The sequence below is a fragment of the Haemaphysalis longicornis genome, unplaced genomic scaffold (assembly GCF_048455015.1).
Source record: "Haemaphysalis longicornis isolate Haplotype H1 unplaced genomic scaffold, Haemaphysalis longicornis Haplotype H1 scaffold_6, whole genome shotgun sequence".
NCBI lineage: Eukaryota > Metazoa > Arthropoda > Arachnida > Ixodida > Ixodidae > Haemaphysalis > Haemaphysalis longicornis.
In genome coordinates, this window is record NW_027526407.1 from 140667673 (window position 1) to 140956030 (window position 288358).

At 47.9% G+C, this 288358-nt stretch overlaps 1 protein-coding gene and 2 non-coding genes across 3 annotated transcripts; 2 read left to right on the forward strand and 1 right to left on the reverse strand.

Annotated features, from left to right (window-relative positions):
* Positions 1–25427: 25427 nt before the first annotated feature.
* Positions 25428–224470, reverse strand: LOC144143271 (uncharacterized). Its single transcript, XM_077675047.1, has 5 exons — positions 224422–224470; positions 188321–189211; positions 71807–71863; positions 68218–68274; positions 25428–25534 (listed from the first exon to the last, which is right to left on the reverse strand). Exons 1-5 carry the CDS (start codon positions 224468–224470, stop codon positions 25428–25430), a joined length of 1161 nt encoding a protein of 386 aa, XP_077531173.1.
* Positions 224471–281018: 56548 nt separating this feature from the next.
* On the forward strand, positions 281019–281091 carry Trnat-cgu (transfer RNA threonine (anticodon CGU)). Its single transcript has one exon. It is a non-coding gene; the product is annotated as a tRNA-Thr (tRNA).
* Positions 281092–282825: 1734 nt separating this feature from the next.
* Positions 282826–282898, forward strand: Trnat-cgu (transfer RNA threonine (anticodon CGU)). The gene has a single exon. It is a non-coding gene; the product is annotated as a tRNA-Thr (tRNA).
* The last annotated feature ends 5460 nt before the right edge of the window (positions 282899–288358 follow it).

Genomic DNA, 288358 nt, shown 5'->3' on the forward strand with positions numbered 1-288358 from the left:
CTGGCAGGAAGCACTCAGGAGTTGCAGACCGCGCTCGACATTAAGTCCAGCGGGGGCACATCGCTGGGGCTCCACTTCAGCGCCAGAAAGTCAGCCACCATGTCGTGTCACCCGACCGAGGGCGCCGAGAGACCACCACTGCGTTTACAGGGTGACCCAATCCAGTGGACCACCCGGTATAAATACCTCGGTGTGACACTCTCGAATACACCCCCCTACAGCGCTCCCTACGAGGAGGACCTTCGGGCAAAGGCAGCTGCTTTGCGGGCCTTCCTCGGGTCACGCGCTCTATGGTCCTTCAACCGCTTCGAGGTGTCCCGGGCACTGTGGAAGGCGGTGGCGGTCCCCGCGCTCACATTTGGGAACGCCGTCCTCTGCTTGTCGTCGTCCACCCGCCAGGCACTAGAAACAAGGCAGCGAGAGGCTGGGCGGAAAGCGCGGGGTGTGCACGGCTTTGTGCCCAACAAGGCGGTGCAGGCGGACGTGGGGTGGTCCTCCTTCGAGGCACGCGAGGCGGTTGCCAAGCTGGCTTTCGACAAGCGGCTCAGCCAGATGCCCGATGGACGATGGGAGCGCGAGGTATTCAAGTGCATCACTTACCGATGTCTGCGAACCAAGTGAGTGGCGCGCACCAAACGCCTCTGAGAGCGGTGCGGCATCGCAGCGGCTCGCCTCGCCGAGGCCCCACAATACGACCGGCGACAAAAGGTACGGAACCAGGTGGCGACCGTCGAACTCCAGAGATGGAGGAAAGCGGCGCAGGAGAAGTCGGCGCTGAGCATCTACAGCGGCAACAAGACGGGCATCGAGAAGGAGCCCATTTACGACAACGCTAGGGAGCGGGCTTCTCTGCGAGGCTCAGAGTGGGGTGCTTCGCACTCGCGTACTGCGCGCCAAGTTCACGGAGGGCCTCAACACCACCTGCAGCAGCTGCAACCAGGCCGAAGAAACGGTGTGCAACGTCGTTTTGGAGTGCACAGAACTGAAACCTCCAGCCGCGGTGCCAGTGACACAAGACCCGGATGCCTCCCTTAGTGCCCGTGCGGATGTACTCGTGGCGCTACCGGACCCAGTCGCGATGGCGCTGGGCTTCCACGGACCGAAACAACAGCCTCACTGGGAAGCCGTCGAAGTCACAAAAAGAAGACTGGAGCACTGGTGGTGAAAACACATAGCGGAGGGCTTCAGAGGAAGTAGAGGACAGTAAAAGATGTGTTTTAAGAAAGCTAACGCCAGATCCGGATTTCCCGTTGATCACCCGTTTAAAAGGAAACGGAAACTGTATATCTATCTATCTATCTATCAGACATGAACAGACGAAGTATCAGCGCCGTGTCAACGATATTAGCCACCCTGAGTGATAGGCGGTGTGAGTTATGCGAAGCACAGAGAAAGAAAACTTGTTGTTTTTTTGTGACGCACATTCCTCTCGACCTCTTAATATGTGGTTTCACTACTGCTTTCACTACTATCATTTCCAACAATTCTGCGAAGTGATCTTAGAATGTTCTACGAATTGGTATTAGTTCAAAAAGGCGTGCGTAATATTACGAGGACATTACGCTTATTGTAGCCAACCATTGCATCATCCCATGGGAAGCTGTCAGGGATTTGCCCTCTACTAATGTGAGGTACGCCAGCCTAAAGCAGTTAAAAAATGACCGCAGACGTTTAAAGCAGAGACCTACTTTCAGGTGAAGCACAAAAAGGCCATTTTATTATGTCTCAAGCATAATGCCATTGCCTCTCGGGTTCTCGCAGGCAAGAGCTATACACAAAATATGTCAGCGTTTCCGAATGATGTAGGGCGCACACAAGCACTGAACTACTACACATAATAGCGGCTGACTATTCAAAATTGCACTGTCATGGGCAAAGGTAAACACAAAAATGTAAACCAGAACGCAAATATAGCGCGCTTTGTTTTCATGCAGGTAAAAATGCTGCGTGGATTATGTACAGTAAAAAAGTTGGGAGATGTGGAATTCGAAATATATAAACTTAGCTTACCATTCTCGGACCTCCGTGATCAGAATTCGGAAATTTGCGTGTTCTGGTTAATACTTTTATGTCCACATTTCATTTGGCGACGGACGTAAGTACAAATAAGGTAGGCTGCTTTTATGACAGGTGGGACAGGCGGGTGCGGTAGACATGTTTTTTTTTGTAGAACGTTTGTCTATAGCCTCGCGGCACAGGTTATTTTTAGCGAAAAAAAATCACCTACGTAAAATAACTCCGAATCCGACTGGGGCGTTAGGCGCGTTGCCAGAGTCGCACGAAATTCGAAACTTCGACACCTGAACACACAAACTATTTTAGTTGTAGCAGCTATTTCTGCGGAGGATCGGTGTGCTACCAAAAGGGTTCGGAGGCTCTTTTTATGATTTGAGGTATAAAACAATTGTGGTAAAAAATAACAAACTTGATAATTTCAAAAACCGCCAGGATGACGGGCCCTATTTCTCAGCAAATACGCAAGCTAGGGGCTTCAATTTTACTAGATATACTACTCCATGAAATTTCATTTTTCTTCACATTTGTAGTTTATGAAAACAGCCGTTCATGATAAAAATGCTCTGCTTTGCAGGTCAGTGTCACATTTTGCTATTTTTTAAACCGACATGAAAAAAGCCATCTTTACTGCCTTCCCACTTTCTGAAATTGAAGGCAAAGTCGTCCTCTGTAACGCGCTTGAACAATATGCTGCATATTATTTATTGTTTTTTACTATAAAGCACTATACATGACCATGTAGATGTATTGTGGTTATATAACAGTCTTCTGTCGCAAACTTGCAACCGCAACGTTAGCGAAAAAAGGCCGCTAGAACTCGAAAATGTATATCATTTTCGAGTTGTAGCGGCTTTTTTTTGCTAACGTTGCGGTTGCAAGTTTGCGACAGAAGACTGTTATATAACCACAATACATCTAATGGCGGGGACCACGTGTTTTCAAAATTAACCGGAAATAAAGTACATATCCACCGAACTTTCTGTAAAAGCTGGGGCTCTCAAATGGATGACTAGTGACTCATCTTAAATGCTTGCGAACCACCCTCTTTCACATGTGGCCTTATTAAAACCCCGGCCGGAGAATCTTACAGCAGTAACGTTTCGTAAGACATAACATAAATCATACGGGACAAAAAATTCAGCGAACCCTCCACACACGAGCCAGACTTGAATGACAAAGCTATTGTAGGTGAGAATTTCGGGGATAGTTATATTTTAGCGCAATTGTTTATCGCATAGTTGCTGTGGTAGCAATTGTCGTCATAAGCATCGAACAGGTCGCCGTCCTCTTCGCGGCGAATGGTGGATGCTAAACCAATCCCAACACTGCAAACTAACACCAGCTCTTCCGTCATCGACTCGAGGCAGTGGTGACGCGATCTGCAAGTCGTTTCGGGAAGTCCTGGCACACTCTTAGCTATGTCTCCATTAATCCAGAATAGCTTCTAGTGAATGCGGCGGCGTTGATAACCTGTTCAAGCTTGGTGTCCTTAAGAAGATGCCGCGGGTAGGGCTGTTCAATAGTGCCTAGCGCACGTGCACGATGAAACCAGGACAAATGAACGAGGGGCGTACGCTATGAGGTGTCTTTCTCGTTCCAACCAAGGATTGTCACGATTACAGCAAAAGCTGGCGTTATTTGTTTGATAAAGCCACTGTGCGAGTGGGTTCCGCGACCACCGCGAGGGACGCGCACAGGAGGCACGCACGCGATCTGGACATTTTCTTGGTACACTAAAAGCTCATTAATTCGAAGTCGGCCTATTCTAACTTAATGTTCATTCGAACTGACGCTCTGATACCGGGACATTCCTAAATATTTTTATATACCCACCGCGGTGGGTCAGTCGCTAAGGCATAGTGCTGCTCAGCACGCGGTCGCGGTTTCGATTCCCCTCTGTGGCAGCCGCTTTCTGATGGAGGCGAAAAGGAAAAACGCCCGCGTGTTCAAGATATCGGCGCACGTTAAAGATCCTCAGGTGGTCCAAATGAATCAGGAGCCATCCACTACGGCGCACGTCATCGCCTGGGTTTCGTCGGCGCGTTGAACCCTACAATCAATCAATCAATCAATCAATATTTCAAAAGAAAAATTCAAGATATTTCGCATGCGTCGGTATCCACAACTTAATGCGAACTGCGATCCCATGGTTTCCATCGCTCCTCGCAGAAGATGTCGCCCACAGTGATTACCACGAGTTGCGAAACCAGATCGAACCAAATTTACTCAAAATGCAGACCAGTGTAGCGCGCGCGCTACGCTGCTGCGACAGCTTATTTGGCTTCCGCGGGACCAGCGCCGCCGGCGCCATTGCTCGGGCGCATGCCGTTGCAGAATTTTTTTTGTACCGCGGTCCCTGATCTGAGCCTGTGATCCCGTGTTCCCCACGTGTACGCACGTTGCCTACGTCACATCTTGAAGCAAACATAACCCGATCACTTTCGCCCTAACTTTTCATTTTGAACAAGGCACCCGTATGGGAGCTGAAACTTCTTTTTTGGATTTTAAACATGCTTGGTCGGTGCCATCTTTCATTGTCTTGTGTTTTCCTGAGCAAAAGAGTTTCCGTCAAACCCTAGATTTCATCAACTTACGCCGGGCGTACGGCAAACCCGCCATCACGCAGATTCGCCAGTACATCTCCATAACCAGCCGAGTGGCATATTTCAAAGGGCACCTGAACTTCAACGTGACGTGCAAAGCACGGGGTTTTATTCCGCGGTCCCTGCGTCTCAACAGACCTGTGCCTACCAGTTTCGGGAACCGCGTCGTTTTCAAGGCGGAGCGTCAGCTGCTACGAGCCAGGATTTGGGACTGCAGACAACATGTACGAACGCTCGAGAACAAGGCCTTCTTAGCCCGTCTATTTTCCGGAGGATTTCGCGAGCATTCAGCTACACGCCAACTTCTAGACCAAACTACATTGCCGCCGTGCCCAAGAGAGGCAAGAGTGCAAGCTTCAGAGGCTTAACCATGGAAATCCTTCCTTAGGTCAAAACTTGGTTGCTTCGGCTGTGCACAACTATCGTCGCATGACCTGGATCCTGCTGAACTATTCGTTCTAAGCATAGGGCTGAACTTCAACGCGGCTGCTGCGAAGAACGCGAAACGGTGATGTGTGCCATAGAAAACGCGGTTTTCCAGGTCGGATGCTCTGAACGTGACGAGCACGCACTCGTGTGATTAGCGTTCTATGGAAGTTTGGGCCAAGAACGTCGGCTTCACCGCTCTCCTCTGCAGAACATACAGCGATCAAACGCCTCCGAAGCAACTCGGACATAGTAGTGCTCCCGGCTGACAAGGCAACGTTACTGTACTCCTTGACAGTGCCGAGTACCAGTCCAAAATGATGACTCTACTTTCAGACAGCAGCACGTACCGACCCCTCGAGAAGGACCCCACACAGAAGCTGCAACGAGACTTCCAAAAGCGCCTCTCTGACGTATTTCGTTGCATACCGCCACACCACAAGTCTCTCTACCACCGCCTGCTGTGTCATAACAGTTCTGCGCTGGCCCTTTACGGATTACTTAAGATTCATAAGCCAGAAGTGCCAATGCGCCCCATTGTAGATTACACTCGCTCCCTCCTCTAAAAGCTGTCTGGATACCTGCATCGCGTGCTGCGACCACTTGTAGGGAACAGCGCAACGCACGTCCTCCACTCTAAAGACTTCATAGACAAAGTACGGGACATCGCCCTGGAAGATGGCGCCATTCTGGTGTCTTTTGACGTCCAGTCCCTGTTCACAAGTATACCAATGGACTTCGCAGTTGACGCATGCGTCGCAGCCCCCGAAAGAGACGAAACTCTGCCAGAGCACACGTCAATTGAAGTCCAAGATTCTCGGCGGCTCCTAAGTTTCTGCACGCAGTTCACATGCAGCGCACGTTCTTCAAGCAGGTACACGGTACAGCGATGGGCGCAGCCGTGTCCGTCACAGCAGCAAATCTTACGACGGAGGCGCTAGAGCAACGTGCACTGAATTCTTTCCGTCCTGCGCCAAAAACCTTTCTACGTTACGTAGACGATTGCTTCAGCGTGATCAAAGAGGAGGCACTGACTCGATTCACAGCGCACCTGAACAGCATGGATGACGCAATCACGTTTACCGTAGAGGAGGAGCAGCACGGCGAGCTTCCGTTTCTGAGCGTCCCGGTAAAGCGCGAAGAAAAATCCTTGACGTTCAGCCGGTACAGAAAGAGCACCCATACGGGTCGCTACCTGCATTTTAAGTCTCCCAGCTCTGCCTCCCACAAACGGTCTCTAATCACCACGCTTGTAAGCCGTGCGAAGAGGGTTTGCAAGAAACCGGAAGATGTCGCCACCGCCATAAAGCACGTGCATCGGGAATTCTCTGCAAGTGGCTACCCTGAGTCATTTGTGCGCTCCGTGGAACGTCAGCTAGAACGTCCTGCGCGGTCCGGCAACGTGCGTCCCAATCGTTGTGCTCCGGTACCGTATGTTCCTGGAATTAGCGAGTATTTGGCGTGTGTTCTGCGCTCCTACATGTACAGGTAGCGCATGTGCCAAGTCAAACGTTAAGGCACTCCCTAGTTAACGTGAATCACAAGCTCACAGAGGAAAAGTTCCCAGGCGTTGTCTACAGCATTCCCTGCGCAGATTTGGACCGAAGCTATGTGGGCGTTTCAGGAAATTTTCAACGAAGGCTCAAGCAGCACATGTACGACGTTAGAAAGAACAACGTGTCTTGTAACTCTCTCGCTGAGCACGCAAAAGCAACTCACCAAGAGAGAGATTGGGCCAATGCAAAAATATTTGGAAGAGAGAAGAATTGCACCTGTCGGCTTTAGCTTGAATCTCTGACAACCCAGACCACGGAGCACACACTTAATCGCAATGACGAAAACATCCCCCACGTGTACGCACGTTGCCTACGTCACACCTTGAAGCAAACATAACCGGAGCACTTTCGCCCCCACTTTTCATTGTGAACAAGGCACCCGTACGGGGGCCGAAACGTCTTTTTTCGGTTTTAAACATTCTTGGTCGGTGCCAGTTTTTATTGTCTTATGTTTTCCTGACCAGACGGGTTTCCGTCCAACCTTCGATTCATGTCGCTCTCACAAAATCACTTTTGTTTGGCACTCTCTTCCCTTATTGGTCTGACGCCATTAAAATCCAAACATCATCATCATCATCATCAAAGCGCTCTGTAGCGTCTGGGAAGTGTTAGGTGCGATTCTACCCACGCCGACGTTTGGCGTTTTTCGCCACGCTGTGTAGTATACTGACGGGCATGTAGATGACCAGATTATCGTTGGTGGTCTCATTTCAGCCCGCTTCTCGCCTACTGGAGCTGCTTGTACTGCCCTCTGTGCTGAACCCGTGCACTCCCAATTGCTCGCACGGAATGCAACTGCTGTGACGTCGGAAGGCAATTTATGACGTTATAATAAAGCACATGCCGAGCGACGCCGCACAACTGGCGAATGATCGCCGGTGGCGAGCATGTGAACGAAGGGGGAGAGTGTGAACGAACTTGGAGCGTCTATTATCACAGGAAGCAGGACAGTTAGGCTACAAGGGCGGCGCTGCTCTGTCATATAGAGTGCCGGCTTCTGGCTCTGTCAAGTTCAACGCACAGGAAAATACGATGGCCGTTGAGCCGCCAGAATCTACTAATTACTAATCGCGCCATCGACGTAGGCAAAGGAACGGATAAGAATATTATTGCGAGAAAAAAATCATTTCTTTCACGCCGACGATCGCAAGACATCAGTGGGGAATTTCGTACCTGTACAACGGGAAGGAGTCATCAATGACCCTTCACAATTATTTTCCTTCTTGGCTTTATCCTAAAATGTAACTTTTGTGCAAGTCCTTAAAAGGTAACGATGCCGCATGAGGTGCTGGGAGATAGTGGTCAAGGAACTGATCGCCACTCCAGTATTTGAGTCCTTGCATGCACTGCTGGCACATATATTAGGAAGAGTTGCGCGCACTGAACGCCCTCTAAAAAGCGCAAGGTGCCTGTAATAGTCCTATTTACACAGCATCTTCAAACGCTGAAAGAAAATTGGACACAGTTCTCTCAGGCAGTTTCGGCTATACACATACCGCCGTACTTGATTGTTAATGGTAGATTAGGCAGTTTCGGCTATACACATACCGCCGTACTTGATTTTAATGGTAGATTAAAATACACAAAACACATCTGTGCATTGTACTCTACTTAGGCGTACTTTCATTATCTAGCCTACGACAAGGTGTATGGATGGCCTGAGGGCAAGCATGAGGCTTTCGGCCGTTCCAGTTCCGAGTTAAATCAGCAATGCTTTCTTAAAACTGTACCACGTTTTGTCAACAATATCATTTTTTACAAGTGATAGATATTTTGGTGTGGTCAAAAGCTTAATATTGTTACGGAAATTTCTAATATGGTTATTGTTACAATAAACAAGGCTTTATTCTGATGATTCAACCGGCCACGGAACTGATAATATTGAATGCTGCGAAGCGGTAATTAACGAGCAGTACTCCCCTTCTCGCAGTTGAGCAGCTCCAATTGCATTTTTAGCGGGTAATATATTCACAACCAAACATACTATATGCACCTTTTCCACGTAATCTGGCAAACTGTTTATTGATTGGTTTCTTCTAAGCAAGCTCTATTTATTAAAATTTACTCCAGGAAAATACGCCAGACATAAATATTAGACGTACTGAACGCATACCTAGTATCATTCTTTGCATCGAAGCACCCTAAGAGATTGCGCACTCTTATTAGACGGGCTGATGATGATGATTTCTATTGGTTTCCCCTTTGAATCGGGGTGATGACATGTCATCTTACCAAAAAGGACTAATATACATATGTTTTACACTTTTCGTTCAATACTAGCGCTGCTTAGGGCAGGCACAAAAAGCTTATTAGGCACAAAATACTTTTTTTTTCTGTTACAGGTGGTAACTGTCCTAGGCAATATTCCCCTCTCTGTTTTTGGTCCACCAGCATTCTAATCTTCTTTTCGTCCCCTCGACAGCCTTGAAGTTAACTTCCTCTGTGTTAACATTAAATCCTAGGGCTTCTGGAAGCCGAATATTTCCCTCATGTAGATTTGGATGGATACCCTCACAGTCTAACTCTATGTGCCGCATAGTTTCTGTTTCTTTTCCGCAGACCACGCATACCCCATCATTTTGTGAATACTTCCCCACAAAACTCTTAGTTCGCAGGCAACCTGCTCTAGCCTCAAAAAGCAAATTTCCCTGGGAATTATCGTAGAAATTTTCCTTTCTGATGTTCATCTTCAGAGCCCTGTACATCTCTAACGACGTTTTACCTTCCATTTTTTCCCTCCATTTATTCATTTCAATCTGCCTTGCCTCTTTTTTGGTTACCTTGGCTGTTTTGGATTCCCCACTGTTTTTTCCGTATTTCATCGTTAGCCTTCTAGTCTTTCGTAACCACTGCGTGTCCACGCTTTTCAAGTATAGGTACCTAAAAACCTTAGCTGCCCACCTTCGTTGATCTATTGCCCTCAACATCATCTCAAAGCATATTTTACTCTGAGCTTCTTCAAACGAACTCTGAACTTCAAACGACGCCCAGCCCATATCTCCCTGAACTGCTTCGTTAGTTATTTTTCCATGCGCGCCTAAGGCCAAAGGTACTACCGTTCTCTGGTTTACTTCAAGGCCTGATAGAACGTCTGATTTTAAGCAGAGTACAGCATTCGCAAACGTGAGACCCGGAACCATTACTCCTTTCCACATTTCTCTTACTACTTCATATTTGTTATACCCCCCAGAGCTCTAGGCTTCATTATAGCTGCGTTGTGCTTTCCCTTAACCTTACGTTGCTCCTCGTGAGTACTTAAGTAGTTATCCTCTTCGTTTATCCACACTCCCAAATATTTATATTCCTTCATTCTAGGTAATTCGCTTTGCTGGATAGACACTACGTCGGTGGTAGCGTCATTGAAAACCATTATTCCTGATTTTTCTGCACTGAAATTTAATCCGAGGTCAGTGGCTTCCTGGCCGCAAATATTTATTAGCCGCTGCATATCGGTTTGGTTATGAGCTAAAAGAACAATGTCGTCTGCGTATAACATTCCCGGAATATGCTGTTGTACCACTTCGCCTTGCAGCATATGGGTTAGGCTAAACCCTACTAGACTTTCTTCCATTTTCTTTTCTAACCCTGCCATGTAAAGCATGAACAGTATTGGGCTCAAAGGGCATCCCTGTTTCAGTCGCCGATAGATGTTGACCTGCTGGGCGCATTTCTGTCCTTCCCAAGTATGGTGCACTCCATTGTCTTTATAGATTGCTATAAGGAACTGTACTAACTCGTCATCTAATCCCTTGAGTTTCAGCATCCTCCACAGCCGTTCTCTGTTTACGTTGTCATTTGCCCCTTTAATGTCCAAGAACGTAATCCATAGTGGTCTATTCTGTGCTTTCGCAATTTCAATGCATTGCGTTATCACGAACAGATTGTCATCCAGTCGCCTGTCTTGTCTAAATCCATTCTGCAGTTCCCCAAGTATTTCATTTTCTTCCATCCATGCTTGAATTTTTGATTTTCTCGCCTGCATTACGCACCTATACACCACTGACGTTACTGTGAGTGGTCTGTATGAATCAATACTGGCTTTGTCTCCTCTGCCTCTATATATTAAATTCATCCTACTTTTACACTTTTGTTTTATACAAAAATACACTTTTGTTTTATTAAAATACTTATTTTGCCAATAACAGCAATATAAAGTAATTCTCAAATTTTAAAACAACTGTCGAGATATTTAAAAACTTCTATGAAGCTGTGCCGGCTCCGTGGCACATTTGTGGAAATTTTTTCACAGAACATAGCTTGCGCAATTAACAGCCGACGACCAAACCCACCACCAAGGAATCTGACGGGGCGATTCCTGTAGGGCACGTAGTTGGCGACCTTAATAATACAATAATGGCCACAAACTACTATTCTTGGGCTGTAATCGTACCACTTAAATCGTAACGCGAAATTCACACGTTACCATAACTATGATTGGCACATATTACGTATATGTGGCTACTCCAGCGTTAAATTTCTAAGCTTTATATTTCTTGCATTCGGGATTTTTTGGTTATAAACGTGTTACATGGCTGGTATGGAGCTAATCTTATCACCAAAGGCTAGTTTTTTTATTTTTTCAATCTTATGTTTTTTTTTGCTTCACGCCCCTTTTTCTGCCCCTTTAGCTCGTGGAACACTGAAAAAGAGAAAATAGCTGCAAGTGGTGATGAAGCTTTATTTTGTCTCTTAAACTCCTGATAAGGGGTTGGCAGAAGATGGTAGAAGATGGAACAAGCGCTCACCAGTGACTTTGCCTGGCGGACTCGTCTTTTTCCCATAAACCGGGCTCGGGCCCCCATCGCTGCCAGGACTGGAGTCGGCCCCCTTCGCTTCAGCCTCTCCAGCCTTTTTCGTCGATTCTAGCGCCAAAAGTACAAAGTGTTTGCGACTTTCAGTGAAATCGTTGTGGCGTTGCGGCGTTTCCTAACAGTCCCAGCCTGCTAACAGATTCGGCACAACGAAGAATCACTGGACTTCCAATCACTACTTCCCTCATTGGGCAGTTGTATTATGTAGCCAAAGGGGAAAACGTTTATTCATAACTTGTCTATTGCGAATACATTACGAGCATTCATAATCACACAAATTTAAAATAATTTGAAGCACTGGGTAGGCCGATGAGTCGCGAATCTGTACTAAATAAACGTTTCCGCAATCGTTGAACACTGCGTACTTGTTTTTATGTTTCTCGCAATTTGGTAGAGCTAGTCAGCGTGGCTTTATGGTTGCCTTACAAAGCTAGGAAGGACTAGAGTTTTGTCATGGCAGAAAAGATTCGTGCTGTATGTTCACTTTCCGTGAAAACGCGTGTGTCTACATCTTACGGCAACTCCGCAATATTTGAACACTTTGTGTGAGCTGCCTAATGACACTATATGAGATGTGCGAATTGACATAGTTGTCTTGGATGCCATACGTCATATAACTACTTTTCGGTTATATTTAAAAGCAAGAAACGTTACATCTGTTATGTGATGAGCCTTCCCGATGGTGTTCGCTATGGCGGAATGCATTTTTGCACACGCTAAGCAAAGTGCGGTGAATCGAAGCCTACGTCGACCTTGAACTCGGGAAGCTTCATCGTGTCATTTAAGTACAAAACCCAACGGAATGCTTCCTTTATTGTTGAAAGCGTGTACTGCATGGAGTTGCACTGCCGCACTTCATTGGCCAGTGGAAGGAACATCCCCGTGTGTGCAGTAATGGCGAGGTCGCTATAAAAACTGGTCATCTAAAGTCCCTACCGACGGCCCTGGCGTTTTACAGTTCAGAACAATTAAGTGAACGCAGGCTGTCAAATGGCGCCTTATTTGAAAAATGGCGGAGTGTATTTTCGCTGACAGACAAGAACAAAGAAAACCCTGGGCATATACAGCTTCACTGCAAACCACACTGTGAAAAGATGACGTGACATGAACAGAGGAAGTATCTGCGCCGTGTCAAGGATATTAGCCACCCTGTAAGATAGGTGGTGTGGGTTATGCGAAGCCCAGAAAAAGAAAACTTATTTTTTTTTTGTGACGCACTTTTCTCTCGATCTCTTGATAAGTGGTTTCACTACTGCTTTCGCTACTACCGTTTCCAACAATTCTGCGAGGTGATGTTAAAATGTACTACGAATTGGTATTAGTTCAAAAAGGCGTGCGTAATATAACGAAGACATTACGTGCACTCCAGTCTACCATTGCATCATCCCACCAGAAGCTATCAGAGATTTGCCCTCTACTAATTTGAGGTACGGCAGCCGAAACCACTTGAAATAAATGACCGCAGACGTTTAAAGCAGAGAACTACTTTCAGGTGAAGTACCAAAAAACCATTTTTTATGTCTAAAGCATAATGCCATTGCCTCTCCGGTTTTCGCAGGCACGAGCTATAGACAAAATATGTCAGCGGTTCCGAATGATGTAGGGAGCACACAAGCAGTGAACTACTACACATAATATGGGCTGACTATTCAAAATTGCACGGTCATGGGCAAATGTAAACACAAAAATGTAAACCAGAACAGAAATATAGCGCGCTTTGTTTTCATGCCGGTAAAAATCGGGCGTGAAATATTTACAGTAAAAAAGTTGGGAAGTATGGCATTCGAAATATATAACATTAGCATGCCATTCTCGGACATGCGTGAAAAGAATTCCGAAATTTGGGTGTTTTGGTTCATACTTTTATGTCCACATTTCATTTGTCGACGTATGTAAGTACAACGAAAGTGGGCTGCTTTTACGACAGGTGGGACAGGCGTGTGCGGTCGACATGTTTATTTTGTAGAACGTTTGTGTATAGCCTCACGGGACGGGTTATTTTCAGCGAAAAAAATTACCTACGTAAAATAACTCCGAATCCGACTGGGGCGTTAGGCACGTTGCCGGAGTCGCACGAAAGACGAAACTTCTACAGTTCAACACACAATATATTGCAGATGTAGCAGCTATTTTCTGCTGAGGATCTGTGTACTACCAAAAGAGTTCTCAGGCTCATTTTTTATTTTGAGGTAAAAATCATTTTGGTAAAAAATAGCAAACTTTACAATTTCATAAACCGACAGAATGACGGGCCTTGTTTCTCTGCAAATAAGCAAGCTAGGGGCTTCAATTTTACTAGCAATATTCCTCCATCCGTTTTAAATTTTTTTTCACATTTTAGTTTATGGAAACAGCCGTTCATGATAAGAAATGCTCTGCTTTGCAGGTCAGTGGCACATTTTGCTATTTTTTAACCCGACATAAAAGATGCCATCTTTACTCCGTTCACATTTTCTCAAATTGAAGGCAAAGTGGTCCCCTGTAACGGGATTGAACAATATGCTGCACATTATTTACTATAGAGCACTATATATGACCTTGTAGATATATTGCGGTTCTATAACAGTCTTCTGTCGCAAACTTGCGACCGTAACGTTAGGCGAAAAAAGGCCGCTACAACTTAAAAATGATATAAATAAAATGGCGGCCATCAAGTGTTTTCGAAATTAACCGGAAATAAAGTACACATCCACCGAACCTTCTGTAAAATCTGGGGCTATCAAATGGATGACTAGTGGCTCATCTCACTTGCTTGCAAATCCCAAAAGTTCAAAGGTGGCCTTTTTAAAACCCCGGCCGGAAAATTATTACAGCAGTAGCTACGTTTCGTAAGACATAACATAGATGAGAAGAGCCAAAAAATTCAGCGATCCCTGCACACACGAGTCAGACTTGAATGACAAAGCTGTTGTAGATGAAAAGAATTTCGGGGATAGTTAAATTTTAGCGCAATTGTTTATTGCATAGTTGCGTTGGTAGCAATTGTCATACGCATCAAAGAAGTCGCCGTCCTCTTCGCGGCGAATGGTGGATGCTAAACCAATCCCAAAACTGCAAACTCACACCAGCTCTTCCATCATCGACTCGAGGCAGTGGTGACGGGATCTGCATGTCGTTTCGGAAAGTCGGGGCAGACTCCTAGCCATGTATCCATTGATCCAGAATGGCTTCTTGTGAATGCGGATGCGTTGATAACCTGTTAAAGCTTGGTGTCCTTTAGAAGCTGCTGCGGGTGAGGGCTGTTCTATAGTGCCGAGCGCACGTGCAGGATGACACCAGGAAAAATGAATGAGGGGAGTACGCTATGAGGTGTCTTTCTCGTTCCAACCAAGGATTACCACGATTACAGCCAAAGCTGGCGTTATTTTGTTTGATAAAGGCACTGCGCGAGCGGGCTCCGCGACCACCGCGAGGGACGCGCACGCGAGGCACGCACGCGCGCTGGACATTTTTTTTGTACACTAAAAGCTCTTTATTTCGAAGTCGCCTAATTCTAACTTACTGTTCATTCGAACTGACGCTCTGCTCCCCGAACATGCCTGAATATTTTTATATACCCACCGCGGTGGCTCAGTCGCTAAGGCATAGTGCAGCTGAGCATGAGGTCGCGGTTTCGATTCCCGGCTGGGCAGCCGCTTTCTGATGGAGGCGAAAAGGAAAAACGCCCGCGTGTTCAAGATATCGGCACACGTCAAAGATTCCTAGGTGGTCCAAATGAATCCGGAGCCCTCCACTACGCCGCACCTCATCGCCTGCGTTTCGTCGGCGCGCTGAACCCTACAATCAATCAATCACTATTTCAATAGAAAAAGTAACGATATTTCGCATGCGACGGTATCCACAACTTAATTCGAACTGCGATCACCTGGTTTCCATCGCTCCTCGCAGAACACGTCGCCCACAGTGATTACCACGAGTTGCGAAACCAGATCGAACCAAATTTACTATAAATGCAAATCAGTGTAGCACGCATGCTACGCTGCTGCGACAGCTTATTTCGCTTCCGAGGTCGCAGCGCCGCCGGCGCGAGTGCTCGGTCACATGCCGTTGCAGGTTTTGTTCGTACCGCGGTCACTGCTCTGGGCCTGCGAGCGTTTGTTATTGTTGTGGTTTTGTCTTTATTTCGCTTCAATTTTCCCCGAGGGCTGCTGTGAAATAACAAAGGAAGAAAAAAAACAAGTAAGGGGATTGAAAACGAAGAAAGAGGTCCTGGGCTGTTGCGAATTGGGGGCCCGCGGCGCCATTGTCTATTGCAGAGATCTTGCCCGAGGGTGAGGAGCCTGGCGCCCGTGGGCGGAGCGGCTGGATCCAGAAGGAACTTGTCAAGCGCCCGCCAGAACGGCCGTGCAGCGGGACTTCTGCGATCACGTGGCGTGCACAACAAACGCTTCTAAATGTGGCTTCTTTGTGTTCCGCCCGTGCAGTGTGGATCGATGTCCACTCATTCTAGCGCCCGCCCGATAATTCTAACTCCGCTTCATTCGAACAATTTTAGGGTGCAGACCGAGTTTCAATTATAAAACATATAATGTATTTTTCTTGCAGAACCAAACTTACGCCAGGTAAGAAAAGCTCCGCTGATAATATTTCTTTAGTTAACCGAGACGAAAAATCATCCTTCTGTTTACACTATAAGCATGTTCTTTGTCAGATAAGGAACCCACGCTTTCTGAGATATTCGCTTCTCGTAACCGGTATACAACTGCCTTAACTTCAAAATTGAGCCCGCTAGATGTTTGAAATAGCTGTAGCGCCATATTGTATTGCGATGGCGCTTAGCGCCGACGAGGCTGCAGTCTTAGCAATGAGAAGGAGGACGAAATTAGCTTATTCCAACGCAACATTAAGCGTCGAGAATGTCCCGGGCCAGGTTCACCAACGCCAACTGGTCCGAGAGCTGGTCCGAGGCTAGCCAAGTCCGCCACGTTGAATGAGGTTTGTGGGGAAAATGTGGGGATTGGATTGCAATGGGGCAGCCGAAAATGCAGTGTTCTAAATTAGGGTGTGGTTCGGGACAATTGGGACATGCTGGTGAGTGTCGGATACGGTAGAGGAAGGAACGAGCAGGTGTAAGTGTCACGTGAACGGATGGTAATGGTTCTTCACCAGCTCAGAGAAATGGACACAGGGAAGCCATCGACTTGTTTAGCAACATACATTTATTGCACACACACAAAAACCCTCAGGCAAAGCACTCAATATTTAAACTACAAACAAACGATAAGCACTCAAACCTCTACAATCCCACAATACAACTCCCATGCAAACCCCTTACTTAACAGCTCAATATACAATTCAAATCAAAACTCAAAAGTCTATAAAGTTCTACACAATTCGTCCAACTCAACTTATTCTATCCCCCTCTAGGTGATCTCTCTAAACCACAAATCCCTAGTTGTGTCGTATGACTGCGTACGTATTGGACTGGCCTACCCCCGGTCGTCAGCGTTGACGTATCGCACCCTTTCTTAGCCGTGACTCGGTGGTAGCCATCGTCTCGCTTCGTCTGTGCCGGCGTTCGGTGCGCGCGGGCACTCCTTGGACGGCGTGGGCTCCGCGCGTCCTGTCTTTTTTCCTCTATGGCTACCCCCTGGTAGCCGCTCTCGCTGGAGGTCCTTGATGCCTGCGTTCGACGCGCGCGGTCATCCCTTCGGCGACGTGCTTCCTCGGTGGCTACCTTCCAGTAGCCGCTGCTGCTGGAGGTATCAGGTGGGCTTGGCACGAACGTCGCCTTTCGGGGCCGTCGAGACGAACGTCGACGGAGCGGGGACGCTGGCCGCTGGGGCCACGAAGACAGTTTCGTGGTGCACCTAGGATGACGGTGCCGATGCGAAGTCGGCCCGCTCCCGCCCAGGCTCGGATGGCGTGGTCGATGGCCTGGCCGCGTCCCGCTGGCTCGTTCGTTGAAGCACACGTGCTCCCGCCGCCTCCTGGTTGTCTGCATCCCGTTGTCTTGCCTTTCCCTTCTCTTTGTGCGCCCCGCTTTAATATCTTCTAGACTCTCTCGTGGCGCACTCCCATTGGCTTCTTGCTTCTTCCCTGTCCTTATATGGCCATCTCTCCCCTTGTCCCATGCGCGGCCTTCCCTGATTGGCCGACCAGTGCGCTGCCACCTTTGCCCATGATTCCTCGGTGTGTCGGCGCTGCCGCTTGCTGATTGGCGCGCTCCTGGCGTGAACTTCAACTGGCCGTTCTTTGTTCTTTTCTTTCCTATTTTCCGAGGGTTTTTATGTATCCCCTTTCGGGGGGTGCCCTGAAACATTACAATTACCCCCCGCTTTAAGAGTTTTTTCTAAAAAAACTGCTTCCGCTTGGCCTCCACTGCCCTCGTGTTTCACGTGGTTGGTGAGGTGTGTCGGCAATTGATGTCTTCTTGTTCCATCACCACCATCGCTCACTTCTCATGAGTCCACTGTTCACCACCACTCCTCACTCCTTTCTAAGCACCTTTCACTTCAAACTTCACTTTTTCACCTTTGTCTGTAGTTCACTCGTGTACCGAACACACACACTCGGTTCACACAACGTTCCCGTTTTGTCACCAATACATTACTTTCTTAAACACCAATCTGCTAAAACACTCCCCTCTCACACATCACTGCAATCAAGCACTCCACTTCTTTCTTACTCGACTACACACTTTGCCAATACACACCTAATAACGTCTTTTCCTGCTCTAACTCCTCAATCGGCACTTTGCAACTACTTCTTCCATATGTACACTTCATGCACATACACCACACTACTCATACTATTTGATCTAACATACTCAAAATCAACAACTTCACAAAAACTCAAATTTGAAAACCCTCTTTCTCACTACGCACTTCTCAGCTAAACCACTTCCATCTACGCTTCCTACACTTACACCACCATACTCATACAACCTACTCGAGCACATCATCAAATCAAACGCGTCAACGATCTAATATTCGGCACCACTATGTCTCAATCCTAAATTAATCACTACTTCATTAATTTCACGAATGCTGCACCAGAATACAAAACTTATTTCGTCACCGTTATGGGTCCAATTTCTGTCCATGTCGACTTCATGATTTCAACCAGTGTATTTTTTTTACTTCATTTTCACTCTTCCGCAAACACACCACTGGGCCGTATTGGTTTTACCATAGTTTAGTGGTTGAAGGCGCATTTTGTTTCCCTTACGCCCACGTCAACTCCCTGAGCACACTGCCTCATTGTGTTGGTTGTTGAGGCTAGGCCGCCTTTGCATCTCACCAGCGATTTTCCCCTTAGCGACGGCCCTCCAACATTCTCCGCATGCTCTCACATATCTCCGGACGTCACGGTGTATACGCGGCCAAACGAATTCTTCAGTAATACTGGCAGCCTTCGCCGGGCTCCTAGATGTCTATCTCTAGTACTGACATGTCCTAGCCTTAAAACTGAACTTCGGAGGCTGTTTGGCACTACTACCTGATTCACTTGTCTGCCCCCGCCAAAGGTGCAATGGCGAACCAAAAGTCCCTCCACTATCTGAAACTTGTATATACTGGGGTTTCACGTTCGCCTAACCTCCTTTCCTACCTTTCGAAAGCACTCTTTCAGTGAGGCATCTTTCCTTTAGTCATACGCTAATTCGCTTAAAGTCACCCTCCACCCTCGCGACACAGCACCCTCTACTATTGTCCTCCTTCTGTCCTCTTCAGATTTCACTGTTGCATGCACTGCTGCTATTATTCCCACTGTCGTATCCCCTGTCTCATCTACCGGCTGTGTGTCAACCCAGTCCACTAGCTTTTTACTCCCCTTCAACTTGCGCCTCCAATTGGGATCTGGATCATCTACTTTCCCGACACCAGGTATATTGCCTAAGATAATATCGTACAGTGGGTCCTCCATACACGTGGCTTTTAATTTTCCTGAATAGTACGGGGTCTGAACTTCAATTATTGCATCTGGCAGCGTTCTCGTAGTGCTGTCAGCCATGATGATAACCGCCTTACTTCCAGTCAAATCCTTGAATCTGACCAAGCTCCTGCTGACGAGCACCGTAGTTGAACCGCTCTCCCTCAACACCGACACCCGCTGCCCCCTTATTTCCCCGCACACGACCGGCATTTGCGAATCTGTGTTCGTCGCTGTGACCTCATTATGCTCTGTCGCCTCCTCCTCTACCTGGACCTCTTTGTCTTTCTGCTTAGGAAGCGCTGTAGTGCTAGATCTGGGGTACGCCATGCAAGCCACTTTGTCTTGGCTGCGCGACCGACAGTCCTCTGTGCGGTGCCCCTGCTGCCACACTGCATGTTGAGTGGCACCGCGATTGAATGCCACACGACAATCGGCTGCCTTATGCCCTGTCCGCTTGCATAGAAAACATGTCGGTGGGGCCCGATACCTTGCACCTTGACCAGTTTGTTTCTGGTTGTCTCGCAACTGCATCGGTTCTTTCATTTTACTAAAGTTTTTCAAGCCTTGCGCTTCGACAAACCGGTCTGCTAGCTCTATGGTTCCAGCGAGCGATTTCAGTTTTCTTTTCTTAAGGAACACAGTCAATTTGGGGTTACAACAATCCAAAAATTGCTCAGCAACCATAGGCTCCCTGAGCGCCTCGAAGGATTTCTCATTCCCCGACAGGTCTACCCACCGGTCAAAATATTTTGCCCATCGTGCAGCAAACTGGCTCGCTGTCTCTGAGTCTTCCGGTTTCGAACTTCGAAACTTTTCACGAAAACCTTCGGTCGTTAGCCGAAACCTCCGTAACAAAGCTACTTTGACCTTGTCATAGTCACTGGATTCATCCGCGGGCATCCTACCAAACACACTGAGTGCTTTACCCACCAAGCACATGCTTAGGGCCGTAGCCCACTCGCTCCGATTCCACCCTTGCTCTACAGCAACCCTTTCAAAGCGACGCAAATAAGCGTCCAAATCATCACGCTTATCATCGAAAAGGGCCATCAGTTTCCTAGGACATATGCTTTTTGCACGCGGTGTAGCCGCCCCTGACAATGTATGCTCCAAGTCCCAGCGGGAATCCTGTTCACTAGTAGTCTCCGCCAAGCGTAATTTTATTTCGAGCAGCTCCTTTTCCCTAGCAGCCTTTTTCTCATCTTCCTTTGCTATTCTGTCTATCATAACCATCGCCTCTTCTTTCGTCAAACTTAACGTGTTACACAGCGCCAACAACCTTTCCAAATCCATTCTCCAAGCTGGTTAGACACGTGACCGGACCCGATGGAAATATCAGTGGTGAGGATAAATCAATCCTGGCAGGCTCGCCAATTATTTCTCACGTGAACGGATGGTAAGGTTGTCTTCACCAGCTCAGAGAAATGGACACAGGGAAGCCGTTGACTTGTTTAGCAACATACATTTAATGCACACACAAAAAAACCCTCAGGCAAAGCACTGAATATTTAAACTACACACAAACGATAAGCACTCAAACCTCTATAATCCCACAATACAACTCACATGCAAACCCCTAACATAACAGCTCAATATACAATTCAAATCAAAACTCAAAAGTCTCTACAATAAAGTTCTACACAATTCGTCCAAATCAACTAATTCTATCACCCTAAACCACAACTCCTTAGTTGAGTCCTATGACTGTATCCGTATTAGACTGGCCTACCCCCGGTCGTCGGCGTTGACGTGTTGCACCCTTGCGTGGCCGCGACTCGGTGGCAGCTGTCGTCTCGCTTCGTCGGTGCCGGCGTTCGATGCGCCTGGTCATTCCTTGGACGGCGTGGGCTCCGCGCGTCCTGACTTCTTTCCTCTATGGTTACCCCCTGGTAGCCGCTCTCGCTGGAGGTCCTTGATGCCAGCGTTCGACGCGCGCGGTCATCCCTTCGGCGACGTGCTTCCTCGGTGGCTACCCCCTGGTAGCCGCTGCCGCTGGAGGTCTCAGATAGGCTTGGCACGAATGTCGGCTTTCGCGGCCGTCGAGACGAAAGTCGATGGAGCGTGGACGCTGGCCGCTGGTGCCCGACTGATGCCGCTGGGGCCATGAAGACACAGGTTCATGGTGAACCTAGGATGACGGTGCCGATGCGAAGTCGGCCCGCTCCCGCCCAGGCTCGGATGGCGTGGTCGATGGCCTGGCCGCGTCCCCGTGGCTCGTTCGTTGAAGCGCACGTGCTCCGGCCGCCTCCTGGTTGTCTGCCTCCCGCTGTCTTGCCTCTCCATTCTCGTTGTGAACCCCGCTTTTATATCTTCTGGGCTCTCTCGTGGCGCACTCCCATTCGCTTCTTGCTTCTTCCCTCTCCTTATATGGCCATCTCGCCACTTGTCCCATGCGCGGCCTTCCCTGATTGGCCGACCAGTGCCCTGCCACCTTTGCCCATGATTACTCGGTGTGTCGGCGCTGGCGCTTGCTGATTGGCGCGCTCCTGGCGTGAACATCAACTAGCCGTTCTTTTGTTCTTTTAGTTCCTGCTTTCTGGGGGTTTTCATGCATCCCCTCTCGGGGGGTGACCTGACACATGACAGTAAGGATGGTATTTAACTGTACGCGTCGAAGAATGCGGAGCTGCGTGGTTGTTAGAGATTTTTCTGGAACAGGAAGTGTACGAAGAATTTCTTTGATGTTCGTGTAGTAAAGCTGTATTTCTTGTTTGTAGTGGAGAGTAGTGTCCCACGTCGGTGGATAAGGCCAGGGAATCCCAGCCGCCCTGTGCAGAAGTTCGCGGGCGAAGCTATGCACAACCTCATTGCCTGGTATTCCAGCGTGACCAGGAATCCACCTCAGTGTGACAGTGTGGGGACGTAACTTTTTTAAGGCTTTGCGTAGATCATACTGCAGTTCTTCAGGAATCCTACCCATGTGAATGGCGCGAAATGCTTGCATTGAATCAGTGTATATGGTATATCCTGAGGGGTCAGGGGGCCATAATGAGAGGTCCTAAATACTGGTAATTATTGGGAGGGTGTCTAGAGTCGCTGTAGGTGGGGGATTAGTGAAAGGACCAAGGGTGTGTGTCGCTACTTCATTGCCACTTGCGATTGAATATGCGGCTGATCCGACATGCGTCCGTGATGCATCCGTGTAGACTATCGTAGAATCAATTGGATGGACATGATTGACAACACGAGGACATCGTCTCCCTAGATTGGTATCAGCTGCAACGTTTTTTGAAAATGGGAGCTATCCTGAGGTTATCTGGGAGCGGTGCAGGAGGGGTGATGACAGGCAAGTAAATAGGCTTGAGAGCAACTTGGTGAAGGATCCAGTGTCCTTGTTTTGTGCTATAAAGAGGCGCCATTTTCCGGTCTCTATGTTGTTGTATAAGATCTCCCAAGGGCAAGAACAGCCCCGTAGAGTATAGGCGCTGAGTGGACGTATTAACGGGAACGTTGAGGGCGGTCTTATGGAGTGTATGAAGGGCGACCTCAATCTGATGTCTTTGGTGACAAGTCAGAGAAAGATATGGAATTGTATAAAGAAGTTTACTTAGAGCTGTCAACAAGCCCTGCGTGCTTGTTGACAATGCGGCGCACTAGATGGGTAGCTGATGGCAAATTTAACTGTTGTAGCCACATTAGCCTGATTAGATGGTTCATGGATATGTAGTTCAAGCATTCGGCAGGATATTACGCAAGTGATGGGGTAACCTACCATTGTGAGTGTGATCAGGTGATTGTGTTGGCGCTGATAGCGTGTTTTCGCAATGAGCAGCAATTCGGACTTTTCAGGTGTGGGAGACAGGCCTACAGTGTCGAGATACCTTGTGGCTGCATTTATACCTTGCTGCAAGGTGTCCTGCACTGACGCAGGAGGCCCAGTTGTGCACCGAACAGTCAGGTCGTCTGCGTAGAATGTATGTTTGAGGTTCGGGATCGATGCTAAAATACGAGACAGGGTCGCTATTCCGAGGTGAAAAAGGGTGGGTGAGAGAATAGCACCCTGTGGAGTACCACGTGTGATGGGAAAAGGATCGGAGACCGAATCAGGGAGACGAAACATGGCCGTGCGGTCGCACCGAAACGCAGCAATGTAACCGTACATTTTCGCCCCACAGCCGGTAGTAGCAAGTATATTTAGGAGAGGATCATGGGCAACGTTATCGAAGTCTTTGCGGACATCCAGGGTCAATATGGCCTGTATTTGGGAAGGAGGAGGAGGGTCAAAATTGTGAGCTAAGAAGACGAAGAGGTCTTGGGTAGACACACCCTTGCGGAAACCAATTGGTTGAGGAGGAAAGAAATCTGTGGACTCAAAATAGGCCTCAAGTCGTTTGAGAACCATCCTTTCCATGGTCTTTCCCAGGCAAGAAGTTAGAGAGATTCGGCGGAGGTTTTCAAGGACAGATTTTTTGCCCGGCTTAGGAAGTAGGGTTATACAGGATTGCTTCTAAGATGTTGGGAGGGTGCCTTATCACAGTGGGAGTTTATTATGTCCAGAAAATGTTCCTTGTCCTTGTCGGATAGGTTTCGTATAAGTGTATACGTAATCTGATCCTCACCTGGGGCGACTTTCGGTTTAGTTGTCCTAGCGCCCACTCGATATCCCAAAGGGTGAAAGGCTCATCGAGTTCTGCATTGGAGGCGCCCATGTAGTTTGAAGAAAGGCTAGATAGAGGAGGAGGAATATAAAGGTCGCGGAGCCGGGTTGCTAAGACGTCCGATTTCAGCAATGAATGGTGCTTCTCAAGAGTGAGAAAAGGAGCCGGATGAGGCCCGAGAAGCTTTCTAAGTAGGTGCCAGGTTCTTTTCTGATCCAGGTTGCCGTTGATGCTGTTACAAATTTCATTCCATTGATTCGTGGCCAGTGTAGCACAGTGCTCTTTGATATGCTCCGTTAATTCAGCGACGTGCTCGGCTAGCCGACTATTATTGGGTTTGGTGCGAAGGACGCGCAAGAGTCGTTTTCTCCTCTTCCAGGTACGGCCAAGATAAGGGTCTGGGTTGTCTGATGGGGCTGAAGGGAAACATTTCTGTGCGGCTTGTTTGTGGGCCTGTTCATGAGATTACCATTCATCTGAGAGGTCTCGCAAATATCGGGAAAGATTTTCCAGCTTTCGAGCGAAATTTTACGTTTAAGTGATCGGATACAGGTAGATAGTGATTTGAATAATGTAATGATCACTTAGTAGTTTTTCATCTGTAACATTCCAGGTGACATCTCGCGCTCCCCGGCCTGCCATGAGGTCTGGCATGGTCGGCTGTTGATGTTTGTTGCCCTACCGAGTAATGTAATCGGGGTTGTTGTAAACTGTCATTTGAGCTCCGTTTAAAATGTCATTGATTATGCCGCCAGGTCGTAAGGTGCGTGGGTAACCCCAAAAAACGTGCGGGGCATTAAAGTCCCCACCTATAATGAAGTCGCAGTCGCGATACAACCTTGAACTAAAGTGAATAAGTGGCTTGAAAAGGGTGCACTCTTTGGGGGGATTATAAAAATTTAGGATAGACAACGGGCGAGAGTGTTCTGGGTACATAGTAAACGCATTGAGATGCCGCTCAAGACGGGAGGGGACATCGATGACCTCAAATCGATGATCCCAGCGAATGTATGTGCTGACTAATGGGGCACTATCGTTGTCGTAAGCCGCATGTAGGACACGGTAGCCAGGAATACCTTTAAGAGCACGCGATTCCTGTATGAGAATTACGTGAGGTTGCGAAGGCAAAGTCAAAAGTCATTGGATTAAGAGGGTTCGATTGGTGTTCAGGTTTCTGCAGTTCCAATGTACAATGTGGGTGTTATTGTTGTCTGCCATCGTTAAGCTACGTTAGCCCGCTTCTTGGGAGGGATGGAAGGGGATGTAGCAGCTTCTTCGGTGGATGTAGGTGGACGGGGACGTTTGGTTGAATTGGCGAGGAATTTCATGCGTTCGTCATTCTGTACAATATTACTAAGGGGAGTGTGCATGAGCTCGAATGCTTGGCGAATGGCAGAAATTTCTTCGGCGAGATACCAAAGTATCGGGTCATTCCGGTCTTTTATGTGCTGCAAATAATTGTCAGATGTGATGAGTGGTGTGGGATTTGGAGATGTGTAAGAGATAGGTATGAATGGGGGAGGGGGAAGGGACGGGCTCGGCTCACCCGCTGGTAGAAGCGTAGCCGCCTTGAGAAGTGGACGTGGGGGAGCTGACGTCTCCTGAACTTCCAGATGCCAGGGATTGGGTCGAGGAGGTCTTGCAGCCTCCTGTTGGGCGGGGGTAGTAGAGGGAAGTCATCACGGTTGGGAGCTTGCTGGAGCTGCACATGCATCTGCTTGGTGCGACCAGATGACATCTGCCAAGCAGTCGATGTTTGCTTTAGAGCGAACTGCCAGGACTAAGATGATTTTCTGTGTTCTTCTGGTTGTGATGTTTCCAGCTTGATCCGGAGACTTTTCCTGCGCTCGCATGCGGATTTCTGGCTCTTTTGGTCTTGCTGTTTTTGTACCGGGCAGGTGTTGTCAAAGTTGGGATGGTTTCCTCCGCAGTGAAAGCAATGCGCGGAGCAACGATGCGGTTCATTCTGTGCGTTGAGCTTGTTTGAGCAGGTGGGGCAGCGTTGATATGTCGAAGGGTGAGGGCAGTTCAGCATCCGATGTCCATATTCGCGGCAGCTATACAAGGTTTGCATCTATACAAGACGCAGCGGAAGAGAAAGGTGGGGTACATAGGTGCCCTCGAAGGTTATTAACACCGACTCAGTCTCTGCCATCATGCGGGCGACAGGATGGTCGCATGCCACGATTCAAGGCTTTCTAAAGCTTGGTCGTCGGAAATTCTTTCTCAATCCCGTGGATGACGCCACGGCACGAAACGACGGGGGCCGTGACATAGGCATTCACGATGTGAATGCACGCTTGAATAGACAACGTAGTGATAGCTGCTAACTTTCGGGCAGTGAATTCATTGGAGGTCTTGAGGAGGATAACATTCTGGCGGTACCGAACTTGGAGGGTCAAAGCCTGCTGCTCGTGTGGTGCCAAGTTTGCAGCTGAAGCAACTGCTTGAAGGATTTCGTAGTGTCTCACCTGGGCGATTTTGAGCGTGTTTGGAAATCTGATGACGACGGTCTTCAGTGTTGCGATTGGGGCTGCGGGAATCTTTGGCTTGGCTTTCCTCGTTATGGTGGTCTAGTCCGTCGCGTCGATGTCTCCTTCGATTGCATGAGAGGGTTATTCAGCGAGGAGAGCACGTGCTTCGGATGGAGATGCATCGGCGGCACGTGGCGGCAGCGGCGGTAGCGGCGCTCGCGCCTATGCCGCGGCAGCAGATTGGAACTCTGTTGTTAGGCTTAGCGGGCGTCGGGCATGACTGCTGCCTTCATGAGGTCGGTTTGCAGTGTAAAAACGGTCAAATACGGCAATTGTGGTTCGAAATTGATCCACGAGACTTGCCGAATAGTGTCAACTGGACGGTTCAGGTAACAGCGTCAATGGCCTGGTAGGAAGAGCATAGATTCTGCAGCTCGGTGTTGTGCCGTCTTTCCAAGCCGATGACGATGATGATGATACCGTCTTAGCAAGGTTGCGGATAGGCCACACACATGCAACACACTCGCACCTGCTCACTGGATCTCGAAGACCAATATGCAGTGGCTGTGGAGAGGCCCTATCCGTAATACACGTATTCATTCAATGCTAGGCACTTGACACAACACGACGCAAACACTTCCGACAACTCTACAGAGAACACATTCCATTTCACCCATCATACTTTTTAGGAGACGAGACCATGTTTTACACTAAGCGTGTTTTTAGTTTCTGACTGATGTAAAGTTTTTACATCTCAGCTCGTATCATGCATCATGACAACCTGGCCATTTACACCAGTCAAGTTCATTAGCCTATTTTACTGAAATGTTCCACTGACAATAAAAACTGGCACCGACCAAGAAAGTTTAACACCCAAAAAAGACGTTTCGGCTCCCGTGCGGGTGCCTTGTTCACAACAAAAAGTGGGGGCGAAAGGGATCCGTTTGTGTTTGCTTCAAGATGTGACGTCGGCAACGTGCGTAGTCGTGGGGGAAGTTTCTGTCATTGCCATTAAGTATGTGCTCCGTCGTCTGGATTGTCCGGGATTCAAGATAAATCCGAGAGGTGCAATTCTTCTCTTTTACGATTATTTTTGCATTGGCCCAATCTATCTCATGGTGCGTTGCTTCTGCATGGTCAGCGAGAGCGTTAGAAGACACGTTCTTCTTTCTTGCTTCGTACATGTGCTGCTTGAGCCTTTGTTGAAAATTTCCGGTACGCAAGGAAATACGTCAGAGAGGAGCTTTTGGAAGTCCCATTGCAGCTTCGGTGTGGGGTCCTTCTCGAGACGTTAGTACGTGCTGCTGTCTGAAAGCAGAGACATCATTTTGGACTGCTAGAGCGAAAGTAGACCCATCATTTTGGCAATAACGGAAACTTCCCCACGTGTACGCACGTTGCCTACGTCACATCTTGAAGCAAACATAACCGATCACTTTCGCCTCCACTTTTCTTTGTGAGCTGGGCACCCTTATGGAAGCCGAAACGTCTTTTTTGGATTTTAAACATTCTTGTTCGGTGCCAGTTTTATTGTCATGTGTTTTCCTGACCATAAGGGTTTCCTTCCAACCCTAGATTTCATCAACTTACGCCGCGCGTACGGCCAACCCGCCATCACGCAGATTCGCCTGTACATCTTCCTAACCGGTTGAGTGGCCTCCTTCAAAGGGCACCTGAACTTCAACGTGACGTGCCTAGGGTGGGGTTTTATTCTGTGGTCCCTGCGTCTCAACAGACCTGTGCTTACCAGCTTCGGGAACACCGTCGTTTTCAAGGCGGAGCGTCAGCTGCTACAAGCCAGGATTTTGGACTGCAGACAACAGGTACGAGCGCTCGAGAACGAGGCCTTCTTTGCCCGTCGTCGACTAGAGCACCAGTTCCCGGAGGAGTTTACGAGCATTCAGTAGCACACCAACTTCAAGACCAAACTGCATTGCCGCCGTGCCCAAGAGAGCCAAGAGTGCAAGCTCGAGAGGCTTAACCATGGAAATCCGGCCCTAGGTCGAAACTTGGCTTGCTTGGTAACAACGCACATAAAACAGGACACAAAAGGAAGAAGGAACGGACACAGCGCTGTGTCCGTTCCTTCTTCCTTTTGTGTCCTGTTTTACTTGCGCTGTTACCAAGCAAGACAATGTACCAACTCGCCCAGTCGTCTGTTTTGGCTTCGAAACTTGGCTACTTCTTCTGTGCACAACTAATCATCGCACGACCTGGATCCTGCTTACCTACCCGTTCTAAGCCTCGGGCTGAACTTCAACGCGGCTCCTGCGAAGGACGCAAAACGGATGGCGTGTGCCGTAGAAAACACGGTGATGCAGGTGGGACCCTCTAAACGTGATGAGGCACGCACTCGTGCGATTGGCGTTCTATGGCAGTTTCGCCAAAGATCGTCGCCTTCACCGCTCTCCTAGGCAGAGCATGCAGCGATCAAACGCCTCCGAAGCAACTCGGATATGATGGTGCTCCCTGCTGGCAAGGGAACGCTACTCAACTCCTTGACAGTGCCGAGTACCAGTGCAAAATGATGGTTCTACATTCTTACAGCAGCATGAACAAAGCCTCGAGAAGGACACCACACCGAAGCTGCAACGGGACTTCCAAACACTTCTCTCTGACGTATTCCGTTGCATACCGCCACACCACAAGTCTCTGTACTACCGCCTGCTGTGTCATAACGGTTCTGCGCCGGCAATTTACGGATTACCCAAGATCTATAAGCAAGAAGTGCCAATACGCTTCATCGTAGATTACACTCGCTGCCCCCTCCACAATCTGTCCGGCTACCTGCATCGCGTGCTGCGACCACTTGTAGGGAAAAGCGCAATGCAAATCCTTCACTATAGAAACTTCATAGACAAGGTATGGGACATCGCCATGGAAGTGGGTGACATTCTCGTGTCTTTTGACGTCCAGTCCCTGTTCGCAAGTATACCAACGGACTTGGGAGTTGATGCATGCGTCGCAGCCCTCGAAAGAGTCACAACTCTGCCAGAGCGCACTCCTATTGAAGTCCCGGATTTGCGGCGGCTCCTGAGTTTCTGCCTCGAGAACACGTGCTTCACCTTCGAGCACACATTCTACAAGCAGGTACACGGGACAGCGATGGGCGCAGCCGTGTCAGTCACAGCAGCAAATCTTACGATGGAGGCGCTAGAGCAACGTGCACCGAATTCGTTCCGTCCTGCGCCCGAAACCTTTCTACGTTACGTAGGCGATTGCTTCAGCGTGTTTAAAGAGGAGGCACTGACTCGATTCACAGCGCACCTGAACAGCATGGATGACGCTATCAGGTTTACCGTAAAGGAGGAGCAGCACGGCGAGCTTCCTTTTCTGAGCGTCCTGGTAAAGCGCGAAGAAAAATCCTTGACGTTCAGCGTGTACAGAAAGAGCACCCGTACTGGTCGCTAACTGCATTTTAATTCTGTGAGCCCTGCTTCCCACAAACGGTCTGTAATCACCTCGCGTCTCAGCCGTGCGAAGAGGGTTTGCAAGAAACCAGAAGATGTCACCGCTCACATACAGCACGTGCATCGGGACATCTCTGTAAGTGGTGCCCTGAGTCATTTGTGCGCTCCGTGCAACGTCAGCTAGAACGTACTGCGCTGTCCGGCAACATGCGTCCCAATTGTCGTGCTCTGATACCGTTTGTTCCTGGAATTAGCGAGCACTTGGCGCCTGTTAGCGAGGAATTAGCGAGCACTTGGGCACTTCACCGCAAGCAGGATGGCATGCTCGCCGCTGCTCTTTTTCCAGATTACACTCGTCGGTGGTTTGACTTGCTGGGCTCCCTGGCCATCGCAACGTGGCTTCATCGCCTCGCCGCAGCACGGGGCAGCCGATGTGCCTGTTCCGTCAACTTTGGTTACCATCAGCACCGTCAACTGGCAACGTGGGACGAGCAACAGTACCGACCGCACTGGCGCGGAAGATAAAAAGCTGCAAGCGACATTCCCCCTCTGGCACTTCACCGCAAGCGGGATGGCATGCTCACCGCTGCTCTTATTCCAGATTACACTCGTCGGTGGATTGACTTGCTGGGCTCCCTGGCCATCGCAACGTGACTTCATCGCCTCGCCGCAGCACGGGGCAGCCGATGTGCCTGTTCCGTCAACTTTGGTTACCATCAGCACCGTCATCTGGCAACGTGGGACGAGCAACAGTACCGACCGCACTGGCGCGGAAGATAAAAAGCTGCAAGCGACATTCCCCCTCTGGCACTTCACCGCAAGCGGGATGGCATGCTCACCGCTGCTCTTATTCCAGATTACACTCGTCGGTGGTTTGACTTGCTGGGCTCCCTGGCCATCGCAACGTGGCTTCATCGCCTCGCCGCAGCACGGGGCAGCCGATGTGCCTGTTCCGTCAACTTTGGTTACCATCAGCACCGTCAACTGGCAACGTGGGACGAGCAACAGTACCGACCGCACTGGCGCGGAAGATAAAAAGCTGCAAGCGACATTCCCCCTCTGGCACTTCACCGCAAGCGGGATGGCATGCTCACCGCTGCTCTTATTCCAGATTACACTCGTCGGTGGATTGACTTGCTGGGCTCCCTGGCCATCGCAACGTGACTTCATCGCCTCGCCGCAGCACGGGGCAGCCGATGTGCCTGTTCCGTCAACTTTGGTTACCATCAGCACCGTCATCTGGCAACGTGGGACGAGCAACAGTACCGACCGCACTGGCGCGGAAGATAAAAAGCTGCAAGCGACATTCCCCCTCTGGCACTTCACCGCAAGCGGGATGGCATGCTCACCGCTGCTCTTATTCCAGATTACACTCGTCGGTGGTTTGACTTGCTGGGCTCCCTGGCCATCGCAACGTGACTTCATCGCCTCGCCGCAGCACGGGGCAGCCGATGTGCCTGTTCCGTCAACTTTGGTTACCATCAGCACCGTCATCTGGCAACGTGGGACGAGCAACAGTACCGACCGCACTGGCGCGGAAGATAAAAAGATGCAAGCGACATTCCCCCTCTGGCACTTCACCGCAAGCGGGATGGCATGCTCACCGCTGCTCTTATTCCAGATTACACTCGTCGGTGGTTTGACTTGCTGGGCTCCCTGGCCATCGCAACGTGGCTTCATCGCCTCGCCGCAGCACGGGGCAGCCGATGTGCCTGTTGTGTCAACTTTGGTTACCATCAGCACCGTCATCTGGCAACGTGGGTCGAGCAACAGCACCGACCGCACTGGCGCGGAAGATAAAAAGCTGCAAGCGACATTCCCCCTCTGGCACTTCACCGCAAGCGGGATGGCATGCTCACCGCTGCTCTTATTCCAGATTACACTCGTCGGTGGTTTGACTTGCTGGGCTCCCTGGCCATCGCAACGTGGCTTCATCGCCTCGCCGCAGCACGGGGCAGCCGATGTGCCTGTTGTGTCAACTTTGGTTACCATCAGCACCGTCATCTGGCAACGTGGGACGAGCAACAGTACCGACCGCACTGGCGCGGAAGATAAAAAGCTGCAAGCGACATTCCCCCTCTGGCACTTCACCGCAAGCGGGATGGCATGCTCACCGCTGATCTTGTTCCAGATTACACTCGTCGGTGGTTTGACTTGCTGGGCTCCCTGGCCATCGCAACGTGGCTTCATCGCCTCGCCGCAGCACGGGGCAGCCGATGTGCCTGTTGTGTCAACTTTGGTTACCATCAGCACCGTCATCTGGCAACGTGGGACGAGCAACAGTACCGACCGCACTGGCGCGGAAGATAAAAAGCTGCTAGCGACATTCCCCCTCTGGCACTTCACCGCAAGCGGGATGGCATGCTCACCGCTGCTCTTATTCCAGATTACACTCGACGGTGGTTTGACTTGCTGGGCTCCCTGGCCATCGCAACGTGGCTTCATCGCCTCGCCGCAGCACGGGGCAGCCGATGTGCCTGTTGTGTCAACTTTGGTTACCATCAGCACCGTCATCTGGCAACGTGGGACGAGCAACAGTACCGACCGCACTGGCGCGGAAGATAAAAAGCTGCAAGCGACATTCCCCCTCGGGCATTTCACCGCAAGCGGGATCGCATGCTCACCGCTGCTCTTGTTCCAGATTACACTCGTCGGTGGTTTGACTTGCTGGGCTCCCTGGCCATCGCAACGTGGCTTCATCGCCTCGCCGCAGCACGGGGCAGCCGATGTGCCTGTTCCGTCAACTTTGGTCACCATCAGCACCGTCATCTGGCAACGTGGGACGAGCAACAGTACCGACCGCACTGGCGCGGAAGATAAAAAGCTGCAAGCGACATTCCCCCTCGGGCATTTCACCGCAAGCGGGATGGCATGCTCACCGCTGCTCTTGTTCCAGATTACACTCGTCGGTGGTTTGACTTGCTGGGCTCCCTGGCCATCGCAACGTGGCTTCATCGCTTCGCCGCAGCACGGGGCAGCCGATGTGCCTGTTGTGTCAACTTTGGTTACCATCAGCACCGTCATCTGGCAACGTGGGACGAGCAACAGTACCGACCGCACTGGCGCGGAAGATAAAAAGCTGCAAGCGACATTCCCTCTCGGGCATTTCACCGCAAGCGGGATGGCATGCTCACCGCTGCTCTTGTTCCAGATTACACTCGTCGGTGGTTTGACTTGCTGGGCTCCCTGGCCATCGCAACGTGGCTTCATCGCCTCGCCGCAGCACGGGGCAGCCGATGTGCCTGTTCCGTCAACTTTGGTTACCATCAGCACCGTCATCTGGCAACGTGGTACGAGCAACAGCACCGACCGCACTGGCGCGGAAGATAAAAAGCTGCAAGCGACATTCCCCCTCTGGCACCTCACCGCAAGCGGGATGGCATGCTCACCGCTGCTCTTATTCCAGATTACACTCGTCGGTGGTTTGACTTGCTGGGCTCCCTGGCCATCGCAACGTGGCTTCATCGCCTCGCCGCAGCACGGGGCAGCCGATGTGCCTGTTGTGTCAACTTTGGTTACCATCAGCACCGTCATCTGGCAACGTGGGACGAGCAACAGTACCGACCGCACTGGCGCGGAAGATAAAAAGCTGCAAGCGACATTCCCCCTCGGGCATTTCACCGCAAGCGGGATGGCATGCTCACCGCTGCTCTTGTTCCAGATTACACTCGTCGGTGGTTTGACTTGCTGGGCTCCCTGGCCATCGCAACGTGGCTTCATCGCCTCGCCGCAGCACGGGGCAGCCGATGTGCCTGTTCCGTCAACTTTGGTTACCATCAGCACCGTCATCTGGCAACGTGGGACGAGCAACAGCACCGACCGCACTGGCGCGGAAGATAAAAAGCTGCAAGCGACATTCCCCCTCTGGCACTTCACCGCAAGCGGGATGGCATGCTCACCGCTGCTCTTATTCCAGATTACACTCGTCGGTTGTTTGACTTGCTGGGCTCCCTGGCCATCGCAACGTGGCTTCATCGCCTCGCCGCAGCACGGGGCAGCCGATGTGCCTGTTGTGTCAACTTTGGTTACCATCAGCACCGTCATCTGGCAACGTGGGACGAGCAACAGTACCGACCGCACTGGCGCGGAAGATAAAAAGCTGCAAGCGACATTCCCCCTCGGGCATTTCACCGCAAGCGGGATGGCATGCTCACCGCTGCTCTTGTTCCAGATTACACTCGTCGGTGGTTTGACTTGCTGGGCTCCCTGGCCATCGCAACGTGGCTTCATCGCCTCGCCGCAGCACGGGGCAGCCGATGTGCCTGTTGTGTCAACTTTTGTTACCATCAGCACCGTCATCTGGCAACGTGGGACGAGCAACAGCACCGACCGCACTGGCGCGGAAGATAAAAAGCTGCAAGCGACATTCCCCCTCTGGCACTTCACCGCAAGCGGGATGGCATGCTCACCGCTGCTCTTATTCCAGATTACACTCGTCGGTTGTTTGACTTGCTGGGCTCCCTGGCCATCGCAACGTGGCTTCATCGCCTCGCCGCAGCACGGGGCAGCCGATGTGCCTGTTGTGTCAACTTTGGTTACCATCAGCACCGTCATCTGGCAACGTGGGACGAGCAACAGTACCGACCGCACTGGCGCGGAAGATAAAAAGCTGCAAGCGACATTCCCCCTCTGGCACTTCACCGCAAGCGGGATGGCATGCTCACCGCTGCTCTTGTTCCAGATTACACTCGTCGGTGGTTTGACTTGCTGGGCTCCCTGGCCATCGCAACGTGGCTTCATCGCCTCGCCGCAGCACGGGGCAGCCGATGTGCCTGTTGTGTCAACTTTGGTTACCATCAGCACCGTCATCTGGCAACGTGGGACGAGCAACAGTACCGACCGCACTGGCGCGGAAGATAAAAAGCTGCTAGCGACATTCCCCCTCTGGCACTTCACCGCAAGCGGGATGGCATGCTCACCGCTGCTCTTATTCCAGATTACACTCGTCGGTGGTTTGACTTGCTGGGCTCCCTGGCCATCGCAACGTGGCTTCATCGCCTCGCCGCAGCACGGGGCAGCCGATGTGCCTGTTGTGTCAACTTTGGTTACCATCAGCACCGTCATCTGGCAACGTGGGACGAGCAACAGTACCGACCGCACTGGCGCGGAAGATAAAAAGCTGCAAGCGACATTCCCCCTCGGGCATTTCACCGCAAGCGGGATGGCATGCTCACCGCTGCTCTTGTTCCAGATTACACTCGTCGGTGGTTTGACTTGCTGGGCTCCCTGGCCATCGCAACGTGGCTTCATCGCCTCGCCGCAGCACGGGGCAGCCGATGTGCCTGTTGTGTCAACTTTGGTTACCATCAGCACCGTCATCTGGCAACGTGGGACGAGCAACAGTACCGACCGCACTGGCGCGGAAGATAAAAAGCTGCAAGCGACATTCCCCCTCGGGCATTTCACCGCAAGCGGGATGGCATGCTCACCGCTGCTCTTGTTCCAGATTACACTCGTCGGTGGTTTGACTTGCTGGGCTCCCTGGCCATCGCAACGTGGCTTCATCGCCTCGCCGCAGCACGGGGCAGCCGATGTGCCTGTTCCGTCAACTTTGGTTACCATCAGCACCGTCATCTGGCAACGTGGGACGAGCAACAGTACCGACCGCACTGGCGCGGAAGATAAAAAGCTGCAAGCGACATTCCCCCTCGGGCATTTCACCGCAAGCGGGATGGCATGCTCACCGCTGCTCTTGTTCCAGATTACACTCGTCGGTGGTTTGACTTGCTGGGCTCCCTGGCCATCGCAACGTGGCTTCATTGCCTCGCCGCAGCACGGGGCAGCCGATGTGCCTGTTGTGTCAACTTTGGTTACCATCAGCACCGTCATATGGCAACGTGGGACGAGCAACAGTACCGACCGCACTGGCGCGGAAGATAAAAAGCTGCAAGCGACATTCCCCCTCGGGCATTTCACCGCAAGCGGGATGGCATGCTCACCGCTGCTCTTGTTCCAGATTACACTCGTCGGTGGTTTGACTTGCTGGGCTCCCTGGCCATCGCAACGTGGCTTCATCGCCTCGCCGCAGCACGGGGCAGCCGATGTGCCTGTTCCGTCAACTTTGGTTACCATCAGCACCGTCATCTGGCAACGTGAGACGAGCAACAGCACCGACCGCACTGGCGCGGAAGATAAAAAGCTGCAAGCGACATTCCCCCTCGGGCATTTCACCGCAAGCGGGATGGCATGCTCACCGCTGCTCTTGTTCCAGATTACACTCGTCGGTGGTTTGACTTGCTGGGCTCCCTGGCCATCGCAACGTGGCTTCATCGCCTCGCCGCAGCACGGGGCAGCCGATGTGCCTGTTCCGTCAACTTTGGTTACCATCAGCACCGTCATCTGGCAACGTGGGACGAGCAACAGCACCGACCGCACTGGCGCGGAAGATAAAAAAGCTGCAAGCGACATTCCCCCTCTGGCACTTCACCGCAAGCGGGATGGCATGCTCACCGCTGCTCTTGTTCCAGGTTAGATATATGAACTTTGCTGCCTATGCTAGGAGTAGTGATTACTGTTTGCTAGCGGTGTCGTGCCCAGTAGAAGTTTGTGATCAAGTGAAATGGTTGTTGTGCTTGCCTTCGCGAATAGGTTCACAATTAGTTGACTTCTTGCGTTTGTTGCTGTCAGGGGACGTGGAAACGAATCCCGGGCCCAATAAGAAGGATGGTACTTCAGACACCCTCATCTCTGTGTTAGAAACTGTGCGCCGAATTGAAGCAGGGCAGCAGGCGATACTGAGCGAAATCAAAGGTTTAAAGGAAAAGCAAGCGGCAACCGATAATGAAGTTAAACGCCTCAGTGAAAGGATTGATGCGCTCGAAGCTAGCGTTCCCTCTCAAAACATTTCAGCAGAAGGCACTCCTCTGAATGCTTTACAAACAATAACAAATCAGTTGCAGATAGTTACCACAAGGTGGGATGACGCTGAAATTAGACTAAGACGTTCCAACCTACTGTTCTACGGGATTGATGATGACGAGAACGAAGATTGGGCTGCATCAGAAGAAAAAATTGTCAAATTTTGCCCTGACAAACTAAAGGTACCTAGCACCAGCAGTCAATTCGAACCAGTGCATAGACTTGGCCGTTATTCCCCCGACAAACAGAGGCCAATAATTGCTAAGTTCACCCTCTACAAAGATAAGCAGAAAGTTCTTTCATCCGCCTTTAAACTTAAAGGGTCAACCGTGTCTATTGACGAGGATTTTTCACCATCTACAAGAGTAGCAAGGCGCAAACTGGTCGAGTTTGCGAAAGCACAAAAAAAGAAATTTAACGTTTCAGTTGACAAACTGCGCATGGATAAAGAAACGTACGTGTACAATCCCGACACTGATACTGTCGAGTTATCAACAAGATAGCTAAAGAAGAGAACACGTGTGCACATCCCCAAGCCGCCTCGGACACGTTCTACTAACCCTTCTTTGAAATTATCATTCACTAACATCCGCAGCCTGTTGCGGATGTATATTATATCACTTCTTTTCTTGAGGACAGCGACACCGATATTTTGGCGTTAACTGAGACGTGGTTACATGACCAAATAAGCAATAGTGAGATCCTTCCAGATAGATATAATATATACCGACGGGACCGGCACCAAAAAAGGGGTGGTGGCGTTCTTCTTGCAGTCAATAAAACACTTTCATCCTTCATCATCGAAACTGAGTCGCCTATCGAAATAATCTGGGCCTCTTGCATGACCTCAACTAGCAACATTCTAATTGGAGTTTCCTACCGTCCCCCCGGTGCTTCCCCTTCATTTATTGACGACTTGCATAAAAGTATTAACCTCACTTTGAAGAAATACCGGGGACATGAAGTTTACCTACTTGGAGACTTTAATTACCCGCAAATTGATTGGCCCTTGTTGTCATCTACCTGCAGCAACTCAACAGATGTGTTAAATTTAACTCTGGACTTCAATTTTTTTTCAAATTGTAGACCAGCCAACCAGAGGCTCCAATGTTCTAGATTTAGTTTTAACTACTGCACCTGAAACCATAGGCCCGGTGTATTTCCTTAGTTCACCGTCCAATTTCCTACCGTCCACCGTCCAATTCACCGTCCAATTTCCTACTCCAGTAACAGGATTCAGTAATAAAAAAATTCGCGATTACAGCAGAGGCAATTACGATGGCATGAATGCTGATTTGGATATCTTTCTTAATAAAGTATTTTTGCCCACATTTAATGCCCGCACTGTGGAATCCAACTGGCTCCTTTTTAAGAATATATTGCAAACGTTAGTTGATAAATACGTACCTTTAATTACTATTAGTAAGCATAAAACTAGCCCCTGGTTTCATAAAAATCTTCGAACATTGAAAAGTAAAAAGAAACGACTGTACAAAAACGCAAAAAAGCACCTTGCACATCCTCATTGAAAAATACACCGACTTCCTGAAAGTATATAAGCTTGAGTTGGACAGGGCAAAAAACAAGTACTTTATACAGGACCTCCCGTCCATTTTGAAACACAACCCTAGAAAATTTTGGCTAACAATTTCTCCTCGGGCTGATGACAACAAAATCTGCTTGTTTGACGACAACATTCCCCTCTCTGATGAACAGTCCGCATCCGCATTCAATTCGTTTTTCACATCTATTTTCACCAAGGAAGATCATTCCAATGTGCCCGTGGTAACTGACCTTGATTACCCTTATATGGAAGAAATAGAAATCACCCCTGAAAGCATCGCTTCTCTCATTAACAATCTAAAAGTATCCACTTCTAGCGGCATTGATAATATCAACACTAAGATTCTAAAAAGCACAGTACACGTCTCTAGTCAAATAATATTCCATATTTTCAAGCAGTCTTTAATTTCAGGCCAGATACCAACAGATTGGAAAATAGCTAAAGTCATTCTCATATTCAAAGATGGTAATAGATCCTCACGAGAGAACTACCGACCCATTTCATTAACATGCATTTGCTGCAAGTTACTTGAGCACATCAACGCATCCCATATTTTCAGACACCTCGAAAAAAATAAGTACTTTTGCAAGAATCAGCATGGCTTCAGAAAAGGTTTGTCTTGTGACACCCAGTTGCTTGAATTTTCCTCCGAGTTACATTTCAACCTAAATGATAACCAACAAATCCACTGCATATTCCTCGACTTTTCCAAGGCATTTGATCGTGTAGCTCATTGTCGCCTCATTTCCAAATTATCAGCTCTCCACATAGATTCTTTAACTTTATCGTGGTTGCGCAACTTCTTGTCGCTTCGCCAACAGTTTACCATCGTTAACGATTCTTCTTAAACAATAACTGACGTCACATCTGGGGTACCTCAAAGGAGTGTTCTTGGGCCATTACTGTTTTTAATTTATATTAATGACTTGCCAAATAACATTTCATCATGCGTTCGGCTTTTCGCGGACGACTGCATCATTTATCGCGTCATCAACACTGCCCGGGATCACATTATGTTGCGAAAAGACCTTGAACAAATTTATTCCTGGTGCAGAACTTGGCAAATGATCTTAAATTGAACAAAGTGCAAAATATACTCTTTTTCGCGGAAGCATGCTCACTTTGATTTCACTTACTGTATAAATAACGCAGCAATATCTCGAGCCACTACCTACAAATATTTAGGTGTCAATTTCACTTCCGCTCTTTCCTGGTCCACTCACATTACTTCAATCTGCGCAAAAGCAAGTAAAACCTTAGGATACCTGCGGCATAACCTGCGAATGGCACCAACAGCGATGCGTAAATTGTCCTACTGCACATTCGTCCGCCCGCAGCTAGAATTCGCATCATCTCTATGGTCACCTCATCAAAATTACTTAGTTAATCTGTTCGAATTCGTCCAAAACAGAGCCGCTCGTTTTATTTCTCGCAACTATAATCGCAATTCAAGTATCACACAGATAAATAGTGACATTCCATTACAACCATTACAAATTCGTCGCGTGGTCGCCCTTCTTTGTTTCACAAATACGTTCATAGTGATAACCCATCCCTTCTCCCTCTCGAACCCCTTTCCCGCATGTCGTCACGCTTAGACAATCAATTCAGCTTTAAGCGTATCTATGGAAACACACTTTCATTCAATTCATCAGCTCTACCTCGTGCCATATCTTATTGGAATGATCTTCCTGACGCTATCGCTTCTATATCAAACCTTGACAGATTCCATGAACAACTAAATGCGCATTTTTCCTAATATATTTGTTTCATATTTGTGCTTCTAACATACTTCAAAACGATGCCTTTGCATCTTTGTTTGTTCCTTTCTTGTATTTTGCTCTTTGTTGAATGCTTACATTTTTCAGGGTATTTTTTAATGAATGTATAATGATGTTCTTATACTCTTGTGTATATTTCATTTTCCTCTGTGTTGGCACCTCAAGTGCCTTTTATTTGTGTAGCCCCCTTACCCCATGCTCCACGTGGAGCCTGTAAGGTTTTTTCTAAATAAATAAAAATAAAAATATTCTGCGCTCCTACAGTGTACAGGAAGCGCATGTGCAAACTCAAAAGTAACGGCACTCACTGGTGAACCTGAAGGACAAGCTCACGGAGGAAACGTTCCCAGGCGTTGCCTGCAGCATTTCGTGCGCAGATTGCGACTCAAGCTATTTCGGCGAGACAGGAAATCTTCAACAAAGGCTCAAGCAGCACATGTACGACGTAAGAAAGAATAGCGTGTCTTCTAACACTCTCGCTGAGCACGCAGAAGCAACTCACCATGAAATAGATTGGACCAATGCAAAAATAATCGGAGAAGAGAAGAATTGCACCTCTCGGCTTTATCTTGAATCCCTGACAATCCAGACCACGCAGCACACACTTAATCGGAATGACGGAACCTTCCCCCACGTGTACGCACGTTGCCAACGTCACATCTTGAAGCAAACATAACCGGATCACTTTCGGTCCAACTTTCCATTGTGAACAAGGCACCCGTACGGGAGCCGAAACGTCTTTTTTTTGGATTTTAAACATTCTTGGTCCGTGCCAGTTTTTATTGTCATGTGTTTTTCTGACCAGACGGGTTTCCGTCCAACCCTTGATTTCGAAATGTTGAACTTTTACATTCACGTCGCTCTCACAAAATCACTTTTGTTTGGCACTCTTTTCCCTTGTTTGTCGAGCGCCATTAAAATTCAAACATCATCATCATCATCAAATCGCTCTGTCGAGCCTGGGAGGTGTTAGGCGCGATTCTAGCCACTCCGACGTTTGTCGCTTTTCGCCACGCGGTGTAGTCTACCGACAAGATGTAGATGGCCAGATTGTCGTTGGTGGTCGCATTTCAGCCGCCTTCTCGCCTACTGGAGCTGCTTGTACTGCCCTCTGCGCTGAACCGGTGCACTGCAAATAGCTCGGACGGAATGCAACTGCTATAACGTCAGAAGGCAATGTATGACGTTATTGTAAAAAGACATGCGGAGCGATGCCGCACAACTGGCGAGAGATCGCCGGTGGCGAGCATGTGAACGAAGGGGGAGAGTCTAGTATCACAGGAAGCAGGAGTGTTAGGCTACGAGGGCTGCGCTATTCTGTCATTAGGAGTGCCTGCTGTGGCTCTGCTAAGTTCAGCGTAAACTACGATGGCCCTTGAGCCGTCAGTATCTACTTATTACTGGTCACGCCATCGACGCAGACAAAGGAACGGATTAGGATAATGGTGTGAGAATAAAATGCTTTCTTTCATGGCGACGATCGCAAGACCTCAGTGGTGAATTTCTTACCTGTACAACGGAAAGGAGTCAGCGATGACCTTTCAGAAATATTTTCATTCTTGGCTTCATCCTAAAACGTAACTTTAGTGGAAGTTCACGAAAGGTAACGATGGCGCATGAGTGGCTGGAAGGTAGTACACAAGGAACTGCTCGCCACTCCTGTATTGGAGTACTAGCATGCACTGCTGGCACATATATTTAGAAGAGTTGCGCGCTCTCAACGGCATCTGAAAAGCGCAAGGTGCCTGTAATGGTTCATATTTAGAGAACATCTTCAAGCGCTACTAGCAAATTGGACACAGTTCTCTCAGGCAGTTTCGGTGATGCACATACCTCCGTACTTGATTTTTAACGGTAGAATAAAATACACAAAACACATCTGTGCATTGCAGTGTACTTATGCGTACTTTCATTACCTAGCCTACGAACGGGTGTATGGATGGCCTGAAGGGCAAGCATTACCTTTCGGCCATTCCAGTTCCGAGTTAAAACAGCAAGGCTTATTTAAAACTGTACCACGTTTTGTCAACAATGTCATTTTTTACAAGTGTGAGATAATTTGGTGTGGTGAGAAGCTTAATATTCTTACGAAAAATTTTATATGGTTATTTTACAATATTCAAGGGTTATTCTGATGATTCAACCGGCCACGGAACTGATAATATTGAATGCTGCGAAGCCGGAATTAACGAGGAGTACTTCCATGCTCGCAGTTGAGCAGCTACAATTGCATTTTAGCAGGTAATATATTAACAACCAAACATTCTATATGCACCTTTGCCACGTAATCTGGCAAACTGTTCAAGGATCGCTTTCTTCTAAGCAAGCCCTATTTAGGATAATGTCATCACAAAAAATACGCCATACGCAAGAAATAAATATTAGCCGTACTGAACACATACGTAGTATTCTTTGCATCGAAGCTCCGTAACAGATTGCGGCACTCTTATTAGAGGGGCTATGCCGAAACAATACACGTTTGTTTCATCAAAATACTTATTTCACCAATAACACCAATGTAAAGTGTATCGCAAACTTTAAAATAACTATCGAGATATTTAAACTTCTATGCAGCTTTGGCGGCTCCGCGGCCAATTTGGGTAAATTTTTCTCCAGAACATCGTTTGGGCAATTTACAGCCGACGACCAAACCCACCACTAAGGAATCTGACGGGGCGATTTCTGTAGGGCACGTAGTTGGGGACTTTAATAATACAATACTGGCCACACACTACTGTTCTTGGGCTGTAACCGTACCACTTAATTCGTAACGTGCCGTTCACACGTTACAATAACTATGATTGGCACATATAATGTATTTGTTACTCGAGCGTGAAATTTCAAAAGTTTATATTTCTTGGGTTTTAGATTTTTTGGTCATAAACGTGTTACGTGGCTGGTATGGAGCTAAGATTATCACCAAAGGCTAGTTTTTTGCTTTTTCAATCTGAACTTTTTTTTTGCTTCGTGGAACACTGAAAAAGAGAAAATACCCGCAAGTGATGAAGTAGCCTAATTTTGTCTCAAACTCCTGATAAGGAGTTTGTAGAAGACGGTAGAAGATGGAACCAGCGCTCACCAGTAACTTTGCTTGTCGGTCTCGTCTGGATCCCATACACCGGACGCGGGCCCGGGCCACCATCGGGGGCAGGACCGGAGTCGCCCCCCCCGCCTCCAGCCTCTTCATCCTCTTCCGTCGATTCTAGCGCAAAAAGTACAAAGTGTTTGCGATTTTCAGTGAAATCATTCCGGCATTGCTGCGTTTCCTAACAGTCAAGTCGCTAACACTATCGGCACAAGGTAGAAGCTCTGGACGCTGTTTTTCCGACTTCTCTCATTGGGCTGAGGTAGGATGTAGTAAAGGGAAAAAATATTGTTTCATAACTCGTCTATTGCGAATTCCATCACGGGCATTCGTAATCATACGAGTTGAAAATAATTTGAAGCTCTGGGTTGGCCGATGAGCCGCAAATCTGCACGAAATAAACGTTTCCCCGTTTTGTAAAGACTCCGCACTTGTTTTTATGTTTCTCGCAATCTGGTAGAGCCATTCAGCGTGGCTTTATGATTGCCTCACAAAGCTAGGAAGGACTAGAGTTTTCTCATGGCAGAAAAGATTCGTGTGGTATGTTTACGTTTCGTGAAAACGCGTGTGTCCACAGCTGACGGCAACTGCGCAACTTTTGAACGCTTTCTGTGAACTACCTTATGACACTATATGAAATTTGCGTGTTGACATAGTCGTCTTGGACCCATACGTGATATAACTGCATTTCGGTTATATTTAAAAGCAACAAAATTACACCCGTTATGTTATGAGCCTTCCCAATAGTGTTCGCTTTGGTGGAATGGATTTTTGCACAGGCTAAGCACAAATGCGGGGAGTCGAAGCCTACGTTCACCTTGAACTCGGGATGCCTCATCGTGTCATTTAGCTACAAAACTAAAGGGAATGGTTCCTTTATTTTTGAAAGCGTGTGCCGCGTGGAGTAGCAGAGCCGCATTCAATTTGCGAAGGGAAGGAACATCCCCGTGTGTGCAATAATGGCGAGGTCGCTAAAAAAATTGGGCCATCTAAAGGCCCTACTGACGGCCCTGGCTTTTTACAGTTAAGAACAATTAAGTGAACGCAGGCTGTCAAATGGCGCCTTATTTGAAACATGGTGGCGTGTATTTTCGCTGACAGACAAGAACAAAGAAAACCCTGGGCATATACAGCTTCACTGCAAACCACACTGTGAAAAGATGACGTGACATGAACAGAGGAAGTATCTGCGCCGTGTCAAGGATATTAGCCACCCTGTAAGATAGGCGGTGTGGGTTATGCGAAGCACAGAAAAAGAAAACTTGTTTTTTTTGTGACGCACTTTTCTCTAGATCTCTTGAAAAGTGGTTTTACTACTGCTTTCGCTACTACCGTTTCCAACAATTATGCGAGGTGATGTTAAAATGTTCTTCAAAATGGTATTAGCTCAAAAAGGCGTGCGTAATATAACGAGCACATTACATATATTGTAGCCTACCATTGCATCATCCCACCAGAAGCTGTCAGGGATTTGCCCTCTACTAATGTGAGGCACGACAGCCGAAAACAGTTGAAATAAATGACCGCAGACGTTTAAAGCAGAGACCTACTTTCAGGTGAAGCACAAGAAGTGAATTTTTTATGTCTCAAGCATAATGCCATTGCCTCTCGGGTTCTCGCAGGCAGGAGCTATACAGAAAATATGTCAGCGGTTCCGAATGATGTAGGGCGCACACAAGCCGTGAACTACGACACATAATAAGGGCTGACTATTCAACATTGCAGTCATGGCAAATGTAAACACTAAAATGTAAGCGAGAACAAAAATATAGCGCGCTTTGTTTACATGCATGTAAAAATGGTGCGTAGATTTTTTATAATAAAATCTCCCACCTCCCCTCACGGGAACCCCTGTGTAGATGCGACGCATAGGGGGTTCACGTTGCAGCGTTGGACAGCGGAGGAACGGCGCTTGAAAGATGGAGCGCCGCGCCGCAGGCACCGCGTTTTATAGCGCGCATAACGGTGAGGGGACGCGCCGGCGCCAGTGCGTCCGCCGCGGCTATGACGCAACACAATCCAACACAATCCACTTTATTCCAGTCCAATCCAAATCCAATCGAATCCAAGCCAAGCCAAGCCAATCCAAGCCAGTCCAATCGAATGCAATAAAATGCCCCTCGCGAGAGAGTGTTCGCTATCGGAGAGGAGAGGGGGTGAGCGGCGGAGAGCGCAGCTAGCGCGGCGAGGAGAACGGGGGACGGGTGGACGCCGACGACGCCGGATGCAGGGACAAGGCGAGTGAATGAGATGCAGTTGCATCTAAAAAGTTGGGAAGTGTGGCATTCAAAATATCTAGATTAGCATGCCATTCTCGGAACTCCATGAACAGAATACAGAAATTTGCGTGTTCTGGTTCATACTTTCGTGTCCGCACTTCATTTGTCGACGGACGTAAGTGCAACGAAAGTAGGCTGTTTTTACAACAAGTGGGACAGGCGTGTGCGGTCGACCTGTTTATTTTGTAGAACGTTTGTGTGTAGCCTCACGGCAGAGGTTATTTTTAGCGAAAAAAATTACCTACGTAATATAACTCCGAATCCGACTGGGGCGTCATGCGCGTTGCCGGAGTCGCACGAAATTCGAAACTTCTACAGTTGAACACACAAACTATTGCAATTGTAGCAGCTATTTTCTGCCGAGGATCTGTGTACTACCAAAAGAGTTCTCAGGTTCATTTTTTTATTTTGACGTAAAAATCATTTTGGTAAAAAAATAACAAAATTGACAATTTCATAAAGCGCCAGAATGACGGACCTTGTTTCTCTGCAAATAAGCAAGCGAGGGGCTTCAATTTTACTAGCAATATTCCTCCATTCATTTTATATTTTCTTCAGATTTTTAGTGTATGGAAACAGCCGTTCATGATAAAAAATGCTCTGCTTTGCAGGTCAGTGGCACATCTTGCTATTTTTTAAACCGACGTAAAATAAGCCATCTCTACAGCTTTCACACTTTCTCAAATTGAAGGCAAAGTGGTTATCTTTAAAAGGCTTGATCATAATGCTGCAAAATATTTATTGTTTTTTACTATAGAGCACTATATATGACCTTGTGGATGTATTGTGGTTATATAACAGTTTTCGGTCGCAAACTTGCGACCGCAACGTTAGGCGAAAAAAGCCCGCTACAACTAAAAAATGATACAATTAAAAAGGCGGCGATCACGTGTTTTCGAAATTAACCGGAAATAAAGTACATATCCACCGAACCTTCTGTAAAAGCTGGGGCTGTCAAATGGACGACTAGTGGCTCATCTTAATTGCTTGCTAACCACACACTTTCAAATGTCTCCTGCTTAAAACCCCGACCGTAAAATTGTTACAGCAGTAGTTACGTTTTGTTAAGACATAACATAAATGAGAACGGACAAAAAATTCAGCGAACCCTCAACACACGAGCCAGACTTGAATGACAAAGCTATTACAGGTGACATTTCGGAGATAGGTAAATTTTTGAGCAATTGTTTATTGCATAGTTGCGGTGGTAGCAACTGTCGTCATATGCATCGAAGAGGTCGCCGTCCTCTTCGCGGCGAATGGTGGATGCTAAACCAATCTCAAAACTGCAAACTTCCACCAGCTCTTTCGTCATCGACTCTAGGCACTGGTGACGGGATCTACAAGTCGTTTCGGGAAGGCGTGGCACACTCCTGGCCATGTCTCAAATAATCCAGAATAGCTTCCAGTGAATGCGGCGGTGGTGATATCCTGTTCAAGCTTGGTGTCCTTAAGAAGCTGCCCCGCGTAAGGGCTCTTCTATATTTGCCGAACGCACGTGCACGATGACACGGGGTCCAATGAACAACGGATATAGGCTATGACGTGTCTTTCTATTTCCAACCAAGGGTTGCGACGATTACAGCAAAAGCTGGCGTTCTTTTTTTTTGGTAAAGGCACTGCGCCAGCGGGCTCCGCGACCGCCGCGATGTACACGCGCGCGAAGCAAGCACGCCCGCTGGACATTTTCTTGGCACACTAAAGGTCATTAATTTGAAGTCGGCTAATTCTAACTTACAGTTCGTTCGGACTGACGTTCTGCACCCGGCATAGCCCTGGATATTTTTATATACACTCCGCGGTGGCTCAGTAGATAAGGCTTTGTGCTGCTAAGCATGAGGTCACGGGTTCGATTCCCGGCTTCGGCAGCCACTTTCTGATGAAGGCGAAAAGCAAAGACGCCCGTGTGTTTAAGATTTTGGAGCACGTAAAGATGCCCACGTGGTCCAAATAAATCCGGAGCCCTCCACTACGGCGCACCTCATCGCCTGCGTTGCGGCGGCGCGTTGAGCCGTACAATCACTCACTCACTCACTCACTCACTCACTCACTCACTCAATCAATCAATCAATCAATCAATCAATCAATCAATCAATCAATCAATCAATCAATCAATCAATCAATCAATCAATCAATCAATCAATCAATCAATCAATCAATCAATCAATCAACATTTCAATGGAAAAACTCACGATATTTCGAATGCGTTGGTATCCACAACCTAATTCGAACTGCGATCCCCTGGTTTCCATCGCTCCTCGTAGAAGAAGTCGCCCACAGTTATTACCACAAGTTGCGAAACCAGATCAAACCAAATTTACTAAAAATGCAAAACAGTGTAGTGGGCATGCTACGCTGTCGCGACAGCTTATTTCGCTTCCGAGGTCGCAGTGCCTCCGGCGGCAGTGCTCGGGCGCATGCCGTTGCAGGATTTCTTTGTAACGCGGTTACTGCTCTTTGCCTGCGATCACGTGTTGTTTTTGTGGTTGTTTTGTCTTTATTTCACTTGAATTGCCCCTGGGGCCTGTTGTGAAATGAAAAAGGAAGAGAAAAAAGTTACGGGAATAAAAATGGAGAAGGAGATCGTGGGCAGTTGCGAATTGGGGTCCCGCGGCGCCATTGTCTATTGCAGAGATCTCGCCAGAGGGCGAGAAGCCTGGCCCCAGTGAGCAGCTGAATCCACAAGGAGCTTGTCAAGCGCCCGCCAGAACGGCCGTGTGGCGGGTCTTCTGCGATCCCGTGGCGTGCACAACAAACGCCTCCAAATGTGGTTTCTTTGTGTTTCACCCGCGCAGTGTGGATCGATGTCCATTCATTCTAGCGCCCAACCGATAATTCTAACTCTGCTTCATTAGAACAATTTTAGGGTGCAGCCTGAGCTTGAATTGTAGAACATTTAATGTATTTTTCTTGCAGCTCCAAACGTACGGCCCATAAAAAAGCTCCATTGAAAAATTTTTTTTAGTTAACCGAGACGGTAAATCATCCTTTTGTTTGCACTATAAGCATTTTCTTTGTCAGATAAGGAACCCACGCTCTGTTTAAATTCGAATATCTTAAACGGTGGACAACTGCCTTCACTTCAATATTGAGCCCACGACCTCTTGGGGATCGCTGTAGAGCCATATTGAACTGCCAGGGCGGTTAGCGCCGACGAGGCTGCAGTCGTAGCTGTTGACAGCCCTTTTTACGCCCGCCTGAACCGCCAAACTCATGCTTCAATTTCGTCGACCATAGTCATGCTGGCGCTGGGGCTTCGGCTGCTGCCCCCACGCACTGCAATCAGACGCAATTTAATTTTTAATGAAAAATTGTTCAATGCCCTCATGGTACCGCATGGCACAGGCACTCCAAAACCATTATTTCGGTTTGGACGGGGTCTCAGAGCGGTATTTTCTGAACCCTGAACTTGCCTGGTGTGCTCTTTATCACCTTAGCGCGCAATAGGGGATATTTGCTCGGATGACGACGTGGCTGAAGAATCTAGTCGGTTCCTTGAGGCGGCGGAGGCTTTTATCACGCACTAAATCCATACCTGGTATGTGGCGAGTTTTCTTTTAAGAGATGCCGCATCAACACAAAAGTCTGCATATCTGACACGCTGCGGAAGTTTCTTCGGGGCATTTTTTTCTCTTTTGAACACTGAAGTAATTGTCGCCGCACACGTGTTACTAACTATAATTTCGTTGGTCCCTAAAGCCCACTCAGCAGTCCGTAGACTTTTCTGAATAGCTGCTGGCAATGATCACGTAGAAGAGTTCGCGACTGGGAAAGTTGTTTAGTTGATTTTGCCGTCTCACGCACCAATGCACACAGGCAAACAGGCGGGCCTTGTTGGAGGGTTCTGTTCTTTATTTTGACCACATGTTGACCTTCCACGTGCGTCAAAATCTCGAACGCACGTACATTTTCGTTTTTCGCTTTCAACAAAAAAAATGGCTCCCGCGGCCGGAAAAGTGTCCCTCCTTCTTGGGTGTTTATAGTTTTATTGGCCGCTTTATGCTCTGCCGCGATGCAGAAATTGGTACCTGACAGAAACGAAGCAGTTAGAACCGCCGCCGCCGTGCAGTACTTGTCGCTGTTCGCCGGTACAAATGCGCACTTATCCAAGAAGCTCTTAGCTGAACTTGAACATCTTAATATTGATAGCTCGACACGGACAAAAGAAGAAGAAATCAGACAGATAACAGTGCTCCGGCCTGTTAATTTTTTCTCTTGTGTCCGTCTCAAGTCTCAGGATGTAAAGAAGCAGTGCCCAGTAGTCCGACTATCGACACGGCAAAGCTGAACTTTGTTGGGACTTATCTTAATCACAGCACTCCCTTCTCACGGGCAGGGAAGTCATCTTAACGATTATGTGAGTGTGCCTACACGAGGAGCACAAAACCGCGAGAAGGGCTTTAGCAGATGCATCCAAAATAGGCGAGTGCAGTAGCTGGAGCCATCCACATCAAATATTGAGAGGGTCTTCTTTCGACAAAACAACAGATTGTTTGAACAGAAGAATTAAAATAAATGCACTGTAGAGTGGCTATACTGCCAGGGAAAAACATTCCTGCGTAGAATTCGAAAATGGATAAATCAGTGTATTTGTGCCAAAAAAGTTCATAAATTGATCTCGCAGAGATTATTCGTTGCCTGTTCCTCCGGATACTAGTTCATGGGTAATGCCGGGTGTATAGCAGCCGTCAAGGGATTGCGACCTGAGTTGTTTCGAAGCTTCATTCAAACGGCAGCTGGAAGTAGCGTAGCCTCTCCACTGAAACGTGAAAATGTAAAACGACCAAGACTACTGAGAAAACAAGTTCATCCTGAGGCACTTTCTATAGAGGCAGCAAAGAAACGCGGAATCCATAGTGCGTCTCCTGTGCAGCGTACTCGCCTAATGAATGGAACTGTGATTATGCGCGGAAAACTTAAACCGCCGTCCAATATTGTCGAACCTATTGGCTAATAACTGCAAAGTTGTTCCCTGCCCTGGTATCACAGTGATCTCTGCGCGCACACCAACCAAACCAGGAATTTTTAGGAGCGTAGTTCGAGGCGGCTGCGGCCGGGACAGCTAAAATGATCATTTTTGGGGAGTTTGGCGGCATTGCGCCCGATGTCTGATTGACACAAAAAAAAAACTCGAGCGAAATGGTGATCAACTGCTCGTTTTTGTGCTGCAGAAATTCTTTCATCCTATAACAGCTATGACTGCTTCACGTAAGCGTCATAATGGGCATTCCTGACAACCCTCCTGATACGCCTAGGGCTGCAAAGTGCGAACGAAAGCGAAAAGGCGAATTGTGACCAGCTTTTGTCGCAGCTGGCGTTTCGTGTTGTTGAGCTTGGGAGAATTCTACCACTTTGTTACGCAAAGGTAAGGACAACGTGCACCAATAAAAACTGAGTGATCGGTCTTGCAAGTTATTGAATCACAGTCGTCAGGTTAACGTTTAGCAGAATCTCGTGCTTTCCCAAGAGCTTATAAATTTTCTCGGCTTTCCACCATACAGACCATTTCTTGCTTTACGTTTCCTGTGCCAATGGCGTCACAATATTCGCAAAAAAACTGATATCAGATAATGCTTGATTCAAAGTTTTCCTAAAGTATTGATCTAAAAACGAGGACATAATAAAATTTCCAAGATCTGGTCGACATCGTTACGGCGCTGAGATTATTTCATTTGCGGTCCGAGTAAACTAAAAACAAAATGATATAGTCTTTCACGTCTTAGAACATTCCCTCGGGACCACGCTATCAACATGTATTAGGCCGGCTGCCGAACACGCCGACTCTTATCAGATGATGCTAATACAACAGATTCATTCAATAATTTCTAAACAATGCACAATAGATTGTATCGGCGTATCAAGCAAGAGAAGAGAGGTGACGGTGCTTCTGACTGCTATATTATTTTTTTTCAAGCATGTGAAAGCTTCGCAAGATCTTGGAAAACTGGCGACGATTAATGGTAAACGCCGAGTGTGTAAGACATATGAGCTAGATGGAATTCTTGTAATGGGAGAACTTACCGGCCATCGTAAAACTGAAATTTGCAATATGTGACAATCTCTAGCATTGTTTCTATATTACCCCGAAAAAGTGGTAGCATATATGGGACACTCCTTGTTCGCTGAAATTAACCTTGCTTGCTTCAAGCAATTATGGTGTGGCCTCTGATAATCTATTTAAGAACGTCTCTTATCTCGTCATTATATCCTTTAAAGTGAGTGCCCGTTTGCTTGATTTTTTTAAGGAAAACACTTTTCTTTGCGTACGTTCGCAAACCTAAGGGCAGTGCAAGAACTTTTCGCTATTACAGTGAATGGCATCACCCCGTATTTGGAGGCGATTGCAAAATTGTAGCATTTCCCGACAGAATAATGAAAATTTGAGAACTAGACATCTATTGTCGGTGCTTTAATACATGCCTTTCTTCGAACAACCAGGCATTAAAAGCATTCTGTAAATTTATCTCGGCGATCTAGTTGTATTACTCTGAACGCCGGAGTTCCTAACGCTTCAGGGAATCGCCACGATATCGAATCTTTTTTTTTGCTGAACGCATTTGTGTAAACTTCATGGGCGGGCCGGCGTGGTAGCATTCACTTCTGAACATGGCCGTCGGACTAGCAACGATTGAAGAACGATACCACGTGTCTCGTAAGGTATCAAGCCTAACCAGAGCAATTTCAAATTGGCGGCCCATCTCACGGCTTGCAGCGTGGCCTAACAACGGTGGCTGCCATGGCAGCGGCACTAGGTAAAACGTAATAGGTCTGTAGCGATGTGAAAACCTAGCCTTATGAATTTCAAAATAGGCGCTCACCTCCCAGTATTAAGCATGGCCCAGCAATTGCAGCGTCCATGGCAACTCCACTGCGGTAAACATTATATAGGTCTGCAGTGGTGCGCCGTCCATTTCTTTTCAGCCGCTTACTTCCCAGCATTCAATGTGGCCTGACCTGACCAGAGAAGTCAGGTCAGAGCAGTCCGCCTACATCATCGGTTACGTGACGGGTAAGCAATCAATCAGTCGGGAAAGTGTGAACAAAGCAATTCCGTCTCACCCTGAAATCGACAGATGGCACTTTCTACCTCCCGCAACTGAGAACTGAGTTCCATCCAGTCAGGGCGGTCCGGTATGTGAGCTTTATCCGCTTGTTCATAGAAGGCGGCACGGGTTAGAGAACATGATGATTGGTATCTAGCAACACAGACCTGTGAGTGGTTTTAAATCAGAGTTTCTCACTAGCTTATCTGAAGTGGAAGCAGGCGTTAGTGTTTACGTGATTCTGTGAAAGGGGTCCATGTCTACATGGGTGCCGCCATACCGTGTACATCGACTGGAAGTTCTGCCTGACATGGTCGTCACCGAGCTTGCAGGTACGCATATTGAGTTTGTTTTAAACATTGCTGCCAAAGTATTGCCGTTAACATAATTTACTTTCTATAGCACACTGTGATTGATGTCCTACACTGAAAAACAAAAATGGCAGGATGAAAGAAAAAAAGCAGAAGGCCTGTTTTTGGCTCACACCAATGTTTTTAAAATATTACTTACTCCAAACTGGGCGAAGAGTTTATTTAGCTAACAAATAGATAAATTGTTTTAAACTGCCCTCGTTCTTCATTTCAACACAGTATTATCGTTTGAGATGCACTTTGGCAGCCGAAGCGCACGCAACATAGAGATACAAAAATGATGTAATCGTTCTCTAGTTGTTTTGTCCCAGCAAATATAAATAAACGTAGAGGCGAAGCCCTTTACTAAGACTTCAAGAACCCGCGCAATGCATTATGAAATTGCATGAATGCTTTAAATGGAAATAAATGCCGGCTTGTCGACTCGCTATGTGGGTTGCCTCATCATACCACTCCAAGGCAATGCTTTCTTGAAGGGGTAAGTACACGCAGCGACGGCGACAAGCGACGCAAAAATTGTAACTCTATGGGTACAGAAAATGTAAATTGTCAGCCAGCGTATCTCACTTACCGGCGATAGTGCGGGCGACAGCGACAAGCCGTGTAAATTTATACGCGGGCCACCGGTTCCACCGCTCGCTTTTTGCCAGCCAAAAGCAGCCCGTAAGCAGGCCGCGGCGAAGATACAGTGAACTGTAGCGCACAGAGTGACTGCGACAGAGGACATCGGTAGAATGTATTTAATTTTTTTTTGCTTGTCGCTGTCGCCTAGCGCGGTCTGTTACCGTACCTTTTGAGTTACGTTTTCGGAATCACCTGTCGCCGTCACTGCATGTCGTCACCCCTTCATCTTAAACACCCCGCTAGCGAGCACATGCGTTCAGTGCTCATAACGTTGTTATTTAGACATTTCTTTGATAGTCATTGAATGCCAGAAAGTGGCATCCCGAAACGAAAAAGCATACCGACAACAGAACTAACAAACCTTTCACAGCCGAGAAGCCTAATCCATAGGTCTTTAAACTAGCCATTTGCTTCCAATCCGATTCCCGAAGTACCCACAATTTCCATTGCGGCGTGTGATCACAGCGACACTTTCCGCTCCAGGTGATATGGTGAAACTGTATGGTTTTAAATGTCCCAAGCACGTCCCGCATGTGGCGCAGGTGGTCGATGATGGTGACAGCTGTTACGTAGCCAGTTACTGTGACGTAGAAGGTCATGTGGTGACAGGTGTCGCTATACACTACTACACTACACTATTGCTCTGCACTATGAAAATATACTGGTGAATTTCTTCGGTCCCAGCCTCTCAGCATTCCCGGCATAAACAGCGAACGGGGCACACGATTTCAAGAATAAATACCAATGCCATGCGGCCTTCCACTCCCTCGGATGGAGAGGGATGTGCGGTATCCACGGACTCACATCGCAATCATTACACCTGGAGTAAAAATTATTTCTGTTGCGACTCCCTCCCGTGAAGGTAATTAGGTGCGAATAATGATTTGCATTCACGAATTATTTCTGTCAACACCACTTCGATTTGAGTTTTTTTTTTGCTCGGGAGGGCGTCGATTCGCCATAGCTACACGTTGATTATGTGGTTCCCTATTGTAAAGACTAACCAAATAAAATCACTTGGGGATATTTAAATCAAGCCTGTATCGGAAAAAGTCCCGGTTAGCCAGTCTCGTGTTCTGTTCTCTCGCTTTGAGTAGTGCGTACAAATGAAAGGACATTGACGAGGACCATTCCGTTTCAGGTCTTTTCTTCTTACCTGAACCGCCACCGGAGAATAGCACGATCGCTCCAACCAGGTAAACAAGGAAAATAGTGGCGATGACTATCAGGATGCACGTTTTTCTAGAAAAGAATAGGGAAGAACCGCCCGTATAAAGCCGATGCCCATCTGTGCAGAGGTGCGTAGAGAATTGGAACCATCTGAATGTTTTTTTTGTGTTTAATTCTTTCTCCTAATTCTTCTATACCAAGACAACTTACCCGAATTCCATATGAACAAAGCACTAGGTCGGAATTTTATTTTTTATTCCATTTTCCTAATAAGTAACGAACCTTCAACATTTCTGTAGGGCAATCTACTGCAAGTGGTACAATTCTAACAGGCCAGACATGCCATTTCTTTGGTATAATTTAAATTAAAATTGCCGTTACACAGAGGTTCTGATCCTATATTCCGTGTCAACTGCGAGAAAACATGTCAACCGAAGTCTTCGGCGGTTTAAAAATGTGTAGTAATCTCCGATCTTTTTATCAATTTTCAGACATCAGCTCAGGCCGTACAGGAGAAGCAGTATTCGGCTGCTGTCTCTCGAATGGTGCAGCACTGCTATTGTCATTTATGGTTCCGCGATGTGTTACCGCCAACAAAACAACCATGCTTTTGCATGAATCTAAAACCCTTATTAACTTCCTAGAAAAATTGCAATCTTTTAACCAAAATAGACAAGCATTGAGTAGGTAACGAAATGGCATTTCTATTGGTTAAATTGAATAAATTAAATTGATTAAATTAAATTGATTAAATACTGGTCAGCCTAAATTTGTACAGGTTTCGTAACACGTGCAGTCGGGAAACGCTTGGCCCCATATGCATCTATATTTAGTGAGGCACAGAGGCGAGAAGGCTGAGTGGAAGGCGAGGAGGCATTTTATTGGGGGACCTGTGGTCAGAACCTGTGCACAGGTTCCAAAGAACCGCGGGTAGGATCAAGTGCAGGTAGAGTAACGCTGATGTGCCGATGACGACCTGAAGTGGTAGTACAGTTAAGGGGATGTACGTACCTCTATAAATGCAGAACACCTATCAAGAAGGCTTCTCAATTGGACTTATTTGCTTGCAGCATACCTTGGCGGCGCAGTGGAATTAGGCCACCCCGAGCGGTTGGCATAGGCAGCAATGAGGACAACCAGGCAACTTGGTTGTCAGGGGAGGCAGAAGTTCTTAACAGGCTGCTAAGTGGCCTCCAAACACGTTGCTGCCGTACAGGCGTGCCGTATGGGTGCAAGGATAGAAATTTCACTCGGTAGCAGTATAAACGAAATTACTCCATTGGTTTAGATCGCACATGCAACTACGGCGAACTTCTCTTTGATCATCTCTCGCCAACCGGGAACGAAAGGCCCTCCAGCTGGGTGGCGGGCAAGGTGATGTGAGCCGGGCTTTAAAGCTCTTCACGAATCAACAGCCGCATCACGGCGCGCCGATCGCTATCCGTGGGTGTGGGTGATTCCCACATGCTCAGCAGGAAGCACTGAGGCTGCAAGTCTCCTAGAAGCTGCTAAATCATTGCGACGCCATGAAGTGCAGTTTAGTTTGCAGGGCAAGAGCATAAAATGCGAGGTTTGAATTGCAGTGCACCCGCTTACCTTCTGTCATGTTGGAATTGGCGCGTAGACAAAGAACCACGACTTATTAAACGTATTACTTGTAGGTTTTTGGCAGGATGCAGAACCCGTAAACCAAACGTTTTTGCGACAAGGTGATGTGCGCCGGGCTTCAAAGCTACTCACGAATCATCAGCCGCATCACGGTGCGCCGATCCCTATCCGCGGGTGTGGGTGATTACCACATGGTCAGCTGGAAGCAATGAGGCTGCAAGTCTCCTAGAAGCTGGTAAATCATTGCGATGCCATGAAGTGCAGTCTGTTTTTCAGGGCGAGAGCATAAAATGCGACGTTTGAGTTGCCGTTGAGGATTATGCGCACCCGCTCATTTTCTGTCCAGTTGGAATTGGCGCGTAGACAAAACCACGACCTATTAAACGTGTTACTTGTAGGTTTTGCCGGGATGCAGAACCCGTAAACCAAACCTTTTTGCGACAAGGTGATGTGCGCCGGGCTTTAAAGCTCCTCACGAATCATCAGCCGCATCACGGCGTGCCGATCGCTATCCGTGGGTGTGAGTGATTCCCACATGCTTAGCAGGAAGCACTGTCTGTAAAGTAATTCTAGAAGTGGCAAATCAATGCGAAGCCATGTAGCGCAGTCTAGTTTGCAGGGCGAGAGCATAAATTGCCAAGTTAGAACTGCTGTTGACTATTTAGCGTACCCGCTCGTGTTCTGTCATGTTGAAATTTGCGCGTAGACTAAGAACCACGACATATTAAACGTGTCTTGAATATTTTGGCGGGATGCAGAACCCGTACAATAAACTTTTTTGCGACATCTAAATGCCGGAAACACATCACAAACATATCTGTCAGTTTTGCAGTAAAGGACCAGTCAATGAGGTTCTATTCATGTCACAGACTTCATGTATTCGCAACATCTCTTCCGGAGAAGCCGCTGTTCGGTACTTTGAGGGAATTGCCCTAACAACTGAGAAAGATGTTGTGTTTTTAATTGCCCATCCAATCGTCTACGTCACAGCCGAAGAGACTTGTGAACACCTGCGGATGCCGCTTGCTCCGGCTGATCGTACAGGCTGGGGTAGGAGGACTAGAAAGGTATGTGGCATCACGTTTGGCTCTCACCAGTGGCATACCCAAAGCCGACAGAAAGATTTGCCCACCCTATCGTAACCGCAGAGAAAGCGTCGACAATCTCGCGGGACGTAACTGCATCGCCATCAATTCAGGCACAGAGGCGTGATGGCTTGGTTGAAGGCAAGAAGTTCTTTTATTTGGGGGGCAGCGGACAGAACTCGTGAAGCACCTGCGAATACTTATGACTGTCATCAAGCGCTACACACAGGGCATAGCGGTGGGACAGCATTGGAACAGCGTCGATGGTGACTACAAACCACTTCTGTTTTTTTTGTCAGCCACCGTGCCCGACACAAGAGCCTCTGTCTGCTCTTGACCGCCGTCGCAGTATGGTGATGATGACGCCCTGGGATTGCTGGGAACCACAACCTTCTACCAACGGCTTCTGATCTGAAACCGCCCTTTTTTTGTCAAGTAGACGTTGCATAGGCTGCGAGAGAGACGTCTACATCACATAGTAGGGCCTTATCAACAAGCCATTTTATTCCTGCAAATTTTATTTGGAATGAAATGGGGACCACAACTGTATCTGCTAAAACCATTTGTGATTATCCCCCATGTTCGTTGTCGGCATTCTTTTTATTCCTACCTATTTAGAAGTGTTCGTCTAGTACAAATCCCGTGCCCATAAGTTTTTCTATCAGTTTTTATCACAGCATCCATGTTGTCAAACTACTTGTACAGGAAGAAGATGCTCTATTTTTCCTCGGTTCATTGAAACTGCTTCTACTGAACAAAATAGTCAGGCATGCCGCAGTTAAAGAGCTAACAGTGCGTCTATGCCCAGTTTCAGCAACAAGAAATGGGCTGCAAGTCCCTATGCTCCTAACTCAAATGACGCTCTAGCCCCCGTATTGCGCAGCTGCAGTGTGCACGCTTTCTACGTGTCATTGTTGAAGCTCCCACACACTCTGACTATGTAAAGTATAAACGCCAAAAAGATTTTCCCGAATGGTCTACCAGGTCCAATGTAACTGCGACTTTATGTACATAGGTGAACCGGGCTACTTCGAAAAGGTCCTAAAGCGGTGCTGTTCTGGTGTGAACCCCAATGCCCACGTCGAAAACGAAAACTCAAGAACAAGGACACACACTGGCGAAGACCTTCTATAAACGGCAAGAAGGGTTTAGCCGCAAGACTGAACGTGGAATCTCTCATTAAACAAACATGCCACACACACCTAATCGAATCCCTGAAACCAGGCAACACAGGTCCCACTTTGATCTGTTCAAATAAAGCCTTCCTATATTCAGGAAACTAATTTCTGAAAACAAACACTCCTCTGTAAAGGCCGAAGTGCGAACTATTTTTTTTATTCATTGGTAGGTGCATCTAACTTCTTTATAGCACATTGATTTTCGAAGGTTACATACACCATGCTGCGTTTATTGGCGCTGGCCTGTCATAACCCATTTTTTGAAGGTTAGCGCTAATCCCGTCCTCACCTCATGCTGTGTTGCTGCTGCCCTAGGTTTCCTGTGTGACATAAAGTGGTTCATAAAAATTGAAATTGCAGCAGCACCAAAGCCATGTTGGCAAAGTTGCAACTCATACTATGCCATCTTTGCCTGGCTTTTATTTCGCTCAGACTAAGGCACTGCAGCCTATGCGCGAATCGATTTAAAACCTTGTGCATTGGTATGATGTCCCTAAGGCAGCCATTACTGACCGAAAAACAGGCATCACGGCCCATGTATTCAAAAAGGACTTGCAGCTCGGTCACTAGTCGACGAAGAAAGAGGGCCTACAATCCACCGGCAAGCGGACTGACCAAATTGGTCAATACTTCTATAGCCGATGTGCTGTCAGTATACGTTCACGTGAACAGCTGGAGCTGGGACTGCATATTCTCACATGTGACGTTTGCCTATAACACCGCCGCGCTACACACTACACGCTTTGCAGCATTAGGCTTGGTTCATGGCCGATATGTGATGATAATGGTGGTCTGGATTATCTTGTCTCACTAGTGTACAGCCATCACCAGGAACTCCAAAGCGATCACCCAGCGAGGAGACACTAGGCGCCAGATTATATGCCAGCTTATCCGACGCCAGTGACATAAGATGCCCAGCGATTTAACCTCAGAATTTCAAAGAGCACGCGTGGGTGCCGAGTCCCATTACCGGCAAGGTCACTCTGAGAAGTGAATGCCCTGCTACTTCGGAACCTACAAGGTTGTCCGTCGAACCAGTTGTGTGAACTATATATTGTTGCGTCTTAGTAGACGGAGGTGTAGACACCAGGATGGAGATGTACCTATTTATTAGGCGTCGCGCTATACCGAAGAGTACAGGCAGCACGTCTTGCCTCAGCGAAGATGGCTGAATCGTTCTTCCGGTGAGCGGTGGACCCACACACTTGCGTCGTCATCTTCGAACACCTGGCTGGCAAGGACAGGGAACGTAACACTCGCTGGGGATTGAACACTAACACTGCACGGCTATCACACATACCGCAAGCAGGGGATCGCTGCTTGATAAATATCCACGTGACATTTTCCCCCCGTCGAAAGAGCATCGTCCCGAGGCGTGCAATGCTCTGTAAAAAATGAATGCGCTCGAGGCATTGTTCCTCAATACGCACGACATGAACGACGTCAGTGCGGCAGTTATGCCGGCGTTGAGAAACGATTCCGTCGTCCACAACCTCATAGGTGACGTCGCTAAGTTGGCGCAACACTCTATAGGGACCAAAGCAGCGTTTGAGGAGCTTTTCAGAGAGTCCTCGACGTCGAACAGGAGTCCATACCCAGACTCGTTCGCCGGGTTTGAAAACGACAGTCCTGTTATGGAGGTTGTAACGGTGCATGTTGTAGCCCTGTTGCTGCCTTGTTCGGAAGCGCGCCAGTTGACGCGCCTCTTCCGCTCGTTCCGTAAACTCATTTAGCTGCATGTTGTCGTTGCTGGTGTCTTGAGGCAGCATTGCGTCCAACATAGTGGTCACGGGATGGCCGTAAAGGAGGAAGAACGGCGTCATCCGGGTCGTGTCTTGTAAGGCCCTATTGTAAGCGAATGTCACGTATGGCAATACGGCGTCCTATGTCTTGTGCTCGGCGTCGGTGTACATACTCAGCATATCCGCTATTGTTTTGTTGAGCCGTTAAGTCAACCCGTTTGTCTGCGGGTGGTACGCTTTTGAGGTCCGATGTGCTGCACCGCTGAGTTGCATCACTGCGTGGACAAGCCCAGCAGTAAACGCTTTGCATCTGTCCGTAATAACAATGACCGGGCACCATTCCGGAGAACAATGCTGTCAATGAAAAACTTGGGAACCTCGAATGCAGTTCCTCTTTGGAGGGCTTTTGTTTCGGCATACAGAGTGAGGTAGTTGTTAGTGACTATAATCGACTTGTTTCCCGCGGACGGCGTCGGAAATGTTCCCAACAGGTCCATACCGACCTGTTCAAACGGCTTCTCGGGGATTAGGACAGGGTGCAGGAGGCCCACTGGCCGGAGTGGTGTCGCTTCCCGTCGTTGATATTCACGGCACGTGCGCACGTAATGCTGCTCGGCTGCAGAAAGTTTTGGCCAGTAGTATGACTGCTAGATCCTGGTCAGTGTACGGGTGAAGCCGAGGTGACCCGCTATCGGCTCATCGTGGCAAGCCCGCAGAACCTCGTTAGGAAGTACTGCAGGTACAACAAGCACGTAGCTTCGGCCACGCGGAGAAAAGTTCGCTTTACACAGGACACCACCGCGGAGACTGAAGGATGACAGCGCTCTTGAAAACACCCGCGGCACATGGGTGAACGTCCCTCAAAGAAATCAATCAGCGGCCGTAGCTCGGAGTCCCCCCGTTGCTGCTCTGACACGGAGGATGTATCCAGCACTCCAAGAAAAGCGCCGTCATCGGTATAGTCATTCGCCGACGCAGCGCAAGCTGGTGCTCGCGAGAGGCAATCGGCGTCGGCATGCTCTTTGCCGGCGGATCGTATTACCTCGTGGACGGAGGTGAGGCGCTCGAGGTGTTCTTCAACCGTGGTGGAAGACACGATCACGTCGTCCAGATACACCAAGCAAGTTTGCCACTTTAGGCCCGACAGCACGGCGTCCATCAGTCTTTGAAAAGTGGCTGGAGCGGAACACAACCCGAACGGCAACAGTTTAAATTTCTACAGCCTATCAGGCATCACGAAAGCGGTTTTCTCGCGGTTAAGTTCATCGACCTCGATCTGCCAATACCCGCTTTTTAAGTCCATAGACGAAAAATAGCGGGCGTGTCGTAGTCTGTCGAGGGAGTCGTCAATGCGAGGCAATGGGTAGACATCTTTTTTTGGTGACCCCGTTGAGTTTGCGGTAGTCCACACAAAACCGTAATGTCCCATCTTTCTTTTTCACTAAAACTACGGGCGACGCCCAAAGACTATTCGACGGTGCGATGACGTCGTCTTCCAGCATTTGCTGTACTTGCCACCGTATTGCATCGTTCTCATTCGGGGCCACACGGTACGGGATATGAAGGATGGGCCTCGTCGTTTCTCCAGTAATTATTCTTTGCTGTGTCAGATGCGTCTGACGGACACCTGACGTGGAAGAAAAACAGTCCGCATACTGTTTCAGTAGGTCGAGGAGCGCTCGGCGTTTTTCTAATGACAGGTTGGTGCTGACGTCTATTGCGAGTTTAGTGCTAGCTGTTGCGGTGGCACTAGTTTAAATCACACAACAGCCATATGTGTCGTCGACAGCTTCGAAGAAGGCTACAGTAGTCCCTTTAAGCATGTGCTGGCGTTCTTTGGGGAAATTGGTGAGCAGGAGGTTTCTGCGGCCACAGGACAGGTGCACCAGGCCTCTCGCGCTGGCAAAGCCGTGGTCGAGGAAGAGCGATGTGTGCAGCTCGGCAACGCCATCGGCAGTGCAAGGATTGTCGCACTCTACTGCTACAAACGCGCAGGATTATGGCGGCACACTTACGTCGTCAGCGGCGATACGCAGTGGTAGACGTCGGTTCTGGGTAGGCTGTACTGGAGGCAGGTGCGTCGATAGGCTCGCCCTGCCCTCGCCTATGTCTATAACGGCGTCGTATTCCCGCCATAAATCCATGCCGAAGATTACGTCTTTGCAGCAGCGAGGTAGAACGACAAAGTGCCAACAAAGTCAGTGTCTCCTAGACGTATCCTGGCCGTGCATTTACTGACTGGTGTCACGAGGTGGCCTCCGGCGGACAGAAACTGCGGCCCGTCCCACGGAGTCTTTACCTTGCGCAACCGCTCAGCAAATTGCCTGCTCACGATAGAATAGTCTGCTCCGGTGTCCAGCAAGGAGGTCACCTCATGCCCGTCGATGGTAACTCTGAGCTCAGCACTAGCGCCTTCGTCGGCGTTAAGAGTCGTCGTCGTCGTGTGCTTCCATTGCGGCAATACTCTATGGGCGCTTTGTTCTCGTCGAGTGGTCGCGGCACAAACATTGGTTGATGTGGGCGGCGGTGGGAGGTCTTCCGAGCTTCTGCAATCAGCAACGTTGCCTCCCGAGGTCGCTTCGTCTAGTTTCCCCGCCGGGGGCTGGAAAACCGGATGTTGGGGTCGTCTCGAGGGTCGCGACGGGTCGGCGGGAGGTGCGGTGCCGGAGAAGGTGAGCGTGATCGACGAGTAGGCGACGTGGTGTTGCGTGCGGAGAGGTAGTCGGTGATTTCGGTCGGCCGCTGGCCAAGACGGGGAGGAGGAGCAGCCCGAGAGAAGCCACGTAGTCCGATCTCGCGGTAGGGGCACCGTCTGTAGACGTGGCCAGGCTCACCGCAGTGATAGCACAGGAGTTGCCAGTCAGCTATGCGCCACAAATCCGTTTTGTGAATCTGGGTCGGTGGGAATTTCGCCTGCGAAGTGCGCCATGACTGCACAGGCGGGGGTGGCTGAGGGAAAGGAACAGTCGGCAGGTTTGGTGGCTGCTGACGCATGGCTGCTGCGTAGCTTGCGGGGCTCTCTTGCACGGGTGGGTCGGGAGGCGAGAATGCTTGGCGAAGCTCCTCATGCACAATCCTGGCCACGGAGGGTGTCGGCTGTGGAGCCGCAATTCCAAGCTTGCCTAGCTCTTCGCGCAAGATCGACTTGATCAGTTCCCGCAAAGAGCTGCCGTCGGTCGTCAGGCTACCAGTGTTATGGGAGTGTTGGCGGACCTCAGAAAGTACTGGCGACTTCGGTCCTGCACAGCCCGCTCGATAGCCGTGGGCTCCCTGATGAACTCTTGCACAGTGCGTGGCGGGTTTCGGACGAGGGCGGCAAAAAGGGGCTCCTTGACGCCGTGCATAAGGTAGCGAAGTTTCCTCGCGTCCGACATGGCAGGATCAGCGCGGCGAAAAAAGCGTGCCATGGCCACGACAATCATAGTGACACTTTCGTTGGGTTTCTGGATTCTCGACTCCAGCAACTTCAGAGCGTGCTCAGGACGATCCGGGTCGGAAAAGGCTTCCTCAAGCTCTTGGCGGAAGTCGGTCGACGTCCTGAATGTAGCCTCATGGTTCTCGTACCAAATGCGAGTGCCGTCTTCCAACGAGTAGTTTGAGCGCATATTTTGAACGCATCAACCCACTGATTAAAAGTGGCAACATGCTCGAAGTGAGCAACCCAGTCTTCCACGTCCTCGAAGGCATCCCCGTGGAATTTATTGGGTTGGCGAGGCTTGTGAATTACCGCCTGTGGTGCGCCCATAATGGAAGCTTGCGGGGCCTTACGGTGCGGACGTTGGAAAGGCCCGGTAATTCAGGTGAGAGACCGAGCTTGCACCGACTGCTCCGATGGACCGGCATGTTGATGAGACACGGCCTTTCTGGGGTTGCGCCGGATAGGGATCCTGGCATCCGAAAACCCCGGCACCTCGACCAGTGTTGCGTCTTAGTAGACGGAGGTGTAGACAGCAGGGTGGAGATGTACCTATTTATTAGGCGTAGCGCTACACCGAAGAGTACAGGCAGCACGGCGAGTCTCAGCGAAGATGGCTGAATCGTTCTGCCAGCGAGCGGTGGACCCACACACTTGCGTCGTCGTCTTCGAACACCTCGCTGGCAAGGAGGGGGAACGTAACAGTCGCTGGGGTTTAACACTAACACTGCATGGCGATCACGCATACCGCAAGCAGGGGATCGCTGCTTGATAAATATCCACGTGAGAATATTTCTTTCTGTGGCGGCTGAGCGTTTCTTCTGTTGAACACGGCTCGTTGTTGTATACGTACCAAGGCACGTGTACACGTTGTACATGTGCCTTACTTTTACCACTGAACTTCACCCTAGACCAATTCGGTGCCGTGACCTCGACGTACAGTGTTTATTCAAGGGGTGTATTCCAACGCATTGAGTAGCTGCTTTCTTCCAGAAGGGAGCGATGGAGCCACTGTGATTGGTCAAATAAATGGCCAGTCTCAGGCAGAGTATGTTCCACAGGCCAAACTATCAGAAATAAGCTATGAAGTGGAGACGTATTCAAGCAAGGTTAGCGTTCCGCCATTTTGAATCCATCGGTTCCTTCTCCTGCTGTGCGGCCATGTACTCTGATATCACTTCTAGGTTTCTCGATATTTGTGATACAGTATATATCGACTGGCTGCGTATTTGTTCTTTATATAGGCAATGCCATTGAAAAAGCAGTGCAAGCTACTTTTAATCTTTAAACTTCTGTTTTGTCGTAGATAATGTTAGCTATCATTGACGATGTACGGAAAAACGGCGTAGTTACGGCGGGTAAGAAGTTTTCATTTTTACAGGCTTTCCACAACAAGGATGTACACATTCTCGTTGTGGAAAGTCGTTCGCAACGTGTTTGTGGAAAGTTTTCATCCCTCTACCGAAGGCCGTGCGTCACGAATGGGTAGGAGGTAGTTCTCAGGCCCCCCGGGGTCCTCGCAAAACACTTCGAATACCCACCAATAGAAGGCGCAGTGCTGCCGCAGGGGCAGATTACTCTTACACCACCTAGGTAAGGGAGAGGGAAGGGAGCCTCCCGCTGCTGACGCTTAGCTGCCGATTCCTTTGAGTGAACCGCAGAACTTCCGTGGCGAAGCCGCTGCCGTTTGTAGGCCAATGACCGTCGACGTTTGACCCGATACAAGGGAACCCCTGCACCTCCCTTTTAGCAGATTTTGCACGAGGCAGAATTGAAGCGAGTATTTTTGCTTCGATGCTGCTGGAGCGCTTCGGCTCACTGTGTTGCTGGGTTTCGCAAAACACCACGGCAGGCCCCTTGCAAGTGCTCATTCATGGTGGTCAGCGTGATTAAATGTCCGATTGAGAGAACATGCTGGGTCTCTCGAGGGAGTGTCGTCCTCACACCTGTCCCGCCACTGCAAGGAATGCGGTTGCACTCCCGACTTTGAAAAAAACAGTCGTGGTGATGAGAAGCAGAAGCCAGCGCACGAGAGAAGTTGCGGAAGCGTACAAAATTATAAAAAGCGGCGACACGTGCGTGAGCCACCCGTCTATCGCCCTAATAGATGAGTAAATAGATTTTCTTGACAAGTCGTGTGTGTAAAGGGCGTTCGTGATATGGTTGTGTGACTCGTGTATGATTTCATCAATTTTTTATCTCTGTTTTATTGCTTAAATAACACGTGTTCTTCCAATAAAATTTCAGTTGCTAGACAGCGCCAGTGTCGTCTATTCTCTTCTCTGTGTATTGTTTTCGTTCCCGCTGACCACCATAAATGCGATCCAACTCACCCAATTCGCCACCTTGTTACAGTTCATTACTAGTTCAACGGGCTCTTTTACATGTGTTAACCTCGACTTTTCTAACCCTTACAAGTGCGCGTCTCTTCTGACCCTGCGGCTATAAAACTTAAAAAGTAAGATCAGTTAAGTTGTCCCAGCCAGTAACGGAGTCCGAGCTTCTCGTCGTACGGTTAAAAGGTTATAGCCAATTCTCATGCATGGCGCGAGTGAGGGGTGGGGTCGTGGACATCGCTTTCGAGATCATTTACATCTGTGCAACGCGAAATAAAAAATTTCTCCTCAAGCTCTTCGTACTCCACGCACTAGGCGATGGCATTCATGTGAGAATGAGAACAAGACAACGAAACTATGACGATGTGAGAATGAGAACGAGACGACAACAGATTTATTTCTAGCTTCGCAAAAAGAAAAAAAGTACTGCTTAGTGGTCATTATTAAAGATTTGTACAGTGTGCGTCTTACCAGTCAGACTGTCCTCTCATCACTGATGAATACCGGAATGGCGTAGCTGTTGAGCATGCACGTCTTTGCCAGGAAAATCGTGAGCTTGAATGCTATAGCCACTGCTTCGCTTTATTTCGGTTTTCCCCGGTAGGACCCGCCAATTTTGGTCCAACTAGTTTGAATGCATGTGATCAGAGAATGTGTAGAACCAGAGCTCAGAACATCCAGAATATATACTACTACCGAATGCGTATGTTATCGTGAGAGTGGAGTTCAGAAATCAGACTTTACTTACACTCCTGTCACCAAACCAGAAAAAACTTGGTTAGCGTTTGCGCATCCAAAATATAGGTCTGTGGTTGAAAATAAACTGGACAACACTGACCTTCATCCGATGCGCCTGTGCCCGTGCCTGTGCCTGCGTAAATCATTTAAACGAGAACACTTGACGTATGTTCTCATAGAGTGCTTCGAATTTATATTTTGCTCCATTTGTGAGATGAATAAGCGATTTGTCAAAATTTAGGGACCGTTTTTTAAAAGAAAGAATATTTTATCAACAAAAACGCGCGGCAGATTGATTTATTTTTACACATGTTTTTTTTGCTTGGCAGGGGATGGTGGATCACTTTTTAGAGTGTTGAACCCCAACTCGAAGTAATGTTCTTACATATATGGTTTTCTGCTCTTTATTTATAGTATGAAAGCATGCTTTGACCCATGAAGTGGAAACTGCAGCAGTGTGATCAACGAATGTACCCAAAATTTTACACACCTAAATAAAAAACAGCCCTGAAAAAAAGCGGATATGAACCGCGGGGTGGGCGTTGACAGTTAAGTGCGTTAGTCACCACCTACATTTTGGGCAACACGAGACGGTTTAATAAGCATATCTATATTTTCTTAGTACAGCCTTCACAACGCTTTCGCACTGGTTAAATGCGTACCAAGGGATATTGACTAAAGCCGATAAATCACCTTTGAGGTAAACTCAGGTCTACTTGCTTGACTTGAATGGTAAAGTGGTTTGTTCCGTTAAAGCTTCTACACCGTACATGTCTTCATGCTGGTTCTATTAACAAACCCTAAACGATTGTGTTATCAACAATCTTCGAACGGGTAACGAACCCACACCGGGGAATTGGCCAAGGGTGACAATGGCCGCCTTGAGAACACAGGGCCGATCAAAAAACTCCGACTTGACTGCGATGACAACATTCACTCCCACAATCTCCCCATGGGCGCTCAGGGCTTACGTGGATGCTCAGAGAGATTTGAGCCTATTAGTAGGGTTTAAGAGTTGGCTCGTTTCATCAGTAGCTTTAGTGCTCAACAGTTCAAGTTTGCTGTTGAAATTTTGCGCACACTGCAGTGATGACTGTTTCAATATACCCTACTGGAATATTTACATTCTGTGCCACTGTTCCATCTTTCCCAAGAGGCAAATTTATGCCTTTCTTGCCTATTGAATGTTGTGTGAGAAGCATTTCACATCTACCAACACGCAAACACATACAAAGAAACCCACACACGCACGGACTAAAGGGCGCACGTATGCACACGTGCACACGTAACTCACCGAGCATGTTCACTGGCTGCTTAGGTATAAGTACTTTATAGGCGAATCATAACGGCACCAAACTATTTCTTTCATAGAGAGGGCAGGACCTAGACATATTTCTTTTATTTTCATAGGCCACCCGTTTTGTAAGCATGGGCCATATACTTGAACTGTTTAGGATGTTTGAAGGTAAAAGAAGTACAGCACTTCGAATAATTAATATTTCCCCATGTATGCCATTTAGGCATTTTATTGGCTGATATTCGTGTCATTAAAATTTATTCGCAACGCTTACCTGCGCTATCTTGCACCATGTACATCTCGGACATCTCGGACATCTCAGATTGTTCCCCTGAAAATAAAACAATACCCATTGTATGGCACAAACAAGAACACAAGTTTAGTTTTTTTAATAAGATACCCTATGCAATATTGAAATCAGGAGACCAGCAATAATTTTTTTCTAAATCGCATCGTTTGCCCTTTTCAGGAAAGCAACAAGCCGCTCCTGATGGCAGGAGAATGCACGTTCGTGTTTTTTCAACAAAAAAAGCAACTGCACAAAAGTGTTCCTGTAACGCATGGCAGATTATCAGAAAAATGTGCCTTCGAGTAGTGAATACTAAAACCTTATTATTTTCCTCTTTTTAACAGCACATTGACGTGAACCTTAAGTGACGTCAATAGTAAAAATAGAGGTGCCAAAAATTTGGGTGCCACGACCGCAAGAACAGAGTATTCTTAAGAGTGCTTTGTATTTAACAGATACCGCATATATCATCAACTTACGTGTTATAAATTTTAAATCACGAAAGAAGCTAGCGAAATCCGAATGCGTAGGGGGAGTGCGGCAAGAAATAGTTTCTTTTTTTATAAATTTCAACAGCAATAGCGATTTTGCTTTATTTTCCTATCTTCTTACAGGTATTTATTGGAAGACACAGTGGGAACGTGTCTTTGAAGCTCTTCTTTTAAGTGCGAATGCAGTTCTTAAGCGACCCTGAACCTGCGTCCACCGGCGATGCCGGCGCTCGTGCGAGCTCACATGGCACATACCCACGTGGGAGATTGGCCAGAAATCTCCTCGTCTTCCTTGGCAACGGGGGGAGATGGGCGCGCGCTGCCTGGCCGCTGACATGGCACATACCCACGTGGGGGATTGGCCAAGAATCGGGCGTGAGAAGGGCTAATGCACCTGCCTAAAGGAGTACTGACGCGAAATTTCAAAGCTGAGATCCGCTCTAGCAATCAAGTACAACGATAACACAAATAGGTGTCTGTGAATAAATGCATCTTTCTTTCTTTGTAGTTGTGTGTGTGTGTGTGTGATCTCTCTTTCGCGAACATTACCGAACCGCGCAAATTCAACTCGTGCATTCGCACTTTCACATTTTTACCCTCGGGGAAATGCGGTAAATTTTTTTTTAGTTGAAATAAATAAAAATGCGTCAAGGCGCTCCGTATAGAATGCTAAGCAGCCAAGATTTCATATGCTGCCGATGTTTTCCATTTGACGGGTGACCGGGCCATTTCGAGATAAGCGACGGCCGGTGTTTGCTATAGCTAGGTAGCGGTTTCTCTGCCAGCATGGCCCGTCGTTGTTGCGTGAGTTGTTATTCATGCGATAGCTGAGTGATTATGCACTTCGCAGCACAAAAAGAGCCATCCAATCACTGTACCGTTATGTACTACTCATCTCTAACTGACCTACCATCAATGCTTCTAGAGTTTTAGTATAGGAGTCGTGTGTACACGCGACCGATGAATTTACCATTCGCCTAGCTATATAATTGTTCTCTTTAAAACCTTCACATCACCGAATTGTTGTTAGAGTTTTAGCTTGCAAGATGTCTGGGGAGCGAACGAATTGCACCAAAAGCGCCCAGAGTCGCAACCTGTGCGCCTGCGTCACTGCGTGTACCAAGTGCACACGTCGTTTTAGCAGAGAAGCCCGCAAGCTTTGAAATACGGTAAAAGTCTAAGTTGAAAGGATTCAGCATTTCTCCGAATATCCTCTGGGGGAGGGCTGCGCGGATCCCTTGATGCAGAGGAAAAACGTTTTACGCGGCCTTCATATGTAAAGTTGAGAGAAGTGCGTAAGCGTCGTCCAATCCATTCGAAGGGTGCCCGATTGATCGTCAAAGCTTCAAAGACCTAAATAGCAAACAGATACTCACCCACACCACGAGTTTTTGGCTCACTAATTAAAGGCATTTACGAACGATATAAATGTACACCGATACGTGGAATATGATAAAGCTACACCACTACACTCCTCCGTCGAAATCGAAGCTTGTTTGTCTCTAATAGAAAAACATTCCTATTCCTGATTTTGACATACCCAAATGCTGGTTACACGCACGGGCCGTGTGTCCAGAGATCTTAGCAGCCATTTTCGCTCGACCAACCAGTGTAAGGGGATATGCATTAGTGTTTTATGACAGGACGCCGTCGGTACCGCTAAGAACGTTTTCGCTTTAAAACAACTACCATTTGTTTTTGGTTCTACGTTGGCGCGTGCTACCGACGTTGGCACTTGCTACTGCCTGAATTATGTTATACTTGAATACTACCCGGAGCAACAAATGACTAAAGTGGACACACAGTACGAACTTCCAAGTGAACGTTTATTTCGCAAACACGTCGTACTTATGAGGGCGCATGCACACGCCTACGAAGGATGCAGTCAACTCGCTGACTTGTGCTCGCAGCTGGTCCCTTTTAGGGGCAGGCTGCGCCGCTCGCTCGCTCTGAAACACTATACACATGTTCTGTTCTTTAAACCTGAGTGTAAAGAACCTCTGTATAACGAATTCGTGGATTTAACGAAGTTTTCATTCCCTATTGCCAGCCCTTTGAAGACCGTGTGTTTGCGATCTCGATGTAATAAAACGTTGCGGCGGCTAACCCTGATGTGACAAAGTCGGAAAGCTGATCAGTCATCATTTTCTGCCCTTTTACTGAAAAATCGGCCAGAAAGATACAGGAATTTAACGAAAAGTAACACTACTCTACAGACTCGGCAACAACTAAAGTGTCTAAAATTGCCTAAACATAAATATGTACCTGAAGAAGAAGAAGAAGAAACTGAAAAAGAAAAAGAAAACGGAAAATAAAAAGAAAAGAAAGAGAAGAAAAAGAAGAAGAAGAAGAAGAAGAAGAAGAAGACAATGGCCTAAAGACAATGGCCGCCATTAGAACATAGGGCCGATCAACAAACTCCGACTTGACTGCGGCGACAATATTCACTTCCACAATCTCCCAATAGGCGCTCCGGGGTTACGTGGATGATCAGACAGCTTTGAGACTATTAGTAGGGTTTAGGTGCCGGCTCGTTTCCTCAGTAGCTTTATTGCTCAACAGTTCAAGCTCGCTGTTGAACTTGTGCGCACACTCCAGTGATAACTATTTCAATATAACCTGCGGGAATATTTATATTATGTGCCACTGTTGCATCTTTCACAAGATGCAAATTTGTGCATTTCTTGCCTGTTAAATGCACGGGTGAGAAGCATCTCACACCCACCAACACGAAAACAGATACACAGAAACCCACACATGCACGCACTAAAGGGTGCACGTATGCACACGTGCACACGCAGCCCACCGAACATGTTAACTGGCTGTTTGGTATAAGTACTTTATACGCGAATCATAACGGCACCAAACTATTTTTTTCATAGAGAGTGCAGTACCTAGACATATTTCTTTAATTTTCTTACTCCACGCGTTTTCTAAGCACGGGTCATATACTTGCACTGTTTAGGGTGTTTCAAGGTAAAAGAAGTACAGCACTTCGAATAATTAATATTTCTCTCATGTATGCCATTTAGGCATTTTATTGGCTGGTATTCGCGTCAATAAAATTTCTTCGCAACGCTTACCTGCGTATTCTGGCACTATGTACACCTCGGACATCCCGGACATCTCGGATTGTTCCCCTGAAAATAAAACAAGGCCCGTTGTATGGCACAAACAAGAACACAAAAGTTTTTTTAATAATATGCAATGTTGAAATCAATAAAGAAGCAAAAATGTTTTTTTCTATATCGCATCGTTTGCCTTTTTCATGTAAAGCAACACGCCGCTCCAAATGGCGGGAGAATGCAGGTTCGTCTTTTTTCAATGAAAAAAGCAGCTGCACAAAAGTGTTCCTGTAACACTGCAGATTATCGGGAAAAGTCTGCCTTCGGGTAGTGATTACTAAAACTATTTATTTTCCCGTTTTTGACTGACACATTCAAATCAACACGAAGTGACGTCAATAATAAAAATAGAGGTGCCACAAATTTGGGCGCCACGACCACAAGGACAGAGTATTCCTTAGAGTGCTTTGTCTTTCACCGATGCCGCATATATCATCAACTTACGTGTGATAAATTTTAAATCACGAATTGAGCTAGCGAAAATCCGAATGCTTTGAAGAAGAAGAAGAAGAAGAAGAAGAAGAAGAAGAAGAAGAAGAAGAAGAAGAAGAAGAAGAAGAAGAAGAAGAAGAAGAAGAAGAAGAAGAAGAAGAAGACGAAGAAGAAGAAGAAGAAGAAGAAGAAGAAGAAGAAGAAGAAGAAGAAGAAGAAGAAGGATATGATGATGGTGATGAATGGGGTGGATTGCACTGTCTCGTTCCTAACGTAGCATTCACTTCTGGTTTTGCTTGTGTAGCGTCACACAGCATAACGTTGCAAGAGTAACTACTGAACGAAAACCCCATGATGTGTCGCATCTACCAATGGTTCCCCTCGCGGGAAGATGGTGCAAATTTTATTCCAATTCGAACATGATAGTTGAAAAAACTGCTTGGACCCAGCAAAACGCTAGTATCGGGTCCAATGTTGAGATACGAGGCATTGTAACAGGGTACAGAATACAAGATGCTAGAACATTGCGAATACAGAAAAGAAGATTAGGGAATTGTACGAATATATATATTCACACACTCAAACTTGGGTACGATAACAGAAACATGCCATTTTTATACACGAACAAAAGAAAGGCAATGAATAATAACAACTACGCAGTAAACGGTCGCTGGACGAAGTGGTTTTTGTAGTCAATAGTTTAATGATTTTATTACTATTTGTTGAGTGACTGCTGGTCACGGAGACTCATTAGGGAGGGAAAGGAAATGTTTCTTGATTTTAAGGGGAAAGTTATCAGCCAATTATATATCCTGTGGCAAACTATTGCAGATTTTGGTACCGATGAACTGTAGTCGTCGTTCTCAACATACGTATTGTAGGGTGGGATGATGAGCACACAATGGACGAATGAGCAGGGCGGTTATACCTCATGATATGATTAGTGGTAATGGCTGTTTTCGGTTGGCGTAATCTGTCCATTGGTTTGATTTCCAGTGATCAAATGTAGCGCATAAGAAACACGCTGGATGTAAAGAACACATACGGACGAATGCTGTGTATTCTTTCCGTCCCGTGTATTTCTGCTGCGCTACAGTTGATAACTACGAATAACCAACTAGCCCAGTCTACTGCTTTACTTATGATTTCTAGTTGGCTAAACAGGGGTGCGCGGGGATGATCATGGCTTGAGTGCGTTATTATTCTTAATGAGCGCTTCTGTTACTTTTGTAAATGTTCAAGGTATGTAGTGTAAGTCCCACCCCATCAATATATGCAGTAGGATAAATGACAGTGGACGAGTGAAAAGCACAAAATTCTCAATTTGGCAAGGTCGAAATGATTTTTCGCTTGCAACAATGCATGGTAGCCGGATGAGAGCTTTGATTCACTGAGTTTATGTTGGCTTGACAGTGGAAATGGCGGTCAATAACTGCACCTAGGTATTTGAATGAGTTGGTGATTTCGAGGGCATAATTACTTATCTTTATTTGAATAAAGATTTTTATAGGACCTCTTACGGTAACCGAAGCCGGAGTATTTAGTCCTTTATTAACCATAGATACAAAGAAATCCACCAGACCTGATAACGTACCAAATATTTTTCTTAAAAGATGCTCTGAATGGGTGTCAAAATATTTATGCGTTCTTTTTAATAAGTCATTAAATGTGGGTAGGCTGTCGAAAGAATGGAAGCTGGCCAAAATAATTACGTTACATCAATCGGAAAACAAAACAGATGCGTCTAATTCCAGGCCTATTTCTTTACCTTTTACGGTGTGTAAGATTCTTGAACATGTGATCCTTAAACACATAATAACACATCTTGAACGTGAGCACTTCCTGTCCCCTTGCCAACATGGTTTTCGGAAGGGTCTCTCGACGACCACTCAACTGTTAGAGCTGAACCATGATTTATCACTAAGCATTGATGGTCAGAAGCAAATAGATTTAATTTTTTTGGACCTATCCAAAGCGTTTCATCGTTTACCACAAAAAAACTAATTAAGAAACTTGAATCCACGTTATGCGATGGGGTCATTGTTTACTGGCTCATTGACTACTTAACCGATTGGCAGCGGTTTGTTCTAGTCCAAAAAGAAGCGTCCGAATTTGTCCCGGCCACGTATGGTGTTCCACACGGTCGTGTCCTGGCTCCGATTCTCTTCCTGATTTACATAAACGACCTACCTGCCCAATCCAGAGCCAAAATCAGGCTCTTCGCTGATGACTGCATTATTTACCGAGACCTTAATTCACCTGATGATCACATAATTCTAAATAAAACTTTAAAATCCATTTCCAGGTGGTGTTATCATTGGCAGATGAAAATAAACGTACTCAAATTCGCTTTTTTGATCGCAACGAGAAAAAAATGTATTTCTGAATTTTCCTATAGGATAAACGACGCGCCCCTTACCAGGGTGACAGAGTATAAATACTTAAGGATCACCATAACGCATGATCTTAGCTGGCGATCCCATAACAACAATACGTCATCCGCTCTGAGACGGCTCTTGTTCTCAGTCGCCGCCTGCATGTCGCGCCAGCTGAGACAAAGCTGCTTGCGTACAACACATTCGTCAGAACAATCTTAGAGTACGCAAACATCTTCTGGTTCTCTTCCGAAAGAGTGCATATTAACAAAGTCGAAGCAATAGAACGAAAAGACGTTAGGTTTATATTCTACAAATACAAAATAACAGAGTCACATCCCGAGTTATTAGAAAAAGCTGAGTTGTTGACCATGCAAAATAGGGCGAAATTAGTGCGTTTAAAATCCCTGTAGCAATTGCATCATAATCCGATGAACATTAGTATCACAAACCTCATCTTAGTCGTACAGACACGACGAACGTGTAATAAGCACTCTTTTACACTCACTAAATTCGTTTGCCGCACTAACTGTCTCAGAACTCCTTTTCCCTCTAGCGATAAGAGAATGGAACACACTAAACCCATTCATCACGAGTGCCACTTCAATGACAACATTTTTAAAACTTGTGGAAAAGCAAATGGTGCAAATTTAACTTTTTTTAGCTCTACCCATCTGGCGCTACCCGTAATATAAACTGCCGTCTTCGTCTGTTTGTAGGTGTTACTCTGAGCCTTTTACAGTTCGATTGCTTTTATACCTGTATGTTTTGCTGAAAAGATCAATCAAATGTAAACCTTTTCAGAAATGAGACTGTGTGAGTTTGCTTTTAGTGATGTCAGAGTGTATTAATGCCAGTAATATGCACACCATGATCACAGGAACCTTTCTGTTATTATACATTATTATTGTGCGCTGTATTACTATGCATTTAGTACTGACTATCACATCTGTGACAGATTTTTTATACTTCAATGTACTTTTTTTAGGCCCACCAACTATGTTCTCTCACAAGGTTGGCAGTATCTTTAAATAAATACATAAAATGCTCTCTACATATATGGGCTTCTTTCATGAATGAATTACCATGTACTTTGTTTTCTTCATGCTGACGGTAAGTTTATTCGCCTTGAACGAATTTTATATATTTGAGAGATCGGAATTGGTTTTTTTCGATTTCTCGCATATTTCGCCCGGTAACAATTGTTGCTGGATCATCCGTGCAGAATTCGGAATGGATGCCACTGGTAATTCATTTACATATATTATAAAGAACAAAGGGCCCAGGACAGATCCCTGCGGGACCCCGGTGCCTATCGGTTTTTGCGAAGTCGTGATGCTGCCTAGAGTAACAACCTGCTACGATGAGTTACGTAAGTGGAGAAGAACTGAAAGCTGTCATTTCTAAAGGCATAGTTCAATTTTTTGGAAGGATGTTGTGGTCGATAGTGTCGCATGTCTTGTGGAGGTCAAGGTATACGATGAAAAGTAGTTAATTGCGATTTAAATCTGATTTGACATTTTGTGTCAATGCTTGAACTCCAGAGGGAGGAGAGTAACCCGTACGGAAACCATGTGGTTGCGGACATAGTATTGATATTTTTCCAGAAATTTGTTGATTTGGTAAGGAAGTAGCTTTTCAAAGATGTTGTCGATTATACTGAGAACTGATATGCGGCGGAAACACGAAGGGTTCAGAGCGACCACACTCTTTGAATACGGATAGTACTTCAGCGATTTTTAGAGGATCAGGGTAGGGGGAGGTGGCTAGGAAATGATTAAAAATGGGACACAAGATGGGGCCTAGTACGTCTATGTTATCCTTGATCAGGCTGGCTGTGATTCCATCCAGCACTTGGGGTTTCTTATTACACAATTTATTCACGTGAGACAACAGCTCGCCTAACTCAATGTCATGAGTAAAGAAGGTATAGAATATAGAGCTGGCTAAACACATGTAGTTAGAGCCAGGATGTCTAGACACCAGAACGGCTCACTACTAGTGAAGTATGAATTGAATCATTCAGCAGTTTGTTCGTCTATTGTTAAAGGGAGAATACGTTGCGCACGAGAATTTACTACATCTCCTTGTATAATTTTCCAGATTTTGTTTAATGCCTTTTCGCGTATTCAATCAAAATGGAGTAGTGGTTCTTTTTTCATACGTGAATAATTACCACAGAGTCCTTCGGTAACCTTTTAAACTGCTATAAGTAATAAATATTATGCTTAAGCTGTTTTCATTTGCAGTACCGGAATTATTTTCCTTCAAGATAGCAAGAATGTCGTTGGTAATCTAAGGGCAGGTGGGAATGTTATAAAAGCGACAAAATATGGTACGGCTAACATTACTGATCGCTGTCTCTAGAGTTTCGATAAGCTTGAAGACCTCAAACCGGATTGCACTTTCAATCACGACAGTGGTTGCCTGAGTGCCCTTTAACGGTTCTGTGGACGTTCTTATTATGTTCCCAGGGCCTTGTACTCGGACGCCTTCCCTTCTGGCCAACATAATTTTTGCCAAATAAGAACAGAATCTTAAAGTCGTCCGACGTTGTGCAAGCGCCCACCTTTGTTTTGTGCTCAATGAAGCAGTCGTGCGATTCTCTGTTAGAATGGTCCTCTTTCTGCAAATCGCCGGCAGATTGCTTGGCGCGCAAAAAACTCTAGGTGGCCAGGATTTCCTTTTTTCTTTTGTGTATGGCCTCCGGCATGTACGTAGGTAATCCCCGCTACCTACCTCTGTGTTTTTATAATATGGCCACGCCCTTAACCCTACTCCTTCAGCAACTTTGCCTGAGGTCCCTTTGAATTCGCCAAGGAGCAGAAATTCCAACGTAAATGTGTTCGCCGGAACTATGTAAACAAATTCCTGGCGCTTGGATGCTTCTTGCTTGATTGATTGAAAGAGCATGATTGATTTAGTGTGTGGGATCCACAACTCAGCCTTCCTCGGAGGGCAAAAGAAGGCTCGCAGCAGCTCCAGATCGGATCAAGCATTCAAGTGTGGATATAAAGGTTAACAGTACCTCGCTTTCCGCGGCAAGATAACACCGGACGTGTAATTTTTATATATGCAATCGGTATATAAATCACCTACGCCTTTTACGCAGCGATACTGCAGAAATAGCGGTAGTGACGAGTTCTGAAAGTTTCAGTGTAAGTCGTTAGCCCAATAATATAAAATAGTCTAATGTAACAATTATTCCCTGATTTGAAAGTGGGAATGTCATGTTGACGAGTTCTGCAGACTTAAGTCGTGTTTTACGACGGCGGGGAATGCCTATAGAGCATCACATTTTGTACACCAGCTTTCGCAATCGAATTTCGCGGCGCCTATTTGCCCCTTACGAAAAGGACGCATAAATTTTAGGTTTCCAACGGTTGCTCACAGCACGCGAAGGTAAAATGCGAGAGGGTTTTACGCGCGGGAGATACACCTGGGCTATGAGTCACGGGGCAGTGTGTCATTCCCAATTATGACCACCTGCTGTACCCTAAACATGCACCGAAATATCGATACGTGGACATTTTCCCTTTATGCCTCGATCTAAACGCAGCCGCCACGAACGGCATCAAACATGTGCCCTTGTGCTCAGCAGCGCAGCGCGTCTGCCACTCCAGCGGGTAAGATTATTCGCGACATAAAAGCTTGTTCACGAAAAGCATTTTACGCCACGGCGTGCCTAGATTATGTGTAGTGCGCATACGTAAATAGAATTCCACATTCGAGGAAGACGGTGTTAACCAACTGGACCAACGCGCAAGCACCAGTGGCAACCCTGGCAACCTACGCTCAGGTGCTTTGTGAACTTGTTCGCAAATCGTGCCGAAGGAGGACCGAACTCTACCTTCTCTGTGCCCTGCGGATACCCTCTACACCAGCCCGATGTTTGCCTGGAATATGTAGGTATAAAAGCCTCCCAATGGATAGAGTATCTTAAAACAAGCGGAATATAAAAGCACCCAGGCTGTCTTACTGGTTGAAGTGGATAAAAACGCGCATATGTTAACATTTTTTTCTGAGGGGACACCTCGGGTACAGTTTAGGCAGAGCCCATGTGCCTAAAGGATACGACAGGCAACAAGCATTACAAGAGACACATGCCGGCCATCTCATTCGCGCACCAAGGACAGAACTTCCAATGAGCACACCTAGGGGGAAGACTCGGTAGTGGCCCATTCATCCTTGTCAACACTCGACCTCAACTCCCTCTATGCTACCCAATAAAAAAGCAAGACTAAATGATTGGCCTTCCTTTTTCAAAGGCCCTACTTCGCTTTCGCGAGCTGATTCAGATCTCCAGGTACACATCAGGAAACTCACAGCCCTAATGCAAAAAACAGAAATGCTACCCCTCTTGCAACCGCAAACTCTTCCATTGAGTTCACGTACAAGACCTATGGACAGCAAATGCGACCTTGTCAGCGGAAGGAATACGCGTAAACATAATGGTTACCTCAGAAGCAGAATCCCCGAAATCACCCAACAGCAGCAAGCTATTGGCGATTACTTCAAACTCAAAAGTGGCACCCATCCTGCGACCATACGCTCTTTCGTTCTACGTTAGGTTACTGCACGCTAGTATGGGAAACCACGACATGCAGAAACTACAACATACTATATATGCTCCAGAAGAGGATTTTAAGACTGTTCGAAGTATATACAGGCCCACCTCGACTTCCTTAAACCAGCCCGCCTTTAAAAACAAGATGTATTGCGAGGAACCCAAATTTACTATGTTAAGTTATTATATTTCATCAGTAACAACAAATTACACGTTAGCGACAGTTATGCTCGAAGTCCTCATTCTACTGTCCGTAAACCGCAAGTAAAGAGACCACTCATTAGAACTTTGGCCAGCAACACGCACACTACCAAGTTCCCACCCTTCTAAATAAACTGGGCCACCTCATAGACCCTAGTATTATAAGATGAAAGAAGTATAAAACCCTACTTATAAACCTGGCATACAATTATCGTAATCTTTCAGTTTCTGTATGTACATACATTCTCGAAGATGTATTTTTTTCCATGTGATTCACTTTTGGGCAAACCTTGTATTCTTGGTTCGCTTACTTATACCATGCCATCTTTGTATGTTTTGATATATTACGGGATGTATGCTTTTACTTGAACTTTTTGTATACCCGTTTGCAATTCTGAAAATGTTTTCGTGCACACCAAAGATTTGTGATTCTGATTGTAGGGTTTAACGCGCCGACGCACCGCAGGCGATGAGGCGCGCCGTATTGGAGGGCTCCGGATTAATTTCGACCAATTTCCAATTTATTTCCGTGTTCCCCTTTCCAAAATAAAACAAGAAAAAAGTTGGGGAACAACACCCGCACCAGCAAAGCTATGGCAGGTTTGCAGCCAATCAGATATAAATGAATAGGGGCAAGCGCCCAAAATGCAAATTTCAAAAAACAAATAGTCGAATAAGAAAAACCCCAAAATACATGAAAATCACAACACGGAGAGAGCATGGGAGCACCACACTGCAGTTTGAAGAGGTCGTAAACTCTAACACATACAAATGCTAGAGGCAGTATCCGCATTTCCGAATTCAGGCAGTCTGTCTCCACCACAGAGTCTGGCTGCAGAGAAGCTCACCACGAAGAACAGCACCAATGCGATGATGTGAGGATGAGCACAAGCTGTCTAATTCAGCACAGGTAGCAAGCACTCACAGCACCTTAAAATCCATTAGGAGAGGCCACAAACTAGAACTGACAATCACAGAGGCTCGCACTACACCCCCAAACAACACACATCGCTTCGGAGAGCATTTCATGAGCGCGGAACGTCCGGCATGTTCTTGCTCACAAAATCGACAAGCTCGATGAGGATTTGCACGGCCCGAGAAATGTCCAGGGCTTGTCGCAGATGTGGAGGTTCCAGAGGCAAGCGGACGACATGTTTAAGTCTGGTTATAATCGAGGCTGTCCTTGTGCAGTCCCGGAGGTAGTGGCTCACTGAAGAGGCAAGCTGTCCACAAAAACATCTGTTTTCAGGGAGCAAGTCGATCCTGTGGAAGTAGTGCGGGAAACGGCCATGTCCGGTAACTATGTGGGCGAGTCGTCTGGGCGGAGGAAAGCAGCGCGGTATAGCGAGCACGCTGGGAACCCAGCGAAACAACTCAGTGTCAGCGTTGTCGGTGTTCCATCGCTCCTGCCAATCTAACCGACCGGCCCTCAAAAATCTCTCCCTGACGATAGGCTTTGAGGCACGCGCCCCCACCTCTTCACCAATGGTCGCCGCAGCTTTGGCAACAAAGTCGGCAAGCTCGTTTCCCCACACCCCCGAGTGTCCAGGAACGTGAAACAGGAAAACGGCAACAGAGGAAACCAACAATCGATAGCTGTTCTGAATTTGGTGAATAGTGTCGGATGTGTTGACGGGGTTTTTGAGAGCAAGGAGTAGGGATAAACAGTCAGTATAGACAAAAACAGTGCTCGAGGGCGTGTTATTTTGAAGGTAGAGGAATAGACGATGTAGAGCAATCGCTTCCGCATCATAGGAGCTTGTGGGAGGGCTAATCCGGAAGCGTTGGGTCGTTACTATACGGTCCGGAGCACTGAACACGACGAATGCGGCACCAGCAGATGTCATGGTGAAGGAACCGTCCGTATATGCGTGTAACCCTGGACTTGTAAAGAGTCGTGAAGCCGTTTGAGAGTCAATTCTGTTATGCGGGATTCCCAAACGAAGAGCAGGATGACAGCACGTCCAGTCTAGAGGGTGGTCCACCTCCGTTGGAGAAACACGTGTATTGGGTAAATCAACAGGCCGTTTAAGGTGAAACAAATTGAAAAGACGCGTTTCAATGTCTAAAAAGATGGACAAGGGAAGTGAATTGGCCAACACCTCTAGCGCTGCGGTACGGGTGGTCGTGTAAGCGCCAGTCACTACAAAAAGCGGAGAGCGCATCAAGGAGTGAATCTTTGCCTTAAGCGAATAATGCTGCCGGTCACCCCACCATGCCGGTGCTGCATAAGTGATGGCTGGCAGAATAATGCGGTGGTAGAGGAGCCGGAGGTGGTTTCGGTCTAAAAACGAGTGCAACCTCGCAAATGCGATGAGTGCAGTACACATCTTTTCAACTCGGCCGCGGAGGTGATTCGCGTGGGCAACGAATGTCAAGTGCCTGTCAAAGACAACTCCCAGTAGCTTTAATTCTGTGACCTGCTGCAATGTTGTTCCGCCCAGCTTGATTGTCGGCTTCCGCTGCGCTCCCCGCTCTCCCCTAGAAATCAGGAGGCAAGTACATTTGGTGGGATTGAGTTGCAGCTTTGCCGTGCGTGTGCATTTTGACACTTGCTCAAGGGTCTCATTGGCAAGATGCTCAATGGCCCGCCACGTCTTACCTTTGACTACAACGACCGTGTCGTCAGCGTAAGCTTGCAGATGCACATTCGGCGATACAGGAAGGCAGAGTAGGTCGTGGATCACAATATTCCAGAGTAGGGGACTGAGCGGCGAGCCTTGCGGGCTGCCTCTCACGGTTTGCGCCTGCACGCACCCAGCATAGCCATTGTAATGAACCACCCTGTGGTGCAAAAATGACTGGAGCAGGCTATAAATGTTCGAAGGGCACCCGTGTGTTCGCAAAAACGTGCAGCAAATACGGGTACCAGATAGAATCAAATGCCCCCTTGAAATCCAAAGATATAAGGAGGACCAATGATCCTTCGTCACGCCAAGCCTGAAGGCGCGAGCACAGAGAGTGGAGCGCCGAGGTGGTACTTTGTCCTTGCTTAAAGCCGTACTGGTTCACGTGTAGCAGACCCGACTCGTGTAGAAAGAAGTAAAGGCGTCCATTGAGCATGCGCTCCAAAAGCTTGCCAAGCAAAGACGAAATACAGATGGTCCTGTATGATGAAGGATCATCTGGAGGCCGGTTTGGTTTTAGCAGAAACGTCACCCTCGCTTCCTTCCACACTGACGGAAAATGACCAAGAGTGAGGCACGCATTGAATAAGGTAAGCAGAAATGAAGAAGTTCGTCCGACAAGGAGGGTCAACATATTACCGGTTATGCCGTCGGGTCCAGGAGCTGATTTGAGATTTATATTTCGAGCAGCTGATCGAAGTTCATGCCAGGTGAATGCATAGTCTTGAGATGCCTGAACGTACGGAACTTGTACAATCAGTGTCCTCAAAGCTCGATGAGCGAGGGTGTCATGTCGGTGGTCGTCAGCCGGCAGAAGAGTTCTAAATAGCAGGGCTGCAGATTCCAAGGTGGAGGAGGTAGTTGAATCGTCGGGAGCGCGGAGAAGGGGCAACACGGAAGGTGAAGTGAACTTATGAAACGCAATTTTGAAAGGGACGCCGAATAAGTTCTTCTGGGATGTGTTTGTGAATTTTCTTCTAACAACTTCATTCTTGGCTTTCTCAATGTGACGCCTGTACTGACCTAGCGATCTGTAATAGCAGAATCTGAGGTCTGCACGAAGTAGCGGATGACGACACGCTTGATACTTGCGCCGCAAAGATCTCACGAACGACCGTTCCCTCGCCAGATCATCCGACCACCATGCATTGCCCTTGTGTGGTTTAGGAACACTTTCGAATCTCTTCCGCAGTCGGGCCATTTTTTCATAAAACGTGTTAACGGTGTCTTCCAACTTCTGTGGAGATTCGATGCTGTAAAGGCACTGTTTCAAACCAAGGATCCTGGACAAGATCCTCGACCAAACGTGACTCAGAAGCCTTTGTCAGTCGCTTCCTTTGTGCAACGGGGGCATCTTCCATGCCAAAGACAACGTAATGGTGGTCGGAAAGCGTCGGAGTATCCCGAACTTCCCAGAAAACTCTGGAAGACCAAGCCGTTCCACTCGCCAAAGTGACGTCAATCCACGTTTGGGAGTATTCGGTGGCAAAAGTCGGAAGGGAGTTCGGGTCATTCAAAATTTTAAGTTGACGGGAATGAACAAACTGCGACAACTGCTGTCCTCTCGCATTCAATACATCACCCCCCCCAAAGGGGGTTTCTAGCATTAAAATCACCAGCAATGACCACATTGTCAGCGTTGTTGCTGTCCAAAAGGGAACCAACGGAAGAAAGGATATGGTCTAGAGACACAGATGGCGCAGCGTACACTCCTATAAAGAGTATTGACAGGTTAGGCGCGTTTAAAGTGAGGGCGATCACGAAAGGCGACACGTGAATGGGAAACAGGTCCAAAGATACATTTCGGGAAACAACCATGCAACGCGGCGTTTGGGCATGGTGAAATTTAAACCACCGAGGCGGAATGCCTGGCACAGTCCCACCTCTAACATACGGGTCGGAAACCACTGCGAAGTCAATGTTTGTGGCTTCCATATATGAGACGAAATGTTCAGTTGCAGCGCGAGTGTGGTCAAGGTTTGCTTGAAGAAAACGTAGTGATGCCAGTTGTGAGGTGAAATTAAGTTGAGCCGGTAATTTGGGAAGCGTGCAGAGTGTCCTCGTAAATGGTTTTGGCGCGAAGTCTTGCAATGCGAGCTGTCAAGACCTGGCAGCACGGCGCATTAAAGGTGTGGTTGAAACGCTCTTTCCCAGAAGCACGACACTCCCGGCACACCACGTTGTTCTTATTTTCTAGGTTGCAAGCATCTGCCGTGTGCGCCTCTGCGCAATACGGACAGCTTACACGTTCACTTGGGCATCGGGTTGCAACATGGCCGTAAGAGCAGCATTTCTGGCAGGCCGCAACGTAGAAATTCTCCTTAATGGTGCAGGATGTCCAACCTATCAAGAGTCGGTCCTGGTCTTTGAGTACTTTGTATACCGATGGAGAGACCTCAATTATGTGCACATTGTTGCCAGCACAATCCCTGAAGTAGGTCCGATGATGGAAGCCCTCCTCAGGAATGTCCAGGTTGTTGCGCGCGTTTATGTTAGCCCGCAAGATTCCGGGAACAATGCTGGGGTCGACGCCAGAAATCTTGAATTGCGGAAGGCGACGTGGAGGCCGAGTAACCCTGAGTGCAGTTTTAATTTGTGCATTTGAAGAAATCCCTTTTCTAGATTGTCGATCGACTCGCGGTCGGCAGAGACAACAGTGAGACCCGAGCGAGATGGAATGAGCTTCACCTGTTTAACCCCTATCCCCGAGGGGTCGTTACCGAATGTTGATTTCAGCAATGTTATGGTGTCAGGACCTGGATTTGCTGACGGATGAATCGGGGTCACGAAAAGGACATGGTTGGGGTTGTTTGCATAGGACATGTACGGCTGTGAACCATAAGAACCAGAACGTTTAGGTGCGGTGGGAGCGGACAGCGGAGCTGCGAAGTGGGCAGAGGTAGTCTCTGTGGCGTGGTTAGGGCCCTGTAGGATTTGCACAAACGTTGGCTGGCTGGCCTGAGGTGGCGCCACGCCATCAGGAGCGGAATATGAATCCTGGTGGCGCCTATCTTCAGAGACCTGCTTGCGTAGTTCTTCAATGCACCCTTCCGCCCGGGCAAGATCAGTCTGCAAACTAACAACCGTGGCTTGCATAGCAAAAAACAAGCCCATCACCTTTTCTCGCACAACTACCGGCACCTTATAATGATTGTCCGAGAGGCAACTCAAAAGCTCCTTCCCAATTTGCGTGGTGTCCCGAGAGTCTGCGGCCACCAAATCTTCATTTGTCAGCGGTAGGCGGTGTTGAGAGCTACCAGGGGGATTTTCCACGACATCTTGATGCGGATCATGAGGGAGATTGTCCGTGGTTATGAGGGAATGATCCGAGCCATGACTGCTGAGTCCCTCTGCTGGTGTCTCGTTACATTCCTCAGCATGAGCAGAAGTTTGGGATAACGCAGATCGAAGCGTTTCCTGGCGCACAGTCCTTGTTGCTCGATTTAAAAGCTCCATCACTAGCCAACTGTATAGCGGTGGTGGGGTAGCAGAGGGTATTGCAAACAACGGCTGCTAAGCCTAACTGCCGATTTCAGTCAATAAAAACCTAACAGCCGACAATTCGCACTAGCAGCCACTCACCCGCTTGACTGCAGACGTTCATATTCTTGATGCATAGGCCGGATAAAACAGAGAACCGGTGTAATATCCAGGAAAGGTCGCACCAGCGCAGAGCACAAAATTCGTGACTTCTTCGTCGTTTGCCTCGTGCCAAACCCCCGAGGGTTTGGCCCGATTTGGCTTGGCTTGGCTCCGGATTAATTTCGACCACCTGGGGATCTTTAACGTGCGCCGAAATCTCGTACACATGGGCGTTTTTGCTTTTCGCCTCCATCAGAAAAGCGGCCGCCGCGGCCGGGAATCGAACCCGCGACCTCGTGCTCAGCAGCGCAACGCCTTAGCCACTGAGCCACCGCGGCGGGTTACACCAAAGATGTTTTCCGTGTAACTTTCCTTATTATGTTGGTCATGTAAATGAGTAGCCGTGAAAGACTGCCGTCGGGGGGAAAGCCTCTTTTAGGCTTTTGCTTTTCCCCCGGTCTTTCTGTCATCTCGCGCTGTATGCGGAAAGAAAAAATAGCTTCGACTTCGACTCCACCCATTTCGGAAGCACACAAACCAAAGCGCAGCGGAAATTTTTTTTGCACTCTCCTGAGCTGCGAACCGAACACCCGGCACGGTGTCTCAGTGGCTACGGCGTAGCGCTTCTGAGCACAATGTCGCGTCCTCGATTCCCGCCGGCGGCGGCCGCTTTTCGTATGGAGTCGAAAAGCAAAAACGCAAATATGTACGAGATTTCCGAGCATGGCAAAGATTCCCAGGTGGTCATAATATTTCCGGAGCCCTCAAACACGGCGCGCCTCATCGCCTGCATTTCATGGGCGCGTCAAACCCTACAACCAATCAATCAATCCGAACCGAACAAAACAGCATCGCAGCAACAGCTTCGACGCCTTATCCGCAACCACAAGCATACCCCACAACATCTCCGAGCCCTAGTCCGCAAATATCATTTTGGTTCATCTTACCAGTCTCTCTTCTCTTACTGCCGACATATCTGGAGCTCCCAAAACTGGATATCGACGCCCATTTTACAATCCAGGCACGGCAAGACGCACTCCCTCATACGACAAGAACAACAACGAGTGGCAAATAGAAGATTACGACGAAGATGCTCCATAACTTGGACAATCAGTCCGTAACCTCCTCTTTTGCATTAAACACAACTACTGAGAAGGAGGCACCCTTCCGACGCAGAAAAAAGCATTAAGGGGCCCTGAAATACCTTCCGCCGATGCATGAGTGTACATGTAACCAAATAAAATAATGTGTTAGCAATCTCCTCCCGCAAGAATTTTGTTAAAGCGATGAGTATTAGCTGAGAAATCGTAAATCAAAAACCGCGCATTATCGTCGCGCCGCGTTTCCTTCTCCTTTCAACTTACTCTCCGCTGTTGACGGTGCGCGAGCTTTCCCTCCCATGATGCTGCGCTCCTCAGCGGTGACGTACTTTCGCTATTGTGCTGGCCAGACGGCCGTCTGCTACGGGCAAGCTTTTTGACACCATGAATCCCGCAATCCGCTCAAGGCTGGAAAAGCGAACGAAAAATCTTGCCGCATGTGTGTGGTGGCCTGGCCTTGCCCTTTCGCGGTGTACGTTGGTGCAGTTGCTATCGGCGGCACGTGATTTTTATCGGCGGTGAACTCGCCGCCGCACGGAAAGGATCGTGCGCTCGTGCTCTTTGATGCACCGCGCACTGTTAATCCAAAAAGCGCCGTATCAGATATCGCCCCGCTGGTGCCGGGTCTTATTTTGCGGCGGTGGTAATTCCTGCCGGCGGCATGTGAAAAAGACATTTGAAACCGATACAGAACCAGTGCACAAAACGCTTCAATCACGTGACCAGTTCAGCTTGGGGCGACGCGTGGTGGAGAGCGGCAACGTTGGCAAAACATGCTCCACCGCGGCTCCGAGCTTTCTAGCGCTGGAGCGAGTGCCATTTCTTTGACAGTCTCAAACACCGGTTGCCTTGGCAACAAGGCACAAACCACTCTACAAGTCAGTTACGGTTCGGTGATCTCGGGACCCCACCTCGCGACATGTGGGTACTGCAGGCCTACCACTCACTCCCATTGGGAAATGCGAGATGTGTTTGGCATTACAGGAGGCAATGGTGTGTGTGTCGTGGACGCCTTTGTTTCGCGATGAAATGCGACGGTGTGCTTCTGCGGGTCGATAGTGCATCCCATGGTCTGGATTATCCTTCTCGAGCGACGTACGACTCAACCTCGCATGGGGTATGTGCAGTGTGCGTGGCTAAAAGCCATCTCGGCTTGTGCGCCAGAGTTAAGTGACTTGCTGTTCGTCCCCGCAAACCGCGCGCGAGGCGAATGCCGAATTTACGACGGGCAGGAGGAGGCAACCCATCTTCTGTCAATCGCGGTTGAGACTTGCAACGCATGTTGTGACGTTGTGTTCGTTCGAAACGCATCTCTGAATTGTTTTGAAGTTGAATAAAATGTGTGCGTCAAACCAGGGCATTCGGCTCAGCGCGTTCTCTGCAATTGCACGAAAGAAGTGCCACGGGGCTTCAACGCTTTCTTTACAGAACGTACTCAGGTAAGAGAATATCCATGTCGTGTTATGGCCGTGTTGCATTCAATACAAACGGCTGAGCGTTTGTTTAAACTTGTTTCGTTTGTCGTAAAATGTCCAAGCACTCCGACAGTACCCTGCCAGTTCAGCTGGCGAGCCGACGCTGAGCAGACGACTCATCTCTGCCGGAAGTGCGTGAAAAATCCGCCCAAAAGCAGGATGTCTAGCTTATGACGAACATCTGGGAATCGATGACGTAGACATATGAAGATGGCGGCGTCCAAAAACACGAAGGGAAGGGTGAGAAAAAAGCGACAAACTTTGCAACAAAAGTGTGAGCTTTCCGCTACGCGTAAAAGAGTAACACTTGGCACAGATGACGTCGACAACCCAATCTAACGATTCCGCTAGTTAATTTATTGTGCTCAAAACGCCTTTCAGGGCCCCTTTAAGAGATACGCGTCAAACCAAAACGGCACTGACCGACGATGCCTGACAACCTCCACCCCATTTTGCCGACCTTATGCGTCGGAAGCTTCTTGTGCACATTGGTCACTACAGCATAGCCACGTACGTGTCTGGAAAGCGGCGACTTGTACCCCTACACAAATGTTTGGATTCTGTAAGCACCTATCTACCCAACCCGTCCTCTTACACATGAAACAGCGAGTAATTGGTGGCCTCCACAAAACACATCCCAGCTGCATACCTACCATAAATCTCCAAGGCGCCTTACACACCATTGCACGTAGATCAATATACGAAGACGTCAAGCAGAAAACTGTGGACAGGCAATCGGCGACTATGTTGGCGATTTTATAACAAATCGTTAAGACTTCATTTGGCTCGGGCGCGTGCAACCTGACATCGTTCACACTTCTGCAAAAGAAACTCCACCAGGACCGGCAATCTCCTTCCTACTTTTCGGTATCACCCTCCTTGAACTGTGAGAAAATCTGTCAAACATTGGTGACCTTAACCATGGCTTTTACGGAAACCAAAATAACATTGCAACCGTGACGGCCTGGTCCGACTACCATAACACTGCCCCGGGGATACCCAGTTTCACGCTGACGCAGCACATCCCGAGAAAGTGTAAATAAAACTGCTGGAGCAATTACATCTTGTTCACTGTACCTATAACTATTAATGGGCGGTGGGAAGCCGCACCGCCCACGCGTGGCCCATGTTGCCTTAAGCAAGAAACGGAAGCCGCAGCATGCCTGCCTGGCTGACTGCATCTCCAAACCGCCCGTAATAATGGTTATGGTGAGAACTAAGGAAAGAGCTGTCAATATGAAGTAGTAAAATCGCCGATAATAATACAATCAACTATTTCTTTGGAGTTCCCTTTATTTTTTCTATCTTTGAAAACATAAATACCGGTGAAAAGTCGGTACCACTGATTTTTAAACATGTTAGGCTCGTAAGAGCAGACGTAACTTTTCGACACTCCTTCCCCTGCTTCTTTGTTTTGTCCTGTGATGGAGCCTGATGCTAAAGTACAGTTTGGCCAACTTCATGCACGGAATGTAAATATGGTTTTTCACAGCGTTACCGTTCAGGATATACTCATCAACACATGGAAATGTTCTTTTCTGAATACAAGCTCCGCACTTCCAAAATATAGTTTTTTTACTTTGCATGAACGTTCAAACTTGGACTCTTTGTTTAGGGCATTATTCAACTTGGCCATTCAGGATAGCCTACATGGAGTGTGTAGTCATGCTCCTCTGGCTGTAAAAAAGGCAACCGTTTTGCCAAAATGACAGCTGTGCGTACACGTTCTCGAGGAGCTTCTGTGCCACTCAAGACAGACCCGATGTCCAGACGCAGCATCAACCGCTTGAAGATTTTACTAGAGGTCGCCCCAAAAATTGTTTGTACAAGGCCATAAACTGCACTGCTGTCAGGGTATTATTGCATATACCCCGTCCTCTAATGCATCCAAAGAACGTTCCCCCATTGGGTTGGCTCGTTTTGTGGTAAGCATGCACTTCAGATCGCCTTGACGAATCAAATTGTCAAATACAATTTCAGTGCTTTCAATGTTCACGAGGAAACGAGCAAGTTTATACTTTGCACTTTCTAAGATGGGTTGTCCTTTTGGGTCTTTTGGTGCCATTATGTAGGTTTTCTCGTTGCAAACCACAGCCCCGCTTTTTCAGGTGGTTTGGAAACGTGTCGAACACGGTCGAGCAGCTTTCGGGTGGCAGCCATACCGTCTGCCCGGACCAGTCGAAACAGTTCGGTGTAAAGGGCGTGGAATATACACATCGTCGTCTTTCGGCTTCCTTCCTTAACGCTTAAAAGTCCGTTACACGTCCTTCACCAATTTGGTTCCTTAGAAAACCTGTTTCGAAGATCGAACGCCCGAGAGATGTGAAATTGGACACAGATTGCGAATGACCAATGCGTTGAAAAAGGCAGAGAAGTTTTTATGGTGGTCAAAATGACTTACAAAAGACTTAAAAATGAAGCGTAACGCAAATTCCCCTTTCGATTGATTTCTGGAGCCGTACGCAACGCACACTTTAGACATTACTACGGCAGTACGCCACAACAGTGACTATACCCTCCAGCTTCCCGGCGTGGCTGACTACTAACGGGAAACAGTGGTCTAGACCTTAGAACATGTCAGGTTGTCGATATCGTCGACTGTACAGTGGTACCGAAGTTCCTCGTTGATAATTAAGGCCAGGTCAGCATCCTGCCCGCTACATTGCGGGAGCGCTCTTGCAAACCGTTTATTTATCTCCAAGCTATCAACAGTACTGCCCGTACAGGCCATGACAGTGAATGGACTATCTTGCTTCCGCTTTTACGGACTGATGCCGCTAGGCTGCTTCGTGAGTTCGCGCACTGGACCTCCATTACTCAATGGAATACACCAGACTTTGTGCTTCCGCGCCTCCATAACCAGGACGTTCTACTAAAGCTCCGTCGTCAGTGTGTGCTGTCTACTCCTTCCTAATCGGGACGGCCAGTAGTGCCCAGTGCGACGCCAGCGAGGTTGAAGAGACGATCGAAGATGTGCTTTGTTGTTGCCCGCAGTATTAATCAGTAAGGCGTGTTTTGGCCGCCGAGCTCAACTGATTGGACAGTCAACCGTCCACACTAGGGCCTATTCTTGGACACCGACCCCTACAATTGACTTCGCAGAAGGCAACAAAAGCCCTTTCGCGTTTTACGAAGAAAACAGGCTTAGCCGAAAGACTATAGTGCCCGCAAAAGAAAAAAAGTGTGCGCGGCCCTGTTCTTTTCCCCTCTTTTTTGCCTGCCTTTGCATTCATTCACTGCACACCCCTTTCCCAGTGTCGAGTAGCAATCCGGGCTCTAAGCTTGGATAACCTCTTGGCCTTTTCGTTGCTTTTCTCTCTCTCTCTCTCCTCTCACCCGGCTGGAGCCTGCAACGTCAGTAAATCATCATTGCAGAAGCGATCATCACGATCATCTGCGCTCGAAAATAATTATTATTCACCGCGGTAGTCTCTGGAGACCCACTACGCGCGCAGATTAAATTATGATTATACTGGTACAAGATTTCTAATGCCATCTCTCTGTCTTTCTTGTGCCTGTCGTACGCCCTACACTCTACACCTCGAAAAAGGAGTGTAAGCTGACCAGCTGTCCACCAGAGACGCAGGTTAACCTTGTGTCTCGAGCAAGAGTGGCTGCCTATGCTCGAGAGGCAGCCGCTGACTACACCATTCATGTTTCATTAAACGTTCCTCAACAAGAGTGATAAGCACGTACAAAGCTTTGTGATGTAGCGCATAGCGGATATTAACATACGGTCGAGACATGATATCTTACGCACAAATGCACTGCAGCCAGTTCTCACCGTAAAACCATATTCGCGTATTTTATATAGAATTAAACACTCTGGTTTTAATAAATTCGGCTAAAGAAAAAGAACTTTTGGAGTCATCATGGCTTCAAGCAGAGATGAGTGTGTTAGGGTTCTCGCCATATTAATTATTCCGTACATGGTACTTACGTCATAACAGCGCAAAAATCAACACTTCTCACCGTTTCGTCATGACTACAGTTCTGCTGCATCAGGGGCACCAAACACATTACTGATGCTATTTCGTGTCCCTATGAGGTGCCAAATAAATGAAAGCTGCATTAAAACATATTCAGTGGCAACGTTTGAATTTTTTTCAGAAACTTTTGTCAAGCTGATCACACGGTCCGTTCGCTGTTACAGAGCGGCTGAGAATTTGAGATGCAGGGTGTACAAACCCAGCCGGAACCGAACGAAAAAATAGAACTGAACCCTAATTTTAGCCTGGATCCGGAACCTAACCGAACCCGTATTTTTTCTGCCATTTTTGAACTGCACCCAAACCGGAATGAAAGGAACCCCTGTGCACTGGTTCCGGGAATGTTTGATGGTCGGAGCAGCCTCCATATTTTTGGGGTTTTTGGGAACTCTAATTATGGGGCGATTTCCCTCTCGACAAATAGGAAAATTTAGTTCCGCACACGAACGCCGTGCAGTCGTTAGGTTGAAACCACATAAATATTATTAAATGGCTGTCGTCAGCACGTGCCGCGTTCCTACGTTGTTTCCAACGTAACATTGCTACCGCACAGTGAAGATAACTCTTATTCCCTAGTGCATATTATGTATACAATCAAGGGTTTCCAAAAAAATTATAAATGAGGTAAGAATATAGGAAGGAACAAAAATGAAGGGGCGATCTGGTGGTTTTGATGCGAAGAAACTTTCCTACAATACTACAGTACGTACAATTTTGTGCTAACCTTCTGCAACATTGTAATACCAGAAACACCAACCGCAGCTTGTGACTTCACTAATCTACTATGTTTAATAGAACCCAGTTACGGCCCCTCGTCACTAAAGTGTCATTAGCACGATGTAGCTATCGCCATGGTGTTTCTCAACAATAATGCCCCGTCCGTACTTTCTTATCGGCTGTACTTCAGCAAACGAAAGACGGGAGAATAAATTACCTGCTAGCGTCCCATGCCACGCTTGACAGGTGGGGCCTGATGCGGACACCGGGCAGTTTCGATTTCTAGCTCTGCTTATGCTCTCGCGATAAAGCTAAAGCGCTGTTGAAACTATAGGTTCATGAACAGCGTAGTGGACAACAATTTTTTTCAATGCGAAATGATTACGTGCATAATTGATCTAAAAAACGTTTTTGGGTGTGTGCGCGTGTGGGCGTGTGTGCATTGGTGCGGGCGTGTGTGTGTGTGTGTGTCCGGCAGTGCGTGCGTGTGCACGTGAGGTGCATCTTTAACGTGCGTGAGTGTGTGCGCGTGTGTGCGTGCGTGAGGGCGTGCGTGTGTGTGTGTGTCCGGTAGTGCATGCGTGTGAACGGGAGGTGCATCTTGAACGTGCGTGAGTGTGTGTGCATTAGTGCGTGTGTGCATGCGTGAGGGCGTGCGTGTGTGTGTGTCCGGCAGTGCGTGCGTGTGCACGGGAGGTGCCTCTTGAACGTGCTTGAGTGTGTGCGCGTGTGTGCGTGTGTGCGTTCGTGAGGGCGTGCGTGTGTCTGGCAGTCCGTGCGTGTGCACGGGAGGTGCATCTTGAACGTGCTTGAGTGTGTGCGCGTGTGTGCGTGGGTGTGTGCGTGAGGGCGTGCGTGTGTGTGTGTCCGGCAGTGCGTGCGTGTGCACGTGAGGTGCATCTTGAACGTGCGTGAGTGCGTGCGCGTGTGTGCGTGCTTGCGTGCGTGAGGGCGTGCGTGTGTGTGTGTCCGGCAGTGCGTGGGTGTGCACGTGAGGTGCATCTTGAACGGGCGTGAGTGCGTGCGCGTATGTGTGTGCGTGCGTGAGGGCGTGCGTGTGTGTGTCCGGCAGTGCGTGCGTGTGCAAGGGATGTGCATCTTGGACGTGCGTGAGTGTGTGCGCCTGTGTGCGTGGGTGGGTGCGTGAGGGCGTGCGTGTGTGTGTGTCCTGCAGCGCGTGCGTGTGCACATGAGGGCACCTTGAACGTGCGTGAGTGCGTGCGCGTGTGTGCGTGCTTGCGTGCGTGAGGGCGTGCGTGTGTGTGTGTCCGGCAGTGCGTACGTGTGCACGTGAGGTGCATCTTGAACGTGCGTGAGTGCGTGCGCTTGTGTGCGTGCGTGCGTGAGGGCGTGCGTGTGTGTGTCCGGCAGTGCGTGCGTGTGCACGGGAGGTGCATCTGGAACGTGTGTGAGTGTGTGCGCGTGTGTGCGTGCGTGCGTGAGGGCGTGCGTGTGTGTGTGTCCGGCAGTGCGTGCGTGTGAACGGGAGGTGCATCCAGAACGTGCGTGAGTGTGTGCGCGTGTGTGCGTGCGTGCCTGTGTGTGTGTCCGGCAGTGCGTGCGTGTGCACGTGAAGTGCATCTTGAACGTGCGTGAGTGCGTGCGCGTGTGTGCGTGCGTGCGTGAGGGCGTGCGTGTGTGTGTCCAGCAGTGCGTGCGTGTGCACGGGAGATGCATCTTGAACGTGCGTGAGTGTGTGCGCGTGTGTGCGTGGGTGCGTGCATGAGGGCGTGCGTGTGTGTGTGTCCGGCAGTGCGTGCGTGTGCACGTGAGGTGCATCTTGAACTTGCGTGAGTGCATGCGCGTGTGTGTGTGCGTGCGTAAGGGCGTGCGTGTGTGTGTGTGTCCGGCAGTGCGTTCGTGTGCAAGGGAGGTGCACCTTGAATGTGCGTGAGTGTCTGCGCGTGTGTACGTGTGTGCCTGAGGGCGTGCGTGTGTGTGTGTGTCCGGCAGTGCGTGCGTGTGCACGGGAGTTGCATCTTGAACGTGCGTGAGTGTGTGCGTGTGTGCGTGCGTGCGTGCATGCGTGTGTTTGTGTCCGGAAGTGCGCGCGTATGCACGTGAGGTGCATCTTCAACGTGCTTTAGTGTGTGCGCGTGTGTGGGCGTGCGTGTGTGTGTGCGGCAGTGCGTGCGCGTGCACGGGAGGTGCATCTTGAAATTACGTGAGTGTGTGCGCGTGTGTGCGTGCGTGCGTGCGTGAGAGCGTGCGTGTGTGTGTCCGGCAGTGCGTGCGTGTGCACGGGAGGTGCATCTTGAGCGTGCGTGAATGTGTGCGCGTGTGTGCGTGGGTATGTGCGTGAGGGCGTGCGTGTGTGTGTCCGGCAGTGCGTGCGTGTGCACGTGAGGTGCATATTAAACGTGCGTGAGTGTGTGCGCGTGTGTGCGTGCGTGCATGAGGGTGTGTGTGTGTGTGTCCGGCAGTGCGTGCGTGTGCACGTGAGGTGCGTCTTGAACGTGCGTGAGTGCATGCGCGTGTGTGCGTGCGTGCGTGAGGACGTGCGTGTGTGTGTGTCCCGCAGTGCGTGCGAGTGCACGGGAGGTGCATCCTGAACGTGCGCGAGTGTGTGCGTGCGTGCGTGCGTGAGGGCGTGCGTTTGTGTGTGTGTCCGGCAGTGCTTTCGTCTGCATGGGAAGTGCACCTTGAACGTGCGTGAGTGTCTGCGCGTGTGTGCGTGCGTGCGTCCATGCATGCGTGAGGGCGTGCGTGTGTGTGCGTGTCCGGCAGTGCGTGCGTGTGCACGTGAGGTGCATCTTGAACGTGCGTGAGTGTGTGCGCGTGTGTACGTGCGTGCGTGCGTGAGGGCGTGCGTGTGTGTGTGTTCGGCAGTGCGTGCGTGTGCACGGGAGGTGCATCTTGAACGTGCGTGAGTGTGTGCGCATGTGTGCGTGTGTGCCTGAGGGCGTGCGTGTGTGTGTGTGTCCGGCAGTGCGTGCGTGTGCACGGGAGTTGCATCTTGAACGTGCGTGAGTGTGTGCGCGTGAGGGCGTGCGTGTGTGTGTGTCCGGCAGTGTGTGTGCGTGTCCGGCAGTGCGAGCGTGTGGACGTGTGGTGCATCTTGAACGTGCGTGAGTGTGCGCGTATGTGTGTGTGCGTGTGTGCGTGAGGGCGTGCGTGTGTGTGTGTGTCCGGCAGTGCGTGCGTGTGCACGGGAGGTGCATCTTGAACGTGTGTGAGTGTGTGCGCGTTTCTGCGTGCGTGCGTGCGTGCGTGAGGCGTGTGTGTGTGTGTGTCCGGCAGAGCGTGCGTGTGCACAGGAGGTGCATCTTGAACATGCGTGAGTGTGTGCGCGTGTGTGCGTGCGTGCGTGCGTGAGGGCGTGCGTGTGTGTGTCCGTCAGTGCGTGCGTGTGCACGGGAGGTGCATCTTGAACGTGCTTGAGTGTGTGCGAGTGTGTACGTGTGTGCGTGCGTGAGGGCGTGCGTGTGTCTGGCAGTCCATGCGTGTGCACGTGAGGTGCATCTTTAACGTGCGTGAGTGCGTGCGCGTGTGTGCGTGCTTGCGGGCGTGAGGGCGTGCGTGTGTGTGTGTCCGGCAGTGCGTGGGTGTGCACGTGAGGTGCATCTTGAACGTGCGTGAGTGCGTGCGCGTATGTGTGTGCGTGCGTGAGGGCGTGCGTGTGTGTGTCCGGCAGTGCGTGCGTGTGCAAGGGATGTGCATCTTGGACGTGCGTGAGTGTGTGCGCCTGTGTGCGTGGTTGGGTGCGTGAGGCCGTGCGTGTGTGTGTGTCCTGCAGCGCGTGCGTGTGCACGTGAGGTGCACCTTGAACGTGCGTGAGTGCGTGCGCGTGTGTGCGTGCTTGCGTGCGTGAGGGCGTGCGTGTGTGTGTGTCCGGCAGTGCGTACGTGTGCACGTGAGGTGCATCTTGAACATGCGTGAGTGCGTGAGCTTGTGTGCGTGCGTGCGTGAGGGCGTGCGTGTGTATGTCCGGCAGTGCGTGCGTGTGCACGGGAGGTGCATCTTGAACGTGTGTGAGTGTGTGCGCGTGTGTGCGTGCGTGCGTGCGTGAGGGCGTGCGTGTGTGTGTGTCCGGCAGTGCGTGCGTGTGAACGGGAGGTGCATCTAGAACGTGCGTGAGTGTGTGCGCGTGTGTGCGTGCGTGCCTGTGTGTGTGTGTCCGGCAGTGCGTGCGTGTGCACGTGAAGTGCATCTTGAACGTGCGTGAGTGCGTGCGCGTGTGTGCGTGCGTGCGTGAGGGCGTGCGTGTGTGTGTCCAGCAGTGCGTGCGTGTGCACGGGAGATGCATCTTGAACGTGCGTGAGTGTGTGCGCGTGTGTGCGTGGGTGCGTGCATGAGGGCGTGCGTGTGTGTGTGTCCGGCAGTGCGTGCGTGTGCACGTGAGGTGCATCTTGAACGTGCGTGAGTGCATGCGCGTGTGTGTGTGCGTGCGTGAGGGCGTGCGTGTGTGTGTGTGTCCGGCAGTGCGTTCGTGTGCAAGGGAGGTGCACCTTGAATGTGCGTGAGTGTCTGCGCGTGTGTGCGTGTGTGTCTGAGGGCGTGCGTGTGTGTGTGTGTCCGGCAGTGCGTGCGTGTGCACGGGAGTTGCATCTTGAACGTGCGTGAGTGTGTGCGTGTGTGCGCGCGTGCGTGCATGCGTGTGTGTGTGTCGGGAAGTGGGCGCGTGTGCACGTGAGGTGCATCTTCAACGTGCTTTAGTGTGTGCGCTTGTGTGGGCGTGCGTGTGTGTGTGCGGCAGTGCGTGCGCGTGCACGGGAGGTGCATCTTGAAATTACGGGAGTGTGTGCGCGTGTGTGCGTGGGTGCCTGCGTGAGGGCGTGCGTGTGTGTGTCCGGCAGTGCGTGCGTGTGCACGTGAGGTGCATATTAAACGTGCGTGAGTGTGTGCGCGTGAGTGCGTGCGTCCATGAGGGTGTGTGTGTGTGTCCGGCAGTGCGTGCGTGTGCACGTGAGGTGCGTCTTGAACGTGCGTGAGTGCATGCGCGTGTGTGCGTGCGTGCGTGAGGACGTGCGTGTGTGTGTGTCCCGCAGTGCGTGCGAGTGCACGGGAGGTGCATCCTGAACGTGCGCGAGTGTGTGCGTGTGTGTGCGTGCGTGCGTGCGTGAGGGCGTGCGTTTGTGTGTGTGTCCGGCAGTGCGTTCGTCTGCACGGGAAGTGCACCTTGAACGTGCGTGAGTGTCTGCGCGTGTGTGCGTGCGTGCGTGTGTCCATGCATGCGTGAGGGCGTGCGTGTGTGTGCGTGTCCGGCAGTGCGTGCGTGTGCACGTGAGGTGCATCGTGAACGTGCGTGAGTGTGTGCGCGTGTGTACGTGCGTGCGTGCGTGAGGGCGTGCGTGTGTGTGTGTCCGGCAGTGCGTGCGTGTGCACGGGAGGTGCATCTTGAACGTGCGTGAGTGTGTGCGCGTGTGTGCGTGTGTGCCTGTGGGCGTGCGTGTGTGTGTGTCCGGCAGTGCGTGCGTGTGCACGGGAGTTGCATCTTGAACGTGCGTGAGTGTGTGCGCGTGAGGGCGTGCGTGTGTGTCCGGCAGTGTGTGTCCGGTAGTGCGCGCGTGTGCACGTGAGGTGCATCTTGAACGTGCTTTAGTGTGTGCGCGTGTGTGTACGTGCGTGTGGGCGTGCGTGTGTGTGCGGCAGTGTGTGCGTGTGCACGGGAGGTGCATCTTGAACTTACGTGAGTGTGTGCGCGTGTGTGCGTGCGTGCGTACGTGCGTGAGGGCGTGCGTGTGTGTTTGTGTCCGGCAGTGCATGCGTGTGGACGGGAGGTGCATCTTGAACGTGCGTGAGTGTGTTCGCGTGTTTCGTGCGTGCGTGCGTGTGTGTCTGTGTGCGGCAGTGCGTGCGTGTGCACGGGAGGTGCATCTTGAACGTGCGTGAGTGAGTGTGTGTGCGTGCGTGCGTGCTTGCGTGTGTGCATGCGCGCGTGGTTGTGTGTGAGGATCTCTGCGTGCGGGTGTGTGAACGTGAAGGTGAGTATGTGTCCGTCTGTGTGTGCGTGCGTGGGTGTACGCGTCTGTGGGCGCGTGCGTCCGCGCCCGCGTTAGTCTGCGTGTGTATGTGCGTGAGTGCGTGCATGCTTTCGTGCTTGCGTGCATGCGTGTCTGTGTATGTGCTTGCGCATGCGTGTGTATGAATTTGTGTGCATGTTCATGCGCGCATGTTCGTCTGCGTATGTGTGTGTGTGCGTGTGTGCGCGCGCGTGTGTATTCGCGTATAGGAGCCCATAAACAGGCCTGCGTGTGTGTGTTTGTGAATGCGTGTTAGTGCGTGTGCACGCGCAAGTGTGTTAGTATGCGTGTCTCTGTGCGCGAGTGCGAGTTTCGATTGTGCCTGCGCGCCTTTGCGTGTAAATGTGCACATCCCTGTGTGTGTGTGCGTGTGTGCATGAGTGTTTACTTGCACGCGCGGTTTGTGGGTGTGCATGCGTGCGTGCGTGTGTGTGTGTGCGCGCACGTGAGTGTGTGCGCCCGTGTGCGTGTGTGTGCGTGCTTGCTTGCGTGCGTGAGTGAGCGAGAGAGTGCATGCGTGCGTCAATGTTCGTGCGTGTGTGTGCGCGCATGCATGCTCGCGTGTATGTGCCTGTGTGCGCGTGCGTGTGTCTGCGTGTGTGTGAGCATGCATGCATGTGTGCGTGCGTGAATGCGTGCGTGCGCATGTGCGTGCGCGCATGTATGCATATGCGTGTGCACATGTGCGTGTCCGCTTGTGCGTATCTGTCTTCGCATCGGCGTATCTGCATGAGAATGTTGCATGTCTGCGTGCGTGCGTGTGTGCGTGTGTGTGCGTATGCGTATGTGTGAGGTGATGCGTGCGTTTACTTGCTTGCCTGCGGGCATGTGTGTGTGTGTGTGTGTGTGTATGCGTCTGTGTCTGCAGGTAGGCGCGCGAATGTGTGTGTACGTGCGTGAGTGCGTATGTGCATGTGTGCAAATGTGCATCTGTGTATGTTCGTGTGTGCAGGCACGCTTTATGAGTGTGCGTGTTTGTGTGTGTTCGCTGTGTGTATGTGATTGAGTGTGTCTGTGCTAGCATGCCTGTGTATGCAAGCATACGTGCGTGGTGTGTGTATTAGCGTGCGGCATGTGTGTATGAGTGCATGTGTGTATCTCTGTGCGCGCGTTTGCACCTGTGCGTGCGCATGTGTTCCTGTGGGTGCGTGTGTATGTGAATCCGTGCGTGTATGTGTGCATTTGTACGTGCGCGCGTACATGCGTCTATGCATATGTATGTCTATATGTGTGTCTGTCTATGCGTGTGTGTGTGAGCGCGTGTATGTGTGTGCGCGTGTGTGTGCGCCTGAATGAGTATGTGAATGCGCGTGCGCACGTATGTGTGCACGTGCGGGAGTACGTGTGTTTATGTGTTGCTTACGTGCGTGGGTGTGCGTGTTTGTGCGTGTGTGCGTGCGAGCGCGCTGGGAGTGTATGTGTGCGAGCCTGCTTGCGAGTCTGTGTCCAAGCATGCGTGCGTGTGTACGCACGTGGATGTGTGTGTCTATGCGTATGTGTGCGCGTGCCTGGGTGTGGGCGTGTGTGTTGGGGGGGTGTGCGTGTGCGTGTCAGAGTGCGCGCGTGAGTGAGTACGTGCGTGCGTGGGGGCATGCGTGCGCGCTCGTATGTGTGTTCATCCTTGTGTGCGTGGGGGATGTGCGTATCTGCGTGCACGCTTGAATGCCTCGGTGAGTGGATGCGTGAGTGTGCGTGTTCGTGTGCGTGTGTATGTGCAGCTGCGTGCGCGCGCGCAAGCGTGTGCGTGTGCGTCCGTGCTTGCATGTCTGATTTCTGTAACTCCGTGCGTGCTTCAATGCGTGCCTGCGTGCATGTGTGCGTGTGGCGCGCGTGTGTGTGCGTCGGTCTGTGTGTGTGCATGCCTGCTTGTGTGTGTGCGTGTACGCGTGCGTGCGCATGTGTGTATGCGTGCGTGCATGCGTGTGTGTGTGTGCGCGTACGAGTACGTGCGTGTGTGTGGGCACGTTTGTGTTCGAGCGAGTGTGCGCCTGCGTGGGTGCACATGTGCGTGTGTGCGTGCGTGCGCGTGTGTGTGTGCGAGCGCGTTTGTGCGCGTGTGCGCGCGCATGCGCGTTTGTTTGCACGTGTGCGTGCGTTCACGCGTGCGTTTGTATGTGCATGCGCGCGTACGTGGGTACATTTATCTGCATTCGTGGGTGTATATGTGCGTGCGTGCGCCTGTTCGTGGGCATGCGTGTGTGTGCGTGCGTGCCTGCCTGCGTGCGTATGTGTCTATGTGTGCGTGCGTGTGCGTGCGTGCGTGTGTGTAGTTGTGTGTGTGGGGGTGCGTGTGCGTATGTACGTGCGTGCGAATGCCTGTATGTGTGTGCGTGCATGCGTGCGTGGGTTAGTGCATGCGTGCGTGGGTTCGTGCGTGTGAAGCGTGAGTTGCGTTCGTGTTTGTACGTGTGCGTGCGTGTGCGCGTGTGTCTGTGTGTGTTTGTGTGCGTGCGTGCGTGTGTGTGCGTGTGTGTGTGTGTGTGCATGTGTGTGTGTGTGCGTGGGGCTTCCCACTGGCTAGGAGGCTATATGTTTGCCTGGCATAAGATCGCGGTGAGGATGCATTTTTTGGAGTGGAGAGCCAGAGACCGTACTCTCATGTTAACCTGGGAGGTCGTTCTTGATAGTGGCAGGGCTTGAGGGTGAATCGTGCACAGTACATGTACTGCAGCGAGAGGCCAAACATGAATCATTAGAAAGGAAATACAAGGAAAATGAGATACAAGGAAATGGATACCAGGAAAAAAACTTTGAAAAAGAAAACGTCATACTACCTTATTCAAAAATACAAAGTAAACGTTAAAAAATAAGGGATGAACACAAACCCAAAAAGAGAAACCGATGAAGACTGCAGCAAGAAAGACCGCATTTCTAGAAACACTCGCACTGGCTATGATATAAAGCCATTGGTCAATTTCAAAGTCTCGTAGGAACGGGAGTAAAACTTCTTTTTTCAAAGTCTGCACTATCTGACCAGGGCCTAAGAAACTGAGAAGGTTGGAGCCTACCTCCTTGCTGTACACAATACAGGAAACTCGCTGGTATTTTTTGCGCCGCTGCGAGTTGCGGGCAGAAGTACAGGTGATTCACAGACCTACGCACGGCGAAATGCGACACCAGCGTTGAATCCACAAACACATTCACAACGATGGTTGAGACCCTGGGGAAAGTGGGAGCCACAGGGCGGGCCAATAGCCTGCAGAGGGTGATACCTCCGGTGACTGTCGTGCCGCTCCAACATTTCTGTATGCCATACACTCGCAAGGATGTGGGCATTACTTCATTTTCGGGAAAAACGAAACTGCATCGTGTTTTGCAGATGCGGCCTGCGCTGGCGGCAGCGTCGCATTTAATGTTGCATTTTATGCCGTAGTGACTAAGAAGCCACTGAGGAATGATTTGATGAACTGAGCGCACAGCCGCTGTTTGAATGTCGGTTATTTCGCTTGCAAACTGACTGTGGTACTTGGCAAGATTTCGCAGGGCTTGTAAGCCGCTACACGAGTTGAGGAATATTGCCCATTGCTGGGCACGATCCCCACTGATGTAATGGCCTGCCGCCCTTACAGTTGCCATTTCAGAAGCGGTCGCGCATGTTTCGTGGCTTAGTGTTCCCTCTATAGTGCACCGAGATGACGGAATCCGCACGCCGACGGTGGATGAGCCGCGAGAACCGAGCCAAGCACATTAAAGTGTGTATAGCCTTTGTAAGTGGTGGACATGTACTCTAGTGTAGTCAACGTGCGGCCCGTCACTGATCGGTGATAATTGTGCAGCACAAGGCGCCACTGCGGCGCCTACCTAGACGAGCGTTGTTTTCCTAAACAAAACAATTGCGGGGTATGAACCAAGGATAAAATTTGTTTTATAATAATAACAAACAAAATTAAAAAAATAGGCTTGCGGCCATATCGCGAAACGCCTACACATTCACAAACCTAAGTACCCTCCTTCTCAACCTTTAATTTCGTTCCATTTTCGGTCGCAATCGTTCGCCTCCCATGAAAAACATCTGTAATGAATTGTACAGCTGAGTTGGCAAGTGAAATAATTTGCAAAAAAATTACACCATCTCCCCGAAGGGAACTATGTTGTGATGCAAAGCAGAATTGTTGGCGTCCATTCAGCTCAGCGGACGGTGCAGCGTGTCTCAACCGAAGCAGCAACTGAGGAGGTGGTGCGCGGACCGGGTTTATTATACAGAGCAGATGGAGTCGAGAAGAGGAGATGAGAGAGGAGACGCAAATTCGGGCTTATCGCGCAGTTGGCGTGTTGCCGTTATGTTGAGTGATCTGGTGTTTAGTAGCGCCAGAGGGCGTTCCACGTCCGGGTCCACACCGGTGGCAAAGGCACGCAAGTGCTGTGCGTTACGGTGAGCAGGCGGTGGTGTTCGAGGCGCCGAAACCCGTCCATCATGTTCTTGTCGATGTTGTCGTCTCTGTGGTAGAATTGGTAGTCTCCGTCAGCGTTGCTGGGGTAAAGGTAGTTTGACGTTGGTGCACCTGCTGAGAGCAACGTACACGCCATCGTCTTCGCAGCTTTGTCTTCTTATCCCTCTTCTTCTTCAGCGGTTACCCTATGGGAGGATGACGACGGTGGCTTAACGAGAAGCTGCCTCGTGATGGATTCTTTGGTTGGTCAATCCCAAGGGGCATCTTGCCAATATCATCATCAGAACCACTGCGGACGGGGCGAGAGCAACGCACACGCCCTCCTCTTAGCAGCTTTGTCGTCTTGTTCTTCGTCTTCAGCGGTTCCACCACGGGAAGATGATGACGGTGGTTGAACGCGAATCTATCTCGTGACGAATTTTTTGGTTGGCCAGTCCCTAGGGGCATCCTGCCACAATCATCATCAGAGGCGCTGCGGACGAGGCACGGACGCGGGACATCCCCCCGAGCAAGAGACGCTAACATCCTTCTCTAAAGTTTTCAGTTCGTCGTTTCTATTGACGTTCAGCTTCGCGTGCCTTCGTTGTATCAGTAGCTTCTTGACGTAGTTTGAATGAGTCAAGGTCATCAGGCGCGTTCGATGCACTTGCTGCTGTCTCGGTTTTGTAGCGCAGTGGGAGGAGCGCCGCGTACCTCCTGTTGCGGCCAGAGAGTAGTGGGATCAAAACCGGGCGCCGCTAACTATTTCTTTTTTATATAGTGTTGGGGGAGAGGTGCGGACAACGGACGGACGCCGAACATAGCCCCGAGCAAGGGATTAATTGCATTTTAAAGAAATCTATAATATGTACATGAGTTTATAGCCACGTGATAAAGAACGAGAACGCAGCACTAAAATAGTAAAACAAAAACGCTACTGTTTATTTTATTTTTCAGAGCCTACATGAACCCCTTAAAACCACTCCCACCTAGCAGGTGCATTCAGCTTGTACATAGGCCTCCTGCACTGGAGTTTTGGAGTCATGCAGCGCCCCTAGTGGCCTACGCCTCTGGGTAGTACAAAAGCAGACGACCCTCGCTGCCCTCCATGCGTTTTCAATTACTAGGTAGAATGAAACTTGGTTGTACTTAGTTTAATCCCTTTGTGAGGCGATTAAATGATTGCATACTGTATGAAAAAGCCCTTGAAGTAGTTGTAGAGGCTAAAAAAATAATATCCGCTCAAACAACCCGATTTATCGGTTTTCTTTTCAGCGAGATGTCGCGGTCGTCGCGGCGTGGGACAGTACCGCCAGGTCGGGTGGTCTAACTTCCAAACGACGAATACCGTTCTTTCTTCTTGCGTGCGGTCGACAAACGAAAGTTCACGAGTAGCATAAACACGAAACGCTGCTCGTCCTATAGCCTGAGGTAACTTCGAAAGGTCGCTTCAGCGAGAGCATGCAAGCGAACCTGAGAATTGCGAAGGCGACTCAGCTGACACTGCCTGGCCTGAAACCACCATAAAAACTAGTGGAAATTTCGTTTTGCATTTTCGCAAAATAAATGATTCTTACGTAATGTTTTACACCGCACAGTTTACGAACGGCAGGGTACATGTATACTAGCGAGTAGGTAAGGCACTGCGTAAAATCAACAAATTAGGCGCTATTCAATGACGCAAAACAATAACCAAATCGCACGCCCGCCACCTGCACAAATATGTACTTCTGTATTTGCATAGCATACCATAACACAGCCGCAAACACGGCGTGTGGCGCCGAATATTTACATGCGATCATCACTGACTCTGTTAGTTATCTTCGTCGCTAACAATCTGAACGCCGACACGCCAGTTTTGTCCTCAAAGGGAGTTTGACAGCGAGACAAGAACAGAAAATTGGTCGCTTCGAGTTGAATTGTCCCCCATCTTCACACTTCGCCAGATTATTGCGAAATATTATTGGTGATTCGCTGAATGTTTCGTTTTGCATTGAAAGCCCCCCTTCTCCTCCCACCCGATTTGCAATCCAGCCCTGCGCAGTGTCGGCTGCATGGAACTCGGCCCGACACTTCAAAACGTTGCTGACCCTCATTCTAGCCTTTTAGTGTGAACTAAGAATATATGAAGCAAGAGTGTAATTAAGTAAAGCGAGCGCAAACAAGGAAAGCGAGCCGCCTCTCGGTTCGCCGGACCACTTTGATTCACGGCCCGTAATTTCGGAATCGCAAAAGAGATTTCACACTTCTTACGCTCGCTGAATTTTGTCACTGAGACACGTAACAAAACAGCAAGCTAACACTGCACCATGTATTCGTAACCGCAACGCAAACGAGGACTATTTAATGAAAGCGCAAGCATAGTGCCCAGGAACGCAAAAAATTCCCCCGCATTTCCCCGAGGGGGAGAATGTGAAAGTGCGAATGCACGGTTGTCGGCCCGCTTGCGGCGCTTGCGGTCGGCCCCCGCAGCCCACCGCCTCGCCGCCTTCTCTTCCATCTCTTCCATCGGGTTTGTAGTATCACGTGTACACCACGCAGTTATCAAGCCGCTATAACGCCGCTGAGTCGCCAACGCACGCCGCTGACGACGTAGTTTGAATGCGTTAAAGATATAAGGCGCGTTACTCACACTGATATCAGCGTGGCTTCCGTGGCTTAGTCGGTAGCGCGTCGCGCTGCGGCCGCAAAGTCCTCGGATCGAAACCTGGCGCCGGATACTGTTTCTTTTTTAAATATAGAGGAGCACTGCGGACGCCGCCGACGGCGCCGCCGCCGCCGGCGGTGGATGGTTTGGGGTCGCTTATAAAGTGCATTCGCACTTAAAAAAGCGGCGCACCGCAGCATTCGAGCCAGCGGTCGCGGGACTCGCTGGCTTTTACACCGCCAACATCGCCGATGGCGTCACTCTTCATTTATGATCGGTTGTTGTTAAAAATTTCATGTTACCTAGTGTATTAAGTAGTTTAAACTAGAAGTTTCACTTCAAATTTCACTTCATCGACCATTGATCAGTGAACCTGCGAGCGGTAGAGCGCCGTTACAGTCCCGGCACTTTCGTCGGCGCTGTAAACGTATTTAGCACCCCAAAGCTTTTTCCCCAAATGCCAAGTTGATCGCCAGAAGAGATCGGACTCATCGGGGATTGGCTGGCGAGGATGTCTCAAAACAATCGGGAGCATCCAGCTCATTTTGCTTCTGTCAACACGGGATACTATGGGACCCGCACAGCTTTGTACTACCCGGAAGTACTGCCCGGAAGCCGCTTGCGCAGCGCCCCCTGGGTAGCGCAGGAGGCCTTCAGCCCGTTCCCGGTATCGTCTCAGACGCTATCCCCCTTACGAGCACGTCCTATATGTAGACGACGCAGAGCATCTGGGCAACCCCGCATTTGTGACTGAGGTCATAGGAACATCCAGAGCACCGACCCGCAATCTTCAGCGACCGCGCATACTTCGACTTCTTTAAATGCGTAGGAGGCGGTTTACACCCTCGCTCTTACTCAAACGCCCACCGCTCTGGTATTATCACATTCGAAACAGGTGGTATGAAAATACCTCAAAGGTAACGTTTCATTACTTACCCTGCAAAGTATTCACCCTCGACTCTCTTCCAAACACGTGACAGTGCTGTGGACCTAACCCACTGCGGCATTAGGCTGCTCGCCACCTAGCTCTGACATTACGGGCAGGCGCTTCTTTTACATCGGAACACGGCATTCCGGAGATGTCTGATTGGGTACTGCTCACACACCGTAACAACAGCGAAAGTTACCGCCACTGTGCAGACATCTTCATCCTCCCCGCCCCTCACAAACAGCCTAGGCTGCCCACACGTGGCGCCTTCTTCGGTCGCACACCTTTACCTACCGTTCTGTATTTGTGCGTGTACGTACCATCATCTTTTTTCTACTTCCAACTGCCCCTTATGTGACGCGCCGGGCACGCTCTGTCACTCGCTCTTTGCACGTGCGTGACCTCTTTCCCCTCTACCCTACCCCCCCCCCCACTGGGAACAGGCTTGGGGGTGCTCGGACAACGGCCGCCAAGAACCGGTGACCCGCCGGCCTTCGCCATCTCGTGGCGGAGTGGCGGTGGCCTTATTGGACACCGCCACTCCGCCACGCTAAAGCCATAGGTCCAAATAAAAGTGGCTTCTCCCTGTCTGTCCCGAGACAACAACCCAAATGCGCTAAACAGGAAGCTACGACCAGCATAGATTCCCGGCTTCGACTCACCCATGGTTGGCACGCGGAAGTCAAGGATCCGACGGGTCGAGACAGAAGTGAGTAGGAGGGCTGAGCCACGGACGAAGTCCTTGTGGCGAGAGCGGAGGGCCAACAGAACCCTCGAACGTCAACGCTAGCAAAAGGGTAACTGGCTGCGGGTCTCGTGAAGCTGCTCGTGGCGATGATGATTGCTCAGCCTAGACTGCTGTGGCCCCCCGAAAACGAAAACGAGAAATCCCACATAATTTCTTTGTGGCCAATCTAGTTGACGAAGATGATGGTGATGTTGGCGAATCGTCACATTGCCAAGTACGCGAATTGCAATAGTTTCCACCGAGCACTGTGTTACTGGCATTCGTTTGCGCCTGCAGAAATGGCGGTTAAAACTATGGCATACCCAGGCAAGCAACCGGTGAAGCTTGAAATGCGATACAACGTTGTTTCTGCCACTGACAGAGGTTTTCCTGCAATAACACTCCTGCAATACTTGTGTGGATTTTGTGGACCTGAAATAAAGCCTTAGTACCGGGGTAATAGTTGCTACTACACCTTTTGCCCCCAGTCCAACTTTTCGGGTGCGGCACAAGGAGGAGAATGCGGTCCCTCGCCCCACAGACTACAGGCATAATGTTACTCTTTACGTCTACCGTTTTCAAAGCGCATTTCAGTTTCTCTGTAGAATATCGTTGACTATGCTGGGCAGGTAGTCATTCTTGGCGATACAGCTTCCAAAATGAGAGCCTCTATGTCAAACTGGAAAGGGCGATTGGCCAGAAACCATAAACAAGATGATAAAATAGAGGAAACACTAAAACAAACTTAAACAGTTCCACTCAGTGCGAAACCTTTCAGGAGGTGAGTAGCTTAGAGATTCATACTAGTCTGGAAATCTGGCTTGGCACTCGCGGGCCTCCGTGGGCGGCTCCAGTGCAATGATGATGATAAATTTATTTTGCCCAAAACTGGGTGAAAAGAGGAAGCGGAAGTGGTTGCCTTGCTTAATTCCTCCCCCTCAGATGGCGTCCTGCAGCCCCTAAGCGCGAGTGGCATCTTCAAGCAGTTGGATGACCTTGATCAGTACTTCGGGATCGGGGCTAAGAAAACAGGTCTCCCACAACTCCGCTCTGGAGATTCGTAAGCGTGCTCGTATAGTTCGTGGCTGAGCATCAAAAGCCAAAATCATGTGAGTCAGTTTGGCTCGCTGGGTAAGGGTAGCTAAGCCAAGTAGGCGAGGAACGTCGTTAATTGCAGTGGCGCCGCTTGCATTTTTAAATACCAATGCAAGTGGCGCCATTGCAATTACCGACGTTCCTCGCCTACATGGCTTAGCTACCGTTTTGTCTTCCTTTTGTTTCGAAGCCAAGGGGGTAACATTTTGTTTTCTTCTTCATCATGCATGAAGCTTCTAAATGATCACTGAAAAATGAATCTATTCGGAGCGTCAAATTCATAACAAAAATAATTTCGATAACTTTTTCGAGAAATACTGTTGCTTTTTTGTAGCCAGAGCCAACTTCCCAGCCTGTTCATCAGCCATGCCAAGGACAAGTGGAACGTGCCTGCCCGGCTAGGGTGTCTAGAACGCTCGGTACATGACTGACCGCTCGCTGAAGCGCGGCCCCCTAGACAGTGGTGCCAGATTTCCATCTCGTATATAATAGCATTAAACTCTAGGGTGCGGAGACCTCCGAGAGAGGCTTTTGCGCCCTCTTGGGACAATTTTCCCTATCATGCTGGCGTTGATACCGAAAGTATTGAAGAGATGAGGCCACATCTCTTGAAAAGGCCGCTAAAGAGATACTGAACTATGTTTCCAATACTTTTGGGTGTTAATGCGCTACATCGTGATAATACTGTTATTTTATATCCTGTCTACTCCTTTGCGGCCTAGCAACGGCAGTGTCGGTAAGAACGGCGCAGCCAAAATAACACCCCCTCTACCCCCCACCCTCCAGTCTTCACATGAGCTATGTGTGCCTCTTAGGAGCAATCGCGCAGATGTTAGCCTCGTAACGCGAGAGCCGAGGCTCTACTTCGACCAGGGGAAGATATTTTCTTGAAGACGCCTCCGTGTTCCTGCGTGAGGCCTGTGAGCCGTGACCCCGGACGAGCTGCAGCGACAAGCTGGGAGCCCCAAAGTGTTCCGCACTTAAAATAATTATCACCATGGTTTTATCCCCGCATCTCTACAGTACTCTCAAGATAGACTTAACGCGCCGACAGTCGCACATACCAGGCGAAGTGTATTGCAGAACTGGGTGAAATAACTCAAACACTTTTCGGTTTTTCAACTCAAGGAAGTTTGCCAATTGTTTATTCAATCCACTACATGATCTAGTTGGGCCTAACAAAAGGAATAACGTATTTTCTCGATTCTCCGTGCGCACTCTGAAGCCTTGCAAAGCATTAAACTTCGCAAACAAGAGTGCATACCTTGCATGGTGTAATTGTATAATGATTTGAAATCAAGGATGTGTTCTCGCACTGCCTAACCATCTGTCATTTCTAAGGTCCCCGGTTTTTTTGTATTCAATATTTGCTTTTATCAAATTCCGTTGTAGGCATTTGCTTGTAGCTTTGACAGTACCATAAAGGAATAAAATTTCTAATGCGCTTCGCCAAGGCTAGATTCAAATGTCATTAGAGATTGCACACAGCACGCATTGCACGTTACACTAGTGTTCTTAGCATTCTCGTGCCTGACAGGGAGAGCGGTTTGTTCAGAACACTTAACTGGCTATTTGCTGACGTACTATTAATGATGTGTCATAGCCGCAAGTTAGGCCTTTATGCAGCACTTGCAGTTAAACGGCGCAATTCAACTACAGAGTGGTGATTGGCAGGGGGTGTACTGTTTGCCTCAGCTTAGCTGTAAAAAAAACATTTCTCAGTCTTTTTTTACAGCTCAGGATGTTTACAAGCCAATTTCAAATATCGGAAAATTGGCTAAGTGGAAATCGCCAAGGCTCAACGAAAGCGTTTAAAACGAAATTAAGTACGTAATACTGCATTATGTAGACGCTCTCAGTAAAGTTTGAAAATACAAAACTAAAACCTGCCTATAACACCATAATGAACGCAAGCTTGGTCCGTAAGCGTAACAACGTATAGGTTTGGCAGAGCTAGAATAAGGCGATAAGGTAAGATGTTGCGGGTTCGATTCCCGGCCGCGGCGCCCGCTTTTCTGATTGAGGCGAAAAGCAAAAACGCCCGTGTGTACGAGATTTCGGCGCACGTTAAAGATCCCCAGGTGGTCAAAATTAATCCGGAGCCCTCCACTACGGCGCGCCTCATTGCCTGCGTTGCGTCGGCGCGTTAAACCTTACAGTCAATCAGCGATAAGGTAAGCTAGGGTAAGTCGACGTGACGATTTGATGTAAGTAAAAACGCGTTTCTTCGTAATAAAGTTAGTTGCAAATTGCGGATGGCCATGTCTAGAGTGCCGTCCGACGGTATTATAAGCACTCCAGTATATCGACACTCACCGGCGTTTTGTGGTAAAATTGCCGCGTCTAGCAGTACATCGCTCTAGATAACGTAAAGCTAAGCAACCTAACTTAACCACAACATAAGATAACCTAATGCACACAAAGAAATCGTTTAAAACACCAAACCTAACCTAAGGCACAAAAATTACACTTCATAATAAAAAAAACTGAGCAAAAGCCGGTTTCGAACCACCCACTTTGGGATCAAGTAGCAAAGACGGATCCTCTGCACTACAACGAACGACACTTTGGTCGGTGCTAGCCTAGTGTTAAATATTCGAATGTCGTCGGACTGCACGCTAGCCATGCCTGAAACGATCAGCTAGAGTGCCGTCGGACGGCACTCTAGACACTGCGGTTGCGGATTGTCTCGCCATCTTTTTCTTTGTCGTCGTGTAGTATGCGCATTGAACGCTCAAGTTCGTAAGCAGCCCTCAGCAAAAGGTCGTAGCTTTCTAGCTGTTTCTACACAATGCGAAAGCGTCACTGCGGCATTGCACCATGAACCGACGTTATTGTCCGGTCCAGAATGTGGCTGCAGCTGTCACGAGTAAACATACCTGCAAACTGTTGGATTCTTGAAAAGAATGAAGCAAGATGACAGTATCGTGTAAGGTTTAGAGATAGCGAAGTCGTGCAAAACCTTCACGACCACCTTAAAGGTTTATTTCTACCATTCCACCTGATTTGCTTCTTTTCTGCTGCCGAAACGACCTTTACTTCATCAGGGTTGCAATGAGTGTCAGATTCCTTCATGTTTTAGACATAATAATCATTGGACATCAATTTTAGGCGGGTACGCCATGACCTGTATTTCGCGTTCCGAGTAAGTGCTGCCGTGAGTACGGCGAACGCTGAAGGTTTTTTAAGTGCGAATGCACTTCTTAAGCGAGCCTGAAGCGTCCGCCGCCGTCCGCATAGCAACCGCTGCGGGTGCGCGCGCTCCTCGTCTTCCTTGGCAACGGGGGAGATGGGCGCGAGCTGCCTGTCCGCTGACATGGCACATACCCACGTGGGGGATTGGCCAGGAATCTCCTAGTAAATGTTGGTTCGTTGGTGAACGTGGTGGGTGTCGTCGTGGAGGGTGGTGAAGGACCCGATGACGAGGCGAGGCCAGCCGGTGATGGAGAAAAGAAGTCTATTTACATGAATTTACAAGAGACGACGATGAAGCAAACATAGGACAAGACGAAAACTGGGTTACAATTACGCGCCGCAGCGCACAAAGGGTGGTATCGCGGCGCGATCCCCTGATGGGGGCCCGGAGGCCAAAAATGTGCCGAACCGCCGCGCGGTTGGCTGTACCGTCGTGGAGCTCTGGCGCCCAGAGGCTACCACGGGAGCAGGTCTGTCAGCGTGCGCTCTCGGCGGCTGCTCCGGACGAACTCTTCGAAGCCTGCGCGAGTAGGGCGCACGCAAAGCCGCCCCCTCAAAGCCGCGCACATTCCAACTGGGGATTTGACCTCCCCTCCCCGCCTGCCCGTCCCCGAAGGTCAGGAGGGCAGGAAAGCCTCCACCGACGCCGCGTAAAAAGCCGCCGGGGAGACCCAACAAAGGGTTGCGACTCGCTGGCGTCGGCGGAGGCCGCCCCGACATCCCGCCAACGGATGGGGGGGACGCAACTAAGCCGCAAGCAGGGCGGAGAGTCATTGACCTGACGAGGTGCTTTGGCGCTGGCATCATTACACTCCTCGTCTTCCTTGGCAACGGGGGGAGATGGGCGCGCGCTGCCTGGCCGCTGACATGGCACATACCCACGTGGGGGATTGGCCAGGAATCGGGCGTGAGAAGGGCTAATGCACCCGCTTAAAGGAGTACTGACACGAAATTTCAAAGCTGAGATCCGCTGTAGCAATCAAGTACCATGACAACACAAATAGGTGTCTGTGAATAAATGCATCTTTCTTTCTTTGTAGTTGTGTGTGTGTGTGTGTGTGTGATCTCTCTTTCGCGAACATTACCGAACCGCGCAAATTCAACTCGTGCATTCGCACTTTCACATTCTTCCCCTCGGGGAAATGCGGGGAATTTTTTTGAAATCTCAGACAGTCTCCCTAAGTAGATATTCTTCTCTTGACAAAGGCGCGCCGGGGTCCCTGGGTTGTTGCTTCGAGGCACGCATGCACGAGCGCTCGGCATTTTCTTGGTTTTTCTAACAGCCGGGCGGTCACCGCAATCTTGGCCAATTTCCCTGAGGGGGTATGCTTGGCTATACAAACAGGCGCAGGATAACCCCACCCCTTGTTCCAGCCTTCTTGCGGCTGCCGTCTGCAAGGCGTGCCCCTGCTCCTACTCTATAAGGCATGCGTACCTCCCACCAGCGCTCGGCCTCCTGGTAGGCCCTTTCACACCGTCATGCCCGCTAGCTGTGCAGCTGTGCCGCTACCTCCGGTCTGACGCCTGGAGGTTAATCCGTCTTCTGAAGGACCACCTTCTTGCCGCCTTTGTTCTGGAGTGTCCCCGTGGGCGGCACTATCACCGGTTCCAGCAGGAAATTCAAAGAGCATCGCAAGTTTCCGAGTTCCTCTGGCGGAGCATTCTCTCAAGATTGCCCAAGCCGTCGAGACCACTTCCTCCGGGAAACACCACGACTTCTCTGGGAGATCCCGCCGTGGGTGCAAGTGTGGAAAAGGTGATGAAGTTGGGTCCCAAGTTTTGCGTACATCCCAAAATGGACAAGACAGGAATGCTGGGGCTTGTCAGGGCCACAGCTTCGAGGGATGATTCGGAGAGTGCGTACAGTTGCATTCTGGAGGCGGTCGATGCCTTGCCTGGAAAGTGTGGCGGAACTCCGGGCATAAAGACCTCGAGCATCGTCAAAGCACTCCGGGACGCTGACCTCAAACCCATCCAGTCCGACAAAAAGGGCGGCTTCGTTGTTATTCCCTAGGGGTTGTACAACGAGAAGGCGCTATCAGCAGTCCAGCAAACTTTTTGCCCAGCTCAAATTGACCCCAGAAAAGACAGAAGGGAGGCTCTCAAGGCGTGTCAGGGTGAAGCGCTGAAAGACCTTGCAAGCTCGGTAAAGAAGGCTGATGGGTTCAGCCTACAGGCCTTCTTTACGGCCAAGACGCACAAGGAAAGCACGCAATTCCGCGTCATCGTGTCCGAAAGCGGCTCTTGGCAACGCGCTCTGGGCAAGTTCTTGCAAAAGTCGCTTTCCCAGCTGAAAATCAACGACCCTTTCCTCGTCAGGAGCCCTACGGAAGTTTCTGACTACCTCCAACGGCAGTCCCCCGCTCATGTGTATGGGTTCTCCCTGGACATTAGGGACCTCTACTATTCCTTGAAGCACTCCGAGCTCATGTAGGTCGTTTCTGAGGAAATAGACCACTACGGATCCGTCCGCTTCCAGAATGCCAGTGGTGTGGACGCCAACACCTTGGACATTTTGGGCCTCTACCTGCGCTCTTCTCTTGCGGAGTTCAACAGCGAATTCTTTGTTCATAGGAAAGGTGTATGCATAGGGTCGTGCTTGGCGCCTATGCTTACCGACCTCCTGCTAGCGTGACACTGCCGGCAACTGGAGGTTATGCTTCGTGCCTCCAAAACCGTGCGCGTTTTCCGCTACGTGGATGACTTCTTGGTGCTTTTCGAGTGCGTGACTGGCGACGGGGACGAGCATGTGCAGTGCATCACGGAAATTTTGGAGACCACCCTAGCTGGTCTCACGCTTACAACGGAACTTCCTTCGGACAATGAGCTGCGGTTTTTGGACCTCCTCTTGCATTTCAGGCCAAGCCAGGTTTGTTGGAGCATGCACCCCGCTCCAGGAAAAACCTTCTTCCGTTCTCGTCCGCGCATTCCAAAGACGTGAAACAGAGAATTGCCTTAGCTGCATTAAGGGGCTCCCTTATAAGATATCGCCCGCACGAAGTAGAGGCCAGTTTTGATTAGCAGGTTGTGAGGCTTCTGTCGGCAGCCTTCCCACCGGACTTGCTACGTGACTTAGCTGAAGTGTTGGTAGGGCAATTTCACAAACGCAGCGAGGCTCGATCGTAGAAGGACAGGCCGGCAAAATTCGCTGTTGTTCCCTATGTGCACAGAGTTTCGCACATGTTTAAAAAGGTAGCGGGTCACGCTGGTGTAGGAGTAGTGTTTTCCGCACCACACAAACTGGGTGGCCTTTGTAGGCGAGTGAACATAAATGAGCCAAGGGACACCTTTTGCGAAATAGGCCACACAAAACCGTATGTAGAATGTAGGCGCTCCGTTGTGTATGAAGTTGCCTTGTCTTGCGGGAAGACCTATATCGGTCAGACCGGGCGCTGTCTGAACAATCGTCTCCGCGAGCACGCAAACACACTGAAACGGGTACTGGCAGCAATCTTGCCACACATTGTAAAGAACACGGCTGCTCGGCTAGATTCCACGATACCCGTGTTGCAAGAACGTATAAGGGTCAGCGTGAGCGTGAGATCTCTGAAGCCTACCTCATTCATAATTCGGGCAGCGATTGTGTGAGTAAGCCGTCCATTGAATTACTAAAAAAGGAAATCCGCTATCTGGCGTCATAAAACTCTTAACTGTTCAGGATGTCTTGCTTGCCTCGCGCCTCAGTCCACCTCTCACATCATCGTTTCTATCATTTAATTAATGCGCGTGTATCACTCTTGTATTTTGTGGCAACGTTCGATGCGCTTCTTTTTTTCGTGCTCTTTTTTGTGCTTCCCTCTTTTTTATCGTGTTCCTTCTCGCCTTCTTTTCTGGGTATATTTCGCAATCCGCGCAATAAACCAACCAGTTGTTAGTCAGCGCCTTGTGTCGTCGTTTTCTTGTCCCGCTTTTTCGCGCTGTTTCGAATTTCAAGGTGAGACGGTTTGTCAAGCCTAGCTAAGTACCCGTCCACATAATGAAGTATTGCCGCGAACCTTGCATTGGGTTTGTTTGTTTATGTTGTGTTTTCAACGCCCGGCTGCGGCTGTCTGTGTTATCTGTATGCCAAGTGAAGCGCTTGTTCCATTCTTTATTTCTATGTCGAACCTGTTATCTGCTTTGATAGGGAGAGCGTTTTGAACTAACGTCCACAGCCTAGAATAGTTTTCTTTGACCTACAGTGTTCTGGCTGTAATCCGACGGTAGAGAAACATTCATGCCCAAAGTTAAATTTCCGCAGAGCAGGCGCCGCGGCATTCGACTCGCCGACGCTCGCTTGTCCACGTCACTTTGTTGACTGTTCCTTCGCCGCCTGTGTATTCTTTGAGTTGGTAGGGGCGCACAAGTTCGGTCCAATAAACTTGTTTTTGTTGAATACGTCGTCTTTGGCTTCGTGCAAACCGGCGGGGCATATCGGCCGGGCGGACAACTGTAACTCGGTTCCCCACTTTTATAGCTCAGTGGCTAAGGCGTTGCGCTGCTGAGCACGAGGTCGCGGGTTCGATTCCCGGCCGTGGCGGCCGCTTTTCTAATGGAGGCGAAAAGCAAAAACGCCCGTGTGTACCAGATTTCGGCGCACGATAAAGATCCCCAGGTGGTCAAAATTAATCCGGAGCCCTCCACTACGGCGCGCCTCATCGCCTGCGTTGCGTCGGCGCGTTAAACCCTACAATCAATCAAATCAATCCCCACTTTTTTAGCCATGAAAACGACAGATCTCGAACGACTGCATGCCGACCGGTGACGGCTTTTCCCGGAGCATGCGCAGCACGGCGGAGGACAGAGCCCCCTTCCTGTTCTTCTGATTGCTGCAGCTGCATCTCGTGCTCCGGTGGCTCTATAATCCAGCACCGACATCGACCCTTTACAGACCGGCGGGGCATATCGCCGGACGGACGCGTATAGCTTGGTTCCACACTTTTATAGGCGGGTGTTGATTTGCAGATTGTCAATTTAGTTGTATTCGCCACGCTGGTCTGTGAGGGTTTAATATTTCTAATGATAATTTGTTGTGTCTTTCTTGGCGTACGCAAATTGCTTTTGGCTCGGACTACTTGCACTGCTCGCAGTGTAAGAACGCCTATCATTGTTGTAAATGTTCCGGAATCACAAAAGCTGTGTTTAAGGCAATCAATACCGATGAATGTAACCCATGGACATGTAGTACCTGCCAGATTCATGCTAAGCGACAGTCCGAACCCAAGCGCTCTCCCCAAACGGACCAGTCTTCCCAAACAGTCGCGGACACATTGGCCTTCCTTACTAAACAGGGTGCCGAATCTCTCCAAAAGCTTGCTTAGTCCATAGTAAGAATCGAGGGAATAGAAAAACAACACTGTTCTCAAAATGCCCGACAAAAAGAAATCCAAAAACTCTGGACGATCAAACAAAAACTATTGAAAGTATTGAGAAGTCAGTCGAGTTTTCGGGAAAAACTATGACAAAATTTTAAGCCGCCTTGAACAGGTGGAAAAGTCAGCCTCAGAAGTTACTGGGGGTCTCAAAGAACTTCAAGTTGACGTTAGAAAAAAAGATCGTGAAATCGAACAAATCAGGATAGCTTTAAATGACGCAGAACAGTATTCACGGCGAGAAAACATCGAAATGCATGGTGTTCCGGTAAAAGATAAATAAAACCTCATGAACGTCCTGACTAAAACTGCGGGCAAACTTTAACTGTCCACGCCCACTATCGAGACAGTAGCAACTGCGCATAGGCTTAAAGCTAAAGAAGGAAAAATCCCGCCCATTATCGTGCGCTTTCGGAAACAAGATCACAGCGATAAATGGTGCGCGAAAAGAACCACACTCAGAGAAGAAGGAATTTTCAACAATGAAAATTTAACGCAATATGCCAAGCAGTTGCTTTGGGCTACAAAGCCGAAAGCTCGTGAGAAAAATTATAGGTTTGCCTGAACACGCAACGGTAAAATTCTTGTCAAAGAAAAAAAAGGTGCGCCAAAAATCTGGATTAAATTGGATGATGACTTACACCACCTGAAATGTTCAGAAAAACATTCTCCAATTTTCAAAAATGGCACCTTTGCAGTGAGGAATACATCGAAAAAGAAAATATTCTGAAATACCTGGAGATAACTCATGGAACTATCCGTAGCATTAAAAAACACTGGGATGAATTGCTAATGCACCTTATGGAGATAAATACACAAGTTGATGTGTAATTTTGACTGAGATTTGTTGTGAACCACAATATGTGTAATACTTAGTATTCCGGGTTATACTTCTTTTTCCGTGTACCGTGAGAATAGAATAGGTGGTGGGGTATTTGTTCTTTGTGAAAAATAATTGAAAATCGGAATAAATTGCAGTCTCATTTCAGACGGCACGAAGCATAGCAGTGAGCATTTCCTGCAACCACAATACATTTGTTCTTTGGGTAATTTACATCCCGCCGAATTGCATTATTCATAAGATTTTGACGGCGTTTAAATTTATTGTAAAGAAGTTTAATTATGCAAGCAGCCTTATAATTGCTGGAAATTTACACATCGTTACTCGTAACCTACCCAAAACTGTTGTGAACGAATATTTTTATATTTTCTCACAGTTTCGCTTGGAAAGCACAATAAATGCATTACTCCAGAAGAGTGTTTAAAAAATAAATTTGCAAAACCTTGCATAGACCACTTTTTAGCCGTGCAAATAACTTTACTTTGCTGCCACCAATTATCTCTAAAAAACTAGCCGATCAGTTTTATTTTCCACTAAAGTTACCTGGAGAACGCGTTATTTTAAATAACAAGCATCTACTAAAATACATAGAAATCGTTGACAATAAAGCATTCGACCAGAAGGTGCGCCAGTTCAGCTGGAATGATCTGGTGTTAACTGATCACTTAGAAATGTACGACCTGATAGTTCAAAAACTATAGAAGTTTTATGAAACTTCAAAAAAACAAAAACAAGTGAAAATTGAATAAAAAACCCTAAAATACGTGGATCGACGATGACATCCTAGCACTGTGTCAACCTAAACAGCAAGCCTAGAAAAAGGTAAAACAGCAGCCAGGGGACAGGGCGCTAAAGGGGGAATTTTGTGTATTTAGAAATAAAGTTACAGCAACGCTCCGACTACCAAAGAGATGGTATTACACAGAAGAATTTAATAAGGCCAAGGGTAACTTGAAATATACATGGCCGCGGCTAAACAAGCTTATCGGCAGTAACACTAATCGGCAAGCGGATTTGCCAATTCTCAATGGCTTCGGAGATTCCTGCGAGACTACCTCATTGTGTGACACATTTAATTGGGTGTTTATTGGTAGCGCCTGTACTTAATGAACAAATAAGGGTCCCTGAATCAAAAATTACTAATGTGCCCAGCATTGTTGAGTCAGCCTTTCTCCCAGGCATGACCGTGGGGGACCTCCACGCTATTGTGGAAAGGATTTCAGTTACGAGACCAGCGGGATACGATAAGATCCGACCGCGAATTATAAAAGTTCACACAGACAGATTAGGCTTGGCGATTTTGTGAATACTTAATGGCTTATTACCGACCGGTAGAATTCCAGAAAAAATGAAGTACGCCCTATACATAACAACGGTGCTAAAGGTGATCCTGCGATCTATAGGCCAGTAGCCATCTTGTCTGTTATGTCCCATATTCTTGAAAAGTATATTTCGACAGTCATGATAAATTTTTCCTGCAAACATTCCCTTTTATATGAAACGCAATATGGTTTTCGACAGCGCAAGAGCACAACATTACCATTAGAAGACTTTAATGGTTCTATAACTGAAGTGTTACATAGCAATAAAATAGTGTTAGCTCTCTTTCTGGATATGTATAAGGATTTTGTGACTGTTGATCATGAAATATTGTTAAAGAAATTAGCACACTGTAGACTTGGACTGGGCAGCCTTTGCGGTGCCCTTCGTTGTGGCAGCGACCACAGCGGGCGTCAGGAGCGCCCCGGGTGGCACAGGCAGTGCGCCAGAGGTGGGAACTGCTGCGGTTTCCTCCAGCTCCATCTCCTCCGGGCCCTTGCTAGTGCTTCGGGCCGGTGGAAAGGAGGAGACAGTGGGTGCAGCAGCATCCGCACCAGGCGTGGTTGCCACCACAGCCATTGGTGGATAAGCGAGCGGTGCGGAGACGAGTTGGGCCGCCGGAGGCAACCAAGGGGGGGGGGGGGGCGGAAGCGGGACCAGATCCGCCTCGCGGTACTGGGTGCCCGCCGAAACTAGACACCGCTCCGCCCCCCGGCGAGCTGCGTCGGCATACCTCCCCAGGGGGAAAGAGGCGAACCTCTTTCGCGCCTCCGGGAACTTGATGTTTTCCGTGACTTTGACGTTGATTATTTTTTTTTTCAATTTTGAATGTCTCGCAGGCAAGCGAATACGCGCCGTGAGGTCCTTGGCAATTCACACAAAGTAATTGATTAGAGGCACAATTATATCAGAGTGATGACCTTGCTGCGCGCACTTGGCGCAGGATAGTTGGCCTCGACACGAGTTGGTACCATGCCCGAACCGCTGGCACTTGTAACAGCGCCGCAGATTCGGGATGTACGCTCGGGCAGAGCACCGGATGAATCCTGCATTGATATGGTCTGGAAGAGTTGAACGGTCGAATGTGGGAATGATGTGCCTGGTAGGTATTTCCTTATTATCTCGTGTCATGGATGTACGCCTGACTGCCGTCACTCCCTGATTTTTCAGGCCTTCTAGAAGATCGGCTTCGCCAGATCTGACTCTGAGATCACGCCGATCTTGATGCCAAGATCGGCAATACGGGTCTGGCTCAGGAGATTTGTGGCCTGTTGCTGGGTGGTGACTTCTACCAGCAACTCTCCAGTTCTTTGCTTTTTGGCTTTGTAGTGTTTACCGATTATTCTTTCTGTGAATTTTGTAATCAGAAACACGGACATTGAGGCAACTGGCTTGTCTTTTTCAAGGGATTCGATAATCAGGAATCGGGGATAATTATCAGGTTTCGGAAGAGTGAAAGATGGAAGGGGTGGGTACGTTACATCGGTGCGGCCCCTTTTCAGGGACCGATCGGGGTTACGGGGGGGTTTTGATTAATCCATGTGGCATTGGAAAAAAGTTGGGGACGGGGGTTCTTCTCAAACCTTATCCTAATAGCTTGAGAGGTCCCGGAGCTCCCTGCCTGGTAAACATACAGGGAGCCCATCCGCCGGCGCTTGACCTGGGCTCCGACGGCCACCGTGTGAGGTTTCTGCCCTTCACCTTAAAACTCGTTACCACGGTCGGCTACAGCGTGAGTGGGGGGGCTCGGGGTCCGCGGTATCGCCAGTACCGTCTCCATGAATACTCAAGGTGCCCCGTGCGGGGGCTAGCTTGGTAAACCTAGTGTAACTTACCTTTTAGGAGTCCCGCCTCCACGCGTGTAAAGTGAATAGACCGCAGCTTGCGAAAATACCAGTCGGCGAAGATAAATATTTGCTGTCCTATTCGCATTCCCATTTTTTCTTTTTGCTCCCACAGGAGGACTCACGAAACTCCTATGCAACACTTTATGCATTACATCATGCGAGATTTGCACTAGCATGGTTGTGGGTAACGATTTCTCTTTCGTCAACTTGCCTTTGAGCCCATGAGAGGGACGAACGGAACCTTTGAGAAAAACGTTCTGCGAAGTAAACGTCTACTATTTAGTCGAGCAGCAATGGGCTGCAGCAAGGGCGAGGTCGAGGGTTCGATTCCCGACGGCGGCGGCCGGTTTTCTGGTGGAGGCGAAAAGCAATAATGACCCGGGGGTACGAGATATCGGCGCACGTTAAAGATCCCGAGGTGGTCAAAATTAATCCTGAGCCGTCCACTACCGCGTGCCTCTTCACCTGCGTTGCGACGGCGCATTAACACTAACATCAATCCATCAATCAAAGCCATCAGCCAGGTGTGCTATATAGTACGGATTGCACTGCCTCACCAAATCCAACACAGCGGGGGTAGCGCCGCCTTACTGATAACACGAAAAACTTTATCAAATATGGTGTTCCTTCATTGCACTAACACATGGCCTCATTGAAACAATCGTTGTCACTGAGGGAATACGAGAAACGCGTGCCCTCGTACGAATGAACCAGATGAGTTATCCGCTACCCTGGCAGTACCGTAGAACAGCTGTCGATTTCCTCCCCGAATAAAATGTCGAACAATCGCACTGATCATATATCGCAAGGGATGTGGATTATCTTACGAAAAGTATAATAATCCAAATAACAAAAACTACCAGGATGCCAACTAGAGTAAAAGAATAAAAAGTTTCAAAGTTACGTATTTGAGGATGACACAAAAGGACAATGAAAGTGGATACAAAAAACTTAATGAAAATTAGAGCCTGCACAACCACAAAAAGATCACGACTTCCCGCAAAAGAAGTCAGATAAATAGAAAAAGGGAAGCAGTGCAGAAAAGATCACTGTATATATCATCGCGCTTATAAAACGGCGCCGCACTTGCAGATTATTAATCAGAAAACACCTAAGAAGCTGTATTGAGTAGGAGGAGTTGCGGGGGTGGTGGAGTAGATGGAAGAGGAGAAACAGGAGAAGAAGACAGAGAAGTTAGAGGAGGCATGAACCCTCGCTTGTGGGCAAAGGTTGTCTTGGTAAAGCATCATCATTATCATCAGCAGCAGCAGCAGCACATATCTACGCCCGCTGCAGGGCAAGAGACTTTGTTAATTGTCCCGGTTCTGTGCTAACTGCGACCAATTTATCTCCCCAAAGTTTTTAATCTCCTCGGTCCATCTAACTTTCGGCCACTCCTGCCACGCCTTCCTTTTCAAGGAATCAACTCTGTTACTGTTAATGACCAAAGGTTACCTTGCCTTCGCATTACAAGGCATGCCCACGCCCATTTCTTCTACTTAATTTCTACTATGTCCATAACACGCGTTTGTGTACTGACCCACTCCGATCCCTTATTGTCGCTTAATGTTACCCCTATCATCTTCCGTTCTATTGCTCGCTTAGTCTTCCTCAATTTTAGTTAAACCCTTTTATTGAGCTTCCAAATTTCTGCACAGTAGGTGAGTACGGGCAAAATTCAGCTGTTACACACCTATTTATTCAGGGACAACGGTAGGCTGACATTCATTATCTGAGAATGCCTGCCAAATTCACTCTACCCCATTCTTGACCTTCTAATTATCTCCGCCTCATGGTTGGGATCCGGGGTCACAACTTGCCCTAGGTAGAAATATTGGCTTCCCATTTGTACTGCCTCGCCACCTGTTTCAAACAGCTATGCTCTCCCGAGGGTATTTATCATTACTTTAGATTTCTGCATATTATCTTCTGGCCCACGGTTCTACTCTGCTTGTCCACTGAGGTAAGCATGCTTTGCAATTTGTCCCCGATTTACATAACAAGCTAACGTCATCAGCAATTCTCAGGTTACTGAGGTAGTCACCAATAACCCTTGCGCCCACCTGTTCCCAATTCAATGTTCTAAATACCTGTCGTAAACCTGCTGTGAATAACATGGGAGACATTGAGTCTCCTAGCCTGACGCCCTTGCTTATAGGAATTTACTGTATATACTTCTATACTGTATGTCCTCTATATACTGTAGTGTACTTTTATAGGTATGGAGGAAGATGGTAGCTGTGGACCCATTGTAGATATCCTCAAGTAATCTTATGTAATGCACTTCTACACCGTGATTCCGCAATGCCTGAATGACTCCTGAGGTTTCGCCCGAGTCAAATGCTGTCTCATATTCTTCAAATGCGATATATAGGGGTTGAGTATACGTCCCGCATTTCCCTGTGAACTGATTGATCGTGTGAATATGGTCTAACGTTGAATAGCCTTTGCGGAACCCTGCGTGTTCATTAGGGGAACTGAAACAAGGTTGGCAAAAATTGTGTTAGCGATTACCTTGGTAAGTACCTTGTACACGACTAACAGTAGGCTGATCGGCCTGTATTTTTTAAGTCCTTCATTAATTCTTTCTTATGTATTGGGACGATGTTCGCGTTCTTCCAAGATTCCGGTACACTCACGGTCGTTAGACATTGCATATACAGGTTTGACAGTTTTTCTAGTATAGTTTGCCAGCGATACTTCCATAGGTCCGATTTTATGTCATCCTCACCAGGTGCTTCACCGCCTTCTGATTCTTTCGAAGCTTTCTTTACTTCTCCTGTCGTTACTGGTGGAATGTCTACTTCCTCTCCAGTATTCCTCCTTCGGTGTTATACTGGATGTCGCGGCTACTGTTCATATCTCTAAGAAACCCCTTGGCTACCATAAATATTTTATCCCTATTTGTGTTGACATTGCCTTGAGTGCTTTTTAGTGCAAACATCTCATTTTTGCCGATGCCTAGACGCCTCTTAAATGCTTTCTGGCTGCCTCCATTCTTTAAAGCATGTTCGATTCTCTCCATATCATACTTCCGTATCTCAGCTGTCATAGGCGTTTTAACTTCGAAAGCACCGCTAGTTCAATTCTGTCAGCTGGGGTGGAGATAGTCATGCTTTGCTATTTCTAAATAAATATTTCGTCTCCTGGAAAAGTTTTCTAGTATCCTGTCTAGTCGTTGTACCTCCGAATTCTATTGCACACTCCATGATAATGCGTGTAAGCTTTACGCTGGCTTCCTCTGATGCAAACTCTACTTCTTCGGTTAGGGCTGAATATCGGCTCTGTAATGTGACCCGGAATTCTTCTTTTTTGCGTCTTTTTGTTAGCAATATTATTCAGCTGCTTTGGTATTAGCTTGTTTTGGCCTCCTGGTAATGCTCCTAAGAGTGCTATTGCTACGTGACTGTACAAGCATAATGAGGGTGTGCATTCTTGCTGTCTGGGCAACGTAGCCCATGGACGTTGTTCGTTCGTTTCCTGCTCCAGTCCCGCCGCACACGCGAACGGCATGGTCCTGCGATTGAACAATATGTCCTTCCTACCGTATTTTCGGCGTGGTGCAGGACACACGCAGACTAAAAGTAATCACGTTCACTGAAATACAAATACAGGAGGTGATGTTCAGCATCCGTTTTAGCCTAGTCGGCATAACATCAAACGGGTTTTCCACAAGTCCTGGATTCCTCCCTCAGTAACAACTTGAATTTCTGTAATCCCTTTCTCGTAAACATTTCATGGTAACATAAAAAGGGTGCACAACGTATCCTGGGAGAGCATTGAGATTTTGGTAGCGGTCACTTCCGGGACGATATGCAGCGGACACGGCGTAAAGGGCATAACGATTTTGCACTACACCCACAGGGCATTCGGTATGTCGCTACGGAAAATGTGGACGTCTTAAATCGCAATCTGCATACGTTTTGGGCCTTATTAGTATTTGAGGGCACGGAAGCCCTGACGTCTTGTTTACATTGATGCTATGCCGGCGGCGCAGTTGTTTTGAGAGAACGTGTGCAGTTTTTTGGAGGGCTCATAGTGCAATAATAAGTGTTTGAATGGTGAACCCGTGTTGAACCATTGATCCTCCTCAAGAAATTTTGTATCTGCAACGGCAGCTGTGAGCTCCGGACAATAGTACTCCGTGTATTTCATGGTGGCCTGCAATCTGATGTTTTTCTTCTGTGATTTTGCCGAATTCTTGCATTAAAAAGTGTAACGATAGGTGAAATCCCAAGGTCACTAAAGGTAATCAACCCCAAGGAAGCTGCTGTGTCGCCCCGTGTGTAAAATATCAGACTACACGATGGAGCTCGGAACGACCTCCCGATAAGCCTGCCTTGTACAGCATACACAAGGTTCGGCATCCCTAGAGGTCGGAGCGCTATAATCCGCTTAGGGGGAGGCCCGGCTGCCCTGGGTGCAGCAGATTCCCGTAACTTTAACATCCTGTCGGCGGTTGTCAAGACTGTGGATAATCTGTGATGGTAAAGTACTGGGATTGCGGATTAGCGCAGCCATGTTGACACCAACGCGGGCACTCCTAAGCCTAGCAGGAGTGTAGAAGAGGATTAACGAAGCCATTAGAGTAACGTTAGCTTTGAACACCAATAGTTGCTACCGAATATTGTTGCCATCATAGGCGAGGCCGTTCCCTCTTACTAAGGAAGAAGCCTAACTACCCCAAAAATATGGGGACGCGTTTAACTTGTTTTATAAGCATTAAGCCTAGTTTGACGTTAGTGTGACCTCTTCAATGAGTTTCTGTTAAATTAGCGGCCTCACGCGTGGCCAATTAAACCGTGGAGAGAATAAATTATGTTTTGTTTTCTCATAGTCAGGATCCTTGTAAATATTTGCAGTTAAAGTTACAGCCCACTTGGCAGCCGCGTTAACTAACACGTGACCAGCCAGTAGACAGTCTAAGGAGCACCTTGTTTGGGCGTATCGGTGTTTTTTATTCGAAAGGAGGCTCCGACTGCTCGCGCAAGCCACCAAGGCACACCATCACCATAACTAAAATATACTTGCGTACGCGTAAGTAGTCTCAAGTGACGACTGGTAGAGGAGCTAACCTGAACCCCGGGAGTGAGAAATTTTCGAATGTCATCGAGCCTGATGAACGCTGCCTGCAAGTTTTCGGTATGGGGTACGCTTGCTCTTGTGAAACGCCATCACGAGACCCTGAAACTCCTAAGAGCTGCAGTGGAAGCCGGGTTAACCAACTGACACGGAATGAAAGACCTGCCATGATCGATTGTAAATGCTTGTGTAAAGCGGACCCAGCGCCGAAGTTTACGGTTGTCGGACAGGTCGTTGCTTCTTTGATTATGCGGTTTGATGGGGGAAACTACACGTTGGCTGGGATTTACGCCATAGTGGTGTGCTCTGGAATATAATTAATTCCATAGGGATCTTAAAATGGGTGAAAAGTCAGCCCACAGCGCTTTTTGCTTTTCGCCTTCTTCTGAAAGCGGCCACGCCCGCCGGATTCAAAGTGGCGTCATTTGGCTTAGCGCCACAACGCCTCATCCACTTAAGACACCGCGGAGGGTAGGTTGTTGGGTTTTTGATGGCGGGCTTGAACACAATTTTGCTGTAAAACGAAATGATACAGGCAGCATGTCTGCCAATTTAAACAACTGAAACAGATTTCCGACGTTCCTTCAATGATGTTTCTAGGCAGGACCAGCGATCAGCCGCCGTGGGAAACTCGAAATGTGCTTCATCAAGAAAGCAGTTGGGAACTGTGTTAGTTGTTTATTGGCCATTAGGAAAGATAGAATTGCTGAAAAAGAGACCTGGCAATAATTTCGAAGGCCATATGTTCTTTACAACAAAGATTTTGTTTTCAAACATAAAGCTCACTTCGATGTGGCGCCTTGTCTGCAGTGTGTGTTGCTTTTTGGTTACGGCATTTCGCATTTAAACCGTTTTCATTCATGCCACACTATCTCGCCAAAATTAAGTTTTTGGCGCCCAGCTGCACGACCTGTGGGACAACCCTCAATGGACCGGATACTCGGCACTTAATCCCCTCCACTGCGAGGGGTGCCTCCTAAAGCACACTAGCTGGTTGATCTATTGCTATAGCACAGGGTGGCTTTATCTTGGAGTCGCTTGATCTCTGCCTCACTGATGGCGACGCGATTAATACCAAACGCGCTGCACGAAGCCAGTTTCACGCAATGCATTTTCACAAGCGCATATCGAGAACATGAGTGTGCCTCGAAAATCTTCGTGCATCGTTAAGAAAGTGCGTCTTGTGGTTATATGCAAACGTTGGTCCTCCCTTTTAAAGCTACCGGATATTCGTTTTCGCCAAGCGGATCATATTAAAAGCGGTGTGCTGTCACCCACTTACATCGACCATGCGAAGACTTTACGCAAAAAAGAACGCGATGTGTTATAGGAACTGTTGTAAATAAATGAGATGGGCGCAGGCAGAGGGCCATAGCTGGGGTAAAGAAGAAGACGAAGCTGCGCCCACTGCCTCGCTCACAGTTTGTTCCATCGCCTTACGAGAACGGGTGCTGGGTCGTGCTTCTCTCTTGGATTCTCCATACGCTGGTGCCGTGAAACCCGGGATTCGAGGCACGAGTGGACCTGACTTTGGAGGCGCAGCGGCTGCGAGGCTCGCGAGGCCTGGAACCTTCGCGCCACTTGTTCCGGGAGGCCTTGCCCTCGCCCGCTGCCCATCATGGCTCGTGCTCAAGCCGACCCTCGTTTTTCTACGCCACCCCTTCCATTGGAACGCCTGAATCTACGCCGCAGGCTCCTGCGAGAGAAAGTCTCAGGGCTCATTACGGCAATCGACGCCCTTCTCCAGGACCCGGCTCTGCACGTGACCGATCTGACCGCCAACATTTACCACTTCCATGACACGCCGAGCGAGATACGGGCCCTCGACGCTGCAATTCAAGGAAAACTGACCGGCGACAAGCTGAAGGAAGACGTTGCCGTATCCCAGAATTTCGACGACAAAATGCGCTCGTGTCAAACGCGCGTGCTGCTCCACCCGGTTGGCAAAGCCGCTGTGAATTCAGCCGCCGGTGGCTACGTCCGAACAACCTGGAGGAGTGACAATGGAGAGCGCATGGGTGTTCCCAACGTACCGCAAAACACCCACTTTGTCTCTCTTCCGACGGTTCAGCCAGAGACGCGCCAACAGCAGCTGGAGCCCACCATGCACGATGAACACGCAGCCAACATAAGTTCGGCCATTTGGATGGCGCCTGGTGACTCTGCTGTCAACGCCACTCCCGGTGAGTCTCTGGTAACGAAACCGTGCACAGTGGAAGCAGAGGACCTCACCCAGCGCGAACTGACTGTCCTGATCTGCCCTCAAAGTACCAGCCTTGCCGTCTTCCCCGACAGTGAGAGCATGCTGCTTTCGAGAGACAGGAATGAGACGCAGGGTGACGATAAGGCAGACGCGTTCCTTCCGTCCCCTTCGGGAACCGACAACCATGCCCTTACTCCTTCTCGCAAGGCATATCCGCGCCCGCAACAGAGCAAGGAGCTCAGTGATTCTGGTGACAGCAAGCACAGCGGGCCTCCTTGCCAGCCCAAGATATCGTCGCCTGGTGACACGACCCTCAGCACGCACTTAGATGACGCTCCTAGAGGTCAGGAAAACACCCATTTGGAGTCGCGACGGGAGGAAGCGAACCGACGCCCACTAACCCGAAGGGAGATGAGTAGCCACGCCTTGTGTCACGTCGTGGATAACCGCAACCACATCCCAGCTAGACGCCGGACATTTCACCGAGTCTACAGATGCCTGCCCAAATCGTCTCCTTCGCAAGTTTTGAAGCTCCGGCCAGCATCCCGCTTCCGAATCTGGCGCCTCCCCCGACCATGTAGAATACGGCACAGCGCGGAATCACCGTCACTTCAACTAGACAGCTTGAGAACCGGAGGTGACAGTCATACAAACACCATGAATTATGCTAGACTTCTTCCGTTTGCCCCAGCTACAGTCGTTTGCCCGACCTTCTGGAAAGGGCTCGTTATCAAGAATCACATAAAGATACCCAAACTTATCGGATTCCCTTACGACCCCGGCGGCTACCCCAAGAACTGTGGTGCGAAGCGCGTGATCGTGTTGCACAGGGAACCACAGCAACTGCGGGACGCAGCATCAGATGCTAATCATCGCTCCAAGCACCGCCCGTGCAAACACTCCGACATCATTTATTTTCGCCTGATCACTGGGACAATATTCAGGCGCCCCATACGAAGGCTAATCTTGAATGCCAGTCCTTGCCTTTCTGGCCGGGGGGGAGTGTGTTGTAAATAAATGAGATGGGCGCAGGCAAAGGGCGATAGCTGGGGTAAAGAAGAAGACGAAGCTGCGCCCACTGCCTCGCTCACAGTTTGTTCCATCGCCTTACGAGAACGGGTGCTGGGTCGTGCTTCTCTCTTGGATTCTCCATAGGAACTACACAATCGCAGTGTAACATAATTGGTGGTGATGCTAAACGTCATATCATCGCATATGGGTAACCCAGCGTTTCATTTGGGCGCGCTGCGTCTGCGAGGGCTACCCAGTGTGGCAGAATTGAAGTGCTTTCTGGCTTTGGAATTTGGCAGTTTGAATTTTGGACTTCGGGAACATGGGCGTTTTACATGGATTTGACTGAGTTTGCATCCGCAGAGTAGCGCATTTTAAACCTCGTCAGTATCATTAAACCATTCTCTCTCTCTCTTCCTCTTTATCTTAAGACAGGTGCTTCGATATCCACACTAATCTGAGAAGTTCTGTTTTCAACGTTTGATCTGTTTACGCACTAGCTTGGTACATTGGCGTTAACCAAACAATTACTAAGAAAAAGAGATTTCCCGGCATGACCTTCGCTCAGCCGCTATAGCAGAAAATTCCGAGAGCGAAAAAAATACAAAAAGAACTGCCTCGTGGAATGAAACAGAACTCCACACCCAATGAAGAAAAATCTGCTTTACAGAAATTAATCTCTGCCAAAGTAACATGACCCGCATTGCGGGCTGTATTTACATTGTCGTTCTCCTATTCTGTGTGCATATTTGCTCAGATACCGTGTCAATAGTGGCCCAGGAATAGTATTGTAGTTTCCATCTTTTAATTTAGCCGCAATATTTTTAGTTGTACTTGTTGCTCGGCACGCTTGTTTTTCTAACTTGATGTCAGTGTTTTCTTTCAGTTTGTTTGTGCAAAGTGGTGATGCCAAAACAGGTTGGTTTCTGTATAAATCAGTGTAAACATTGCATGCCGGTGATTGTGTAATAGCACAAATACTAATTTGCACGCCAGAAAAGTAGCAAAAAGATAACTCTTCGGAAACGTTAAATGTCAAATTACCAAGGGCTTAGAAAGCAAAAATTCTACTTCTTATTGCTTTGATTTACAGAAATTATCTGAAAAACTTCTCCAGCCACGTGCGAACACCGGTGAAAGCAGCGTTATTACTGTAATACAAAAGTGTGAACCATGTGCTGAAAGGAGGGCGTTTATTCGCTGTCTTTTAACCAGTGTTTTCTTTGGAATTGTTTTTTTTCGTAGATAGACAATTTGTTGCGCCGCATAACTAAAGCAGGCATAGTGATGTATACGCGTCATTTTAAACGCCCTTCTGAAACCGTTCTTGTAAACATTGGTGTTGGGCGTTACGGGTTATTCAAGCTTCAGTATAGGGCAATTAATACCTCGTTTCTTTCTAAAATAATGATAACCCCTTTGAAAGCGTGTCATCAGCCCGTTTAGCGGACATTTCAGCGCTGACAGCAAATGTAAGCTTTCTATATTGCAATATGTTCAGTGTTCTGACAATAATTCTCCCCCTTTGCAAGGTATATATCCGGCTGCTGTTCAACATTGAATCCCAGATGATACGCTTGCGCCGGTGAACAAAAAAGCAGAAGACAATAAAACCACTCACCCCTAACCCCATTTATACCTCCTTCTACTCCTCGCCTCGAAAATATGATTTTGTGCAGTGACATTGGTCTACTGCATCAATGAAAAAAACGCGAGTATACGAAGGCCTACTGAAGGTGAATATGGGACACTGATTTTTGTGTCGCCGCATTGAACGGTGTACGTTTTGCCGGTAAGCCTAACTGTAGCTGGAGCTTCCCAAATATTCAGTGGAACAAAATGCAAAGAACTCCGCAAAGCATACAGGGGGTAGGAGAGAGAGGGGTGGGAAAGGGGTGTATGAAGCGATAACGTAAGCAGCAGAGGCCAATGGCCAATGATTTGAAATGGGTCCCCATTGGCTTCCGAGCTATCGGCCACTGATTGGTAACTCGGCTGAAGGATTGATCGAGCGCCAAGCAAACGGCGACCGGAAGTAACGTCACAAGGAAAGCCCACCGGAGGGCCGAGCATTAGCAGAAGGATAAAAGCGTATTGTGGCCATGCGCTTTTCGAGTGCGTGGCGTGTTCATAAACGACGGATAGAGCAGTGAACAGGCGACAACGCAGCAAAAGGTAGTTACCTAAACAGCAATAGCACCGTGTCACGACACAAAGAAACAAAGCGTACTCAAGCTGAAATGCAGCGTATTCAAAACAGCCTGCGAGACATTGCTACTTGTTCTCTAGGAATGGGCCGTTTGTGTGTCCTAACTCAACGGTGTCCGTCGGACTACTTAGGTGTTATGCAATCGCGCGTTCTTTTTCTCCATGGCTGCGCTTGTAGACGGACGCGTCGCTGCGACGTGTGCGTCTTTTTTGTGGCGTTGAAACCGCGGTAGAACTCTTGCGCGTGCCTGTGAGGTGCGTTTTGGCGTCGGTGGCTGTGTTTGAAGTATACCTGACTGCTGCAATAACATCGTTTGCCGGCTACGGACAACTGCTAAAAACTTGAGTCACCATTTCATTTTTTCTTGCGCGGAATGGGAGAGCTCGCACTCATTCCCGCCAAAACTTCAGCTGTCGCTTGTAACAATTGGCGATAATGAGTGGTGCTTAGTGTTGTTGGTTCTTGAGAATAATCAAGTCATCACATACATGTGCTTTCCTTTTTGTTGCGCCAGTACTAGCTATCCTCTTTCCGGCTTTGTGGTTTACGAACAAGGGGTCGTGCTCCTACTGCGGGTTCGCTACGTTCAGCATGCGTTGAAGCAAGACTCATGCGCAGTCTAACAGTTGCGGATGTATTAAGCTGGCTTCATTAAACTATAGCTATAAATGAAGCTTTCTGTTCATAACTTTCTTCAGCAACGTAAAGATAATGTCGAGCGGCAGAGTGATTACCTTGCCTCTGGGCTACTCCGTCGGTTCCCTTTGTATCTGATGAGTCTGACGAAGCAGAAGTGAGCGACGTGACAGCAACACCGTAACCAGTTTATTTCCTGATTATCTAGGTTTGTAGCGTTGCTGTAATTGTAGCTTTATTTGGTTACGCTGTAAAAATATAACATAAAACGGCAACAAGGTTTCTTATTTACCTCCAAGTTGGCATAGATGTCTTCCAAAAAAACGTTAACGTTCGTGCATTCAGAACACATTGTGTAGTCCGTGGCCTTGTAGTCTCTGGTCCCGCGGTGTTAACAAACCAAACATATGGTAATAAAACGCTGACGTCACAACATTTTAGTAGCAGTTAATTGTTTAAGTGACTACAGTAGCCACAACAAAATTTCACGCAACCCCCAGCCTGTTGCTTTGTCTATTTGACTCTTTTCATGTTAACATGCGCGACTGCAGTAAGCGTGAAGCCCATTTTCGGTGAAAGTCCACACTGTTTTCTCTAGGAAAAGCAGCTACAGTAAAACGCAGTATTTAAAAATAAATATACTGCAGTATTCATGTTTCATAGCGAGTGTTAACCAGCTAAAAGTTTCGGCTGAATATTTTCACACTTGCATGTGTTAAGGCTGGTGCTAGGTGCTGTATAGGAAGCAGCGTGCATTTAGCATTGTTGTGAACGATATTTTTACTTATGCAGGCGTACGACGTAAAGGTGTTTCCATGGACAAGTGGCGGATTCTCCATAGAGAACAAGTATTCCAAGCTGGACAATTCTACAGTAGTGCTGTTCAACGAGATATTGTGATCTTGACAGGTCGGCAAATTACCGTAAAGACGGGTCTTGTCTTCATTAACCTAAATGCTTCTGGTACGCAGGCACCTCAAGCAGTTAAACGAAACATACATCGGTTCGCGCTTCATTAGCAGTGCTTTTTTATTTTTCTGGACTATGTGTTTGTATTTGCTTTCGTGTTGTGTTTTCAACCAGATTATTTCGTACTTTAACACTGTTAAGCGAGGTTTCTCGCTTTATATTTTATACGCATAATAAAAAATAAGTAAGCAAGGGGACCTGGTGGGTTGTGTTGCTCTATTGCTTTTTGTAACTCACGTAATTGCTTCGCGGAGTTTATGCAGTTTGTTTATTTTGCCTCGCGGTCCGATTTCTGTTTTCTACATGCCATTGTACACGAAATGTTTTGTGTGCGCATCAAATATATAATTAATGTGGACTCTTCGAATAATTCTCTGTAAAAGCTATAAAAACGTATTTTACGTCCAATCTCAATGCGCAAATCTCGCCGATATGAGAAAGCACCGTCATTCCTCATTACATTTCGGTACTTGCAGATTGTTAAGTATTCTCAAATTATCCACCAAGTTCGCTCAGGTTATTATGCTTAAAGGTTTGGGTTCCAGTCTACAACACTATCTCTAAAACCTTGCTTCTGATTTGTCCCGAGGCTTGTTTGAGTGCTTCCACAATAAAAGTTTTTAGGCAAAATTGATCAGCTTACACTGGAGAATTTTTTGCTGGTCATTTAGTCTAACAAACTTCGTACTCACGCAGCAGCATGGTGGTTCAGTGGTCGATACGTTTAGATCGAGGCAGCAGGACGGGGATTCCAATCTTGTTATTAGTGCCCGTGTTTTTGAAGAAATAGAAAGAATACGTCGAGGAGTTTGCAGAATATATCACGTAATATACAAACCTCACTTGTTTTATATTATTCTTTAGTCCCCCACTCCCTTCAACTGTAAAGCAAGATAGAGCTTTAGTGCAAAAAAAAATTTTTCACAAACACACAGATACGGAAGCGAGGAGAGAAACGTCTTCCCTCTTGTCCTTGCATTATTGTGTTCCATTGGTTATTGCTTCCGCGGCTTTAAAGCAATATCTCGTGACTGGAGAGAAGTACTATCCTGAACTCATGCGAACAGGCATTACCCATCGACGGCTAAACTGGAAAGGGCAGATGCCTGCCGAAATATCCATTTACATGAACATCCACGCAAGCTCGTTCATCTCGATCCTCGCTTTCACAGCAACGCAAAAAAAACGTGGGAAATAACGTTGCCACGCCACTAGCTCTCTGCCCCGAATACTACGTAAAAACATCCCTCGTGGCCATGCTCAAGGACACGTTAGCTATACTTTCTTCAGTCTTTTTCAGCAGCCGTAAAAATGTTTTTTAAATTTTTTCGGACGGTAACTGCGATTGATTATTAAGGCCTAACTCGCTTATTCTACACAGATAATGAGGCGCGCCGTAGTGAAGGAATGTGAAATATATCTGGCACCCTTGAGATATTGAACGTGCACGGAAGTCCAGAGCACGAGTGCGTTTTCGGTTTTTGCCTCCATCAGAAACGCGGTTGCCGCGGCCGGGAAAAATAAGACTGTAACTGCGTTATAAAATAGGTAAGATAGGATACAAAGCACCTGTGGTAATTTCTCTGGAGTTTGGAACAAAGATATTCTCACTTCTATGCTCGAAGCTTAGGCTTAAGGGGCAGTTATTGTTGCTCTCTTGCGCAGCAATTAAAAAAAGACACAGCTCGAAGTAGATGGGCGTCCTCAGAAAACCAATACGTTGGAGTAATTACTAGGCGTCGCGGTCTTATATAGCAAGCCGTTTTCTCACATAAAGCTGCTTGTATTAGGAATTTGTTTCTCTGTACAGTAGATTCTCGATAAACGAAACTTCAAGGGACCGAAAAAATTAGTTCCAATAAATAGGAGTTTAGTTCATCAGGAAGTGTGTGCTAAAATGCAAATTTATGGTCGCACACACTCTTTGCGTCATTTCACGCAACTCTAAGCACTAGAAGGTGAATGTTGCTGGTAGTTTTTTAGGAAGATAGAAAACTACAAGAGGTTTAGGCACAGCATTCAGAGTGTTCATTTGTCAACAATTTGTCACTTTGTACCATAAATGTATCAAATTTTTTTGTTTGAGTCTCTGCAACTGTACCTTCAGAATCGTGTTTTAAAGGGGACCTAAGGTTTTACAAAAGTTTCAGATCCCGGTTCCTTCTGAAGAAAAATCCTAGATGTCCCCAGCTGACTGTGCTCCTTGAAGTGTGGTACGTTCTACGGCAGTCATCTCTTCAGATTTATCTTTTGGCTGATCCTCCGCGTCCTCCAACTTCGTCGCACACTTCTGCAACAATGCTCTCCAGTGTGTTATGCACACTTCCCTCTCGATGGGCACATACTCATGACAACCGATTATGATTTCATTTATCGCACGCTGCTCCATTACCTTCTGCCTCTCAATGGCATCTGCACTGTCACATTGAGACAGATCTTGGTAGTCGGATGTCAGGTGAGTTGGAAAAAAAACCATATATGCCTCAATAATTTCCTATAGTGTTAGCAGTCAGCAGCCTACAGACACCGGCAATAACGTGAATGTCGCCAAAAATGTTCATTCTGTACTCCTTATTCTGGCTCATGCACACCTGCAGCCTCTGCAGGAGACACTTGCTGAGTGGGCGCTCAGGCCTTGAATAACTCCCTGATCCATCGGCTGATCCATTGGTTGAAAGTAACTAACGCCATCGTTAAAAGCTATCGGGGATGTCTTTTGTAGTTTGAGGATATTGTGTTACGCAGGTTCGCGGCCGCACTACCAGCAATTATGTTTAATCATAACTTTGCGGCTATCATGCCTTTCTTAGGGATTGTTTATTGAATAAACTGTCGCTATTCTTTTTGTAAAATTTTCTACACAAAAAATTGTTAACCCCGAGCGAGCTGTTTTTATATTTTTGTTGTTGTGGTCTGAAATAAATCTTGAAAACTCTATGAGCTGGCTAACGAATGGTCGCACCTATGAACTCGCCGGTCAGTGGTATAACTTCTCAATAGTATTACACATACAGACTTCGCCTTTAGAATTCAAATATTGTTAGGCGCATTGGTGGTGTCAGTGGTACATCAGGCGATAATAGCAACGTTGACAAAAAACAAAGGTGACACGGCAGCGCAATCCCTAGGTTGGGAACTACATGCCGCTTGGAAATACTATATAATTGTATAAAGTAAAAAGAACCGTCCTTCAACGACACGTTATGGAACTCAAGTGAGCCATATTATATTGTACAAGTTTACACTCAAAACACTTATAGGGAGAGAGAGAACACGTGCACTTCCAGATTCCTTTGTCATTGCACTAAACTGGCTTGCACTGATGCTTCCACCGAAAGGTGGCCCAATTCACCACTTCACAGCAATACCAGATAACATAACATAATGTCATGGGTAATGGGAATGCTCCCTTCTGGCGTTTATTTGCTGTTGAATATTTAGGAATCACAGCTAGTTACTCGATTTCTACCAATGGGTTGAAAATATGTGCCCTAATACAAATTGCGTGTTATGGCCAGTATAACATCTTGGTGTAAAGTTTGTGATCTGCGAAGGCAAAGAATTTGTCCCCGCCGCTGTAACATGACGTGGAAGAAGAGATTTTCAATTACTTATTTGTGTAATGCAAGCTTGACACGCGGTTTCATTAGGTTTTTGTTTACTCATGCCGAAAATAAACTGCAACATTGCCTGGCACTAAGGCAACATTAAAAATACTGCGCAACCGGACGAGTCGACTGAAGCATTCGTTCTCTGTCACTTGCCGGTAATTAAAGTCAACTAGTTTCCTCGTCACATACGGTACCACAACTCAAGGACTCTCCACCGCCTTCCCCTTTTTTCTGAGTGACAGCACTGGCTCTTATAATAGTTTCAGTGTCGCCAAAACTAGCTTTGCCCTATAAATATTCCCCACGGCTTATGTGATGGCTGTATCCGGACTTTGTTTCTCTTTGTCCTCTCCGTCTCCCTTGTATCCACACATGAGGTATTACATTTTCACCTGCAGGGCTAGACAACCATCTGCAGTGACTTCCTCGTGCAGAGCAATTGCCGCTTCCGGACAAGCAACACCCATACCGAGGAAAAGAACTTGTTGCTCAGATGGAAACAGAATTGCAAAAGCACTGTCTTAGTCGATTTGTTTACTTTGCCAGAAAAAAAAACTGCCAAACTGACATTAACATCTGATGTTCCGGTGACTTCCTTAGACGGTTGACAGTATTGACGTGTCTACTTACAGCTGTCCACATTTCCAAACAACGCAATGTATTCAAGAGCGTACGCAGATCCAAAGCACAGACTTTCCCTTTGCAGTACACCGGAATGTTACACAATTTGAACATTTGGAGAAACAATGGTTTCCTTACAGCACCAATCTACAAAAAGACATTGTCAGTGGGAAATAACGAGTTTGTACCGTCTGTACAGAAACACTTACGGTACGAACATTTTGTTCTAGATCACCTCATAACCGTAATAATGCCAATCCGGGTAACTTTTCCCCTCCAATGTTCGCTGACACATTGTTTGCTGAAACTACCGTAATAGGCTTGATTTATAAGTTACATGCGAATTAGAAAATGTTGGTTTTGTTGCATCAATAAAAAAACCTAGGTGAAACACAAGCGCAACGAATAACAAAACCAGGACGAACGGCTTACATCGACATTGCAAAGTTACACCGCCTCCTCCTGTGTATTTTCTACCTTGTATGGCTGCTTTGTGCGCAATTTTCTGGAATGAATTGCTGAAGTTCAAGTCCTACTAACTAATAAAAGCTGTTGTGGGTGTCAGCACCCGGTATATAGCAGAGTTTGGTTTAAAAACATCCTGTGCTCAAAGTTTACAAACCGCTTCATCAGATCAATAAAAGTTTTTGGCTTGGACTGCAGCTACAAACAATTGTCAGAGTTATCTTCTCGCTTCATTAATATCTGAACGCGAAGTACAATAGTCAAACACTGGCATGAATTACACAGGCACTTACACTGTTGATACATCTTATTGCCTAAAGCCATAGGGAGGCGAACTGTGTTCTACTGTTTTTCCCGGAAATCAGTGAGCTCTTGAAGTGAAGGAATATATGCACATCCAATATTGGCAGATCAAATATGTGCAGGTCTGTTATTGGTGGAATTGTATTACCTCCCTGCCTTATACAACACCAATTGAGGCTTACCTTGTTTCGGGGCTTCTTTGCGTACGAAGAATCTTCCTCAGAGTAAGCCACCCCCGCCCTGTGCCTGATAAACATAACCGAAGGATGCTGCGAATGAAGCATTCAGAAACCTCAGCAGAGTTGAAACATGAGCTGGTTGGTACAAAACTTTCAGGATAAAAGGCAGCGCTGCCCGCAGGACGAAACAGGAGATGAGACAAACACCTGAGGTTTATACCGTTAAAAGTGGAAGCATTTGTCTCGTCTCCTGTTTCGTTAACTTTGCAGCACTCCCGCGTATCCTCAAAGCATTCAGGAGCGTCTCTGATTTATGTGCAACAGTCATTTGCTAATTTGATTGCCTCCGACGTGCGTCATTGAAGGCCAAGATATACTACCTCGCCACAACCGAGGTCCATGTTTTCTTCGAAGCTAGTATGCATGCCTGTGAACTGAGAACGTAGGACTGCAATAGTTTTCGTTGCAGGCATACTTTGCAGCGGGCACTAGCTAAGAGTCGTGATAAAAATTTCTTCGTTGCACACCTGATGGCGGACGATTATCTAATCCCCGTGCTTATTAGAAGTGAGTATACTTTGCGCCGATACAGCTTTGTGCGCACCATGAAGCATTCTGAGTGAAAACTGAATATCTTGCATTTTGGTCAATTCAAAAAGCATATCGAAGAGTAGAAATGATTGCTTAATTGGCTTGAGGTCCAGCCCAAGGACTTTAAACATAAGCGGTAGTATGTTCACAGCAGAAGCGCATGACTTTCTTTAGATCAGTACATCAAACAAATCGAAACACAACACTTTCAGAAATGTCACAGACGTTTTAAGTGTAGTGCAGCCTTACTATCCTTGAAACAAACCAAAAGACTATGTCCTATATTGAGGGCGTGCAGGTTTCTGTTACCCAGAGAAGTAACTTTTCCGCCAAAGAGCCTGCCTGTTTACCAATAAATTATACCAGTCTGCCTGCCTGCCTACCAGACAGGACATTGCGGCGAGGATGCGTGATTTAGAGACCAAGGCCGTTCCGTTACGATCCGCCCAGGGGAAGGAGGGAAGGACGAGAGGGGGTTGTAAATTCGCACAACGGCGACAGTCGATGCTATCAAAAAACGATAGTCGTCGTGCGGGTCGTCTGCCTAGTGGATGTACGAGGAAATGGACGTCTTGCCGGGAGACTGCCCATTTACAAAAGATTCAGGCGGGGATGCAACAAAGGAGAGGAGACGGGGGTCGAGGAGAAACGTAGTAACCGAGGCGCTGTCCACTGGCCAGGAAGCTACATGCTAGCCTCCGAGAACAACCTGGCGAGGATGCTTTATTTGGAGACAAGGTTCGGCTCCTGACAGGGCGGGGGGGGGGGGGGGGGGGGGGGAGGGCAAAAGTGGAACCCAATGCGGCACAGCAGTGGCCACGTTTAAGAGCGCAGCTCTCACGTTACCGGTCCTCTGGTTTCGCAGAGGTCCTCAGCGTCAGCCTTGTTGTATCCGAGAAAACGACAACGCCCCCGAAGCTAGAGCGAGTAGGAAACCTCAAGATGAAAACATGGCGAAAATGGGAGGGAGAGGGCGGTAATACGATGCCGCACATGTCAGGCTTAACGGCGGCGAGGCACTACGATATCCTAGCAGAGTATAGGGCGCCATTGTGCGTTGGCTGATGCCGCGATACCTTCCTGAGGCGCAGCAGCAGTGAGCCATCTCCTGAAGACTGCAGTTCATTGTGAACCATAATTTTTCATCAGGGAGTATTGTAATTGTCCGCCGTTATTTTTGTTTTTTCAAAACATCAATTACGGGGTATGAAACTGTGGAATTAGGAGCCAAAAAAATAAATTAAATTAAATAAAAAGGAAATAAATAAAAAAATAGAAAATACACTTCCTGCCATAATGAGTAATTCTTTCTCGTTCACAGACATTCGCAGCATTAACTGTACCTGCGAACCTTTTAATTCGCTTCAATTAGCGTTGTAACCGTTAACCTCCCACAGAGGACTTTTGGAGTTGGCTGCACAGTTAAAGGGCCTTTTGAACACTTACAATAAACACTTTTACGCTTTCCTTCGTGCGTGCAAGAACTGCGAAAGTTGCAGCTACAGCCAGCACGGAGCGGCACTGCGCGATTTGCTCGTCGCAGCTGAAACGCCTTCTGCTACTGCTTTGCTTTGTTTTTTTTATAACGTTGCTATAAAATGCTTTGTTTGCTACAACTGGAGAAAAGCCGGCCAATAGCCGCTACACCAGTATAGCGACGTGATTGCAACGGTCGAAGAACGTCATAACCAAGAAAGGAGACAAAATATTTTCATAAATTTTATTATTGATCTGAGTGGCATAGAGCCGTGATTTTTGGCTGATGTTCTTTTCGACAACCTAATTCAAACGCTGAAATCCTTGGTTGACTACGTTTTGTAGCAATTAAGATATAGAACAAGGTTGAAAGAAGTGTTGCAGGTGGAATTCATGTTGGCCAAGAGAAAATATTTGGTGAAATAAAGTAACAATATGAATTTGCTTTTATAATGACGTGACAGCGAAACGAAACCCGAAGACAACAAAATTAACACAAAATCACTCCTTGCCTTTCTTTCCAGACCCACTTGAACGCATTTAAAGCGGTTGAACGTGAATGAAATTATGCGCCATAACCGCACGGAACCGAACCCAAAGGGCTTAAACCCGAACTAACTGAACCCAAACCCGAACTGAACCCAAAAAAATTCCGGTTTGACACTACAGGAAAAAACCCACAGCACACGATGCAATCACGTGCCCCGATCCAAGGTTACGATGTTGGTACCGGACAATGCATTTTACACCGTAAGAAATCCCACCCGATAAAATTTAATTCCGAATAGCAGCAGGGAAGCCTCACAAGCAAGAAAAAATAATTAGGCAAAGAAGACATTTTTATGCCGGAAATAATCAGGCAAAGGCGAAACAAAATTGTGTGAGTGCACAAAGCACAGTCACGCGACACCAAATTTCTATTGATTTGCGGCCAATCTCGTCCGTTCTGTGCCACAAAATCGAAGACACCTAGGGGGCATGCCTCAAAATAAACCCTGTATCTCGGTGAAGAGGCCAGACAGAGAATTGTTTCGATCATTGCCACGGGGGTGAAAGGCCTACTCATGCGCGACTGAACCGAGTCGTTTCGGAATCCTCAACGATCGGCCTTGTAGGCAATGTTTTGCTATTATTGCAGTCTAGGGGAAAGAAGCCACCAAGGCAGAAAGAAACCGCCAGTGCCCGCGGAGGTGTTCCATGTTTCCACTTTTCATACGCCGAATCTGTTGTCCGGAATACACAAACCTCCTCTTTTCTTACTTCAACCTTGTGTCATTTATATACGTGGTATCCCCTTGCGCCCCAGTTGCCCTACACCCAAATGCCCTTCTTACTCGTGAATACGACACCTACTGGGTGTCGTATTGTCGGGTGTCGTACCCGACCTACCGCCACGCCGGCATTCCCGCATCGCTGCTTGGGAGGAGCAACTGAACACGGGTCCTCCCGTGGACGTGAATTCGACGCAAGAACTTTTGACGGCCCATTGTCTTTGTGTTATTTAGGTCCTCTGAAAAATACATGTACCGGTCGTCTGTTTATGGAAAGACAGTTGAGCGATGGTCCTTACTATGGCTGCTTAGATTAGAAATTTTTGTGTTTCTTTTACTGAGAACTCCAGGTACCAGTGTTTTCAGAGAACTCGTAGTCAGAACATCATATTCAGAAGCACTTGAGTCAGAAATTACAGGCACCGCATTTTTGATGCGGGAATAAACCTCTTCTTGTGGCTATATTGCCAAATATTTTTCTAACCTCCAAAAAGGAAGTGAATCCCCAAAGTTAGAGGCGATTTGGTTATCCAAACACACGCTTTTTCTTCACGGCGCACTACTACCCGCACAAGTCTTGTGACACTAGGTGTAGGCATAGAGCTCCTGCAACTTAACCTGCACTGCTAACTTCTTTTGGTTCGGTGCCGCCGTCCCAAACAAAAAGAGCGCATCCGTGTCACCCTAGAGAAACATGCTATCAAACCACGCTCAGCACTCCGTTTCTAGGCCTTTTCGTAGAATTGGGCGTCAAGAACGGCTAAGTGAGTGATACGGTCTCTTACAAATGCATCGGAACAGATACTGCACATGATTAGAAGAGTCACCAACCTACGAAGAGGCAATAAAGAAAAAGACCGCTTTTGTCTTGTTCGATATAATATTTTGGCCGCATGCCTATTTGTGACTACGCACCATTCAGGCAGCCCATTCTGTCGCAAGAGGTGTTTCAAACCAGGCACCGTTGGAGGGTGAAGACCGGACACATTACCACTACTTTCAGCAACATACCGCAACCCACAGGCTAGCCCGACGCACTTACCAGCCAGGAGGTGACCCGCTGTCAAAAAAAAAAACATTTAACCCTCCATCGACTACAAACGAAGACGTTCCCACCGCCCACAAGACTCCCCCCCAGACTCTGTACCCAACTGGGCAAGTACTGCGGCCAGCGCAACTCCATATCATACGATCTTGGAGTACAAGATTAATCCAGAGTTTAAACAAATTCCTAGAGCTACCTGCGAGCACTGGGAAAGTGAACTTGCCAGCTCTTGGCAGAACAAGCAGCTATAGATGACCGAACGGGCGAAGACGGCGAGTAAAACCAAAGGAGTTCTGTTTTAAGGACACCGCCCAGCTACCAGCTCTTTAGTAGAATTAGGTTTTTCCATCTTCCTTATCTTGTCAACAATAGTTTACTCAGTGCTATACGCCGTATTTTACAAGAAAGAAACGACAAGCTCAACGCCATCATCAGGTAAGCAACGAATCAATCGGTGGGCCTTTCAATGAGCGTGCCCACCAACAGGCTAATAATTGTTGGACTTCACAATACACGCGTCGAGTTCATTGAAGGTGACCTATCCAACCAAAAAACTCGCCTCAGGTCAAACCTAAATGGCCGAAGAATTCCTGCCTCATCAAAATGTACTCAAGCTAGGGCGCTGTGTAGTGTGTAACACTACGGGAATGGCTTAGAAATGACGGAAGCGTGCGACAATCCGTACACAGCTTAAGAAGAGGCATTCTGTTGACAATAAGGGAGGAAAAAAGCAAAAGCGGAAGCTTTGCTTTCCCCCTGCACTGCCCTGCCCTTCCCGGTTTACACAGATACAGCGACACCACTCGCCCCTGCCCCCTTCCCCCCTCCACCACCCCCTAAAAAAAAAGAAGGAAAACTAAAGTTTGGGACAAAGAAGACGGAGCGCGTGATGAGGTTCCCCCTGCCGCCTATTCTGACGCATGCGGCAGAAGAAGCAGCCGTAGCTTTAGCCTCTTTGGAAACAGAGGCAAATATCAAGAACTAGAAGCGCTCTCACAGCAAAATGGAGAAGAAAATGCTAGGTTTAATTGAGATATATAAAGGGGACGGACGAAATTTAGAACAGGGCCACTTTTTCTGGAACATCTTTTATTGAAAGAAGACCAAACGTTTTTAAGCTCACGCCATGGATACGCATTAATAGGGGTTAAAAAACGCAACTGGAAATGTAACTGCATAGGCAACTCGTCATCCAAAAGGAAAGCTACCACCAATACGAAGAAACTACGGGCGACAATAAGTACACTATCGAAATATTACCCTGCTAAACGCATTATATGTAAGGTCTAATTATGACCCATCGTTCCATTGTTTTGCAATAAATGCTGAACATTTCTCCTTCATTATGGCCTGTCCTAAATAATGTGATCCCGCGCTCCAACGGAGTAATTTTAATTCATTACAATATCTGACACTTTATATACTTATGTTGTATGTGCCGATTTGATAGGTGGGCTAGGTTTTTTAACGATTAAAATGATGACTCTGAAAGCGGCGTTTGTTTATTGCTTTTTGGATTCGTCTGCAATAAGTACTGTATGTGCATTGTAATTGCACTATTGCACAATTGCACTATTTTTGTGAGGTTACTTTTGGTGTACAAAACCAAACATCTGAACTGCTCATTACTCTCTGAACGTATGTATTGAATGTTGTAATGGCAGCAAGACCCCGTCAGGCATTTTTTAGCCTTAAGCCACGGTGCCCTCTTATACCCTGTGAATATCAATGGAAAAGTTGAAGTTCGCACAAGCATGCTTGCGTCTCACTTCGGTCTGCTTGGCTCTGATGGCATAACGCATGCTGTCAAGCAAGTAACCAGACAGGTTAGTCCAGGTTGCGCGGGCGCCGGCCCACTTATTCCTGGACGGCCATGACCAATCCCACCTCAGGCCTAATGAATCGCCGAACAGGCTGCGGGTGACTTACATGAACCGATGCCACTCACTACATGCTAATAAATTACTTGGCGTTACAGATACAGTCGGAGAAGACTTCTTTTGGCACACCCGCAAGTAACCAAGATAGAATGAACCAAGACTTATACCAGCACTGATGCAATTCATGCTCCCAAATCAGCATGAAGCCCAAGGGAAATTCTCAACGCAGTTAGGAACATCAGGGAACAGAATTTTTGAACACACCTAGAATCCTTATTTGTCCCACCTTCACACCATCCTCGTTCCTCCAAGCATTTGGACACGCGGCTGTCTATCGACTGCCTTTGCGTAAGCTCCAGCTGGTTTAGAGAGCGGTAACATCTGCAGCGTTGCGTGACTTTCTGTAAGAAAGCTTCACGCCCTCAAGGCTCTTCTGAATAAAGTTTAGCCTCCCTCAAAGCCTGTTTGTCTTGCTACTTCAGCCAGCGGTTGTAGTAAGTGCCCGCACCCAAGCAGCGGTTGTAGTAAGTGCCCGCACCCACCGAGATAGAGCGCAGTCGGCTTACTGTCGGCGACCTCGCAGAAACCGCTTCCGAACACGCCTATAAGGACACAGTGTTCTCGCTGGGGCGGAGTTCTGTAGCTCTCGCTCACCCGAGAGACAGGGTAGAGATTCTGCTGCCTCTCACGCGTAGCTGTCGATTTTTTTTGGACGAAACGCAGAATTTGGGCGACGTCAACGCGGTCATTCTTGGGCGAGCGTTCGGTGGAAGCGATCCAGAGCTCCGCGTTTTCAGCAGGCTCTAAAGTGAATAAGAATGGTTTTATTTTAAAGTGACTTGCCGCGTGTCTTCAGCAGATCTGTAATCGCTACTTTGTCTATTTATCTTTCTATGAATTATGAAGTTTACTAGGCAATTCAATCTCGGGTTTACAACTCCTTTAGCAGTGACTTTACGTGCTCACATTTTATCAAAAATAGTTGTGGGCATGTGAAGGCAAGACAGCCATGAAATGCAATGAGAGATATTTTCTTCCCTACCCAAAGCTGTGTATTGAAATTTACAACATCTGCCCATGAAAACTGTTGCAGGCGTGCCGCCATCTTTGTTTGTTAACTTAGCAGTCTTCATTGCTCGACATGGGCAAAATATCCACAAACCAAGCTTTTTTTTTTATTAAAATGTATGCACAAAAATATGTGTTCCTGGTAACTTTGTGAATTCATTGTAAAAAATAGAGTGAGGGTGAGTAACTAAACGCTTTATAGAAAGTGCCGGTGCACCAGTCTTTGACCGCTAAAATAGAAACACTGCAGCTACAGCAAAAGACTTCAGCCGCAATTCCTGTACATCTAGGGAACACCCTAGTTTATGGTTTTTAACATCTCCCGAGACAGATTTCACGCCTGCATACACGCCTAAAAGTGCCAAGTGTTTCAATTTCTATTTTTTACAACTTATTTGTTCCAGCGTACTTACTTTCAAACCTAAGAAGCGTCAAAAATATTCATTTGCCGTTCAATTAGTATTTTTAAAAATGATTGCTTTGAGCGGTTTAATGGAGCTGTCAGATTTTGCTGTTATTACGCTTATTTAAGCGGAGGGAAATAGTTTCTGTACTTGTGGAAGTGCCCGTGGTGTTGCCATTGTAAACATCTGAAATGTTTTACTTTCCCTTTGGCTAACCGAGTCTGTCTTGAACAAAAATATTACGCGTAAGAGATAATATCTCGTTGTTCAATTTTATTCCTCTTATGTGCCGCCTAGTGCCACAATGCTGGTATTGGGTAACCGTGCTATAACAGCCTATTCTGTACTCGGGTGTTATGTCACGTCCCCGATTCAGCTCAAACCCCAAAATATGCTTCTGTTGAGTATTGGAACTAGAAGCTCTGCGAAATCTAGATCGCAAAGGTTTGGCCTAAGTATTACTGTTACAAATACAACTGTGACTGATGGACACAATAAAGAAGCTGTAAAAAAATCGCTACTTCAACAAGAACCGCAATGATCTAATTACTAAAGACATATGCTGCAGGAGCTTGGTTCAGAAGACCCTGGTGAAAGCGACAACTTTGATTGGATTAGAGTAAAAGAAACAGGAAGACCCGAGTGTAAAGGTTATTTGTTCACTGATTATTTTGAATTACAGAAAGTTTCTTTGTGAAGCAACGCATGCGGTAGCAGTACAAATATTACTTAAATTTTGTTTCGTTACACCAACACTTTTCAAGATGAACAGCTAGAGCATAATTATTTACTCAAACAGGTTGTGTTTATTTTTTTGGTTCAAAAACTATGCAGTGAAGTTTTGATTTGGCCGTGGAGTAGCTAACTCAACAGAAGGAAACGTAGGGGGTCATTGGCAATCAAACTCAGATATTGCAGAGACAATCGCCTCAGGCTGAAAGGAGGAACTCTATAGCATTAGGTGTGGTATGGTTAGCCCCGCTGCCATAAAAATTAAACCACGTGCGGCCTTCTGCTATATAGCAGGAATTTCTAAGTTAACAACGCATCTTCCACCCTAATAGGCGAAAGGGGACTTAGCGAAGGAGTTGAGAGATTTGAGTGTACAATGTTTGTCAAAATTCAGGCGGTTTTAACACGGTAATTACAAAAGAACCCGTTTGGTCTACTCCTAAATATGCTTCGATAGGTGTTTATGTCCTTGGCGATAAAAACGCCGCCTTGCACAGGCGTAAGAGAAGGAATAGCGATACGCTTTGAGCTATTGTGTCATTTGTCGGGGTCCTCACGTTGGCGCACCACGATTGTGAAGCTGAATGGCGCGTAGTAAGCTTAAATGTATACTTCTCTGGTGTTAGGGCTGCATACATTTCTGTCAAGTGCGACAATCTGAGATTTTGTTCAGTGTAGTGCAATGTAAAATCCGAAGAAACTCTGATCAATTAAAGAGAATGTCTATAAAAAAGTCGCAACCAGCGAAAACTCAAAGTAGCTAATATCTTAAAACAAAAATGCAAGCACTGAGATATTTCAGGCCAAGAACACAACGTACACACAATTAACACAAGTTTGTTTCCACACATAGAAGTGCGGGATTTGAAGGAATATTAGATAAAAATACACATTTCTTTATGTTACTTACCCCTTTGCATAGACTAAATCTCTCTATGTTCATACTAATGTTTTTAAAGAGTAATACCTGGCGTTTAGGCAAAGTGCAACTATTTGGATTAGCCCGTTTAAGTATTTTGAAGTCAAAGTGACCGAGCGGAACGAAAACAAAACTTATGTAAGCGCTTAAATGAAAGTTTTACTCACCACTCTGCCTCACTGACAGGGGAAAGATGACCAAAAATGCAAGGTGCGTAATGAAGCCCGCCAAACCAGCAAATCTGTTGATACGTTGGATATTTCAGAACAAATAGCCCTCACCAGTGCTGGTAATTTGTTTTGATGGTTCATTGTGAGAGAAAGAACGAACTACGTGAGTGTGCGCAACGATTTTCGCGATGTGCGTAACAGCGGATTACTCACCAGACCTCGCATTGGGTTTGAGTTGCGTAGTGAAATGAATGTTGGAGTACCTTCAGCAAATGGGTAGTTTTTTATACAAGGTGATGCCATAGATATCAGAAATCTAACCTAAATAAAATTAGTGTTTACGTTGTTGATTTTGCAGTGTTATACTCGTTCTTTTATGTGGATAACTGAGTCCTAACAAAATTTAACCACCCAACAAATCTACCTTTGCAATTACCTCTGCTTTCAATATAATCATTACTGCTGCCCTCGGCAACACCAATATCTGATTTGAACATTGTGAAGTCTGCTGTTCACTGTTTATGATGAATTGATAATGGTTCCTATCAGTACACGCAACACATAGCACTAGGCACCCGAACAAGCGTCAAAAACTTTCGGTAATCGAGCAAAGTAGTGCTTTGCGTGAAATGTTTTGCAAAACAGAATATGTAGCACATATTTCATTCGGCCTAGTTGATTAGGTAAGAATACAAGTTCATCAACGAGAACGCGAATTGAACGCGCTAGCGCACTGTATATTTCAATTTTCGTCCCAACGCTCCGTTCAAACTTGAGACGTAGTCATCGACAATCTACTATACTGGTGGGCAACAAACGTCGTCAGTCAGATGACAGTTCAAAATACTTCCTTGAAAATTAAGCAAGAACTCGTGTGCAACTGGTTGCGGTGGATAATTATTATATGTATAAGCGGAAGTGTACCGTTTTTAAAACCCCGGATACAGCGTCTGAAAGCACTCTAGACTAAAATGATTGCGAAACTAGATGCCGGAAGAAATGGGAAACGTGCTTCTGGCAGCCGCACGTGCCGCGAGCACCGACAGGGCAGCAAGCGGAGAACGCTGCGGCCCCAAGATTCCCATATTTACCGGCTTATAACTTGAATGCTGTGCAATATTCTGAAGCATACGGATGCTGCCACGCTTGCAAGCATGAGAGGTAATCCGTGTTAGACCTTAAAATTCACATTTAGTGGCCCTTTTCGGAGCTCGAAACAGAATGATCAAGTGGGTACAGGGTTCGTTGTAAGGCTCAACATGGACGGTTTTAAGCGGTGGGATTAAATATACGCTGTAAAAACAAAACTCACATTTTGTGGTCCTAAATGGTCAATTGCTACTTAGCAAAAAACGTTTCGTGTGGTTGAACGCGGTTAAGCCAAATTTGTCAAGCGATAGTTTAGCAACGGAAAGCACACAAACAAGTTTTTTCTTCTGAAGGCCCACGATGAAGGATTACGATGTTCTCGACGCTGCAGCAAAAAAGCTACGTCAAATCTGCGTTGAATGGTGGCAAGATTTCACATGTAACCAAGAAAGGAAAGAAAAGAGCGCTTACATAGCGATCCTGCGCTTGAAGTGGGGACCTATTAGGGCCTCTTTAATCGTGGCATGACTCCGACGAACCCTCTGTGCTTTGTTTTACTAACAAACTGAACCGTTTTTTTTGTTTCGGGTAACTTTCTTGTAAATTACGTCCAGCTTCGTCTATTTTCGGTTGCCTGAGCATGTTAATTCTTGTTTATTTTCATGAACAGCTTGCTTTTTTCTAAGTAGTGTTCCACGCTTGCAAACTTCAGAGATGTTTCTTTCTGCTTATTACTAACGTAATACATGTTTGGCTTCTCTTTACTGTGCCTTTGCCCGAAGTATTTGGTTTTGCTTTTTATAGTCTTCAAATGACAGATTTATTGATAAAACTCACAGATGACTGGAACTAAAACAAGAACACAAAAAACGCTAAAAAAGCAGGACAGCAACAGTGGCGGAGTGAAATGTTTATAAAATGACTATTTTATTATGACACCGAGTGTTTTGCTATCTTATTAAAGCCTGTCGCGACGAAGGTTTGTCTATTTCTTTCAACATAAACTCTCTTACAAACGCAGCAATCTTGAGCGGCTGCAAAGCGTTAGTATCATATTTTCCCGTTCCAAACTACAAGGGAAGCGATTGACGTACACATAAACACAAATTTGTATCCATTCCGAAATATGAGGTTGCGTGGTCCGAATAAACCATAGTGTTGTGATGTTTTGAAGAGCACACAGAAGGCCCGCTGTTCCAACCCGTTTGACTGCAGAATATTTGTGCAGAAAGTAAGGTGCTCAGCAGGTTTCACTCTCTAGAATACCGAGCACGCACAAGTTACCCAATTCCTTCGCTGTTTCAGCTACGTCATTAAAACATCAGTTTTCCCCCGAGAGGTCCTAAGGGAGCACATGTAGAAATCCTTACAACGCGTGAGCATCCCGTTACACTTTTTTAAACCCTCTTTTTAGTAAGGTCGATTACAGACGGAAAGCAGAATTGCGCGCCTAGAGCGCCGCGAAAAATTTATAAAGTTACCCGGAATTCTGTACACTCTTACGTGAGGCCGCGCTGCTGCGCACCTTGTTTTGCAGAACTGCTTTTTTCAATAAAAATAATAAGATCAGAAGAGACAGAAATGGTGCAAAAAAAAAAAAAAACCGATGGTATGACCTAACTTGGCCTCCTAGCTCTAACACTAGCTTGGAAGGCTGCATTTTAACTCACGTTTGAAAATATTCTACAACTGCTCGAATGGTTGCATAAACAAGGTTTAAGCTATTAAGGATGCACGATATTGAGAAGCCTTACCACACAGAAAAAATGCGGGAATATTTACCCTCCATTGTCACTGTGCAAAAAAAGGAATCCAGCAAGCTCTCCTGAGCTGTTCGCTGCGATGACTGGACATACTGAAAAATAAACCCACCGTCATTGCTTTGCTGAAGGAGCAAGTTATTCGACAAAGATGTTTCGGAGATGTTGAAGTGCGTCATTAGGGAAGATCCCTGGCGACAATTAGGGATTCTACTTTAACATTCACGTACGACGACTGCTGGGGAAAGTATTCCTTGGTTCAGCTGTGTCGATTGCTTTCTTTCAATCTATCAAGTTATAAAGCGTCAAGGTTTATAAAGCAGCATTGAAGTTATTTCACGGAGTCCTTGTGCATATATGCTTGCTTTACTGCGCAGAATAAGACAGTATTTTGTGTAAAGAGACATCATTAATAATTTGTAATTATAATCTCACTTAACACGTACACTGCTAATCAGGAAAGTATTAATGTGGTACTTATAAGCATAACGTTTTGTACTATTATACACTAGAGGGAAATCTGTCGCTGGAGTCGCGGGCCGCTGGGAGTGGCGCCATTGCAGCTAGCGACGTTCCTCGCCTACTTGGCTTAGCTAGCCATATTGCTTCTTTTTTGTATCGAAGCCACAATCAACCAAAAAGGGTAACATTTTTTCGTATTTATTGTGCATGAAGCTTCTACATGATCACTAACAAATTATTCTTTTCGGTATGCTCAATTTTATTACTAAATTAAATTAGATGAACCTTCTATAGTAACATTGTGCTTTTTTTTCAGCCAAAGCAACTTTTCAGCCTGTTCAGGAGCCATGCCAAGGACAAGTGGAACGTGCCTGCTTGGTACATGACAAAACGCTCGCCGAAGCGCGGCTGCCATAGACAGTGGCGCCAGATTTCCCTCTAGTATATAATAGTATTAAACTCTATGCTTGTAGGTATCTACTAGAGGCATCTAACTGCGGTACGTTCAGCGACGGAATAGTTGGGCAGTCATTCAATCTGGCTGATAAAACACCCCTCGAAATATCAAAAATACCACGTGACGGTGCTCTCGACCGCCTCGTAAAGCAATACTGTCAAACTGGTACCGCCAGTGAGTTAGCCAGAATGAAGCAAAAAAAGAAACGAAGTTTAATCACGACCGATTTTTGGCCTTATCTGCCCACGTACTCCGCGAAAGTTGCTGTTGCTGCTCCTTACTTGAATGCCATTATCAAAAAAAGCCGCTGCCTCTTGGTGCTGACGACGGGCGAAGCAATTGCTTTAAACTAGCATATTTGAGACCGCTGCTTTACGAGGTGGGTGGGAGCGCCTTTGCGTGGTATTTGTCATATTTCGTGGGATTCCTTTATCAGTCAGTATAAATGAGGACGTATTTATTCCGTTTCTGAAATTACCACAGTTAGATGCCTTTCGTGGGTACCCTCAAGTGCCTCGTTTGACGCTTTCATGAATAGGACACTACGGTACGAGTTAGAATACTAATTACAAATATTTAGTTATGTCCTATTACTAAAAAAATAGTGCTCGCTTAGCCACTGTACACAAAACACGGAGGCGAAAAGCAAAACTGCCCGTGTGTACGAGATTTCGGCACACGTAAATGATCCCCAGATGGTCAAAATTACTCCGGAGCTCTCCACTACGGCGTGCCTCGCCGCCTGCGTTGCGTCGGTGCGTTAAACCCTACAAACAACAACAATGTACCCCAAACAGTATGCGCCAGGTTCTTTTTTTTCGAGATACGTCAGTGCTCTTTCTTAAAATCTTAGTGCACTGCACAGTAGCTGGAAAACTGCACCCTTACACTGCGCCGTAGCTGCTGCCTTCAATACTTCGACTTTGCGTGGATGGTAATTCCATGAACCGGTCAGCGGAATAGTGGTATTTTCTTCTGCATCTTTAAGCTGGGTCAAATAAACAGACGATAGGCGTACCCGTCTTTTTATCTCCTACATTCGACGGGAACTTCGCTGAGTGTCTCTATCGCAGGCAGTCATTGGACAGCGTTAGAAAGCTATCCGGATTTGTCTCGAAATAAAGATGACAGAAAGAAGGTTAAACGAAGCTCAATGTAAATATTCACCGTTCCACCTTTGGGTTGGCCTGAGGGCTCCAAGACTTTGTCCAAATATTTTCTCTCAATTCTCGGAAGATATATATCACCTCCCGGCGTCATTACATGGCAGGCGATACTTACTTGCAAAAAAATATAGTACTGCAATAGGGCCTTCCTATGCTTGATGCGATAAACAAAATCAGTAAGCCTATCGTTATTTCCTGGCTTGGCGGATGGCTTCCCGGAACGTATTTCCTGCTTTCCCTTCTCCCGCAGTGCCGAGCGAGCCCTTTTGTAAACAGACTGCTAAGAAGTTTTCATTGTAACTTTTTTGAAAGGTATAGCTCTGTATATTTTTGGGCGTTTTTATGCCAGCACATGCCATGCGGAACACTTCTCCAAAATGTGTGTCCTCAGTGTATTCTTTTTAATTCCTACGACCACATTGTTTCCACTTATTTCAAAATGATATTTCTGTTTGGTCTAGCCTGCTACCGTACTTTCTTAAACGTTTGCCCTATGCGTTTCATGGAGTAGCGAGACCCCCACGAAATAATTCCAAAAGTAGTTATTTCAATGTTCCTATTTTTTTGCCAAAAAAGTATCTCACAATTGTCCCCCTTGACTGTGCTCTTCTCCAGTGGCTGCGAAAAGTAACAAAATGAAGGAAAGAAATTGTTTAATCACCGCATTGCCCAGTCCATCCCACAGGCGCACATTTTCGATGTTTTTTGGCTATTCAAAATTCGTATCAGAGGTCAGTTGGGGTGCGATTTGAACCTAGGAGCAGAATATGTTGTGTAAATATTTGGTTTCAAGAGGCAAATGCTTCAGAATCATTAAGCTTTGAAAGAGGTTTGATGGCATCTTTTTTTGTGTATGCTCGTAACCGTGAAACCAAACTATCTGCAATAATACCAACATTGTAAACGAGCAAGGAATCACCCAGATAAAAATGTTGGAGAAACGTTGTTCAATAAAACTATGTGGATATACGGGTATCTGTGGGTATATAACGCTGTGCGGGTGTGGGACTTTACGAGAGACATGAACTTGTGAGTAAGCACTGGCCGACACATCAGCTTTGTGTTCTCGTGGACTCGGGTGATGTAACAGTGCGTTTGCATTGGTCGTCCATACACAAAAAAACATTTTTGAGTGAAAGCACTGAGACATGCATGACTACGTCTATCTTCTATCACACTTGTTAGGACTTAACTCTCACACTTGTTAGGACCTAAAGCTAAGGTGATCTTGAAAGCTTCATTCTTCAGAATGTCGCATTTATTTTTATTTTGTAAACCATTCTGGCAGCAAATTACAAACGTTTATTCAAACCTAAAAACATAAGAGAAGCCGTGTAAACTTTAACGTAAAAGTAGAGTTTGTTTGATTTACAAGAAGATTTAACGTGCCTATGATACTCACAATATGTATGCGCCGTATTGAATATCTCCCGTGTAATTTTTACCACCTCGGGATTTTCTACCATGCGCCAAAATATCGAACACATGGGCGTTGTAGCTGTTCAGCCACTCGGCAATCGCTTCGATTATAACACAGATTCTGTTTTGGGCCTCTCCAAAACGCCTCTTTGCGGGTTAGCCTCGCCTGGTCCGGTAAAAGCATTGTTGCGACGATGAAACGTTGGTCACGACAGAGTTAAAAAAGCCGTTTGACGTTCCGGTACCACTACGGGTACCTTCTTCACAATGAGCATGTGCGTGGACAACGAAGCTATATATTGGGCATGAGGCGTCGCAATGAGGTCGCATAGATAAGGTGGAGGTTGCCGTCCGCTCTATTGATTGCGTCGGGCATCGCCTCAATTATGAGGTATTCGAGCAGCAATCGAGAAGACAGATTGCGCTCGTTTGTGAGGACATTCGCGTCGTAACTGTCGACCACGTGTCCGTTTTATGACAGTGCTGCACCAGTGTGCTTGTTTTTGCATGGCCCTAGTTTACGTCGTTCCGGTGCTGCATTGTTCTTCTTTGAAGATTGCCTGTTTCTCCAATGTACACAGATTTGCATTCGCGCACGAAATCTTGTAAACAACACCTTGAAACTTGGAGCGTAAGAGGGGGTCCTTCACGTTGGCGAGGTCAGCACGTGTTTGCTAGTGGGCACGTGCGCGATGTGTACACCGCGTTCCTTGAAAATACGTGTGAAAGCTTCACTGGTGTGTGGGACGCTGGGAATCGCCACACGTTTTGACGCGGTCCTTGTGGGCGCTTCTGCCTGCTTATTTCGATGCGGATTCGTGTTCGTCGCCCCTTTTATAGACAACAAGGTGTCAGTGGAATTCGACAATATTTGGGCATTTCAAGAATAAAGCGGCGTTTTCAACCCACCTACGCTCCAACCTGCGTTGGAAGTCTAGCCAAGTGATGACTAGGTCCCTGCCGCTTGAGCGACCTGTTAGTTCTGCCTTCGGCCACCAGGAGGTGGAGAAGGCTTAACGCCTGCTTCTACAGGCACGCATTGAAGAATTTAGAGGCACTGTCAGGCAGCTTTAGAATTTGGCCTTCTCTGCGATGCGGCAACTGGAATTCATGATTCCCGACTTCCTCCCTGGAATTCAGCTGGTAGCGAACCAGCAGTTGCGTCATATAAAAGAAAAACCCGAGGCCTCTCAGGAGACAAACCAAAGAGCCCTACTGTTAGAATGTGGAAAGAGGTGCTCCGCCTAGCTTCGAAGTGCGGAACATGTCGTCGTATGAGCTATCGAACTCGGAGGCTCAAGTTCTCTAATGGTGCTGAACTTCAACCGTATTCCGGAAAGATGGTAGCCGCTGTCGAAAGTGCAGTTCAACTACTGGTGAAAAACGTACAGGATTGGGTAAGCACAAACTTCATCGGTGTTCTTTGCAGATTGCGCAAAACGTGAGATGCACAGGCCATCACTAGAGCGGAACAGAAGGCCATTCAGGCTCTGCTGTCCAACGCAGATATCTATGTGTTCCTGCCAATATAGCAAACATTACAGTCGTCCTTGACCGCGCTTCGTACGAGAACAAGTTGTCGGCACTACTCGAAGACCGTACGACGTATTCCAAGGTTACAAAAAATTCCACATCGAGAATTCAAAAGGAACTGCTGAAATTGCTCTCAGAGATATTTAGTGGTTTACCTGCATCGAAGAAAAGCCTATACTACCACCTTCTCTGCACGAACGGCTCGGCGCGTGCAATTTACAGACTTCCCAATATTCACAAGGATGGATTCCTGTTTTACTAATGGCAAATTTTACACGTTCACGTCTACTCCGGTTTTTCCGCTAAATCCACAAGGTTCTTCCACCGCTGGTGGGGAATACAGGTACGCAATACAAAACTTGAAAGATCTTATTTGCAAGTTGATGAAATAGTTCTGGAATATGACTGCGTCCTGGTTTCTTTCGAAGTGTGCTCACTGTTCTCAAGCATTCCCTTCAAACTGTAAGTCAGAACCTCCAGACAATGCTTGGAATTGGACGAAAGGCTTCTGGACCGCACTGTGTTTGATGCCGCCGAGCTTTGCAACCTCCTCCATTTTTGCCTAAGCAATACTTATTTATTGTACAACGGTGACATCTACAAGCAAACGTCTGGGACGCCCATGGGTGCATAGATCTCGGTCACAACCGCAAATTTAACGATAGAAGCGATTGAGGAAAGAGCTTTGGAATCATTCCAACCACAGCCGAAGTTTGCGTGCAGTACGCCAACGATTGCTGCTGCGTCATGATCAAGCAGCAAGTCTGGCGCTTCCTACACCATCTGAATGATACATATGCTTCGATGAACTTTACCATGAAAGAGGAATTCAATGGGTTTATTCCTTTCACTCTCGTAAAACGCTCCCCGAGTGCACTGTCGTTCAGCATATAGAGGAAACCTACGCACTTCGGAAGGTACCTGGCCTTTCAGTCGGTGCACCCTTGTCCCATAAACGTACATTGTTGACGTCACTTGTCAACAGCGCAAAACGGACGTGCTCTGATCCGCAAAGCCTGAGAGAAGAAATTCAGACAATCGAAAGAGACCAGCAGCATAATGGCTACCCAAAGCATTTTATCCTAAAAGAGGCAACCAGGGAGACGAACACAAATCCGCAGTGAGGTGAACAGGCCGAAGCATCCACGAGGACCGCGTCAAAAGGTGGTGCAATTCCCTACGTCCCACACATTAGCGAGGCTCTCCGACGAATTTTCAGGAAACACGGTATGTACGCCGCGCACGTGCTCACTAGCAAACTGCGTTCTGACCTCGTCAACGTGAAAGACATCCTCTCACGCTCGAAGTTTCCAGGTGTTGTTTACAAGACTGCACGTGCCGAATGCAAATCAGTATATTTTGGAGAAACGGGCAATCTTCAAATGAGATTAGTGCAGCACCGGAACGACGTAAACAGGGGCCTTGCAAAAACAAGAGCACTGTCGCAGCCAAGCCAGAAAACGGGACACGTGGTCGACTGGTACTAGGTGAAAGTCCTGACAAACAAGCGCAATCTTTCTTCTGGAATTCTGCTCGAATCCGTCATCATTTGGACGAAGCTCGACACTGTCAACACAGCAGACGGCAATCTTCACCATATCTGTGCGAACTCTTTGCGACGCCCAATGCCCAGAAATAGCTTAGTTTTCTACGAACATGCTCATTGTCAACAAGGTACCCTTAGGGGTACCGAAACGTCAACCGGCTTTTTAGATCATCTGATTCCCTCGCCTTGTCCCTCCGGCGTCGGCGGCATTGTCCGCCCCTCCCCCATTCTCCTCGCCCCGCCAGCTGCGCTCTCCGCCGCTCGCCCCCTCTCCTCTCCGATAGCGAACACTCTCTCGCGAGGGGCAGTGGATTGGATTCGATTAGATTGGCTTGGATAGGATTGGCTTGGCTTGGCTTGGCTTGGATTGGATTGGATTGAATTGGATTGTGTTGCGTCAAAGCCGCGGCACGTTGCGTCGTAGCCGCGGCAGACGCGCTGGGGCCGGCGCATGTGCAGTACTCTCTCTTCCGCGGTTTCTTCTCCTTCGGGCGCGCGGCGCTTATAACCGGTGTGCCGTTTTCCGGCGAAGCAACATCCACGCTTCGCTCAAACACCTAAACTCCACGCCGCTTTACAAGTAAGCCAATGTCGTCATCGACTGGGACCGGCTTACGCAGTCCCCTCAACGTTATGCGCGCTATAAAACGCGGTCCCTTCGCTGGTAGCGAACCAGCAGGTGCGTCATATAAAAGAAAAACCCGAGGCCTCTCAGGAGACCAATCAAAGAGCCCTACTGTTAGAATGTGGAAAGAGGTGAACTCTGCCTAGCTTCGAAGTGTGGAACATGTCGTCGTATGAGCTATCGAACTCGGAGGCTCAAGTTCTCTAAAGGTGCTGAACTTCAACCAAGGCAAGTCACCGTATTCCGGAAAGATGGTAGCCGCTGTGGAAAGTGCAGTTCAACTACTGGTGAAAAACGTACAGGATTGGGAAAGCACAAACTTCATCGGTGTTCTTTGCAGATTGCGCAAAACTTGAGATGCACAGGCCATCACTAGAGCGGAACAGAAGGCCATTCAGGCTCTGCTGTCGAACGCAGATATCTCTGTGCTCCCTGCCAATATAGCAAACATTACAGTCGTCCTTGACTGCTCTGCGTACGAGAACAAGTTGTCGGCACTACTCGAAGACCGTACGACGTCTTCCAAGGTTGCAAAAAATTCCACCTCGAGAATTCAAAAGGAATTGCTGAAATTGCTCTCAGAGATATTTAGTGGCTTACCTGCATCGAAGAAAAGCCAATACAATCACCTTCTCTGCACGAACGGCTCGGCGCGTGAAATTTACGGACTTCCCAATATTCATGAGGTTGGATTCCTGTTTTACTAATTGCAAATTTTACACGTTCACCTACTCCGGTTTTTCCGCTAAATCCACAAGGTTCTTCCACCGCTGGTGGGGAATACAGGTACGCACATCACAACTTGAAAGATTTTTTTTGCAAGCTGACGAAATAGTTCTGGAAGATGACTGCGTCCTGGTTTCTTTCGAAGTGTGTTCACTGTTCACAAGCATTCCCGTCAAACTGTAAGTGAAAACCTCCAGACAATGCTTGGAATTGGACGAAAAGCTTCTGGACCGCATTGCGTTTGATGCCGCCGAGCTTTGCAACCTCCTCCTTTTTTGCCTAAGCAATACTTATTTATTGTACAACTGTGACATCTAAGGCAGACGTCTGGGATGGCCATGGGGGCATCGATCTCGGTCACAACCGCAAATTTAACGATAGTAGCGATTGAGGAAAGAACTTTGGAATCATTCCAACCACAGCCGAAGTTTGCGTACAGTACGTCAACGATTACTTCTGCGTCATGATCAAGCAGCAAGTCTGGCGCTTCCTACACCATCTGAATGATACAGATGCTTCTATCAACTTTACCACGAAAGAGGAATTCAATGGGTTTATTCCTTTCACTCTCGTAAAACGCTCCCCGAGTGCACTGTCGTTCAGCATATAGAGGAAACCTACGCACTTCGGAAGGTACCTGGCCTTTCAGTCGGTGCACCCTTGTCCCATAAACGTACATTGTTGACGTCGCTTGTCAACAGCGCAAAACGTACGTGCTCTGATCCGCAAAGCCTGAGAGAAAAAATTCAGACAATCGAAAAAGACCAGCAACATAATGGCGACCGAAAGCATTTTATCCTAAAAGAGGCAACCAGGGCGACGAACACAAATCCGCAGTGAGGTGAGCAGGCCGAAGCATCCACGAGGACCGCGTCAAAAGGTGGTGCAATTCCCTACGTCCCACACATTAGCGAGGCTCTCCGACGAATTTTCAGGAAACGCGGTATGTACGCCGCGCACGTGCTCACTAGAAAACGGCGTTCTGACCTCGTCAACGTGAAAGACACCCTCTCACGCTCCAAGTTTCCAGGTGTTTACAACACTGCACGTGCCGAATGCAAGTCAGTATATTTTGGAGAAACGCGCAATCTTCAAATAAGATTAGTACAGTACCCGAACGACGTAAACAGGGGCCTTGCAAAAACAAGCGCACTGTCGCAGCCATGCCAGAAAACGTGACACGTGGTCGACTGGGACTAGGTGAAAGTTCTGACAAACAAGCGCAATCTGTCTTCTGGATTTCTTCTCAAATCCGTCATCATTTAGACGAAGCTCGTCACTATCAACAGAGCAGACGGCAATCTTCACCATATCTATGCGAACTCTTTGCTACGCCCAATGCCCAGAAATAGCTTAGTTTTCTACGAACATGCTCATTGTCAACAAGGTACCCTTAGGGGTACCGAAACGTCAACCGGCTTTTTAGATCATCAGATTCACTCGCCTTGTCCCTCCGGCGTCGTCGTCGTCGTCGTCGGCGTTGTCCGCCCCTCCCCCATTCTCCTCGCCCCACCAGCTGCGCTCTCCGCCGCTCGCCCCTCTCCTCTCCGATAGCGAACACTCTCTCGCGAGTGGCAGTGGGTTGGGTTCGATCGGATTGGCTTGGATAGGATTGGCTTGGCTTGGATTGGATTAGATTACATTGGATTGGATTAGATTTGGATTGGATTGGATTAAAGTTGATTGTGTTGCGTCATAGCCGCGGCACGTTGCGTCATAGCCGCGGCAGACGCGCTGGGGCCGGCGCATGTGCAGCACTCTCTCTTCCGCGGTTTCCTCTCCTTCGGGCGCGCTGCGCATATAACCGGTGTGCCGTTTTCCGGCGAAGCAACATCCACGCTTCGCTCAAACACCTAGACTCCACGCCGCTTTACAAGTAAGCCAATGTCGTCATCGACTGGGACCGGCTTACGCAGTCCCCTCAACGTTATGCGCGCTATAAAACGCGGTCCCTTCGCCGCTCCGCCTATGCGTCGCATCTACACAGGGGTTCCCGCAAGGGGAGGTGGGAGTTTTTCACTTAGTCAGTGACCTATGCTTCATCGTTGCAACAACCGTTGCGGGAAACTATAGAACATCCCGCTAGAGGTCTGAAGTTTTATTTTTAAGTGCGAATGCACTTTATAAGCGACCCCAAACCATCCACCGCCGGCGGCGGCGGCGGCGGCCGCGGCGTCCGCAGTGCTCCTCTATATTTAAAAAAGAAACAGCATCCGGCGCCAGGTTTCGATCCGAGGACTTTGCGGCCGCAGCGCGACGCTCTACCGACCAAGCCACGGACGCGACGGTGATATCAGTGTTAGTGACGCGCCTTATATCTTTAACGCATTCAAACTAAGTCGTCAGCGGCGTGCGTTGGCGACTCAGCGGCGTTATAGCGGCTTGATAACTGCGTGGTGTACACGTGATACTACAAACCCGATGGAAAAGATGGAAGAGAAGGCGGCGAGGCGGTGGGCTGCGGGGGCCGAGCGCAAGCGCCGCAAGCGGGCCGACAACCGTGCATTCGCACTTTTACATTCTCCCCCTCGGGGAAATGCGGGGGAATTTTTTTGGATTCCTTATGCCTAAAGCTGCAGTGACCATTTACGCGATAAGCGGACTGCCCGCCATATAAATACTTGGAACGGTGTAGCTGTGAATATAATAAGTGCCGGAGCAATGATTGGTCTACAAAGTTTGCTCAGGGAGAAGGATGGCTTTACTCTAGAACAAGGCCATTTAAATATAGATATAAGGCTCGAGAAAAATTGTGTTCGTGTTTTAATTTATTCAATGTTTAGCGAGTAAATTCCTCGTAAGGATGTGGGAACAGTAAGGCGGAGAGGTTCACTGCGTTTAAAATAACGCTGTGGTAAAGGCATTCGGACGTGTCTTTGGCAGCGACTTTAGGTTATGCTTCATGTTTTGTTCTATGCTGCCGTGTTGACGTCGTTCATTTTTTTAATTTTCCTGCGTTTACTGTTACATTTGTTGCGTTTTCCTGGCACGTGGTAAGTCTTGATTCAGGTATATTTTAGTCTCACTTTATATTTTTCGAGATATTTTTTGGTAAGAGACAAAATATAGAAAACGAACAAACTCTTTTAAGTAGCCAACGCATACCTAAGTTATTGTTAATGAGCCTACACCTCTGCCCTAAACTCGCAATATACGCAAGCCACCAAAAACTGTACCTATTCAGACACCGAAGACTTCTTACCCAGAATCTTAGAAAGTAACGTAAATTAGATGTAACCTTCCACTTTTCGAGACTCTATTCGTGGAACATGACGTCCGTACCCAAGCATATTTGTAGCCTTTACTTCCCGCCAGCGCTACCGTAAAAAGAATAAGCTGTATTAGTCTAAGAAGTTTGTGAAGGTGTGAGACTCTTTAATTATAAGTGTATAAGGAGTCGATGTTTCTTCTACTACATTGTTGAGGTTAATAGACGCTTCCAAACAATTGCAATGGATGTACTGGTTAGTCACATAAATAATTTGGCCACCTATGTCGACATAAACTGTCTTCACATTTCTCTGTTTTAGTGCCCCCCAAACGACAGCAGGAATATTTGGTATTGGCAAATGACCACTGCATGGCAAATGATGTTTTCTTTTATTTACCGGCAGCGCATCAATTCGCACACCAAACAGCTTCAACAGATTTTGCGGTAAACGAGAAGATTTCGCCTGTTGTCTGGTAGAAAGGTTTTTCAAGCGATGGTATTGAAATTTTATGTTTAAAGACAAATTTTTACAAAGCTAAACGGATGTAGCCGTTTTTGGAGGTGCCTTTAACATAGACGTGTTTGCAACCACGTCTGTCACAAGGAATTTTAATCGCTTAATAAGCACGCACGGCTTTTCAAATATTATTTCGACTCCAACGCGGATAACGAGTTATACATCGACGTGCATTGATTTATTTCTTACGAACTTAAACACTACCTGCATTAAAAGTGGCATTTTCTCCTGCGGTATAAGTGACAACATGACTATATTTCTTAGCCTAAATCGGAAAATCGATAAGGTAAACACCCATACCAGGACAGGTCAATGTATGACGGAAAACCGACTTGAGAATTTTTGTAATCAGTTATATCAGCTCGACTGGAGCGACGTTTACTCCACTATAGATTGTAACACAGCCTACGAATCATTCTTGAAGATTTTGAAAAGAGCATATGGCGCTAAATTTTCTTTGCTTACCAATCAAGTTCATCCGCGTAATATACGAAAGCCGTGGATCACGAAGGAATGACTGAATAAAATGAAAACCAAGTATAAATTGTATAGAAAATTTCTGAATTTACGTGAGCTGTATGATTTTAAAGTATTTTGGTCTTTTCGTAACCAACTTACAAAAGATATACGTAAAGCCAGAAGAAATTATTATAATGTCTCGTTTGACGCCTGCATGAATGATACGAAAAAAGTTTGGAATTAACTTAACTAAATTTTGAATTGTAAAACTTAAGTACCACATACTGTGCAAATCTGTAAAGATGGACTTGAAATTATCGAACAATTTGTTCGTGATACTTTTAACGAGCATTTCACCAGCATAGGCAGCAGTAACTGTGATCTCAATGCTTGCCGTTTTATTATGACCAACTCTGTCGACACTATCTTTCTTTATCTTACCAGTGAATCAGGGGTAATTCGTATTTTCCAGGAGGTTAACATCAGCACTACCTGCGATGCTGACGGCCTGCAAATTAGGTTGTCATAATGTTATTTTCCCAGTATATATTTATGGTTATAATTTATGTCTGTAATCAGGAACCTTTCCTCAAAAAATACAAGTGGCGATAGTTCTTGCATTGTTCAAAAAACGAAATAGAGCATCGGTATCTAACTACAGGCCAAATAAAATACTTCCTATCTTTTCTAAACCTTTGGAAAAAATTATCTTTAATCGCTTATCCAACTTTCTGAAAAGAACTCAATGTTATCGAATTGTCAGATTGCCTTCAAAAAACGAAGGTCGACACATCAAGCGTTACTTGAGCAAAAAGAATTCCTTCAGAAAAACATTGAAAAACAACAACTTACATTAGGTGTTTTATTCGAACAAAGCAAAGCCTTCGATGGTATAAATCATAAACTACTGCTCGAAATTATGCGTTACTATGGTATCCCCAGCATACCTCAGAACTTATAACGTCATACTTAGGTCACAGAAGCCAATTTGTTCAGGTAAATATTCTCCACTCTAAAATCAGACAACTGCATTTAGGCGTACCACAAGACACTATTTTAGGGTCTCTTCTCTTCAACAATTTCATTAATGACATCGTGAACGTTGACACTAATACAAAATACATAATTTACCGCTGACGATGTTACTCTCCTCGTTTCATCTTGTGATGTCATTCAGTTGCTACAAACCGCTAATGAAATGCTCGAAAAAATGCACAGGTGGTTAGCAGACAACGGTTTAAGAATTAACGTAGATAAAACGAAAGCGATGCTTTTTCAACCCAAAAACAGAAATATCCTTTTACCGGCTGATAGCTTGTTAAACCACTCCAAAATTGAACTGGTGATGTCTGCAAAAACGCTAGGTATTTTTTTCGATGAAGACATGTCTTGGAATACACACTATAATTTTCTCGCAGGGCAACTTTCGCGCATTGTTGGAATGGTGTATTCTGTACGTGATCTTCCGTATAAAGCCAAGTTACTGCTGTACAATTCCCTTTTTTTGAAGTAATTTTAACTATTGTTGTCTCGTGTGGAGCACAACTTCAACAACTTGTATATATAGGTTATTTTTCTTACAGATAAAATCGATCGCAGTTTTCATCGCATCGCAGTTTTGTATGACATTTCTGGGTCCATGTAGGCCGTTTGGGCCTCTTAGAAGGTTTAGCTGCGAGGAGCGCTACACGAAACCCAAAAAGTCGTTATTCCAGACAGGTACCTTCTGGGCCGAAGTAACCGGGATAGAAAATTGGACGTCTTGATTCTTCTGATGGGATTAAGCTGTGCACTTTTGTTGAATTAGGATGGACATTTATGTGGTTTTGAGCTTGTGTGCATCACGTATACCCTCGGCATTTTTTAGGCAGCCGTGGTAGTTGTTTTATCATTTCTCGATCCAAGACCCGCAACTGTTCAAGCGAGTAAAATAAAAGCTAAAGTCAGCGGCATTCTAGCGACAATTTCAGAAAGCCAAATAGCGGCCGACGGAAAGATATTTTTCAAATTGCATTCACAGTCACAAATACGTCTGTCATACAATTGATTCTGAAAATAACCAGTCGGATACCACACCAGCAATGTTAGATTTGGTTCTATCTCGAAATCTCGAAATGCCATGCATGATCGTGAGAGCGAAGACATACACTTCTGTAATGGCTTTCCTTTCGATATGACAGCCATTATGAAAAACGTTTTACATTTACTCACCTTGTCAGATAGTTTTCTGGAGAGACACAGCTATGCGCCCTCCCCTGACCACCTCACCCTGTTCCACTGTTCTGGGCTATCTGGCCAGCGGGTGAGAGTCCGTGTTCAGCTACCATCGTTGTTGCTGGAATGCAAAATTACTTCGTGTGATTTTGTTTAGGCTAATCCCTCTGAAATATTTTCTGCCTATATATTTCGATAGCCAGACAGCCACCACACCATTGGTTTGTATGTACACCCACCCTTAGCATATTTAGTTGGCTGATAGTGCTGACGATATGAGAGACTTATTGACAGACTGATCGAAATGGTCGGCTTCAACCATGTGTCGACGTCTTCATTCGCTACATCTTTTCTTTACTTTATTGTTCTCTGAGACTATCCAACACAAAATCACTTGAATGCATCAAAGCACTAAGTTATTCAGCCAGATACGTATTTTCTCTGTCGAACCAAAGTGGACCGAAAGGGGTGCGTCGGCTTTCTTTGTAGAAGAGGAACCAAGTGGACATTAATCGACATGAGAGTGGAGACGTTACATGCCCGTGAATTAATGTGGGCCTTGTTCAGCGCAGGCCTTTTTTGGAATGGAGACGTCTTTATTATAGTAATTTTGTATTGAATGTTTCAATTAATCAAGTGTACTAAAACATTAGCTGTTGTAAGTAGAATTCTAGTAAAATTATGCATATGTGAATTGAGTTGTAACTGAAAGGCCTCATAAATAGTGGTGCTGGTGACGACAGCACATGTGGAAACAGCTTTTAAAACACGAATAGCAGAACACAACACCAAAGATGGGTGCAATTAGTTTTGTATTTGTGCCAGCGGTATTTGTTTTCCTCGAACCGACATCGCTTGAAGAAAATTACCTTCTAATTTTGAGGTGTCCATGACGGTTTCGCTTGCTGTGTTCTTCAGAAAAAATTGCTAGATATTTCCAGCAGAGCTGGTTAGGGCGACACAATTCGTCAGGCCTACAATACAATACAATACTTACAATACAATTCGTCAGGCCTACAATACAATACTGCTGGTTAAAGTTGCGTAAAACTCAACGCTTCGAAGAAAGCATAGGAACTTTGCTTGAGCTCCTGTAATTGGCGAATATAATTCTTTCTTCCACCGGGAGTTTGAAGTAAGAGAGCAGCTGTAAAGCCGTCGATTAGGTGAAAGCGACATGATGCGCTGTAGTCCTTGTTCTCACGGGAAGTGAACGCGCTTTCGTCAGCTCGAAATCAGGGCGAATGAAGTCAGATGGAGTATCAATTGTTGTTTATTGTTATTGTTGTTGCTTCTAAGTAAGCAAAAACCACAAACCGGTACCGTTTGTTATTTATTCAATTAAGCAACACAGGTGAGCATTAGCGTTTTTGTGCTGTCATCGAGTATAGAAATAGCCTGAAGGAATTAACCACAAGGCTACACTCGCTTTGCTTTGCTTGGACATTGTTTGGCTGGCTTTTAACGAAGAAGCCTGTGATTTTAAATATATTCATAAAACTCTTCCACGTGCTCGGCTGAAGGCTTCTTTCTACCAAATACCCTATCAGCAAAAACATGTTGCGTTACTGCTATTATTTCCGCATTCAATGATGTCGCCCGAAACACCTGCTTGATTTCGACGCTATGGCCGTTAACGATGAAAGCTGAGTTTTAGCGATGCTTCTCACATTTCCGCATTATTGGTTGATTCACGACAATTTTATGTGCTAACCTCTGCAGGAGCCCTGCGTAAATTAGCGGGTGATTTAACGTAACAATCAGAACTACGTTTCAGCAAAAGTGAACTAATTAGGATTGCATAATCGGCTCACAACTAAACATTTTTTGTGTAAGTACAGCTAATCATATGTACTGCACGCAATTTCTGAATAGATATTACACTTGAAGGGCACCCGGCAACGTTGCGATGCGAATATTGTGTAGGAAGCTAGCCCAGGACTCGGTGACCGGTGGCCGGGTAACCACATGGAGGGAACGCCCCACCACATGCGGTGACCCAGATGTTCCGTACTTGTGGTTACTCGGGCAGCGGCACACCGACATAACAATTTGGGGGGACCCGCCAATACTGGTGTTTGAACCAGGCTACCACTGAGGCTGGTTCTTTAAGTTCGAGGCTGCCCTCGGGCTCAACCACATGATCATACATCTTCTGAAGCACACAATCCTCTGGAAGACGCTTTCGCTAGAGCGCCGCCGCATCCTCGCCATACCAGCGCCTAGGGCCCCCTACAGCGACCTTCGTGCTGCCGTGCTCGCGCACTACGGCTGCTTTCGTAATACAGCACAGGAGGTACCAGCACGGGCAGCGCACGCTTCGCCGCCGCACATCGTACCTTCCGCACCACAGACGTCGTTTCCTGGCACGAGTGTCGCCATTGTAATTCCATCGCCAGTGCGGCAGCCGCACCAACAGCGACGAGGCTCACTGCCCACGTCGTCACGGACGCCAACCAGCCGCAGCCTTCCTCCCGTTTAACACCCAATGCAAGGGCTCTGGTGACTGATACGTTGGCGTTCCATCTTTCCCAACACCGCCCATCGCTACCCCACCCTCGCGCATAATATGCACCCCGACGCTGACCCACTGCTCTGCTCCAGTACAGTCGCAGCATAACTTTCACGAGACTGACGTCATGGCTCACAACGCTAACACCGACGAACTCACGTCACCGGTTCGGCTGCGGTCAACAGTGCACCCGCATTCTCGAGGGAGTGAAAATACCAGCAGTGATGACTACATCCTGTCCCTCCGGTTCCCAGCAAAAAGTGCCAGGCTAAAGATCGAGCACGACTGTACAGCTTGGCGGTAGCTCGTCTTCGCCGGTCCCACTTTTGGCCGGGCTTACCCTCTCCAAAGATATGTAAAAAGCCGCATCAGCCATACCAAGCCAGTCCATGTTTCTATAATTCCTATTCTCCTCCGCGCCTTTTCTTGTACATTGCAGGCATTATGTCCGGAAGTTCAGACTACTAGTTCTTTCCGTATTCTGCATGCCACAATTTTGCGGAAAAGACAGGGGCCCGAGCGATTGCGCGTAGATATTTCACTGCACGTGTGATAAATATGGACACGTGCTCTTTGTGAAGTTTTACTTCGTCACTGATGGCGACTGCCTCTTCCCAAGAACGCATCGCTGGAAAACCAACTTTACAAAACAATGATAATTAGAATATTTTGAAAACCGGTTATAATCTGTGCATAAAAAGGCTAAAGGCTCAACTTTGATCGTCATGATCGAGACTTCTCACCGTCTTCACATACTCACTTGTTGTCACTTCATTCGCTAGAACACGGCTGTAAGCTTGGGGGTGTTATCTTGTTGCACACGATTGTACACAAAAAAACCCGCATTCACGCGCCCTTATCTTTCGCTGTTGTACCAGTGTGCACAACACGTAGTACAGACGCTTTGAACCTCGTACTCTTGAGGTCTCGTTTCGATTGTTTGAAATCTCATTTCTTCCGCGCGTGCTGGATCTGTGAAACAAGCTTGATGGTGCTTTGCATAGGCTTAACACTATAGAGTTCGGGAAAAATTTAACGTGTAAGTCACAAAATTGTGTGCACTATCGTTTGCTTGCGTGTAATTGTTTAAAGTTTTTCCGTAACCGCTCCTGCAGTGTCCCAGACATGAGATAGCACTGTATTTAAATAAATAAATAAATAAATAAAAAGATAAATAAACAATAAATAAATAATTAACAAATAAGTAAATAAATAAAAATAAATAAATAAATAAATAAAACAAAAAATAAATAGGCAAAGGCACGTCAGGTGACTGAAGAAAATGCTTCCCGTGGTCGCAATCGAAGTCATGTTCCTCGCGCTCTGTTGTCGAGGTCTGTCTATCCGGTTCCAGCATTCCTACATGGTCGAATCAGTTCGAAAATAGGGATTTTACTTTCAGTCAGATAGCATTCGACAAAGCTTCATGTTTTTGGCATCTTTATTTAAGGAAGAAAAGTTTTCATTTGCGCACTTCAGTAAAATAACCTTCCTGACAGGCCGCTTCCGATAGTCTGCTCGAAGTGACCCTAACCGTATTGTAGCCCACTATGGGGTCGTAATCTTTCCGACAATGCAAATATATATCTCCGCCTTTCGCACGCCTACTAGTCATGCCAGGGGGAAAGCCGAACAAAGGCTCTAAGGCGGTTGATTCATTTCACACCTATTTAGTACCAGCAATATCTTCGCGCTTTTATGCGTAGTTCCGCCCTGACTCTTGGAGAAGAAAGTCGTGTTTAGGTTTGGTTCGAAATTTTCCCAAAGGAACAACCAGTTTAGGCAAAATTTCGACGAAGCGCGTTCATTCCGGGACATCACCGTTGACCGTTTGTTCAGCCACAGGCACCAGTTAAATTTTACGCCGCCTACCTGAAAAGACAACCGCTAAAGTACGTATCCTTGCCTTGCTTCGAGTTTATGCGAAGGTTCATTTAGCTTAGTCAAACAAACTTTGCCTACAGGCTAGCAATCGGCCACAACAGCTTCTTAATTACCTCGATGAAAACGAAGTCTGGTCTGTAAGGGCGCTACTCATTGTACTGGCGTAAAGAAGACGCGGTTCACAAAATTTTGCATTCCTAAATGCGTTTCTGTGAATAAATCGGAATACCACACTGCCCCTACGAAACGAATCTGCCTAAAATATTGTTGCTGATATCAACCTGCACCATCAATGTTATTTAGTTCATCTCGCACTGCATACAATATTTTTATGCTAGGTCCTTAATGGCGACCAAAGTATCCTAGAAACGCATACAGATAATCGTGAAATTATTCCTAAGTTCACGGCTGCCCCAGGAAAAGCTCCAGAAATGTTTTTTTTTTCGCATTGCTGTAAAGAATCTCACACGTGTAGAGTGTCATTGGGGGTTAGTAGAGTTGCGTAATTGGCGTTACAAAACACGCGAAAAACGAGCAGAAAGGTATAAAACTAATAAGAAGTGCCGGAAACATTATTTATGGTAAACCTACTACATGCTTCTTACATTTCTTTTGCCTTAAAAATAGTAGTAATTCTGGTTAACGTGTTTCAGAACAAGATCCCTTTTTCCTATATTACTTCTTGCAGCGCTAGCAATGGTCGAGCTATGTTCTTGCAGTGAAATGTACGGAAACGGTGCCACTGCATTAGGGTGTTGCTCCTAAACAACTGTTTCGCCAACCTAACTTTTGCATTATACGTTTCCGTTGTTGTAAGGTTCCCACTTGAACACCGGAAGAAAGGAGCATTTGAAAGTGAATAGCAGCAAACACTTGGAGGCAACACCTAATGAAACGGTTGTAGTATTCGCTTGCATCCATGCCATTGGTCGCTCTGTTATGGCTGTAGCCGCTTTGGATAAATTTTTCCTGGTATTGACATGGTCATTGCAACGCAGCGAATTCAAGACTGCAAGGCTTCTAAGCACCCGGTATTAAAATGATCGTTTTTGAAGCCTATATTGTCGTGCAGACCTTACAATACTGCAAATTTCTTCGGGCGCCGTATTCTAAATTTCTCGGCCCTAGTCTGTACAGAGGAGGGTTTAAGGCCCCATTGTATACCGGCGTCACTAATTCTCCGCTCAGATTTCGGCAGAGATGCAGCTTGAATAGTCCTTTGATTGCTCGTATTCTCTTCGCCAATTACTGAACATCTTTTATCATGCCTGCAGTCCGGGTATAAAAAACTATGTTTTTAACTCTTCGGGCTGTTCATTTCCATTTACTAATAGCGCTCTTACGAAAAAATGTATCGTCTTTTCTCAGGTTTCTTTCCTTGAAGCCAAACAGCATTCCACGTCGTTCATTCCAAGAAGTTAATCGATCGAAAATTTCTCCCAACACTGTTTCCTATCTGTCACTGCCGTTGTGTTCCATTGACGGCCCTAGGATGATTGAGAAAGGAGAATTCACTTTATCCATTGCCAATTCAACGTAAACGTAAAGATTAGGTATAGTTCTGCCTTCATAGATTGACATCAGTGCGTAAGTCCGCGCCACCTGACACTTGTGCTTTTCCATTACCCTAATGACAATAGGTGCTGCACGCTTTTTAAGGTTGCGAAATTCGTCCATATTCCATGCTAAGCCCTTTGAACCAAGAATTCTTCTGTAGCTGACGTTTTCAGAATGGATGTGACATCAGAGAATATCTGCAATAGGGAGCACTTTATATACATCACGTACCCGCTTCATCTGGCTCAAACTATGATGTTCCATCTTAAAAGCGCATATCTTCCAACAGATAATTGAGCTTTTTTTGAAGGTATTTCAGCGCTGAACGTAGCAACATGTATGAATCCTGACCGTACCCAGAAATTCTTAGCACCTCCATCTGTATTGCTTGCCTGCCTGCGGCCTGGGGTTGAGGCGATAGGCCTTCTGGGGAATTAAGATTTATAGTGTTGTCGAAGATTCATTGGCAACTTTCCGTATTTACACTAAGACAGGATTGCCAAGTCCGAGTCTAAATAACGATTCCCAGGAGGCCAAAATTATTCTGAGTCCTCCACCGAGACGCATCTCATCGCCTATGCAGCGTCGCCGAGTTTTATTCAAGAATAAATTAGTTATTCAAAGTCTTGTCTGGCGAGGTAATTGTTTGGTGTTCCAGAACGTCTTTCCTTGAACCTTGCACCTTGTCTAGTATAGCCCGTCCTGTATCGGGTAAAGCTTTCATAAATGTCAACTGATCATAAACTCGGTCTTTTTTGTTACAGCAAAAATATTACAAAACGGCCTAAGTTGTTCTTTAAGCTAGAAGGCTACCCCGCAAGTATTGATTTACCAATGCACGCTTGCGATTGGCCCTCCTGTATGACAGTCAGTTGTCGGCAAGGCAGCTCACTTCCTTTGCAGCGCACTCCGACGTTTCACTCTCTTTGGGTGTTTCTGAAGCTAGAGTGCTTAGATGTATGGACTGTTTATTGATTCGTTATTGAGGAGTAGATGAGCGCGGAGAAGATACTGTGGCAGTAAGTATGGCACACGCTGGTATGGCTGGACAGGTAGCTGAAAGAAAAAGATTCGCTTTGAGGTTGAATTACGCCATAATTTGTAACAAAGATATGCCTGTATTACGTGCGTATTCGCAGACCGGTACACCTCTGCTTTTTAGACCGGAGTGCGATGCACGCCTCGCTAAAAAAAAGTACTTTCTACACGTCAATTTGCACGTCGTCGTGGTGCATTGTCATTCGTCACTCACATTGGTGAACACTTCAACTGTATGGACGTGCCTAAATCTCTGTGCTATGAAGTACGGATCCTCTTAAATACCTGAGTTTAAAAACGAAAAGATTGAACAATTTACGGGCTTTGAAAAAAGCTGAGAAAATGACCAAAGCTTTTTTTCATAAAATTTGCGGCAGAAGTGAGTCAAAACGTTCACTAACTGTTAGTTCAACTTCCGCTGAAGGTGCTTGCAATCGATCGTAAATACTTCAAAGACAGAAATCACTAGCCACTAGAGAGGACCGAACCGATGCGATGTTTTTTTGGCAAAAGACGTGAACACATGAAGAAATGATCTACAGTTAAAGCGATACGCGGTTTAGGAGATAGGGGTTTGCTATTTAACACCTTCTCCACGACGGCTGCGTGGATTGTTTTTCAAAACACTTCTTTTTCGTGCTTTTAGAGTAACCGTTTTTACACAATTCAAGCTCAGTTTTATGGGCATTCTCTATGTCCAGATATCTTATCAGCAATTTTCGGTCGAAGATCGGTCTATTGGGATGCATTTGTATTTTCACAGTGCGCCATCGGTTTCACTCAGAATTCTTTCATTTTGATTGATTCGCCCCATTTTTTGTACGCCAGCAGTCGCGCATAGGTACACTTATGTCTGCGCTGAAAAATACCGTGATTGATTGGGGAATTCACTATTTCTCGTGTATTTCATTAGCCAACTTCTGAACGATGTTTCCACAATATTTTTGGTAAAAAAAGTCAAAACATCAAGCATCTACAGAATCGAAGGTTCGCAATCGTGGTGCATGAGGATATGTGATACTCCTAGATCTAAAACCTGAAATGGCTAGAGTGAATATGTATAATGAAATTTGCAGTCCGAAAAATTGTCTGCTAAAGACAATTGGGTCCAATATTTTCCTCCAAATAATCACTCTTTTCACCTTCCTTCTAGAACCTCCTAAGAAGAATCCAATCATAATTATGTTCAATTTATTTCAGTTTCCCCCGTTATTTGCCAGCGTAAAAAAAAGCGCGACAATCCACCATTTCGACGGTAGTTAGAAAGCAATGTAGTAAAGTGCACCCACAACAGTTACCCATGCGACGTCATCTGAATTTACACACGTGGCTCTAAAATAGTGACACCAGAGACAGGGGAAATATACTTAATTATTGATTAAAATAGATATTCTTTGCTCAGGCTAATTAAATGCGCGATCCATGAATGGTGATGTGTTGAGTAGTATTAGTGAATGCCGTGAGTGGAAATTCTTTTGCTATTCAATTGTGGAAGCTCAAACCCGATGTTAGATGATCTCACTTCTCCTCCGTCACTGCGGCAGCCGATGGAGGCGACAAGATAGGCCGCAGGGACAGCGGAGAAGTGAGATGTCTTCCGCTGCTGTTAGCTTCCTTTATTTTTTACTAACTCCTAGCGCATGCGGAAAACGCGCACGCAGCCACTAGACGTGCCCTGGGCGGAGTGCAAAGTGGCGCTTGAGGTCGCGTGATACTTTCACATGGCATTCAGCAAGAACACGGGGCGTAAACCCACAGGTCCCCTCGGTGACTGCACCGTGTTTCTCAGCCGGTTCCGTGTACGCTCGTATCTCAATAGTAAGACAAAGGGGAACTCACTTTCTTTTTTATATGTTCCAGGAACGAGTCCTGGCGGTGCCCATACTTTCATTTATTTTTATGCGGTTGTTTTCTGTTGACACCAATGCTTGCGACAGCACCCTTAAAGGGTAGTGCGGCAAAAGCCTCGTCTCAAAACCGCCCCGTATGTGTCTTCCTAATTGAACAGCCACTCGTCCTGCCATTGGTGTTCGTATATGTTGCAAACATGTATGAACGTACATATACATGCATATACATATACATATACAAGGAGAATGCATGTCTGTATGCCGAATTTACAATTGTTTAAATATGACGTCGGTTGTATTTAGTGTACTGAAAAACCATCTGGAAATTTGTTTACATGGAGCTGTCGGTAGATGCGCGTGTTTTCGCGAGACATATTAGGATGTGCAGGCGGAAAGGTTCTTCGTCCTTAGGGGTAATGTTCCAGGATGGGAGCACGCGAATAAGCACATAATGAGAGAGAAAAAATATCCCGGGCCATCTTCAATAACGTCAAACGTCGGGGGGTGTAAGCATGGAGTGTATGAGTGTAGTCTTGGCGCCTCGGCGCTTTTGCGAACGGAGGTAAAACGAATCTAAGGTAGAAATGTACCGCTTTGCTGTAAGTGCCTGGTATCTTTAAAGCACAAAGCGTTGTAGCGTGAAGCGTAAAGGAGTGTCCTGGTGTTTTAGTACCGTGACTGCATGAGAAGACAATAACAACGACGACAGGAGACGCCAACAGCGCGAGCCCCTAAGGGGCTTAGCCACTAATAGAAGGTATAGGTTCATCGACCCCGATAACAAATCTCTGTATAAAAAGATATGAACTACGAAGCACACACGCAAGAAAATAAATCTCCAAAGCTGGAGAATAGAGGGGTGCAAATGCACTGACACAAAAACCCCGCATGCGCGCACGTCAGCCCCGGCACGGTTGTCTTAACCGTGGCCGCACAGCCAAGGCTGCTGCAGCGAAGTCGCAATTTTAGAAGGTGGCGTCACTTTTTTTGTGGCATGTGCATTGAGGTGCCCTAACTCGGACAAAGAAATGTAATTTAAAATTCCAAGGATCAGCCTTCAAAAACGCCCATGCGGGAAGCCATGGTGTTTTGCGAGAAATGTTCTCTCTGCACTTCCTGACATTGTCACACCACCACCTTACTCTGCGCGCACTACATATGCAGAACTCTTATTTTTGATACAAGCGTGGATGATTCGCAAACCTTGTACTATGTAAACGACCTTGCTATGCCGTGCTCTGTGCGGAGATCGCTTTACGTGTTATGTGCCGAAGGGATCAGAAATATCAAATATGACATGCACGTCAAACAGGTCAAAGTTTTTATCGTTAAGGGAACGTTTAGTACATGATTTGGAGATGCAGTCGAATCTTGTAACAAGGAAGCTGAAGTGGGGATCATAATCACTTCGTTATAACCCCTACTTCGTTAGATCCAATGTCTCTTTCTACCAATAATTTACATGGGAGAGAGAATGTGCTTACGAGCGAAATTCCCAGCATTCCGAGAAAACAAAAAAAACAACCAAAGAATTGTTACTTCATTCACACCAAATGGCTCATCCGTGATCATTCAACAGCACACAAGCTGTCCGCTCACTTCGCCGGGAAAAAGTGCTTGCTCGATTTTAGGCGCCTTTTCTTAAGGCGAATGAAGACTTTTTCAGCTGCTGCCGTGATTTCAAGTGCGTCCTCGCCGTCATTAGGAGTGCCAAAGACGCGCAAGAGCAGGTTTTCAGCATCCTGCTAGAGTGGCTGGAGGAACATCCAGGCACCCTACCAGGAGCCCAGGAGGCGCGGACCATCGATCGTTTTGCAAGCCGTTTGCAGCCATTTTAGCATGCTGGTGTGTGCGGCCGCAAGCAAGCGCATCTTTTAATTACGCAACCGTGACGCTACTTAAACCGCCGCGCTATAACACGATGAACTAACGGGTACCAAAATGGTTCGCAAATGCTGGTTGTGAAAAAAACGGGTTCGTGATACCCGTTGCGCGAAAACCTAAACTTTGTTAAAACGAGGCTCCAAATGCCTGGGCATATATACCAATTTTAAGCGAAACTGTGATAGCTTTGTTACATCCATGGTCCGACATATCCCGTTCCATTAAAACTGAGTTTTTTACTCTATATAAAAGTGGTTGAGTCATTTAGATAGCAGGCACAACGTTGGTTATACGATTAACCACGGCGGGGCAGAGTTGCCGATCCAGTCGAACTTACCAACCTACTTCACAAGATGCAAGCAGTCCTTGGTATCTGGGAAGAAGACCGTCGGAAATTGATAAGTGAAATCGCACTCCGAATGACCGCCTGTGGATGCCGGCCCGCGGCATCTTTTGCAATGATCGCTTTTCTTTGTGAGCTATGTTTTTAGACACGTGGAGCCGTGAAAAATATTTGTCGCATCTGAGTTGTGAATATGAATAACTAGAAGTAGCGTTTTGCAAAATTATTCTTGCTGTAGCCGAAAGACACCTCACATAAAATCTTGCAGTTATGCCACGTTGAATGATGATGATGATGGTTGGGTTTTTATGGTGCAAGGCCGACTAAGGGCAAAGAGCGCCAGAGGAAAGGTTATTTAATGAAGTGAAGTGGTTACCACAAAAAGGGTAGGTAAAAAAACGTGTAAACTGAACATAGTAAAATCAATTAAAGATAATGGTGATGGCTGGTGTATAGGGCCAGATTTGATTATGCGTGGTAGGAAATGAGGTTTAAAAACTTGACTTCTGACAAATACTCAAACACACGTTTCACGAAAACCATGGCATCGTCACCTAGAAACAACGATGGATGTAGGGGGATATGGTGTCTGTAGAGTTCTCTGAAATGTTTGTGTCGTGTTGTGGTAAGTGCCTTGCATATGATTAGTATGTGAACTACGGATAGGGCCTCTCCGCGCCTGCTGCACTGGGGTCTAGAAGATCCCGTCAGCAGATACGTGTGCGTTGCATTGGTGTGCCCTATCCGCAGCCTACCCAAGGCGACTTCCGTGTGTCTGTTGCGTGAGTCAGCTGTGTACCGTCCCAAGAGTGGCTTTATTACATGTAGTTTGTTGTCTGTCTGTTCATCCCAGTGTGTTTGCCATGTTCTGCGCAGGTGTTGTCTTATGTGTGGCTGGAGGTCTGTGTAGGGTATCGTTGTAATGTCTACAGTGTTCCTGAGTGCAGCTGCAGCGGCCCTCTTGTCTGCCAACTCGTTCCCAGCGATCCCTGCGTGTCCTGGGACCCAGCAGAGGACCAGCTGATGCTTCTGCGCATACACAGACATGATAGTGTTAAATACAAGATTAACTATGTGGTTTTTGGGGGGTGTATGCGATGACAGTGCGCGAACAACACTCAAGAAATCTGTGTAGATGATAGACTTCAGAATTTGATTTTCAAGTATGTGTCGTACAATCAGTAAAATTCCATATGCTTCTGCTAATCAAATTGTTGTGTGGACGCTCATGGTTCTGGCTGCACTGAAATTCCGACCATGAGCAGCACAGGAGACCATAGTGGAGGTTTTAGACGCGTCACTGTAAAATTCTGCAAGTGGGTATTTAAACTGCAGAGACAGAAAGTGCTGCAGTATTGCAGCTCGTGGTACACGATTTTTGTCAAGTCTCATAAAAGAAACGTCGCACGACACAGGGCGAACTTGCCAAGGCGGTAAACTGTTAGAAAAGGATGACCTGTACACATCTAAAAACAAAGCGGTCAGATCCGAGGCTCGCTCTGTCACCCTAAGTGAAAAGGGCAGAGGAACGGATGGGCTATTTACAAAGAGCAGATATGTTGATGTATCGTTAAAGACAGGATAAAAAGGATGATTATTCAGCGACGAAATTTTAAAAGCATAAAGCAAGTCCATGTACGTTCGTTGGTTCTCAAGGCTCCACTTATCACACTCGACATAAAGACTCTCGGCAGGGCTAGTGCGAAAAGCACCCGAAGCAAGACGAAGGCGTAAGTGTCGCACTGGGTCCAGAATTCGCGAGGCTGTCTTAGTCGCCGACCCATACACCACACTGCCATAGTCTAAACGAGACCCAAGCAAAGCAGTATACAAGCGAAGCAGGAGTTCTTTGTCGGAACCGTAGGATTGGTGGGAGAGAACCTTGAGTTACTCATTGTTTTGAGACATTTAGTTTTAAGTTCCTTGATGTGGGTGAATGAATGTGAGTTTGTGGTCAAACACAACACTTAAGAACTTGCGCTCCTTGTTCACAGGAAGCCACACGCCATTAAGATGAATGTCTGGGTCCGGATTGACCCCGCGCTTCCTGGAGAACAACGCAGGAGCTTTTTACAGGATTCAATTTAAAACCATTCTGGTCTGCCCAGCCGGCAAGTTTCTTTACACAGAGCTGGACTTGACGTTCGCAGGTTGACATATTGCACGATTTATACGATATCTGGACGTCATCTACTTACATGGAATAAGAGATTGTAGGTGGCAGTGCCTTGCCAAGAGAGTTCATTTTTACTATGAAGAGAGTGCAGCTCAACACGCCACCTTGTGGCACGCCATATACTTGCACGTGAACCTTTGAGAGTGCACCACCGACTCTTACTCGGAACGTTCTGTCTGACAAGTAACTGACAAGAGCGTTCAACATGTTACCCGAAACACTGAATGACTTGAGGTCACTTAGGATCCCATAATGCCAAGCGGTGTCGCATGCCTTCTCAAGGTGAAAAACACAGTTACACAATACTGCTTATGCGCGAAGGCATCCTTGATGTACGAGTCAAGAGCTAACAGTTGATCGTTACTCGATCGCCCCACCCTGAAGCCTGCCTGGTAGCTCTCGAAAATACCGTTCTACTCAAGGAAGTACACCAGCCAGCAATTTATCATCTTCTCGAAGAGCTTGCACAGGCAGCTCGTCAGGGCAATAGGACGGTAACTTGAGGGGGACGACGGGTCCTTTCCCTCCTTCAGGAAAGCTACAACTATAGCCTCCGTCCAAGAGTTTGGAATGTGCCCCGAAAGCCATATATTGTTATATAAGTGCAAGAGTGTTAGAAGAGTGTCTGCGTGCAGGTGTTGTATCATTGTGTATGTGATGATGTCTGCGCCTGGAGCTGAGGGTTTACACGTGCTCAAAGCTGCCCTCAGCTCATGCAGTGAAAACTCTGAGTTATAAGAAGATGTTTACCTATTGTTATCTAGTATGGGCTTGTTTTTGGCCATTTGCTTGTGTTTCATGAAAGTGTTTGTGTAGTGTGCTGAACTAGAAATGTGTTGGAAGTGTTGTGCGAATGTGTCAGCTTGGTCTTCGAGTGTGTCCCCTGTAGTGCTGACCAGAGGCAGGCTGTGTGTTTGTTGTCCCTTGAGTTTGCGTATTCGTGTCCATACTTTCCGTGTGTCTGTGTAGGAGTTTATTGATGTTATGAATGTACGCCAACTCTCTCGTTTTGCCTCATGGCGCACACGTTTTCCTAATAGGTTGGCCCGTTTGAACAAGAGGAGGTTTCCTGACGTGGGGTACCGACGAAGTATACCCCACGCCTTGTTCTGGGCCTCTCGCGCCCGCCTACAGTCCTCATTCCACCACGGCCTCCGCTGGTTGCACGGGGCACCAGAAGCGTGGGGAATGGACTTTTCGGTGGCGTCGAGGATGTGCGCCGTGAGGAGTTGGGTAGCTTCTTCAACGTGTAGGTGTCCTACGGATGTGTGGTGTAGTTTGGATGTCTCTGTAAATGTATTCCAGTTACCTCGTGCTTCATTGAACCTATTATGGGAAGGTGAACTGCTTGGGCCTTTACCTATATATGTAAGTGAGGTGTGGAAGTGGTCACTGCCATATGGGTCAGTTCCCACACCCCACTCGAGGAGAGGCAAGAGAACTGCGGAGCCAATAGCCAAGTCAAGACAGGAGTATGTGTTGTGTCCAATGTTATGATATGTAGGCTGTTTATTGTTGAAAACGCATGGTCCAGAGTATCTAAGAAACATCTCTATCAGGCAACCCCGGGCATCCGTACGAGAAGAGCCCAAAAGAGAATTGTGAGCATTAAGGCCGCCTGTTAGAATGTACGGTTCGGGCAGCTGGTCAACCAGCGCCTCGAAGTCAGAGCTCAAAAGTGTAACATCAGGAGGAATGTATATGGAGCATACCGTTATCAACCTATTAAATATTATTAAGCGTATTGCTACAGCCTCAAGGACGGTATTCAATGTGACAGGGTGGCATGCTAAGAATTTTCGGGCGATTATGGCCACACCACCAGAAGAGTGTGTGCAGTCATCCCTGTCTTTCCTGTATACGAGGTAACTATTCAAGAAATTTGTGTGTTTAGAATTCAAATGTGTTTCCTGAACACACATTACACTTGGCTGATTGATATGCAGAATCTCATACACGTCGTCAAGATTACTCAGAAGGCCTCTGTAGTTCCATTGAACAATATTGTCTCTTCCCATTATTTAGAGAGAGCTACTAGAGTGTATATGTTTATGTTTCGTCTTTCCGGGCTGTGACTCTTGGATTGAGCTTTCTGGGCCTTTCTGTAGGCTTGGACGTCAGAGGCCGATCCTTGCGCTGCTTTGCAGGCAAGAATGGCACGACGTCCATCTCGTCGTCCGATGTCCTGGGTGTGCCCGTTGAACCGGGCCCCCCGGACTTGGCCCCCCTTCGAGGGCCCTTCGTTTGACCCGCCGCCGCCGCAGGTATCGGAGGCACCAGAAGTGGCACGGGCGGTGCGGTGTCGGTGGGAGCCGGTGCGGGGCCCGAGGTGTCCATGGCACTCTCCAACGCACTGGACGATGGGGCGGCAGCGACGGGAGCGGCACCGGTCCCGACGGAAGAGGTTGCCACCACAACCGCTGCTGGCTCAGTGAGGGGTGCGGAGGCGGGTTCGGCTGCCAGAGGCAACCCAGGGGGGTACGGGGGCGGGACTAAGTCCGACTCGCGGTACTAGCTCCCCGCCGAAACAAGACGCCGCTCCGCCCCCCGGCGAGCTGCGTCGGCGTACCTCCCCAGGGGGAAAGAGGCGAACCTCTTTCGCGCCTCTGGGAAGGTGATGTTTTCCGTGACCTTGATGTTTATGATTTTTTTCTCAAGCTTGAACCGCTCGCAGGTTCGCGAATATGCAGCGTGAGGTCAATCAATCAATCAATTAATCAATCTGTTTATTTGGCATCTACACACTTACAGATGCCGGGAGCACGGACAAAAAGCCAATAAAGTGGCTTGACGGGGTCCGTGCCCCTTAATGTACAGGTCATGTAAAAGTGCACATTCAAATTGTAGCACAAGCTGCGCATGCATAAAATTCGCGTTTATACAATAAAATCAGCTAGCAACAACACCGCAGCACCACCGCATTTAGCGGCAAAAAACGCAAACACAAATACACCCGCCCAAGATTACACTAATACTGACAACCTGCAGGGTAGAAAAACAAAATGATAAGACATGACACCTAAGGAATCGAAAAATACTGACATCACGTAGTTCGAAATACAGAAAAATACAGATAAATATGTAGGAAGACCGAAAGGGAACAAAAATTACAAATCACAGGTTATATTCCGAGTTTAGCAAAGTAGGCAAAGTATAACACAGCAGCTGTTTGCCATAATTTGTTCTCGGGATGGGAACAAGCCATGGTTCTGCATGACGTGTATTATGGCTGTGACTGCGGGGTGTTAAGTTTGCAATATGTAAAAAAGAACTGCATCTTTTTCTTTCTTTGTGATACCGTTTAGTTAGTGTTTCATTATATAAATGCGTAACGGGACTGATATTCATAGTTTCAAAGAGTGGTCCTGTGTGCGCATCATACGTCGAGTTCGCTACTGCTCGCACAGCTTTCTTCTGTATTAAATGGAGTTTGCTAATGTTGGCATTTGTTGTGTTGCCCCACACAAGTAAGCAGTAATTGAGGTGGGAGAAAAAAAGAGAGTTGTAAATCAAAAGCTTGATTTTTTGGGGTAAGAAAAACCGCAACTTCGTAAGAATCCCAGCAGAACGCGAAAGTTTACCTACTACATTTTCAACATGTTTGTTCCAGGTCATGGTCTCTTCAAAGTAAACACCGAGACTTTTAAAGTGGGACACAGTACTCACAGCAGATGCTCCGATGTGCAGGCAACCATCAATATAGGCTTGCGAATTTTTTGGCCTAAATAGCACGGCTTTAGTTTTTGTGGTGTTAATTTGTAACGCATTGATTGTGCTCCAGGCGTTTAGCGTTGCCAGCACATCGTTGGAATCACGCAACAATCGTGTAGGTTCCTTTGCCGTAAAGAATAATGTAGTGTCATCCGCGTAAATAACAAATTTTGCAGAGGTGGAAATATTCACAATGTCATTTATGTAGAGTATGAACAGTAATGGCCCAAGGATGCTTCCTTGGGGTACTCCTGAATTTAGAGGTTTACTAGCAGATATTTTATTATTAATAACAACAATCTGGTTCCGAAACTGCAGATAGCTTCGTAGCAGATCTAAGAATACACCCCTGAAACCGTAATATTCAAGTTTTGTGAGCAGAGTTACATGGTTAATCCGGTCGAAAGCTTTTGAGAAGTCTACAAACACCGCTAGCGTTAGCAGCTTATTTTCAAACGACGTTAAAATTAACTCTTTTTGTGCCAGTAGCGCTGATTCCGTCGAAGACCCTTTCTTAAAACCAAATTGGGAATCGGTAATTATACTATGTTTTTCGCAGAATGTGGTCATTCTTCCTGTGATTATTTTTTCAAGGCCTTTAGAAAACACGGGTAGGACGGATATGGGCCTGTAATTAGATAACTCGTTTTTATCGCCGCCTTTAAATATCACGCTAACTTTAGCCATTTTCATACGGTCTGGAAAAACGCCGTTTGAAAGAGCAAGATTGTACACATGTGCAAGGGCAGGGCTGATTATGTCAAGCGTGTACTTCACGGGTCGTATTTGCATGTCATCGTAATCACATGACCTGCTATTGCTATTGCGTCCTTGGCAATTGGCACACAGCAATTGATTGGATTAACAGTCATCAATGAGATGGTGTTGGGCACCTTTAGCGCAGGTTGGCTGGCCCCGGCACGAATTAGTACCTCGGACGGAGCACGAGATGAAGCCTGCTTTATTGGATTCAGGAAGTGTGGAGCGGTTGAAAGTCAAGATTATATGCTTTGTGGGGATTTCCTGCTTGTCTCGTCTGATGCTGATACGCCTCACTGCAGTTACACCCTGATCTTTCAGGCCTTCCAACAGATCAGCTTCGGTCTTATTCAAGAAATCGGTCTCCGAAATAACACCCTGAGAGCTGTTGAGGCTACGATGGGGAGTGACTCTGGTGGCCAGACCTGCCATGCAGGTTTGCGACAGGAGGTTAGTGGCTTGTTGCTGCGTCTTGACATTGACTAGGACTTCACCGGTACAGAGTTTCTTAGCATCGAACGATTTTCCGAGGATGCCTTCAAGGAACTTAGTGATCAAGAATACGGACATGGAAAAAACAGGGTTTGTTTTGTCAACTGCCTCGATAACCAAGAATGGAGGATAGTTGTCAGGTTTTGGAATGTGGATTGTTGGAAGGGATGGAAAGGAAACTTCGGTGCGGCTCCTTTTCGGGGGCCGATCACGTCTGGGGGGGGGTTGAATTATCCATATGGCATAGGAAAAAGCATGGAGACGGGGGTACTTTCTTCTTTGACCTTACCCTGGTAGTCAAAGAGGTCCCGGAGCTCCCTGCCTGGTAGACAGGCAGGGAGCCCATCGGCCGGAGCTTGACCAAGGCTCCGACAGCCACCGTTAGAGGTTTCTAACCTTCACCTTTGTGGTACCGGGGTTCTTGCACCCGGCCGCGGTTCCCCAGAAAGACACTGAGCCCCCTCAATCACACCTTTACTGGGAGTCCCGCTCCGCCAAGGTCCACTGCTCAGCCGATCCGGCTGCAACACGTAGCCCGGCCGAGTCCGCCATGTTCCATCCTATCTCATCTCGCGCCACATCTTCATACTTCGCCGGTACATGTCCATCGCGTGGGATTGTCCACCGCCACTATTGCCGGATTACCACACTCTCCCCCCCTCCGAAGAAAAGGCCGACGCACAGTCCTGGAGCCAAACGACAATGGATAAAGAGTAACTCGAAGCATCCGCATCGGAGAACCAAGATGACGTCACAGTCCACGAAAGAGATGTCTAGAGCAATCTTGGAACTCGGGACATCCTCCGGGACAGCAGCCACAGGATGAAATCAGCGCAGGAACAGCCATGGACGCCGCTGGATCGTTGGCGCCACTGGAGGAATCCCATGAACCGAGAAGGTCTGTTCAACAGTACCAGAGGTAGCAGATAGGGCCTCCCGGCGAGAGGTACGCAGCGCCGGAGTGGAACCGAGTGGAAACCCAAACGTCCGGTTCAAGACCCACAGCACACAGGCCAAGGTAGCACAGCGGAGAGTAGAGAGCAGGCACGGCCCGGAGAGCAAGAGCCGTGGAGCCAAGAAGGTAGCCCCAAGGCCAGGGAGTCAGGAGCTCAGGATGCCACCGTGTCGTGCACCACGCACATGTGGATGTGGCAGTGGGGAAAGTCCTCCAAACGGGTTGGCGGTGAATGCGGGCGCAGCAGGAGCGAATGCCAAAATGGATTCTGGACGCGAAAGAAGCAAAAATTAACGCCCGGAAAGAAACACAATTCTAGCAGGGGGAAAAATAAAAAATAAAGAAGCGCATCACGTGGTACTGATCAATCCAAATTCAGGGCCAAGAATAGGTAATCCTAAACAAAAAAAATGCCTAAAAAGGATACTATAGATACATCCCATAGAAAGTTAACATGACGGGTGCGCAGACGCCATTGAGAAACAAGAGGCGTTGCGGCCAAAAGCAGATCAGTCCACGTGGTACTGTTTAAGGTCTGCTATATTAACCGGGCCTGCATGTTCACCTGTACTGCTGTGGCGTAAAAGATACGTTATGGAAGACAGCTTCTCGCTTACGGTAAAAGGGCCCTCCCATTTAGGGGCTAGCGACGCGGCAAACTTGCGTGAGGCATCGCTCAGTGTATGAGTGCGCCGGAGAACCATGTCGCCAACCGCAAACTGAACATCCCGACGGCCCCGGTTGTACTGCTCCGCCTGCTGGAGACGAGCAACGTCAAGCTGCTCCAGGGCAGTCTGTATCGCGTCGCGCAGGCGCTGGCGGACGGCCACAGCATGGGGCGACAGACCAGAACCCGCCTCCGTTTCTGGAAGTCTCCTGTCAAGAGGAAATGGCATTTCCCGACCGTACTTCAAATAAGCCGGCGTAAACCCGGTTGAACGATTCACCGTGGTGCGAGTGGCAAATGCAATCTCAGGCAGCTTAGCATCCCAATCCTTGTGTTGCTTCGTATGAGCAATTAGCATCGCCTTGAGGTTGCGATTCACACGCTCAGTTATGTTTGCCTGAGGGTAATAGGTGGTCGTACGTTTGTGTTTCACGCCTACAGCTCGGCAGTTGTCCTCAAACAATTTGCTCGTAAAATACGTAGCATTATCCGTTATGAGCTGGGCGTGGAACCCAAAGCGCGAAACCACTTCCATTAGGCACCTCCATACATTCGGTGTATTGACGGTACGTAGCGGGAACAGCTCTACCCACTTCGTGAAATGGTCCGCCACCACAAACAAATAACAATTCCCACGGGGGCTGCGGGGGTAAGGGCCCATGATATCGTAAGCAACGATTTGCCAGGGGCTCTTACTCTCAACAGACTGCATCAATCCGGGCAGGCAACCGACTCGGGGTTTCGCTGTCTGACACACGTGACAGCTCCTGGCGTACCGCAGCACATCCTGCCTCATTCCCGGCCACGTGACAGTCCGACATAACTTCTCATAAGTTTTGCTGCCAGAGCTGTGTCCAGCCAGAGCCGAATCATGAAAGTAACGGATGAAAGCCCTCCGAAGCTTACGCGGTACAACAGCGCGGAATGGGGAATTAGCTTCGTCATCGTCCTGCGGGATATACCGTAGCAGGAGACCGTCTTCCGCCAACACATATGTATCAAACTCACCGCTGTTGCTGGTGGGAGCTGCGCCCTGTGCCCCGACGTGCTCAATGATTTTACGGCAGAGTCCGTCGGCACGTTGCGCCGCGAGAAGATCTGCCCTGCTCACCAGCGTACCCCAGCGTGCGTCAGCCTCCACTGCAGCCACCAGCGCCGGCGCTTCCGCGTGCGAAGATGGCGGCAGGGGCGCGCGCGATAGCGCGTCAGCGACTTGGTTCTGCGAACCCTTCCTGTGCTGGATAGTAAAATCGTAGCGCTGAAGCGCAAGCACCCAGCGCGCAAGACGACCAGCAGGGTTCTGCAAACGCTGCAGCCACGTTAATGCCATGTGGTCTGTCTGAATGGTGAAAGAGGCACCGTCAAGATACATGTGAAATTTCTTTAGTGCAAACACAATTGCTAGACACTCACGTTCTGTGACTGTGTAATTGCGCTCAGCCGGAGTGAGCGTATGGCTAGCAAATGCGACCGGACGGAGAACGCCCTCAAACTCCTGCATCAGCACTGCGCCCAGTCCATAGTCGCTAGCATCGGTCTGCAAGACAAATTGTTTGTTAATGTCTGGTATCCTTAACCCTGCTGTTTCCGCGATTGCGCGAGACAGTGCTTCAAAAGCTTGCTGTTCAGCCTCGTTCCATTGCCATTTCACGCCTTTCCGTAGTAGCTGGTTTAGCGGACGTGACAGCTCCGCACAATGAGGGATGAAGCTACGGTAAAAAGCTATCATGCCCAAGAAGCGCTGCAAGCTCTTAACGTCCCGCGGGCACGGTTAGTCTGTAATTGCTTTCAGTTTGGCATCTTTAGGACGAAGCTCTCCGTTGTCCACGACAAAGCCGAGCAAGTCAACCTTGCTTGACGCTAGTTGAACCTTTTTGGGATTGATGGTGAGGCGGGCGCGTTTCATGCGGTCGAGCACGTCTCTGAGATGCACGAGATGCTCCTCAAAGGTGCGCGAAAAGACGACGACGTCATCCATATAGGCCATTGCGTACTTATAACGTACATCGTCAAGGACGATGTCCATTAATCTTTGAAACGAGCTCGGGGAGTTCTTTAGCCCAAACGGCATGCGCACAAACTCGAAAAGACCCCTGTAGCATGTGAAAGCTGTTTTAGGAATATCATCAGGGTGCATTTCAATTTGCAAAAAGCCGCGTGAGCAATCTAGAGTGGTAAACACGCGGTCACCACCAAGCGAGGAAATGATGGATTCTACGGCAGGAAAAGCATATGCGTCTCTTACAGTTACGTCGTTGAGACGACGGTAGTCCACGCAGAGACGCACACTGCCGTCCTTTTTTGGCGCCAACACGACTGGAGATGCATGGGCGCTCTGCGACGGCCGCACAACCCCCATGTTCAGCATCTCGTCAAGGGCGACATCCAGTTTCGCCTTCTTCTGGATGCTGAGCGGCCGTGGATTGCAGCTCCAAGGAGGGGCGTCTCCCGTGTCAATGCGATGTTGAAGGACTGTTCTCCGCCCAGGGGCCTCCGTGAACATTTAAGCAAACGACTCCAGCACATAGGCGAGCTGCTCCCTCTCATAGTCACTGCAAGGACACTCCTCAAGCAACTGCCTGATTCGCTCAGGCAACACGGATTTCGTTGCGACTGCGGCTGACATTGGCACGGTACAGATATGCGTTGACGCCAGAAAAGGTATCAATTCTGCATCATTGCCCAATCTGTAACCACCTCCCGCCAAGTCAAGCAGTAGGCCCTCGCGAATAATGAAATCCCGGCCCAAAATCATGGGTATCTCCAAGCCAGGGCAGTACGTAAAGCGCTGCCGACACCTTCTGCTTGCGTAAGAAATGTGCAAGCGCACAGCCCCACGCGCTTCAACCACAGCACCATTGGCCACTTGCAACCGGGTGCCGCATTTGCGCAACTCAACACCACGTGCTCGGCAAAGTTCAAAGACGGTATCACCAATGAGCGACAAACTGCCGCCGGTATCAACCAATGCAGAAACATCCGTTCCAAGAACGTGAACAGAAACATGTGGTGCTATGGGCTGTTGCGCGCTTCAACACGGCAAGCAGTGGGTAAAAAGCACCAGTCCTCGCCACTAGCCAATTCTGGGCCACTCAGCGATGGGTTAGTCACCATCATTGCCTCGGGCTGCATTCCTTCATCTCGATGGCTATTTGTATTTCGGCGACCAGCCATCACACGGGGACACTCACGACGGACGTGTCCTGGCTGTCCACATCGGTAACAGCCGCCAGCTTGATTTTCGTTGCGCACGTAGCCCCGCGAACCTCCCGTCTCGACGACCGGACGAGAAGGACCTCTGGAGTTCAGAGGATTTCGTTGCCGACCCCCAAGGGAGAGACTCGGGTCGGGGAGCGGTGAGCCTGCCAGTAAAGAGGGCCTGTTTTCCCAACGCAGGAACCCTGGCTCTAACCGCTGCGGGGAGTTCCCGCCGTGGGCTGCACCATCTAGTGATCTTCCGCGCTCCAACTGCCTGTCGCCAATGGCAGAAGGACCTCGTGCGCGGGGGGAATTCAAGCCCGCCGCTGCCGTACGCGGCTGTGGACTTCGCTGTGGCGAAGTCTCATAGGTGTCTCTCCATGCGCAAGCTGGCTCAAGTGCCTCCCCTACTGGCGGAGGGGGTACATAACTCAGCTCTGATATCAGAGCGTCCTCGATTGCTCGAGCTGATCGCGCCATCTCCTCCAAACTGGAGTAATCACGACCGTGCAGGAAAGGTCGGAAGCGCGGATGGCAACGCCGCAAGACGTGCTTCACCATTTCCGCGTCAGACGCACCCGGGATAGCTCGCTTGAAGAGCTCCTGGATAGCTCGAATATATTCGAGCAAGCCTTCGCGCGGGTGCTGCGTGCGTGCCTCCAGCTCACGGCGGATGCGGTAGTCGTAGTTGGGAGGCAAGAACTCCTCGCGGAAGCGTGCCTCGAAGTCAGCCCAGGACGCGAACGGGGTCTGGAGGCGCCACCAACGACCAGCCGATGCCTCCAGGGCAACCGGCAGGACACGGGTCAACACGAACTCGTCCGAAGCACCCGACGCCGTCTTGTAAACATTGAGATCACTCAGGAAGTCCGCCACGGTCTTGCGGTCATCGTAGCCCGTTAACCGTGGCACCGCAATGCTCGGCTGGAACGATGGCCCATGCTCGGACACACCGCTTTCTAGCCCGAGACCCGCCAGCCGGTTCGTGAGGTTCTCGCAGAGGTCCATGATCGGGCGAAGCACGCCGACGAGCCCAGTGGCGTCCGATTCCCTTGCGGGCTCACGCGGAGCAACCAAGGGGCGCCGACGGGTAGACGCTCCACGGCCAGGCATGTCCCTGGGAAGAAATGCTCTCGCGCGCCGTGAAGCGAACGCGGGAAGAAAAAATGGTTATAAACAACAGAAGCCACTACAAAGGCGCCTCAAATCACGAGGAGGGCTACCGAAAAATCCCGAGAGCCACACAAAAACGCCAACGTAATTCGCCCCGAAAAATGCCCACCGCGGAACACCAAAACAAGGAAGAAGACCACAATGCCCTTCCCAGAAACCACGGCCGGCCCCACGTTCAGGGCGCCGACACCTTCTGCTTGCGTAAGAAATGTGCAAGCGCACAGCCCTACGTTGGGCGCCAAATGTGGTACCGGGGTTCTTGCACCCGGCCGCGGTTCCCCAGAAAGACACTGAGCCCCCTCAATCACACCTTCACTGGGAGTCCCGCTCCGCCAAGGTCCACTGCTCAGCCGATCCGGCTGCACACACTTAGCCCTGCCGAGTCCGCCATGTTCCATCCTATCTCATCTCGCGCCACATCTTCATACTCCGCCGGTACATGTCCATCGCGTGGGATTGTCCACCGCCACTATTGCCGGATTACCACACCTTAAAAACACATCACCACGGTAGGTCACAGCTTATGTTGGGGGGCTCGGGGTCCGCGGTATCGCCAGTACCGTCACCAAGATTACTCAAGGTGCCCCGTGCGGGGTTATGCTACGTTGAAGAGAAATTGTAACTATTTTCTTTGTTCTCTTTCTTCCTTCTGTTGCTGGATGGGACGTGTATACAAAATTGTTGTCTGATAAGCGAACTGGTAGACAGTGCAATGTCAGGGAAAATGCCATGAAAAATGTCAGTGCAATGTCACTGACAAGCTAGTGTATTTCTCTGTACAGCACAGGGAGAACAAAAACACTTATCAGAAATGCGCAAAGGTGTATCGAAAAGCTAGGATATAAAAGCTATTTCTTGCAAAGAACATTTTTGTTATTGCATATGAGGTGACACCATACAACAGCTGTCTGTAACTGGATGATTTTTAACATAAACTTAGTTGGTTTACCTTTTATAATTTATTGAAGCACTAGAAGGGACAGAAAATGGGTGTTTCAAAGAAAAGGTTCACTTGGAAACGAGCAAGCGGAACATGGTGCAACATAATAAAAATGGCGTAAGTATTGGCAGAAATAGGGAACTAATGGCTAGGGAGGCAAGCTGAACAAAAGGGTTAACCAATAGTGGAAACGAGATAAGAATATCAGGGTAATACTGGTTGATTCAGGCAATCCAATCATCAGTAAACGCAAAAAAGCAATGGAGGTGGCTACAATTCCTTTGGGCCTACCAAAATATGCCGAAGTCATTAGGAACGGCACTATTGCAAGGCGTGACATACCACTGTTTTTAATACTAGAGGTGGAAGATTTTACCTCGGAATCGATTAATTTCTCAGCAGCTTAGGTTCGCAGGAGAGCATCTCATTTCTGGTATGTATACCAAGGTCCATGTCACGGAGTATCTTTGTTTCCACCACTTGAAAGGAGAGCTCTGCCACAATGTATAAATCGGTTGGCAAATAATTGTTGCACTGAAGAGCAGAACCCAGTGATGTGGAGGCTTCAGAAGAACCCAACGCTGTGATGGAACAATTGAAATTACTGGTCGCACGCGAATAGCGCAAGGCTCTTCAAGGACGTAAATAACACGTATTCGGACCATACTCCTCCATTGGACGAGAAGAAAGGTTACTATCACTTTCTTAGAACCTAGTTACAGGATACACTAAGGGTTCCGTGGAACCCAAGAAGAAAATATCAGGGTTACGAGTACATGCGAAAAATTTGTAAAGTGAATCGGAATAACATCTTAAAAGAGCACATAATATACCGCACTTCCAAATCTAAGTCGACGTTAGAATAGAAATACGAGAAAGTGATCAATAATTATGTTTTGAGCTAATAAGGTTTTGAGCAGGTCATCGACTATGTAAATCGCGAGAAAGAGCTGTGGTGTGAGATTACTGCTGGGTGGTGAACGTATATCGAGTTCTTTGTAGCCGTGCGCACTGGGGGGGGCTTCAGCCAATAAAAGAACACAAAACATCCATCGTGAACCCACTTCGTGATGAGGACTTCAGAGCTGATAATTTACAAATAAGAAAACCGCTTGAAACATCATGCCCGACAGTTTAACGATAATTGGAAATCGGGAGGATAGGACCAGCGCTTACAAATACAACACGAGGTTGTGGAATTTAGGTGCTACGTCGAAAAGACAGAAGAAATGTAGGAAAAAAACGTTAATTACAACAGAAACAACTTTTATTGTCCCGGCTGGACGGATATCTAGTTTAACCCGTGACTTCGCCTGAACTTTTTTATAGCCTGTTTTAACAGGTTCAGCTGGTCTTCAAGCCTTGAGCTTGCCAAAGCTGCATTCCACATCTCAACTTGTTTCTGTGGTCTGTCTGTATGCCCTACAGCAGTGCGATACTTCGCCGGCAAAACAGACGTTACCCCAACCATCCTGCATCATGTTTGGGACCGTAGTGCACTAGGTCAGTTTCGCGCAAAATATCGTCCGGCCTGGGTCCTCTTCTATGAGGAGTGATCAGGCCAGGTTATTGGCACCAAGATATGTTAACCGCGTTGTGGCACTATGTTTGTGAGGCAGCCATGGCCGGCCAAATTAACCCCCTAGTTCAAGACTGGCCTCGAGCAATCTCTAATAAAAATATTTGTCTGTCTGGCTCTATTGCAATTTGTATTGCAACACCTTCAGAACTGCTCCCACACCATCGGAAGTGCAAAACAGACGTCACTAACAATCCTGAATCTTGTATGGGACTGAGGTGCGCTAAATCGGATTCGCGCAAAATATCGTCTGGCCTGGGACCTCTCCAATGAGGACTGATCAGGTCAAGTTATCAGCACCAAGATACGTTGGCCGCGTTGTGGCACTACGTTTGTGAGGCAGCCAAGGCCGGCCAATATAAACTCCCTACTTCAAGACTGTGGCCTCGAGCCATAAAAAAAATATTTTTGTGTCTGTAAGTCAATTTGTATTGCAACACCTTCAGAACTACTTTAGTGTAAGAGCGTTCCTGTAGGTTGGAATTTGTGAGAGCTGTTTTCAGGAGCATATGAAGGTACAGTTGAAAGTTTTGGTAAGACTTAGTTTGGTAAGAGCGATTAGCGTTTTGTGACGAGACGGCTTTGCTAGACCAATTGGTTTTGTGCCTGCGCATCAACCAAAGATAAGGTTAAAGAACCGCCTGTTGCTATCAAATCGGTTTTTGAACCGACGCGCATTTTCGCTAGCCTCTCCGTTTTCCACAAATCTCTTGTGACGAAGGTCTATGTCAGTTTGTTTTGTTTCCTGTCTTGACTGTGCACAGTACGTTTGCTGCCATTTGTGGTATTCCGAAAAGCGAAGTGGTAGCATACTTGCTTGTTGTTAGTTTTTTTTGTGGAGTCTCCTTAGTCGTATTTCTATGTGTGCGAATGCTAGGGCAAATGTTACGGCCTCCACTTATCTTGACTTTGTGTTCTTTATGGAGTAATACCCTACGAGGTATAGCTAAAATCCATCGCAGTTTTCATCGCACGGCAGTTTTGTATGGCATTTCTCAGTCCGTGTACGCCGTTTGTTCCTCTTCAAAGGTTTAGCTTCGAGGAGCGCTACACCAAACCCACAAAGTCGTTATCCCAGATAGGTACCTGCTGGGCTGAAATAAGCGGGATAGAAAATTGGACGTCTTGATTTTTTATAGGGAATTAACCTTTGCACTTTCCTTGAATTTGGATCGAAATTGATGTGGTTTTGAGCTGGTGTGTGTCACGCATACCCTCGGCATTTTTTCGGCAGCCGTAGTATTTGTTTTATCATTTCTCGATCAAAGACCCCCCCTATTCAAGTGAGTAATATAAAAGATAAGTCAGCGGCATTCTAGAGACAAATTCAGAAAGCGATATGGCGGTAGACGGAAAGATGACGTAGTAAAAGTGCTAGTTCGAGTTACAGAGATCAGAAAACCATCTTTATTAAATGACCATACACACGCAAAAACAATGAATACAAGCGGTTTTCTACTTGTGCTCAGAGCAATATTTTTATTGAACCGGCATTAACTAAAGAAAACTGATGGCTAACTTTGTGGTATGTGGACTGAAAGGCTTTTGGTTTTTGTGGAAAAACATGCAACATATTTTCACCTTGCTTTCAGAGTCCCAAGGACGTTTTTCATCGTATTGATGCTGAAAACACACTAGTCCGATACCACACCAGCAATTTAGTACTTTTGGTTCTATCTAGAAATCTCAGAAAGCCATACATGTTCATTAGAGCGAAGAGATACACTTCTGTAAAGGCTTTCCTTTCGCTATCACACCCGTTGGGAAAAACGTGTTACGTTTCCTCACCCTGTCAGATATTTTTCTGGAGAAACACAGACATGTGTCCTTCCCCGGTCACCTCAACCTGTTCCACCGTTCTTGGCTATCTGCCCTGCGGGTGAGAGTCGGTGTTTAGCTACCAACATTGTTTTTGGAATGAAAAATTACTTCATGGAATTTTTTAAAATTAATTCCTCTCAAATATTTTCTGCCTTAGATATTTCGATGTTCACAAAGCAACCATACGTTTACTTTAAATGAGTGTACCCACGCCTAGTATTTTTGGTTGGCTGATACTGCTGACAAATCGACACAACAGATCAACAGACAGATCAAAATGGATGGCTTCACCCATGAGTGAAAGTCTTCATTCACTACATGTTTTCTTCACCAAATGTACGAAACGTTTAATGTTCTCTGAGACTGTCCAACACAAAATCACCCGAAAGCGGCAATGCACTAAGTTGTTGTGCAAGATACGTATTTTCTCTGTCGAACGAAAGTGCACCGAACAAAGTGCGTTGGTTTTCTTTGTACAAGATAAACCAAGCGCACATTTATCGACATGAGAGTGGAGACGTTACAGGCTCGTTTATTTTTGTGGGCCTTGTCCTCCACAGGCATTTGTTTTGGAATGGAGTGGTCTTTAGCTTTCAGTCACTTAAGTGTACTAAAAAATATGCAAATGCAAGTGGATTACTAGTACAATTATCCTTATGGGAATAGAACTGTAACTAAACGGCCTCATGAATAGTGGTACTGGTGATAACAGCACATGGCAAAACCGCTTCAAAAACACGAACAGCCGAACACAACACCAAAAATCGGTGCAATTAGATTTGTATTTGTGCCAGCGGTATTTGTTTTCCTCGAACCGATATCGCTTGAAGAAAATGATCTTCTAATTTTGAGGTGTCGATGCCGCTTTCGGTTGCTGTATTCTTCAGAAGAAAATGCTAGATATTTCTAGCAGAGCAGGTTAGGGCAACACAATCCATGAGACATGCAATATTGCACGTTAAAGTTGCGTAAAAATAAACGCTTCGAAGAAAGCTTAGGAACTTTGCTTGAGCTCGTGTACTTGGCGAGTATTATACTCCGTTTCATCGTGCACTTGAATTGAGAGAGCAGCTGTAGTACTGGAGATTGGGTGAAACCGACATGATGCGCTGTACTCCTTGTTCCCGCGGCAAGAGAATGCACGCTCTCCCGCTCGAAATCAGCGCGGATGAGGGAAGATGGAGTGTAAATTGTTCCGGAAAAAACGTGCCCGTCCGTGGTCAGCACCGGCCGGGCTTGCTTGGCGAGTGGGAACGGCTACGGTGTGAAAAATATGGCATGTGGCAAACTTTTTAAACCCCAGTGTGATTTGTAGAAAATGTGTCTACGTGGAAACTCACACTGAACATCAAAAAGTTTGAAAAAAAGACGGGTGCGTGCGGAGCGGTAACATGTCGTCAAAGCTGTAATGGTTCGTGTAAGCAGGAAGTTTTGGGAATTCGGAGGAAACTATAACGACAAAAATCAAATGCTGAGATGCGGTTTCAGTACTAAAATACCCAGACGTTGGCGTCTTTTTAATGCTAGACATTAAGCGCTTATCGCTAACAGATGTCGGGTTTCCTGCTTGGCAAGCATTAAAACTCCTTTAGGCGCTGCCCAAAGTCGCCAACGTTTAAAAAAAAGGAAAGAAATCTTCGCGTGCGCGTTGCCGAGGCCGCACTGCTGATGCCACTAAGATCTATATGCCCGTCTTGCATGCTCGTTTACAAAAGGGAGGGGCGTATGCGTTCTGCTTCATTCTGACATGTATAAGCTAGTTTCTGGTTTTGGAATGAGTTGCTCTATACACGTGCGTGCCGCATGCATAGCCGCGCTGTGCCATATTTCTGTGGGCGCTTTTACTTCCACAAGACTGCCATTATAGCACCTTTTGGACTCTTCGAGCAGTTACTTGGTTTTCGATCTTCGCAAGGCAGCCTCGACCATTTGGCGCTTTTTTGATCACTTATATGAAATTTTTACCTGAGGCTTTGCTTACCTAGATGACATTCTCGTCTTCAGCTCAGCCGCCGAGTCCCAAAAACTACACTTGCTACAAGCGATCTGAAGACCTAACAAATTTGCAGTTGTTGAATGCCCTAACAGGGTGTTTGGCGTTGCGGTGTTGGATTTTTGGTTCATCATGTCTACGCTGCTGGAATTGACCAACTTGGTATCGGTGTTAGGGCCATTTGGGATTTTCCTCCACTATGTACCACCTACGGACCTCGAGATAGTATAGGCCCCCTGAACTATTGCCGCCGCTACATCACTTGCTGCGACGATATACTGCAGCATCTGCACAAGCTAGTCACGGACCTCAAGACACGAAAGCCTCGATTGCCCGGAATGGCACCACTGAGAGTGCATTTAGGGGAATCAAACCACCAGTTCCCGGAGCGACAGTCACTCATCTTCCACTGACAATGCTACGTCCCAACCACCGTCATATTTTCACGCTTCCGACGCGGCTCTAGGTGCAGCCTTGCAGCTGTTTGTTATTTGGACTTGGCACCCATTGTCCTGTTATTCTCAAAGCAGGTTGTGCCTTCAGAGTCGCTTCAGTTACTTTTGACGCAAAGTTCCCGCAATATATTTGACCACTTAGCCCTTCCTCCATTTTCTCGAACGACGGTGCTATTGTATCCACACTGACGTCAAAACGGTGACGTTCGCGCTTTCCTATATGTCACGTAAACGGGTGGTGGGGTGGTCTTAACCAGCTCGGAGAAATGGACACCGGGAAGCCGTTGGCGAGTTTGATATAACACACATTGAATGTACACTTGAAAACCTCTAACGCAAAGCACTCAATATTTAAACTACACGCAAATGATACACACTCAAACCTCTAGCAATCCCAAAACAACTCAAATACAAACATCTAACTCAACAGCTCAATATAGAATTCATATCAAACCTCAAAAGTATCTACAATACAGTCCTACACTCAGTCCCCTCTAAATACACTCATACAGTTCTAGTTAATTTCTCTCGAACCACAACTCCCTAGTTGTGTCCTTTACAACTGCGTCCCTACTGGACTCGCCTACCCCGGTCGTCGGCGCTGACGTGTCGCACCCTTGCGTGGCCGCGACTCGGTGGTAGCCGTATTCTCGCTTCGGTGCCGGCGTTCGATGCGCGCGGTCACTCGCTGGACGGCGTGGGCTCCGCGCCTCCTCACTTCTTTCTTCTGTGGCTACCCCCTGGTAGCCGCTCTCGCTGCAGGTCCTCGATGCCGGCGTTCGACGCGCGCGGTCATCTCTTCAGCGGCGTGCTTCCTCGGTGGCTACCCCCTGGTAGCCGCTGCCGCTGGAGGTCTCAGGTAGGCTTGGCACGAACGTCACCTTTCGGGGCCGTCGAGACGAACGTCGACGGAGCGTGGACGTTGGCCGCTGGTGCCCGACCGATGCCGCTGGGGCCACGAAGAGACAGGTTCGTGGTGCACCTAGGATGACAGTGCCGATGCGAAGTCGCCCCGCTCCCTCCCAGGCTCGGATGGCGTGGTCGATGGCCTGGCCGCGTCCCCCTGGCCCGTTCGTTGAAGCGCACGTGCTCCGGCCGCCTCCTGGTTTCTTCGGTCTCTTGCCTCTACCTTCTCTTTGTGCGCCCCGCTTTTATACCCTCTGGGCTCTCTCGTAACGCACTCCCATTGGTTCTTGCTTCTTCGCTGTCCTTATATGGCCATCTCGCCACTTGTCCCCTGCGTGGCCTACCCTGACTGGCCGACCAGTGTGCTGCCACCTTTGTCCATGATTACTTGGTGCGTCGGCGCTGGCGCTTGGTGATTGGCGCGCTCCTGGCACGCACTTCAAAATTGTCGTTCCTTTGTTCTTTTCTTCCCAGTTTTTTGGAGGTTTGATGCGTCCCCCTCTCAGGGGGTGCCCTGACACATGACAATTACCCCCCGCTTTAAGAGTTTTTTTCTAAAAAAACTGCTTCATCTTGTCCGCCGATGTCCTCTGCTTCCACAACCCTTGGTCACTTCTCACGAGTCCACTATTCACCGGCACAGATCACTTCGCACCTCAGATTTTTCAGTTCACACTTCACCTCACCAATACGTGAATCTATTTCGCCACTCTGCTCTAGCACATCACCGCTATCGAACATTTTATTGATCCCTTATTCGACAACAGTTTTTCTCAATCCCCGTCAATCAAGTCTTTCCTCCTCCAGCCCCTCAATCGCACTTTGCAACTACTTTTATATATACACGTCATGCACTTATACCAAACTACTCATACAGTCTTCCCTAACATCAAAAAAATCACACACTTCAACAATCTTCTAATAAACACCACTATTCTCATTATATACATTTACACAAACCTTGCCTTTTTCCTTTACTACACTACTGCGACGCTACCACCACACACAGTCATTCGTCACCGTTATGGGTCAAATTCCTTTCCGAGTCAACTCCGTGGTTTCCATCAGGTTCTTTGACCTAAGGCTTCATCTTTACCTTCTTCCGCCTCTTCCATTCAGCACCTTTCACTACACAATCCACTCGCTTATCACAATCAACTTTCTTCATAATGCTCGTGCGCCGCTTGCACACATACTGGCTCAATGGTCACGCTAGAAACCAACGCTTTACCATTGCACCCCCTACGGTGCAATTGTGTGCATCTGTCTTACGGCCTTTAGCTTGCAAGGTACTTATGGGGTCACGTTTTCTATCGCGTGAGCTGCCTTGCTTGCCGTGTTTACTCTGAATCCTTACAGAGCTTTTTTCCCGCTTAGATTCTTGCCCCTTTTTGAAGCTTATTTTTCTGCGACCTGGCTGACGCTTTCCGGTTAGCCTCTCTTCGTGCTTGCGGCTGTGCTCACTAACCTGCTCAAGCCTCACTCTTGCAATTTGCGGACTCGCGATTTAGAAAAGATGCGCGTTCTTCGCACCCGTGCTGCAGAGGCTCCTTACTGTACCCTCGCCAAGGCTTCATGACTGGGGACCAAGGAGGTTACTGGGATCATCAACATCTGCACTCCACAACTACCAGATTGGTTTCGTCGTGATTTTGATCGATAAACGTCAATTTGTCAGTGTACGGTCCCAGCTTGTCTGGTGTCTCTGCACCTAGTTGACTACTCTTCACCTCATTAACAAGCTCTGGCACGGAGCATTCCGCCTCCATTCCTGAAGACTTTTCACTGGTTATTTCAGAGATAAGGCTACTCTCGGTACACGTAGGCAACTCTAATGAACCCGTAGTAAAGCCTTCTGGGGGAATGCTATTCCTTCCCGTGCACGGAGTGGTGGGCACCTCAGCCTCAATCATTAATCGTTCGGGAACCTTGCAATCAACTGAGTCGTCAGAGCTACTAGGAGGCAGCACCTCGCGGGTTCTCGGAGGGCTCATCGCCAAGCGCCTGGCCTGCGGTTGAGCCACACCCAAGCCAGTTCACTGTCTCGCGCTCCGAATGCTTTCTCCTCATCAGGTTGTCTGCAGAACCAATCGTTTTTTTTGTGTTTATTTTTATTCGAGGCCTGATTGCGATCTGCGACCTGCGTTCTTTCTATCTCACGTGCCTCGTCGTGATCTGCGCCCTGCGTTCTTTCTATCGCACGTGACTCATCGCGGCCGCCGGTCCGCGTGCCTTCTGGCTCACGTGCGGCGCGTTCACCGCTCTCTTTGCGTGTCCCTTTTTCGAGCCACTGCTTCAATTCTGCATGTGCTCGCTGCACCTCTGACCGTTTTAACTCAATTTCTCTCTTTTTCTCCTCAATCCTTCTTTTCTCCTCCTCAATGCTTCTTTTCTCCGTCTCAATCCTCCTTTTCTCAGCCTCAAAATTTCGTTCCTCTGCCAAAACCCTTCTTTCCTGCACCTCTGACCTTTCGTTTGCTTTGCGAACTTCTTCAATCTTCGCATCTAACCTCTCAGGCGCTTTGTGGCTCTCTTCATCTAACAATTAAAAAAACTGATCTTTGTTCAAACCTCGCGTTTGAACCAACGCCAACAACTTTTCCCAGTCCATTCTCGCAGCTGGTAAGACACGCGACTGGGCCCGATAGAAATATCCTGGGTGAGGATAAATGTATCCTGGCAGGGTCGCCAATTATTTGTCACGTGAACGGATGGTGGGGTGGTCTTAACCAGCTCGGAGAAATGGACACCGGGAAGCCGTTGGCGAGTTTGATATAACACACATTTAATGTACACTTGAAAATCTCTAACGCAAAGCACTCAATAATTAAACTACACGCAAATGATACACACTCAAACCTCTAACAATCCCAAAACAACTCAAATACAAATCCCTAACTCAACAGCTCAATGTACAATTCATATAAAACCCCAAAAGTATCTACAATACAGTCCTACACTCAGTCCCCTCTAAATACACTAATACAGTTCTAGTTAATTTCTCTCGAACCACAACTCCCTAGTTGTGTCCTTTACAACTGCGTCCCTACTGGACTGGCCTACCCCGGTCGTCGGCGCTGACGTGTCGCACCCTTGCGTGGCCGCGACTCGGTGGTAGCCGTATTCTCGCTTCGAGGCCGGCGTTCGATGCGCGCGGTCACTCGCTGGACGGCGTGGGCTCCGCGCGTCCTCACTTCTTTCTTCTGTGGCTACCCCCTGGTAGCCGCTCTCGCTGGATGTCCTCGATGCCGGCGTTCGACGCGCGCGGTCATCTATTCAGCGGCGTGCTTCCTCGGTGGCTACCCCTTGGTAGCCGCTGCCGCTGGAGGTCTCAGGTAGGCTTGGCACGAACGTCGCTTTTCGGGGCCGTCGAGACGAATGTCGAAGGAGCGTGGACGTTGGCCGCTGGTGCCCGACCAATGCCGCTGGGGGCACGAAGACACAGGTTCGTGGTGCACCTAGGATGACGGTGCCGATGCGAAGTCGGCCAGCTCCCGCCCAGGCTCGGATGGCGTGGTCGATGGCCTGGTGCGTCCCCCTGGCCCGTTCGTTGAAGCGCACGTGCTCCGGCCGCCTCCTGGTGTCTTCGGTCTTTTGCCTCCACCTTCTCTTTGTGCGCCCCGCTTTTATACCCTCTGGGCTCTCTCGTAACGCACTCCCATTGGTTCTTGCTTCTTCGCTGTCCTTATATGGCCATCTCGCCACTTGTCCCCTGTGTGGCCTACCCTGATTGGCCGACCAGTGTGCTGCCAGCTTTGTCCATGATTCCTTGGTGCGTCGGCGCTGGCGCTTGGTGATTGGTGCGCTCCTGGCGCGCACTTCAAAATTGTCGTTCCTTTGTTCTTTTCTTCTCAGTTTTTCGGGGGTTTGATGCGTCCCCCTCTCAGGGGTGCCCTGACACATGACACTATACCACCACATCTTACGCTCCCCGTGAAATCCGACGGCATTTATTCATTGCTGAATAGGAAACACATTCGCCTCACAAGCAGCCAAACGAGTGGAGTTGGTGACGGGCTTACTTGCGCAGTATTAACGCAACTGCCCGTGGAGCGACCTGTTATCGATTTCACGCCTACGGTTGCCTCTCAATGCACTGATTACAAATTCAAGCATTTTGTGTGCACATTGTCCCCCCGGTGGTTTAATACGTCTCCTTCTATTACGGTGACATGCCCTTTATTTGTGGTAGGTCAAGCAGCCGGATTATGCACTCACTCATTCCGTCGGCGCCTCTTTGATGACATGCACTGTTTGGCCTATCCTGGTATGCCCACAGCCCGCAACTTAGGGCATGTCACAACTGTTGCCGTGTTTGCTTCATCTGTCAGCAATATCAGGTGTATGTCAATAGGGCAACTCCACATGGCATTATAGGTCAATTGATGCGTGTTTCAGCCATACACACGGAAATAATGTCCTTTGAAGAAACAGAGGGACCGTTCACGGGGTGGTAGTGATGTTTTTTGTCGTTGCTCAGGAGGATAATAGTAGGAGTCACCTAGCAGGGCAACATCCCCTTCCTTTCTAATATTTTCACCATTTTCAGACTCTACCGGAACCATCGCTGCCTATTAATCTGCATGGGCAAGATCGCCTAATGTCTGAAGGTATGTCCCTCCTTCACACCGCAGCGGCGCTCTCTGGATAAGCCACTGCGGCGTAACTTCACCGATTGCAACTGACCGCGGTCATCAATTTGACTCCTCGTTGTTCAGCAACATCCACGTTGTTTACCAACCAAATATGAAACCTTGAGTCATCGAACGTTTTCCGCTCCACTTCAAGACTCCTCTCTGGGGCTTCAGATTTTCCGCAACTATGAATGAAGCGCTTCCTTTTGTAATCTATGTTGTCGACCTTCGCTGTGATGTTTCCTCCAGCAATGTCGACGTTACGTTCTCACCCACTGTTCGAGCCCGAGGCGAAATATTAGATACCTCGTCCACTACCCGTCAGGACGTTTCGAACTACGCTTTCTACTGCACAGTGCTTCGTCTGAGGTCGTTTCCCCTTCACAACGGCAGTCGTCATGGCTTGTCGCCTCCCATCTCTTAGAGACGCACACACGTCTTTGTTCGTGTGCCGTAGTGGCGTTAGAATATAGTGGCACCCAGCTGTTGCCTCTATTGCCGTTGTGCACCAATGACTGTTGAGAGTCTCTTCACTAAGGTTTCGAGCCAGCTTTTTCATACAGGGCCGGCTGCTTCCGTGTATACATCCCATTACATAAAGGAAATGATAACATTCGTAGTACTGTGGTTTATTATGTGGAGAACCACGATAGAAAAGAAATACAATGTACACTTAGCCAGTAGAGAAAATAGCCGCCGGCGTCTACCCAAACCAGCCTCGGGCGGTAGTTAGCATCTGCCTACAAACCCATCGGAAAGTGCTCTGAGGGACGGAGGGTTTCACGGTGGAGGCTACGACAGACGATGGGGTTTGAATGGGTGGCATTAGTGCTCGTCCACCGACCTTAGTTCCACAAACACCGTCCCAAGGACAATGCTGGTCAACCCCGCATAAGAGGAAGAAGACCAAAGATCAGCCGTCATCTTAGAAAACGAGCTGCCTACATGAGGAGCAAAAAACGACATCACGATATGTGGAAATCAACACGGCGGGTGCCATACCTTTCGCGGGTAAGAAACAAGGGTCAGTGCAACAAACACCTGGAGTGGCCAATAGTCATCACATGCCCATTAATGGGCCGTCCGATGGTTGCCAGTTCATCAGGGATGCGCAAGAGTATACCCAAACTCTGCAAAGTGGTCAGGGTGAGCTTCTACCCACCAAAGCCGAGAAATTTGCGCCCCTACGATTGCACGATGAAGTGCGCCCACATAAAGACCCCTTTCGGCGAGCTGTTTTAATAGTGAAGGTTACACCCGAACACTCTTGGGTAGTATACAAGTGCCAGCAATACAGGTTGTGCTCTGACTGCCTCATGCCTGCGTACTTAAACTCAGAGTTCACGGCAACCGTTCCACTGCATGCTCTCCACTGCCCCTCCCCAGCTCTTTTTGGCACCCCGCCTTTCCGCTGATCGCTGTTTATCTCTTCTCGCAGCTCACAGGAGAAAAATTACACTGTCTTCCTGAAGGGAACTATGTGTCGATGCAAAGCATAGGTGTTCCGTGTAGGTTCCACACCGGATGAGAACCTGCGCAAGCGGTGTCTCAAAGCAGACTGAACGCCGCGGAACGTGCGCACCTGCTTTTATACAGCTGGAGGAGAGGAGAATGGAGGAGAGACGCGCATGCGCAGTAGGTGTGTGGACGGCGCAATAACAAGGGAGGGACATAGCGCCGACCATGAGATGGCTCCTGGAGCGACAGTGTCACCTGTGTCTTCCTGGGCGGGCACAATACGAGCACGCTTCCCCTTTAAAGGCTCCTGGAGCCACAGTGTTGCCGGTGTCTTCCTGAGCCGGCACGAGACGAGCCCAGCGGCGAGGAGGAGAGCGGCGTTATTACAGCTGGCGTGGAGAGGGGTTCGAGCAGGAGAGGTGTGGAAGCCGACGAAGGACAAAGGGTCGAGTAAGAGATGCTTTGAATCTAGATCGAGAAAGCGACGACGAAGCGCTCGAGCAAGGGAGCTGTGAGCGTTTAGTTGTGTGAAATCAGATGTGGCAAAGCAATGATAGCGAAGCGCGGTCACGTTCCTTAAAATGGTTCTGGCCAATGACCCACAAACGATTTGTGAAGTCGTGAATTTGTGCCAAAGCTTCGACGAGTCGCGAAGGCAGCGGGCTCTCACCCGACAAGCTTGCGGTCAGGACGAACCGCGGTCCAGTTTGGCAATGCCTTATGGAGACAACCAGGCACTGTTCGGCCGCATAAAAGCTTTCATTCCAGAAGAAGGTGCCCGCCAAGTATCCCTTCTTATGTGTAGCCCTTTGTCACATTCGTGTACAATACGGCGACGCAGACCACCACGGGGTTTTTGTTATTTTTTTGTTGTACAGACCTATGTCCTCATACACGATTGACAGCATCCTCCGCCACAATCCCGACGCCACAGAATTTACACCAGTCTCTGAGCTTGCCCGCTACGCCGAAGAATGCTGTCAACTTACCCCCGTTTGTTTACCTCGGCCGATCAGCAGCTTCAGACACGTCGTAACAATTCTACTAAAGCGCCGACTTATGGCGCCCGCTCACGTCTGTGGCTACGGGTCCCCTGCCAAACACCTGACCTCTCTCCGAAGCTCGTAGCCACGTACCATGGACCATACCGGGTAATTGAATGAACATCGCCGGTTAACTACCTCGTGGAACCAACCACGTCGACCTCAAATCTTCGTCAGCGCGGATGTCAGATGGTTTAAGTTGAACGGATGAAGCCTTTCACGACCCTTTATTGCTGTCGTCACCTTGCCGAGTCGCCAGGATGGCTGCTTTTCAATGGGGACAAATGTACCCGGAATAATGGACACATGAGACCGCGAGGGTATGTGCTATGCGCAGGCATCAGCCATATGGAAAAGTCGTCCAATCTACCCGCGGGGGTATGCGTTCACGCCGGTGTCAGCAGAAGAAGCAGCACCGCCGCAGACGCTTTTGCGCGTGATATCGGATATCGTCTGGATGCTCAGACCTACACTCGCTTCACCTCTCGCCCGTGAATAAATCGCCTAAACCATCTACGTGAGCTTCTACTCTCTCTTGCCAATTGATAATTTTTTCTTGAGCACGATAGACTATGAGGGAAGCTAACTCACATTTCTCAAGTTTTAGATTATTCTGGGATAAGGTTTGCAGTATCTTCATTTATAACGAGAACAATTCAGACTCGGCTTCCGTATTTTCTACTGTAAAAAATGGCTCTATTTGGCTGTCCGCTTGTTTACAGCATCCACAATTCTTGTCACGTAGTGATGTAGCGTTACCAACGCGCTCCTCTCTACTTTCGTTACAAGGTTATGATGAACTTCGTTCATAAGTGTGGTAGCTTGCTCTCGCCGCGCCTTGCGCTCTTTCGCGAGCATTTATCTATACAGGTTTCTACGGAATACCGCACTGTTGCCTCACCTTTCTTTTTGATCTTGCGATGCTACTCGACGACCTTGATCCGCGATGTTGTCCGATCAACTTTCAATTCTTGCAAGCCTATTCCCGCCGAGGGGATGACAGCGTCGGGTTTATTGTAGAAATGCATGATGATCATAACTACAAATATAAACTGGAGACGGCGACTTCTTTTTTTCTCCCCTTCTTCTTTCGTGCTTCTTCTCTCTGTTTTCTTCCCAAAGCACTATGAACCTCGGGGTATCAAGTGGGGTAGAAAAGTGAAACAGAACGTTTGGAAAAGGTATAAAATATATTATTATATGACAACGTCATTATATAATTTTTCGCTAGTGTTATTACAATGAAAGTAGAGTACAATGCCAATTTCAAACAAAGAAAATCAAAAACGTATTGCAATATGACAAAGGTAAAAATCTGCGAACAAGCTATCAAGCAATATGGCTGGTGAGCCGCTCAATAAATACATCATGGTTCGATAAAGAGGTGATGGCGTTGGCAGTAATACTGGATTGGCGTACTAATGTTGTAGCATTTTTACTTGAATCAAGCTCAAACAACATCTCTGGGTGTCAGTACATGTCCGGTAGGTATTACTACAAGACCAACAAAAATTTTTTTGCTGGGCAAAATCTAAAGGGCACCGACTTTTCTATCGGCGAGGACGTCTCTCCATCGATGCGATATGCGGGGATGAATGCTTAAAACGCGTTCAGATGCCGATTAAGTTGTCAGTGGAGAAACTGCGCTTTGACAACGTGATGCACGTGCATTATTACGCAAATAACTCAGTTCTGTTTTTAAAACGTCGTAAAGGAAGCATAAAAGCACAAAGGTTTATGATGATTAATTGTAGGGTTTAACGAGCAGACACAACGCAGGTGATGAGGCGCGCCTTGGTGGACGGCCTCGGATTAATTTTGCCCATCTGGGGATCTTCTGGGTGCGCTGAAATCTCGTACACACGGCCATGTCTGCTTTTCGCCTCCATCAGAAAAGCTGCCGGTATGGGCGGGAACCAAACCCGCGACCCCGTACAGAGTAGCGCAACGCCTTGGCCACTGAGCCATCGCGGCGGGTAAAAAAAAGAGCAGGCACCTACACTTTGTAACAATACGAACAATTAACCATTCATGCAATTGAGCTGTAAAAGCACACGCATCCGTATACCGAAACGCAATTCGCGTTGTTCGTTTTAGAAAGATAATTCCTCGCTTATTCTAGAAATACCATAGACTTGGCTTGGTTCCGACATTCCCGATTACGAGCTTCTCCCGTACAAAAACGTTTACTACGTATGTCAGCAGGACCATGACAATACAAGAGGTGGTGGCGTTCTACAGGCTACAAAAAAACCCTGGCATCATTTTGTGTTAAATACTGATTTTGTTCTTGACATTGTATGGACTGCATGCATCCCGTCACAAACAAAAATAATTATTCCAGTATACTCTCGCCCCACCCCCTCCTATCCTATAAACTGCCTGCTTGAGGTGCTGCGTAAAGCCATTCATTCTGCAGTACAGGATTTCTCTCCCGACAATATATAGTGACTTGGTGATTTGATTTTCCCGCGATTGATTGGTCGCTTTTAAGTTCCCCTTGCCGCAACGCAATTGAATCTGCATTCCTATCCTTAGATTACAACCTGTATCAAGTTCCCAGGAACCAATGCTGGGTACAAATATTTTAGACCTAATTACAGTTAAGTCTCTTGAGACTGTGGTCGACATTCGGCGCCTAGATGGCCTCAGTGACCATATCCTAGTTCATCTAACACTTGGCATCCAGACCCACCTATTCATCGTATTGTAAAAAATGCAGGATTACAACAAAGCAAATTACGAAAGTATGAATTCCGAATTGAACGTCTCGCGATCAGGTTCTCCTGCAATCTTCATCCGACCAATAAGTTGAAGAAAAATCGGTGTTTTGCAGAGAATAAATAAGTACGTTCATCGATAAATGTGGTCACAAATTTTTATTTTACGCAATAAAGACCATGGTTCAACAAAACATTTAAGACCCGTAGAACAAAAAAGTAAAGGCTCTTGAAAAAATTCAAACATATTTTTAGCGATCCAGATTGGAGAAATACAACGATTTCTTGAAAAAGTACTGCTCCGAAACACGCAAAGTGAAATGTAGATACTTCACACATCACTTCCGTTCTATGTTAAAGGGTAACGCCCCAATATTCTGGCAAGTAATTTCAGCTCTCAATGCCAACAAATATAACAGTATACATCATGCAAACCATTTGCCTATCTGAGTTGGAGATAGTACTTGTGTTGTGAAATCATTTTTAGCTGCGTTCACTTGAGAAGACCATTCCAGAGTGTTCAAAGATCCTGTGTATGATTACACATTTGTGGAACCAAATATCGTCAGTGCCGAAGGCATTGCTACCCTAACTGGAAAACAAACTGTAAACTTTTAGAGGTTTGATAACCTAAATTTTAGGGTGCTCAAGAATACATTACAGTTCTCCAGTAAAATCCCATGCCATAACTTCGCGCAATCTTTCAGAAAAGTGCAGCTTCGTGCTCATTGGAAAGTAGGCAAAATGGTTTCCTTACCTACAAGTGGTAATATAAATGAACCAGAAAAAAGTTATTGTGCTTTATTCATAACATAAATTTTCGGCCAGGTGCTTGAACATATAAGTTCTCCAAAGATTTATCGTCATTTGGAAACTAATACCTTCTGTTTTGAGAATCAACATGAATTTAGAACATTTTTAGGCAGCATCCAGTTTTTCGAATTTACCACTGATCATTACTTCAATATCAATAAAAGTCAGTAGATGGACTGCTTTCTTCTTGTTTGTTCTAAAGCATTCGACCGTGTACGGTGGTTCCGCCTGATTTCAAATATAACAGCTCTTCGTTTAGATTTGATAACGTTATCCCAAATTCGTACTTTTAACAACAGTTTTATGCTGTAATATTTCTTCCTCCCCGACCTCTCACGTTACCTCTGGAGTCTCTCAGGGTAGCGTGCCCGGGTCCCTCCTTTTTCTAATCTAAATAAATGATCTTGCGACGTCTTCCTCAATACGGCTTTTTGCTAATTTTTGCCTTATATACCGTTCTGTAACTAGCACCGATGGCAAACTTGCTTTCCAGAAGGACCTTAATCTCAATAACAACTGCTATGGTACATGTCAAATGAGCTTAAATTTATCTAAATGTAAACTATTATTTTTCAGTCATAAAACAACCGCTGTTACAATTGATTCCTTTACAAAAAAGCGCACAGTGTTATGGTCATCTTTGTGCAGATGCCTCCGCGTTCATATCACTTATAATGTACCATTGGCGGCACATGCAACATATATACCTGGGCACTCATCGAGAACGTTATGATATTAACGTCGGAATCTCCGCAACACATCAAATAAGATCCGCAAACAAGCTTACTTGACATTTCTTCGCCCACAGTTTGAATTCACATCAACCATATGGTCTCCCTTGGAAGTGTACGTCAAAAACCTGCTAAAAGACGTGCAAAAGGTATCGTCGAGGCTCATTTCATGCATGTACAATCACCTGAAGAGTATCACCCAAAGAAACATGACCTTTCATTGGAGCAGCTCAAAACACGGCGCACAGTTTCCCTCCTGTCTTTGCTATATAAACACAGTTACACATGTAGACCACAACCCATCCAACTTACCGCACCATCGCGCATATCTAAACTACTACACAATGATGGAAGCATTGCGGGCATCTTTGGTATAACAAAGTCATTCAATTCATCGGCGTTGCCTCTCGCCATTCGTATCTGTATTGATCTTCACGATATTATTGCGAAGTTAGCTGTTCATAAAAAATTCCACGAACTATAGGAACATCTGTACACTCTTAGAGAATTCCTCGCTATACGACCCGCATGCAATGGGGCCTCTGCGTCAATTTAAAGCCTCTTATAAAGCGGCGCTTCAGGCAGCCTCGAGCACAAGCGGCCCGCCAAACACGCGGCCGAACGTTTAAGCGGCCCCCTTGAGGGCCGCCTAAGCAGATGGCCACCTAAACTCCGGGACGTGTGTTCGGCGGGCCCCTGGTCATAATTTTTATGCGCGGCCAGTAATGTTATTTTATTCCCCCTTACGAAGTGGCCCCCAAATCATACGGCCCCTCAAATAAGCGGCCTTGTTGCTTTCCACCAAAAAATGAGAAAAAATCCACTCGGACATAATTGATTTTATCCGTTTTTTTCGCTCCCATTGACAGGACAACGCCTGCACCCTGTGACGAATGCTCCAACACATGTTACATTAGGCGAGACATTCAAACACACCGACGTAACCCTACGGAGAATTAAACCTGGGTCTACTACAACACATTAAAAGGCGGATATCGTAACCACTGCGCAAAGACCCGCTTTTTATCTTTATTGAATGGGAAACTAGCCCGAATAGCTTAATGTCCCACCCTAAGTACAATAACGGCACATTCACTAATACATTTTAAAAGTCAGGCAGGCACACACACGCTTCAGGAAGATGCAACCAGTCGGGCGGCTGCGATTGCGCCGCATAGACACTGTACACAAGCGCACATTGTTCGCGAAAAATTGACTTAGTTCCACGATGTTCCTCGGCATGGGGGTCAATCATGCGATACTTCCATAGGCTAAATAATCCTATCAGCACGAAAAGGTCATATGGCACGGAAGAGTTCTTCATCACTGGCAGGAATCGTATACTGTAAAGGGTGATGTCTATGTCCTTTTTAATAGTCCGCTGCAGGACATCCCAAAAAAACACAGCATCCTGACGTAAAACAAAGCAGTCATCAATTGTCTGCGGCTGGTTACACAAGCGACAGCTAACAGACCAAGGCACATACACACCTTTACTCTGGAGCCATGTTTTAACAGGCAACGTTTATGTGTGCAACGTGTGTGCAACTTAAAAAAGAACGTTTTTTTCAGCCGCTTGGATGCACATTTTCTTGACGCCCTTCAGCACACTGTCATCTAAAAACATCAGATATGGTTGACGGTAAATGGGCACTGGAAATAAACTAGTGCAAACATTGGCCTATGAGTATTCTGCATGCTGTTGCGCGTCAATCAGGAGTCTTAAATGACACATTCGGCGGAAAGTGGCTGTCTTAAATCAACCATTTTTTAATCGCTCCACCAAAGAGCCGTAATACTACGGTTTGCGGGAATTTAAGTACACTGGTACGAGCAGAAACCCTTTGTGATGCTGTGTGCCCATTCTAACAGCATGAAGTGCCGTCCGGGGATTTATTTCATCAATGCAGACGGATTTGATAAAAGATATTCTGCCCGGTTACCAAAAGTATTCCTGGTCGTTGGCGGGAAGTGCACCCTAGGACAATGCTTGCAAATAACTAAGACGTAAGGCGTACGGTTGTACTGCAAATAAAAGCTGTCTCGTCAAGAGTGGCAAGTATACCAAGCATAAAATGGTGCACTGAATTTTTTCTGCTCGTCGTAGCTCTTCCGATGGTGCAGTTACATGCCTTGACCTTTGTTTTTTGTAATAGGGGGCGCTAGTAAAATACGCATCTGGTAATGTAATAAACCAATATTATATCACTCGCTCTACCTAACATTCGTTGCGACGCGTGCTAAATTGATGCGTTGACACCCAGTAAAAGAAACTTCGGAAGGCCAGATACTGCATTTTCTTTTATGGATCGCGAGTACACAGAGAATTTCTTAGCGTTTTCTCGCGCAGGACGGATAAGCACTCGGCTGTGTAACTTGTAACGACCTGCATTTGCAGAAAAATGCAGGTTTCGCGGATGGTCCACCTTTAATCGTTATAACATCGTAAATAAAGATCATTGGTAAAACGAAAATTTGAGAAACTAAAAATTAGGAAACAAAAAAAAATGATGCAAAATGACGAACCGTATAACGCCCTGCATTTCCGCAATAATGCAGACTTAGCGAAAATTCCGCTTTTAGTCGTTATCATAGCGTAGATGGAGCTAATTGGTCGAACAGAATTTTGATAAACTAAAGAACAAGAAAAGTATAAGAAATACGAAAAATGCTGAGCCTTGTAACACCCTGCTTTTACAAAAAATCCAGATGTGGCGCATGGAACACCTGTGATCGTTATAATAGGGTAAATGGAGATAATAGGACAGACCGGACTTAGAAAAACCAAGAAAATTGGCTATAAAAGACTCACACTCAAGAGAAGCTGCACAAGAATGCTGCGTATGAGTAGACATTTCTCTGAATTCATGCAATTTTTTAAGAGGCCTCGTTTTATGCGTGCTTCCGTTATTAGCGGGATATTATTGTACGCTGAAGTGCAAGGTGCGGTTGAGCATTTTCAACATTTTCAAGGAAGTTAACCAAAACCATAGCACTTGGGCATGAACGCACCCTTGTGCATCGAAATTTTAGGCATTATTATATAATGCACAAATAAATGTGTTGCAATGGCTGCAATTGCCCTACAACATTTGTAATGTGAGCTCTTCTGGAACAACTTCAGGACCTCAGTTTTAATGCATTGAGGTGTTACCTTCATAGTCTTAATGTGTTTGGCACCTGATTTATCAGGTCTCAATGCGCATGCCACGAAATCAAAAACTTCCTATATTCGTAATGCCATGTTACACGCAAAGCTGTACAGCAAGTATCTGTATACCTTAAACCTATCCGGATCTTGAAGTGATAGTCTACTCATACGAGCTTGGGACACGAACCGGGAACAGAGTTGGATATGTAAATGTTAAGTGTTTTGTAATTCTTGAATTCAAGAGCATGCACAAGTGCGAGATGAAAATTTACATAAATGACACCATGTCGAAGGAACGATGCTTTCTTTTGCTTTGATATCCAATATACAAATGTGAACAAAAAAGACATACTGAAATAACAAATACAAATACTAGAAGACTGCCCTTATTGAAGACGCAAATGAAAATGTTTTTTTGTGGAAGAGCAAACAGGGACCTGCAAAGATAAATTTATTGTTTTCATTTATGGAATTTTAAGCAGCTTTCTGCTTACAAAACAAAAAGGGAGCTCGTCTTTTTTGCAAGCTACTGACTGGTGAACGCCGAGCGTTTGGCTTAAAGCTGACTGGTATCTCATGTCCTTAATGTTTTATACTACTAAACAAAGAAAACTTACAGTCTTTGTCAAACTTTTGTGGGCCACGGCGACCATGGCCGGACTAGGTGCGTGGCCGAGCAGGGGCACTGCGCTTACGGCCGTGGGCTGGTTGCGCGGGTAAAGAGAGCAAGAGAAATTTTTGCTCTTACTTTTGCATTGTGTCCGGCGCGAAAAGTGCTGCGCAAAGTGACTGCGCTGAAGCAAAGTGCGCCTAGTCTGAGAAACCAGCCCGTTGCACTTATGGCGCCAGCCATACTACGAAAGGAAGCGCGGAAGTTCCCCTTACTCACTTTAGCCGCGTAACCAGCTGACAGCGGCAAGAGCAGCGCCCGTGCTCGGCCGCGTGCCCTCTCCCGCCTCTGTCGCCGTGGCCTACAAAATTTTGACAAAGACTGTACATTCTCCGGGCTTCAATAAGGGTCGAGGTACACCACTTCCGATGCTGTAGATGGCCTTTGTAGAATCGCCCAAAGCAATCTTTGGACCGGCAACTGCTGCTTCTGGATATCCGTCGCGCTATAATGGAAACAGCGTTTTAAACATTTCAAAAACGTTGAGTCACTTGTAGCAATCTGTGTGTTGGCAATGCGTGAAGAATAGAAACGGCAGGTGAATAAGTGATCAGTTACAAAAGGGTGGCGTTATTTATCGGCTGTAAAACAGTATAGCCTGACGAGGCGCAGCAGAAGTATCACTAAGGTGTTAGCAGATATGTGAAAATATAAATCCGGTAAGCCCATCGCTGTTGTTTAGGCAATTATTTCTTTCTCTCTGCTTGTTGATCCAAATGCACTCCAGAAGGACGTTTTCTTCATATACATATGAAGGCAGAGCGCTTTTTCATTGCAAAGGCGTGCGATAAAACGTTGCCATAATTTTATTTGACAGAGACATGTCCATTGCACGCAGAAAAAAAAACTCTTCGCTGTTACATGCGGAGGGTAATGTGCCCTAGTTTCTTTTTATGAAGCGATTTTCACCAATAGTATGGCGCAAAATATTTTATTAAACTTGGAAAAAAATTGCTAGCAATATCTTTTGCTAAAGCATAGGTAAACTGCGCGCACCGAGCAACATCTAGTCTGATTGTAGGGTTTAACGCGCCGACGCAACGCAGTCCATGAGGCGCGCCGTAGTGGAATGTTCCCGATTATTTTGACCACCTGGGGATCTTTAACGTGCGCCTAAATCTCGCACACACCGGCGTTTTTGCTTTTCGCCTCCATCAGAAAAGCGGCCGCCGCGGTCGGGAATCGAACTCGCGACCTCGTGCACAGCAGCAGAACAGCTTAGCCACTGAGCCACCGCGGCGGGTGCACACCGAGCAACAGCCAGCGAATCTGTAACAACATTAGAAGCCACCGTTTCGAGCGACCTCAACGCTGGCGACGCGCCGTGTTTACGCTGCCAATGCTATCGCGGTTTCGGCCGATTTTCGGACCCCCTTTAGGTGAAGTTGACGTTGGACACCAGGTTTTCACTTAATGGGTCATTGATTCTTTTCGCTCCAATACGTTTTTTGGAGAGATACTGAACTGTTTTATTCATCAAGCCTTGCAGAAGTAAAAGTCAAGCAGCGCTGCCAATTTGTTGACGCTGTTGCGCGAATTTTAACCATATATAGTATTTAAATGTGCAAATCTCGCGCCATCAGCTTTAAATAGCCGCTTACGCCGCGTTCAAGTTTATAAGACGTATCTAAAGTTCGTTTACTCCTCACAGGTAAAGATGTTTCAGACGCTGGATGAAGACCTGCCACCTATGTCGAATGAAGTGCGGAAACTGCGGTCGGCGCCTATGAATGCGGATGGAATACATCTGATTTATAATGTAAGTGTTCACTGGAAACCTCACAGGAGGCCTTTGTTTGGTACTGTTACCTTGTCTCAAGCTGTTGAGTGTTAGAGCAGACAATAGACTATTTAGCAAAAGTCATCACTGTAGTACCTTTTCTCCCACTTCCTTATAAGGTGGTTATAAAACCAAGAACCATACAATGAGTTTAGCTAACACTAGTTCAGAACCTACCTAATAATTTTATATTTAAAATGTGAAGAGAATTTTCGCTTGTGATGCAGTAATCTGAATAAAGAGTTAGAATGTCTTGGAAAACTTATTGGCCTTTATTATATCTAACTGTATCCATAAACAGCGCCCGCCTAACTTCTACCGCAAGCTGTTCTTGATAATCAGATGCATGAGGGGGCCCTGCCAGTCGACAATCAATCGCACACTATTAAAACATCCGTTTAAATATCTAAGATCCAAGTCTTTTGGTTGGACTATATTCTCTCGACAGTTATCTTTCCAAATTCGTCTATGCCCTTCAAACGACAGCGTGCGAGTTTCAAAGCAACAATTACAATTTTTTTTAAAGATCATAGTAGGCCACGCGAAACCACCTAATATTCGACACGCCTTTTCGAGCTAGAGGTCGGTTTCAGAGGTAGGTAGCTGGAGGTCAGTATGGATTTATTGTGATCCGTGTTGAAGAATGAACCACGTCCGCACTGAGAAGATAAAGTCTTGCTTTAATTCCCTCAGTGGAGGTAGCTTTGTAATAACAGTGGGTACACATCAAAGGGTACATGCATGAATGAATTCTTTTCGTTTCGCGCAGGAGCGAAATAACTAGTAATTAAGCTTTCTACAGTATCGCTTCAAATTTACGTGTCGATGCTTTCCTTAGGATAATTGCACATCGACTGGATAGCAAATTGTTCATCAGGATGGGCTTGAGGATCCATAATGCTCACTGATACATCGACACGCGCGACTTTTTGTTTTTCGCCAACGTCGGTTCACATTCGGCGCCGGCAGGGTAAACTTGATCCAAACCAGCAAAACACGTCGGACGAGGTGCGCCTCAAGAAGGTGTCTGATGTGTGTGTAATGATGTTTTAAACTGCTAGTGTATTACCACGAACCGCTAATTTTGTGTCACCAATTGTGATTACCGGTAATACGCTAGAATACGTCAATATTCTCGATTAGAAGAGCATGTAGCTGCCAAACGTTGTTTACGCTGCAAATCGTTTAGAACGGTGAATGCTTTGCCAAAATTAGGAAAAATTTTAAAGCATTTTCGAAATTTGTTTAAACGCGTATTGAACTAAGATAGTCAAGATCCTGTTCGCAAAATGTTGCTGTACGGCGGATATAATTACCATCCTATCAAAAATGCTAGTAAAATGGTAGTAATGGGCTGCAATTACTAACACCTGGCGAACTTCACTACCGTCTGAACGGAACATAGGTCCTGCCACTCAATATGAAAACTGAATGCTATCGTTCCTACCAGTGTTGCGGAATGGGCATCCCCATTCCATTGCAATTCCATTCCGAGGAATTAGAACTTGTCGTGATTCCATTCCTTTCGATTCCTCGGAATTACAGAATTTAGCCCATTCCCATTCCTGGAATGGACGGGCAGGTCAATTCCATTCCTTTAATTCCTCAACGTAAAAACTGCCTCAGGCATTGAGCTATCGAGGAACGCAACATGAATCTGACGTTATCATACGCGTTCAAGACTGCAAAAGTATGCAAAATGTGCCACTTGTCACCGATATGGGAAATGGTAGCGGCTTGGTTGCATATCTCGTGCAGAACAACTACCCTTCTAATGCAAACATTTACATCCCTTCCTAACGAAAGTAGAGAAAAGTTCGAAAGCTAAAAGTTCTTCCGAATTTCACTGAAAGTGCATCCAAACTATCTCCAAACATTAAAACTCCCAAATCGCAAGCGAACAACGAAAACATGCGACGATTTCTCGCGTACAAGTAACGCATCTACGAACGATCTAAATGTACACGGTTACGTGGTTTATGAGATAAAGATATACTATTGCACTTCGTCTTCAGGGTCGACGCGTGTGAAGTCTTATTTAAAAATGTTCTTTTATTCGCTATTTTCAAGTAACCTTTTTGACACAATGGAAGCCCCAGTTCATAGAGAGAGAGAGAGAGATAGGAAGGCTTTTTTGCGGTCCCCGGTTTCACGCACGCACAGTACGTCCATAGGTGTCAGTCAGGATAGCTTTACGATATATCAACCGGTATATGTGGAAATGTAATATTTTTTTTTTGACCGAGTGCCACTGGTCCAACTAAGAAAGCTTTCGTTCTAAAAGGGAGCAGTGTCACACGGCCAATTTTTACATAATAAGTAGCTGAATCCCGCTACTGATTTTGGTGTGTGCATGTTAGCTTGTTTTAACGGTTTGTTCCTGCGCGACGCGAGGTGAAGCAGCTGTTACGTTGATGTCCGTTTCGTTCCACAGTCTGTCGCGTTCTGTCGTGCTATCTGCTTTGCGTACCATGATACCAGCGTAATTAGTACGCTGTGGATAACTCACACGAATGTAGCGCGGAGCTTTCTCACATGTACATGCATCCTAAATGCTTACTTGAATGATTTCAAGTGAATTTACAGTGTTGAGCACTAATGCTACTGTACCAACGTGAGAGACTGGAAGGCAGCGTCACGGAACACCGTTAACAGTTTTGCATTCACCGTAGGAATGTCACCACCACTTCTACGTTGACCTCCATTTCACTTGTTTATTGCCCTGGAACTACCTCAGACCAATCCGTTCAATCGAGGGAAATATTTATGACCCCCTAATTTAAAGTGACAGAACCATATCGTGACGAGAGCCCTGGCAAAATGAAGAAGCATGATCAGGCAGTTTGTTTTGGTGAACGCGCCTCCAATATGCTCGAGGACCTGAAGAAAATTTTGAAATGAGGCCTCCCTACCTGAATAGTGGCGATGCTGCAACTTTAACGCCGACGACTAAGGCTTCAGTAATCATGTACGTTTGTAATCCGGGTGCAAAGGCCCCATGCACAGAAACACAGCAACCAAACCACGAATCAGTTTGGAGCAACTGGAGGGGAAGGCCGCCCTTTTGGATCGAAGCAAAGCACGCTGTCACACTGCAGAGAGCTGTCAACGCACTCGCAAACAAGGGCGCTGCTGGAGCCGGAACTGTTAGAAACAAACGCCTTTTGGCAGCTACGTCTTCTTAATTGTCGTATTTAATGTCTCATGCAATTGTATATCACAGCTTCCCACTACCGTACCCCAGTGTGGAGGTAGAAATCTCAGTAACACATCCGAAGCTCGCATCGTATGCCTATTGCGGGTGCCGGGCACGCAAATTCCACACCCAACATTTTATTTTTACTGCCTTGGTTTTGATTTGCTGGAGCCCTGGGGCCCCGCTGCAACAGATGGACATGTGGGTCCACAGGTTGGCACCGCATTCCCGGGAAATGCCTACCAGGTCGGATTACTAATTACAACGCTATTCATTCTGCGCCGGGCACGGAGGGTGGGAGGAGAACGCCAAGCAGACTCTTTGTTTCATGTTTCATGAATGCTTTATGTTGCTAGTTCCAAGGATTCGCAGCATCAGCTTGATGTGAAAGCCACCGCGGCTTCGGATGCGTGCCGTTCGTATTCCCCCCTCCTGCTTCTCGATGATATTCCCCGCCTGCTGGCCTGGACATACGGCGCCCGCAACTGACACGCCGGTCTGCCATCGGCGCCACTGACAGTCTATGCCTCAAAAAGCCTGCCACAGCACGAAGAGTCGACCTAACATCGTCACCGGCCCGGCGGCCAAACGCGCTTGCGCTGCTCGAAGTTCACTTGCACCAGCGCTGCCGCAGGCTGGGCGGATTAGGGTACTCGAGATGCCGGGTATACGTTCTCGTTTTCGTCGCCGGTGCTCCATTTGAGGTATGACGACGCAGTCGTCGCCACAGACTAATTAAGCAGCCGGACGGCGCCCGGGACGTTGACGTCGTCGTCTAAAAATTACTATTCCATTCCCATTCCATTCCGAGAAAAATGTGCTTAATTCCATTCCCATTCCATTCCTCCAGCCATTATCCTCATTCCATTCCCATTCCATTCCGACACCTCAAAAAGGTGGAATGAATCCGGAATGATTCCAATTCCGGAGTGGTAACTCCGCAACACTGGTTCCTACATGGAACCTGCACTTTATAACTCCGACTTGTTTGATACTAGCATTCACTGATAGTAACAAAATTTAATGGAATATTGAATAGGATATGCCCTTTTTCTAAATCCAAACCGTGAATTAAACGTTTCTGCAAGTCCACATGCTGACTTTATATGCTCACATGAAAATGCATAATTTCAAAAAAACTGCTAAACTATTTGATTTTTGCAACCAGCCTACTGACTCTATCATACGACTCTCCGCTTTTGGCTATGAAAGGAAGAAGAGCAGGTGTATTTCTAAGTTCGCAAAGTTATTCTAGACCTCTTCTTGCATCCCATTCATTTTCTTGAATTCATGTGTGATCAAAGTGTCACATGTGCGTGCTGAATGCGTCTATGGCGAAGTGCACGCTTAGCCGACCTGCATTGTCACGCGTAGGTTTTTACTATGTTATGCACGTCAACTTAGTACAAGCACTAAGAATCTAGTGTATACGGCGACAAGTATCTCCATAGTGTTCTGTTAGTAAATGCCACGACATTTTTTTAGGAATGCATGTACATCCAGAGCGAGAGAGAGAGAGAGAATAAACATTATTTAGCGACTCAAGTCGGACCTTCGACCTTGTGCGTCAAGGGGGATAGGGCGTTTCTACGGCCGTTCGAAGGTGGCGTTATAGACGGGAACACAGAGTGCTTCAATGTGGGCAGCCAACCCGCATTACAGTGTGGCCCTGAGATTTTGGGGGTAGCTGCCAAACTTAACCACGAATTTGAAACATCATTCCTAGCAAGAAATGGGGCTCGCACACGAAATGCTCTGTACACATCAACCAATATGTGTGTTTATTACGCGAATAGCCACCACATTTCTGACAGCGGAAGCCCTTGGTACATTACAAGTGCTCTGGTGCAACGCGGGGCCTCGGGTAGCCCAAGGGGCCTGTCCAGAAAGTGCACAACAACACGTATTCGGCTGCGGTGTGTTAGACGTTATCAAGACATACCCAGTATATGAAAAAGGTACGTTTTCCTGAGGAGACGGAACCCTGTTCGTACACGACTTAAGGACTACTTTTATACCCAGTTTCCAGATCAGGGGCTTGCTTCAAGGGCGATGCCGCTAAACAGACCTCTGCCATGTGGGCTTTTAAGAGCGCGCGCTGTGCCCTGAAAGAATCCCTGGCTCGCTCTGGCTCTGGTGCACATAGAGTATCTTGGGAATGGTGGCACTTCAAACGGCTGTGCTCGGCTTGCAAGAGCGCTTGCCGTGTATGCTGCGGTAATTGCTAGGCGTACGGGGATAAAATATTCTAGATTGCTAGGCGAAGGCGGGGGTTAGTAAGAGTTCGCAAGACCAGCGAGTGGGTGGTTCATGCGTCATCGCTGAATCCGAAATACCTTAAAGGATGGGTTTGTGTAGAAGGGCCACGTACACTGCAGGTGCTCAGGCTTGTTGAATGGCCACTGATCACGCGGAATTCACCACACCGTAATTAAACGAACATCCATGTCCGCGTCAAGCAAAGCCAGGTATGCGAGAGTGCTTAAGGCTCTTGCGCAGCATAAAACTAGGGGCTTATCAAGCGGGCGTGTAGGAATGCAATGGTGTCACCGAACGCTATTCTGAGGCGGACCACAAAAGGTTAGCCCAAAATTATGTAATATATGCACGTTGGGCGTACGCGGGCTTCGTACGAACCGCAAAAGGCGGAGTTTTATATCGCTCTTTTCGTTGACGGTGCACAGCAGCGCCGTGCGTTGGCCGGCCACCGATAAAGGTGAACAGTGAAATAGTATTGCTAAGTATCCTGGAATGCGTAGCTCTGCAAATTACAGGCCTTGCTCACCACGAACGACAGACAAAATTTCAGTATTCAAAATATGTTGTACATGTGGGTGACCTCAATGCTACATGTATTGTGACCGTTGTAAATAGACACTATGCCGGGACAGAACCCTGAGTCACGCTATGGTGGGGATGGTGGCAACTTAAAAAAACCCATCAAGAAAGTGATGGGGAACGTTCCAATTGCAGCGATTGTCTGTATGCAATCGTTCACCATTTACTGGATTCAATGAGATGGAGCAACGTTATGGTGGGCATTGTAAGTATCGCTTGAAATGACAGTGAGAAAAAGACTGAGAATGTTAAATTTAGCATTCGCGTACACGCACACACACACACACACACACATATATATATATATGTATATATTTAAATATACATATATATATATATATAAATATATATAGAATAATAGGTCAGCAGTCTACAACGCCAAAGGAAGCATAGGGGTGTGGTTAGGGTCTTTTCTTTTTCAGGTAAACATTTTTTTTATATTTATACAGAAGAAAGAAAGGAAGAAAAACACACGCCCAGAGTGGAGACCGAACCCACGCCTTTCGATTACATGTCGAATGCCTTACCAATTCGGCTATCTGGGCGACTGTGTTCTCCTTCACTTTCTGGGCTATTTATATTTACTAGAAGTGTATCTGACGCTTGAGGGTGGTAGCCAGCGCCACTCTGACTACACGGGGAGAAGGGGCCCTTCTTTTTAACCCCCGGGCGTGACTCGAACGTCTACAGCCTGTCATGAGCGGGTTACTGGCCGCAAGCCCTCCTATGCTACCTAGGCATCAAGGCTGCCAGAACCGAGACCCTCGCTAGGCTTTCGCAGAATAATATAGTAAGGAAATGAGGGGCTCGTTGAGGAAATACAGAATAATAGGTCAGCAGTCTACAACGCCAAAGGAAGCATAGGGGTGTGGTTAGGGTCTTTTCTTTTTCAATACGATTAATTAGGTAAACATTTTTTTTAATTATACAGAAGAAAGAAAGGAAGAAAAACACGCGCCCAGAGTGGGGACCGAACCCACGCCTTTCGATTACATGTCGAATGCCTTACCAATTCAGCTATCTGGGCGACTGTGTTCTCCGTCACTTTCTGGGCTATTTATATTTACTAGAACTGTATCTGACGCTTGATGGTGGTAGCCAGCGCCACATTGACTACACGGGGAGAAGGGGCCCTTCTTTTTAACCCCCGGGCGTGACTCGAACGTCTACAGCCTGTCATGAGCGGGTTACTGGCCGCAAGCCCTCTTATGCTACCTAGGCATCAAGGCTGCCAGAACCGAGACCCTCGCTAGGCTTTCGCAGAATAATATAGTAAGGAAATGAGGGGCTCGTTGAGGAAATACAGAATAATAGGTCAGCAGTCTACAACGCCAAAGGAAGCTTGGGGGTGTGGTTAGGGTTTTTTCTTTTTCACTACGGTTAATTAGGTAAACATTTTTTTTAATTATACAGAAGAAAGAAAGGAAGAAAAACACACGCCCAGAGTGGAGACCGAACCCACGCCTTTCGATTACATGTCGAATGCCTTACCAATTCGGCTATCTGGGCGACTGTGTTCTCCTTCACTTTCTGGGCTATTTATATTTACTAGAAGTGTATCTGACGCTTGAGGGTGGTAGCCAGCGCCACTCTGACTACACGGGGAGAAGGGGACCTTCTTTATAACCCCCGGGGCGTGACTCGAACGTCTACAGCCTGTCATGAGCAGGTTACTGGCCGCAAGCCCTCTTATGCTACCTAGGCATCAAGGCTGCCAGAACCGAGACCCTCGCTAGGCTTTCGCAGAATAATATAGTAAGGAAATGAGGGGCTCGTTGAGGAAATACAGAATAATAGGTCAGCAGTCTACAACGCCAAAGGAACCATAGGGGTGTGGTTAGGGTCTTTTCTTTTTCACTACGGTTAATTAGGTAAACATTTTTTTTTAATTATACAGAAGAAAGAAAGGAAGAAAAACACGCGCCCAGAGTGGGGACCGAACCCACGCCTTTCGATTACATGTCGAATGCCTTACCAATTCGGCTATCTGGGCGACTGTGTTCTCCTTCACTTTCTGGGCTATTTATATTTACTAGAAGTGTATCGGACGCTTGAGGGTGGTAGCCAGCGCCACTCTGACTACACGGGGAGAAGGGGACCTTCTTTTTAACCCCCGGGGCGTGACTCGAACGTCTACAGCCTATCATGAGCGGGTTACTGGCCGCAAGCCCTCTTATGCTACCTAGGCATCAAGGCTGCCAGAACCGAGACCCTCGCTAGGCTTTCGCAGAATAATATAGTAATTTGCAGAATAATTCTTTCTTCTGTATAATTAAAAAAAATGTTTACCTAATTAACCGTAGTGAAAAAGAAAAGACCCTAACCCCGCCCCTATGCTTCCTTTGGCGTTGTAGACTGCTGACCTATTATTCTGTATTTCCTCAACGAGCCCCTCATTTCCTTACTATATTATTCTGCGAAAGCCTAGCGAGGGTCTCGGTTCTGGCAGCCTTGATGCCTAGGTAGCATAAGAGGGCTTGCGGCCAGTAACCCGCTCATGACAGGCTGTACACGTTCGAGTCACGCCCCGGGGGTTAAAAAGAAGGTCCCCTTCTCCCCGTGTAGTCAGAATGGCGCTGGCTACCACCCTCAAGCGTCAGATACACTTCTAGTAAATATAAATAGCCCAGAAAGTGAAGGAGAACACAGTCGCCCAGATAGCCGAATTGGTAAGGCATTCGACATGTAATCGAAAGGCGTGGGTTCGGTCCCCACTCTGGGCGCGTGTTTTTCTTCTTTGTTTCTTCTGTATAATTAAAAAAAATGTTTACCTAATTAACCGTAGTGAAAAAGAAAAGACCCTAACCACACCCATATATATATATATATATATATATGTGTGTGTGTGTGTGTGTATTTATATATATATAAATAAATATATTTATATATATATATATATATATACGACTGCAACCTTGATATATATATATATATATATATATATATTGTAGTGCGAAAGACGAGCAAGTGGCGCGCAGCCACCATGCGAGCACTAACGAACAACTGATTTGCTACGCGGCCACAACAGTCAGCATTGTCCTTGTGATTGGCGTATGCCCGCTCCAGGGGATTGACCACCTGGTTTGTACAGACGACGACGAGGCAATAAGGTCAGCCACCGCAGCGGCATCGTCATCGGCATGAAGCTCGTGAAGCGCTCGAGACATTCTGCTGGCTGGGCCACCGATCCGTTTGCCACTTCTGAGTGCCCCTCCTTCCTTCCGCTGTCAAGGCAATAAACCCGCCTTACATTTTGGTGGAGTGTGCGGATTCCGTCCTCGTCCTGCTCCTCAGCTTCACCCCGCAAGTGGCGCGCAAGCCTGGAGCTGCGGAGTCGCACCCTACCCTCTACCGCTGAGTCAGCCATGACTACTAACGCCCGAAACACGACGTCGCCTTCGCAATCGGCTGTCATCTGCTCCGCGGTGATCCGTGAGCGTGAGCCGGCGATGTTCACTGGCGCAGACGACCAGGACGTCGAAGAATGGCTCTGGTCTTATGAGAGGGTAAGCGCGCACAATAAGTGGGACAATGTCATGAAGCTGAATAACGTCAGTTTCTCCTTGAGGGGACTTGCCGAAAAATGGTTTCTCAACCACCCATCTGATCGTGAAACCTGGGACGCATTCAAAACGAACTTTTCGGCGGTATTTGACCGGCCAGCGGTTCGCAAGCTTCGAGCGGAGCAGCTTTTGAGAGAGCGAGCTCAAGGGGCCGGCGAGAACTTTACCAGCTACATCGAGGATGTGGTCGACCTTTGCAGGCGCGTGGACCCTTCCATGCCTGAGCAAGACACCATCAAGCATATACTCAAGGGGATTGATGAGGACGCGTTCCAGATGCTGCTGGCAAAAAACCCTCAGAGCGTCCGAGACGTCATCAGCTTGTTGCAAAGTTATGACGAGTTGCGCAGGCAGCGTCGCCTCACTCGTCGCCGCCCTTTGGAGCGTGAGGAGTCGCTCTGTGAGCTGGAAGTTGGTGGAAATCCGTCGCTACTGAACCGCATCAAGGAGCTTGTTCGTGAAGAAGTGGCGCGGCAGATCTCTCTCCTGCCTTGTACATCCCTGCCATCGTCGCCGGTACCAGATCCTTGCTTGTCGTCGCCCCTTCGTCGAATTATCAGGGAAGAAGTCGCTGAAGCTCTACCAACCACGCCAGCTGCTCCGCAACCGTTGCCTGTAGCGGCGCCGCTATACGCTGAAGTTGCGACACGGCAAGGTCCGCCTACCGCTTACGTGCCTTTACGCCGCCCGCAGCCACCGCCTTACCTTCCTCCGGCTTTGTCGACACCTCCGGCTCCGCTCCACAGCAACCCATGGCGCACGCCCGATAACCGGCCGATATGCTATTTCTGTGGGGTTCCTGGTCACGTAGCGCGTTATTGCCGACGTCGAGTTACGCTGCCCGGAGACGCTTACCGGAGACCAGTTTTTGCTGCTGACGAGTACACTTCGCCGCGTTCGTCCAACAATGCCCCTGCCGAGCCGCCCTATCGCTTGCCCCCTCGCGAAGCTCCCGATGCCCGTCGGTCGTTCTCCCCACGTCGTCGTTCCATTTCGCCGCTGCGCCGTCGTCCGAATGCCCAGGAGGAAAACTAATCGCCGCAGTTCCGGAGGCAAGAACTGCGGCGCCGTCGAAATACCGAAGCCCTGGCCTGTCTGTTACGAATGCGATTGAAGTCGTTATTGATAGAATCACCACATACGCCCTTGTGGACACGGGAGCAGCCATCTCCGTTATAGCCGCCAAACTTTGCCGCAAATTACGAAAAGTGACGACCCCAATATCCGGTTTCCGTCTCCGCACAGCTACGGCGCATAACGTCGAGCCTTCAGCCGTTTGCACAAGCCGTGTCTTTGTACAAAACGCGATGTATGTAGTCGAGTTCGTCGTTCTTTCCTCATGCTCTCATGACATCATCCTGGGGTGGGACTTCCTGTTGCGTCACCACGCTGTTATTGACTGTGCCCGCGCCGAGGTCGCCTTATTTCCGATGTGTGGTACTGAAATTAACAAGGTAACCACTACTTTTAAGCTGTGCGCCACCGAAGACTCCACAATCCCTCCAGCCTCTGCCGTTATCTTACCAGTAATCTGTGGTATGGTGCCTGCCGCAACTGTTGTGTTTACCCCCTCTAATCTGTTCATGCGCCGACAGGGCGCCCCTCTCCCCTACGCCATTCTTGAAATCGAAAATGGCGCTAGCATGATCTCCATCTGCAATACCTCCTCTTCACCCTTAACCGTGCATCGTGGCGAGTCCCTTGGACGCGTCGAAGCTATTGACACTCGCCTCATAAACGACTTCCCGGATGCGTCGCACGTTCTGTCGCTCAGCTCGCTAAGCCCGCCTCTTCCCCGTGCATCTGATTCGGCCGCTTTCGTTCCCTCCGTAGACGGCAACCTCGACCCTGTCCAGTGCAACCAGCTGCTCACTCTTCTTCACCGTTTCCGATCCACCTTCGACTGCCAGCGCACTTCCCTGGGCCGCACGCAGACAGTCACACATCGCATTGACACTGGCTCTCATCCACCTTTGAAGCAGCGACCATACCGCGTATCAGCCAAAGAACGTTCCGTGATCGAAACGCACGTTGATGAAATGCTTCAGCGTGGTGTCATTAGGCCGTCTAACAGCCCGTGGGCTTCACCGGTCGTTCTTGTGGGCAAGAAAGATGTGTCTGTTCGTTTTTGTGTCGATTATCGGCGACTGAACAAGATCACCCGGAAAGATGTTTACCCGTTGCCACGCATCGATGACGCATTAGATTATCTGCAAGGCGCCGAGTTCTCCTCTTCCTTAGACCTCCGCTCGGGTTACTGGCAGGTGCCGATGGCAGAGGAAGACCGGCCTAAGACCGCGTTCATTACTCCCGACGGGTTATACGAATTCAACGTGATGCCGTTCGGGTTATGTAATGCGCCTGCCACTTTTGAGCGCATGATGGACGACATTCTGCGTGGCCTCAAGTGGAAAACCTGTTTATGCTACTTAGATGACATCGTTGCATTTGCGCCTGATTTTGACACCCATCTCAGTCGCCTGGAACAAGTCCTGCAGTGCCTTACCGACACTGGGCTGCAGCTGAATGTTAAAAAGTGTCATTTTGCTGCCCGCAAACTGACAATTTTGGGCCATGTTGTTTCAAAGGACGGCGTTCTTCCCGACCCTGCTAAACTCCAAGCTGTTGACGACTTCCCGAAACCGACTACCGTGAAAGCCCTGCGCAGTTTCGTCGGACTCTGTTCCTACTTCCGACGCTTCGTGCCCAACTTTGCGTCCGTCGTTGCGCCTCTGACGAAGTTGCTCAGCGGAAGTCACGACTTGTTGACCTGGTCCCCTGCTTGCGATGAAGCCTTTGTAACCCTACGCCGCTTACTTACGTCACCTCCCATTTTGCGTCATTTTGACACTTCCGCGCCCACCGAGCTGCATACCGACGCAAGCGGTTTAGGTCTGGGAGCAGTGCTTGCCAGAAGGAAGGCGGGATTCGACGAGTACGTCGTCGCATACGCGAGCCGCACTCTCACAAAGGCGGAATCTAATTACTCTGTCACAGAGAAACAGTGTTTGGCCATCGTGTGGGCTATTTCAAAGTTCAGACCTTACCTCTACGGTCGAACTTTCGATGTGGTCACAGACCACCACGCCCTTTGTTGGCTATCGTCGCTGAAGGATCCCTCCGGTCGCCTGGCACGCTGGTCTCTTCGCCTTCAGGAGTATGACATCAGAGTGATATATCGGTATGGACGCAAGCACAGCGACGCAGATGCTTTATCTCGTTCACCTTTATCCATTACTGCGCCCGAGATTACAGCCATTGATTGCACACAGGCATCTGAACCACTTGAGGACATGGCAGGGCAGCAACGCAAGGACCCTTGGGTATCTTCCATTTTTGACATGATTTCGAACCCTACGGAACGTAGTGCCTCGCGAGCCCTGGGACGTCAGGCCGTGCATTTTTCCATTCGTGACGGGCTTCTGTATCGCAGGAATTACCTTCCCGAAGGCCGCAAGTGGTTGTTGGTGATCCCTCGTCACCTGCGCTCTACAATATGTGCTAATTTTCACCCGAATGCGCAATTCGCCCACGCAGGAGTCTTTAAGACGTACCAGCGGTTGCGGCTGCGCTACTTTTGGCGAGGAATGTATTCCTTTGTAACAAAGTTCATCAAATCATGCCGAGAATGCCAACGTCGCAAGTCTCCGCCGCAGTCACCAACCGCACCGTTACAGCCTTTGCCCTGCCCCGCACGCCCTTTCGACCGGGTCGGGATAGACTTATACGGCCCTCTACCTCTGACTGCTGCCGGCAACCGTTGGGTTATTGTCGCCGTCGATTACTATACGCGATACGCTGAGACTGCCGCGCTACCGGCTGCCACAGCGCGCGAAGTTGCAACCTTCATTTTGCACCATTTCATCCTGCGTCATGGCGCACCACGGGAACTTCTCACTGACCGGGGCCGTGTCTTTTTGTCAGAAGTGGTCGAGGCTCTTCTCAAAGAATGCAACGTCACCCACCGCAGCACTACAGCCTACCATCCCCAGACTAATGGGTTGACGGAGAGATTTAACCGCACCCTTGGTGATATGCTCGCCAAGTGTGTGTCTGCTGACCACTCCGATTGGGATGCGATTCTCCCCTTCGTGGCTTACGCGTATAACACCGCGACGCAGACTACTACAGGGTTATCGCCCTACTTCCTCCTCTATGGCCGTGAAGCATCCTGCCCTCTCGACACGATTCTACCCTACCGACCCGACGCTTCCGAATACACGCCTGTTTCTCAACTCTGCAGCCACGCTGAGGAGTGTCGTCAGCTTGCTCGCAGTTTTACCTCCGAAGACCAATTCCACCAAAAACATCGGCGTGACGGTGACAACCCACAAGTGACTTTCTCTCCCGGCTCTCTCGTATGGCTTTGGGTACCCTCCACTACACCTGGACTTTCTGGCAAGCTCCTTTCCAAGTTCCATGGACCGTACCGCGTACTCGAACGAACCTCCTCCGTTAATTACGTTGTGGAGCCGCTCACCCCGTCGCCTGACCTGCGCTGCCGCGGACGCGAAACGGTACACGTGCATCGCCTCAAGCCGTACTACGACCCTTCCGTCGTGACGTGCCCTTAGGTCTCCAGGGTGGCTCCCTTCGTCGTGGGGGTAATTGTAGTGCGAAAGACGAGCAAGTGGCGCGCAGCCACCATGCGAGCACTAACGAACTGATTTGCTACGCGGCCACAACAGTCAGCATTGTCCTTGTGATTGGCGTATGCCCGCTCCAGGGGATTGACCACCTGGTTTGTACAGACGACGACGAGGCAATAAGGGCAGCCACCGCAGCGGCATCGTCATCGGCATGAAGCTCGTGAAGCGCTCGAGACATTCTGCTGGCTGGGCCACCGATCCGTTTGCCACTTCTGAGTGCCCCTCCTTCCTTCCGCTGTCAAGGCAATAAACCCGCCTTACAATATATATATATAGCGAGTCAGAATAGCAGATGGGGGGTCGTTGAAAATAACACTGGAATAAGAGTTGGCAGTCAAGCAAACCACGGAAAGCAAAGGGGAGGTTCTGGTGGGTCATAGAAAGAGATGAAGAATTTTTTGAGTCGAAAAGAATTCTTCATCTCTTTCTATGACCCACCACAACTTCCCCTTTGCTTTCCGAGGTTTTCTTGACTGCCAACCCTTATTTTCTGTCATATATATATATATATATATATATATATATATATATATATATACCCTCCGCGGTGGCTCAGTGGCTAAGGCGTTGCGCTGCTGAGCACGAGGTCGCGGGTTCGATTCCCGGCCGCGGCGGCCGCTTTTCTGATGGAGGCGAAAAGCAAAAACGCCCATGTGTACGAGATTTCGGCGCACGTAAAGATCCCCAGGTGGTCTAAATTAATCCGGAGCCCTCCACTACGGCGCGCCTCATCGCCTGCGTTGCGTCGGCGCGTTAAACCCCACAATCTATCAATCAATATATATATATATATTGCCACGAACAATGCATTATTTATTTATTGTTTGTTTTTACTGCTGGGCCAAGCCCTGCTGTGTTATCTGCGTTCGAAGCTAAGCGCGGCTTCCATGCGGTTTTTTTATACCGCACGGGCTTATCACATTCAGATAAGCAGACTGTTTCGCCCTAACGTCGCTAGCCCAGAAAAATCTTCTGTGATCTACAATGTTCTGTATCGTAGCCGCAAGTACGGCTACGATGAGAGGCCCCGTTCTGTATTCTACCAACCCGGGGAAGAAGTCCTACTGTGCACCCCTTTCCGTGCCCCTCGGTTATGCGAGATGTTCCTTCCCTGCTTCATTAGCCCCTACACAATCATCGCGAAGACCTCACCAGTTAAGTACCGTGTAACCCGTCTTTCCGGGGTCAGTGACCGCCGGTGCCGTGGAACTGAAATCGTTCATGTTTCCCGAATCAAGCCTTTCATCCGACGGGCTTCCTCTACCTCACTGTGGTGGCCTGGATGGTCGCTTCCACCGAGGGGGGATAATATTGTAAGCGCGAATCCTAAATGTCCTGTCATCAGGCCAGAGCTCAGTATTATGACTGGCCAACTCCGCCTTCGTGTTTCCCCTCATTTCCCATTTTCTGATTCGCTACATGCTTAGCGAGGGCCTCTGTTCTGGCAGTCTTAGTGCCAAAGGGAGCTTAGGAGGGTTCAACGCGGGTCGACCACTCTCGACATGTCGTACACACTCGCGTCACGGCCCGGGGGTTAAAAAGAAGGTCCCCTTCACCCCGAGTAGTCCGAGTGGCGCTGGCTACCAACCCCAAGTGCAGGAAACAAAACAATACCTTAACATAAATACCCGAGAAAGTGCTGGGGAAATAGCCCAGCCGGTAGCGTAGTGGTTATCGCACCAGACCGGTATTCTGGAGGTCATGGGTTCGGATCCCACCCGACGGGCCTTTTTTCACCACTTTCTTTTCGACTAAAAAAATTCTTCATCTCTTTCTATGACCCACCACAACTTCCCGTATGCCTTCTGAGGTTTTCTTGACTGCCAACCCTTATCTTCTGTCTTATTTCACGGAGCCCCTCATTTCCCATTTTCTGATTCGCTACATGCTTAGCGAGGGCCTCTGTTCTGGCAGTCTTGGTGCCAAAGGGAGCTTAGGAGGGTTCAACGTGGGTCGACCACTCTCGACATGTCGTAGACACTCGAGTCACGGCCCGGGGGTTAAAAAGAAGGTCCCCTTCACCCCGAGTAGTCCGAGTGGCGCTGGCTACCAACCCCAAGTGCAGGAAACCAAAAGTACCTTAACATAAATACCCGAGAAAGTGCTGGGGAAATAGCCCCGCCGGTAGCGTAGTGGTTATCGCACCAGACCGGTATTCTGGAGGTCGTGGGTTCGGATCCCACTCGACGGGCATTTTTTCACCACTTTCTTTTCGACTAAAAAAATTCTTCATCTCTTTCTATGACCCACCACAATTTCCCGTTTGCCTTCTGAGGTTTTCTTGACTGCCAACCCTTATTTTCTGTCTTATTTCACAGAGCCCCTCATTTCCCATTTTCTGATTCGCTACATGCTTAGCGAGGGCCTCTGTTCTGGCAGTCTTGGTGACAAAGGGAGCTTAGGAGGGTTCAACGTGCGTCGACCACTCTCGACATGTCGTAGACACTCGAGTCACGGCCCAGGGGTTAAAAAGAAGGTCCCCTTCACCCCGAGTAGTCCGCTGGCTACCAACCCCAAGTGCAGGAAACAAAAAGTACCTTAACATAAATACCCGAGAAAGTGCTGGGGAAATAGCCCCGCCGGTAGCGTAGTGGTTATCGCACCAGACCGGTATTCTGGAGGTCTTGGTTTCGAATCCCACCCGACGGGCATTTTTTCATCACTTTCTTTTCGACTCAAAAAATTCTTCATCTGTTTCTATGACCCACCACAACCTCCCGTTTGCCTTCTGAGGTTTTCTTGACTGCCAACCCTTATTTTCTGTCTTATTTCACGGAGCCCCTCATTTCCCATTTTCTGATTCGCTACATGCTTAGCGAGGGCCTCTGTTCTGGCAGTCTTGGTGCCAAAGGGAGCTTAAGAGGGTTCAACGCGGGTCGACCACTCTCGACATGTCGTAGACACTCGAGTCACGGCCCGGGGGTTAAAAAGAATGTCCCCTTCACCCCGAGTAGTGCGAGTGGCGCTGGCTACCAACCCCAAGTGCAGGAAACAAAAAGTACCTTAACATAAATACCCGAGAAAGTGCTGGGGAAATAGCCCCGCCGGTAGCGTAGTGGTTATCGCACCAGACCGGTATTCTGGAGGTCGTGGGTTCTGATCCCTCCCGACGGGCATTTTTTCACCACTTTCTTTTCGACTCAAGAAATTCTTCATCTCTTTCTATGACCCACCACAACCTCTCGTTTGCCTTCTGAGGTTTTCTTGACTGCCAACCCTTATTTTCTGTCTTATTTCACGGAGCCCCTCGATTCCCATTTTCTGATTCGCTACATGCGTAGCGAGGGCCTCGGGTCTGGCCGTCTTGGTGCCAAAGGGAGCTTAAGAGGGTTCAACGCGGGTCGACCACTCTCGACATGTCGTAGACACTCGAGTCACGGCCCGGGGGTTAAAAAGAAGGTCCCCTTCACCCCGAGTAGTCCGAGTGGCGCTGGCTACCAACCCCAAGTGCAGGAAACAAAAAGTACCTTAACATAAATACCCGAGAAAGTGCTGGGGAAATAGCCCCGCCGTTAGCGTAGTGGTTATCGCACCAGACCGGTATTCTGGAGGTCGTGGGTTTGGATCCCACCCGACGGGCAGTTTTTCACCACTTTCTTTTCGACTCCAAAAATTCTTCATCTCTTTTTATGACCCACCACAACCTCCCGTTTGCCTTTTGAGGTTTTCTTGACTGCCAACCCTTATTTTAGATTTATATATATATATATATATATATATATATTTATATATATTGTAATGCAGAAGATTGGCAACGTTCACCGGAATAATCAAGACCGTCACCAATCCCCTGCGGGAGATGTGCGCCACTTTATCGTCGTCGGTAGCAGAAGCCGAATATGGAAGCCGCACCGCCATCGCCTGGAGCGACGGGGTTCTCTCTCGCTCTGCTTCCTCCAAGCGTCGACTGTGCTCGGACTGTGCTCGGCCTGTCCCCTCCTCGTCTTTCGCCTACACAGCAACCCTTGCCAATAAACCCCATTTCAAGTGGTGGAGGAGCCGGGGTCACGATCCAGTCCTGGAACTCCTGAGCCGAAAGCTGCCCGAAAGGATGACGAGCGAAGCCAACCAAACCGCTACGCCCTCGCCTCGGCCTGTGATGTGCTCTGTTGCTGTGCGTGAGCGAGACCCGCCAGACTTCAACGGCACTGACGAAAACGACGCGGAAGATTGGCTCGAAACCTTTGAGCGGGTGAGCGCGTACAACCGGTGGGACGATGTTTTCAAACTCACTTACGTGAGCTTTCCCCTGACCGGCGTCGCTGAGGTGTGGTTCAAGAATAACAAGAGCCGCCTTAAGACATGGGCTGAGTTTAAGGACGAATTCCTTGCGGTTTTCGGCCGTCCAGCTGTGCGCAAGCTTCAAGCAGAGCAGCGCTTGCGCTTACGAGCCCAGCAGGTTGGTGAAAACTTCACGAGTTACATTGAAGACGTCCTCGACCTGTGTCGGCGCGTCGACCCCTCTATGCAAGAAGCTGAAAAAATCAAGCACATCTTGAAAGGAATAGATGACGACGCCTTCCAAATGCTTTTGTCGAGGGACTTACGCACCGTGACCGAAGTCATTAACATGTGCCGAAGCTTCGATGAGTTACGGAGGCAACGGGCCCTCACTCGACGATCTCTTGTACAGAATGACTGTGTGTCAAGTTTGTCAGCGATGCACGCAGATCCTTCGTTGCTTTCGCAAATCAAAGACTTCGTGCGGGAGGGGGTGGCCCGTCAGTTGTCTCTTCTACCTGCCGCGGCAAAGCCTGTGTCTACGCTAGGACCTTCTCTCGAGCATGTGATCCGAGATCAAGTTGCCGAAGCGCTTCCGCCTGGTCCGCAATACGTGCCGATTGCCGCGCCAGTCACATACGCCAACATCACCGCAAGACCATTGCCGCAGTCAACCCTGACGTACCAGCCGACGTTTCCGGTGCAACCTCGAGCTGTCCCAACTGTGCCTCCGCCTCCACGGTTTAATTCCCAGGCCGGTGGTCCGTGGCGTACTCCGGATAATCGTCCTATTTGCTTTGCTTGTGGAGTACCTGGGCACGTCGCACGCTACTGCGGCCGCCGTCCGCCGTCATTATGGGACGCTACACATGCCGGTTTTCCGCCGTCGGCTCAAGCCCAGGTGCCGCTTCGCTCCCCGACTGAACCTCGCTCTTCTGATCGCACCACATTTACTGACCGTCGTCCATCTTCCCCGCGCCGTCGCTCGCTTTCTCCGATGCGACGTCGTCCTGGTAACGAAGGCACGGAAAACTAGTCGCCGCAGTTCCCGAGGCAAGAACTGCGCTGACGTCGAAAAGTACAAGGCCTCACCCTCCTTCGTCCCCTACTAATGTTATCGACGTTACCATAGAAGGTTTTCCCACTGTCGCCCTGGTAGACACGGGAGCTGCTGTTTCCGTCATCAAAGCCGATGTATGCCGTTTATTGCACAAAGTCACGACGCCTCTTCAAGGACTGTCGCTCCGAACCGCAAGCGCGCACAACATTGAACCAACGGCCGTTTGCACGGCTAGAGTCGTTATTCAGGACGTGCTGTACTTCATTGAACTCATTGTGCTACCGGCGTGTTCCCACGACGTCATATTAGGGTGGGACTTCCTTTCGCGTCATAACGCAGTGATCGACTGTGCGCGCGCAGAAGTTGAGTTTTCTTTCTGTGACGCACTATTTGATGACAGCAAAAGTGCCGCCACAACCAAACTTGTCATGGCAGCCGACACCGACGTCCCGCCCTATTCTTCTGTTTGTGTGCCCGTGCGCTGCGCATCCACGACTGACGCCACGGCGCTGTTTACGCCCTCTGACGTTTTTCTCCGCCGCAAATGTTTTCCCCTGCCGTCTGCCCTCCTTACTCTCAGCGCCGGAACGGGCAACATGTTTGTCACGAACGTGTCTTCGGCGCCGTGCGCCCTTCTGGAGGGTGAAACACTTGGCAGCTTGGAATACATAGATCCTGGTCGCGTGATAGCCATTCCGGACCGCACTTCTCAGGTTCAGGTTGCCGGACTCGACCCATGTCCGCCTGGGGCGGAGCCTTCGACTGATGTTTTTCTTGCCTCTGTTGACGACGGTCTAGACCCTACCCAGCAAGTCCAACTTTTGGCGCTGCTTCAACGATTTCAATCGTCATTCGACTTGGCCCAAAGCGAACTTGGCCGCACATCTACAGTCGAGCACTCCATCGACACTGGTACCCATGCCCCCCTCCGGCAGCGGCCTTATCGCGTTTCCCCAGCTGAGCGCCGCACCATCGAGCAGCATGTGGACGACATGCTTCAGCGTGGAGTTGTTCGACCCTCAAGCAGCCCGTGGGCATCTCCTGTCGTGCTCGTCAAAAAAAAGGATGGATCCATTCGCTTCTGCGTGGACTACCGTCGCCTCAACAATATCACGCGCAAAGACGTCTATCCGCTTCCACGCATTGATGACGCTCTGGACAGCTTGCAGGGGGCAGAGTTTTTCTCGTCTCTTGACTTGCGATCCGGATATTGGCAGGTACCTATGGCCGACGCTGATCGCTCGAAGACGGCATTTGTCACCCCTGATGGATTATATGAATTCAATGTTATGCCGTTCGGGCTGTGTAACGCCCCGGCAACATTCGAACGCATGATGGACAATATTCTGAGGGGACTCAAGTGGAAAATTTGCTTGTGCTACTTAGACGACATTGTCATTTTTTCTGCCGATTTTCCGACGCACCTTCAGCGCCTAGAACAGGTTTTAACCTGCCTTTCTCGAGCTGGACTCCAACTGAACCTAAAAAAGTGCCACTTCGCCGCGAGGAAGCTAACCATCTTGGGCCACGTCGTCACCAAGGACGGCGTTCTACCCGACCCAGCGAAGCTCCGTGCAGTGGCCGAGTTCCCGAAGCCCACTAATATAAAATCTCTTCGGAGCTTCATAGGACTTTGCTCATACTTCCGACGTTTCATCCGCAACTTTGCCTCTATCATTGCGCCATTGACGAAACTCCTTGGTGGTGCCAGCGACTTACCTGACTGGTCCCCAGCTTGCGACCACGCGTTTGAGACTCTGCGTTGTCTACTGACCTCTCCACCTGTACTCCGCCACTTCGATCCTACAGCGCCTACTGAAGTTCACACTGACGCCAGTGGAGTTGGCCTTGGGGCCGTGCTTTGCCAACGAAGACCTGGCATTGACGAATATGTCGTTGCCTATGCGAGCCGCACGTTGACGAAAGCTGAAGCGAATTATTCGGTAACCGAAAAGGAGTGCTTGGCCATCATCTGGGCGCTTGCTAAGTTTCGACCATATCTGTACGGCCGCCCATTTGATGTGGTCACTGACCACCACGCGCTTTGCTGGTTGGCGTCGTTAAAGGATCCGGCAGGTCGTCTTGGGCGATGGGCGCTTCGCCTACAAGAATACGACATTCGTGTCATATACAGGTCCGGTCAGAAGCATTCTGATGCCGACGCTCTGTCACGTTCACCAGTTTCTTCTGACCTTGCGAAGCCGTCCGGTGATCTGCTGGCCCTTTCGGTGACTGATATGGCAGCCGAGCAACGGAAGGATCCCTGGATCGCTTCCCTCATCAGCTGCCTATCCGATCCTTCCAGGGCCGCTACGACTCGGGCTCTGCGTAGGCAAGCATCACACTTTGCGGTACGCGATGGGCTGCTTTATCGCCGCAACTATCACGCCGACGGCCGCAAATGGTTACTTGTCATCCCTCAACATTTGCGATCCGATGTGTGCGCCTCTTTTCATTCCGATCCCACGTGCGGTCATGCTGGCCTGCTCAAAACTTATCAACGTTTGCGCATTCGTTACTTTTGGCGTGGGATGTACAGCTTTGTGCTCAAATACGTTCGGTCCTGCCAAGACTGCCAACGACGAAAGGCGCCATGCTGGCCTGCTCAAAACTTATCAACGTTTGCGCATTCGTTACTTTTGGCGTGGGATGTACAGCTTTGTGCTCAAATACGTTCGGTCCTGCCAAGACTGCCAACGACGAAAGGCGCCGGTGCCCCATCTGAGCGGTCCTTTGCAACCGCTGCCTTGCCCGGCCAAGCCATTTGACCGTGTTGGCATTGACTTGTACGGCCCATTACCTTGCACAGCCGCCGGAAACCGCTGGGCTATAGTGGCCATTGACCACTTAACACGGTATGCAGAGACCGCTGCTCTGCCAACTGCCACGGCACGTGACGTTGCCTCGTTTCTCTTGCGTCGATTTATACTTCGTCACGGTGCCCCTAAAGAACTGCTCAGTGACCGGGGACGTGTCTTCCTGTCTGACGTCATTTCGGCGCTTCTTAAAGAATGCCATGTCATCCATCGCACGACCACAGCTTACCACCCGCAGACAAACGGTCTAACAGAGCGCTTTAACCGCACCCTTGGAGATATGTTGTCTAAGTACGTGGCGTCCGATCATAGAAATTGGGACCTGGTGCTTCCATACGTGACGTACGCTTATAACACCGCCACTCAAGTCACGACTGGGTTCTCTCCATTTTTCCTTTTATACGGGCGTGAGCCATCGTGTATGTTGGACACCATTCTGCCGTATCGTCCCGATCCATCTGAGTGTGCTCCGGTCTCGGAGGCCGCCAAGCGTGCAGAAGAATGCCGGCAACTTGCTCGTTCTTTTACCACGGAAGAACAGGGCCGCCAAAAATCTCACACTGATGGCAAGCCCGTGCCGAGCTTCGTTCCTGATTCTCGTGTATGGCTCTGGGTACCCACTCGGACTCCTGGTCTCTCCTCGAAATTCCTCTCAAACTATCAAGGCCCTTACCGCGTCATCGAACAGACTTCCCCAGTCAATTATGTTGTCGAGCCCTTAACACCTTCCCAGGATCTCCGACGCCGTGGTCGGGAAACAGTGCATGTTGAACGTCTAAAACCCTATTACGATCCACTTGTTTCGCCAGCGCCGTGAGTCGCCAGGATGGCTACCCTTTTCGCCCGGGGGTGATTGTAATGCAGAAGATTGGCAACGTTCACCGGAATAATCAAGACCGTCACCAATCCCCTGCGGGAGATGTGCGCCACTTTATCGTCGTCGGTAGCAGAAGCCGAATATGGAAGCCGCACCGCCATCGCCTGGAGCGACGGGGTTCTCTCTCGCTCTGCTTCCTCCAAGCGTCGACTGTGCTCGGACTGTGCTCGGCCTGTCCCCTCCTCGTCTTTCGCCTACACAGCAACCCTTGCCAATAAACCCCATTTCAATATATATATACATTGCCACGCACCATGCATTGTTTATTTATTGTTTGTTTTTACTGCCCGGCCCAGCCCTGGTGTGCTATCTGCGTTCCAAGCTAAGCGCGGCTTCCATGCGTTATTTTATTGCCGCACGGGCTAATCACATTCAGAAAAGCAGACTGTTTCGCCCTCACGTCACTAGCCCAGAAAAATCTTCTGTGATCTACAAGGTTCTGTATGTGAACCGGCGGTTCCAGAAACACTTGCGCCGAAAGATAAAAGCCTGCACAGCAGACGCCGCGGCATTCGAATCGCGGGGGTCGCCTGCAGGCGTCACTTTGTTGACTGACGCTTCGCCGCCGCTGTATTCTTTGAGTTGTTAGGGGAGCACAAGTTCGCTCCAATAAACTTGTTTTCCTTGAAGACAACTGCGTCGTGTCTGGCTTCGTGGCAATATATATATATATATATATATATATATATATATATATATATATATATATATATATATATATATATATATATATATATATATATATATATATATATATATATATAAATATATATATATATATATATATATATATATATATATATATATATATATATATATATATAAATATATATATATATATATATATATATATATATATATATATATATATGGCGGTTATGTTGGGTACGACGAGATGTAGCCAGTTATTGCCATTGTGCAGGAAATGCCAGATTGTCTAGAAGGCATAATAAATGCATTCTAGTCAGGGTGTTCTTTACAAAGTGGAAAAAGTCACGAGTAGCGTTTTGCGCGACGTATTGTATGCAAGGAGAAGGCGTAAACAAGTTAATAACACTCGCATATACTTGTTATTCTATATATAAGTAATGCCAGAAACAGTCCGCTGAGCCTTCTAATCAACCATTTCGGGTATCCCCACTAACGTGAAACCTGGGGACGGAAAAGCATGCATTTTATAGTGTATTCAAAGATTGTTAGTCGCTCTCTTGCCACACGGCACGTGCTGATTGACCCCAGAGAAACGCCTGTGGGAAAAGCAATCGGGCACTTTCTTAGGCGATTACGCATTCTCTTGCGTTGAAATGGATTTAAGCAATTAAAAGATGCACAGACTGGTCGTAAGGTGTCTTCATGTCGCACGCCGCCGCATGCTCTGAAGTGTGCTTTACCAGACCACGAACTATGCACCCAGATCATCATCAAGACAGATGAACCGCCAGAGCTTCTGCACTTCACCGGCAGTTGTGCGGGAACCCAGATGTCCTCTATGTGGATGCTGCGGATTATCACGACCGACCGGCTGCGGCCGTAGCCGTTGTAGACCAGCAAGGAAACTAGCTAGCACATAAGGAAACTAGCAAGAAAACAAGGAAAATAGCTATTACGGAAGCCAATATTATTGTGTATGATTAAAAGACGGCAATAACAAACTTCCTGGCGGCACGAATATCCCTGCCAGCGGCCAAAATTCTTTCGGCGTTTATTGGCGACAGACGCAGGCATGTTAGCCTGGTATCAACACCAGCGCACTCGTCCCTGCCGGGGAATGAACTAACTCACGAGGCAGCCCAAGATTTCGGCAACCAGGCTGACCTCAACGGAAACATCGGGCCTACGTTCACGGGGAGCAGAGACAGGCTGGGCACGTACAGGGAGAGTACGCACCACTGACGGTTGAGCCGCCTCAAGTACCCTGCAGCACACACTTCCCTCAACAAATGGCAGTCGGTTGCGTGGAGACGAATACAGTCGAACACCTTCCCCAATCCTGTTCTCTACCACCGATATTACCCAGACACGTATTCCGACAATTGCAAGTGGTGTGCAGACAAACCTACCCTACAACACATCATATGGCCATGCCCACAGAAACCCGGTTCACTTAATAGAGCATTGAACATCCGGACTAAATAGCAATGGGAGGCCGCCTTGCTCAGCTCTCACCCCGACTTACAAAAATTACTCGTCCAGCTGGCGGAAGATGCCGCTAGGGCCCACGGGCTCATGGACGCCATCTAACGGGGAAGGCTAGGTGACTTCCTCCCTGTCAACCCCTTCCTTCTACCAGTTTGGGCTCAAATAAAGTTTCTTCTCTCTCTCTCTCACACACACACAAGGTGGGCGGTCCCGTTATTCACACTGTCACAAAGTCAAGTGCAAGGCGATGACGAATACGCGCTCTCTGTGGTACGTTGAAAATGCTTATTATCTTTTTTATTCGCGTTTATACACACTTTTGTCTGTATTTATACACTTTATTTCTTTTTAACCGATGTCCAGTTTTTCCTTTTCTGTCAGTTAGCGCCCATTTCCTGTCTAATACCCCTAAGGAGTATGAGGAATTCTTTTGGCACAAACCAACCAACCATATACTCCGAGAGCACCATCATCATCATCGGCTATCGGGGCACTCACTCCAACCCCAGCAATGCGTCCAATTACAAAATGCCATCAAGAAAAGAGAAATAGATGACGGGAAGCGAAGGAGTGTGGCGGGTGAACTGCTGCGGAGATACAGGGCCGTCGGGTGCTCCGACCAGAGCATGCAGCAGCGGGCGGACACCTACGAAACCATCCGCACCTACCATCAGCAGGTGATCATGATCGTCAAGTATAGGAACCGGAAGACTGTTTACCCATGAGGGCCGTGTTGGCTCCAACTGCGAGAGCCCTGGTCACGGTGTACGTGGACCTCCATGCGTGACCTGGCCCCCACTACCGATGCCACGCAATGACTGACCAGTACCTACGCAGCCACGCCTTAACTAGAATAAGTGTACGACAAGACTGGGGAAACTGTAAGCCGTGTGCGGTGTTTTTCGTATAGCTCAACGTTTGTTGTAGTCTTTGCCGATTTGCTAAGCTATCCTCGTCGTGGCAAGTGTCCAACTCCGCGTGACTGTTTTGGGTTTACCGGTATATAACCGCAGTCTCGTGTCCATGGTGTTTGTCGGAATTACTTTGTTTTGTCCAAGAAGCCGACAATAGACATGCGAAATTGCTTGGTGATCTAGCAACAGTGATGTAAACGAGACCGTCGGCCATATTGGTACCGGCGCCGATCGGGAAGTTTCGTATCTACTCGTATTGTTTACTGTGGAAGAGTATGTGACGTTAACGCGGTATGGCTCAAACTGGACGGCGTTTTCCGACTCCCGACCGCGGATTATGAGCGAAGGACTTGTCTGCGCTGCCGACTGTGTCCGAAGACTCATACCACTCAGGGTGCCGCGCCAAGGACCCATCCGAGCGGCAGCGGAGCAGGGCATGCCGCCAAGCACCGAGGCGCATTGCTCGCCTTCATTGGTGCGGACAAACATGTGCCACTCGCAGTAAGTAAATCCTTCTTTGTTTTTTACTTGACGCGAGTTAACCGGTATGAGAATTTGTACAGCACTTTGTTCAGCGTTGTCTTCCATGAAAATGCGTAGCGGCGACCCTGTTGCAGTAACCCTGAATGAGGTAAGCGACAATCGCCAGACGGTACCGCTAGTGGGTTGATTAGGTATTTTCAAATGCTGTAGATCGAATTTACAGGATGATTTTTGGCGAAGATGCTTACGGAAAGGTTGCGGCCGTTTTCTGTGATGTTCGTCCGCCCGCGCGTTTGCCGCAAAGCAATCGCGCTTTGCCACGAAGTCAACTACTAAAGCGCACATACGCCTTGAATTTTCTTTTTTTGTGTTTTAATTATTTATTGCGCATGTTTTGCCGCAAAAATCTGTTTGCGTGTCTGTCTTCTCCTTTTATGGCTGCGGGGTGGTTGTGTTTGCTTCTAAAGCGCATGTTTTTGGTGTGTACGAAAAGATAATGCAGTGAAACCTCGTTAGCTCGAACTCACTGAACTAGAAGATTTTTTTAATGTGATGGGTCATCGCTATAGCCCGAATGTTTCCCTGTTTATCTCGAAAGGTTGTGGAAGTGAGTTCCAGATAATCATAATATTGCTTGCTTAAGTTATGACGAACAAGATTAGGCGGGTGCTGGTATCATTACCCACGCTGAGGTTTTTAAATGTTAAACTTCCTTCTCTTGAAAATGCATTAACAAAGCATGCAGAGATACTTGCACGTTTGAACTTGACAAAGCATTTTGACATCATTGTGTGAGGTGTAGGTCCTTGCCCTTGCAACAGTGTTAAGCAAGACACAAAATCTGGTCATTTTGAGTCCGTTCCTTGAGGCCACTTCTTTCTGTTCGGTTATTTACGTAGTAACTGTACCGGACTAGTCCTGTTCTTCCCTGAGTTGTATTTACTGTTACTCGCTCTGTCCTTGCAGGTTGGGCCTCATCCATGTGCTCAGCAGCTGTTTTCGCTCCCGGAAGAAAAGTGGCAGGTCCTATGTTGTGTGCCACATGTTTGAGACTGACAGTGGGGCGATTGGGAGGCAGTGTGAGATTGCCCGGTGGGTTGCAGTGAAGCATGGAGTCACATCCTGGCTGCTGTGCACCTACTCGCCCTCTTGCAAGCCGAAGGTTTTAATAGGCGCAGCGGAGCTTGCGTGCACTGAGCTGCCACAACAGTGGGGACGTCCGAGACAGCAGGGCATCAAGGCAGCGAGTGTCCAAGACATGACTGGAGAAGCCCGGGATAAAATGGCCCCTCCCTACCCTTGCAATGCGTCTGTTTGATGGACGTCGAGTACAGGAGCAATGCGAGCAGCAACAAAGTGCCGTGCAGGCACTTGGGAGAAAACTTGGTAGCCTTGGGAATGGGTTTTTTGCCCCAGTTGTGCTGGCCTCATCCCCCACAGTGACACAAAGAAGGACTGGCATGGCACCTGAAGGGTCACTTATGAGCTACCAGCAAGCATTCATTTCAGATTTCGCCATGGTCACCTCGCGAGCACGCAGAGGCTGGGCAAATTCGTGTTTACTAGACCGCGGCATGCAGGGGTGCACAAATGCTTCCTTTGTTTCATTTATATCCACAGTTTGCTATTCTGTACGCGCTATAAATTAGCGAAATAGTTTAATTTACTGGGATTTTCACTGTAGATACAAAAAATGCAAAAGCACTCAAGCTGATGCGCGGCGGCCTGATGCAACTGTGGCCTTTTTCTGTTTCTTTTTTTAAAAACTTGAAAATTGTCTCAGCTACCTACATCAATGGCCACTATCATTACGTCGGAGGCATGCATGCAGCATGTGACAAACTAGAGGAGTGACTGTGTATTTACCCGCAAAATATTCGACAGTAAATACATTATTGCTGAAATTACAATGGGCACCAAGTTAACTCTGATCTTCCAGCCCGGCAAATCGTGAACCAAGCGTAAAAGCTAAAATTTTACACCGTTAGATCATCATAAAACAGTCTTCGCCACTTCTGCACATATACGCGGGTAAATGCAACGTAAAAGAAATTAACAACACACTCCCACACCGTGCGCGCCCGCCAAAGAGGAAATTTTCAACCCCGCCGTGACGGTGTAGTGCGGCAAGAAAAGTTTGTTTATGGCCCTAGGTAAGATAAAGGCTCGTGTAGTGGCTAAGCGGCACCATTTAACAATGAAATGAAGCGGGCGCAGAGGCACAGGGGCGAGTAAAGAACAGACTAATTTTGGCAACGTGTGGTACTGTTTTCCCGGTCGAGAGCCGCTGTCAGTCGCATGAGTAGGTGGCGCACGCTCAGACTTCATTTAGAATACAAAGGCTGGACCACTGGTCTCCAACGCAGCTGTATGTTTCATCGGGACAGCGACTACGGAATCCCGCGCTTGCGAACCAACGACATATATTCGCTCCCAGCGCACCGCGCCCAGAGTGTCACAAAGGTTGCTCGCGTCGGCATAGTTCGCGTCAGGAAGTTCGCTCAAAAGCGTGGAACTTTACGTACCTTTTCTCCATTTGAATCGGTATATCCGCACGCATTGCATTCACTGCGGCACGAAGCGATGCTCCGGCATTGTAGTCCATCAGTAAGAGCGGTCGGTCAATGCCCGCCTTCTATGTTTTGCTAATTGGTTTCGATTTCAAACGACCGTACCAAAATGGCGGACCTAGTTACCGGGGTCAACGTGAGATGGTGGGGCTCATTTTGCATTGGGTCTTTTAAGGCGTTTCACGGCAGGACAAGACCAGTTCGTTTTATAAACCCATTAGGCCCACATTGGGAACAAGGGAGCTCGTAGCGATGAGCGAGCGCTTTGGCTTCGATGGCGGTGAGTTGACGCAGTGGGTGGACGCGGAACAAAAGAGCTTGCGCGATGAAAGAGCTGCAGAGCGCGAGCACGACCGGCTGAAAGCTGAGCAAGAGAGGGTCCGTTCCCAAATCGAAAAGCGCAGTTTACACCTGCGAGGCCATGTGGCGGAACTTAGTTCGGCGCCAAGAGCAGGGCCCGACACCGACAGCGACAGAGAAATCCTGGTGAAGCTCAGCTCGGCACCTCACAAAGCTTCAGCGAACACAAATTTTAGTCCCCGTTTAAGGATGCTCGCGATGACTTGGACGCGTTCCTAAACGGTTCGAAATTGTAGCAGAGGGCCAGGTCTGGCCTAAATCGAAATGAACCATTGCGCTGAGCACGTGTCTGACTGGGGAAGCGTTGAAGGTACACGGCCGCCTCCCGCCACAAGAGAAGATAGCCGTTCATCATTGAGGGTAACAGAGTTGATCCCTAGAGAGGGAAAGTATTGAAGGGGGTGGCAGAAAGCTAGATGGGTAGATGAGACGAAGACGTTGGCGGGGAAAGGGGCCGCAGTTAGCCAATTACCGGGGTTTGGAGAATATTGGGAGAGGCCTTTGCCCTGCAGTGGGCGTTGATAGGTTGGTAATGATGATGATATTGCCTACAGTACCCAAACTCCACGCCCATTGCCGCGTCGGCTTTGTGCTGCACGCAACAATGAGCTGGCCGAGTGTACACCTCTTTTGACAACGGGCGAAAAAAAGGGAAGGTTGCTATCTGCCAGGCTCTGCTTCCGCTGCGGGAAGCGTATCCATGTCACCCGTGTTTGCCGCAACGCTATAAGGCTTGTTTGCGCCCGGTGCTCACGACGGAAACTTATGTCACTGTGTGGCATTACGCATGAAGAGCCAGTAGGCGAACGGCGGATTTCTCTTTTTGATGGCGGCCTAGACGGTGGAGTATCGTGAGCGGCGCATTCAGTAACTTCCGCATCGGCAAGCGCCACGCCGCTCGCCCCCATGTACGAGCAGATATCACGCGCCTGGCCGAAGGGACCGACAGGTCAGCTTCTGCTGCGTGTCATTCTCGAAACCGGAAGCCAGCGCACGTTCATTGGCAGGGATGTTTGCCGCGCCCTTTCCTGTCCAATCAAGAGCCGAGCGGCTCTTCCTGATCACGTTTGGCCATACCCGTCCAACAAAAACTCTTCAGTCAAACTCGTCTCGGTCACCCTGAAAAGCCAGCATGATGACCAGGTCACGACGGTCGACGCTTTTGAAGTTCAAGAAATCTTTAGCATCACAAGTTCACCCGTAAACGGCGATCTTCTCCGCTCACTGGAGTCACGCGGTCCATACGCGGCGGACCGTTAACTGCCCGACACGTTCTTCAACGACCGAGTTAGCGTCTCGATAGGCTCTGACTTCTAATGGAAACTGGCGTCCGGAAGAATCTGGCGCTTGACTCCCAATCTCACAGCCTATTGGAAATCGGCGTCCGGAAAAATCTGGCGCTTGACTCCCAATCTCACAGCCTCCGACACATATTTTGGTTGGACGCTGCAAGGAACAGGGGGTGTCAGCAACAGAACTGCAACAAAATTTTGTTCTGGTTTGATGCAAGCCTGCACGGCGTCGCTGCGTCCCGCAAGGATGGTCAGGAATGTTGTGGCCTGTGACGGAAGTCAGGACAGATACCCGAGCACAGGTTCCGCCTGCTCGACCCGCCGCGGTACTCTTCTGGTGCCGAACCAGCCACGCAAGTCAAGGCGTCACCCTGCCGGAGGGCTACTCCAAAGAGTTGTGAGCAGATGAGCTCGACACGAACTCAAAACCCGAGAAATCAACCCCCACTCAAGTTGGCGATATCGCCTAAGCCTCTGCAGGGGTTGCTAGAGCCCAAGAGCACCGTTCGTACGTTTTCGGCTCGCGGCAGTTCAAGGCAGGGATCACAGGTTTTCAAGCAATCCAACGCAGTACTGCTGGCTCTGAATGCTCTCGGGCGTGTGCTTCCAGCCCTAAAGAGTCCTTCACATGAATCGCAGCTAAATAGGATTGCGTCACGAATAGCACCTGCTGAACCTCGCATCACGCCTCGAGTGGCGGCGAGCAGAATGAGGGGCACGAAAAGCATCGTGCCGTCGAATGACAATTCGGTTTTGAACACCGGGACGGCGCTGCAAGTTTTTCAAATGTTGCTCTTCAGAACGGTGCTATTCGTTTCCGGTCACAGTTCCTGAGAACGGCGCTCGTCGTCGTTCGTCGCTTCCGTCAGACATTATGTAGTTCAGCCCGAGGCCGAGGAAAGTCAGAGACTGCTCAAGCTTATTCTGTTTAACCGGCGCCATGATGTTAAGGCGGAGAGAAAAAGACGCTTGTGCTTTCAGCGCAGCCCGACAGGCGATGCACCCGGGCGATGTGCGCTGTGATAAACTTACTCTGTGGATGCACTTGGGGTGTGCCACTAGATGTTCCGCCTACACATGCAATTTTTCACGCATTTGGCTGCTGCCTTTTTATCGCATTTCTTCCCCTGAACCTCCTAGTGCTGCGCTTGACAGGCTGTTTTATCTATTGAACATGAGTGCATTTCTGTGACCAGCTTTTGTGATCGGCATTTGTGTGATCCGCTGTTTCTTCGTGCTTGACCTGCGCACCTTGGCCGCGGGAGAGTGTATTGATTATTATAATGTAGAAGCGGCTTGCACGGGCACGGGGGCACCGGCCTAGCTTGGGCCTCGCGCTTTTGGCAGCTGGGGACCAGACCGGCGACGGGCGACCGGCTGTCGTTCTCCTTGCTTGCGTCGTGATCCGCAACAGTGCAGATAGGCCCTCACCACACCTCCTACACAGGGATCTTCGAGATCCTGTGAGCGGATTGAAGTGTGTCACGTGTGTCTGGCCTATCTGTAATCGAGCTAGTGCAACTTCGAGCAATCTGTTGTGTGAGTTCCTTGTGTATCGTCCTAGTAGTTTTATTACGTGTAACTTCTTGTCTGTCTTTGTACTCCAGTCGGCTTGCCATGTTGTGCGAAAGTGTTGTCTTATGTGTAGCTTGAGGTATGTGTAGGGTATTGTTGGTACGTCCGCTGTATTTGTAAGTGCAGCAGCGGCGGCTATTCGATCCGCGGTCTCATTTCCTGCGATTCCAGCATGGCCTGGAACACAGCACAGGATTAGTTTAAAATATTACCATACACAGAAATTACGGCATTAAATACTAGATTGACAACCTAGTTTTTCTCCTACTGTGTTATGATAATGCATGCTTAACGCTCAAAGCACCTGTAGCGATGACGGACTTAGGAATTTGTTTCTTGTGAACGTGTTGATTCGATGAGTAAATTCCATATGCTTCTGCTGGGGCGACAGTGGTGTGTATACTCAAGGTTCTGCAAGAAATAAAATTAAGGTCGTGTGCGCCGCATGACACCGCAGTTGAAGTTTTCAAGGCATCACTATAAAATTCGGCACATTTATATTTACCCTGCAGGAACAAGAAGAGCTGGAGAATCGCACTTCTCGGAACCTTTTTTTATCTATCTTCATAAAAGCCAAATCACATAATATGGGCTGATGTTGCCATGGTTGCAAAATTTCAGTAAATGATGCTGCGTATACATATAAAAACCCAACGGAGAGACATGAAGCTTGATCTCTCACTCTCGTCAAAAGGTAAAGTAACAGATGGACGACTTGAGATGAGCTAGATTGTGGATGCATCGTTGAAGACAGTTTGAAAGGATGTTTATTCAATGATGAAACCTTAAAAGAGTGTAATAAATCTATGTACATTTGTTGAATTTCCAGGTACCCTTTGTTACATTCAACATACCGACTCCGGGCTTGGCTAGTTCGGAACGCACCAGATGCAAGACCAAGGCCCAAGTGGAGTAGTGGATCAAAAATCTTTAGGGTTGTTCTTGATGTCAACCCATACACGACACTGCCGTAGTCTAACCGAGAACAGACTAAAGGGGTAAAGACGTGGAGAACCAGTTCTTTGCCGTTATGATTGGTGGGAGAGGACCTTGGGAATATTTACTGTTTTGAGGCATTTATGTTTAAGTTGTTTAATGTTCGTGACGAGCGTGAGTTTTTCATCAAACAAGACTCCTAAAACTTATGCTCCCTTTTTACAGGAATAGCTGCACGATGAAGGGTAATCTCTGGGTTCACCTTAGTCCCGGGCTTCAGGGAGAACAAAACACAAGTACTTTTGCCAAGTTTAGTTTAAAACCATGAAGGCCTGCCCAGCCAGCAATTTTCTTAACACCGAGCTGTACTTGACGTTCGCAAAATGACAGGTTACTAGATTTAAAAGATTTTTGTACATCGTCTACACAGATGGAACAGGAAATGGATTGCGGCAGTGCCTTTCAGAGGAAGTTCATCTTAACTAAAAACAATGTACAGCTTAAAACCCCGCCTTGTGGCACACCATTTTCCGGCACATGCATGTATCCCGGACAGGCATGACCCAACCCAAACACGAAATGTCCTCCTGGACATGTAACTAGAAATGGTGTTTATCATGTTACCTGGCACACGAAAGGACTTGAGGTCGCTAAGGATGGCGTGTCGCCAGGCTGTGTGGAAAGCCTTTACAAGATCACAAAATACCGTAAGGGAAACTGCTTATGAACAAATGCATCTTTTATGAAGGATTCCAACACAACAAGTTGACCGTTGGTAGATCGCCCCACCCTGTAGCCTGCCTGGCAGCTCTCGAGAAGACCGCGTCGTACTCAAGGAAGTACACGAGCCTGCGATTTCGGCAGCAGTGCACCAGAAGGACGCCAACCTAGTATGCGTATCTTGCATACTTGCAGCCCGTATTGCCAGCCGAGCCCCTGCTGTGCCTGCGTTTGGAGCATCGAAAGTGCTGTTGGCGACCAACAACGGTGGCTACCGACATCGAGGCGCTTTGAGCAAGGAAGGAGACGACTGCGCATGCTCTTATCACCATCGGCGGATAAAAGCAAAGGACAGGCCAGCGCTCGACTCAGTTCGGCAGCAGTGCACCAGAAGGACGCCAACCTAACCTGCGTATCTTGCATACTTGCAGGTGAGCGCCGTTTTTCAGTAGTTTTTGGCTTATCCTGTTGCACTGCTGCCGAACACTGCGGGTTGTTTTGTTAACTACACTGTGTCGGAATGTCAAATGTTTCGGAGGTGGTCAAGAAACAACTTGATGATTTTCGGAGGGAGCTTAGGCTGGAAGTTCGCGCCATAAAGGATAGTGTGAAGTTTTCCTCAGACGCAGCTGATAACGTTGCGCAAATCATGAAGGACATGAAGGAAATGAGGCTTGACATGAAAAAGCTTGTGGAAAGAAACCGGGAACTTGAGATCGAAAACCAGCAGCTCCACCAACGCGTAGATGAACTGGAGCAGTACCAAAGACTACATAACCTTGAAATAAAGGGGCTTCCGAATGACTGCGATGAAACAACAGTCATAAAGGAAATCGTGAACAAACTGGGCGAAACACTTGACGAAAAAGACATCGATGTGTGCCACAAGGTGAAAATTCCGAACTCCGTGGAAAAAAACGTGATTGTTCGGTTCACTCGCCGCTCCAAACGAAATGTTGTTCTAGCGAAAGCACGCAAGGCCAGGCTAACCACGGAAACCCTTGGTTTCGACGGCCCAAGCAAAGATGTTTACATAAATGAACACCTTACTGCGAAAAACAAGCGGTTGCTGGGCGCAGCTGTAGCACGAAAGAAGGCTATCGGATGGAAATTCGTCTGGACGACAGACGGAAAGGTTCTTGCCCGACGAGGTGAATCAACACCCATCATGCACATTACGTCATTGAGTGATGTCGAACGCATGATGCCGGGAAACTGAATACGTGCGAAAATAGGGTGCAACGTTCCGTCCTGCCAGGAGTAAAAACTGGTACCGCCATGTCACTGAAAGCGTTTTATCTCTTTTTTTCATTTGTCTGTCCAAGTACCCATTTTGTGGGGGGCAGTTTTACGACTTGCAACTTGTTTTTCGGGTTCACTGTTATCTGTAGTCCGATCCCGGAAATGACTGCGTTAACCGTTCATAGCTTCATGTTTTTAAGTGCCCCTAACTGGTTGATAGGGTTCCCAAAGAAAGCAGACACAGTAAACAAGCTGAAATTTCGAATGCGCAGCATTATAATTCCCAATTGTACTTTGTCGGTAGTTACAGTATCTAGAAAAAATGAAACATGCTTTTGACACCAGCTGATCTAAACAAAACGATTTGTTCAAAGAAACAAACTATATCTTGCATTCATTTGAATGCTCAATCCGCTCGCAACAAAGAGGAAAGCTTGACGGCTCTTTTAACTAGTTTTGATTTCTGCTTCGACGTAGCCATGGTGACTGAAACTTGGTATCGCAATGAAGACGAGATACTTAACCTACCCGGCTATGTGTCCTATTTTTTAAACCGTTCTGATAAAAGAGGCGGTGGAATTATGCTGCTGGCCAATAAAACATTTCAATGTGAACTTATTGATTCCTTTACGCAAATAACAGATGATTTTGAAGTTTTGACTGTGAAAAGCAGTAATGTGATTTTTTCTGTTTTGTACCGACCACCAGGGGGAAACGTACATAGTTTTCTCTCTTTTCTCGATACATACCTGGCTTGGTCTAATGATAATAATTCAACTATGGTCTTGGGTGGCGATTTAAATATAGACCTTCTGAGCTTGACATCACAACGTGCCGAACTCCTCACTGTATTAGAAGCAAATGCTTTCACTAATGTTATAAAGGAACCCACTCGTATACAACTCAACTCTTCAACTCTAATTGATCTCTTTATTACTAACGAGAACAACATACCACTTTGCTCAGGGGTACTAGCAGCTCACATAAGTGATCATCTACCAATTTATTTTGTCATGAGTAGCACTAGTTTACAAATCAAAAGGTCAAAAAAGCCCGTAATCAAATATCGCAACATCAACGATATAACAATGCAGCAGTTTTCTAGTGCATTGACAAATGCAAATTGGGATGCAGTTTTTCGTTCTGAAGATCCCGATGATGCGTACGAAATATTTATTGAGAATTTCAAGGGCATATATGACAAGTGCTTTCCTTATAAAACAAAACGTAAACCTCGTAAGGCACGTAAACCCTGGATCACTAGTGACTGCTTGCAAGCGATAAAGGAAAAAAATGCTCTTTACCAACTTTTTTTAAGAACTAATAATGCAGAAGATTTACAAAATTTTAAACAACATAGAAATAAAACAAACAGCCTCTTGCGTAAAAGTAGAAATTGGTATTTTGAGAATTTGTTCAGCACTGATGGAGCACAAAGCTCTGAAATAATTTGGAAGCACCTAAATGCTTTACTCAAACCGCAATCTGGTCTAAATTCGGGTCCACTAGAAATAGTTGCGAACGGCCAAACACTAGCCGGCAAAGAACTTGCTAATACATTTAATGACTATTTTGTATCCATTAAAAATAGCACGCATGACCCAAATTGTACACGCTTTCTTAATTTTAGGCCTAAGTTACAAGAAAGTGCATTTTTATATCCTACCACAGCTGTAGAAATTCGAGAAACAATTCTCTCTTTAAAAAACAGCAACAGCTGCGACATAGAAGGCTTGCAAATTAAACCAATTAAAAACACTATTGACACTACAGCTGGTATTTTAGAATACATAATAAATAAAATATTCTCGCAGGGAAAATTCCCCAAAAGACTCCAATTAGCAAGAGTATCCGTAATTTTCAAGGGTGGGGATAGAAACATAATGTCAAATTATAGACCTATATCTATATTGCCGATATTTTCGAAAGTCGTTGAAAAACTGATACACAAACGAATGACAGCCTTCATGACCATACATACCATTATCACACTTTGTCAGTTCGGGTTTATAAAAAATCGTTCCACTGAAAGCGCATTATTGTTCCAAAAGGAAATAATTCTGAACTCTTTTGAGCAAGAATCTTACATGCTTGGAATTTTTGTGGACTATTCAAAAGCATTCGATAGAATAAATCATAGAACCCTTGCCGAAAAACTAGAACACTATGGTTTTCGTGGACAATTTCTCCAGCTTTTAAACAGCTATTTGAACGACCGGAAGCAGCAAGTAATAATAGATGGTTTCAAATCAACGTTTCTTTCATTAAGGGGGGTATACCACAAGGAAGTATTCTTGGACCGTTATTATTTAATATATATGTCAATGATGTCGCATATATTGATGAAGGCTGTCGTTTTGTTATGTACGCTGATGATATCAGTCTTTATTTTTCTGAGAACACAATAACGAAACTTGAAACAAAGGCAAACCAGGTACTAGCATTATTGAATTCATGGAGCTTAACAAATTCTCTAAGTATAAATGTGTCTAAAACCAAAGCAGTCCTTTTTCGTCCCAGAAATAAAAAAGTTGATCTTTCATTATCATTAACCCTTGGTACATGTAACATCGAACTAGTTCCAACTGTAAAAAATCTAGGCATAATATTTAATGAATGCATGTCATGGAATCCGCATGTACAAAGTGTGTGCCATAGGCTTGCCCGTACGGTTGGCGTATTATCCCGCTTGCGCACTGTCCTACCCCAAAATGTAAAAATCTTGATTTATAATTCACTTTTTCTGTCTACGTTAAGCTATTGTTTTCTTGTATGGGGTGCTACGACAAAGACAAATATAAATAAAATTCACATCCTTCAAAAAAAAGCTGTTAGAGCTCTTGTAAATGTTCGTTACGACGCACATACTGAGCCAATTTTTCACAACCTTAAACTACTCCCAGTGCAAAATTTAATTGATTCATTATTACTGACGCGCCACAAAAATAGCATTAAAAAGAATGATTCTTTCTTGAGAGACGTTGCTAATCTAACAGTTCGGGTAAGCACTTATGACACACGCTGTACAGACATTTGGAAAATACCATATATACGAACGGACTACGGAAGACAAATGCTCAGATTTAATTTACCTGTTATACTAAATTCATCCCCGATTTAACGATGTACTCTTATATTTCCTGTTTCCTTGGCACTCCTGGCTTTTGTATCGTGACATGATTTTTGTTCGTGTTCCTTTACGCTGGTTTAATTTTGTGGCACATGTATTTCCCACACCTATTGTTCATGTCTTTGTATGTGACATTATAATCGTGATGCTGTGCTTTGTCTTCTGGTTTATGTAATTTTAGGACACATGTATTTTCCACAACGCTGCTGTAACTGTATACGGGGCACAGGCCTTTGTCAAGCCATATAAAAAGAAACGTAAAGAAAAAAAAAGAAAAGAAAAGGCTTTTTGTCTGTGCCCCTCAACATAGCATGGCTATGTGGAAATAAACATTGACTTGACTTGACTTGACTTGACTTGACTTGATTTATTATCTTTTTAGAAGCTTGCACATGCAGCTCATCAGGGCTATAGGACGATAACTTGAGGGGGCCGACACCTCATTTCACTCCTTCAAGAAAGCCACTATTATGGCCTTTATACAAGAGTGTAGAATGTTCCCCGAAAGTCATATTTTATTTTATAGATGAGGTGGTGAGGTATATTTTATTTATAAGTGTTTCCCGTGTGTCGTAGTGTAGGTGTTGTGTCATTGTATATGTGATGTCTGGGCCTGCAGCTTAGGGTTTCCACGTGCTAAGAGCGGCCCTAAGCTCATGCAGCGAAACCTCTGAGTTATAAGAAGATGTTATCCTATTGTTGTCTAGTAAAGACTTATTTTCGTCCATTTGTTTGTGTTTTAGTAAAGCATTTGTGTAGTGCGCTGAACTGGACGCGTGTTGGAAGTGTTGCGCGAGCCTGTTAGCCTGGTCTTCCAGTGTATCTCCTGTTGTACTAACCAGGGGCAGGCGGTGTGTCTGTTGTCCTGTTAGTTTGCGTATTCGTGTCCAGACTTTGTGAGCGTCGGTGTATGAGTTTATGGATGCTATAAATAAGCGCAAACTATCTCTTTTCACCTTAAGGCGCACACGTTTTCCTAACGCCTATGCCCTTTCGAACAAAAGGAAGGTGCCCGACCTAGGGTGCCAACGAAAGATACCCTACAGCTTGTTCTGGGCCTATCGCGTCCGCCTACAGTCCTCATTCTAGCACGGCCTCCTCTGGTAGCGCGGGGCACCAGAGGCATGGGGAATGGACTTTTCGGCGGTGTCGAGTATGTGCGCTGTAAGGTGTTGGGTAGCTTCTTCAACTTGTAGGTGTCCCCTGGATGTGTGGTGTAGTTTGGATGTCTCTGTAGATGTGTTCCAGTTAGCTCTTCCTTTGTTGAACCTTTTTGAGAAGGTAGACTGCGTGGGGTTTCACCTATATATGCTAGTGAGGTGGGGAGGTGGTCATTACCAGGTCCATGCCCACACCCCACTCAAGACATGAAAAGAGAATTGCAAAACCAATGGCCAATTCGGGATTTGAGTATGTATTGTGTCCTATGTTATGATGTAGGTTGTTTCTTGTTGAAAAGGCATGCTCCTGATGATGTTAAAAACTTCTCTATCAGGAGACCTCGGGCATGCGTGCGAGAAGAGCCCCAAAGAGAATTGCGTGCATTAAGGTCGCCTGTGAAGATGTATGGTTCGGGAAGCTGGTCAACCAGCGCCTCGAAGTGGGTGCTCGAAAGTGCAAGATCGGGCGGTGTGTATATGTAGCGCACCGTTATCAACCTACTAAATATTGTTGTGCGGAATGCTACAGCCCTGAGGACAGTGTTCAAAGTGGCAGGGTGGCATGCTGAAGATTTTCTGCCGATTATAACCACACCTCCAGAAGAAGGTGTGCAGCCAACCCTGCCCTTTCTGTAACCCTGGTAACTATTCAAAAAATTTCTGTGTTTGGAATTCAAATGTGTTTCCTGAACATACATTACATTTGGCTGATTAGCATGCAGTATTTTGTATAGATCGTCAAGATTTTGAAGAAGTATTCTGTGTTTCTGGAGTGTGTTGTTTATGTATCGTCTTGCGGGGCTTGGACTGTCGAAGGGGACTTTTTTGGCCTCTCTGCAGGTTTCGATGCACGGACTCGTTCCTTCTTCTCCTAAAAAGAAGGGAACACTCCCACGTCCATTTCATCCTCCAATGTCCTAGGGCCCGATAGAGAAGGCCTCTTGGACCAGGCCCCTTGGACTTGGCTCTCGCTCGGGAGCCCTTTGTAATTTAATCCGCTGCCGCCGATGGTGTCGCGAGCACCACCGGTGGCACGGGAGGTGCGGAAGGGCTGGGATCCGATGAGGCAACCCCCGTGTCGATCACCTCCGCAGCCTCCAGTCGAACGAGGGGCCGAAGGGGTATCGGTCCCGAAGCTGACTGTTGCCACCACAGCCGCCGCTGGCTCAGCGAGTGCTGTGTTGACGGGTAGGGCTGCCTGCTGCAATCCAGGGGGGAGAGCGCGGCGGGACCAAGTACGACTCTGATCCCCGCAGAAACCAGATGCCGCTCCAGCCCCCGGTGAGCTGCGTCGGTGTACCTCCCCAGAAAAAAACGAGGCGAACCTGTTCCGCGCAATTGGGAAGATTATGTTTCAGTGACCTTGATGTCTATTATTTTCTTCTCAAGATGGCTCGTCTCACATTTTCTGGAGCATGCCGCGTGTGGGCCCTGACAGGTAATGCAAAGGAGTTGTTGTGACCTAGAGTTATCGGTGGGATGTCCTTGTTGGAGCACTTGGCACAGGTTATTAGGGCCCGACACAAGTTAGTACCGTGCCCGAACCGCTGGCACTTGAAACAGCGCCGTGGGTTCGGGATGTGCGCCCGGATAGAGCCTTCCCGACGAAACCAGCATTGAAGCGATCTGGAAGGACGGAAAGGTCAAATGTAAGGATGGTGTCTAGTGGGTATCACCTTATGGTCTTTTCTTATGGTTATCTGCCTGACAGCCGGTTCTTTGCTTGTTAGCTTTATAGGATTCCCGTATAATAGTTTCTAAAACGGTGAAATCAAACAAGGACTGTGAAGCACTAAGATTGCTTGTTTAAGAGATTCAATTAGCAAGAAGTGCGGGTAGTTATCAGATTTTGCAATTGTCATGGTCGGAATGGGTGGAAAGGATACCTCGGTGCGGCGCCTTTTGGGGGGCCGATCATTGGGTTTGGGGGACGTAGAAAAAAAATTACGCCCACCTCCCCTCACGGGAACCCTGGTGTCATGCGACGTTGAGGGGGTTCAAGCGCAAGCACAGAGCAACTGTCGACCGGAAGGCCGCCAGAGAGCGGCACACGGGTATATTTAATGCACTATATTTGCGCAGCGCGCCCGAAGGAGAGGAAACCGCGGAGAGAGAGAGTACTGCACATGCGCAGCACCGCGCGCAGTGCCGCCCACCGGCTGTGTGAGAGCGCGCTGGGCCGCACACGCTCTCAACTGGGCACGCACCGGCTCCAGTGGGTCTGCCGTGGCTATGACGCAACAAAATCCAACACAATCCACTTTAATCCAATCCAATCCAAATCCAATCCAATCCAATCCAAGCCAAGCCAAGCCAAGCCAAGCCAATACAATCCAATCGAATCCAATCCAATGCCCCTCGCGAGAGAGTGTTCGCTATCGGAGAGGAGAGCGGGAGAGTGGCTGCGGACAGCGGACGCATGCCGCGGACAACAACGGACGCACGCAGGAAGATCAGGGCCGCCGACAAGAGATGCTCTGAGCGTCGCATCTAAAACCATACAAAATGTATAAAAGCAGGGGACGGGGGTACTTCCTTCGTAATGCTTACCTAGATAGCTGAAGAGGTCCCGGAGCTCCCTGCCTGGTAAACAGACAAGGAAGCCCATCCGCTGGAGCATGACCTTGGCTCCGACCGGCGCCGTTGGTGGTTTCTGCCCTTCACCTTACAACTCGTAGCCTCGGTAGATTACAGCGTGAGTATGAGGGATCGGGGTTCGCGGTATCGCCAATACCGCCGACAAGATTGCTCAAGGTGCCCCGTGCGGGGAATTTCCAATATTCACCACTGCATTAATGACATGCTGGTGACCACCGATAACTGGGAAGACCATGTAATCACGCTTAACAAAGTCTTTGAAGCGTTATCAGCAGGAATCTGAGGGTAAAGCCAGAAAATGCGAGATGGGTTCACCAAGGATAGGGATTCTCGGACATTTCGTCGGCTCCAGAGAGGTAGAACCCCTGCCTGGGATGATGAGGACAGTGGTAGAGGCCGAACAACCACAAACGAACACGCAAGTCTGCGCCTTTTTCGGGCTAGCAGGCTACTACCGACAATTTGTTCAAGACTCTGCCGTACTAGCTGAGCCGTTGGTAGAGCTACCGCGAAAGAACATGCTTAAGGGGGTCCTCAAATACCTTTCGCCGATGCATGGATGTACATAAAATCAAATAAAGCGATGTATTAGCAATCTCCTGCTGCAAGAATTTTGGTAAAGCGATGTGGATTAGCTGAGAAATTGTAAATCAAAAACTGCGCATTATTGTACCGCCGTATTTCCTCCTCCTTTCAACTTTTTCTTCGCTGTTGACGCCGCGCAGCCTTCCCTCCCATGATGCTGCGCTCCTCAGCGGTGTCGTACTTCTGCTATTGCGCTCCTCAGACTGCCGTCGGCTACGGGCAAGCTCTTTCGGCTCTTTCATCTTTGTTGACACCATGGACATGGATGACGCACTCCTTTAAGGCAGGAAAAGCGAACTAAAGACCGGGCCGCATGTGTGTGGCCTGGCCTTGCCCTATGGGGGGGTACTTTCGGGGGCCCTTTTGGGGGTACTTTCTTCATCAGCCTTACCCTGATAGCTGAAGAGGTCCCTGCGCCGCGTGTTTGCCTTCTACTCTACGTTCTGTCCTTTTCGTTGTTTCTTACATTTTTGACTTTTTTCCGATGAAAAAGTCTAGAGGGTAGACAGTGTCCCGAAGTCAAGTGGAAGAAGACGATGACGAATACGCGCTCAGCGGGGTACGTTCTAAATACCCCGATGGCGCCATCGTCATCGTCGCCTATCGAGTCACTCCCCCGACCCCAGCGAAGCGTCCAATAAGAAAATTTCAGCAAGAACGGAAAAAGGGAGAACGGGAAGAGGCGGAGCTTTGCCGGTGAACTGCTGCGGTGACAAAGGGTCGTCGGGCGCTCGGACCCGAGTATGTTGCTGCGGGCGGACACCTACGAAGCCACCCGCTACTACTGTCAGCAGGGGATCGCGATCTTCAAGCATCGAGAGTGGAATTCTGTGTACCCACGAGGGCCGCGTTGGCTGCAACTGCGAGATCCCTGAACACGGTTTCCGGAGACCTCCATGCGTGAATCAGCCCCCACTACCGACGCCATCCCGTGACTGACCCCCTACCTACGCCGCCACGCCAAAACTGGACTGAGTGTGTGAAAGGATGGGGAAACTGTAAGACGTGTGCTGTGTTTTTCGTATAGCTGAACGCTTGTCTTTGCCCGTTTGTTAAGCTATGAGCTTTTGTTATACCTGCCCAACTCCCTTTGTCTTTTTTGGGTTGAACGGTATATAACGGCAGTGTCTTCGCCAGGGTGTTTCTCTAAATTACTTTGTTTTGTCTAAGAACCTGACGACAGGTGCCTTATCCTCAATAATGTGGTTTTGATGCCCAGCGCTCGGCAATGTAGAGCTTGGTGGCCAGGCGTTTTCACCAAAGAATAAAATCTGGGGTGTAAACTTATACGGCTTTGCTGCAAAAGTTTTTTTGTCTTTTAAGCACGTATCGTTCAAGCGTGAGACGTCGGAAAAAGTGCCCGGGTTTTTTTAGTACGCATTTTTGCCATCGGCGATGAACCGTTCTACCGAGAGGCATTAGAAAAGGAGTGTCCCGGTGTTTTAGAACCGTGACTGCATGTTACACCGACAGCCGAGCATCTAACGCGCTTCGGCTCTAAAACGATGGCGATTTATACGCGAATAAGGCCTCCTGTGTCTGTTAGCTTGCAGTGTTTGTTTTTACTTTTACAGGTTCCTCGAAGTCCCGCCGGGGCAACGTGGATGGGGCCAGTGGCCCCGTTTGCAGGCCTTTGTATTGCTTTTCTTCTCTATCTTCCGAACGACTTGACGAATGACGGGTGAGTGTCTGCAGAATTCCTGCTTCTAACAAAAGTGCTGTTTTTGGACACACAGTTAATTGGCACTCTCTTGCTAGCTACTTTCCCAAATGGGAAGAATGAATGCTTGTCCCAAGCATTTAGGCCTAACAAATCATAATATGGCGCGTTGTATTACAAGATATATAACATTAAAATGAAAGGAACTTTGTACTATGAGGAGGTGAAACCAAGACTTACCACGCCCGGCAAACGGATAAACTTCTGGGTGCCCCTTCGTCGTCATCATCATCACCACCACGATCATCGTCTTGATCACAATTATTATCGTCGTCCTTGCCATCGTCAGCACCACTTCCTTTGTTCTATACAAAGCAACGTTGAAAATGATTGGTGGAAAACTGAGATGCTTGTCATAACATTACTGGTTTCAAATGTCATTTCTGATGTAAAAATTGTGGCTTAGTCTTAAGGAAGGCGTTTTGTACCAATAAGCGATTGTGCACTCCACGAACAGAGACATTGGTTACTTTTACAATGCTAGGTATAGGCGATAATATTGCCGCGAACCATGCGGTAGGCTTGTTTTCTTATGTGATTTGTTTTTACCGCTAGGCCACTCCAGGCTGTTCTATCTGTGTGACAAGTGGAGCGCGTGCTCCATTTCTTTTCTACGCCGCACGGGCTTTGTAAGTTGACAGAGCAAGTGTTTTGCACTGACGTCGCTCGACTAGAATAATCTTCCTTTATCTCTAGTGTTGTCAATGTAATTCCACTGGCCACAAACAATCCCGCCGAACAAAAAATTCTCGCAGCGCAGAAGCCGGGGCATTCGAATCACCGACGCCAGTCTGGGCACGTCACTTCGTTGACTGGGTCTACGCCACTTGTATGTTATCTGAGTTCTTGCGAAGCCCAATTTCGCTCGAATAAATATTTGTTCCTTGAAAAACACCAGCCATCCTTCGCTACGTGAAATCTGGCGGAGGTGCTGGGTACGCACCCGTTATGCTCCCTACGCCCACTGGAACCCGTAACGCCAGGTTAATTCGAACCAGTCGCCGACTGCAAGGTTTAGAGGCGAGTTTGGTCTAATACCAAAAAGAACTAAAAACAGACCACTGCTAAAGAAAACATGGTGCAAGATCCAACTCCATCCATCGTCTTGTAACAGCCCCGGTAACGCCGACGTAACGCAGATGTCGGTGAAGAGCCTGGGGACTGGTTTGAGAAAGTGGAGACCGCCCTATTCTTTACAGGTGGAATAGGAAGAAATGTTCCGCCACGCGCTGTTCGATTGAGAACACACATAACCACAAAAAATTCCTCAGCCACAGGACTCCCTTGAAAAGCCAGTTCCTTAAAACATTCTCCACTATTATCCGAAAAGAACGAGCTGCGCGTTTTTTTGAACATTTTCACGCGAAATCCCAACAAAGTATCGTAATATTTGTTCAGCATTTGAAGAGATTCCTATGTCGTACGGAACCGCACACGACTAACAAAAAGAGCTAATGATTTTGAAGCCAGGGCTAAACCATTAGCGTGTTGCCCGCCTTGTCAGGTAACCGTTCCACCCCCCCCCCCCGCCCTCCCTTCAGCCAAGACGGTAACCTCATTCATGTCTAAGGGTACCGCGATGTAGAAGAACCTCGAAATTAGAACGAGGTAGTGCGACCACCCTGTCAACGCGCTGGTCTGTAGGCCATCAGGGACTCTCAGCTCCGATGAGTTGCATAAGACCATTCGCGCAGTGGTCACGGAGGAACTTCAAAAAGCTTTTCCAACGATCCTCAACCTCACATAGCTTCCATATGTGAGGTGATCCGCTATGAAGTTCGCAAAATCGGGACTTTTGCGTCACCAGAACCGCCCTGCGAGCCACGGGCTAGGGCTTACGCCACTGATGTTTTTGGCCCCGCCCGCCGGTTGTTCTTCGGCAGCAGCAGTCGTCCTACCACCACCCAGTGTCGTCCGCCCGGCCGCCTGCAATGCATCTGTCAACTCCCAGGAAGACCGACGTGTGGGGAACCCCCGATCCTCGCCCGCTGTTCTACAATGATGGCGAAGCGGCCACTTCTACCGACGTTACCCGTAAAAGTCACTCGGACTGCGATGCTGCGTTCGTCGTTTTGCCAAATTGCTGCCGCGATATGACCGTGGTCATTGAGCTCTTGACCAAAAAGTTGCCATTATCGATTTGGAAGCAAAATCGATCGGTTTCTTCTCCGATCACTCCGGTTTCTTCTCCGATCACTCCGTCTTCTCCGATCACTCCGTCAAGGCTAATGATCGGCGTGCACTCCGATATGGCACTCGTGGACCGAAGCTATCGTGAAAAGCGACCAGACGTTGCTCCTGAAGCGTGGCGCCTCTGCTGCAAGACGCATAGTGTGTTTCAAGCAAGGTAAATCCCACTTTCTGGTCGCAAACCTCACCAAGGAATATCAGGCGGTTAACGAGGGAAGTTGTATTGAATTCCTCAAAGAATGTCACGTATAATGTGACTTGATTTCTGTCGCGGATTTTCAGCGTGCTCCAGGCGCCGTCTTCAAGTCTGCTCACGTCTGCGGTAGCAATCTGCTGCTGCCACAACAAAAATGAGATACGCTCGGTGCTTTGCTACACCACTACGGTGACTACTTTTCGTCGACTTCATAGGTACGTATGACGCTTCTTGCGAAGCACCTTTTATATACCTAAGAGGGCACTGAACCAATGCGACAGTCAGCGCCCCACGTGCTTTCACAATAGCGCGAAGCTATCTTGACGCAGGTTGACGAAATGCTGAGCCATGGCGTTATAAAGCCTACAAAAGCCCCTGAGCTACCCCCGTTGTGCTCGTAAAAAAAAGGTTGCACCTTAAGATTCTGCTTTGACTACTGATGGCTGAGCCAAATCACAAAAAAGACATGTACACTCACTCACCAATCAACACCACCTCGACCACCTTTGCCACTCTAAAGTACTTCTTCGATATGAACTTAAAATAGGGTACTGGCAAATTAGAGTGGATGAAAGAGATCGTGCAAACATTGCCTTTATAACGCCAGATAGATTTTAGGAGTTTACGAGGACCCAGGGCCGTTTGTGCACGGCACCAGCAACATTCAGAGGAGTTATGGACACTGCTAGCTTGCCTAACGTACCACACCTGCCTTGTATACATCGACGAAGTTCCCGTATTTCCCTGAAGCTTCCACGAGCACCGCCAAATGTTACATTCGTACTCCAAGAAGTCCGACCATTGGGTTTAACACTAGAGCCTAGGCTTAGAGCGTAGGCCTTAAGTTTAAGGGCCACGGCTTTACCACTGAGGAAGTTCTGCCTGTCCCCGCCAAAACTGCAGCCATAAACGATATATACTAGGCTGAAGAACAAGAAAGGCTTGCGTAGATTTTTCGTACTGTGTGCCTACTAACGGTGCTTTGTCGAAACGGTGCACATTTCGACGAGTATTTCTAAGTGTCCCTGCTTGAGGCAATGGAAGTTTCGGTCAGTTTTGGAGAGCATCGCTTTTTGCGCGTAAAGTTGAGTTTATCGCCATCAGAGTCGTCGGCAAAGTGCGTTCGAGAGTGACAAAAAATGCACCGTTGTCGTCCACTCGCTGAGCCTTGAAGAGTACCTAACGTCGCAATGTCACACGAGTAGTTAGCTTGATTCTTCCCATGCGATGTGATAAAGGTTGTCTCAGCGCGTTGAGTAACGGCCTGTGCACACATAACCTGGCGGTGGAAGAATTCCAAGAGCAATTGAAGCTCGTGTTCGGGCTGGCCCGTTTGACCGGTGTAGTCACCGTCCGGGTTTGACGCAGCACCAGCAAGAAAAATGACGTCTCGTGCCACTTATGAAACTGCAGGACCATGTTTGTCTGCAGGACACTAAGCATGATTTCGCGCATCATGGAGCAATGGGTTGTGGACCTCGTGCTAAGAGCATTGAGGGTATGGTTATGGACCTGGACCCGATTATAAAGTTGCCTCAGTTTTTGGACTTCGGATTACGATGACACTGAATTTAAGTCTAAGAAACCTAGATCATCGTGCATGATGATGGGGTCATCTTCGTAGCGCTTTTTCAGTATCGCAATGACGTTCCTGTAGCAGTCATCGGTAGCTTGAAGTCCTGAGACGGCCCATACTGCTGGTCTAGCCTCGAGGCTGCTGAAGTAGCTGAACTTGTCAGCCATGCTGAGCTGGTCATTCTTGCGAAGGGTGGCCAAAATCGCTACCGTGATCTGCGGTTCCCATCAAATTTCAGAAGGTATAGTTGATGAATCTTGCACTTTCCGGTTAGTAGAGAGTGGCCGGTCTTTGTTCGTGGCGTTGAAGACCGGCATTCGTGCAGCTTCAGAAGTTTATTTCAGGTCCTTCTGACCAGCTTGCCGTAGTATTGTCTGGCGTCTAACATCTCGCTGTCTGGCAAGCCGTCTGGTGTCTCTTGAAAGATAGCGTCGTCCAATTCCTCGAACTGCCCATAAAATGCGAACATTTGCGGCAGCATTACCTCAGCGTTTCCCCTATGTGGTCCTACTCCTACGTTACTCCTTACTCCTCACTCCTTACTCTTTACTCCTTAAGGTCATTCAGTTGCACCCGTAGACTACGGTGACGTCGAAGCTGCAGTTAGATTCGGCTACAAGAAACTGGGAACTGACCAAGATTGTTGTCGCCGGGTCTTTTCTCGGCAATCGCTGCTTCATGCGTCGATGGGCTACGCATTGTCTAGACATCCCAGGTTCTTCGCTCTATTTGTTGGAATTCTGGGTCCTCCAGCTGCGACCGGGTGGTCACAGAGCGTAGCGACAAGCCCTAATAAGATGAGGCTTTACCCGTGCAGCCCTGATTTTTTTATTTCAAGGAAACTGGAAATGGAACTTTTACAGATTTAATTAAGAGGCAACTATTAGGACATCTGGCGAATAAAATCTTGCTATAGGGCAGAGACATCACTTTCGCATATTGTCTTCTCGACTACCTGAACCTACAAACAAAAAAAAATCTTCGTAATGCACGTAATAATAAATTTCACAGATTGGGAATAAAACTCAGCCTGCAATTTTTTTCAGTATCAATATCGGAATTTCGTTTTCACCGGAGCCGCTTCTTTGTGCGAGCAGCTCCACTAAACTGGGACAACAGTGATATCTTGCGCAATAGGTATCAATGAAGAATAAATCTAGAAGGAACTTGCAGTTTTGGTTTTCTCTCTATGCAGTAGAGGAACTTTTATGTGATGGTGTCAATTGACACAACAGGGTAGAAAGGGTTAAAAGAATTGTGCTAGAACACGGCTAGCCAGCTGCAGCCACAGCAGCATATAACACCTGGTGAGGGCCAAAAGAAAAGTTATGATGATCAGCGTCGTCTGCTACGAGGGCTCAAGGCGAGAAAGTTACAGCAGCCGTGAATGGGCAATATCTATAATTAGGGCGTGTGATTACGGCGAGCCGTTTAAGATGGTACAATTGTATGCGCTTTGTTTGCTCGCGAATTTGAAGTACCCCTCGGGCCATCTTGGGCGATGGAGCCTGCAGCTGCAGGAATTTAACGGCACCATTATGTGTAAAGCAGATAGGGAAGATTCGGACGCTGACTGCTTATTACGCGTCCCGGTCGACCCATGGCTACAATAAGCCGAAGAAGACGCAGTGTTTTTAGGCATCGCGACGGAAAGCGACGTACGCTCCTGGAGCTGAACGGCGCGAGCTGTGTGTCGTAATCGATGACCTCGAAGGACACAACATCGCGGCGCCAATGACTTTCAAAGGGAAACCTACTGCATTTTGCCTGAATAACTCGGTTATAGACAAGAACTTCGACCCTACAGCACGAACGAAGTATCTTCTAGTTCCCGCGCTGGCATCCCCAATAAAATATTGGAAGCGTGCCATGACGAACCATCACCAAGGCACCTCGGTACCGCATGCATGCTGGGGAAGATCAAGATGAGATATTACTGGCCCACCCTGCATAAGAAGGTACCAACTATGTCTGGAGCTGCTGTGATGGCCAGTGACGCAACACTCTGCTTACAGGACCCGCCGGACTTCTGCAGCCAATCGCCGTACCATCAAACCCCTTCCAACAGATCGAAATGAACCTTCTTTGTCAATTTCCTACACACATAGCTTTAAACAAGCGAACTGTCGCAGTGATGGGCTACATGACGCACTATGCAGAGACCGTGATTCTTGCGAGGGTGATTGCAGTGGAAGTATTCACTAAGTTGTGCTGCTATGCGAGGGATTTTTCTGAATGATTGCGGTTCCTCGCAGCCTTCGCATGAGGCAGCGGCTCATTAGCTGTTTGAGTCCGACCGCTCTGGCCACCGAGACCTTAAGAAACGTCGTTGGCCGTCTTGAAGGCGCGCTCTCTTACCCCTTTACAACATACTTCACGCACACGCACGCACGCACCCCTCTGCACACACACACATACACACACACACATGCACACACACAAACACACACACACACCCACACACACACACGTACGCACACACACACACGCACGCGCAAGGACGAACGCACGCATGCACTCAAATATATATATCGAAACTTGGGTGTTGACAGTTGAAGAGCACCGAACAAGAATTTTATTATTCCCAAAAGTTTAGAATGCTGGACTTTTCTTATTCAGGGGATTTTTAAGAATGAACAAAACGCCCTTATACACACTTTTTTTCCAACGGCTTCATTTTCGCCCCACCCTCGCCAGTGAGAACGATCGGGGAGAGTAGAGGGCTGGAAAGTAACAATAACATCTCGTAGCTATACTACAGAAAATGGGGAAAAAGAAGAAAAAACAAGGAAAGGAAGGAGGAAATTAGGAAATGGGAAGGATGCACAGTTGCGAAGTTGAAAGAAAACGGTCGCATTCACTTCAACCAAGTATGTCTACAGAGAAAACGGCGTGCTTCATCTGGGTGTGGCCGAGTCAAAACTTAAAAGCCCGAAGGAAAAGGCTATAGGATGGCATAAACTGATGGCAACTTCGGCCTACTGGTGATAAATAGTAAGAGACAGCAAAAAACAGCATTCGTTAATTTCGGTTTGAGGCAGTCCCACATACCCAGCAGGTTGTCGGGGAAGGCTTATAGGGAAACGAACCTGGACAAGAGGGTCAGGGAGGCACCATTGCGTGGAGGCTCGCATGGGTCCTTCTGAGTGAAATGGCCGTTCGCTGCCATTAACTCGTTTTTCCTAAAAGACAACTGCGTCTCCTTTCCCTCGGAACACTAACCTATCCTCCGATGCTATCGTAACACTGTTGACTTCATGCTGAATCTGATCACTGCCAACATGGTCCGGACGCACAATGATCATGATGTCGGCTTAGAGCGAAACGTATGGTTTCATATGGACTACATGCACCATCCCAGGTCGAAATCAAGAACAACGACTGACAGCACCACCATTGTAAGGTGTTCGCTCAGTTGACGAAGCACCTTCTGCAGCCTGAGCTCATTGTGCAGAAGTGTTGTCGGTAGTCAGCGATGTCTGACTGGAATCGAAGCCCTAACAAGGTCATCCTTGAGGAAATTCCCCGGGATAGCGGCCATCGCTGTAGAGGTAGGAGTCCATGCGGAGGTGTTCGGTGATGTGGAGGCGAGAAATCTACCGCGCTTCTTAGCCGCGCTGTATGTGATATCTTTCGTTGATATCACGAAGCTGCATGGCATCGCGCATTGTTGTAGCTGCTGTGCCGTAGAGGACGGTGAAAGGTTTCTTTCGAGTAGTTTCTTGGTGGGCCGTATTATACGCTAACATTATGTAGGGAAAACTATATTCCAGACCCGGTGTAATCATCGTACATGCTGCGCATGTCAGCGACCGTTTTTTTTAACCGATCCATCAAGCCATTCGTCTGAAGGTAGTAGGTACTGGCTTTTCGTTTAGATGTGCTGCGACATTTTTGTGGTGAATGCGCATCCACGGTTCGTAACAATAAATTTGGGAACCGCATGACGAACAACTATCCTCGGGATAAAAAACTCTGCTACTTGAAGCGCGGTGTCCTTTGTATGTGCTTTCGCTCCTGCATAATTGGTCAAGCAGCTGTGGTGGCCGCTATAAACCTGTTGCCCGCTTCAGAGGTTTGGAAGGGGAAGGGGTCCAGCAGGTTCATTCCGACCTCCTGCAAAGGCAGTCGGAAATTTGAACCTGTTTGACAAATCCGGTTGTTATGCCGGGCTGGGCCTCGCGCCTCCGGCCTACCCGACACGGTCGGACGTACTGCCTCACGTTTGCCGAGTGCTTGGGCCAGTAATACTCCCTTTTCATTCTTGCACGCATGCTTGCGAAAGAAAAATGGCCAGTGGCGAGCTCATCATGAAAAACCTGCAAGATGTGGCGTCGTAAGGGGGAGAAAACGACAAGAAGCACAGCCGGCCGTTTGGAGCGAGGTTTCTTTTCTATAACTCGCCCCTCTGAAGACAGAGTGTGAGAGAGCACGTTGGGTGGGTTAGTGGCGTTGACTTCCATTAAGTAAATCCGTAGCATGAGTTTTTGGTCTCTTTCCTGCTTTTCGTAATGGTGATCGCACCAAGGACTCCCACCAAGTGCCCTTTTTTTATATCGTAGTCATCTACGGGCGAGCTACCAACCTGCCCTATCAATAGCCAGTCGGCACCAGAATTTTGCTTCCCAGATTTGTCGACGACAGTTACATCAAACTGTTAGAGTCCACTACTCCAGCGTATCAAGTGGCCGGACGGGTTTATCAGGTTCTTAAGCCAACACAGGTTAGCGGTGGCCGCTTACCACTTTGAACGCACGGCCATAAATGTACGATAGAAATTTTAGGGTTGTCCAGACAACTGCTAGGCATTACTTTGCAATGGTCGAGTAATTGCTTTCTACCCGAGACAGTGACCGGATTGTGTAAGAGATGGCTCTTTCGGCATGTCTTGCCATTGAACGAGAACAGTGTCTACTCAGTGTGCAGCATAGTGGTAGCCTCTACGTCGAAGTGACTTAAAACCAGTTGCGTCTGCAGGTAAAGCCGTAGCTCCTCGAAAGCCTCTTGCTGTTCAGCGGAGCAGTAAAAGTGACATCATTAAAGACATGTGAGAGGGGCTGCAATGTTGGGGAAGTTGGCAATGGATCGGCGATAGTACGAGAAGAGGGCCAGGAACCACCGAACGGACTTCTTGCAAATAAGGGTTTCAAAGCGAGAAAGAGCTCAAAGCTTGTCTACATCGGCGTGAATGCCAGCACTGCTGACGATGTGGCTGAGAGAAAGCAGCTCCTCACAGACGAACTCATACTTTTCTGCCTTGAGTGCGAGCAAAGCCGATCGTATGGCGTTGAGGAGGGATGACAGGTGCTCTAAGTGTTCCGAATGTATTTGAGATTTCAACGCCGTCATCTAAATACACAAGGTATGTTGTCCACTTCAGACCAGAAAATATAGTGTTAATCATACGTAGAAAAGTGGCGGGAGAGCAGCACAAGCTAAAAGGTGGAACTTTAAATATGTACTGTCAATCGGGACTTGCGAAGGATAATCTAGGTACACAAGGTATGTTGTCCACTTCAGGCCATATAGAATAGTGTTAATAATACGTTGAAAAGTGGCGGGAGAGCAGCACAAGCCAAAAGGTAGAACTTTAAATTTGTACGGCCCATCGGGAGTGGCGAAGGCGGTCTTCTCAGGATGGCGCTCGTGGACATTCATTTGTTTATAGCCGCTCTTCAAATTCATTGAAGATAAGTAATCAGTGTGCCACAGTCAGTCAAGGGAGTCGTCAATTCGAGGGAACAGATGTACGTCCTTTTTGTCACCTGATATGAGCAAAACTCGGGGGCGCGATGGCTAGACAGGATACGGGTAAACTTTCCGAGGAGACGAAAGATATAATTGGGAAACTCCGAGGCATCACAATCTCAACCGCAGCTGACAGAATAGAACTAGCGGAGCATTCGAAGAAATCAATACGCGTGAGTCAGCTGACATACCGAAGTATAGTATGGAGCAGATAGAATATGCTGTAAAGAACGAAGGCAGCCTCAGAGCTGTGAAGAGGCGTTAGGGCGCGGGAGAAAATCAGATGTATGCACCTATAGACATGCAAGGCAATGTCATCATAAATAGGCATAAAATAGTCATAGTAGCCGTGAAGTTCTATAGGGGTCTGTACAGTAGCCAGGACATTCACGATAATGCGAACGAAACAGTAATTCAGGGGAGATAAACATCCCACCAGTGACAACAAAAGAAGCAAGGAAGGCTTCGAAATAACAAAAAGGGCAAAGCACCTGGTGAAGATCATATAACAGCAGACCTCTTTGATAGTAAAACTGGCAAACTGATTTTGATAGTAAAACTGGCAAACCTGTACAGGCAATGCCTAATGACCGCGAGTGTACCAGAATCTTGGTCGAACGCGAACATCATCGTAATCCGTAGGAAAGGTTATGTGAAGAACGCTAAAAATTACAGGCCGATCAGCTTACTGGCAGGCGTCTACAAGGTACTTACCAAGCTAATCGGTAACCGAATTTCTGCCTCCTTAGATTTCAGTAAACTTAAAGACCAAGCAGGATTTGATAAAGGCTATTCAACAATGGACCATATTCACATGATCAATCAGGTCATAAAGAAGTGCGTGAACTATACTGAACTCTAATATATGTTTGTCATAGATTATAAGAAAGCGTTCAAATCGGTCAAAACCTCAGCTGTCATTCAAGCATTACGAAACCAGGGTGTCGACGAGAATTATGTAAAAAATACTAGAGGATATTTACTATGAATCCACAGCTACCATCATCCTTCATACGGAGAGCATAAATACCTATAAGGAAGGGCGTCAGACGAAAAAACACAATCCCTCCTATGTTATTCACAGCATGTTTACAAGAAGTATTCAGAACATTATATTGAGAACAGCTGGGAGTAACGGTAATGAAGAATCCCTCAGTGACCTCAGATTTGATGATGGCGTTGCCTTGATAAGTAACTCGCGGAGGAATTGCAACGCATGCTTACAAACAGAGTAGAAACGTGGGCCTGAAAAGTATTAAGCAGAAAATTAAAGTGATGATCAATAACCTTGGGATAGCTCAGCGATTTGAGATAGGAGTCAAGGCAGTCGAAGTGGTAGGCGGGCATATCAACTTAGGCCAAGTTGTGACCACGGATCCCAAGCATGAGGCAGAGATAAGTAGAAATATAGGAATGAGGTGGAGTGCAGTCGGTAGGCATTCTGAGATAATGAAAGGCAACCTACCATTGTCCCTGAAGAAGAAAGTGTATAACAGCTTTATCTTTCCGGTACTCGGCTACGCGGCAGAAACTTGGAGGCTCATTAAGAGGGTTCAACTTAAATTGAGGACGACTCAGCGAGCAATGGAACGAAAGAGGATAAGTGTAACATTAAGAGACAAGAAGAGAGTGGAGTGGGTGAGGTAACAAACGCGTGTTAAGGACTTATTATAGAAATTAAGAAGTTGCTTGCTCCCGGCATGGTCCTGTGGGGTGCAAGGGTGACTCTGACTGGACTGGACTGGAAATAACTTTACTCACATCGATCCTGCAGTGGGCGGGGATTTGGTACGACCCCCGTTCCGACGCGGCCAGTCGTCGCATCTACTTCACTACCCTAATAGGCGCAGGCCCCTTACGGAGTATATGCTTTTTGACTACAGTGAAGACCAGCTGGATGGCCCACTCTAGCTTTGTCTTGCCTCTTGATTCGATGGCTTCCTGTAGTCGTGCCGGGTAGTCTTCGAATCTCGCGCCTTCTAGGCAGGTGGCGCAGTCCCACATGATGTGCCACCGGTTGGCCGGCCCCTTTTTGAATACCTCGCATTGGCTGCTTGTGTACTACTCTGGGTACATGCGGTGTAGTGCCGCCGGCGACGTGACGGACGCAGTCTGTAGTTGTCTGAGAATCGTCGCCTCTTCGCGGCTCAGGCCCCGACGGGGCGGGGGTATTCTCTTCTGGACAGTCGCGCGTTTTTTAGGGCTTCACCGTCTCCTTGAGCCCTATCGTTGGCCTTTGTCCACCATTCCCACTCCGGGCAGCTTTCCACTCTGGGGGCGCGGTGTGTTAGTGCGCGCGCCTCCGTGTGGGGCGTCTGTTTGTTGTTTGTGCATGCGACGAGCATTCACCCGCGTGCGCTGGAATCCACCTGCCTTCCACCCTCCGGTCTTCTAGGGTACCCGATTTCTTGATGATCTTGATTGCTTTGCTGCTTACGCATCCGTTCGCCAGGTTTCGGACGGCTTCTTGGGAGTCACTCAATATTGTGTCGCAGTCGGTTTCGGTCATTGCCAGGGCTATAGCGATTTCCTCGGCCTCCATGGCGTTCTCGCGCCTTGCGCTCGCTGCCGTAGCTATTGTTCCTGTTCTTGCATTGATCGTGACCGCGACGTACCTGCCTTTGCCGTTTTACGCCGTGTCGACGTATCTCGTTGTCGGGTCATCGTCATGTTGCTCGACGATGTACTTGGCATTCGCCCTTCTTCTTCCTCGGTTGTATTCTGGGTGTACATTCGTCGGTATGAGGCTCACGCGTATGTTTGCGTGCGTTTCTGGGTCGAGGTCTTGCAGTTGTCTTCCCATGACATGGTAAAAAAGCGCAATAAAACGAGGACACAAGAAAAGGCGGTGACACGGGACGAGCGCTAGGGAGCGCTCGTCCCGTGTCACCGCCTTTTCTTGTGTCCTCGTTTTATTGCGCTTTTTTTACCATGTCGAAGTCCCATCACCAACTAGCCCAAATTTCTGCCCTGAATAGTCTTCCCATGTTTCGGTGTCTTTGACCCAGTGTCTCGAGAATGGTTCTGCCTGTCTTGGTTCATGATAGCCGCTATCAACCGCCTCCAGTTGCGTTTCGATGAGCTCATCGACCGTGTTGTGGGTGCCTAGTTGCAGGAGTCTTCTTTTACTCGTTGACTCGCTCAAGCCCAGCGCTCGCTTGTGCAGTCTTCCTATCATGACGTTGGTTTTGGCCTTTTCAGTCTGTCTCCACTGGTGGTACGCGACTCAGTAAGCGACGTGGCTTATTGCGAAGCACTGCACCAGTCTCGGCAGCGCCTCCTCACGCATGCCCGTCTTCTTGGTGGACTATCTCTGTAGCAGTCGCATCGTGCTTGCCATCTTTGTTGCCAGCTTTCTCATGAGGTTTTCTTTGTTGCCTTTGCCGTTGATGAACATGCCCAGCACCCTGATCTCCGTTACTTCGGGGAATCGTTGTCCCGTATTTGTGATTATTTTTTGGAGGTAACATTCACTCGGGGGGCTGGTGGTTTGCCCGGCTTGCGGGGGGGAGTACGTTAAGACCTCTTACTTGGCCGGTCAGAACTCAAAGCCCGTCCCTTCCAGGCTGTTCGCGATGGCTGTGATCGCCTTCTGACTTCTTTTTTCGATGCCCGCGTCCGTACCACCAGCAGTCCACAGGGTAATATTGTCAGCATAGACGGTGTGTCTGACGCCCTTGACTTCCGCCACTGCTTTGGCCACGCGAATCATTATGGGCGATTCACTGGGGCAGCCGGTCGGAACCTCGCAAGGGGCAACGGGAATTATTTCTTCACATACCTGCCTACAGCGTTTCATTGGTTTTTTGGTGCACCAGCTTTTATAATACAATTCTAGCTATCAGCCACAACCTTAGGTATACTCTGACCTCAACCCAGTCCAAGGGGAAGAAGAACGCGTGAATGTGTGGTGGTTTAGAAAGACACACAATGGCTGGGTTTTCTATGCTACTCCAACCAAGAATACGAAGTGCGTCCAGTAGTCTAGCAAAAGAGAGTGTCGAGTTAAGAGGCAACCAGAAAATAGTTTGCAGGACTGTCCATCAATTAGATCTCCACCTTAAAGAACAGGAGGTGAGGAAATGCGAAATATTTTGAACGCGTACCGCCGGTTACAATTGATGATGTACCGATGGTGGACCAATTATTGAAGAAAAACAAATCTGCAAGAGATGACGGCATTACATCCAATATATTGTGCCTCAGAGGCCGCATTGTCCTAACGAAGCTTGCAGCCTTATTATCGCTGTCACCCGCTTCCTTAAATTAGGGTGCACTGTCAGAAGATATGGGGAGTCGACTCAAGAGAGCCAACAAACCCCACCGAATCTACAGGGCACAGGTGACAAAGGGGGTGGCCGTCTGATGTGCGGCTTTCGCCGACTAGAGCGGCAAGAATGAGCAAGAGCCTTGAACGAAAAACAGCACAAAGACTTATATTTAGACAGGCAAGTCACAAATACAAGCACGAGGTAACAGATCGATAATGACAGACAACCTAGTTGGAATTCTAATACAAGAAACAGTTCAAAATTCGACAAAATGATACAAGCAGGAGCGCTAACAAATGAAGATTACGAATCGGAGCAGTTAACTAAAAGAAAATGAACAGTTCGATGCATATGAGAGACAGAGTCCCAGCATATTCACCGACCGGGCCGGACGATGCACCGCTGTCGGAGGCGAGTCGGCTACCTGGGAAGCGTGGCTTCGCTGTAGGCCAGGCCGTCCGAGACGATCACGGTCTTTCGAGGCCCGGGAGTACGTTGGAGTCCTCCAGGGCGCGGGTCGCCGATGGTGTGATGTACAAACTGGCAGGTGCCGTTGTCAATCACGACGTCCAACCGTAGCTGGTTTGCTTAGGCGCGGCTTCTCTTTTTATAACCGTGCCGGCGCGGAGAAGGAGAGCACAACACGCAACGCGCCCGCCGCCGTCAGCGAAATAACTTCCCTCTTCTCCATTCTAGAATGATCGACGCTCTTTAGAACTGGCAAGGCCACGCGCACCTCCTCGAAAGTACTGGAAGCTTCGACGAAACCGGAGCGGCGGAGGTTTTATTTTTGTTGTTTTCTGGCCGGCCAGCCGACGTGAGATCGTGTTACCGCCTCTTCGTTCGAGAAACCTCCATATTGTCTCGGGGCGAATGGAACCGAACTGAATGAATCGAACTACTGCAAGAAGAATTAGGTGATGTACAAATGAAATGAAAAATTTATAAGGTACTTTTAGACGTCGTACGCTCTAATTTGTGACACAGCCCCCCAGTTTCAGAATATTATGCAATAATATTCTCAAAACTCACAAAGTCGTGCATTCGCGTCGTTCACACATACTGAACAAAAAGAGGCTGTGCCTACGAACACAAAATAAAGTACAGCCCAATGTTCTTCATAATAATAATGACAGGTACAGAATTCGCGTACAGAACATCGGTTTGGCGCAGATTTCTCAACAAATACACATCCTAGGGACAACACAAGTTTGAGAACAATAAAGTTCTAGCAGTCGACAACCGCAGCGTTCTCGAATGCCACCACTAGTCACGCCAACAATACACGGCATGTGCACTGTATATTTGTGAAAGTAAAATTTACGCAGAACGCAACTAGTACGTGAATATACACTGTACAGCCAGAGTGACAAAATAAGTACAAGTTTCGCGTGCAGTACGACAGAGAAACAATGAATAATGTTCAGGTATACAGTACTCGGCGTAAAAATACAACTCTGTCTGACACAATTCCACTCATATCCCACGTGCATACCTAAATTTGCATTCTTCATGCTTAGCCCGTGTCTATCGGGCGCTTCCGCAACTGCGCCTGCGGAATTCTTCTCTTCGGAGAAGATCCTTTCCAAATGTCGCGCGAAGCGACAAACTCTTTCGTGACCGCCGTGATAGCGGTCTCGCGAAAATGTTTCACTGCCTGGGCCTTCGCCTGGTGAACGACCAAGTGGCTAATAACGGATTGGCGCTTCTTCCCACCTGTCCGTCGGGACAAATGGCAGTAGAGATGTTTTCTCTTACTCTTGAGCCCAAACTTGCACTCTTTGTTTCGGCAGCTCAGCTGCTTGCACAATTTTGGGAGGCCGGTTTTTATTGACTTGCTTTTTACAGGCCCTTCGGTACTCCTTTCTCTTCTAAGCGGCACAGTCGCAGCGGCCGCAGATTTTGAGAGCCGGAAGCGTGCTGGCTTCGCTTTTGCCGGTGCTCGAGTTGCGACGGGCACGGCTTCGCCTCGATCCGAGGTATCGAATCGGGGTTCTTCTTTCGAAACAGCGGGTGGTTTCTCTCCCACCGCTGAAGTCACAGGATCGTCGCCGACGCTTATGTACGGCGCGTTCCCTCCGCGGAGTGCGGCTCCACTTCGCACGGGGGTTTCAAACTTGACCTTAGAGTCAGTCTCTTTACTCCTCGGACTGTCAGCTACGCTCACGGCGCTAGCCTGCCCAGCGAGTTCGCAGTCTCGAACTGGGTCTTCCTGCACAGTAAGCGTGCTTCTACCCGTGTCTTTCGGAAAGACAACGGTTTCCTCAAACATGCGCCCCGCAATATCGGGTGCACTTTCGTCAAGGGCCTTGGGCCCCGACGTCATGATGGCATCCACAACCGGGATGTTATCTCCATCCTCAAGCTCCGCATCCCCTGCAGGATCATCGTCCTTCCAGGTCTGAAGTAATGCGCTTTCGCACAATTCTGGAGGTGTTTCCTCCTCACTGATTTCGGATACTTCCGCCTCTTCGTTTCCGGAGCTATCCTGGCGTTCCTTTATCGTCTCAGGGTTAACACTTAGGCCACTATACCCTTCGCTCGCATTTTCCTCATCTGATGAGGATTCCGCTTTCAACCATCGTATCTCGAGTCGCTTTTTTAGAATCTCGAGTTCAGCTTTGCGTACTTTCTCCTCTCGCTCCGCTTTAACTCGCTCCCTTTCGGCATCTGCCTGGCGGGCTTTCTCTTCTCGCTGCGCTTTCTCTCGCTCCAACTGAAGTTGCCTCTGAAATTCTTTCTCTCTTTCTCTTTCAGCCCTCTCGGCCTCTTCTCGTGCTGCCTGTCTTGCTCTCTCAGCCTTCTCGTTTTCTTCTTTTTCTTTCGGCACGACCCACTTCCGCAGTTCGGCCCCTGAGAGGCCCAGCTTGCAGCCCAATGCTACAATTTTCTCTAAATCCATGATTGCAATTGTATCGCAATCAACCACAATACTCTAGCCTCTAGCTAGGTATGTCTACACAGAGAAAGTTTACAAGAGCACCCACTTATAAAGATAGTAGCAACCTATGCCAAAAAAGTTTCAGGCTCTTTCTCCTCCTTACCGCTCACATCAAACGTCCTGCCGTGGACGCCAGAAATTGTCTCCCGCTTCCTTAAATTAGGGTGCACTGTCAGAAGATATGGGGAGTCGACTCAAGAGAGCCAACAAACCCCACCGAATCTACAGGGCACAGGTGACAAAGGGGGTGGCCGTCTGATGTGCGGCTTTCGCCGACTAGAGCGGCAAGAATGAGCAAGAGCCTTGAACGAAAAACAGCACAAAGACTTATATTTAGACAGGCAAGTCACAAATACAAGCACGAGGTAACAGATCGATAATGACAGACAACCTAGTTGGAATTCTAATACAAGAAACAGTTCAAAATTCGACAAAATGATACAAGCAGGAGCGCTAACAAATGAAGATTACGAATCGGAGCAGTTAACTAAAAGAAAATGAACAGTTCGATGCATATGAGAGACAGAGTCCCAGCATATTCACCGACCGGGCCGGACGATGCACCGCTGTCGGAGGCGAGTCGGCTACCTGGGAAGCGTGGCTTCGCTGTAGGCCAGGCCGTCCGAGACGATCACGGTCTTTCGAGGCCCGGGAGTACGTTGGAGTCCTCCAGGGCGCGGGTCGCCGATGGTGTGATGTACAAACTGGCAGGTGCCGTTGTCAATCACGACGTCCAACCGTAGCTGGTTTGCTTAGGCGCGGCTTCTCTTTTTATAACCGTGCCGGCGCGGAGAAGGAGAGCACAACACGCAACGCGCCCGCCGCCGTCAGCGAAATAACTTCCCTCTTCTCTATTCTAGAATGATCGACGCTCTTTAGAACTGGCAAGGCCACGCGCACCTCCTCGAAAGTACTGGAAGCTTCGACGAAACCGGAGCGGCGGAGGTTTTATTTTTGTTGTTTTCTGGCCGGCCAGCCGACGTGAGATCGTGTTACCGCCTCTTCGTTCGAGAAACCTCCATATTGTCTCGGGGCGAATGGAACCGAACTGAATGAATCGAACTACTGCAAGAAGAATTAGGTGATGTACAAATGAAATGAAAAATTTATAAGGTACTTTTAGACGTCGTACGCTCGAATTTGTGACAATCGCAGTGCTTGAGCTCCCTAAGTCTGCCAAAGGAGCGGAAAATGAAAATTTCGTTTTCTTACGTGAGAAAGGTGATGCCAAAAAGGATAAAATTATATGCCCGTCAGCCTAATCTTCGTTACCTACGAATAGTTTACTAAGGCAATTCTCAGCGTGCGGTAGAGGTGTGCTATCTGCCTTGGGCAGATGATTTGCGCTGCCGGTCCTCCTCAGTATACGCTCATGGTACATAATGTACATTTTCAAACAGATGTGCACAGACTGGGGGAATATTATGAAAAAATAAGAAACGGAAGGAAAATTGAAAGACGATAGATGGAATACGTTAGACCCATCAAAGTGGTGCTTTGTAGGTGTCACAGCTTACGTGAATCAATGGAGCGTGTCAAAACGTCTGAGCGTACCAATGCCCAGCAACCGCCCTCCATTACATTCCTGAGGTCCGATATCCCGCCTGGTCTGGCAATAACAATCGCCGCATACCGCGGGAGGCTGCACTATATAGGTTCAACCGTACTAGCTGAGGCACCCTGGGACACAAACCGCATTTCCTCACAAGACAAGGATTTGACAACCGTGGTTGAGTATGTTTGTCAAAAACCTCCTAATTATTTCGCAATGACATTATCGGCCTTCAGTCCCCAGCAGCTGCATCGCTCCTGCTCAAGTTGGCGGGAAGGAAAGCAATACAGCAGAAGGTGCTAAGAATCTCCGTGTCTGGGTAGGCCGCCAATGGGATTCTAGTTCAAGTTAAGGAATGGAAATGGTCTGGGCTGCTCACTTAATGCGAAAGAGGCACAAGAAGCAGGCCATTCGTTAGACAGACTGCCTTCCAATACACCACAAACGCACTAGCGGTAGGCCAGGAACTTGTTGGCGAGATGATCTGGGGAAATTAGGGGGGAAGGACTCAGTTGGTACTCGATAGGAGTGGCTGGAAATCTTCGGGAGATGGTGCGTCCTGCAGTAGCCACATATAAATATATATATATATATATAAATATATATATATAGTTTGGAAATGAGGGGCTCGTTAGGAAATACAGAAAAAAATACCGGCAGTCTACAATGCCAAAGAAGGAATAGGGGAATGGTTAGACTATTTTTTTACCGTCAGTGACATTACGTTATTATTTTCTAATAATTACGTGAGAAAGAAAGAAAAACACGCGCCCAGAGTGGGGACCGAACCCACGACCGAACCCACCAGAACCGAGAACCGAGATCCCCACTATGGAAGCGTGTTGTTCTTTCTTTCTTTCTCACGTAATTAATAAAAAAATATAATGTAATGTCACTAACGGTAACAAAATAGTCTAACCATTCCCCTATGCCTTCTTTTGCGTTGTAGACTGCCGGTATTTCTTTCTGTATTTCCTAACGAGCCCCTCATTTCCAAAGTATATATATATATATACATATATATAAACCGAAAGATAGGTCGGCAGTCTACAACGAAAAAGGAGGCATACGGGTGTGGTTAGGCTCTTTTTTCTTTTTTCTTTACCTCGATTAATGGAGTTCACATTTTTTAATACACGGAAGAAAGAAAGAAAGAAAAACACGCGCCCAGAGTGGGGACCGAAACAACGCCTTTCGATTAGATCTCGAATGCCTTACCAATTCGGCTATCTGGGCGACTGTGTTCCCCTTCACTTTCTGGGCTATTTATATTTACTATAAGTGTATCTGACGCTTGAGGGCAGCCTTGATGCCTAGGTATCATAAGAGGGCTTCCCGCAGGTTACCCGCTCATGACAGGCTGTAGACGTCCCAGTCACGTCCCGGTGGTTGAAAAAGAAGGTCCCCTTTTCCCCGTGTAGTCAGAGTGGCACTGGCTACCAGTGAAATGAAGGGCTCGTTGAAAATAGGAAATGAAAGGCTCGTTGAAGATAAGACAGAAATAAGAATTGGCAGTCAACAAGACCTCGGAAAGCAAAGGGGAGGATGTAGTAGCGCAAGATAAAGAATTTGGTTCGGATCCCACCTGGCGGGCATTTTTTCTCAACTTTCTTATTTTCAGAATTCTTTTTCTTGAGCTACAACATCCTCCCCTTTGCTTTCCGAGGTCTTCTTGACTGCCAATTCTTATTTCTGTATTATTTTCCACGAGCCCTTCATTTCCTATTCTGATTCGCTACATGCATAGCGAGGGCCTCTGTTCTGGCCGTCTTGGTGCCATAGGGAGCTTAAAAGGGTTCAACGCTGGTCGACCACTCTCGACGTGTCGTAGACGCTCGAGTCACGGCCCGGGGGTTAAAAAGAAGGTCCCCTTCACCCCCAGTAGTCCGAGTGGCGCTGGCTACCACCACCAAGCGCAGGAAACAAAAACACCTGAACATAAATACCCCAGAAAGTAGCGGCTAAACGTAGCCCCGCTGGTACCGTAGTGGTTATCACACCAGACCGGTATTCTGGAGGTCGTGGGTTCGGATACCACCTGGCGGGCATGTTTTCTCCACTTTCTTATTTTCTAAATTCTTTATCTTGAGCTACTACATCCTCCCCTTTGCTTTCCGATGTCTTCTTGACTGCCAATTCTTATTTCAGTCTTATTTTCAACGAGCCCCTCATTTCCTATTCTGATTCGCTACATGCATAGCGAGGGCCTCTGTTCTGGCAGTCTTGGTGCCATAGGGAGCTTAAGAGGGTTCAACGCTGGTCGACCACTCTCGACGTGTCGTAGACGCTCGAGTCACGGCCCTTGGTTAAAAAGAAGGTCCCTTTCACACTGAGTAGTCCGAGTGGCGCTGGCTACCACCCCCAACGGCAGGAACCAAAAACACCTGAACATAAATACCCCAGAAAGTGGAGGATAAAAGTAGCCCCGCCGGTAGCGTAGTGGTTATCGCACCAGACCGGTATTCTGGAGGTCGTGGGTTGGGATTCCACCAGGCGGGCATTTTTTCTCCACCTTCTTATTTTCCAAATGCTTTATCTTGAGCTACTACCTACTCCCCTTTGCTTTCCGAGGTCGTCTTGACTGCCAATTCCTTTTTCTGTCTTATTTTCAACGAGCCCCTCATTTCCTATTCCGATTCGCTACATGCATAGCGAGGGCCTCTGTTTTGGCAGTCTCGGTGCCATAGGGAGCTCAAGAGGGTTCAACGCTGCTCGACCACTCTCGACGTGTCGTAGACGCTCGAGTCACGGCCCGGGGGTTAAAAAGAAGGTCCCCTTCACCCTGAGTAGTCCGAGTGGCGCTGGCTACCACCCCCAAGCGCAGGAAACAAAAACACCTGAACATGAATACCCCAGAAAGTGGAGGCTAAAAGTAGCCCCGCCGGTAGCGTAGTGGTTATCGCACCAGACCGGTATTCTGGAGGTCGTGGGTTCGGATCCCACCTGGCGGGCATTTTTTCTCCACTTTCTTATTTTCCAAATTCTTTATCTTGAGCTACTACATCCTCCCCTTTGCTTTCCGAGGTCTTCTTGACTGCCAATTCTTATTTCTGTCTTATTTTCGACGAGCCCCTTATTTCCTATTCTGATTCGCTTCATGCATAGCGAGGGCCTCTGTTCTGGCAGTCTTGGTGCCATAGGGAGCTTTAGAGGGTTCAAGACTGGTCGACCACTTTCGACGTGTCGTAGACGCTCGAGTCACGGCCCGGGGGTAAAAAGAAGGTCCCCTTCACCCCGAGTAGTCCGAGTGGCGCTGGCTACCACCCCCAAGCGCAGGAAACAAAACACCTGAACATAAACACCCCAGAAAGTGCAGGCTAAAAGTAGCCCCGCCGGTATCATAGTGGTTATCGCACCAGACAGGTATTCTGGTGGCAGTGGGTTCGGATCCCACCTTGCGGGCATTTTTTCTCCACTTTCTTATTTTCCAAATTCTTTATCTTGAGATACTACATCCTCCCCTTTGCTTTCCGAGGTCTTCTTGACTGCCAATTCTTATTTCTGTCTTATTTTCTACGAGCCCCTCATTTCCTATTCCGATTCGCTACATGCATAGCGAGGGCCTCTGTTTTGGCAGTCTCGGTGCCATAGGGAGCTCAAGAGGGTTCAACGCTGCTCGACCACTCTCGACGTGTCGTAGACGCTCTAGTCACGGCCCGGGGGTAAAAAGAAGGTCCCCTTCACCCCGAGTAGTCCGAGTGGCGCTGGCTACCACCCACAGGCGCAGGAAACAAAAAGACGTGAACATAAATACCCCAGAAAGTGGAGGCTAAAAGTAGCCCCCCCGGTAGCGTAGTGGTTATCGCACCAGACCCGTATTCTGGAGGTCGTGGGTTCGGGTCCCACCTGGCGAGCACTTTTCTCCACTTTCTTATTTTCCAAATTCTTTATCTTGAGCTACTACATCCTCCCCTTTCCTTTCCGATGTCTTCTTGACTGCCAATTCTTATTTCAGTCTTATTTTCAACGAGCCCCTCATTTCCTATTCTGATTCGCTACATGCATAGCGAGGGCCTCTGTTCTGGCAGTCTTGGTGCCATAGGGAGCTTAAGAGGGTTCAACGCTGGTCGACCACTCTCGACGTGTCGTAGACGCTTGAGTCACGGCCCTTGGTTAAAAAGAAGGTCCCTTTCACACTGAGTAGTCCGAGTGGCGCTGGCTACCACCCCCAACGGCAGGAACCAAAAACACCTGAACATAAATACCCCAGAAAGTGGAGGATAAAAGTAGCCCCGCCGGTAGCGTAGTGGTTATCGCACCAGACCGGTATTCTGGAGGTCGTGGGTTGGGATTCCACCAGGCGGGCATTTTTTCTCCACCTTCTTATTTTCCAAATGCTTTATCTTGAGCTACTACATACTCCCCTTTGCTTTCCGAGGTCGTCTTGACTGCCAATTCCTTTTTCTGTCTTATTTTCAACGAGCCCCTCATTTCCTATTCCGATTCGCTACATGCATAGCGAGGGCCTCTGTTTTGGCAGTCTCGGTGCCATAGGGAGCTCAAGAGGGTTCAACGCTGCTCGACCACTCTCGACGTGTCGTAGACGCTCGAGTCACGGCCCGGGGGTTAAAAAGAAGGTCCCCTTCACCCTGAGTAGTCCGAGTGGCGCTGGCTACCACCCCCAAGCGCAGGAAACAAAAACACCTGAACATGAATACCCCAGAAAGTGGAGGCTAAAAGTAGCCCCGCCGGTAGCGTAGTGGTTATCGCACCAGACCGGTATTCTGGAGGTCGTGGGTTCGGATCCCACCTGGCGGGCATTTTTTCTCCACTTTCTTATTTTCCAAATTCTTTATCTTGAGCTACTACATCCTCCCCTTTGCTTTCCGAGGTCTTCTTGACTGCCAATTCTTATTTCTGTCTTATTTTCGACGAGCCCCTTATTTCCTATTCTGATTCGCTTCATGCATAGCGAGGGCCTCTGTTCTGGCAGTCTTGGTGCCATAGGGAGCTTTAGAGGGTTCAAGACTGGTCGACCACTTTCGACGTGTCGTAGACGCTCGAGTCACGGCCCGGGGGTAAAAAGAAGGTCCCCTTCACCCCGAGTAGTCCGAGTGGCGCTGGCTACCACCCCCAAGCGCAGGAAACAAAACACCTGAACATAAACACCCCAGAAAGTGCAGGCTAAAAGTAGCCCCGCCGGTATCATAGTGGTTATCGCACCAGACAGGTATTCTGGTGGCAGTGGGTTCGGATCCCACCTTGCGGGCATTTTTTCTCCACTTTCTTATTTTCCAAATTCTTTATCTTGAGATACTACATCCTCCCCTTTGCTTTCCGAGGTCTTCTTGACTGCCAATTCTTATTTCTGTCTTATTTTCTACGAGCCCCTCATTTCCTATTCCGATTCGCTACATGCATAGCGAGGGCCTCTGTTTTGGCAGTCTCGGTGCCATAGGGAGCTCAAGAGGGTTCAACGCTGCTCGACCACTCTCGACGTGTCGTAGACGCTCTAGTCACGGCCCGGGGGTAAAAAGAAGGTCCCCTTCACCCCGAGTAGTCCGAGTGGCGCTGGCTACCACCCACAGGCGCAGGAAACAAAAAGACGTGAACATAAATACCCCAGAAAGTGGAGGCTAAAAGTAGCCCCCCCGGTAGCGTAGTGGTTATCGCACCAGACCCGTATTCTGGAGGTCGTGGGTTCGGGTCCCACCTGGCGAGCACTTTTCTCCACTTTCTTATTTTCCAAATTCTTTATCTTGAGCTACTACATCCTCCCCTATGCTTTCCGAGGTCTTCTTGACTTTCAATTCTTATTTCTGTCTTATTTTCTACGAGCCCCTCATTTCCTATTCTGATTCGCTACATGCATAGCGAGGGCCTCTGTTCTGGCAGTCTTGGTGCCATAGGGAGCTTAAGAGGGTTCAACGCTGGGCGACCACTCTCGGCGTGTCGTAGACGCTCGAGTCACGGCCCGGGGGTAAAAAGAAGGTCCCCTTCACCCCGAGTAGTCCGAGTGGCGCTGGCTACCACCCCCAAGCGCATGAAACAAAAACACCTGAACATAAACACCCCAGAAAGGGCAGGCTAAAAGTAGCCCCGCCGGTATCCTAGTGGTTATCGCACCAGACCGGTATTCTGGTGGCAGTGGGTTCGGATCCCACCTTGCGGGCATTTTTTCTCCAGTTTCTTATTTTCCATATTCTTTATCTTGAGCTACTACATCCTCCCCTTTGCTTTCCGAGGTCTTCTTGACTGCCAATTCTTATTTCTGTCTTATATATATATATCAGGGTGTCGAACCGGAACCGAACCGAACCGAAAACCGGAACCGAACCGGTATTTTTGCCGGAACTGAACCCGAACCCGAACCATTATTTTTTGAGCCGGCTGAACCCGAACCGGAACTGAACCGAAAAAAGAAATAACGGTTTCCGGTTCTCGACAAAACGGTTCGACCATCCCGTTATTGATAACGGGTGGTAAGTGTCATTAGGGGCTTCTTTCGTTCACGCGCCATCAACTTCGCAATCTCTCGCTCACTTTTACCCGTTCAATGAATCAAAACGCTCCGAACACGCTCATCACGGTCACAACATGGTGACAATTTGATTACTTGATTGATTGTGAGGTTTGTTAATGCGCCGATGCAAGGCAGGCGATGAGGCGCACTGCAGTGGAGGGCTCAGGGTTAATTTTGACCACCTGGGGATCTTTAATGTGCGCTGAAATCTCGTACACATGGGCGTTTTCGCTTTTCGCCTCCATCAGAAAAGCGGCCGCCACGGCCGGGAATGGAAACCGCGTTTTTGGGGCTTAGCAGCACGACGTCTTAGCCACTGAGCCACCGCGGCGGGTGAGGTAAGCGAAGATACGTGTCTATTCGAAATTCTGGAGATTGTGTTCTTTCGAATTGACAGGTGTGCCCAGCGTTGGGCACTGTACGTTTGGTTTCGCTGATTTCCACTAGCGTCTTTGGTAGTCTCTTGTACAGGTAAAGCTGCTCTTCACAGGAGAATAAAACGCCATGTTGTGTGCGCGGGCGTGTGTTTGCGCGCTTTACGTGGAAGTTTTCTTTGTTGATTGTTTTGCAGGCAGCATTCGCTCTTGATTGTCGCAGTAAGCCCGATAACGAAGGGGCCGCAGCCCCTGGTCGGCGATATTTTTCCGCCGCGTCATCTTACATGCTTGGCCAAGGATCCTAAATGGACCATGAAAACAAAGCCCTACCTTGCCTTGTTTGAAAGATCAGCCTTTGGTGACTCGTTAAGGAAGTTGTTTTTACAAGAAGTGTTGAGAAACACCGAAAAAACTTTCAAATTTTCTGCCACCCAGCATCAGCAGTGACGTAACAAGGAAGTAATTCAAGCAAAATGGGCAATGTCTTAAGTCATTATTAGCATCTAAGCAGTACAATAAAACGAAGAAAGGGGCACCAATAAATAACACACTCATGTCTCTTGGCGGCGGCTTTGTGTAGTCTCTAGGATAGGGGTGGTGAAAAAGAGGCTGGTACATTTTCTGTTACACCTGGCCAATATTTTCAAATTTGACAGTAGTATTGCAGCTCATTTTCAAAAAACCACTAGTTCGAGTGAAGAAAAAAAGAACTTCAGTTTTGATGAATTTAAAGTATACAAAACTGATTTTTCACTCCTTGCTAATAATTCAGTTGGGAACCGGTTCACGAACCGGTTCAACACTCCGAACCGGTTCGCGAACCGGTTCGTGGATAGAATTAGTCGAACCGGAACTGAACCGGAACAAAATAAATTTACCTGAACCCGAACCGTAACCGAACCCGTATTTTTTTCGGTTCGACACACTGATATATATATATATGTGTGTAAATCTAGAGAAAGATAAAACTCACAAAGCGCGCACAAGTTTTATAAGTTCATAGTCCGATACATAGCCAGAACAATAACAAAGAACTTTCACTCGCATAGCTTTAATGGGACTTGCCTTCATCAGAGTGCAGTTACATGCTTTTGCTGTGACAAACATTTGGAACACATTTCGTATATGGATTTGCAGAAAACCGTGATAAGGAGCTGAAGATGGTTCGGAAAAGGAAAGTATGTATGCAGTCGGGCTATGCCAAGGTTACAACAAAAACAAAGAACAAGAGGAGAGATAAAGAGTGAGAGAGAGAGAAAGTAGTTGTATTACAAGGCAGCCCTGAAGGTTTTACCACCACAGGCCAAGTACGTGGCGTGCGCTCCAAGGTCCGACCACTTGTTCAGACAATCCCTAAGATTGGACGGTCAAGGTTTCAGAAAGGAGGGAAAAGTTTACAATACGGTATTCAGTGGTTGAGGAGACTGGTTCGGACGGATCCATACAGGCATGAATGGAGAACGTGTTTTGGGTGTGCTCCCAGAGATTTAAAGAATAGATACAGTGCAAAAAACAGCATTGCATGGGAGCTTGCAAAAGAACAGGAAATAGCTAGTGTACATAGATTGTCATCATCATAATCATCACCAGCCTATCTACGCCCACGGCAAGGCAAAAACCTCTCCCATTATTTTCCAATTACCCCGGTCTTGTGGCAACGGTGACCAATTTATCCCTGCAAACGCCTTGATCCATTTCCTAATCCAACTTTCTGCCGCCCTCTGCAACGCTTGCCTTCTCTATGGATCCACACTGTTGAACTTAAAGACCAACGGTTATCTTGCCTCCGCATTACCTGCCCTGCCCACGTTCATTTCTTCTTTATTTCTACTAGTATGCTCTGAACACGCGTTTCTTCCCTGACACACTCCGCCTTCTTATTTTCCCTTAATGTTACCCCTATCATTTTCTGCTCCATTGTCCACTGAGTCATTCTCAATTTAAGTTGAACCCTATTAGTGAGCCTCGAAGTTTCTGCCCCATAGGTGAGTACCGGTAAGATGCAGCTGTCATACACTTCCTTCTTCAGGGAGAATGCTAGGCTGCAATTTATTATCTGAGAATGTCTGCCGTATGCACTTCACCAGATTCTGATTCTTCTAATTATCTCTACCTCATTGTAGGGATCCAGGTTCACAACTTGGCCTAGATAGATATATTCTTTTACCACTTCCACTGCCTCGCCCCCTATCCCAAACTGCTGTGCTGTCCCGAGGTTATTTATCATTGCTTTAGTTCTCTACATATTATTTTCAGGCCCACGGTTAAACTCTGTTCGTCTAGTGCGGAAAGCATGCTTTGCAATTCGTCCCCCGAGTTACTTAGCAAGGGAACGTCATCAGCAAATGTAAGGTTACTGAGGTATCCTCCATTAACCCTTACTCCAACGTGTTTCCAATCCAACGTTCTGAATACTTCTTGTAAACATGCTGTGAATAACATTGGAGACTTTGTGTCTCTTTGTCTGACGACCTTTCTGATAGGTATTTTACTGCTCACCTTATGGAGGATGATGGTGGCTGTGGACACATTGTAGATATTGTCTAGTAGTTTTACATAATGTTCATCTAACCCCTGATTCTTTAATGCCTGAATATATGCTACGGTTTCGAGGAGTCAAATGCTTTTTCATAATTTGTGAAGGGTATATATACGGGTTCAGAATACTCAGCCCACTTCTCTATCACCTGAATAATCGTGTGAATATGGTCCATTGTTGAATAGCCTTTACGGAACCCTGCTTGTTCTGTAGGTTGACAGAAATCTAAGGTAGCAGAAATTCGGTTTTACATAACGCTCAGCTACCCCCTGGTTCCTTAATGCCTGAAAAATGCTAGGGTTTCGAATAGTTAAATGCTTTTTCATAATCTGTGAAGGGTGTATATATTGGTTCAGAATACTCAGCGCAGTTCTCTATCACCTGATTGATCGTGTGAATATGGTCCATTTTTGAATAACCTTTACGGAACCCTGCTTGTTCTGTAGGTTGACTGAAATCTAAGGTTGCAGAAATTCTGTTAGCGATTACCTTTGTGACTACCTTGTAGACGACTGACAGTAAGCTGATCGGCCTGCAATTTTTCAGGTCCTTCATGTCACCTTTCTTATGGAGTAGCATGATGTTCGCGTTCTTCCAAGATTCTGGTACGCTTGCGGTAATTAGGCATTGCGTATACAAGTTTGCCAGTCTTTCAAGTACAATTTCTCCACCATCCTTCAAGAAGTTCTTTTATCTGATCCTCAGCAGGTGCTTTACCCCGTTTAATTTCTTTCAAAGCCTTCCTTACATATTCGGTCGTTACTGGTGAGAAATCTATCTCCTCTGAACTACTTTCTCGTTCTGCATTATCCTTGATGTCCCGGCTACCGTACACATTTCTATACAACTCCTCAGCCACTGTGACTATGTTATCCCTATTTGTGATGACATTGCCTTGCTTATCTTTCAGTGCATACATCTGATTTTCCCCACGCCAACACACCTCTTCAATGCTTTCAGGCTAACGCCGTTCTTTACAGCGTATTCGATCCTATCCATAATATACTTCCGGATGTCCACTGTCTTACGCTTATTGATTAACCTCGAAAGCTCCGCTAGTTCTATTCTGTCTGCTGGTGTGGAGATTGTCATGGTTTGCCTTTTCATAAAAGGATCTTTCGTCTCCTTGGAAAGTTTGTCAGTATCCTGTCTAGCCATCGTGCCCCCGACTTCTACTGCACACTCCGTGATAAAGCGTGCAGGGTTGTCGCTGGCTTCATGTGTCGTAAGCTCGGCTTCCTCGGTAAGAGCTCAGTATCCGTTCTGCAGCGCGATACTGAAGTCTTCTACTTTACGCATAACTGTTAGCCCATTAATCGGCTTCTTTCATATTAGCTTGTTACGGTCCTTCCTTAAATCTAGCTTAATTCGAGATCTTACCACACGATGGTCACTACACCTCACCCTTCCAAGCACTTCAACGTCCTTCATGACGCCAGCGTTATCGCATAATATGAAGTCTTTTTCATTTTATAGGTCCCCATTCGGCTCCTCCACGTCCATTTTCGGCTGTCCCATTTACAGAAGAAGGTATTTGTTATGCGTAGGTTATTCCGTTCTGCAAAATCAACTAGTAGGTGCCACCGGCTTTTTCTACACCCCCGACAACAGTTCCCAACTGCCTTGTCTCAATCCTGATTCTTGCCTACTTTAGCATAGAAATCTTCCATAACTACGGTGTACTCTGTTTTTACTTTAGCCATTGCCGATTCCACACTTTCATAAAAGCGTTCCAATACCTC

Bases quoted from the DNA above. Each gene is read 5' to 3' on its own strand.
- LOC144143271 (XM_077675047.1), bottom strand. From the start codon at position 224,470: ATGGGTTGCTGTGGAGCGGAGCCGGAGGTGTCGACAAAGCCGGAGGAA. The intron at 189,212-224,421 runs GTAAGGCGGTGG...GTCTCGGGCTAG, and splicing joins GTCGACAAAGCCGGAGGAAG to AAAGCGGTGTGTCCGAGCAT. The intron at 25,535-68,217 runs GTAAGCGTTGCG...CCCGCCCAACAG, and splicing joins CATGGTGCAAGATAGCGCAG to GAGGCTGCAAGACCTCCTCG.